The sequence below is a fragment of the Macaca thibetana genome, chromosome 17 (genome assembly GCF_024542745.1).
Source record: "Macaca thibetana thibetana isolate TM-01 chromosome 17, ASM2454274v1, whole genome shotgun sequence".
NCBI classification, from domain to species: Eukaryota; Metazoa; Chordata; class Mammalia; order Primates; family Cercopithecidae; genus Macaca; species Macaca thibetana.
Genome location: NC_065594.1, coordinates 55,178,770 through 55,388,749, shown reverse-complemented (window position 1 = coordinate 55,388,749; position 209,980 = coordinate 55,178,770). Strand labels below are relative to the sequence as shown.

At 38.4% G+C, this 209,980-nt stretch overlaps 2 protein-coding genes across 9 annotated transcripts; one reads left to right on the top strand and one right to left on the bottom strand.

Annotated features, from left to right (window-relative positions):
• Window positions 1-418: 418 nt before the first annotated feature.
• On the top strand, window positions 419-207,284 carry TBC1D4 (TBC1 domain family member 4). Of its 8 annotated transcripts, none has more exons than XM_050766427.1 (21): window positions 419-950; window positions 126,165-126,746; window positions 128,940-129,029; window positions 132,661-132,765; window positions 141,629-141,761; window positions 149,278-149,369; window positions 149,630-149,740; window positions 154,304-154,423; window positions 163,582-163,656; window positions 164,986-165,212; window positions 167,011-167,175; window positions 171,691-171,714; window positions 178,768-178,928; window positions 181,491-181,700; window positions 185,190-185,348; window positions 189,259-189,417; window positions 192,105-192,349; window positions 196,933-197,092; window positions 199,670-199,839; window positions 202,817-202,993; window positions 204,942-207,284. In XM_050766427.1, the coding sequence occupies exons 1-21, from the start codon at window positions 453-455 to the stop codon at window positions 205,173-205,175; spliced, it is 3,897 nt and encodes a 1,298-aa protein (XP_050622384.1). In that variant the 5' UTR covers window positions 419-452; the 3' UTR covers window positions 205,176-207,284. The 8 variants fall into 8 exon arrangements, with proteins under 8 accessions (XP_050622384.1, XP_050622386.1, XP_050622385.1 ...); XM_050766431.1 differs by lacking the exon at window positions 419-950 and adding an exon at window positions 72,076-72,920; XM_050766429.1 differs by lacking the exon at window positions 167,011-167,175.
• Window positions 105,960-107,362, bottom strand: LOC126940515 (mitotic spindle assembly checkpoint protein MAD2A-like). The gene has a single exon (XM_050766477.1). The coding sequence runs from the start codon at window positions 107,262-107,264 to the stop codon at window positions 106,647-106,649; it is 618 nt and encodes a 205-aa protein (XP_050622434.1). The 5' UTR covers window positions 107,265-107,362; the 3' UTR covers window positions 105,960-106,646.
• Window positions 207,285-209,980: the final 2,696 nt, after the last annotated feature.

Below are 209,980 nucleotides of genomic sequence, written 5' to 3'. Positions count from 1 at the left end.
CGCCCCAAGTCACCCCCTCCCGCCCACAGCCCCATTCCCCGCCCAGCCACCCAGTGCCTGCCCGAGGCGAGCGCGGAGGCTGCAGCGCTGGAGTCGGCGGCCGCGGGGACCCTCGGCGTGGTCCTCTGACCCTGCAAACTCGCGACAGAGGAAGGGGAGGTCCTGCCCGAGGCGCGAGCCCAAGGAGGATGCCCATTTAACCCACCTTCGCCTATCCCTCCGGCTGCCGGGCGCTTGCCTCGGTGCCCGCCGCCGGAGCCTCCGAGCCGCGCCCGTGGAAGTGCTGCATGGGGCAGGGCTGCTGAAGCGCGGAGTTCGGGGTCGCGCCGCTCCCAGGCGGGCGCGGGGGCCTGGTGCGGCAGTTGGCACAGTTTCGGCGGCGCCTTCTGCGCGGGAGTGGGGGGCGCGGTGCGCCCGGCCGGCCTCCGCGGTGCCTTGGTGAGGTGAGAGTTATGGAGCCGCCCAGCTGCATTCAGGATGAGCCGTTCCCGCACCCCCTGGAGCCCGAGCCGGGCGTCTCAGCTCAGCCCGGCTCCGGGAAGCCGGGCGACAAGCGGTTCCGGCTGTGGTACGTGGGGGGGTCGTGCCTGGACCGCAGGACCACGCTGCCCATGCTGCCCTGGCTCATGGCCGAGATCCGCAGGCGCAGCCAGAAGCCTGAGGCGGGCGGCTGCGGGGCGCCGGCGGCCCGCGAGGTGATCCTGGTGCTCAGCGCGCCCTTCCTGCGTTGCGTCCCCGCGCCGGGCGCCGGGGCCTCGGGGGGCACCAGTCCGTCGGCAGCGCATCCCAATCCGGCCGTGTTCATCTTCGAGCACAAGGCGCAGCACATCTCGCGCTTCATCCACAACAGCCAAGACCTCAGCTACTTTGCCTACCTGATCAAGGCGCAGCCCGACGACCCCGAGTCGCAGATGGCCTGCCACGTTTTCCGCGCCACAGACCCCAACCAGGCAAGACTGGGGCTCGGAGGCGCGGGGGCGGGCTTGGCCCTGGGGGATCCGGGAGCAGGGCGGGAGGGGGGCGGGGACGCGACTTTAAGGACCTACTGTGGTTTGGCTGCAGGCGCGCGCGCTCCACGTGGCGCTCTCAAGCGCCGTCTCGTCCGCTTCCCTGGACTTTGGGAGGGGTAGAGAAGGCATTCGGGGACTGGGCGAGCGGCTGGAGCCGGCCGGTTGCAGCAGGGACCCGGAGGGAGAAGGACCGCGGTCCCGGGATGGAGGAGGAGCTGGCGCGTCCAAAGAGCACGCGTAGAGGAGCGCGCGTCCCGGGAGGAAGGCGGTGTCTGGAGTGTGATCGGAGATGGCTTGCTTGCCGTGTGTGTGTGTGTGTGTGTGTGTGTGTGTGTGTGTGCGCGCGCGCGCGCGCTCGTGTATGAACGCAGAAGGTTGGGTTCCTAGAGGTTCTCACTAGTTCTCAATCACGGTCCTTAACCGGTTTGGCTGGTCGCGTCATCTTCGCCCCAGCACCTGCAGGTCTCCGATTTCGGAGCGGGGGTTAGGGAAAAGTTACTAGACATTGTCAGATTGTCTGCGAAGAAGAATTCTGCATTTGGATATTGAATGGAAAGAAGCCCTTCTCTTTTTTGCAGTTTTTAAACACATTTATTGGAGGCAGTTTAGTAGAACAGGTTTCTAATACAATTTTTAAATGATTTTTTTCACTTTTGTTTTTAATTTTTTTTTAGTCTTCTAATTCGAATTACCAAACAGTAAACTTTTACTTCCTTAAAAACAGATGTGGACCTTATGGAACAGGGAGAGGAAAACTTGACTATGCAGTGATTGTGCCTTTGAAAACAAGCTTTTTCCCCTTTAATTTGTAGTGAGTTTTTCCACCCCATCTCAAAAGCTTCCAAAATGCTGTTTTAAAAATGGTTATTTAATGTTTGCACAGTACTTTAGGTTCTTTGGAAAAATATTGTTGTCTAAATATAAATAAAGTCTCAGGTTGCACCATGTGGCTTTCTTTTGATAGCTGGGAAATTAATAGTAGTCAGATGAGAAAAACATCCTATAAATAAGGCTTTAATTTTTTTATTTCACAATTCTTCTGTCTGTAATTGAAAGACTTAGAATAGTTTTCACAAAAGGCTTATAGTTGAATTGAAGAAAATAAGAGTTAATTGTCTTAGATTTAATCACTTTGTAAAATAATTTTTTTTTTGTTTTGAGACGGAGTCTAGCTCTGTCTCCCAGGCTGGAGTGCAGTGGCATGATCTCGGCTCATTGCAACCTCTGCCTCCCGGGTTCAAGCGATTCTCGTGCCTCAGCCTCCCGAGTAGCTGGCATTAAAGGCGCCCAATAAAAAGAACTCCTGATGTGAAGAGAGCAGTTTAAATTTGTGGTCACTGTTATGTTTATGGCAAAATATTGTACTAAAATTATTTCAAGATCCTAACCACGATTTAATGAATTTCATTTTGTGATCATTTGTTCAAAACTTTTTAGCTTTTACGTATGTTAAAATTGGAAAGTTTCCGAAAGCTATTACATCTTTATTGTATTACATTTTTCTGGTTCTGGCCGTAAGGAAGAGCCAGTTGCATTTTTTCAGGACTTTAAGGAACTTTTCATGACTCTTAGGGGTTTATGTTAAAGTTATTTCCCTCCAGCCACATCTGATGCCTGACACATTGTTGCTAATCTCATTGATGGTCGTGGCACCTTGAATTCTCAATAGCTGCTGTTGAGTTCCTCCTGGTCTCATTGGTAGGAAGTAAATTATAAACATTCCTTTATTTTCCTCCATTATATATTTAAGCGTTAGAGGCTGAACTATATAAATATTAATATGTTTAAGATCACTTCCACCTTTTAGTCCAGTGGGAGCAGTGGAAGCCATAAGACTTTCTCATAAAAGTTCAAGAAAACCTCTAACTGACTTTCCTGTTTATTGCCCTTTCTCAGATGTGTGTTTGATATAAAGACAGGAATTACTATTTGCTCTTAACCAAGAGATTCCCTGGCAGAGGATTATTAATTTGAAGGGCCAGATGTAGTGTCTCTAGAGAGCATCTACAGCCATTAATCGGTGGTTACAAACTCAAATGATGAAGAAGAGGGTTGAATGAGGACCATGGAGGACTGGATGAATAGTGACTGCTTTCTCAAGGTGCTACTTAGTTCCAATTGGAAATTGCATGAATGGAATGCAAGTCTAGCATCGCTAGAGCTGCTGATTTCCCAAGAGAAAGTGGAAATCTGAATTTTTATATATGACCTTGCGTTTTAAAGTATTGGGAAATATTGTAAACATTTAAGAATCCTATCTGGGCCAAACACTACACATCTGAGAGATGGCTTCAGAGATCCATGAGCTGCTGCTTTTGATCTTTGACATAAATATTTGTTGAGTGGACAAGTGCAGTGATTGACATTATGTGCTGTTTGCCGTATTTCCTTTAGAGCATCCAGGTTCATTTGATATGGCTTTCATAGTAGGGGAAGTTGGGACCATCCTTTTTGAGGAATTTCCCAGAAAACTTCCCAGAGGGTTGATTCTGCAGTTGGACATGTTAAAGGGCTCGGTTCCACATATTATCATCCTGCAGTATGCTTCATGCAGAGTTGGCTGTGGATAGTTCTGGGTACCCTTGAAATCAGAAGGAAGACCTGCTGTTTGCTTTGTTCTGAGTTCTACATTTGAAGTGGAGAATTATTTATTTGGACTTAAGATCATTGTTAAGAGAGTCTCCTAAGTGTTTCCCTCAGTCCTTGACGAAGTATACAAAGTCTACAAAGGTAGCCTAGAGCAGTAGACCTGCAAACATCCCCTAACATACTTGCCTGTGGTTTGTCTCTCATGCCTATTCCTTTAATGCAATGGCCCTATCTGTTGGATGACCATATACTTTATTGTTTGATATGGGACAATTTTATTGTCAATAGGGGCACCACTAATAATGACACAAGCACTGTGAGTAATAAACCTGGACTGTGCAGGACAAACCAGGATATATGGTCACCATGGCAAAGTTTGTGTTCATGCAGAGCCACTGAGTTGGAGGATTGTGGTTACTAATATAAAATGATAATGTTTTCAAGAGTATCTACTCACATATTGGAGTTGGATCTACATTTGACCTCAGAGCTGGGAGTGCTGTACTAATCGCTTGGGGGTATATTGTGGGGAGTTGCCACAGTGATGTGTTGCCTCTTGGCTGCATACCTCCCTGGTGGGTCAGAGTCAATTTAAGGATGTGTGTCCGGAAAAGCATTCAACCAGAATGGCTCGATGCACCACTGTTTCTCCCAGGTTCTAAGAGAAATGGAGATGGGGGTCGAATATATGCCAATGCAGATCTGTCTGTAGTCAAGCCTATGTAGTCTTATACAGGAGGAATGTCAGACTTAGAAATTTCAGCTAAACTTGAGTATTTGAGCTGGGAAAAGGGCTTAATCCCATTGGCATGAAGTGAGTTATAGACTTGAACTGGGGAACCAAGAATATCTGATTCTCTCCCAAAGGTCTAGGGTAGGCCACTAATACTCTGTAAATATTTATCCACTTTCAAAAAGAGTCTGTATGGCATTACCCAAATTTTTCTGTTAAAAAGTTATTTTATGTTATACATTTATTACCGCAATAAAAAATAAAGCAGGAGTTGTCATTGAAAATATGAGACTCTGGTATGTTAATTGTGAATTAACATTTGCCTGTGAGTTTTGAAGCATCATTATATTTTATAATTATAGGATGAACAATCATTTAAATGATAAAAACATGATTGTTATAATGTTCATTGCTTGTTTTTGTGTATGTTTACTGAAGCTTGCAAGAATGATTTTAAAGAGACTTTACAAATTGTATTCTTAAAATTAAAAAGGGAATTTAATGCCAGTTTTTTCCCAAGTCTCAGTTCTCTTAAAAATGTTTATTACTATCTGAACTTTATTCAGGTAATCAGTTGTTTTGTCAATATTTTTAGAAGGTCATTTTTCAGTTCTTTTTCAAAGTTGATGGTTAGTGGCTTTAGGAATATACCAGTGAGAATACCAGAGAAGAGAAATTGAAACCTGGAAGATTTCACCTCTCTGCTTTCTAAGAAGTTTGTTCTGTGGACAGATAGATCTATCTCTTTTTTTGTAATCATTTTTTATTCTCTCTCCTCCCTGCACTCTGAAGTAGAGGTTAATTTGCCTTGGCTCTGTGGTAGAATCATGACTGCAGTATCTGGGGGAAAGGCACAAACATAGCCCAGAGACTCCCAGCCACAAGGGAGCATGTTATCATAGGAGCCCTAAGCTGAAAATTGAAGGTGTTCAGTGTCAGGGCTTGATTATCAGAAACCAGAGATTCTCAAAGTTCAGCGTCTGTGTCAAAATTACCTAGAGGGCTTGTTAAAAGAGACCACTGGACCCTACCCTCAATTTCTGATTTTAAGAAGTTCCCTGGTGATGCTCAAACTACTGGCCTGGTGACCACAGTTTCAGAAACCCTGTGCTAGGTTACTTGGTTCCTTTGGTTGACTGTATGACCATTTCTGTTCCCCTGGTTATTTTTGCAGTCTTTCTCAGGCTTGAAAGTTCAAGTTGAATGTGAGGAGAAATAATATTTGACTATGGAATATTTTTAAGAAGCTCTTCATCTTCTAGCTTAATGGTTTGCCTGTCCTTTTCCTGAGATAGACATTATTCTACCAGATATCATAAGACCATGCCAATGTTGAATGAAAACTTTGCCTTTCAGCCAAAGGTTTTAAGTTCTGCAGGTGGAATAAACAGTTCATTTTGAGGGGAATACAGATAACCTAAAAATCTGAAGTCCAAAGTGTTCTAAAATCAGAAACGTTTTGAGCATCAGCATGACACTACAGGTAGAAAATTCTTCACCTGATTTCATGTGATCACAGTCAAAATACACAAAATTATTGAAAATATTGTATAAAAATACCTTGACGCAGGAGTGCACCACCACGCCCAGCTAATTTTTGTATTTTTAGTAGAGACGGGGTTTCACCATGTTGGCCAGGCTGATTTCAAACTCCTGACCTCGAGTGATCTGCTCACCTGGGCCTCCCAAAGTGCTGGGATTACAGATATGAGCCACTGCGCCCACCAGAAACATAAATGAATTTTATACTTAGACTTGGGTCTCATATTTAAGATGTCTTATTATGTATATGCAAATATTCCAAAATCTGAAAAAAAAATTCAAAGTCTGAAACACTTCTGTTCCCAAGTATTTTGGATAAGGGGTACTCAACTTGTATATCCTAATTTCAAATTACGATAGTTTTTGAAAAAATTAAACCTTGATTTACAGCCTGAGAAATAACACCATTCAGTAAGGCAGACACTGCTCACATGCCCTTTACTCAGTTTGGTGTGAGTAATTGCTTAGTGAGGAAACTGATGATTTCCATGAATTTTCTAGATTATCTGGTGTATTATTTACCTCATTAGTAAAAGATACAAGTCAGAAAAATAGCAGCATGCTTAATATACTGGCTTTTAAGAAAATCATGCAAAAAGAAGTAGAGTTGGGTAATTTAGTGAATAAGATGATGGCCAGCCTAAATAATTACTGCAAGCAATTTTATTTACTTAAAAAAAAAAACAAAAACTCTCAAGGCTTCTGTTTGTTTAAAAACATTTGGCTGGTAGTTTCAGAGCCCCATTTCCTTTAGACTGTGTTGGCATGTCTGAACTAAGCCAACATGCAGTTATTTGGATGTGTACCCCCTTGTAAAGTGAAGAACAGATCAATTATGATTTAATGTAATAGTATATTCAGACTTATTTGACCAAGTAAAGGATTTTGCTTGACATATGGTCTGTATAAAATATTTATACAAATTGACTACTTCGCTGGGATGTGTCAGCTCTAAGGATATCATTGGCTTCTACTTTAAGGTTGGAATATAGTATGCAATATGGTATGTTGACATTGCACTGTCTAGTTTGAGTAGCTCCTTAATGCATTTCCTTAAAAGTGGATGTTTATTGAGCTCTTACTGGGTAATAGCACTACTTTCACTGCTTCTCTTAGGTGATCACATTTTAGCTTCACAGTAACTGGGTGAAGTACATACCAGTATTTCCTCCATTTTATAGATGAGAAAACTGAGGTATAGAAAGGTTAAATTATGGGCCGGGCATGGTGGCTCATGCCTGTAATCCCAGCACTTTGGGAGGCTAAGGCAGGTGGATCGCCTGAGGTCAGGAGTTTGAGACCAGCCTGGGCAACATGGTGAAACCCTATCTCTATAAAAATACAAAAATTAGCCAGGTGTAATGGCACATGCCTGTAATCCCAGCTACTTGGGAGGCTGAGGCAAGAGAATCACTTGAATCCAGGAGATGGAAGTTGCAGTGAGCCTAGATGGTACCACTGCACTCTAGCTTGGGTGACAAAGTGAGCTTCAAAAAAAACAAAAGGTTAAATTATTTCTCCAAGGCCACAAGACCTGTACTGGTAGAAGCAGATTTCTATTCAGGCAGATTCTAAAGCTTGTTTTCTTACCTGCTACACTAGAATGCAGTTATTGAAAATTAGTTTTTAGTTGTCGGTCTTATCAACTTTTATACTATCACTTTTTCCTACTCATGTTAAAAATCTCCACAGGTAAATATGCTTATTAAGTTTGTAAAATAATAATTAGTGCTGAATGCACACTTGGGTATAGTTATGTCAGTATGTACTTTCCGTTTTAAGGGGAAATAAAAAAATCTGTGTGATTTGTTAGGCTGGTAAAGCCGAACTCTGGTGTATCTTTGATTTAGTGTCTTTAAGTATGGCAGGGGAATAAACTATGAGTCTATAGTATTTATAACCATTATAACTTTAGGTTAGCATAAAAGATCACTAGGATATATATTTAAAAACAAGTAAACCATGAATTTGAATATATTTTATTGAAATATAAAGTATATGAATATCATTTAATATGTCTTTGATATCTATGATTATATGACAGAAGGGCACAAAATATAGGATTAAAAGTTTGGTTGGTTTCATTTCGGGTACTCTTGCCATAGGTTTGTGCAGTCTCACCAGAAGGAAATCAGGGTTGTTATTACTGTTTAACTTACTGATCTCTTCCAAGTTTCACTTCTTGCAAGATGTCGGGGTTGGAAAGAGGATCTCTAAGTAATGGAATCTTTCTGGCTAAAAATAGAAGCCTACATTCGCTGCTTTAGCATTTTTATTTTGTAGATACCCTTAACCAGTTGAATAGTCTTCACTTTTAACTTTTGTGAATTTTTACACACATTTTTAAAATTCTCTAAGTTAGGACCATGGAAACTTTGTGCTATCAATATTATATAATTTGTGAGTAGCTTATTATCAGTCTCAGATTCTAAGTCAAACACTGCTTCTGGTCGAACACATCTAGAAATCTTTTATATCTCACAATTGTATCTTCTTTTGTATCTTACAATTGTATCTTCATATATATTTTTAATAATGGATTATGTAACTTAGACACATACATTTATGGCTTGGACCTTTTAAAAATCAGTAAAAATTGGGAGGCCAAAGCGGGCAAATCATTTGAGACCAGGAGTTTGAGACCAGTCTGGTGAACACAGGAAAACCCCATCTCTTCTAAAAATAGCAAAAATTAGCCAGGTGTGGTGGTGCATGCCTGTAATCCCAGCTACTCAGGAGGAGGCTGAGGCATGAGAATCGCTTGAACCTGGGAAGTGGAGGTTGCAGTGAGCCATGATTGTGCCACTGCGCTCCATCCTGGGGTGACAGAGTCTCAGTCTGTCTCTAAATAAATAAATAAATAAATATCAATAAGTAAATTGTTTTTGGTCCCTACATGGCTCCCAGCTTTTCCAACTCGTCTCTTGCCTTGGTTTCAGCCATTTAATTCCCATTGGCTGGGCAGTCTGAGAGCTTTTCCTGAGTTTACCTGAATTAAACTGATGTCCTTTCTCCTTGGTTCTCCAGGTAATTATTGCTCCCAGATTTCCAGTAGCAACTTCTTTGGGAGACCAGTTTGGATACCTCATTATTCTGTGTTGGATCTCCCTGATTCTGCCGCTGTCTTTGAAGACCACCCAATGCTTGTTGCCTAAACTCTTTACAGATTGTGCGCTACTTGCCTGATGGGATTTCTTTCTCGTCATGGAAGCTGGTCTTGTTTTTCCTGAGAGGGGATCTAGTTCTGGTCCTCGCCCCTTCCTGTTAGCTCCTTCTAAGGCTGTTAACAGACTTTATTTGCAGCCAGATTTTATTTTGCACAGATTTTATTTTGGCTGTTGTATGGAATTTTGTAAAAGCCCGTTGGCATGAACATAGTGGTGGTGGTGGGCATGACCCTTTTAAATCCATCCACAATTCTTTTTTTTTTTTTCTTTCTCTTAGATAGAGTCTTGCTCTGTCACCCAGGCTGGAATGCAGTGGCGCGATCTCGGCTCACTGCAACCTCTGCCTCCCAGGTTCAAGCAGTTTTCCTGCGTCAGCCTCCTGAGTAGCTGGGACTACAGGCGCCTGCCACCACACCCAGCTGATTTTTGTATTTTTAGTGGATACGGAGTTTCACCATGTTGACCAGGTTGGTCTCTTTTGACCTCATGATCCAACCACGTCAGCCTCCTGCAGTGCTGGGATTACAGGCGTGAGCCATGGCGCACGGCCCATCCACATTTTTTTTCTTTTTTTTCTTTGAGAGGGAGTCTGGCTCTGTTGCCCAAACTGGAGTATAGTGGCACAATCTTGGCTCACTGCAACGTCTACCTCCAGGGTTCAAGCGATTCTCCTGCCTCAGCCTCCTGAGTAGCTGGCACAACAGGCGCCTGCCACCACGCCCGGCTAATTTTTGTATTTTTAGTAGAGATGAGGTTTCACCACATTGACCAGGCTGGTCTTGAACTCCCAACCTCAGGTGATCTGCCCGCCTTGGCCTCCCAAAGTGCTGGGATTACAGGCGTGAACCACCATGCCTGGCCATCCACAATTCTTTTATCTAATTTGAGGTAGGCAGACAGGTTCAATAGGTGGATCTTTGTCTAGTTTCTTTCTTTCTTTTTTTTTTTTTTTTTTTGAGACAGAGTCTCACTCTGTCACCCAGGCTGGAGTGGTGCAGTGGCCCAGTCTCAGGTCACTGCAACCTTCGCCTCCCAGGTTCAAGCAATTCTCCTGCCTCAGCATCCGAGTAGTTGGGATTACAGGTGTGTGCCACCACACCTGGCTAATTTTTGTATTTGTAGTAAATACTGGCTTTCACCACGTTGGCCAGACTGGCCTCGAACTCCTGGCCTCAAGTGATTCTCCTGCCTTGGCCTCCCAAAGTGCTGGGATTATAGCCTTGAGCCACCGGGTCTGGCTTGTCTAGTTTCTAATAGCAGTATTAAACAATATGAAAACAGGTGGTGGTATATTCTATTTATAGATATCCCTTTATGTTTTACCTTGCTCCATTAATTTTAAACCTTCCCACTGGTCACATTGATAAATTTATTTATTCTCTGTTCATGTAAATAAAGTACATTAGTTATAACGTAGAGACTGTTACCTAATAGCTAATCCTCCATCAGGGATCTGGAAGTTAATTGGCATATCACCTTTCTTCTATTGGAAGTTAGGTTGGAGGAGATATATATATTTAAAATTAAATTGTTCATTTTAATAAGTGGAGTGTGAACATGACATAATTAAATCTATCTTAACATGAGAAAGTAGAAGACTTCTTTGGAATAAAGAATATGTAAAAATCAACCTTTAATTTCTCCAGTATTTTCACTGAAGCCCACCGTATAGGTTTTTTTTTTTTTTTTTTTTTTTTTTTTTGAGACAGGGCCTCACTCTGTCGCCCAGGCTGGAGCGCAGTGGCATGATCTTGGCTTACTTCAACCTTCACCTGTTAGATTGAAGTGATTCTTGTGCCTCAGCCTACCGAGTAGCTGGGACTACAGGCGTGTGCCACCACACCTGGCTAGTTTATATATTTTTTGGTAGAAACGAGGTTTCACCATGTTGGCCAGGCTGGTCTTAAACTCCTGACCTCAGGTGAGCCGCCTGCCTTGGTCTCCCAAAGTACTGGGATTACAGGCCACCATGCCTGGCCAACCCATCATATAGTTTAACAGAGATTTTTATCTGTCTTTTGCTTGATCTACCAAAATTACCCAGCATTTGACTTGATGTTTAGGAGCTACACCCTAAACTTGTAGGAGCCAGGTTAATGATGATAAAAATAGCACCTAATCACTTTATATGTATTTATGTTCTAGACCAGAGAGTCTCAAATTTGGGACTCATCCTTGGAGGTTTTGTTACAATGTGATTGCTGGACCCCAACCCTGACCTCCAGAGTTTTTGATTCAGTAAGTCTAGGGTGGTGTCTTAAATTTGCATCTCTAACAGTTCCCAGTTGATATTTTAACAATTTTTAAATTTTTTATATTTATTTTTATTTTTTATTATTATACTTTAAGTTCTAGGGTACATGTGCATAACGTGCAGGTTTGTTACATATGTATACTTGTGCCATGTTGGTGTGCTGCACCCATCAACTCGTCATTTACAACAGGTATAACTCCCAGTGCCATCCCTCCCCTCTCTCTCCTCCCCATAATAGGCCCTGGTGTGTGATGTTCCCCTTCCCGAGTCCAAGTGATCTCATTGTTCAGGTCCCACCTATGAGTGAGAACATGAGGTGTTTGGTTTTCTGTTCTTGTGACAGTTTGCTGAGAATGATGGTTTCCAGCTGCATCCATGTCCCTACAAAGGACACAAACTCATCCTTTTTTATGGCTGCATAGTATTCCATGGTTTATGTGTGCCACATTTTCTTAATCCAGTCTGTCACTGATGGACATTTGGGTTGATTCCAAGTCTTTGCTGTTGTGAATAGTGCCGCAATGAACATACGTGTGCATGTGTCTTTATAGCAGCATGATTTATAATCCTTTGGGTATATACCCAGTAATGGGATGGCTGGGTCATATGGTACTTCTAGTTCTAGATCCTTGAGGAATCGCCATACTGTTTTCCATAATGGTTGAACTAGTTTACAATCCCACCAACAATGTAAAAGTGTTCCTATTTCTCCACATCCTCTCCAGCACCTGTTGTTTCCTGACTTTTTAATGATTGCCATTCTAACTGGCGTGAGATGGTATCTCATTGTGGTTTTGATTTACATTTCTCTGATAGCCAGTGATGATGAGCATTTTTTCATGTGTCTGTTGGCTGTATGCATGTCTTCTTTTGAGAAATGTCTGTTCATATCCTTTGCCCACTTTTTGATGGGGTTGTTTGATTCTTTCTTGTAAATTTGTTTGGGTTCTTTGTAGGTTCTGGATATTAGCCCTTTGTCAGATGAGTAGATTGCAAAAATTTTCTCCCATTCTGTGCTGTGCAGAAGCTCTGTAGTTTAATTAGATCCCATCTGTCAATTTTGGCTTTTGTTGCCGTTGCTTTTGGTGTTTTAGACATGAAGTCCTTGCCCATGCCTATGTCCTGAATGGTATTACCTAGGTTTTCTTCTAGGGTTTTTATGGTATTAGGTCTAACATTTAAGTCTCTAATCCATCTTGAATTAATTTTCATATAAGGAGTAAGGAAAGGATTCAGTTTCGGCTTTCTACTTATGGCTAGCCAATTTTCCCAGCACCATTTATTAAATAGGGAATCCTTTCCCCATTTCTTGTTTCTCTCAGGTTTGTCAAAGATCAGATGGCTATAGATGGGTGGTATTATTTCTGAGGACTCTGTTCTGTTCCATTGGTCTATATCTTTGTTTTGGTACCAGTACCATGCTGTTTTGGTGACTGTAGCCTTGTAGTATAGTTTGAAGTCAGGTAGCGTGATTCCTCCAGCTTTGTTCTTTTGACTTAGGATCGTCTTGGCAATGCGAGCTCTTTTTTGGTTCCATATGAACTTTGAAGCAGTTTTTTCCAATTCTGTGAAGAAAGTCATTGGTAGCTTGATGGGGATGGCATTGAATCTATAAATTACCTTGGGCAGTATGGCCATTTTCATGATATTAATTCTTCCTATCCATGAGCATGGTATGTTCTTCCATTTGTTTGTGTCCTCTTTTATTTCACTGAGCAGTGGTTTGTAGTTCTCCTTGAAGAGATCCTTTGCATCCCTTGTAAGTTGGATTCCTAGGTCTTTTATTCTCTTTGAAGCAATTGTGAATGGAAGTTCATTCATGATTTGGCTCTCTGTTTGTCTGTTACTGGTGTATAAGAATGCTTGTGATTTTTGCACGTTAATTTTGTATCCTGAGACTTTGCTGAAGTCGCTTAAGGAGATTTTGGGCTGAGACGATGGGGTTTTCTAAATATACAATCATGTCATCTGCAAACAGGGACAATTTGACTTCTTCTTTTCCTAACTGAATACCCTTTATTTCTTTCTCTTGCCTGATTGCCCTAGCCAGAACTTCCAACACTATGTTGAATAAGAGTGATGAGAGAGGGCATCCCTGTCTTGCCCAGTTGATGTTGATGCTGCTGGTCTGGTGCCCACACTTTGACAAATATTGCAGTAGACAGTGGGTTGGCAAAACTATAGCCTTTATTTTTGTAAATACAGTTTATTTGAACACAGCCCAACTCATTTGTTTATGTATTGTTTATGTTTTCATGCTACAGTGGCAGTGCTGAGCATTTGTGACAGAGACTCTATGGTCCCCAGGCCTAAAATCTTTATTATCTGGTCCTTTATGGAAAAAAAAATGGATAACCCCTGCTCTAGACTATTTTGTAAAAAAAATAGGTGTTTTAACCCTCATTTTATAGATGAGAAAACTAAAGCTCAAATAATTTTCTTAAGGACTGGAGCTAGTAAGTGGCAGATCTGGGATTCCAAACCCCATGTGCTTTCTAAAACCTACTTAAACAATTTTTATTGATGGTTTCCAGATTTATTACCGTAGCCCAGCCCTCTCCTCTGAGCCCAAACTTTCTTCAGTATTTAAATGCTTACTTGACGTCTGCACTTGAATATATACTTGCTGTTATAACTGGGAATTATATTTGAATCCTACTTTTTCACTCCCCAGTTTCAATCACTGAGGCAAGTCACATTGATTCTGCCTCCAAAACTCCTTTTTCTGGGGGAGGGGAGGGGTAGAAAGCAGATTCTTGCTCTGTGGCCCAGGCTGGAGTACAGTGGTGCAGTCGTAGCTCACTGCAGCCTTGACTTCCTGGGCTCAAGTGATCCTCCCACCTCAACCTTCCAAGTAGCTGAGACTACAGGTTCTAGCCACCATGCCTGGCTAATGTTTTCAAAAATGTTTTTGTAGAGACGGGGTCTGGCTATGTTTCCCAGGCTGGTCTCAAACTCCTGGGCTCAAGCAGTCCTCTTGCTTCAGCCCCCTAAAGTGCTGGGATTACAGGTGTGAGCCACAGCACCTGGCCACAATTCATTTTTCATACGTCCACAGCTCTCCATTACCACTGACACCACCCAGATCTCACTACCTTATCTTTTGCTGGGATTACCACACGCCCTCTCACCTCTTCTCCTTGTTCTCAGCTTGCTCTCCCATCAGTCCCTTCTTTCACGGAGCAGTAGGAGAGGTAAAGTACAAACCAGATCAGGTTTCCCTTGCATTCAGAATAATATGCAAATTCCTTATGTGATCGTGTGTGACTCTACCCCATTCGTCTCTGGGTGTCTTCTTGAAGACTGCTCTCCTGCATGCATTACATTCAGATATATAAGTCATCTGCCCCATCCTTAAACAAGCTCAACTCTGAAATCACTCCAGAGCCTTTGTATGTGTGACTGCCATTCTTTGCGAGCGTAGTTTTTTATCCTGGGCTTCAGTTCTCTGTTAAATTGCAAATGTCACTTCCTCAGATTGGCCTCCCTTAGGTGGGTATCCCACTTTTTCACTTCTGTCTCAGTTGTTTTTCTTTTGACACTTACTCATTTAAAATTAATTTTCTTTTTTACCCTTCTGGGGAGCATTGTCGCCGCCTCTGGAATGCAAGCTTCACACTGAGCGTGATCTTACCTGCACATGGTTGTGTGCCCAGAACCTAGTTCTGTAGTATGGGTTCATTCCAACGAATTGAAATGAGGTTGAGTAAGAATTGATCCCTGCCCTCAAGGAATTGAGTCCACAGGAGCAGATTCATGTCTGCTGGCAAAGATACATGTTTGTTTTCGTATGGTTGCCTTTAGTTTTCTTTATGTTTAACAAGTGGTGATTGTATTCTGTTTGCCCGGTATTTTTTGTTATGGCTATTTACACATTTAGAGCCCTCATACTGCTTATAATATTAAAAAGGATTATAAAGTAACTTATGTAATTTCTGAAAATATTTTGTTGTCTAATTTGAGAAGAGCTTTTTTTTTTCCCCTCCTGATCAAAACATAGGAAGTTTACTAAAGCTACCAACAGGAGAATGTGCGTCTCCTTGTCCTGTGTGAGTTGAGGATTTGGGGATTGGAAGATGATCAGCCTTAATGATTTTGCAAATATATCCTTGCAATAATTGGAGTAATTTTTAGTTTCAGTTCAGTTCAGTTATTTAGGCTTCCCAGTGGTAACATGTTCTCATTTGGAAGGCTATTTAGTAACACTGAGAATGTGTTTGAGAATGGGTTCTGTAAGTTTTTACTCCCAAATCTGAAACTGACCATTTTCTTAGGCCCAAGAAGCTGGACTAGAGCCAAGAAATTGAAACTCTGGACCCCACTCTTTTCATGTAACATGAAAAATCCAGATCATGATTTCTTAGTTGTTCCTTTGTTCATTACCCTGTTTCTTTAAAAACCAATCAGGTTAATAGCTTTTCAAGGCCTGTCTTAACAAATCGGCAGGGCAGGCTAAGAGGTGTTTCAAATGCTTTTTGAAATCAAAAAGGGAAATGAATGAATGGAGAGGAGATCCATCTGGGTGAGGTCAGAGAAGAGCAAGAAAAAAACTGGCCAATGTCCACAGTGAACTCTTGACCGATTATAAGATACAGAGTTTGTATTCTGAATGTCTTTTTTTTTTTTTTTTTTTTTTTTTGCTAAAACAGCATGTTCTTGTGACAGAATAATAATCACTGCTCTTGTATATGTTTTATTTAATACTTGGAATAAGAGGTTTTGGTAGGTCGATTATAGTTTTCATGGCCACTGAGGCATGCACCAAGCTATAGGTAAGATGGCAAGTAAGACTAGTATTCTTGTGGGTTGGGGTTCTACTTTATTTATTTATTTTATTATTATTATTTTTTGAGACGGAGTCTTGCTCCTCGCCCAGGCTGGAGTGCAGTGGCGCTATCTCAGCTCACTGCAAGCTCTGCCTCCTGGGTTCATGCCATTCTCCTGCCTCAGGCTCCCGAGTAGCTGGGACTATAGGCGCCCACTACCACGCCCGGCTGCTTTTTGTATTTTTATAGAGACAGGGCTTCACCGTGTCAGCCAGGATGGTCTCGATCTCCTGACGTGGTGATCTGCCCGCCTCGGCCTCCCAAAGTGCTGGGATTACAGACGTGAGCCACCGTGCCCGGTGGGGTTCTACTTTAAAGAAAAAAACTACACAAGGAAAGATAACTTTATTTTTCTAGGAAAACCTAACAGGTGCCATAGTCATATGCCTTTGTAAATACAGGCTCCCTGCTTCCACCTCCTTCCTCAAAAGGGCCTTTTCTGCTCCTTCATAGTCTGTCTAGTATGAGCAGTACTCATTTCTACATTTCTTCAATGTTTGGTCCCTTACATGGTGTAGGCGAGTCTCATACAGTAATAAGTTCTAAGCAACTTTTCTTTTTACACCATTGATGAAGCAGTATGTGGTTTATATATGCGTTTCTCTGTTTTGTCATTAGTTTTTATAATAATTGAAATGATTTTTGGAAACCTGCTTTCCATTATAATCTTGGCCCAAAAACATTGACATTGCTGATGATGCATTCAAAACAGCAAACATAGCTGCTTGTTAAGGCAAAAGGCAAATATGAAAATAGACAGTTTCATAACATGTTTGCCTATTTACAAAGGCTGTTTTCTTTTGCTCTTGGAGTGGAGGATAAACACATCATTTCTGTAAAGGGACAAGCTGTAATGTACATATTGAGTATGAGAGTTACTTGTTAGCATTGATTTGAGTCATAATATATTACCCCCTTTACTTACGAACCAGTCGGGTTAATAGATTTTTTTGTGCATGTGATTGTACCAACTAGTAGTTTCCCTGGAAATCTTGTTTGCTATGATTTTTCTTCTGAAAGCAGAATTGGTTATAGATATTGGCAGTGGGAACTGACATGTATATGTCCTATAATTGTTTTTTAGCTGCTTACATTTTTCAGATGATTTTTTTTTTAATTTTAATTTTTTTTCTTTTTCTTTTTTAGACAGGGTCTCACTCTGTCACCAGGCTGGAGTGCAGTGGCGTGATTTGGACTCGCTGCAACCTCCGACTCCCTGGTTTAAGTGATTCTCCTGCCTCATCCTCCCAAGAAGCTTGGATTACAGGCATGCGCCGCCACACCCAGCTAATTTTTGTATTTTTAGTAGAGATGGGGTTTCATCATGTTGGTCAGGCTGGTCTCGAACTGCTGACCTCATGATCTGCCCACCTTGGCCTCCCAAAGTGCTGGGATTACAGGCATGAGCCACTGTGCCTGGTCATCAGATGACTTATTTTTGAAAACCATGCTACTACCATGAAGGAGAATTACAACAAATGCTTTGCATATATTTAGATCTTCATAATTCAAGTGGAGACTTTGAACTGATTATTAGAAAACTGTTGATTTTAAAAAATTATTGTTCAATATCCTCAGTACCTGATAGTACATAGGGTTTTGTGTACATTTTCTGCTTTAGATTCTTGCTGTCAATGAACAAAATGTTTGTTTGTCTAATGCAGTTAGAGTAAATACAGGAAAATCCCATCCTTAACTCATGTTATTCTCTGTTTTGGACATGTTCACTGTGATCAGTCTTAAAAGAAGTGACTAACTTTTGCTGAGTTTTCATTTGCCGTTTGGAGGCTTTGCAAAGGAGAAAAGACCACTTATTATTGACTACACAAGTCTGACCCTGTGGAATAAGTGTTGATGAAAAAAGTCAAAGTCTATTAGGTATTTGAAGAGATTTATTCTGAGCCAAATAAGAGTGACCAATGGCCTGTGACACAGCTCTCAGAAGATCCTGAGAACATGTGCCCAAGATGATGAGGCCACAACTTGGTTTTAGGGAGACATGAAACATCAGTCAATACAGGTGAGATGTACATTGGTTCAGTCTGGAAAAACAGGACATGTAGAAGTGGGGGCGTCCAGGTCACACTGAGAGTAAAAGATTTTCTGATTGGCAACTGCTTGAAAGAGTTATTTTCTAAAGACTTAGAATCAATGGAAAGGAATGTGTGGGTTAAGATAAGGGGTTGTGGAGACCAAGGTTGTATCATGCAGGTGAAGTCTCTAGGTAGTAGGCTTCCGAGGGAATAGATTGTAAATGTTTCTTTTCAGACTTAAAGAGTCTGTTCTATCAGTAATTCCAGAAGGGAGGAAGGTATAATGAGGTGTGCCTGCCCCCCACCCCCATCATGGCGTGAAGTGGTTTTCAGGTTAACTTTGGAATGCCCTTTGCTGAGACGAGGCGTCCATTCAGAAGGTTGTACAGGCTTAGAGTTCTGTTTCGGCTTTACACAGGGACCTCCAGCTTGAGAAGCCAGACTGGAACCAGGAAATTGAAGCTCCGGTCTCCACCCTTTTGTAATTAGTCATGTAACATGAAAAGTCATTTGATCTGGATTATGATTTTCTAGCTGTTCCTTTGTTCATTACCTCATTCATTTATTCACTCATTCATTCCCTCAACCGTTCCTTCATTTGTTCAGTTATGTTGTAAGCTGAATGCTTCCAGTGTGCCTGGTACTGTGTTGAATATTGGTATAGAGTGGTGTATAAAGGAAATGCATTCACTGCTTCATGTATCTTAAAATTTGTGGAGGAGTGGGACAAAACTAAGTGAAAAACAGCATTAGGTGATAGCAGAGTTCCTGGATTCTGGAATCCGACTGCTGGGACTCCAAGCTCCACCACTTAGGGCCCTGCGCAAGTTCTGGCATCTCTCTCTACTTGTATGTCCTCATTTATAATGTGGGGATGTCAAAATGTGCAGATTTCATAAGGCTGTTGTGAGGAGTGAGTGAATTCATTTGTGTAAAGCACTCAGAACAGTACCATATGGTAAGTGCTATGTAGATGTTAGCAACATACCTACAAATTTTCAATTTCAAATTGTGATGAAGGCTATGAAGGAAAAGAAGGTAATGTTATGAGAAAAAAAAAGAGGAAACTTACTCTAGATTGGGTTTTGTAGTAGGTAGTTTCTTCGGTTCTCTTTTCCTAATAGAATCTTGTTTTTATTCAGTCATTTCTCCTTCTGTCTCTCAGCCAGTAGGCTACAGGAAAGATTTGCCCAGGAATCCAGGCTCAAGCCAGTTTGTAAGTTTGTCCCTGGACACACAGTGGTTCCAGGAAATGTGGCTCAGTTTGTGCCAATGCAAGATCAAGGGCATTTTCCAGGTGACGAGACCAGCCTGGTTGTGGAGACCCTAACTCAGCGGTGCTGGAGGAATTAGACACACACACAGAAATGTAGAGTATGGAGTGGGAAATCAGGGGGCTGACAGCCTTCAAAGCTGAGAGCCTCAAACAGAGTTTTACCCACATATTTATTGACAGCAAACCAGTGATAAGCGTTGTTTCTGTAGATCACAGATTAACTAAAATGGGAAACAAAGGGATGGGCTGAAACAAAGGGATGGGCTCTGGCTAGTTATCTGCAGCAGGAGCATGTCCTTAAGGCACAGATCACTCATGCTATTATTTGTGGTTTAGGAACGCCTTAGGCAGTTTTCCACCCTGGGTGGACCAGGTGTTCCTTGCCCTCATTCCGGTCAACCCACAACCTTCAGCGTGGGAGTCATGGCCATCATGAACATGTCACAGTGCTGCAGAAATTTTGTTTATGGCCAGTTTTGGGGCCAGTTTATGGCCAGATTTGGGAGCCTGTTCCCAACAGCCAGGGGCTCTGAGAAAGTTTTCTAATTGGTTGTTGCATGTAGATTTAGAAACTGGAACTGTTATAGTTACTTTACTACCAGAGAGATGATGAAGTTAACATACTGAGGAGGGTATTGTTGGGACAACTGGGAAAAAACTGTACCTGAATTCTGACAGAAATAAACCTGATTACCACTACCTGTGGTACTTTTTCAGTTTACATGAGTTGAGTTGGTTTTTCTGTTACTTGTAGCCAAAAGAAAGAGAAGGGTCATAGAAGGCCACTTTTGGAGGTAAACAATTCAGGATGACTTGAGATGCGCTAATTTTTTACTAATCAGTAGACTTGGGACCATGTATCAATATGAGGAAAGCTGGTTGGGGGAATGTGGGAGAAACAGGTTTTAGGGGTAAATCAAGAATTCTTATTTCTATAATAAGATGAGCTGGATGTTAACAGTGGTTTGCAAATTTTTTCATTTTCTGACCTAAGATACCTCAGATATATGACATCTTAATATCAGTAACTATGATTTCTAAAGAATTGGCAATCATTGTCACCAATATTGAGGTTGATGAAATAAAAATCTTACTGGGGGCAGGTGGAAAGGGTGATATATCAGTGTTTTTCAACTTGATTACACATAAGAACTTTGTGGGGAGTTAAAAAAATGTGTACATGTCTACTAGATTCTTGCGTCCTTTTGTAGAGATGTGGAATCAGAATCTCCAACGTGGTCCCTGGTAATCTCTGTTTAAAAATAGGTCATTGGGATGGAGTCAGCTTAGCCCTTCTGTGTAGCCTGAATTTGGAGAACCAGTGCATTAGGGAACCCAAGGCCCCTTCCTATACAGGTTTTTTTTTTTTTAATTACGACTCCAGGAATCAATTCCACTTAAACTCAGGAAACACCAAGAGCCTTAGGATTTGCCACAGTACAGTCTTGTTAAAACACCATGAGTAACATCATTACATTACTACTTCTTGACACCACCTCTGGTGAAATTGTTATGAGTTTTTTTTTTCTATAGTGTTAGTGAAAACTCGATCTCTGCAGGAATATTGGCAATACTGTGAGTGCGTTAACAGTTACCAAATGCTTGGGTGTTTGATTGATGATTGTTAGAGTATCTGTCACTTAAACAGCAGTTAAAATATCACTTTACATATCAATAGTTGAGTAATTTCCTGGGAAGTCAGGTGGTAGATCAGCCTGTAATCATAAGGTTGTATTCTATAGTCATTGCAAGGACATTATTACCCATGCTTTGCTGAAACTAGGTAATACCAGTAGATGAAATCTGTTGTCAGATAGTAAGAAGAAATGAGTCTAGGACACATTGAAGCATAATTATGAGCAGTGTTATATGCAGTGGGGAGGTGGGATGATCTGCAATGGTGATGAGCCAAGTAGGGTACTGGCTCCAAGGCCGAGACAGAGCCCCCAAATAATGAGATGATCTACAGGAAGACATTACTCTAATTAATGTAATTAAGACTTTATTTATAGTCATTTGGGCTACATTGTTAGCCAACCAATTTGCCCAAGGTGGAATGATTCTCTCAGCTTTGGAAGATGATGCTGTAGGCATTTGTGTAGGGATGGGCGGCGGGGGAGGGTACATTTTAGCTCTGCTTTGTCAAATCTTTTTTTTCTTTTTTCTCTTTACCCTGCACCCTCATAGGTTTATGAGTTCTGGAAGAACATTTAGTCCTGGAAAAAGGCAACATTTTAACTCTTCTACCTAGTAAGAGATAAGGTTCTGACTTGACTTCCCCAGAAAGCAAACAAGTTGTAAATATAACATTCTTCTCTTTGCTTATCTGTTTTTGAGGTAATGTACAATTTGGTACTTACCCTAGGTATCATATTAAACTTTAGGTCTGTAGGTCTGGGGTGAGGCTTAGAACACTGGACACCTTGGACACATTTGCATCTGTTCCTCTGGTTGATTTGCTGTCTCCATAATGGTACTGCCCTTCATATATATAGTTGATCTGCGAATAACAAAAATAGTAATGGTGATGGCATAGGATTTTCATAGGGTAATTCTTGGTTATGGATTAGGCAGTGAGAGCCATGAGAATTTTGTAGTTGTCACAGTGTTTTAATCATCCTTGTCACCACCATTGTCATCACCTCCACTGTGGCCATTAGCAAATATTGGTTGAGGCTAATCAAGTGTAAGATTAGCAGGTTGGTAACTGGGAATAAGCGGTGTAAGTGATTTCAACATAACAGATAAACACTGGTGGTAGCCTAAGCTCATGTTAATCATGAGGTGAAGCTGTAGAGATAGTACACATTTGTTGGGGTACTCGATATTCTCTGACATGAGATCTGCAATTAGTTTCAAGGAATGTGGAAGTTTCAGGGCGTTGTTGAAGAGTTTCAAGGAAAAAATGACAAATAATTAACATTTAAGCCTTCTGCAGGTTTTCATTCTTTAACAAAATGTCTCAATCTGTCAGAGACTTAAAAGTCAGTCAGTATAGCTACCTGTATGTAGGAAATGAAGAACTCAATTATTAGGAAATTGTAATGATAGTGCTTTTTCTGTCATTCTTACATTTCTATAAAGAATGTGGCATTTACAGGTTTAATCAAGTTAAACATTTCTTTCAATGGCTTCGTGGTGATTTCCATCTTCCTTAGAAATAATCATAGTACTTTGAAAGAGCATTTTGGTACAGCTGGAAAGTTTATAGTACCTAGTAATTTTTTGAGGCTTTAGTATTAAAGAAATTTATATGGAAATGGGATCTGGAGAGCATATGATAATTGAAATCCATGGATAGTCCTTTACTTGAAGTCCTTTCTCAATGAGTTGAGGAACAAATAAATACAGATGGTCTTTACATCTTTTTTCTCTTAAGCCCTTACTTGCATTTCTTTCATGCCATTATGTATTGTAGATTCTAAGATGTAAGAGAAAATAGCTTAAACAGTGGCTCAACTGAATTTGAGCTCTGATTGCTTTGCAGACATTCAGTGGCTCCCCAGTATACAGCAGAATAGTTAGATTCACTCTTTTGTAAGCGAGCGGCTTCAGTGATAATGATGGTATGGAAGATGATAATGAAAAACTACATTGGCTATTTATGGAAACACATTTTTATGTATGAATGGGTACAGCCTAATATTGTATACTTCTAGTGTCTGGTCTGTAAGATTATTGTCATTGAAGGAATAAATTTGGCTCAACCGTTTATTTCATTCCTTATCTCTCTCCTTTTTTGTTGTTTTTTCGAAGCAGGATCTTGCTCTGTCACCCAGGCTGGAATGCAATGGCATGAAGTTGGTTCACTGCAGCCTTGACCTCCCAGGCTCAAGTGATCCTCCCACCTTAGTCACCCTAGTAGCTGGGACTATGGACACGTGCCACCATGCCTGGCCATTTTTTTTTAATTTTTATTTTTAGTGGAGATGAGGTCTCGCTATGTTGCCCAGGCCAGTGTTGAACTCTTGGGATCAAACTGTCCTTCTGCTTTGGCCTCCCAAAGTACTGGGATTACAGGCATGAACCACTTCATTTGGCCCCTCTCTCTTCTTTCTTATAACCAGTCCAGTTACTCAGAGAATGCTCAAGCTCCATACCATGAGTTGGTAGTTCTGATCCTTCTCTTTCCCTGAACTTCATCTCTGCTTTCCAGCTCTCTGAACTTCTCACCATTCCTCGTGCCCACCTGGCCTTCCACATCTCTCTCTACACACATTGGTCTTTTTGTTGGGAATGCCCTCTTATTCACCTGGTTTCCTGATCTTTACAAACCCCATTCACAAGTCACTTCCTTTGCTATAGTCTTCTTGATATCAGTCCCCATCCTCCAGATGAAAGTTGCTCCTTCCTTTGTGCTTCCCTGTTTATGGCTTTATTGCGGCACTTGTGTTTTTATTGTTGATTTGCAAGCCTCTCTTCACTAGTTTGTAAACTCACTGAAAGTACAGATAGGGCCATTTTTGTATCCTTAGCATCTAACACAATGACTAATATGTATTATTATTATTATTATTTTTTCGAGATAGAGTCTTGCTCTGTCACCGAGTCTGGAGTGCAGTGGCGCGATCTCAGCTCACTGCAAGCTCCGCTTCCCAGGTTCACCCCATTCTCCGGCCTCAGCTTCCCGAGTAGCTGGGACTACAGGCGCCCGTCACCACACCCGGCCAGTTTTTTAATATTTTTAGTAGAGACGGGGTTTCACCGTGTTAGCCAGTATGGTCTTGATCTCCTGACCTCGTGATCTGCCTGCCTCGGCCTCCCAGAGTGCTGGGATTACAGGCATGAGCCACCGCACCTTGCCAATATGTATTATTTATATGCTTTGTTGAAATAATTTTAACAAAATATATATGTTGTTTTCAAGCCTTTCCTTTCTGAATAGGACTGTGCTATGTGTCCAGGGTTATAAGAAGTATAAGGATTGACCTGGACACTAAAAGGTTCATATTGTGTTTGGAAGAAAAAGAACACACAGGGAAAATGTTAAATAATTAAACACAGTGAATGGTCCTACCACTGTTTTGGGAAAAAGAACACAGAGAAAGCATATAGGTCCTTAATAGAGAGCTAGGTAAAAGAGGTTGTATTTTATATAGAAGAGGAGAGACATAGAGAAGTGGGATAGATCATATGCATGTATTTTGCAGGAGAAAAATCAAGACCATTGCAGTGCCAAATCCAGAAACTGACTAGATGGAATTAGGAGAATTAGTAAATTCCTTAAGTCTCCCTTGTCTGTAGAATATTGGTACCTGTCTCACAAAATTATGGAAAAGAAATAATTCGTGTAAAACATTTTGCACAATGACTGTAACAAAGAAAGTGCTCACAGGATAGCACTTTCTTACTGTCATTAGAATGACAATAAGAAACTATAGTTGTTATTAATAAGTAGTGGTGGCCAAGCATAAAAACACACTGAGGGAGCCATACAAACTGAAGCCACACAATCAATCAGAAACACAGTTAAAGAAGATAAAGGTTAGGTATTAGGCGAGGAATTAGTCAACAGGAAATTGAGAATGAACAGTATCAGGTCAGTGTTGAGGGGAAGGGAAAGGCAGGGAAGTTTGAAGAGTGGTTGAGAACAAAACACAAAGAACTAGTGAAAAGAACGACCTTGAAGCTAAGACATTGCTTGCCCTAGGCTGGTAAAAATCCGTGCTCTCCTTCCTGCCAGGACTGGAGCGGATCAGTGTGTGACCAGCCCAGGGCATGCTGGCGGAAGCAGGTGTGCCAACGCATGAGCTGGTAATTAGGTTAAGGGGGAGAATGGGGAATTGCAGTAGAGCCAGATTGTGACAAGAGAGAGGAGTGGAGGAGGTAAGGAGGGAGACTCTTGAGGCAAAAGAATGGCAGGAAGGATATGTGAAACAAGGTCCCAGTTTACATTTACCTAGTGCTTTCTCTTTCTAAGGCCTTAGGTCTGAAAGGGAAGGCCAATCAGAGACAGTATCAGTTTCATAGGCCCCTAGGAGGGCACAGAGCCACTGGCTTGACTTGCCTTTCTCACAATATTAGCTAACTCCTGTGTCTAGTAGTTCAGTTTTAGTAGACTTTCATTTTATTTTTTAAAAGCTTGAGATTTAAAAAAAAACCATTAAAAAATTATACTTGTAGAAATGTTTAGGATGTTTGTCATGCAATATAGTTAAAAGGTTTTCTTTTTTTTTTTTTTTTTTTTGAGACGGAGTCTGGCTCTGTCACCCAGGCTGGAGTGCAGTGGCGCGATCTCGGCTCACTGCAAGCTCCGCCTCCCGGGTTTACGCCATTCTCCTGCCTCAGCCTCCCGAGTAGCTGGGACTACAGGCGCCCGCCACCTCGCCCGGCTAGTTTTTTGTATTTTTTAGTAGAGACGGGGTTTCACCGAGTTAGCCAGGATGGTCTCGATCTCCTGACCTCGTGATCCGCCCGTCTCGGCCTCCCAAAGTGCTGGGATTACAGGCTTGAGCCACCGCGCCCGGCCGTGAACCAGATTTATTTAAAGATATTATGGCTTTTTTGTTTGTTTTAGTCTAATCCACATGGTTTATATTGGACACTAAGCCTATGTGAGAGCTGGGAGTGGTGCTTGCCTGTGATCCTAGCTACTGGGCTGAGGTGGGAGGATGGTTTGAGCTCAAGAGTGTGAGGCCAGCCTGGGCAACATAGTGGGACCCTGTCCCTAGGGGAAAAAAAAAAAGCCTATATGAGTAGCAGATTAATATTTATATATGTATTACATATATGCATTAGAAGAGAAGTCCTTTTACTTGTTAAGTTGAGCTAGGCAGTTGGTTGGTTAATATTTTCGTTAAAGCAGGGTATCAGAAAGGATACATTTCCTAAACATTTTAAGCTAACTTTTTGCTAGGCTTTTGGGGTAGGTCCACATCAAGGCCGTTTCTTTCCATATGGGTGCATTAGTGACAGTGGAGACTCTTCGGTTTTTTGACTATATCATACCTTAAAAGTACCTTTAGTGTTAGTGAGAATGTAAAGACACTTGTGAATTGGTTAGAGTTCAAAGTCATCCTAAAGTTTTATAATTTTTCCTCATGTTATTTTATGATTGTTTTGTCTGCACTTGATTTGACAATTTCTCATTTTAGTGAATTAAAAAAATGTATGTATTTTAAAAATTTTATTTATGATCCCAGGCTGGACTTGAACCCCTAGGCTCAAGTCATCCTCCTGCCTCAGTCTCCCAGGCAGCTGGGACTACAGGCCTGTCCCACGGCACTTGGCTTGGTGAATTTTTTGTTTTGTGTCCTGTAAGACTTTTTTTTTAACTCCAAATTTATTAGCTTACATATATTTCATTACATAAATATAATTATAATGGTTGTATAGTAAGCACAAATAGGACTGGGGGGACACACAGAGTAGACTTATAAGCACAGGGTTCAACTCAGGACAGAGATGCCTAGGTGTACGGAGTGGGGGCCCCTAGCTAACCATAGCCAGTGGGCTGTGGGCACATGGAACATGCATGTTTTACAGAGGCAGTAGAGAGTGAGGGTTAATTCATCAACTTATTTAGAGGATGGTGGATGAAGGTTCTCCAGTTCTCATTGAGCTGTGTAGTTGGAAAGATAGGATGGGAGGGGGGGAAAATAGATATTTTGATCTTTCTGATCAGTTACATAGAATCTCTACCTTCTCTAACTGAAGAAAGAATCAGAAGCAGATGAAAGAGTAGTCATGTATTTAACTAGGGAAAGCATTTATATATTCATGTTTACATTTTTCCCAGAGAGTACTTCATTTTTAAATTTGAAACAGTAACTTGGGATTAGAGAGGAATCTAACACCCATAAAAGGTTATATAGGAGTACATTTCCAGTGTAGTTATATAAAGGACTTTACAGATCGTATTTTGAAAGAAAAAAATATACCTTTAGATCAGATCATTATTAGGTCCAGCCTGGGATCATAAACCCTGGGAAAAAGGACGGGGGATTTGTGTGTTCTTGTTAGGTCTTGCTTGTTAGTATCTCCAGACATCCTGTACTAACATGCCAAAATCCACCCCATAAATTCTGTTGGAAAGCGATCTGCTGCCAGTTTGAAGCTGCCTATTGCTTAATAATGTCTAGCAGTTTCTATATGTTTTCTGCAGAAACTGAATAAATATAGCAAGGTAGAATCTTTATTTAATTTTGGATCTGATAACATCTTTTACTTAAAAGTTGGAAGCAATTTTTGCATGCAGCTGTAATTTCATGTGAATCATATTTTTAAATATTGTAGGATAAATCTTGTAAGAATTTAAAATGGAACATCTATGCTAACACTTATATTAATCTTTTTATCAAAGCTTGGAAAGAACCCTATTAAATAGGAGGAGTAGGTATTTTAAATAACATTTCAGAATGTTAGTCTGTCTACTTTCTTTTAATAAATCACAATAGAGGCCAGGCGCCATGGATCACACCTGTAATCCCAGAACTTTGGGAATATAAGGCAGAAAGATCACTAATATATTTTTATTTTTGTTTTCGTAGAGACGGGGTCTTGCTGTGTTACCCAGGCTGGTCTTGAACTCTTGGGCATGGTGGCACACCTGTAGTCCCAGGCTCCCAGGGGGCTGAGGTAGAAAGATTGTTTGAGCCTGGAAGGTGGAGGCTGCAGTGAGCCATGATCATGCCACTGCACTTCAGCCTAAGCAAGAGAGCAAGACTTTGTCTCAATAAATAAATAAATAAATAAATAAAGAAAAAAAGAAAGAAAGAAGAGATTTACTACAGGATGGATTATTAGAAATAATTGTATTTTACATAATATTCCTTTTATTTTCATGTTTGCTTCATTTATTATTGGCAATGCCAGGTAACAGGACTCACATATGATTTTTGTTGTTCAATATTATTAAATAAGAATTTTTTTTTTTTGAGACAGAGATGGCAGTGGCACTATCATGGTTCACTGCAACCTCTGCTCCCGAGTTCAAGAGATTCTCCCACCTCAGCCTCCTGAGTAGCTGGGATTACAGGCACGCACCACCACGCCTGGCTAATTTTTGTAGTTTTAGTAGAGACGGGGTTTTGCCATGTTGGCCAGTCTGGTCTAGAACACCTGACCTCAAGTGATTCACCCGCCTTTGCCTCCCAAAGTGCTAGGATTACAGATGTGAGCCACCGCGCCCAGCCAAGAATCTTATTAAAATAGAAAATGTTTTCTCTACCTAGTGGAAGTATATATATATATAACTAATAATTAATATTTTTAAGGAGATTGAATAACTTGGTTAAATGTGTCTGAGTGGAACTAACTATTTGGCAGTATTTATGAAGAAGAAAACATGATTTGGTGAAAAATTCAGATTTAAGTTTTAATTGTATAATTTTATTATTGTATTAAAATAAAGACTATGATATATGAAATATATTGCTTGTTTGAGGTCCTTTGGAAATTTGAAGCCAGAAACACCTTGTTAAACTAAACATATTAGTTAAACTCTGATGTGCTGCTCAGTGCTTGAGGAAACTTGAAAGCAAGAAAAATACTACGTAAAAATCTTATTTACTACTTATAAAGTAATATAATATAAATTTAATTAATTCAAGAATTATGTATTATGACTGATTTGTGCCAGAAACATTACAAATATGAAGAATAAACCTCACAGAAGCTGACAGGAATTTTAATGCATTTGAAAATGATTTTCTTGAAATTTTGCTTATTTTTGGCAGAAAAGACTAAAACCTACCATTGCCAACATTTTTATAAATGTAATTTTATGGGTTTATTAAACCTGTATTTATTGAGCCCCTACTTTACATCACAGTGACCATAGTTGCCATTCATTTCTTTTAATTGTTTTCCTTGTTTTTCTTCGTTATGATGTAGTGTCAGAATTTCCGTTTTCCTCCAGAGGTGTACTTCATTTAGTGTAATAGCAACATTCTTGACACATGTATGTTTCAGATGTTACTGTTGCCTTTTCATTTGCTTTATACTTTCAAAAAAAGCCCTTTAGTGTTAAGTCTTTTGATAGCATCTTTGACATTTATTTAAGTTTTATCACACCCATAAGATACATGCAGATATGTTATCTGGCTTTTTTTCCAGGAAATTACAAATAGAAAGGATGAAATTGGTAACTTTGACCTCTTTTTATAAGTGTATAACACTGTGATCAATACTCTAATTTTCCTCCTTGAGCACCGGCTTGTGACAATATGCAGAGAATATTGCCAACCAGGTAAGCCCACCAGAACCTAAGTACCTGGAGTTTTTATTGAGGCTTCCTTATATAGGCATGATTAATTGAGTCATTAGACATATGGTTGAACTCAATCTTCAGCCCTTTCCACCACCCCAAAGGTCAGGCTGATATCACCTGGTGGCCCAAGCCCCACCTTTAATCACATGGTTGGTCTTTCTAGCTTGGCCATTTTCCATTCTCAGCCCTCTTATTAGCATATATGATCTAGGGCCCACTGTGAGCCCCCTCATTAGCACAAACTATCAAGTATAGTTTGGGGGCCCCATCATGAATTACAAAGATACTCCTATCAATAGGAAGAGTCCAAGGATTTAGAAGTTACCACTCAGGAGCTAGGACAAAGGCCAGCCAGAATCTTATCAAGCGTTCTTCTATTTCCCCCAAAAGTACAGCATGTCTTATTTTATTAGGTGCCTGCAAAATTGAACTATGTACCATTTCTTTACCATATTTGCATTGCAGTGCGCATGAAGAGCTCTTAATTCAGAACTTTTCTCTGCCACTAATTATGTGGTTTGGGTAAATCACTTAACTTGTTTGAGACTCACTTTTCTTGTCCATAAGATGGAACGAATAGTACCTACTTATTAGAGCGAGAAAAAGTGCCTCACAGTGTCTGCACATAAAAGGTGCTCTATAAAATAATAACTATTATTATTATGTGCATCTTTTTCTTGTAATCAATTGCTGTATTTAAGAGTCAGTAGATAATTTTTTTCTGTTATTTATTAAGCGTACATTCTAGGACTGTTTTCATTTAACTCGGCTATTTATAATATAGATATGTAATATTACATATTTTGTCCAATATATGACATACATATTAATATTTATAATACATATTTTGGGTGAGACTCCATCTCTACAAAAAATAAAAAATGTAGCCAGGCATGGTGGTGCAAGCCTGTGGTTCTAGCTACTTGGGAGGCTGAGGTGGGAGGATCCCTGGAGCCCAGGAGTCTGAGGATGTAGTGAGCTATGATTGCACCACTGCATTCCAGCCTGAGTGACAGAACAAGTTCCTGTCTCAAAATAAGAAACTCCAAAAACTTTTGTATGTATATTTATATGTGCTCTATATTATAATTTATATACTTATATACAATGTGTTATATAAATATATTTGTAATGAATATATACATTTATAATATACATTAAATATATTCATACAATATGTATTTTATATATGTGTATATATATTAAAAGGAGAGTTTAACCAAAAACCTGATAATATAATTGTTTTGACACTTGGCTGTTTCCTGTGAAGCAAACCAAATAATTACTAGTGTTTAAATTATGGTACTTGAATTAATTTTATATTTTTTGATGATATCTGTAAATTAATTATTTAGTACAAGATGTAATTTTAAGTAAGTACATTTTTTGGACCATATTTTGACTAGTATTGTGTTATTTTTCTTTTGACTGATTTCATTACACCACTTACTTAAGTTTTGACTTTTTTTTTGGTTGCTTACATTTTTAAAGTACATATTCATGTTTATCCTTGCTTCCAAGTAAACTCACTGTTTATTATAGGTGCTTTATAATCAGTTTATAATGCTTGGGATTACTCAGTAAATGTTATTGTCTGCCTAGAAATTGGAAATTAGATTAGCTTTTTGCATCTCCTGTATAGTAAATAAAGATACTATCTTGGAGTTTATGACCAAAAATAACCCTAATTAGTATATGAAAGCTCCATGTATCCAGAAACTGTGGATATATGACATGAACATATCTTGATAAAACTATGAGCGTATATATAAAACTGTGAGCATATCTTTGTAAAACTTGTCATATTGGTTGACAAAGCTAAATTAAGACACTAATTAAAAATGTGGGAATATAACTTAAAACCTTTATTAATGGTAGCAGTAAAAGCAATAATAATGAGAAAATTTTATAGAAAATTTATTTTTATTTCATAGTTTTCTAAGAACCTGCCAACTAATTTCGATGACTAAACATTAATCCACATTCCATTGCATAACCATTCCACAGAAGCTTTTACAAATTGCTGTAAGTAATTTTCAACAAAGAAACTGGTGGAAGTTGAAATATATGGTATTAAATCATAAAAGGCTTCAATTCCTGATATATGAGTGATATGGAGGAGTGAAGTAATTTTCTGGATCACAGGAGAGAAGATAACAATTTTAGGTGTGGTGACATAGACATGTCATATGAGAGTCTTTTTTTCTCTTTTTAAAGTGTTTCCAGCTTTTGGTGTGGCCTGTTGTGATGAGAAAGCCTGAGGCGGCCATCAGGGGATAGCGTCTCGGGGGCCTAGGCCTCTTGCTCAATGTCTTCAGCCAGAGCAAATGGTTTTATTTGATTTATGTGCTGGTATTATCTGAAAGACATCTTTCGAAAAAAAAATTCCCTGAGTTCCAGAACCAGGCTGTTTTGGAAACCACTGGCCTAACAGAATGTTTAAGTATTTTTGACATAAGCTGAGCAGCGGAAAATGATACTGGAACATAAGTAGTGGCAGGGGAGAGAGACAGTTCTCATAGCAGGGGAAGATTAATTTTCTCTCCACACACCACAGTGAAAAATGAGAAGAACGTAATACAGTTGTTTCATGCTACCCATATGCTATTTGCTGGAATTATGCTGCACTTTAAAAAATTTAGGTAAAATTCTTATAGAGTGAACTATTTTAAATAAAGGAGACGATTCCATAGCTTTTAGAACATTCGTAATGTTGTGCAAGCATCACATCTATTTAGTTCCAGAACATTTTCATCACTGTGTTGTACTTTTAAATTTATTTATGGGGTTTATTTGTGCTGTGCTTCTTTCTAAAAAAAGCTTGGGAGTGGCTTCTCGTTAAGGCTATTAATAAAATAGAAATGGAAGATCAGAACCAAGGAAAGGAGAAAGAAGCTAACATGAAATCAACATGTGTTAATGTAGTTTGTATTCAACATCAGGTTTGACGCTTAAGCTTTCCAGCAGCAGAGCATAAAGGTACATCTGATAAGTTATCCAAGAGCAGAGAATAATTCCAGCTCCTCAGTGGAAACAGGTTTTCTTGACACTGAATTCTAAATGAAATTTCAACTGGGACTTGATGTGACATTGAACGACTGCAGTTTCACAGTGTATACTGAAGAGTTTGTAATATGACTTTTTCTGTAATAACCTTCAATAAAACCAGATTTTAGAGACAGAAAAACTATAAATATTTGACCTCTACTAGCTTCATCTCAAATTAGTCCATATAATTTTTTTTTAACAAACAGGAAAAGTGTGAGATTGCGAGGAAGCCCTTAAGAATGTCCCATCAGCAGGAATTGTGGTGGCCAAGGCAGCACCCTCAGCAGGACCTGAGGGGGTGGGACCAGGTTTTGCCAGGGATATGTTTTGAAGTTAAGGGTGGAATATTATAGATTGAAGGCTAAAATCTTTTTATATATTAGGCAATGAAGTGTAGGTGTTACAAAATAAAAGCCTCACTGTGCACAATGATGTACAACTGCTGCACGTGGTTACAGGAGTTACTTTTAGTCAATGGACTTGGTGGGTGACAAATGTAGATATAATTGGAGGATATTTATAGGGAGAAAGTATTTAGAAGATTTGGTAAATTTATATCAATGGTAGAAGTATGGAAGGATTAAGGTAGATTTTTATTTGTTCTATACTCCTACTTTCAAGTTGCTGTTCCTAAAGATTTTGGTAATTTGGAGTGCAACTATCAGTTTATGCGAGTTCCAGTTTCATTACATACTTGTAAGCCCTAGGTGTAATCATTAACACTGTTTTTCTAATATAAATGCTGAAAAGGATTCTTATTGTTACTTATATTTTCATAGATGAGGATACTGAAGGCTGTGATGCTGTAGAAACATCAGATCATAAGCTGATGGACATGCACAGTGTGTGTGTATGTGTATACAGGCCACTGACCGGTACTGTGTGTGTGTGTATATAAATATGTATATTATGTACACACACACACACACACACACACATATATAGTATATATATAAACAGTACTGGTCAGTGGCCTGTTCGGACCTGGGTGGCACAGCAGGAGGTGAGCAGCAGGTGAGGTAGCAAACTTTTATCTGTATGTACTGCCACTCCCTGTCTCTCACATTACTGCCTGAGCTCCACCTCCTGTCAGATCAGCAGCAGCATTAGATTCTCATAGGAGCAAGAACCCTATTGGGAACTGTGTGTGCGAGGGATCTAAGTTGCAGGCTCCTTATGAAAATCTAATGCTTGATGATCTGTCACTGTCTCCCATCACCCCTAGATAGGGCTGTCTAGTTGAAAAAAAACCAGCTCAGGGTTCCCACTGATTCTATATTATGGTGGGTTGTATTATTATTTCATTATATATTAAAATGTAATAATAATAATAGAAATAAAGTGCACAATAAATGTAATGCTCTTGGATCATCCCAAAACCAGTCCACAGAAAAATTATCTTCCATGACACCTCTTCCTGGTGCCAAAAAGGCTGGGGACTGCTGTTCTACAGTGACTACTTTAATCACTCTTGTATTCATGCTGTCTCCTACAGGGTCTTGATTGGAGTAAATGCTTAATAAAAGTTTATTGAATGAATGAACAAATGAATGAGCTGGGACAGAGGTCTCTTTCTTTCAAGTTGGATGCAGTGTATACATTGCATTTATGTGAGAATTTGTTTCCCATGTTTTAAAAAACACTTTATGGGGAGGCCAAGGTGGGCGGATCACCTGAGGTCGGGAGTTTGACACCAACCTGACCAACATGGAGAAACCCTGTCTCTACTAAAAATACAAAAAATCAGCCAGACGTGGTGGTGCATGCCTGTAATCCCAGCTACTTGGGAGGCTGAGGTGGGATAATCGCTTGAACCCGTTAGGTGGAGGTTTCAGTGAGCTAAGATCGCGCCATTGCACTCCAGCCTGGGTAACAAGCGTGAAACTCCGTCTCAAAACAACAACAATGACAACAACAACAACAACCACAGCATCAACAAAAACCCACTTTATGCTCTATAGTGAACACATTAATTAAAATGAGTATTTTATATGGTGTTTGGTTAAAGAGATGAATGGCTAAAAAATCTAAGCTCTAAAGCATGTGAAATGAGTAGACTTATTGAAAAAGAAACTTACTGAAAAAGAAACAAAATATTTTGGTAATGAGAAGGTAAATTAATATATACAAATAGGCAGTTTTCTGTAATTGATCTAATATACTTCCCCAGGTCATGTTTAGTAAATAATAAACTTCAGCAACCTCTTCTTTAAAAATGAATGAAAGAAGTCTTTGAAATTCTAGCAGATTATGTGAAATTTTATAAAAGCTGTTTCAGTTATTGCCTCCTAAAATGTGACAGTGACACTCATAGCACAGCTTTTGAAATTCACATACACAAAGGGGAGAATCATGTATATGCATTCACATATTTGAATTATATATGTATATAATTATATACATATCAGATTATAATTATATATCAATCACACTTACATTACCTAATATTAACACGTATAATACTAATGTGTTGTATACAGTAATCCCCCCATGTCCTCATGGATACGCTCTAGGACCCCCAGTGGATGCCTAAAACTGCAATATTATTGAATATTATTGAAGCATATGTGTGTGTATACATATATATACACACACTATATATATATTGAACCATATATGTGTATACACACACACAATTTCTTTTCCTATACATACATACCTATGATGAAGTTTATGTTAGGCACAGTAAGAGATTAACAATAACAACTAATGATAACATTGAACAATTGTAACAGTATACTGTAATAAAAGATAGGTGACTGTGGTCTCGCTCTCAAAATATCTTATTGTATGCGATATTTTTAGACCATGCTTGACTGCAGGTAACTGAAACCTGAAAGTGAAACTGCACATAAGTGTAGACTACTGTAACACAGTCTTTAAACTTAAAGTGCCCTCCCCGCCTCACACACACACACACACACACACACACACACACACGCACGCACATACACACACGGAGTTTTAATGTACATAGCTTTTTGGTTTTTTTTTTGAGATGGAGTCTTGCTCTGTTGCCTAGGCTGCTGGAATGCAGTGGTGTGATCTCGGCTCATTGCAGCCTCTGCTTCTTGGGTTCAAGCTATTCTCCTGCCTCAGCCTCCCGAGTAACTGGGATTACAGGCACATGCCACCACGCGTGGCTACTGTTTTGTATTTTTGGTAGAGACTGTTTCACCATGTTGGCCAGGCTGGTTTTGAACTCCTGACCTCAAGTGATCCATCTGTCTTGGCCTCCCAAAGTGCTGGGATTATAGGCATGAGCCATCATGCCCAGCCAAACGTACATAGTTTTAATGTGTATTTTTAACGTTCTGTAGTCCTTTAGGAGTAGATTGCCGGTGGTTCTGTGGTGTCCTATCATTTGATGATTCCAAATAAATGAACTCTGATACATTTTATATTGTTTTGTGTGGATACATAAACAATATAAATTGAATGTTGCATTAGTTAGGGGTTATTGTAGGGAACTGATACCACTCTGGTTTTTTGAATCAGAAGAGATTTATTCCAAGCAATTACAAAATTGATGGAAGAGCTTGAAGAGTGGTAAAATTAGGGGCTGGCATTAGTTGCTAGCATTTGTTGTTTCACCACTGAAGTTGTGATGAAGAGTTCTGGAAGATTCTGTGTGGAAAGCGAAAGGGAATGAACTTCCATGTCTCAAGTGGAGAGGATTCCAGGTGGCAGAGCAGGGACCTTTTCAGATACGTTTGAAAAGGAAAGGCCAGTGCTAGCCAGGCAGACACCAGACCCAGGATTGTACCAGGCATGTGTGTGTGTATGTATTGTCTCGAACTCCCAACCTCAGGTGATCCGCCCATCTCGGCCTCCCAAAGTGCTGGGATTACAGGTGTGAGCCACCACGCCCAGCTGTGTGTATGTGTTGTGTATGTGCACACACGTGTGTGTGCATGTATATCCTGGAGAAAGTTATTTAAGGTCTTTGTTCTTAAGGAAGTTTCTTTGGAGGTGGCAAGATTACAGGTAAGAAGCAATAGAAGTAGAAATTGAAATCCAGAAGGAACTTTAGAAATAGTCAACTCTCATTCCCTGTCTTCACAGATGAAATAACTATCACAGGAGTGTGATGATTTTTCTCGAGGTCACATAATAGAGGCCTGGGCTGAGAACAGTGTATGTGCAGAGAATCTTTCTGGACCTTACCAACTGGCCGTGACATTATAAAAGATCATTTATTTAGACAATAAGATCAATAGTATAGTGAGTTTCTGCAAAAATAGTCATAGTAACTTGATCTGATTATAAAAATACAAACACAACAAGGTTTGTTTCTGATTTAAGACTATGAAGTGTCCAGAGGTGTATAGATTGTTTACAGATTAAGTGCTACTAAATTGGGTGCCGTTTTTATCCTGCAATAAAGATGTGAGTCTGCAATTTACCTCTATTTCATTGATTCTTAAATGCACATTTTGTTTCCACCTTTTAATATAGCCACAGTCTGAATGTGTCTTAGAATGTATGGCTCCCTGGATTTGGTAAAAAACAGTAATTGTTGGCTCATGCCTGTAATCCCAGCATTTTGGGAGGCCGAGGCAGCCGGATCACTTGAGGTCAGGAGTTCGAGACCAGCCTGGCCAAGATAATGAGACCCCATTCCTACTAAGAATACAAAAATTAGCCAGATGTGGTGGTGTGCGCCTGTAATTCTAGCTACTCAGGAGGCTGAGGCAGGAGAATCACTTGAACCCAGGAGTCAGAGGTTGCAGTGAGCCGAGATCACGCCACTGCACTCCGGCCTGGGTGACAGAGCAAGACTCCATCTAAAAAAAAAAACAAACAAACAGTAATTGTGGGAGAGTCTACTGAAGTGGTTCTCATAGGAACTGTAACTTAAAGTTATCTGAAATAACTTTTTAAAAACAAAAATGTCCAGGCTGTGACTCAGGCTTGTTGAATCGGCAATCATCAGATTATGAATGTGATAGTAAAGTGTTTTCCAGCAATATTTCACAACTTTTCATCTGCTTACTTTTTTTAGGGAGTAGTGTGAATGGTAAATTCTGTCTAGACTTGAAACATTTTCTGTCTTAAATCAATGTGTGTCACATGTTGGTAAATTGTAAGCTTTGCCAATACGAATTTTTTTCTTTCCTTTTATACCAGCAACAGATAACAAATTAGATGAAACTAATATTAACCACTGTTACATTTTACTCCTGGTGAGATTGTTGGTTTTAGTGCTCTAGGACCTTATTTTATAGAAGATTTTATAGTTTAGAAAGTATTTTGCATATACGATCTCAGTGGATTCTTAGAGTGGTTTCTGAGGAAAATACAACAACAGATAATGTAATATTTTTGGTGCAAATGAGAAAATAATGTGCTCAAGGTCTATAGCTAATTCATATTTGAGTATCTACAACAAGCCCAGTATGTCATGTAGACAAGGAAATGTGCTATTCTAGATATTTTAAGACTAATTATTCAATAATCACTTGAGTATTTTTGAGAATAGTTCCATGCACTGTTCTATGTGTTGTATGGAATAGAGTGATGTACAGTATATACACATAGATTATTTAAATTTCTGTTAATATGTAAAACAAAGAAATAGCAGTTACTTGTGTGATTATCTTCTCTGGTGTCTGCATGATATTATGAGAAAATTCCAGTTTCAGTGTAGTATGAGGAAAAAGCATGGGCTTTAGGGTTCATCTCATCCTGGGGCTAACACTTAACTCTTCCAGTGGTTAAGTGTCTGTGACCTTGGGCGAGTGACTTTTTTGGGGGGTGTTATTTGGAAAATTGAGATGAATGTGTCTATTCATATAGATTTTATGAGGGTAAATGAGGTAATGTGCATAAAATGCCTAGAAAACTGGCTGGCCTATAGTAAGCAATTAATAAATGATAGCCATTAATATCATTTTTTCCAATATTGAAATAAAAAGTAGAGAAATATAGACCCATGAGTCATGATAAATTTATATTACAAAATAAAATATTAACACACCACCAACACAGAATGTTGAAATACAGGTTTATGAACAAACATCCAGACTGCAGTGATAAATGATCAACCCCAGAGCCAGGGGTATTTTCTTTTATTTATTCGTTGTCCTTTGAGTTGTTTTGTAAGTCTTAAGGTAGATTACAGAAAAGCTGGAGAATGTACCATATTTGTTTTAAATCCAGGATTCCAGATTTCATCAGGGTGTGCAGTAACACAAAAAGACATGAAACATGAACAACAATGTCTTATTTATAATGTGAAATTATTAAACTTTTGATCAACTTGTTTTTTCCATTCCCTTGGACTCTATTATTATCTTATCTAGATTATGATCACAGCATTTAATTTTTTACTAAAGCGTTAGAGGCCAGGCAGCCCTTTGGGAGGCCAAAGAGGGGCGATTGCTCAAAGCCGGGAGTTTTGAGATCAGTCTGGAGAGCAAAACAAGACTCTACAAAAATACCTAAATGAACCGAGCATGGTGGTGAGTGCCTGTAGTCCCAGCTATTCAGGAGGCTGAGGTGGAAGGATCTCTTGAGCTCAGGAGTTCAAAGTTGTAGTGAGCTATGATGACACCACTGCACTCCCGCTTTGGCAACAGAACAAGACTTTGTCTTAAAAAAGAAAAAAGAAGAATTGTATCATTTGCTTCCTACAGGTACATTTTTCTGCCTTTTCCTCCACAACTCAATATATGTTCTTTAGCTTTTGGGTATGTCCAATAACAGCAGTTACTTTGCCTTTGTCCTCTGTTACCCTAGCATTTACAGCTTTTTTTTTTTTCCCCCCAGATGCTTATATTTTTCTACTATCTGCTTATAAAATGCTTTAAGAAGACTGTGAAAGTTATCCTGTTGTCACATCTGTATCTTTTTCTGATTCCCAGTACTTGGATTTCAAAGTAGCTGGTATCCTAAGTGCTTGGCAAGGTAGATGGAAGACCATGTTAAACATTCATCTTGGCTTTTCCTGATCTCCGCAGTTGCGATAGCTGTGATTCTGAGTAGGGATGGCAGATATAGGACAGTGTTCTCAGGGGAATCTGTTGTCCCTTTAAGGTGAAGGAAAGCAATGTTGACTGGAAAAAGCCTCTCTGTTAGTTTGGATTGACATTCTTCCTTTTTCCCTCTTTGAGAATCATGGATGTAGAGAGAGGGAAGATGGAACACCTCCTCCGACTGCTGCGTCAGCTGTAGCTTCTGCTTTAGAAGGGTGCCTGGAAGGCAGTGTTTGATAGGTGTATTATTCTCTGCTAGGGAATCCCAGCCCCCCTGTATATTCCAGACATGTTACGATGAGAACTCATCCAACAGTTTCCCTGATCTTACCCACACATGGCAGTGTGCTTTGATTTAGATATAATTAAATTTTTGCATTATTTAATGCTATATTGAGTACTTTCAGAGGATTATAACAAAAATATTCAAACACTTGAAATGAGATATCTGGTCAGTCTAGGTACTTTTGTGTTTCTGATTCTTATTTTATGTTCCTTTAGAAACTCTGTGACAAATCTTGCCTTTTCATTCTTGATAGCTAACCTCTACAGGGAAAAAGGTAGTTACACAGTTATTTGTCAGTGACATGTCCTAGCCGCTATTGGCCCGTTCACTTTTGCATCTGGCTGCATCCAGCTGGGCACCTCTAAACTGAGGTAACTAATTACTTGCCTAAGCCCAGAGGAGCTACAATAAACTTCATAAAATAAACAGAGCAATGATGCATGTAGCAGTTTATCACCTCTGGTGCCTTTCTTCACGTTAAGTGGTGATTCTGTTTTTAGCATAGACTAGGCAGAGAGAAGAGGCACAGACAGGACATGGAGTTTGGACAGTTTCTGTTTTTTTTTTTTTTTTGCTCTGTTACTCGGGGACCCTTCCCTTCCCTTCCCGTTCCTCTTCCCCTTCCTCTTCCCCTTCCTCTTCCCCTTCCTCTTCCCCTTCCTCTTCCCCTTCCTCTTCCCCTTCCTCTTCCCCTCCCCCCCATCCCCTCGACCTAGTGTCACTCTGTTGCCACACTGGAGTGCAGTGGCGCGATCTTGGCTCACTGCAACCTCTGCCTCCTGGGTTCAAGTGATTTTCGTGCCTCAGCCTCCCAAGTAGCTGGGATTACAGGTGCATACCACCACGCCCAGCTAATTTTTGTATTTTTAGTAGAGACGGAGTTTCACCATGTTGACCAAGATGGTCTCAATCTCTTGACCTAGTGATCTGCCCGGCTTGGCCTCCCAAAATGTTTTTTTCCCCTACCAAATCATTCACACTCAAATTTAAATTTAAATGTTAGTTTTAGATTATTTGATTCCAGAACCAAATTTAAGTGATTTTTAGTTTGTTTTCTATTTTGGGATATTCATTGCATTGTTTTATTTCATTATTGTTGATTATTAGAATCTTAAAAATAATCATCTTAATAAACCTCACTAATGCTTATTGAGAACTGGTTATTTGCTAGATTCTCATCTGAACACTTAAAAAATTTTAGTTTTAAAATGATTCTTTGGTAAGTTTTGTTATTAGCCCTATTTCACAGATGAAGAAACTGAGGTTTTAAGAGGTTAACTGTAAAAGAGGATTTGCCAGAAACTAACTAAATACCACTCCCTCCTTTTTGAGACATAACATTTTTCTTTTGAGGTTACCCTATATTATTGAGGAAGTTAAAAAGAGTACATACATAGTATATATTATGGTGTTTATAAATTGCCCAAATGTTTTCTGAAACCATTATTTGAGTAGCTCTGAAATGGAAATTATGATTACTCGTTGTTAATTAATTAAGTGCTTTAAGCTTAGTTCTCTTCAGCACATGAATTGAGTATAAACATTGAGTACAGCTACACCACACCATTGGATACAAAGAAGTGTTACAGAGTCTAATTTGTCTTCTTAGAGGGAAAACAGACATGTATACAATTAAGTTGTATTGTGAATCAGACTGTGATGGTTGCTGTAATTCGGAGTTGAGGAACTGTAATGGGAACAGAGAGAATGAAGTTACTGATTTTACTGGCAGGATTGGGGAAGGCTGAAGCATTGTCATTCTGTTTCTGAGTTAACTGATCCTGTTAGATCCTGCAGTTTTAAATTGGTTCAAATTTTTATGACTCCTTAGTTTTCCAACTCTATAGGTACTATATGCAATCTATACATGTGGTGCATAGACATTCCTGGGCTATGGAAGATAAGAAATCCTATTTTTAGATTTTAAAAGTAATCTTTTTAGAGATACTAAAAATATAGTGCTTTTAAGTTACTTATGGGGAAAGCTCTTTGAATTTTGTTTGGTAAAAATGCAATTTCCTTTTTAATTTTTCGAGATTGATTAGATGTTTGACAAGGATACACATAATAATTGGGTTTCTTTTTTTTGGTTCCTACTCTAGAAGATACGGTTTCCAGATGAGTCCCTTAAATTAGAAAGCTGCTTACATTGTATACATTTTACAAGTTTTTTATAGAATTCTATAGTTTCATATATTTCAAAGGCACTAATCATGTCTTGTTCCCCCCACCCCCCTCCATTTTTTTTTTTTTTTTAAAAGACAGAGTCTCACACTGTTGCCCAGGCTGGAGTGCCGTGGCACGATCTCGGCTCACTGCAACCTCCGCCTCCTAGGTTAAAGCAATTCTCCTGCCTCAGCCTCCCAAGTGGCTGGGATTACAGGTGCCCGCCACCACGCCTGGCTAATTTTTTTGTATTTTTAGTAGAGACGGTGTTTCACTGTGTTGGCCAGGCTAGTCTCAAACTACTGACCTCATAATCTGCCTGCCTCAGCCTCCCAAAGTGTTGGGATTACAGGTGTGAATCACTGCACCTGGCCTGTCCTCTTTTTTTAAAAAAAATCACATAGCATTTAGTACAGCACCAGCCTGAAAGAAGGTAAATGTTCACTGAATGTTTGTAAATTAATATTAAAATATGGTGATGGTCTGGTGCAGTGGCTCACCTTTGTAATCCCAGCGGTTTGGGAGGCTGAGGCAGGAGAATCTCTTGAGGCCAGGAGTTTGAAACCAGCCTGGACAACATAGAGAGACCCTGTCTCTACAGAAAAAAATAAAACAAACTAGCTGGGTGTGGTGGTACATGCCTGTAGCCCTATCTACTTGGGGGGCTAACCTGGGGGAATCCCTTGAGCCTAGTAGTTCAAGGTTACAATGAGCCATGATCACACCACTGCATGCCAGCCTGGGCAACACAGTGAGACCCTATCTGTATAATTTTTTTTTTAATAGTAAGAATAAATATGGTGATATAAACATAGAGCCCTTAACAATTGGTTCCCTCTTCAATATGTATACCTTCATGTTCAGTCTAGTCTTGATGTCCTTCACAACTCAGGTTTTTTTCCTTCTAAAATTTAACTGTGTCAATTACTTCACTGCTTAAAACTCTCCTCTGTTTTCTCTTTGCTTGAAGGTAAGTCCAGTTTTGTGCCTGGCTTGCTGCCCACTTCATGATATAATCTGGTCTAGCTTAACCTCAGACTTCTGCAGGGTTCTACTCCCCCTTTGAAGAGTTAGCCATTTCATTTTATACAATCCACCCCTAGTGGAAACACCCTTCTTCTCCTCCTTCTCCTTCTTCCTCTTCCTTCCTCCTTCCTCCTCCTCCACCTCCTCCTTCTTCCTCTTTCTTCTTTCTTCTCCTCCTCCTCCAATTATAACACTTAACGCATTATTCTGTTTGTTGACTTCTATGTCTCTTTGGAATTACGTAAAGGTGGGATTTCTGCCTTCATGTATTTATAGTATTCGTCTTTTTAATGACCAGTGCCTGACACATAGTGTATCAAAAAATGCTTGTCCAATGATTGTGTTCTGTCCTCAGAGTCCTGCAAAATTATTATGCTCATTAAGTGTACAAGAATCTTTTCATAAAAGGTACTGTTTATAGTCAGATGTTAATGAAACATTTCTTATATTTTAAGTTGTTTGGAATATTGCATGTATACCAGTTAATTTTCTTTTCTTTCTTTTTTTTTTTTTTTTTTTTTTTTTTGAGATGGAGTCTCACTCTGTCGCACAGGCTGGAGTGCAGTGGCGTGCAACCTGCAACCTCCGCCTCCCGGGTTCAAGTGATTCTCCTGCCTCAGCCTCCTGAGTAGCTGGGATTACAGGCGCGCGCCACCAATGCCTGGCTAATTTTTTTTTTTTTTTTTTTTTTTTTTTTTTTTTTTTTTTGAGACGGAGTCTCGCTCTGTCGCCCAGGCTGGGGTGCAGTGGCCGGATCTCAGCTCACTGCAAGCTCCGCCTCCCGGGTTTATGCCATTCTCCGGCCTCAGCCTCCCGAGTAGCTGGGACTACAGGCGCCCGCCACCTCGCCCGGCTAATTTTTTTGTATATTTAGTAGAGACGGGGTTTCACCGTGTTAGCCAGGATGGTCTCGATCTCCTGACCTCGTGATCCGCCTTCTCGGCCTCCCAAAGTGCTGGGATTAAAGGCTTGAGCCACCGCGCCCGGCCAATATTTGTATTTTTTTTTTAGTAGAGACGGGGTTTTACCATCCAGACTGCGCCACTGTACTCCAGCCTGGGTGACAGAGTGAGACTGTCTCAAAACAACAATGACAACAACAAAAACCTTGCCAATTTTTCTAAACATTGGGTACAACAAAACTAGTAATTGAAATAAAGAAGCATAGATTGAGGAATATAGTCTAAGCAAGAATAAGTGAGTTATTTGGCTATTTATATGAAGATTTGAACATAGTGGTTTACAATTTCCATTAAATACTCTGGATAGCAAACAGTCTTATTGTTTTGTGTGATTAATACAGTATCTCTGAGTGAACATGCGATTTGCATTGGAGAAAGAACACAAGTTTAAAAGAGCAAGCATATTATTAGGCTTCTGAATAGTAAGCAGCGTATTCAGGCAGATGATAAAATATTACATTTAAATTGTGAAAAGTAAAAATTATGAATTTTATCACAGCACTTGGCCTTAAATGAATCAAAATCAACATAAATAGAATAAAAAAACTTTATATACGAAGTGTAAAGAAATTTAGATGTGGCAAATTTTACTTAAAGTTGCCATCAATAAACTGGAATTACCTCTTGGATGAGGAACAAGGCAGTTTTTTGGGAGATTTTGTCTATGGCAAACACGTTTATAGAACTTCTAAAGGGAAGCATTAATAGTGATGTTGCTTGAGCTTATCTTCAGCTGCAGAAGCTAAGCTCTTTGCTCTCAAAATATATGGTCCACATAATACTGTACAAAATATTTGGCACTAAAATAATGTCGCTTTCCACTTAAATTACCTTAAACAGGAAATACTTTTATCTCCTCTCATATCAAAATATTTGGCACTAAAATCATGTAGCTTTCCACTTAAATTACCTTAAACAGAAAATACTTTTATCTCATATCATATGCCCTTTTGACTACATAGATACGTATCTGTAGGAAACTATTTCTGAATTTTCTAAAATGCGAATCTAAGAGACTTGTAGCCTGTTTATCTATAGACAATGTGGTCGACATTAATCTGCTTTAAAAAATAAGTGAAGAGACACACCATGTTTCTGCATGAAAATTCTTAATATTATAAAAGTTTTCCGTAATATTTTACTATTTATAACTTGAATTCTCAGTGTGTTATGGCCTTGCATGGGCTCTTCCTTTTAGATCTATCATTGTTATAGAATGTAGCCACAGGTTTGCTGGCTAGACTTTCTAAAACTGACTTCCAAGTGCTTTAGAGGATATTGATTGGATTTGCCCCTTTTTATACATCTAGGATAGAGCTCTTCTGTTTTTTTCTATTCTTAGGCATTTACAAGTGACAGGGCTTTTGTTAAGGTGGGTATTTCAAGAGCAGCTAATATTGAAAGGCATATTAATGAAATGTTTCTAGAGAAAATTGAACCATAAGCATTGCTCAAGTGAAACATTTGGAATTGTTTTTAGCATAGAGATGCTTATTTGCTTTATTGTTTTTATCAGTTGTAAGTTTCTAGGAGTTACTAGGAAATGTAATTAACGGTATATGAACAAGAGTAGTATGCTTCAAGAGGGAAGCTTGACTAGAAGAATGCAACAGGTGGAAGTTGTCTTTTGAAAGAACAGTTTACCATATCAATTATTGGATATAGCAGAATGAGGAAAAGATATTTATGACATTGGAAAATTGTAGTGTGATGGGAGAATCTGAAGATTTTATTTTTGCCATATTTGTGTAGCTTTTTGAGTATTTTCTTGGCTAAGAACATTTTCCTCAATTGTAAGAATTGCAGATCTAAAGGATTTTAAAAAACAGGTTCTTAGTAATACCAGGCAAAACTCTGTACTCTTTTGACAGACCTCTGCCAGCCACCAGAAAGAGTTAATGCATCTTCAAATAGTTCACAGTGAATAGCAGCGACTTCTCACTGGGAAGGTCAGGGCACTTAACAGCTTGCTCTGTTTTATAGAGGAATTAGCTGCTACTGGTGAGTTAGCTTTTCTCTGAGAGTCAGTTATCCACTGGAGAGCTGCCAAACTTTTAAAGACATCAGCTACTTCTTAGTGTCCCAAATCTCAAAAACTGTATATCGGTGTATTGTAGAGGGGCCAGAAATAGCTCCATTCTCTTAAAAAAAAAAAAAATGTTTATAATGAGACTAGCACTTCAAGGAATTTAACGGAATAATTTTGCTACTCCTCTGCTCATACTGTGGACAACTAAAGTAGATTTAAAAAACCTTTTTGTTTTAGAATAAGTTCAGACTTACAGAAACATTGAAAGAATAATATAAAAACTCTTACTCCCTTGATTCACATTTTACATTTATTAACATTTTTACAAAATTTGCCTTATAATTCTCTCAGAATCTAGTTCTCCTTGTTACTGTAATTTTTTTTGAACAATTTAAAAATAAGTTGCAGACATGCTGCTGCACTGCCCCCTTAATGCTTCGTTGGATTTTTCCTGAAAACAAGGACACCGTTAGATAACCACCGTGCTGCCATAAAAATTGGGAAATAAATACCAAACTGTTGTTATCATTTAATCCACAGACCCCATTCAGATTTCACCAGTGATCTCAGTAATACCCCTTTAGGCCTAGGATCTGTATCTAATCCATATGTTTATGTTTAAGTCTCTCCTAATCTGGAGTTTTCCTAATCTTTTCTACTCTCTCATTACCTTGACATTTTTGAAGAGCACCAGTTATTTTTGAACAGGCATTTTTAGGATATTTCTCATTTTGGGTTTGGCTAATGTTTTCTCATAGTTAGATACAAATTATGCGTTTTTGGGAGGAATATCACAGAAGTGTGTTCCTATCAGTGCATTTTAGCAGGAGGCATGAGATGTCAATTTGTCCCATTACTGGTGATACTAACTTTTATCACTTGATTAAGATGGTGTCTTCCAAGTTTCTCTAATGTAAGATGAAGAAGAATTTTTCACTTGTCAATTAATCATAAGGATTCTGTGGGGAGATGCTTTTTATGAAACATTTTACCCATTAGTGTCCATTGATGATTCTTGCCCAAATCCATTATTACTATGATGGTTGTGAAATGGTTTTGTTTTTTCTTAAGGCGGAGTCTCACTGTTACCCAGGCTGGAGTGCAGTGGTGCAATCATGGCTCATTGCAGCCTCAGCCTCCTCGGGCTCAGGTGATCCTCCCACCTCAACCTCCTGAGTAGCTGGGACTACAGGCGTGTACCACTACAACTGCTTAATTTTTGTATTTTTTATAGAGGTAGGGTTTCACCATGTTGTCCAGGTTAGTCTTGAACTCCTGAACTTAAGTGATCTGCCTGCCTTGGCCTCTCAAAGTGCTGGGATTACAGGTGTGAGCCACTGCACCCAGCCTGAAATGGTAGTTTTTGATTCCACCATTCCTTCTTCATGAACTAGTTGGCATTTGTGTTAGTCCGTTTTCATACTCCTATGAAGAAATACCCGAGACTGGGTAATTTATAAAGAAAAAAAGGTTTAATGGACTTACAGTTCCATATGGCTGGGGAGGCCTCATAATCATGGGTAACGGAAGGTAGGAGCGAAGGCACATCTTACATGGTGGCACGCAAGAGAGCATGTGCAGGGGAAGTGCCCTTTAAGAAATCATCAGATTTGTGAGACTTATTCCCTATCATGAGAACAGCATGGGAAAACCTGCCCCCATGATTCAATTGCCTCCCATGACACATGGGGATTATGGGAGCTACAATTCAACATGAGATTTGGGTGGGGACACAGTCAAATGATATCACCATTGTATATAAAATAGAACTTTATTTTCTTGTCTGTTTGTTTATATCAGTGTGGATTCATGGATTCTTATTTTGGTTAGTGGGCTATAACCAGTCACTGTCATTATTTCCCAGAGTTTGCCAGTGGCAACTCTTTTACACTGACTTCTATATCTTTTTCCCATACTGTAGTTATTCTTTGAGCACTTTTGGGACAAAAATGGATTTCAGACTTATTTTATACTTACCTAGCTTGTCAGTCAGCCATTTTTTCAAGAAACTCCAGATTCTTTTAGTAGAGAATGGTATTTAGAAACCCACACCAGGATACTTGGTATATTCGTTGCCACTTGCTGTCATAGCTTCTAGGATCTGTCAGTGGACAGACATATGAAATCTATGTATGTTTATGCATACAGATTTACTATATCTAGAAACAACGTGATGTCCTTGTGTTAAAGATTGTTGCTTGCCTTAGCATTTCAGTATCTAATATTTACAGTTTGTAAAGATTAAATTAAAAACCTTGTTATAGAGTTATTTATTACTGAAGTTTTCCTTTCAAGTTATCATGACTGAATCATATTATATTTCTCTTACAAAGATGTTTTAATTATATCACTGATATCAAAGTGGTTTTTTTTAGTTGTAATTATGGTTTTTTTCTTTTTTCTTTTCTTTTTTTTTTTTTTTGGATACAGAATCCTTCCTCTGTCACCCAGGCTGGAGTGCAGTGGTGTGATCTTGGCTCACTGTAACCTCTGCCCCCGGGTTCAAGTGATTCTCCTGCCTCAGTCTCCCAAGTAGCTGGGATTACAGGTGCCCGTCACCATGCCCAGCTGATTTTTGTATTTTTAGCAGAGACAGGGTCTTGCCACGTTGGCCAGGCTAGTCTCGAATGCCTGACCTCAGGTGACTTGCCTGCCTTGGCCTCCCAAAGTGCTGGATTACAGTCATGAGCCACCACACCAGGCCTGTAATTGTGTATGTTTTAATTGAACTTTTAAACTTTCCTCCTCTTAATATGAAAGCAACCATTTTTAGGTCTGTGAAACTCTCAGAACTTTTTTGTTTTACAGATTTTGAAATACGCAACTTAAATTATTTTTATAGGTTGAATCTGTGTTATTAATATTTCATCTTATATACAAAATATTTTTAGTTATCTGAAGCTTTTTATTTATTTTGTTAACTTTTAGGTTTGGGGGTACATGTGAAGGTTTGTTACATAGGTAAACACATGTCACAGGAATTTGTTGTATGTATTATTTTATCACCCAGGTATTAAGCCCAGAACACAATAGTGATCTTTTCTGGTCCTCTCCCTCCTCCCACCCTCCACCCTCAAGTAGACTTCACTGTCTGTTGTTTCCTTCTTTGTGTTCCTAAGTTCTTATCATTTAGCTCTTACTTGTAAGTGAGAACATGTGGTATTTGGTTTTCTGTTCCTGTGTTAGTTTGCTAAGGATAATAGCCTCCAGCACCACCCATGTTCTGGCAAAAGTCATGATCTCATTCTTTTTTATGGCTGCATAGTATTCTATGGTATATATGTACCACACTTTTAAAATCCAATCTGTCATTGATGGGCATTTAAGTTGATTCCATGTCTTTGCTGTTGTGAATAGTGTGCCATGAACATTCGCCTGCATATGTCTTTGTGGCAGAATGACTTACATTCCTCTGGATATATACCCAGTAATGGGATTGCTGAGTCGAATGGTAGTTCTGCTTTTAGCTCTTTGAGGATTTGCTGTACTTCTTTCCACAATAGTTGAGCCAATTTACACTCCCACCAACAGTGAATAAGTATTTCCTTTTCTCTGCAACCTCACCAGCATCAGTTATTTTTTGACTTTTTAATAATAGCAATTCTGACTGATGTGAGATGGTATCTCATTGTGGTTTTGATTTGCATTTCTCTAATGATCAGTGATGTTGAGCTTTTTTTCATATGCTTGTTGGCCACATGTATGTCTTCTTTTGAGAAGTGTCTGTTCATGTCCTTTGCCCACTTTTTAATGGGGTTGCTTTTTTTCTTGTACATTTGTTTAAGTTTCTTATAGATGCTGGATATTAGACCTTTGTCACATGCATAGTTTGCAAATATTTTTTTCCCATTCTGTTTACTGTTGATAGTTTCTTTTGTGAAACTTTTAAATTTGCCATTTTCTTTTATTTATAGTATGAATCAATATAATATGGTATAAAATGAGTATTCTGTGTATTAGAATAGATGAATCAAGTATGTTAGGAAAGGTCTGTCTCTCTTGCAGGTAATTTATATAATGGGTTAAAGAGCATTCATTGCCTTTGTCTTTTACACATATGCTTTCCTATCTGTGTATAATAGGGAAAAGCATCTTGTATTTTCATTTCTTAACAAGGGACAGTAGATTGTTTTTATTTTATGACTTATACTCTCTTGTCTTGATACTTTGGGTAGATATATTAGATCAGAAATGGGAACAGATTGTACAAAGAATCTATGAGCCCTTAAAACACTCTACTTCCATACATACTTCGTGAGTGCTACATAGTAAGGCAGTATGGTTTGAAGAATGTTTTGGATAAATGGACAGGGCAGTTTCCTGTGTTTTCCACTGTGTGTGAGAGAATAAGGCTGAGGAATGCCACTGGCACCTGAGATGGATCTAATGAATGGGTGGCAGTCTGTGGGTCACCGTGGCGTGACAGAAAATGACTCATGCGTAGTAAATATTCAGTATTTATTGAATGGCATGGAATGGTGAGAGGTGAGGCAATAAATGTAAGTGAAGTAGAGTAGGCTCTTTTGTATTTTTTTTTTTTCTTTCAGTTATTTGCTCTAATCCCTATGAGAGGCACCATGCAAAGAACATAGGCACTGTGACAGACAGGCATGATTTTTAGTGCCGAAGCCACTTCTTGCTAGCTGCATGTCTTTTGCAGCCTGAGAAATCTTCAATCTCAGCTGACTCATTTATAAGATGAAGATGATAATACCTACCTTATGGTAAGGTTGTGAGGCTATAGAAAGTGCATCAGACACTTGAACATATTAGTTCCTTTCTTCTGCATCTTTACTTGTAAATAGTTATTCCGTTTAAGTATTAACTGTACATTCTAAATTGCTTTCTCTGTGCCATTTCATTTTAAACTAACAGTAGTTATAAATTCCCACACCTCCAGGTCAAACATTACCTTTTTATATTGCTGGGAGAGTGCTGGTTTTTCCCTCTTCATAGTCCCCAGTGCTTCTCTCCACCTGACCCATGATGTTTTATTTATTTGTGTGGTTGTTGACATTCCTGCGGTGTCATAGACATTATTGTTTTGTCTGCTTAGAACCACAGTGAGCTACAGAAAACTGCCTCAGAACATGGAATTTCAACTTACCTTTTAGTCATAGTCCCACAAGGTTCCTGGGGCCATAGAACATCTGGGCAGTTAATACATTTATCCCTTGGCTGAGGTGCTCGCCCCAGGGATGGGCCGCATCAAGTGGAGCTTTTCCCTGGTATTTCACACTAGAGACCATTTTCTCCAGTCACAGAGATGGAAGGGCTCCAGTTTGATTTGTCTGTAAAGCCAACTCCACACTGCCTACTTCTGGTTACACAAGGAAAGTGAGTGAATTGGGTGTCTGTTACTTTTCACCAAAGAATGGACTTGGCCTGGAATCTTCCTCCACTTTCTCACTCCAGTTGCTAAGCTTTACTGATTTCTTTAGGCTCAGTTCAAGCAAATCTAATCCTTCTAAAATGTCCATTCTTAACCCTTAGACTGGAGTGAGGCTACTCCTTCCTTTCCTGGTTCCTCTCAATATTTCTTAATAGGTAACAAGCCGTTTTAAAATTTTTATGTGCACAAGTCGATGTCTTCTTTCATATCCTATTTCTAGAATATAAATTATCTGAATCTTTAGTACCAGTACAGATCCTGATACATTATAGATACTCAGTAAATGTTAATTCATTGAAAAGGCAATGATTTGCCTTTTGAATTCCAGGCAAATAGTTCCTTAGTAAAGATCTTTGGTAAGAAGAATGCAATATGAAATTATTTTTATTTACTTTCATCATTACAGTTGTTACCTAACTCTGATCCTTAGACCAACGGACCAAAGGTTGGGATCCTTAGTCCCAACAGACCAAACCAAAATGGAGTTACTCATGCTGAAGTTCCCAGGCACCAAGTAGAAATTAAGTTGTTTATTCAAGGAAGATGTCCTTATCTCAATTTTATAGATGTGAAAAGAAGCTTTTGTACGACAGTTAGGTATCATACTGAAGGTCACCTGACAGCTTTAGCAACAGAATTGAGATTAGAACAGGGGATTAAGATCATTTAGAAAGTTAAAAAAATAGTACAAAAGAGTTTCCTATAATCCTAGCACCCATATACTTGACAGGTTATGGAACCCGTTTTTCTCAAAGTTCTCAAGAATGAAAATTGCATAGAAACAAAGCCAAAACTCCGATTGCTCATAATGATAATTTGCATGTATAATTACTAGCTTATTTATATCAACTAGCTGATTACACCAGTTATAATTTCTAGATAATCTTCTATAATTGCTTGTTTAAAGGAATTTAGTACAGCTGTTGTAAAGCCCATTGATACCTCATTTCCCTTTTATTCTCCCTGGGACACCTCCAGAAATAGCTTAGTTTAAGCTTGCCAGGAGTGTTCATTTGCTGGGCACCCCTCAGGACTTGAGTTTAAGTCTAGCTTATTTTAAGCTGGACTTTGTTCACCTTGTCTTTCACTGAATGGGTATCAGCAAGGACATTCTCAGTTACAGTGGCAAGATTGTGGGTGGAGTGGCATGGGAGGGCAAATGTGAGCAAACACACTCAGGGATGGAGCTGCATTGACCATATGAAAAGGAAGGGGTGGCCGAGACAGGCGGATCACGAGGTCAGGAGATCGAGACCATCCTGGCTAACCCGGTGAAACCCCGTCTCTACTAAAAAAAAAATACAAAAAACTAGCCGGGCGAGTTGGCGGGCGCCTGTAGTCCCAGCTACTCGGGAGGCTGAGGCCGGAGAATGGCGTAAACCCGGGAGGCGGAGCTTGCAGTGAGCTGAGATCCGGCCACTGCACTCCAGCCCCGGCGACAGAGCAAGACTCTGTCTCAAACAAAACGAAACAAAACAAAACAAAACAAAAAAAAAAAAAAAAAAAGAGAGAAAAGGAAGGGGTGGGTGGAGAGAGAGTGAAGTGCTGTGCCCGAAGAGCCCTAATTACACATGATAAAGCCTTAAGGGAGCAACTGTTCATATCTACACAAATCAACGGGGATATAAAAGAATGGAAGATGCAAAACAGAAACAGCCATCTGCACATATAATAAACATTTGGGAAGTTGTGATTTCTCCATCTGTCCCCCGATGAGCCTGGAGTACTAAGCTGATGTAAAGCAACGACACTTAACAAGAAAAGCCCTTGCAATGTCCTCTTCCCTATTTCTGTCAGTTTCTCATTCTGCTTTATAAATTCCAGTGGTGTGACCCTTTGGTCATGTTTGGAAAGAAGATACAGATATTAGGAAAGAAAAGAGATTTTGAAGTGTGTGCTTGGGTGGGGCACAAGGGGACAGTATGGACTGTTTTGAAAATGGCCTATTTAATTTAGAATTCACAAAAAGACCACTTGTTTAATTTTTAAAGAAATGAAACAATGCTAAATGAGTCATTTTTGGGAGTAAAAGCTGTCAGCCTTTAAAGCGATGTATGTTTCACAGTGAGAAAGGAATGTCTTCCAACTTAAAAGGCTGTAATTTTTGTCATCTAGCTAGATAGAGTAAATTTTACAAATTTCCAGTTACAGAGCATATCCATGGTGATACGTAGCTACAGATATTGTGAGAATATTTCATATAGACTCATATTCTCAACTGTCATGTATATATTTTATAATTTTCTTTTTCTCTGTTCATTGTCTGTGTGCAATGGTAAAGGTTGTTCTGCTTAACCCTTCTCTGGGAGATTTAGAGTGAAATACCTTTATCTAGTCTTGCTCATTCTCTGTGGACTAACTCTAGCTTTTCTCCCTTTCCAGATGGGTGCTTTTTGGAATACATTATTATGTAGATTGCAAGATTCAGCTAAAAATCTATTTATTCTGTTCAAGTTTTGCAGACGGTTCTATGCTCTGAAAGTCCTATGGGCTCTCAGACTAAGGTTTTTCTAAGTTTTTCTTTGCATTTCACTGCCTTAAAGTTTTGTTTTGTTTTGTTTTTTTGGTCTAATTTTTCTCCCCTCCAGTTCTCTCATCTTTTTTCTTCCTCGATTTTTTCCAATTTCTCTCAGGTGTTTTGTTTTTTTCTTTTCTCCCCCAATACCCTTTTTAAAAGAGTAGTGGTTCGACCTAAATAAATTTGAAAAGCATTTTGGGATCATTTTAATTAAAACCTTTTATTTTATCTTGCTAAATTGATTTGGAAGACAAATTTTATCAACTTTTTAATGACAAGAATATAAATGCCTGGGCATGAAAATCTCAGCAAATGGCACCACATTTGTCAAGCCCTGAAGGCTTAAATGTTGCAAATCAGACCAGAAGATCCAGAAAGCTCTGGGTCAACCTTGACTCACTCTGTTATACATACTCATTCCTGTTCCATATTAAGACTTTGGGCTTATCATTGAACTCTGGAACTGGATGGACTTTTCTTTGTGATGAGATGAAAATATTTACTTTCAGTGATGGAGATTATGAAGAGGGGGAATTTTACTTTGCCTTCTGTAGGTTGTTGATTTCCATATTGACTTATTTTTTAGATTAGGGTACGACAGTTAACTTTCTTTCCTATGTTACTGGAAAGATATGCTTCGTTCTTTTCTCTAACATGTGATTTTACAACATGAAAACATACATTTGGTGGTTTTAATACTTAAAACTCCAAAAAAGTTACTCACAGAAAACTAGGATTGCCACCACTTGTGACTCTGTGTAATGATAACCTGGGTATGTGGTATGAGAAATTTGTGGTGGTCAGGTGATTTAGCTATGGCAGTTTCCACAGTTAATTCTCTCTTACCTCTGTAGGATGCAAGAGTGTGTAGGGAGGGGGCCTACTGTCATCGTTACTGCTCTGAAAGTTGGCCGTGTTCCATCAAAGACCAAAGCTGTCATGGCTGGAAATATGGGAGCCTATGAAATGTGTGATGACAGGGGTTGCAGCAAGGGTGGCATTCTCCTATTTACTTCACCCTTAGTCTGCCCTGTCTATATTTGCGGCAAGCCTCTGTCCAAGAAGGCAAAGACTTTTGCAATATTGCTTCAGATGAAGAATGATTCCATTTCAAAATGATCAAGATGAACTAATCCGGGGAACTGGGTTGCCAAAAATCATTTTAGAAGCAAATTGCTCCTCATTTGTCTGTTACATTTTTATTTCTGTTGTGTTCAGTCCCCCATAGAGTGATTTAGATTAAAAGAGTCTTGATTTTATTCATAAGAGCTAAAGGAAATTATTATACATTAATTCCTGACTTGTTAATTTTTCTAGAAAAATCTAGTATAGATTCATACCAGCAAACATTATACTGGTTTTCCATTACTATATTTAATCCAAATATGACTAACAAAAGTGTAAGGGTAGAGGGTGAAACATGCTGGAAGGATGTGTAAAAAACATGAACATTGTCCAGATAAATTTTCAGCGTTTTTCCTTTAAAATCTTCTTTGGTAGTTCACCTCAGACCTTAGCATAGAATGTTACAAAAGCAGAAATGTGTTTGAGATCTGTTTCATGACATGAAACATTTTATTGTAATGTTTGAGCTTTGCTTGTTTCATCCCTTCCCGCTACTCCCCCCAAGTCCTCCCCAAAATAATAAACAAACCCGACAGTACTGAAGCACCCCCTTAATGAAGGCTGAATTTTATGTCCCCTGTTGTTTTTAATACCTGTAGAGAATGCCAGGTATTAAATGTTTGCTTCCTGACATTATTTTAAGTACATATGCTTGCTTGCTTCCTGATTTTATTTTAATTTTTCTTCCCATTATAGTCTATTCCCTTCTTTGGCCCTTCCTCCTGTTAGTAAATTGTCAGAGGAGTATTTACCAAAGTATATCAGAAATCTATCATGTATAGTTCAAAAAATGGATTCATGAAAAAGTGATTTAGCATTTTCTTTTTGTTCTTCTAAGCAACATAAAACAAGAATACGGAAGTGTGAGCTTTCAAGACTTTTCACTTAAACAGTGAATAAAGCACAGTTATAAATGTGTGAAGGATGCAAAGATCAGTGACCCAGGGATCCTAGCTCTTACAGGATCTTGCAAGTCTAGGAAAGAGGTCAGTGATTATGAGTAATTTGAGTGTGAGTATCGGGGCAAGTGCCGAGGGAGGTCTAAATACAAAAGGAGCCAGCTTCAAGCTTCAAGCCTGAGCAGCAGTGGTGTGAGGTTCACTAGCTGCTCTGATAGTTCCATGTTCTTTTTTTCTTTTTCTATTTTAATATTTAATTTAAAAATAGAGATAGGGTCTTACTGTGTTGGCCAGGCTGGTCTTGAACTTGAGTCTAGGCTGGACTCAAGTGATCCTCCCGCTTTGAACTCCCAAAGTGCTGAGATTACAGGCATAGGCCACTGCACTCAGCTTGAAAATTCCATCTGAATAATATTGTTGATATATACAGCAGATACTTAAAAGTTTATATTTTGAAGATATTCACTCTCTTTTTTTTTTTTTTCTTCTGAGACAATCTCTTGTCTTCCAGGCTGGAGAACGATGGCATAATCATAGCTAACTGCAGCCCTGAACTCTCAGGCTCAAGCAGTCGTCCTACCTCAGCCTCCCGAGTAGCTGGGACTACAGGCATGCACCACCATGCCCAGCTATTTTTTTGTGTGTGTTTTTTCCAGGCAGAGTCTCCCCATGTTGCCCGGGCTGATCTCAAACTCCTGGGCTTGAGCAATCTACCTGCCTCAGCCTCCCAAAATTCTAGTATTATAGGTGTGAGCCACTGTGCCTGGCCAATATTCATTCTTTCTACTTTTGTTTAAAGCTTTTTGTTTGGGGATGCTTTTTCTTTCATTTAGTTTTGGACATGAATAGTCTCTTGTGGTTATTAAGAGACATGGGATTGTACAAGGTTGCTTCCAAACCTGTGTAGGTATTTGCTCCAACAGGTAAGAAATTGAGCCAGTGGCTGAATAGTTCCTGAGTCTCATACCAGTGTTGCTAGGGAATAAATTCAATGCAAGGTGAATAAGAACAGGTAATTTGATTTATATGTGTTTATCCTGATGTGTCTAGAATCACAGTCTTTAATATAGCCAGTAACAAAAAGGGTTGAATTGACCTCCTCCCATTTGTTAGCTGGATACATGTTTTCTGTGAAACCACTTGATAATTTCACTTATGGTTATTTTAATAAGGGGACTTGATCTGTGACTTAAGCATTATCAAAAAGGATTTTTTCCCTTTTCTACACATCCTCCCCAACACTTGTGGTCTCTTCTTCTCTTTTTGATAACAGGCTTCCTAAGAGGAGTGAGACTATATATATCTCATTGTATTTTGCTTTGCATTTCTGTAATGATTAGTGAAGTCAAGCATCTTTTCATATCCCTGTTGGCCATTTTTATGTCTTCTTTGGAGAAATGTCTGTTCAAGTTTTTCTCCCATTAAGAATTTTATTTCAATTGATAAGTAAACATTTTATATATTTATGGTATAAAACATGATGTTTTGATACCAATATGCATTGTAGAGTCGTTAAATCAAGCCATTTAAGATATGCATTACCTTACATTCTTAACTTTTTTGTGTGGTGAGAACCTTTGAAATCTACTCTCTCAACGATTTCAAGTATATAATATGTTGTTATTATTAACTATGGTCACCATGATGTACAGTAGGTGTCTTTAACATGTTCCTCCTGTCTAACTGAAATTTTGTGTCCTTTGACTAACATCTTCCCAAAGCTCCTACACTCCAGCCTCTGGTAACCACCATTTTACTCTGTTTCTATGAGTGGATTTTTTTTTTTAGATTTCACAGATAAGTGAGATCATGTGGTATTTGTCTTTCTGTACCTGGCTTATTTCATTTAACATCATGTTCTCCAAGTCTCCATGCTGTTGAAAATAATAGGATTTGCTTCCCAGGTGGAATGGTATTCTATTGTGTATATATACCACATTTCATCTGTTGGTGGACGCTTACATTGATTTCATATCTTGGCTATTGTGAATAATGCTGCAGTGGACATGAGAGTATAGATACCTTTTCGACATATTCATGTCATATCCTTTAGATATATATCCAGTAGTGGGATTGCTTGATCATATGATAGTTCTATTTTGAATTTTTGAGCAACCTCCATACTGTTTTCCATTATGACCATACTAATTTACATCCTGGCCAATAGTGTGGTTCCCTTTTCACCACATCCTCAGCAACACTTACTTGTCATCTTTTTTTATAATAGCCATTCTACCAGGTGTGAGGCATTGTGGTTTTAATTTGAATTTTCCTGATGATTAGTGATGTTGAACATTTTCTCTTACAACTATTGACCATTTGTGTGTCTTCTCTTGAGAAATGTTTGTTCAGGTCCATTACCCATTTTTAAATTTTTTTTTTTAAAACTATTGAATTGTTCCTTATATATTTTGGATATTAACCCCTTACCAGATACATGGTTTGCATACATATATATTCTCCTTTTTCATAGTTTGTCTCTTCACTCGGGTAATTTTGTTTGTTGTGCAGAAGCTTTTTAATTTGATTATATTCTATTTGTCTATTTTTGCATTTGTTGCCTGTGCCTTTGGGGTCATACCGAAAAAAATCACTGCTTAGACCAATGTCATGGAGCTTCTGGTAGTTTTACCGTTTCAGGTTTTATGTCTAAGTCTTTAATTCAGTTTGAGTTGATTTCTGTATATGGTGTGAGATAAGGGTCTAATTTTATTCTTCTGCATGTGGATATCCAGTTTTCTCAGCACCATTTATTGAAGAGACTATCCATTCCCATTGTGTGTTCTTGACACCTTTGTTGAAAATTAACTGACCATAAGTGTGTGGACTTATTTCTGGGTTCTCTCTTACATTCCCCTGGCCTATGTGTATGCTTTTATGCTAGTACTATGCTATTTTGATTACTATAGCTTTGTAGGAGATTTTGAAATCAGGTAGTGTGATGCCTTCAGCTTTGTTCATTTTGCTCAAGATTGCTTTGGCTGTTCTGGGTCTTTTGTGGTTCCATGTGAATCTTAAGTTTTTTTTTTTACTTCTGTGAAAAATATCATTGGATTTTGATGGGAATTGCATTGAATCTGTAGATCACTTTGGATAGTGGAAACATTTAAACAATATTATAAAAATGATTAAAAAACAGATAAAAATGCAATATTATTAAAAGATTTTTAATTCATTAAATGATTGCTTTCTTAGAGCAATTCTGCATCCATAATTTTTTTCTTTTCTTTTCTTTTTTCTTTTTTTAAGATAGAGTTTTACTCTATTACCTAGGCAGGAATGCAGTGGCATAATGATAGCTCACTGCAGCCTCAAACACCTGGGCTCAAGGGATCTTCCTGCCTCAGCATCCTGAGTAACTGGCACTACTGGCATACACCATCATGCCTGGCTATTTTTTTGAATTTTTAAATTGTTTCGTAGAGATAAGGTCTCACTGTGTTGCCCACACTGGTCTTGCACTCCTCCTGCCTTGACCTTCCCAAGTGCTGGGATGATAGGAATGAGTGCCCAACTCATACTTTTTTCAAACTGTCAAAAATACACGTAATATAACATTTACCATCTTAACTATTTTAAAGTGTAAAGTTTAGTAGTGTGAAGTATGTCTACATTGTTGTGGAGTCTCCAGAACGCTTTTCTTCTTGCAAAACTAAAACTCTGTACCCATTAAACAACTCCCCTTTGTCCACCCATCCCATCTGTAATTTTTAAAAATTACTTTTTATTAAGAGAGAATAAAACCTGTAATGTAAAAGCAGAGCAAGGATCCTAATAGGAACTATATTAGGAAGAGCTTAAAATGGAGACTAAACAGAAAAGTAGCTGCGGAGTTAACTCTACAATGGAAGTTTTTGTTTTAGACTCATAGAGAAGTCATTCTTCTCTTGCCTTTAATACCTAGAATCAGTAGAGGAATTAAAATGTCTGGAATTGATTGATGTCTTCACCTGCTTTGGCCTTTTATTGAATCTCTTCTAACTTTGTTATTTAATCTCCCTCTTTCCTTTTACTCCCCCTCCCCCAGTTTTAAGGCAAAACTCTCTCTCTCTTTTTCATAAAATAAATTTTAATTTCTTTAGCGAGGTGTTGGCCCTAGCAAACCATCTGTTGTTAGTAACACTGCTTCCTTATAACTTTAGTGCTGGAATAACTGGGTGAAAAACCTATTATTATACTGCTTTCTTTTGGACATAAGTTATATAGCAACTTGTTGAGATATTTCCTGAAAACTTGCCAGTTGGCTTTAAACAGAGAAAAAGAAACCACTTAAATACATAGAGATTTCAAACTATACAAATTAAAAATTAATGCAGATATATTAAAATAAAACTTTCTATGGAATGCTCTATTTAGACCTCATTTGTGATAACTTTGGGCTAATGTTTATAGTTTCTAATTGAGAGTGTTGTTGCTTTTGGAAACTTTTCCCCTAAGATTAACTCTGGTATCGCATCATTAAAATATGTTTTCTCTGTCAGCTGTGTCATTTAGCCTAACTAGTAGCGGAAGCAATTCTAAAATTGGCCTGATTTATGAAGTTTAATTTGAATAAAAACTGTAAGGTCAATTAAAATAATTGGTTGACCGATGGTGGCTTGACATACAAACTAATGGAAAGTTAGGGCAAAAATCCATTTTTAAAAAAACCAAGAGTAGCTGAATACTTGATTGAATTCTCTGTTTTGCTTGTATAGACAAATTATCAAAGATAATCCCAAATATTCTGTGACATTTAGAAATACATTGAGGAATTTTGTTTCCCCCTCACTCCTCAGTTTTACTAGGAAAAAGCTTTCATTGATATTATCTTTAACATGAATGTCCAGAGAAGATCCTTCCCATAGTCTTCCTGGCACTATCACAAAAGTGAATTCAATAAACAAGTAACAGAAATACAGCAGTTTTTAACAAGATAGATTTAAATATTGTAAAGAATTGAAGTTCGAAAGGATTTTCTTTGATAACAAGATTTCTAGAAATTCTCAATATTTTATAATGAATTTCCAATTATTTCTATGACTCAAAATTAATTTTCCATTTGCATAGTTAATGACTTTTTGCCTGATACCAAAGTAATGTGTTTTTCAAAGGATTTTATGATGGAGATAAATGAACCTGTATCTGAGCTTTGTGTTATAGCTTCTCATTTCCCTTACAAGAAAGAAATGACTCTCCGATTTCATCCTGCAGGGGCTTCCTAAATTCAGGCCTGAATTATTTTGATTTTTTTTTCACAGCCAGTTTCTTAACACTGTAGTTTTCTGGTCAAAATGACAAGGAACTCCGTGAGATTGGGGGGCAGATGAACTCATCTTTGCTCAGTATTTTGCAATCTGGATTATTAACCTCTTGGAATAAGGTTTGTGTATAGCACAACAGGTGACATTTAAAACAGTATTTAAGACCAGGTGTTAGTGGCTCACACCTGTAGTCTTGGCACTTTGGGAGGCCAAGGTGGTAGGATCACTTGACCCCAGGAGTTAGAGACCAGCCTGGGCAATCCCAGTTCTAGTTGAAAAAACAAACTTCAGTATTTAATACACGAAATGTGTATTTGAATGCACAATCTTTGTACACCATGTATGGGGAGGAAATGGATTTGTGGAACATTTGATGAAATGAAGAACAGAGAACATAAGGGATTGCTTCATCTCAGTATCAGTGATTAAGTCACAATAATTAACTTTAAAGTCAGTATTTTTTATAGATTTGGAATATGGTTGTTTTTTGTTAAGAAAGTTGTCACTTTTAAAGTACTTCTTTGTTTTTAAGATTAAAGGAAATGAGGAGCATTTGTAATCCAAAAATTATTTTCTTATAAACATAATAGAGAAGTTCTCTTTGCCCAGTCTCTGATATGCTGCTTCATTTCAGGTTTTTCTCCCAAGACTGTACACACAACCAATAGAGTATCATTAGTGCTCCTTTGAAGTATAATTGTTCTTAGCAAAAATAATTATTCTGGAGTTCTTGTTATAGAACATTTTGTAACAGGAAAGCATGTATAAATATACTCCAAAGAATTACTTAGTAACAGTTTCCCAGCAAATAAAAAGTTACTAAGGAGTCTCTCCCATCAGGGGTTGCAAAGGTGAGTGTGACCTAATGCCTGTCTTCAAAGATTTTGTGAACTCCCCAACTGAGTTCACAAAATCCCCATGCAGTTAGGGAGTGAGGGAGACTGTAAATGGGATAGGAGAGGCTGAAGCCAAATACAGCGGTGCCTTCAAGGATGGAGAGATTGTATGTGGCCAAAGGGTCTGAAAAGGCTTTGTGAGGACCATGGTTTGTTTTAACATCACTGTTCTGAGGCATCGTCTGCACACAGTGAGTGAGAAGGGCCTCAAGTACCTGAGCCGTGGGGATGCCACCCTGCTGTTCCCCTACTTACCATTTCTCCAAAAGAAACTAGGAAAGCAAACCTAGATTTTATTAGTGCTTCATTGTAGATGAGTGAATAGAATTTCCGTTGATAAGTAATCTTCTAAATTTTAAAGAATGATGTTTGCGTTCGTTTGTGTGGCTGACAGTCCAGTGTTGGGCTCTTGACAGCCAAGGGGTAAAGCTGCCTAAATAATTCTCCCTTTTATAACTGCTTGGCCTTTTCTGTTCACTCAAGGTCCGTTTTCTGAAGGCCTCGTTCAACTCTTGCAGAGGTGTTACATTTCTTCTCTAGATTTAGTTCACCCTTTCCCCCTGAATGATTTCCTGCTTTAATATTTTCTCGAACGTACCCTACTACATTTGGCGTAACTTGTTAAATTATTGTAGGGTGGAATTTACAAGGATCCCAGGAAGCATAAATGTGTGTGGTTATTTGAAAATCACTGTTATTTCTGATAATGTTCCAGAAAGCTTTTCTAGAGATCTAATTAGGACTCCTAATTATCTTCTTGAAAATAGAAGTATCTGCATTCCATGTTGCTTGAAGCACTTCTAGATTTCTTGCTTATTTGCCTCACCAAATCGCCACTTGAGGCCCACATAGTTTCACACTATAGAAGGAAGTTTATACACGTACATTTGTTGATTACTCGTTGATGTAGCACTCTAAAAAGAAAATCACACCTTTGAAAATCTAAAAATTATGCTGACTCATATTTATGATTTACGTACTATACATTCACTTTTTTTGAAACTATTTTTGTGGCTCTCTGGATTGCAGAGGCCAGGTAGGTAGAAGGCTAGCTATAGCTAGTGAGCATTCGTTGCCACTTTTCTTGGACCAGTTGTCTCTCCGATAAGAGATGTCCTTTGTCCATTCCTATTCCACTGCTCTGCCTAGCACAAGTCCACCACCCCCTTCTGGAAGATGGCAGCATCTAACTTCTTACTATAGCCACTGAGGAATTTTCTGGATCCAGGCTCTCCAATCTTCTTTGGCCTATTCTGTCTCTGCCAAAATCAGGTACTTGCCCTTCTTCTGATACATTCCGCCTTGTCCTTTTCCTTTGTGTTTGTTCACGCAGTGTTCTTCTCATTTCCGCCCAGTGACATCCTGCTCTTCCTTTAAAGTCTAGCTCCAGTGCCGCTTCCCGCACGAGGCCTTCTGATCCTTCCAGAAACTGTGATCTCTGCCAGTGGCATACCATTCTTCCAGTGCTTGTCATATTTGGCATTCTACTGTGGTTATTTGTGCATGTCCTATCACCCCTGGGGAGAGATACCATATCATCTCATCTATTTTTATATTCTCATAGCATGTAGTATGGAATCAGGTACATGGTAAGCACTCAGCGAAGATTTTTCGATTTAATACAATTTGTGAGTTCCACACATGTACCAGATGGAGGTGACTGGGAGACCACAGTTAATGTATGGTCCCCCCTTCAGCCTCCCTCTCTGGAAGAATGTAAATTGTTATAAACCTTAACACTACTGTGTGGTTCTCATTCATTTCCTGCTGTAATTTCAGAAATGTATCTATTAGAATAGTTACAAGAGTGTTTATCTCCTTTAACATGATTTTTGATAATATATTTTATACAACTTTGAGGTATGCCTCATCAGAACTCACATATTTGCCTTCTATATTTTCTCAAAGCTAGTACCAGACTACAACAACTAAAAAGTTGGTAAAAATCTGCGATCCTTACTACATACTTACATTGTTAGGCAGAAATCCAAGGAATAGGGTGAAAATGTTGCATACAACTTCAACAGCTCCTTTTTCATCTTCCAGCACTGGAATGAGAAGAGGCAGAACTGTAGAGAGGCCAAGTGATTGCTTAAAAACACCTCTTAGATTGCAGCAGAGCTTGACTAGCAAAATAACCTCCAGCAAAACTTTCTTAAGCAGTTATTTGAGGGAATTGTAAAAATTGGTTGGTTACAGCAAAGTGGCTAAAGTCACATTTGAATGACTGTAAAAGCACCCTGAGTTATACAATCTCCATTTGTGTGTGTGTCTGTGTGTGTTCATGTGTGTGAAAGAGAGAGAAAGTGAAAGAATTAATAGTTACAGAGAACAAACGTTTAGATCAGTGGTCCCAACCCTTTTGGAGTTACGACACCCAAAAGGCCCCACATGTGGTTTTTGGTCCCTTGGATAGTGGCTGCTCCTATTTTGCCCATCTTCAATCCACCTTTAGCACAACCAGAACTGCTGCTGTGATAGTAACAAGGTATATGTGTGTTTATTTTGTGGAGGTTGCAGCAGAGAGTAGGGAGTGAATAAAGAGTGTAATTCAAACATAGCACTTGGAGTTGTTAGAATATCTGTGATTCCAAAAATCGAGAAAAAGAAAACCATTGAAACAGTGTTTAACAGAACCGGCCCTTCTGAGAAATTATTAGCAATTGCTTATGTAAGTCTGTGTCTTCATGCTGCCTGTATTTTTCACCTTAACACTGCTTGAAATATTATTAATTAAATATTTACGTAGATAACAATTATTCTATTTTAAGAACGCAGACCTCTTTGGAAAACTTAAGGAGAACTCTTGGAGGAATTAACAAGAAGCTTTGGCCTAATAGCTAACTGTGTGCCTTTCATCGTTTGGGATCTTTTGTTTGTAGAAATTCTCTTTTCCCATTTTTCAGCTGGAAAATTCCTACTTATCTTTTAGGGCCCAGCTCAATGCCACATGCCCTGTGTAACTGTCCCAGATCCATCTCCTGTCTGGCAGGAAAAGTAATTATCCCTCCATCTGGATTCTCATTTAAACAAGTCTTTTCACACATTTGATTACAATTTTTCTTTACATTCTTATTTCCCAGTAGAAAGAATAAATACCATGGCATACTCAATGCTGTATCGGTGGGGCTCAGTAACACACACTGGTTGAGTTAAAAAATTTTGGCAATTAGATGACATTAATTTTAAATGAATCACACTAGGTGATTTTCAAGTCAGTCCTTGCCAAATCTAACATTTTATGATCTCAGGAGAAATGGTTAAATTTTAGTCACTGACAATTATGATAAAATAATAATAAAATAATAACAAGTATAGTTAGCATATCCAGATAGTTTATTATATTTCACATATTGGGATTTATATTCACTTCCATTTAATATTCAGTTTTAACAACAACTCTATGGTGGTGGTAGTATTATGACCATGTTGACAAATGTGGAAGATTATGTGACTTCCTCAAGATTGCGTAACTAGTAATTGGCACGATGTGAACATAGGACTATCAGATTTCTAAGCTTATCTGTTAATCAGCAGAGTCGAAACTAAAAGGTAAAAAGCCAGGCAGCCACCTGAGGCATTTATTTATAAGGGTTACTAACACATGAGTCACTGGAATAAGAATACTACTACTAGTTAAAATAGATTTCCATATCTTAATTCTTACCTATCTGAAAACAAAACAAAACACACTTGATTCCTTAAAGGAGGCCACATCCTTTCATGCATGCCCCTCCTCCTCTGCCTGGTCTCTATCTGTCCCTGTTCTCCACGATGAAGGCCCTTAATTAAACCTATCCTGATCCCCTATGCTAAAAACTAGAAGGAGCCTCCTATTCTGAACCCAGGCATTTTTTTTTTCATTTTTATGACTCTTATTTTCTATCTGGTATTATAATTTCAGCAGGATGGTAAGATTAAATCCAGTTTGAGCTGAGGTCCTATGTGCCCATCACTCTCAGACTCCAAAGGGCAGTGTTACTCCTCCCAGGTAGCACTTACCCAGGGCAGGTGGTGCAGGACACAGGTTTGGGGATGCCGGCTCAGCACACATCTTCAGCCTGTACATGAGGCTGGAAGGAGATTTGGGAAGTAGAAGGAGGTGATGTGTCTAGGGCAAGTGGCAGTTGTGCTATGAGCCCCATCCTAGCGAGGGGGCAGCAAGGAGAGCCTGGCATGTAGGCCCTAGCTCTTGGGGGACAGGGTGTGGTGTGTGAGTCATGCCAGTGCAGAGAACAGAAGGCGGTGGGTGGGAAGTAGCTGCTTTCCTGCTAACAGTGGACCAGAGATATTGGGTGGAATTGTGAGTGACCATCCGGAGCAGGTGCTTTGGGGCATGTCAAGGAGGGTCCACCCATGAGCAGAGCAAGCAGCTTTGAGCATCTGCACGGTAAATCAACAAAGATATTTGCAGGGCAGTTTGACCTTCCTTGCCCTCTTTTCTCCTGCAGGGGTCAGAAGAAACTGCTAGTCAGCCAGTAGGATCTAGGGCTGGGCAAGTGAAGAGAGGAAGCCCACCCTGCCCTTGTGCCCTACAGTTGCCTGAGCCGGTGGAGGGTGACGCTTTCCCTTTGAATGGAGTCCATAGTTTGGTTATTACGTGGACTGGGTATTTACCGAATGAAGACTGTTTTAGGGACTTTTTGTTATCCACAACTTGGCACCTCACCATGGTGCCTGTCTCAGATTTAATCCGGGGCTAGCGTAAGGTGTCGCCTGGTCAGATAGGTTTCCAGGGGCACTTGTACAGGAGGAAAAATTGCTTTGTGACTTTTGAGTATTGCTTGTGTGTTGCTCTTTCCGTATGCCTGGGTCTTATTTCTCCTTTCCTGCACTTGAGGCTCCGTGAATGCTGCAGCTTGGAAATGAGAGGGCACTGTTGTCTCAGCTGTCAGCACTTAGTTATTTTCGTAAATCGTACAGAGCTGAGCACTCAGTTGTTCAATACATATTTGTTGAAGAAATAGTTTGCAAAATTAAGCCAAATATAATTTTCATTAAAATTTTTTGAAAAGTACAGGCATTATTTTTTAAGGAAACTTTAATTTCAGAGTAGTAATCTTAAACTTGCAGAGAAGCTATAATGATACTACAGAGTTCCCATATACTGCATGCCTAGTTTCCCGTTGACGCCTGACTTAAGTATATTTGTCACTACCAGTGAATTAGTGATTGCTTTTTATTTATACAAATTATTCTTCTTACAGCATAAGATAATAAAGGAAAGAATGCCACAGTGTTTGTCTCAGAGTAGCTATTTTGATTTCCAGATTGAGGTTTTGTACTATTTGCTAAACTTTGTTATGCATTTGCTTTGTACAAGTAATGTGCTTCCTAATTTCAGTTACAAATCAAAGTGTATTGCACAATTCCCAGTGAGTCAGATTGCTAAGTTCTGTGACCTTTGAATTTCATAAAGTGGTTATGTTTTTCTTTAAAATGGCCAAGGAGGAACTTGATATTTATGTGGACTGTTGTCTTCAGTCTGTGATGGAGTGCTTCATGTTGTTGCCAGAAATAACATGAATTAACAGTTAAGATCATTTTTGGTACCGGTGGTTTTGTACAAAACCATAAAATATAACAGGGTGATCAAGCAAAACTTTTTCATCTAAGAAGTTTTCCCTTAAATACAGCTCACCCTTTATGTCTCTGATTTCAAGAAATTTTGTGGTCTTCCTCATAGAATAATTATAAAGCAAAAGTCAGTTAATATTGCTGAAAAGGCCAGAAGACTCTAAATAAATTCAAGCAACAGAATCAGTTTGGATTAGTTTCATACATAGTTTGTCACTATTTGCGAGAACCACATTTGGTGGTCTGTTATTTAATATTTATGTGTTCCCAAGTAAAGTTTAAATTATTAAAGTGAACAATGCTGAGATTGAAGTACTCTCAGATGGTTTAACTCCTATGTGAAAATGGCTTAATAAATTTGTTTTTGCAGACAACTTAATCATCTGTAATGGAAATGTCATCAATCCAGTATTTTTTCATGTCACCCATTCTCTGCAGTATTGTAGTCACTGGGTTTACAGCTTAACAGCCACTAGCACTGGTGAATGTCTACAATTGGATGTCTTCTGTTGGTCCTAACTCAGTATGTCTAAAACCAATTCTTTTGAAGTCTTAGATATTTCTCTTGAAATCTCAATTTCAATTTATGACAATAAATCAGTGACCTATCCTCACACCTCATACTTTACTTTTTTTTTTTTGAGATGGAGTCTCACTGTGTCGCCCAGGCTAGAGTGCAGCGGCATGATCTTGGCTCACCGCAACCTCCGCCTCCTGGGTTCAAGTGATTCTCCTGCCTCAGCCTCCCAAGTAGCTGAGATTACAGGCATACACCACCAGGCCTGGCTAATTTTTGTCTTTTTAGTAGAGATGGGGTTTCACCAGGTTGTCCAGGCTTGTCTCAAACTCCTGACCTCAGGTTGTCTGCCTGCCTCAGCCTCCTAAAGTGCTGGGATTACAGGCATGAGCCACTGCGCCTGGCCTGTACTTTTGATTTGCTTTCTTTCCATCCCATTTTGGTCTTCATATTGTTGACTTTGAATGGCCTTTCAATGCATTTTTTCCTATTCACTTTAAATCCCTATTTTAAGGATCACCTCATATCTGGATTATTGACATAGCATTCTGACTGGTCTACCCTCCTCTATTTTCTCTTCTCCCAACACACACACACACACCACATGCATATACACACAGATCACACCCACACAGACCACACCTACATACCATCCTGCATACCCTTTCTTCTCACAACATAAACACACACAAACACCAACATCCCCCCATATTCTTCCTCTATATAATACACACATGCAAACACACACTTCATTAATTGATCTAGTTCATGGTCACATTAATTGTCCTAAAATACTTACCCTTCATTTCAGCTTACTAAAAACTTCGTGGGTAGCTCCTTATGCTTACGGGATGTAGTCTGGACTTTTCAGTCTGGCTTTGTAGGCAATTCACCTTTCAGTTCACTTTGTTGAGAACTCTTCCTCTGCTATGCCCTTGGCTTTCTGTAGGCAGGAGGAGATTTATGTGCTTGTTATCAAGACTTTCTACAGAGTGACCTGGCTTTTGTTTAACCAAGTCAGCTGTTTTTGTGCTATCATCTAGAACTCATTGGGGATTGTTCAGTGGCCTAAGCCTACCACCCTCCCTCTGACATGTCACTGACATGACATGACACTGAGAATGAACTCAACCATGGGAATGTGGATGCAGTGTCGCAGTGCCATAAAGGGACAAAATACTTCTGATTGCTAATGGAGTTGCTTGATCACTGTACATCACTCCAAACACAAGCATCACAGGTGGCATATGAAGTTTAAGAGACAATTGTTTTTTTCCACCCTAAGCACAATCTCTTGTGGAACCCTTCTTGACATCATGGAATCCCAATCAAGAAACCCTGCTCTAGCTCTAGAAGAAGAGAAAGAGAACCATGTTTGGTTTTAGTTATTTCAGATCCTGTAGAGAACCACCGAAGAAGGGGCTCCAGAAATGCAAACCCCTGTGTTAAAAGCTAGGGTACTGTGAATCAGTCTTTATACACTGAGGAAGCTACAGGTTGTATAACTGGAATCTTGACAGTGTAATACAAAGTGTTTCATGCTGTGATGCTTAGTGACAGAAAGAACTCTACCCTTTTAAGACTAACAGTCTGGGGTCTTTGTTCTTGAAATTCCGTATCTGCAGATGTGGTCATAGGTTTATCAGGGGTATCCAATATATTTTTTTTTTTTTTTTTTTTTTGAGCGGAGTCTTCTGTCGGGCCACAATCTGGACTGCAAAGAAGCCAATTGTCTGGGGGGCCACTAATTTTTTTGTAAAATACGTGTTAGCCAGGAACAACTGCCCTCGTGATCTGCCCGCCTCGGCCTCCCAAAGTGCTGGGATTACAGGCGTGAAGCTAGTAAAAAAAAAAAAATCTGGGGCCACAAAAATACTCAAACACTAATGTTTTAAAAAAAAAGAAAAAAAAAAATCACAAAAAATTTGGTAATGTTTAAGAAAGTTTCAAATTTGCCCGGGTAATCCCAGCACTTTGGGAGGCCGAGGCAGGCAGATCACAAGGTCAGGAGATCAAGACCATCTTGGCCATCCTGATCTCAGCTACTCAGGAATCTGAGGTGGGAGGATCACTGGACCCCAAGAGGTCAAGGCTACAGTGGTCCATGATTGCACCACTACACTTCAGCCTGGATGATAGAGTGAGACTCTGTCTCAAAAGAAAAAATAACAAAAACCATGTCTTTTAGGCCATCTGTGCATTTAGAAGCCATAAAGGGGTTACTTACCTAACTTAAACTGGATTCTCATTCATCCCGAGTAGTCCCAGCTACTTGGGAGGCTGAGGCAGAAGAATTGCTTAAACCTGGGAGGCGGAGGTTGCAGTGAGCTGAGATTGCGCCACTGCATTCCAGCCCATGGGCTGCAGGTTGGACAAGCTTGACATGGATGCTGGAAAAAATGGAAAAGACAGTGTTTAAGATTTGAAGACATAATTTCTATATATATGTTGTTTAATGAATATTACCATTTGATCACTTTTTGGTATTTAGCTTAATTCAAATTTTTATCCTTTTATAAATTACCTGGTACCCAGTAAGATCTGGGTGTTTGTGTTCCTAGTGTACTAGTTTTGAGCTGAGATTAGCTTGTACATTGGCTAATGGGAATGCTGTGTAGGACCCTGCTTATCTTCTGAATCTGGTCAGCCATCAAGTTCACCCCATATTAGGGCATCAGTTACTGGGGTACAAGGGCATACTAGGTCATAGCTGTGGACATTATTTGCCCTCCTTAAGCATAATAGCATCTGTGTTTTTGACATCATTACCCATGTAATCTTAATAACTTAGTTTCCATATTTACACTTAAAATGCAAACCACTCTATTTGGAGGAAATTACTTTTCCCCCTAACTAAAAATACTAGTTTTTTGCCCGGGCGCGGTGGCTCATGCCTGTAATTCCAGCACTTTGGCAGACCCAGGTGGGTGGATCACCTGAGGTCAGGAGTTTGAGAGCAGCCTGGCCAACATGATGAAACCCCATCTCTACTAAAAATACAAAAATTTGCTGGGTTTGGTGGCATGCACCTGTAATCCCAGCTATTTGGGAGGCTGAGGCAGAATTGCTTGAACTCAGGAGACGGAGGTTGCAGTGAGCCGAGATTGCACCGTTGCACTCCAGCTTGGATGACAGGGAGACTCTGTCTAAAAAAAAAAAAAAAAAAATTAGTTTTTGACTGTTCAGACCTTTTACCTTCTGCGATTCTCCTCCCTTTTATGTGCTCCGACGGCACTGTGTGCTTCTCTCCTTGTGGCATGTATCACACTGTACTGTACTTGCCCATTTTCTTGTCTGTTTCCTCTACTGGAAGGTAAGCCGTGTGGTGTCAAGGGACCATTCCTGTCTGGCTCATCCTTCTCCTGCCTGGCACAGTGTCTGTCAGGTTTTGGGTCACAGAATAAACATTTGTTGAGGGAATTAACTCGGTAAATATGTCTCTTACTCGAGAATTATGTTGCTTAAATGTGGTTTATGACAATTAACTTCTCTGCAACAATAAATTGAAAATTGGAGCCGGGCGCGGTGGCTCAAGCCTGTAATCCCAGCACTTTGGGAGGCCGAGATATCGAGACCATCCTGGCTGACACGGTGAAACCCCGTCTCTACTAAAAAATACCTAGCCGGGCGAGGTGGCGGGCGCCTGTGTCCCAGCTACTTGGGATGAGGCAGGAGAATGGCATGAACCCGGGAGGTTGCAGTGAGCTGAATCCGGCCACTGCACTCCACTGGGTGGCAGAGCGAGACTCCGTCTCAAAAAAAAAAAAAAAAAAAAAAAAGAAAATTGGGGTTACTAATAGGTTGGGAATTAATCCTGAAACTGCCATTATATGTTAAAATAAACTTCGAAATGTAGTTTTTTTTTTTTTTCTGGTAATAACCTGGGAAGACCTAATGACTTCATTTCCTTTTTGTTTGTTTGAAATCATGGATCGATTTAGTTTATTTGGCTATTTGACTTTATTTAGAGGTGACGGTAAAAAGGTATTTTGACTGGGTGTGGTGGCTCATACCTGTAATCCCAGCAGTTTTGAAGGCTGAGGTGGGACGATTGCTTGAACCCAGGAGTTTGAGACTAGCCTGGTCAACATAGTGAGACCTTGTCTCTACTGAAAATAAAAAATAAAAAAATAACTGTGTGTGTGTGTGTAAGCATGTGCCTATCATCCCAGCTACTCAGGAACCAGAGGTGGGAGGATCACTGGAGCCCAAGAGGTCAAAGCTACAGTGGGCCATGATTGCACCACTGCACTCCAGCCTGGATGATAGAGTGAAACTCTGTCTTAAAAGCAAAACAAAACAAAACAAAACAAAAAAATCTCCACGTCTGTTAGGCCACCTGTGGATTTAGAAGCCATAAAGGGGTTACTTACCTAACTTAAACTGGATTCTCATTCAGATATGTGTTTTGTGTGAGGGGAAACAAAATTAGGGTGAATAGGGAAGGTATAGCCCAAACTTCTACAGCCCTCACAAAATTTCAAGCTCTCTTATTCATTGTAACTTACAGGCTTCTCTTCTACTCCCAGACATGCGAACACTGCTATCCCCAGCTCTACTCCCCAACCTGTTTGGATTGCCTGGTTATTATTTGGAGTAGTTAGACTAGTGACATTTCAGTAAGTAAATCTTGTTAAACTGACTGATTCATCCTTAGCCTTATGAAAATTTATGGGCTTAACTAAAGTTAATACTACAAACGGAAGCAGTGCTTTTTGAATCCCAAGTGTCTTCAGAAGCTCTGTAAGCATCCATGGACTGGGTGTGGTGGCTCACCCCTGTAATCCCAGCACTTTGGGAGGCTGAGGCGGGTGGATCACCTGAGGTCAGGAGTTTGAGACCAGCCTGGCCAACACGGTGAAACCCTGTCTCTACCAAAAAGAAAAAAAAAAGAAAAATTCGAAAATTGGCCGGATATGGTGATGTGCTTGTAGTCCCAGCTACTTGGGAGGCTGAGGCAGGAGAATTGCTTGAACCCAGGAGGCAGAGGTTGCAGTGAGCCGAGATCGCACCACTGCACTGCAATCTGGGTGACAGAGTGAGACTCTGTCTCAAAAGAAAAGAGGCTCTGTATGCATCCCCGTCGTTGCTTAACTCTATAAATTGGGGCTGTCACTACAGCTTCACAGAACCATTTCAGCATTATTTTTTGAAACACTTTCACCAAACGGCCCTTGTCATCGAAGCATTTTGGGAAATGTACTTTACTCCAAATGTTTGTGGGTTTGAGAGGAATCCTAACGCCCATGTGGCAGACATAACAATAGTATTAAAGAGATTTTAGGGTAAGACCTCCTGTTTCATACTAAGTGATAACTAGTTCTATTTCATCACATTATATCATACGGTGGGGAAGAGTTTTATTATGTATTTCATTTAACTCTCATTATCAGGATTAGAATTTGAATAATTTTCATATTTTCCATGTGCTTGCCTTCTAGGCTCAGTAAAACAAAGGAGCAGTAGTGGAGAAGAGCATTTAAACAATTTGTTGGAAAATATATGGCATAACGTTTGGGTTCTTCTGGCTTTTTTATCTCTGTGGCCTGATAAGCTTTTGCCATTTGGATTCATGGTCTATGTGAAATGTCTTACATTTTATATTAGTTAAAATATTTTATGTCTGCACTTAGAATATAGGCTAAATTTTCCCCTTCAGTATTTCTAAAGTAGTGATTTTTTACTTTTAATGTCCACGCGGTTTTTCTGAAAAAGAGACAGGTGTTTAATTTCTTGATAACTAAATATAGACCTGCACATCATGTAGTGTGGTGTGCCCTGACCCAACTTCTTCAGCAAATGTAGCACGTGTGGAGTTTATTTATAGTTTGACCTCTAGTCTTCATTGGCTTCTAGTTTATTTGGGGCTTAATTCATTAGTGTGACGGACTGTGATATTTAAGGGTCAGCTCTGAGGAGAAGGAGATAGAAGAAGAACCACTGTTCTGGCGTTTGTACACTACTGTGCTGTGTTCGTACCTAGATTACTTGTGTGTGTGGAGATGGGCCTGGGTTAGGCAGACCATAGCAGAGGGTAGACTGATAGCATAGGAACCTTTGGAATGAAAAGGGGGGATGGCTGTAATATAGGAAAGCTCTTAAAGGGGACATGATGTGAATATATCAAACATAGTAATTATAGCTACCATTTATTGAGTGATTATCATGAGCATACATTGTTATTTACATACATTAGCTTATTGAAACCTCACAGCAATACTCTGAGAGTGCTGTTATTTCCTTTATACAAGGCAGGCAACTGAGTTTTAAGGTAAGTGGCAAATTTGGATAAGATAAACAAATTTGGTGAACAAATTTAAAAATCTGAAAGCTGGGGAAATCCTTTACAACATCTGTCAAGTGGGTCAGAATATTTACAAGAAATTTTGGATTCAAATTCATTTCCTCCAGAGATGACATAGCAGGGCAAGTATAAATTAACCCTAGTATCTTAACATCCTAAGATTAGAAGGGACCTAGAAAAGTATTTGCTAAATTTATTAATTGAAATTACATAAATGTCTAAAGAGAAGCTGGGATTGCAGAGAACATTTATTGCCTCCTTGAAAGCCTTTGTTGACGGCAGAATATAAATTCATTAAAGAGATTTGTGTTTTTGTTCCTTTTAAGATTCTGCATGTTTTACCATGAAGTTACACCAAGGGTCAATCTGCATCAAACTGTGGAATGAACTGAACTAATTTGCAGAACTTCAAGAGAAACCCAATACTTCAAATTTATCTGTTAGCCAGGGTATTTTGAAGCGGGGGCAAAAACCTTTAATTGAGTCTTTGTGAATAAATCCACATTGGGAAGGAATGGAATGTTTGATCTGAAATGGGCTATTGAAATGGAAGAACAAATTAATTGTGAACCCAGCCGTTATTTTCCTATTTCTAAATTGAGTCACTTGAAATTTCTGAGAGGGAGTGAGCATACAGTATTTAAAATGAATATAAATTTAAAATTAGAAAAGATTTTGTTATAGAAAATACTTTAAAACAAATTGGACAAAAAGGAAAAATTTGTCAATTAGCAGCCATTATTGTGATATAAACATTGTTGAGATTCTGGTATATACATTTATAGCCTTTTTAAAAACTCACATATATGTATATCATTGTGTGAAGACATACTTATGTATTCATATTATAACTTTAAAGAAAAGGTTTCTTGAAGGCAAGACTGGTAACTGACCAATAGCTCTTTATGAAAAACTATGTATGTATATATGTGAGTGTGTGTCTGTATATATATATTTGTGTGTGTATATATATGCACACAATCATATATCAGAGGGAACTTGTAAACTTGCAGTCATATATAGGAGGGAACTTGTAAACAGAACATGTACAGAATTTTTACAGCTTAATAATAAAGACAATCCAATTAAAGAATGGGCAAAGTATTTGAATGGTTATTTTTCCAAAGAAGGTATTCAGATGGGCAATAAGCACATTAAAAATGCTCAACATCATTCATCATTAGAGAAATGAAAATCGAAATCACAATGAGATACTACTTCACGCCCACCAGAACAGCTATAATAAAAATGACTGATAATAACAAGTGTTGATGAGAAAGTGGATAAATTGGAATCCTCATACACTGTTGGTGGGAATGTAAAATGGTACAGCCACTTTGGTAAATGTCTGGCTGTTCTTTGAAAGATTAAACATAGAGTTACCAAATAACTCAGCAGTTCCACTCCCAGGTACCTCCCCAAGAGAAATGAAAACATAACTCTGTACAAAAACTCGTACATGGCACTATTTGGTTGATGGTTACACTAAATGCCTGGACTTCACAATTATACAATATACACATATATCAAAACAGAATTTATACCCCCTAAATTTATAACAAAAAAACACCTCATATGTGAATTTTCATTGCAGCATTATTCATATTAGCCGATAAATGGAAACAACCCAAATGTCCATCCATGATGAATGGATAAACAGAATGTTTTATATCCGTATGATGGAATTTTACTTGGCAATAAAGAGGAATGAAGCACTGATACATGCCACAACATGATGAACCCCAAAACATGCTTAAATGAAAGAGGCCAGTCACAGAAGACCACATATTAATATGACATCATTTATATAAAATGTCCAGGATAGTTAAATCTATATGTAGAGAAATTAAATCAGTGTTTGGGGGAAGAGGGTAAGGTCCAGCTAAGGAGGTGTGATTGGTGATGGGTACAGGGTTCTTTCTGGGGTGCTGAAAATGTTTTAAAACTGGATGATGGTGATGGTCACACAACTTTGTAAATATGCTAAAAAGCAATGACCGTATGCTTTGGAAAGGTGAATCTATGGTATGTAAATTATATATTAATAAAGCTGTTACAAATATGGTAGCTTATTTTCTGAGATTTCCTGGCTTGTTTCCCCCTTTGTGTTTTATCTGTACCATCTCTTTTCTTTTTTTTTCTATTTTCTGTCTCCTGATCAAGCAGTTTCTTGTCGGTGTGAGTTCCTGTCTTAGATGTGAGTCCTGGAGTGTCAGTTTCCAGAGTTTATACCCGTAGACTTTGCTGTAGGCACTTCTGCTCACTTACTAGTTGGAATAGAGAAAAACTTGTGGTTTCAGCCGCTATGCTCCCATGGGCAGGCCATAATTGACATGAGTACCTGTTGGCTGCCTTGCAGATCTGTTCTCTGGCCCGTCAGTCATCCCGCTGCTTCGCTTTGTGTCTTTCCTCAGAGATGCCGAGATTCTGAAAGTCGTGTATGTGGTTTCTACCAAAGTCACTTTTATTTTTGGATTCAAGAGGATACTTTCTTATCTAACTTTGTTGTAAATGTTGTCCATAGGTTTTGTTTTTGATGTCGATTGTTCTGTTTTTCTGTGGAGAGTTGGGAAAATCAAAAAATTTTGCTTCCTTGCTGTGACCAGCTTCCTAGAATTCAGAAGTGTAATCTTTCTGGCTGTTTGAGGAAGGTATTTGGAGGGAATTGGTCTGACAAAAACAGAAGATATTGTCCTGGAGATTTTAATGTCCTTGAGGAAAGAACTCTTGGCCTGTTAATCTATTTAAATCTATTTAAATCTCTTTAAACCCAGGCCCTGGCATTCGTAAACACTCAAATATTCTTGGAATGTTGTTGAATTCATTGAATGTAGATGTGCAGAGAGATGAATGGCGGCCTGAACGAGGTGGGCTAGAATTTATAGCTGGTACCCACTTACCAGTGTTGTCACTGAGCGGGTTGGATGAATAGTTTCTCCTCCTTACACATGCAGATCGGAAACACTTCTGAAGCTTTGGTCAGCTTGTCTCACATGCCTCAGTTTATCACAAACGTCTGAAATGATACGTAACTATCATGTGAAGTTTCGGTCTCACTAGGGTATCAATACTAGGGTGTTGATGATCTAAATGATGCGGATCCTACATGCATCCGAATGAGTGTAACTAGAGACCCTTAATTAACCCTTAGGTGCTGGGCCTGTTTTCCAAGTCCAAGGCTTTGGATTCTGTTTTTGTACACTAAACTCCCATCAACCCTGCTTGTGGGCAACTAAAGCACATGTAGTGGTTTAATCATGCAGGACCTTTCCAATTTGGTATGGAGGGAACTGCCTGATTTTTCCTGAGCTCTCTAATAATCACTTTCGTTTATTCTACTCTTACATGAATCATAAAATGTTAGTAAATAGGACTATATATGTTATGGAGATGAATACCCTAAAGGCCCCCTCAATGACAACACTGTGATGTGTGCTCCATCCTTCTCAATCCTCTTATCGTCACCAACACCTACCATCAGAAGTTTCATTTCCTTGGTGCTCTGTTTTGCACCGTGTCCTTTGAGAAAAGGTTGCTGAGGTTGAAATGAAGGACAAAGCCATACAATGTGCCGTCTGTTGAAGACAGCATATTTTTGTGTGTTGTAACAAAGGCCTGCAATGCTTTAATTTGAAGAAGTTGAGTTGGGTGGCGATTTAAGTACCTTGGACATTTTTCAAACCTGGGCGATGCCCAGTGATCTTGGTTGTAAGTAAAGTATGTAAATAATAGAATTATAAAGAATCCAGGCTGGGCGCGGTGGCTCAAGCCTGTAATCCCAGCACTTTGGGAATCCAGGAGATCGAGACCACAGTGAAACCCCGTTCTCTAAAAATACAAAAAAAAATTAGTGGCTGTAGTCCCAGCTACTCAGAGGCTAGTGTTGGCGGGAGCCCGGGAGGGCGGAGCTTTGAGCCGAGATCGCGCCACTGCACTCCAGCCTGGGCAACAGCGTGAGACTCCGTCTCAAAAAAAAAAAAAAAAAAAAAAAAAAAAAAAAGGTCCAGTGTTTACTTTCTGAGTGGCAGTGAAGAGGCTTAGTGTTTTCCTTCTGGGTTGGCTTCTTGGATGTGTTTCTCAATAAATTCTCTAGAGATATGTGTGTCAAGTCAGCTTGTTAAAAAGCAAAGAAACATGAAGGCATGTGGCCCTCACAGTTGGATGCTTTTAAACACTGCAGCTGTTTGAAAGGCCGGAGCGTACGAATTCAATTATGACTGAGAAACCTATCATCTGTCCCTGTTAGTGCTTGTCATGAAATCCTTCTTCAAATAATGGTAGCCAAGGGAGGAGACATGTGCAAGGAATATAGACCGTTTCAGTCAGTTTAAAAAGGAACAAAAGACAAAAAATAAAATGACACTTAATTCTTAAAAGATAAATGAAGGATTATAATCTTGGTTCACCATGCTAGAAGTTTACTCAAACTTCCATTTTTTTTTTTGGTCTACTCTTTGACACTGTGTCTTATTTTGTACCTAGTGGTTAATTTAACTCTTTAAACAAATGAGTTTTTGGCTTAAAGCTTTTCTGCATTATTATTTACAACCTTCTTTTGGTAATAATAAAAGATGATTATGGTAAAGTTTATAAAATAGAAAAATATAGAAAGTTAAAAAAAAGAAAAATAACCTCCCTTTCAATGTTTTGTCCTCTCAGGAAATTATAGATTGATGCGTACCCTAGACTTGAAAAATTCATATGGCCGGGCATGGTGGGATCCAGGCTAGGATCACGCCTGTAACCTTAGCACTTTGGGAGGCCAAGGTGGGCATATTGCCTGAGCTCAGGAGTTTAAGACCAGCCCGGGCAACACGGTGAAACCCCATCTATACTAAAATACAAAAGAAATTATTTGGGCATGGCAGTGTGTACCTGTAGTGCCAGCTGCTTGGGAGGCTGAGGCAGGAGAATGGTGTGAACCCGGGAGGCAGAGGTTGCAGTGAGCCGAGATTGCGTCACTGCACTCCAGCCTGGGCGACAGAGTGAGACTCCATCTCTCCAAAAAAAAAAAAAAGCATATATACATGTATATATACACACACACACACACAATATAATTTGTTGTGATGTATAAATTGCATTTTTTTGCAAACATTATATGTTTATTATTCTGCAGCATGGTTTGTTTCACCTAATAGTTCATGGTCTTCTCTCCATATGGCTGAGATCTGATGCACTGTATTCTTCCTTTTTGTGTCAGTAAAGGTATTAGATACATAATGGCCCACATGTGAGAAAGATGTCAGGGGAAACTGCAGCCCTACCCGAATAGTTTGTCCTTCTCAACCCCTGGCCTAAATGGATGTGTAGTACCTAGAAGTCATTTAACAGCTGTCAAATCAATTGCACGGCTGCTGGTGTCATAGAGGACAGGCAGCAGCTGGTGGGCAAGTGTAACCATCCCCATTTCTCTGCATGGGTGGAGCGGGGACAGCAGCAGATGGACATAGTTCTACTGTTGTCAATTTTTAACTGTAATTTAAGGGCTTTCCATTAGGTGTTTAATTTTAAAGTCACAAAAATTGATTTTAGTGAAATATTTAAAAACGATTTAGATAAGTTAGAAGAAAAGAATTATCCATGGTCCTTGGCTACCCAAATGTAATTATTGTTAACATTCTGTGATTTTTCTTTTTGTTCATGCATTTTCTTGAATCTGTTGTTAGAAATGGCACTTTACCTCTGTGGTCTTCCTCCCTAAAACCCATCACTCAGTCTAATCGTGAGAAAAACATCAGATAAATCCTGATAAAGAAACGTTTTTAACAAATTCCTCTTGAGAACCCCTCAAAACTGTCACAGTCATTAAAAACAATGAACATCCGAAAAATTGTCACAGCCAAGAGGAGCTTAGGGAGACATGATGACTAAATGTAATGTGTTGTCCTGGATGGGATTCTGAAACAGAAAAAGGACATTTGGGTGTCCATACTGAGGAGGGATGTTAACAATAGAAGAAACTGGGTATGGATTATAAGGAAACTTTTTCAACTGTCTTTACCTTTTCTGTAAATCTAAAACTATTCTGAAATAAGATCAAATACATCTTTTAAAATGTATTACAATAATACTATGTATGCAGTTTTGAACTCTGCTTTTTCTTATGTGCCATCTTCTTAAAAAATCTAGTGATTGTTCACTATTTATCAAAATGAATATGCTTTGATTCACGTAACTATTGCCTTTGTTGGGGAGACATTGTGTGTGTGTGTGTGTGTGTATGTGTATATATATGTATGTGTGTGTGTGTATATATATATATTCCCCCCTACAAAGCCTATTCTAATTTACAGTTACACCACCTATATATATAAATACCGGATTTCCTTGAACTTTCTCTAGCATTCTGTATAATCTTTCCTGAAACTAGTATCTTGACTTAATCTGTTATTTCTTTACTGAAGTTCAAATGTAAGCATTTCCAGGCCGGGCGCGGTGGCTCACGCCTGTAATCCCAGCACTTTGGGAGGGCGAGGCGGGCGGATCACAAGGTCAGGAGATCGAGACCACGGTGAAACCCCGTCTCTACTAAAAATACAAAAAATTAGCCAGGCGCGGTTGTGGGCGCCTGTAGTCCCAGCTACTCGGGAGGCTGAGGCAGGAGAATGGCGTGAACCCGGGAGGCGGAGCTTGCAGTGAGCCGAGATCGCGCCACTGCACTCCAGCCTGGGCGACAGAGCGAGACTCCGTCTCAAAAAAAAAAAAAAAAAAAAAAAAAGTAAGCATTTCCCCATTAGGTTTGTTTTACTACTTCTCTTAAGAAGTCTCTCCTCACATTAATTGTCCCACTTGAGCCTGTGTTTTTCTTGTGAGTTTCCTTGAGCTCTTTAAATAGTACACACACAACTTTCAATAATAAGCACAAACAGAGGTGGGAAATTGGACTTAATAAGTATTCTTTTGTAATGATCCTGTAGAATGCAACTAGGAAGAGGAAAAATTATAATTTATTAAAATAAAAACTAATGTAATTGAAATTCATGTCAAAAGAAAATACAGAATGATAGTAAGTAGAAGCTCATTTTCTTTGTCTTTGCTTTATTTTGGAGCAGCATGTGTGTTTTGGAAATGTTGGATTGTTTAACAAAATTATTTATACTTCCTGCCTTTATTTTTTAAGGTATTTGCTAGATCAAAAATAATACATTTTGTAACCACATGGTAACATACAAGAAAATCTCAAAACATTTAGAATGTAATTTCTTTAAGCAATATGAATAGAGCCTATAATTAAAATATTTTGTTTAGTAATAACGAAAAACTAGCTGTTAGTAAGTGATTTTGTTGCTAGCTGCAAAACTAGAACTAAAAATTATCTTAATCCTTTCTCCCCTGCCCAAAAACCCCACAAACTTTTCCCCTAAAAATAAAGTAAGTCGTGTTGTGAAGTAGAGGATCCAGTGGAATTAAAAATGCATTGACCCACGGCCTCCTGGTACCTGGCCATGTGCAGGAGTAGGTCTTCATCCATGGGTGAACGGCAGCTCAGTGTGCTGGTTGGGTTTATTTTGGCCCTGCACGCCTGGAACAGACTCTTGAGAGAGGGGCCCAGGAGCACGGGGGCTGCATGTTCTTTCCCCATGACTGCAAATGCCCCACATACTGTGAAACTGGACTGCGGAGCTCATTAACCCGGGCCTGATGGCTGGCAGGCTTCACAGCTTCCTCTGATTTTGACAGGGGATGGAAGATGTTCAGACACCTTGTGTGTATAACTTACCTCCCTGTGAGCTCCATTTTTGCTTTTTGTGCTTAGGCAGCATCTATTTTTAATTATTAAAAAGTCTCTTGTATCTCTCTTACTTTTACCTTCTTTATAAATTCTACCTTTTTTTCTGTACTAACCTGAATTAAAATATGTATACAAAATGATTTGTTAGAAATCTTTTCATCACAGATCATGCATGATACAGGGGGTGTGTGTGTGTGTTTGTGTATGTGTGTGTGTGTGTGTATGTGTGTTTGTTTACTAGGGGTGGGAGACCACATGGAAAATGAAATTGTTTTTAAAGTAAAAGTGTATATACCAAGTAAAATTTATAGATTGGAGTAGACAAATTATCTTTTAAATGGAGAATGTTTCAGGTTGCTCAACTTAAAATTTCTTATCTTTTTTTTGAAGCTATTACCTGAGAATGGAAGTATTTATTATACCATAATCATTATTATAAACTTTGGTTAGTTCTTATATTGAAAGAATGGAGAAATGTTCTCTTCAGTCCTTTGGCATATTTCAACTAAAGCATAAGTTGCGGGAGAGAAGAATGAAGGTGTATCGGGGAGATGGGGGACAAAACCCTTTTAGGTCTGCCACAAGCTCTAAATTACTTGGACACCTTGTTATATATTAAGAAGTAATTCAGATTTTAGTTTATTTGATAATATATCTTATGTATTTTAATATAAAGATATTTTTAAAAGCGTGGCAGTAAAATTATTTAACCCCCCACTCTCCAGTCTATAAGTCAGAATGATTCTACTAGAATCTGTGCCATGTTCATCCTTGACTTTAGGGCACCCTTGGTGGGTGGTTACACATCCTACAGTGTACATGTAGCTCAGTTAATACAGCTTTGCATTAGATACAGGAGGAAGGGCTCAAGATCTACATGTTTCAGGAGATTCCAAGCAGAGTTTGTGTTTGAAGTGTTCACTTCAGCAAAAGTCCACAGGTTTTCATGATTTGAATAATTCCTCACTGCTTAATGTTCATTTTCCATTAATTGAAACATTCCTTCATTCATTTGACAAATGTTCCAGTCTCCAGGACTGAAAAAGGGTCTGTCTCAATGGAATTTACAGTGTAGCTTTTCCTATGATTTCTAGGTTGACAGATAGATTCTAACACTAGTTAAAACTTGTTGCCTTTATTCTCCAGTAGCTATCAACAACAGCAACAACAACAACAATCAACCCCAAAGCATCTTCATTATCTGGAGAATAAACCTACTGCAGTCTGTGAGTGAGAAAATGTAGAATAATCTGTATATTCTGTTAATTCTTGCTAAAAAAGAGAATTTCTTATTGCCAGAGTATTGTATTTTTTATTTTGTACATAACTCTTGATAGGAAAGAATAGATTGTACCGTTCTTTTGTGAAGGTGAAGTCCTGTGTGCTTGTGCTTTCTGATTATATGTTACTTTCAGCTACTGAAAAAACTGCTTAATGCCAAGGTCACGTAGTATCAGACACTGACTAAAGATAGTTATGCGGGTAGACCTTGACTGAAGTACCTGATGCAAAAACAGCTCTTACTGACAAATTGAATCAGTTATTCACCACTATTGTGCAATCTCTCACAATAGTGGGAGATTTGGAGACTTGGGGTTTGGGAGATATGTGACTTTAGAGAAAGAAAAGGGGAAATTAAGAACAAGTAAGAGAACTAATCCTGGAAACAAGCTCTCACACAAGCTTGAGGGTAGAGCTGGGTCAGGGAGAAGGGGAGTATGTGGAACTTCCTTTGTGAGAATATTTTCCTTGTTTTCAGACTCATTTTTGAAAGCATTTTGATACGAGAGATCAAGAGATCATCTCATTTTGGTCTAACACTAATATTATGTAAAAGAAAAAAACTTGTTTATTTAGAGTGACTTATCCAGGGTCACGTGGCTATTTAGTGACAGCATATATACATATAGAGTCTAGAAACTTGTTCTGGATTTTTCCTGTGAGACTTACTCTTTCTCTGGAGTGCTCATTGCTGATGGGTGATGGTTGCACACGAAGCTGGAGAAGTGATCGACGCCATATGGGTAAAGCTTTGTGTGTCCTTGTGAGGAATTTCACTATATGTGTGTGTGCTGGAGAGCTAGTGCCGGTTTTAAGCATGGATGTGGCCGGGCATGGTGGCCCACGCCTGTAATCCCAGCACTTTGGGAGGCCGAGGCGGGTGGATCACGAGGTCAGGAGATTGAGACCATCCTGGCTAACATGGTGAAACCCCTGTCTCTACTAAAAAACAACAATAACAACAAAAAACCCCAAAGAATTAGCTGGGCATGGTGGCAGGCTCCTGTAGTCCCAGCTACTTGGGAGGCTGAGGCAGGAGAATCGATTGAACCCGGGAGGCGGAGGTTGCAGTGAGCTGAGGTCATGCCACTGCCCTCCAGCCTGGGCAACAGAGTGAGACTCTGTCTCAAAAAAAAAAAAAAAAAAAAAAAAAAAAAAAAAAAGCATGGATTTAATGTTAGGTTTTTATTTAGAAAGAACACTTTGACTGTGATTTGGAGAATGGGGTGTATTGGAAGTAGTGGTGGTGGTAAATGGGTGAAGGGGTATATTAGGAAGCTACTGAGAGTTGTTCATGCGAAAAATGATGGGAACCATATAAACAGTGGAACTGGAAAAAAAGTGGGGCTGATTAGAGCAATATTAAAAAGGAAGAGAAATAGGATTTAGTGATTGTATATTGGTGGTAGGATGGGGTGAAAGGAGGGAGAGAAATGAAGTGTTTTGGTTTTCTAGGGTACATAACAATTCACCTTTCTAATTAATGGCTTAAATCAACAGCAGTTGCTTATTTGCCCACTCTTCTGCAGTTTGGTTAGGGCTTGATGGATGGCTCATCTGTACTCCACACAGTGTCTGCCAGAGCTGGAATTTTCAGGATGGTTTCTTTACTGGGTGGTGCCTCAGCTGACCTTGTGGTGTCATCTAGGGAATGGCTCTCCTTTTGGTCTCTCCCCAACGCGAGCATTACCTCCCTTACAGCATGTCAGTCTCATGGTAGTCTGACTTCCTGCATGGTAGCTGGCTTTTCCCTAGAGCTCAGTAGTAGAAACTGTAGTAGAAACTTCTTCATACTGGGGTGCAGAAGTCCCAGAACATTAGTTCTACTGCATTCTATTGGTCAGAGCAGCCACAGGGCCAGATTGCATTCAAGAAGAAGGGAAATACCTCCCATCAAAGAATTTATGGACACATATTTAATCCATCACAGTCTGCCCTCTGGCCACAAATTATTTACATTTCTTCAAAGGCAAAACACAGTTGCTCACTCCCAAGATGCCCGGCAATCTCAGCCCATTATAGCATCAGGCTCTGACTCAGATACCAGAATTGCATTCATTAAATCATATGGAGGTGTAGATGAGGTGGGTTGGGTGTGGTTTCTCAGTGGCAGAGGTGTGTGAACTAAATAAAAGGACAAGTTATTTGTCCCCTAGCCCCCCATATATAAAACAGGAATACAGGGATGATATAAGCCCAGTAGACACCGCTGTTCAAAATGGATGTGTGGCAGTGGGTTACAGTACCATAGAACAGGTACTGGTCCATAGCGTTTCTGAAATTCAGCCAATTCTCAGCCTCAGCTCTCATTGGGAATGATTTTCTGTGGTTCTTGGCTCCATCTTCTGTGTTGTCCTTTCATTCCAGTAAGAAACAGCTGATGTTTGCAGCTGACTCTTTTTTACCATGCTTCCTGCCTATAGAAGTTTGGGGGTTCAGAGGCCTCCTTTATTTTGGGAGATCTTATATCATTTATTCCAAGCTAGTGTAGTACCCCCCAAATTTAAGAACTTTCTGTATATCAGTCTACTCTGTTTGAGAAAAGTCACACCCAGAATATCTTTGAAGATAAGATTGGTTCTTCTTTACTTTAGGCTGGGTGTCAGGTTGCTGTGGGAGAGCTCCTTAAAGTCTTAGAAACCCCCTTGTCTAGATAAGTGGGTTTGGGAGGTAGGTCCTCAGATCTTTGAGGTTTTTAGAAAAAGGAGTCTTACTTTTTTGGTACTAATCATGGGTCATTTTTACTGTCAGAGCCCTATTTTGGTCCTTGACCTGAGGCTACTTTTTACTGTGAAAGTCTTTTGCTGAGAGGGACTGCAGATAGAAGTAGCTTTACTTTTGGACCCATAATGTTTTGGGTCCTTTATATTTCCTCTGATTTCTGCTTTTCTTAGCTTCTCTTGCTTCTCTCATACTTTATCACAGGCAATTAAAGGAAGTCAGTTATACTTCCAGCTTTCTGTCTGGAAATCCTCTTAAGTTGACCCTCAAGTTCATTAGATACTCTTTCTGTTGTGTGCATTGCAACAGGCTTCCTCATTGTTTACCAGTTCACAGCTGGTGTCCTCTTCTGGCCCGCCTTCAGTTGCCTCACTAGCAGCTCCCACTTTCAAACCCACTAGCCATTTCCTCGAGGCCCTTTAGGCTCCACACAAAACCCATTCCCAAAGCCAATGCCACATGTTTTAGATTTTCTTATGTCAGCACCCACTTCTAGATTCTGATTTTTGTCTTGTTCATTGCATAACAAACCACCTCCAAATGTAGTGGCTTAAAATGATAACATTTATTTACTTAGTACGCTGCAGTTTGGATTCTCCTTGGTAAGAACGGCTTATGTCTACTTCACATGGCATCTGCCAGGACTACAACATCCAAGGTAGCATGTTCCCTCTTGTGTGTGACGCCTCAACTGAGTGGCTGAAACACCTGGGGCTGGCCAGGCATCTCTTTCTCTCCGTGTGGCCTCTATGCTGCAAGCTTGGCCTTCCTCACAGCAAGATAGTCTTATGGTAGTCATGACTTTGGATATTTTCAGAGTAGGAAAGTGGAAGTAGCCAAGCCTTCTTAGTACCTAGGCTTGAAGAGCTCAAAATGTTCATCTAATTGCTTCTATTAATCAAAGCAGCCACCTAACCAGGGAAGCAGACAGTATCACCTTTCAGTGGGAAAACTACGAAGAATTTGTAGCCATCTCTAATCTACTATAATAGGATAATTCCTAGGTTTTTCTGGTTTAGCATTGGTAGATTACGATACTGTTCCCTTGAACTGGTTTTTCTTGGAAAGGTCATGGTTCATTTACATTTCAAAGAAACCAACTCCAAAACAAACAAATGAAAAACAAAACAAAACAAAACCAAAAAGCAAATCAAATCAAAACAAACAAACAAAAAGCCAAATAGGAAAAGAAAGACCTGTTAGCACTGTAGACTGACTTATCTTTTCACTCCTTGCCGTCTCCACACAATATGTTACTGTTTTCACACCTTCTACCATTTATCTCAGTTTTCTCTTTTCAGCTACAGACAGTATCGCTTAACATTTCTATGTTAGTTCTACTGCCTTTCCTTCTCTTTTCCTCCACTTCCACTTCATAGTTTCTGGTATCTGCCCTTTATTTTTTATGTTGTTTAAATTGATATCACATCGTGATGTGTTCATAGTTAATTTCATGCTTTGTAGTTGATTTTAGGAGTTGATTATTACTGGACTAAAGGTTTTATGCTAATACGACTGTGTAAATATTCACTAAAGAGTCACTGTGCCATGACTATACTTTTTTGTTTGGCAGGTTGTTGTTTTTCCTGGAGTTTCTGCTTACCATTTTTTTCTTGCCTTCTCTGCTTTAATCAGACCCTTAAATTCTTCTAACATCTCAAGCATGCTAATTAACCTGTGAAATCCATTCATTTCCTAGATGCTTCTCAGCTAGGACCCTCAGCTGTCCTGTTTCAGTTGGGACTGATACAATGTGTCCTCAGGGTTGGATTCTCTTTTTCTTAGATTGTATGGCTTCTTGTTTCTTATTTTACTGTCTGGTTTTGCTTCAGTATATCTTTAAGTAACCTTTCTAAAATGCTTTTATGTGTAAAATCTCTGAATCTTTTCTCATCTGAAAATATGTCTATTCTTTAATCAGAATTTCTCCAAACACCGCATGTTCTCACTCATAGGTGGGAATTGAACAATGAGATCACTTGGACATGGGAAGGGGAGCATCACACACCGGGGTCTATTATGGGGAGCAGGGAGGGGGGAGGAGGGAGGGATGGCATTGGGGGTTATACCTGATGTAAATGATGAGTTGATGGGTGCTGACGAGTTGATGGGTGCAGCACACCAACATGGCACATGTATACATAGGTAACAAACCTGCACATTGTGCACATGTACCCTAGAACTTAAAGTATAATAATAATAATAAAAAAAAGAATTTCTTTCAGTGTTGTAGGCAAAGAAATACTCAAGCGCTCAGAATGTTATTCCCTAAGGATGCTGTAAATATATCTGAGGGTGTATGATTACTTGTTTCTGTTGTTTTCCCCAAATTTGTTTTCTGATCTTATATTCCTGCTTCATCATTGTTTAATTTTTTTCTTTTGCTTATTAATGTTTTTGAATTTTAGGAATTACATTCAGACATTAGTTACTGGGTTTTAAAAATTGATAATTAATTACACTAGATGGCAAATTTGTGAAATTCTCCCTAAATGGCTTTACTAGGAAATCATTATTGTGACACAAATACAATATGCCTATTTTAGAAAAACCTGTAAAATTTCTGGAATATCTACTCCTTTCAGTCCCTATTTAAGAATCTCTTTACTTTTTCCCTGGTGCGATAAAGTTGGATTGCTTAAACCTTTTCAGGACAGCTTTGTCTTTTAAAAACATAGCCAACAAGATCTGGAACATTTTAGGCCTTTGACCAGTGGTGCTTTTTAAGTCAGTTCTATCGCCCTTCTTTGAAACAGCTGCGGAGACAATAAAGGTTGATATATAAACTCCATTAACAGCATTCATGGCTGGAATAAAAATATGCTTTATTGTTTTAGTATAATGAATGGACCTGTCTGGAAGGCCCGCTGATTTTTTTCTACGTCTGTAGAGATGTGAAATTTGCAGCTTGTGGTTTTTAATGAAGGAAACTGGATTAAACATTTACCCCTTACACAAATTATAAGCAGGTGAAATAAACCTGTGGAACACCTTGTGTGAAAGCAGGAGCCACATTAATCGCAGGTCATGAGAAAAATGAGGGACTTTGTGGAGAAAGTCCAGAGCCAATGGGTTGCAAAACCACCCTGATCCTGTTTATAAATAAAGAGGCGTAAACAAGCCAACCAATTAAATGGGAGGGGCACAACAACTTACTGATTGTGGAGCCATGATACTTACCAAGGTATCATTTCTTTTATTTAGTTATTTATTTTTATTTATTTATTTTTTTGAGACGGAGTCTCACTCTGTTGCCCAGGCTGGAGTGCAGTGGCGTGATCTCGGCTCACTGCAACCTCCGCCTCAGGTTCAAGTGATTCTCCTGCCTCAGCCTCCCAAGTAGCTGGGACTACAGGTGCACGCCACCATACCCGACTGATTTTTGTATTTTTAGTAGAGATAGGGTTTCTCCATGTTGTCCAGGCTGGTCTCGAACTCCAGATGATCCACCTGCCTCGTCCTTCCAAAGTGCTGGGATTACAGGCGTGAGCCACCGCACCTGGCCATATCATTTATTTTCACTGGCAGATTGTGAACTTCATAAACTCTTTATGATTTTGCTGTTTCCAGAAACTCATAGAGAAATACCAGGAATCTTTATAAATAGCCTTTGGTTGTATACAGATCATTGTATTATATGTTGGAGGAATGGATTTCATATTGTGACTTTTGCACTTTACCACTCACTTTAAAAAATATTTCAGAAAAGGGCCTTCTAGTTGGAACTCAGTCTTGTACATGTTTGTTCCTGTTTAGATATACCACAAAAAGGCACAGTCTCTGTGGTGAGGAGTTGCTAAGGAGGAAGCAGCAGTTGATACATCTGTTTTAAGCCTACCCTTATCCACTGCTGAGTAGTTACCAACCAGTACATTTCAGGGAACTTGTACCTTTGTCCTACCACATCCGTCTCAGGCCTCCTTTAACACAAAGGAATGGCAGCATTTTTTTTTAGAAAATATATTCTAATTGGATAAATATTTTTTGATTTCACACATACTACCTGCAAACATACTTCTGTACTTAGTGCCTATACTCCTATTGTAAATGGTCGTTTTTATACTTGGTACCTCCTTCTATATTCTCTTTTCCATGATCCCGCACCCCACCCCACCTGTACACTCTGTCAAATTGTAGCAAGGTTTTGCACATTGCAGTTGCTCAATGAATGTTTGTTGAATGAAATTAATTGGCTACAGTCTGTTCCTGTTGTTTCCCTTTAACTTAAATCTGCACAATATTCCTGTATTGAAAGCACAATAACATTATTTGCAGTGCTCAGAATCATTGCCAAGGATACATTTGATTTTCAGGTCATTCTGAGAAGTAACAATGAACAGATGAATGAACAAAACAGCTAACCACATACATTTTAATTTTTTTAAAGATTGGCAAATCTAGCTTCTATTGTATTTGAAATATAAAATATATTTATGTTTGCTATTTAATAATAAGGTTTATATTTTGGCAAGTATTTGGCATGTAGGTGGTTCTCTCTGAGAATTCTTTTTCTTTTCTGTGTTTTCCTTAAAATTAAAAAAAAATTTTACAGCTGAAATATCTGGCAGATCTGATTTAATACACGGCCAAAATAACCATTGTTCTTTCCGTGATTGTCAGTTCTTTTGATGACCTCTTGTGTTTAATAATGTCGTTTCCTTTTTAGACTTCACAACGGTTATGGCTAGATTGAAAATCTGTGGAATCTAAACTATGGTTCGGCTAAACTTTTGTTAATAAATGAGGAAGTAAAATGAATATGAATTTGAGCTTAAAATTAATGGGTCTGAGATGACAGTAAACTTGTTTTAAATATCTGAGTTTGCATATCAGCTCTGTTTACTAGTCTCATGACTTTTCTTTCTGCAAGTTAATTATATTTGTCTTGTCTTAAAAGGTAATTGTAAGAATCATCAGTAGTTGAAAAGCACTTTGTAGCTATTAGCTGTATATATGAGATTATAATTACCAAGTCATATTATATAATCCCTATTTCAAAGCAATTCACATAGGCATTTTCAGAAACCAAATCATTCTGATAGACTGACTCATATTCTTCCTCTAAGAAAATAAATATCTGTGTTACTTAATAAAGAGTTTTTTTTTTTTTTTTTTTTTTTTTTTGAGACAGAGTTTTTCTTTTGTTGCCCAGGCTGGAGTGCAATGGTGCGATCTCTACTCACCGCAACCTCCGTCTCCCTGGTTCGATTCTCCCGCCTCAGCCTTATGAGTAGCAGGGATTATAGGCAAGCACCACCATGCCTGGCTAATTTTGTATTTTTAGTAGAGATGGGGTTTCTCCATGTTGGTCAGGCTGGTCGCGAACTCCCAACCTTAGGTGATCTGCCCACCTCGGCCTCCCAAAGTGCTGGGATTACAGGCATGAGCCACTGTGCTCAGCCAAAGATTTTATTTATATCATTTAAAAAAAATTTCCCCAAGAATGTGGAACCTACAGATTTCTCAGGTCTGGGTAACTCTAAACCACTGTATTGTTGCACTGAAAAATTTGCTGTTTGTAGATCTGGCCTGTGCATAGCAAGCCAAGTGGCTGTGAGTGGGCAGAATATTATCTGGTGGACCGAATGCAGCAGAGGATATTCACCATCCATTCAGACTTGTAAAATGTTTGGAGTGGAGCCTGGCAGACAATATGCCACATCATACAATGTTTATTATATAGATATTAAGCACTGAGACAATATTAATTATTCTACTGAAAAGATGATTAAGTGTAACATTCCAGAGACCCGCCTGGGAGAATGAGGGGTGAAATGTGTGAATGCAAGGGTTTTAGCAGTGTCTAAGAGATGACTACCTCTTGTTTAAAGAGTTTGGCAGCAAAAGAAAGGAAAAAACAAAACCAAATGCAGTAGTAAGAGCAAACAAAGGCTGAGTGTGTGTATGTGTGTGTGTGTTGGTGTGTGTGTGTATTTTAATTTATAGATATATTTTTTGACATTACAAAAGAGATGATGCCCACAGGGAAGAAATGACTGCAGGTCTAAATAAGGAAGGGTATACTGTAGGATTTGGAATTCTAGCAAAGTAGAGATGGATTAAGGGCTCAGCAAACTGAAAGGAATAACTGTAAATCAGAGAAAAAAGGCTAGGTACAGTGGCTCACTCCTGTAATTCCAACATTTTGGGAGGCCAAGGCAGGAGGATCACTTAAGGCTAGGAGTTCAAGACAAGCCTGGCAATATATCAAGACCCTATCTGTACAAAAACAAAAATAAAACAAATTAGCCGGTGTGGTGGCACATGCTCGTAGTCCCAGCTCCTCAGGAGGCTGAGGTGGGAGGATCAATGGAGCCCACGAATTTGAGGTTGCAGTGAGCTGTGATTCTGCAACTGCAGTCCAGCTGGGGGAACAGAGAGGGACTCTGTCTCTTAAAAAAGAAGAAGATGAAGAAGGAGAATGGGGAGGAGGATGAGGAGGGGGAAGAAGGGGAGGGGGAGGAAGAAGAAGGGGAAGAGGAAGAAGAAGAAAAGGAAAATGTCTTCAGTGGTTAAAGTATGAGAGGACAGAAGGAGGGGCAGTGAGATATTGAAGTGGAATTAGGAGCACATGAGAACATTTATGTGAGGTTGTCTTGCAAGTGCCAGTGAATTAAAAGTGGATTGTCTGCTTGAGGATCTTCTTTCAGATGACTAGAGAATACATGAAATATACGAAATGATCAGCTGAGGGGTATGATGGAGAATGAATGCTGGTAAGGAAGTAGAAATAAAGTGAGAAGGAGGATATGCCAATATTAGGGTCAAAAATGACCCTAAAATAGGGTCATTTTTGCGTTTATTTTGTGTGCATTTTAAAATACGGTCTTTTGGTTATTTATCCAACACATATTTATATGTTTATTTATTCAGCAAATATTTGTTGAAAGTCTTTGGTTTTACAGGGCTTCTTTTTATCATGGGAAGACATTAAAAATATAAAAAAGTACAATATTATAGCATGCTAAGTGGTGAGAAGTGCTTAGGATACAAATTTTACAGGAAAGGGGTTGGAGAGAAAGGAAGAGAAGGAGAGAGAAAAAGAAATAATGAAAGACCGGAGAAAGAACGAGAGAAAGCGAGAGAGAGTTTCAGTGAGTGCGCCCAATGGAGTTGTCACTGAAAAGACAACAGGTGAGGAAAGATCTAAGGAAGTGAGAGAGAGGAACAGGACTTCCGTGGCCCCAGGAGGAAGGCTTCTGCTGTGTGGAGGAGCAGTCAGGAGGCCATGTGGCTGGAGTGGACTGAGTGAGGGTGAGTGGCAGGCGAGGAGCTCAGAGAGGGAGTAGGGCATCAGATGGTGCAGGGTCTTGTAAGCCAGGAAACTGCATGAAATGACTAAGTGGAGCAAGTGTAAATAGGAAAGAGGAAAGGGCCAATCCTAGAGCCCTGGGTAGTCCCAAGGATGAGAGTTCTGAGAGATGAGAAGGAATAAGCAAAGGAATCTGAAGGAGAGCCAGTGAAGGGAGAAAACCTAGCACAGTCAAGTGTCCTGGTAGCCAAGTGAAAGAAGTATGTCAAGGTTGAGGAAGTGCTCTTTTCTGTCAAGTGTACCCCGTGGGTCTAATATGATAGGGACTGGGAATTAACCATTGGATTTAGCAATGTGGCAGCCATACCAGCTGCTTTGCTGGGGTGGCAGGAGTAATTGCCTGATGTGGTATGGGTTCAAGAAGGAAAGGGAGGAGAGAAATCACAGACAGCAAATGCAGGCAACTCTTTTGGAGTTTAACTGCATCTAGGAGGAGGGAATTGGTCTGGTAGTTAGAGAAGGAAGTGGGGTCAAAAGAATTCTTTTAGGATGAGAGGTAAAAATAACGTGTGTGTGTAAACTGATGGGGAGGATAGAGTAGAGAAGGAAAAATTGATGTTGTAGAAGAGACAGGGGAGAACTCCTTCATCAGTGTCCTTAAGTGTGCAGGAGGCCATGACATCTGATATACAAGTTGTTTTGTGTGTGTGTGTGTGTGTGTGTGTGTGTGTGTGTGTGGTGGAGGAAAAAGTGGCCTTAGCTAGTGTGTGCATAGTATCAGGAAAGAAGGCATAGTGTAAGCACAGTTAGATGTGAAGGTCAGAACTTGTGGAAGCTCTCTTTGGATATGTATCCAAAGATAATATAGATTCTCCCTTCCCTTCCCTTCCCTTCCCTTCCCTTCCCTTCCTTCCCTTCCCTTCCCTTCCCTTCCCTTCCCTTCCCTTCCCCCTTCCCTTCCCTTCCCTTCCCTTCCCTTCCCTTCCCTTCCCTTCCCTTCCCCCCCTCCCCTCCCCTCCCCTCCCCTCCCCTCCCCTCCCCCTCCCCTCCCCTCCCCTCCCCTCCCCTCCCCTCCCCTCCCCTCCCGTTCCCTCCTCTCCTGTTCCCTCCCCTCCCCTTCCGTTCCCTCCCCTCCCCTCCCCTCCTGTTTTTCCCTCCCTCCCTCCCTCCCTCCCTCCCTCCCTCCCTTCCTTCCTTCCTTCCTTCCTTCCTTCCTTCCTTCCTTCCTTCCTTCCTTCCTTCCTTCCTTCCTTCCTTCCTTCCTTCTCATCTATCTATCCATCCTCACACACATACCTATACATGCACAGTGATTTTCACACACTAAATAGAAGAGAAAGATGAGGTTTTCCTCTTTTGACAATTGCTGCCTTATATACCTCGAAGTCTGCTGTTATTTTGTGGTCTTTTAAAAAATCTGTTTGAAGGTCACATGCAGCATCCTTAAGCTTCCATCATCCCAAGTCTTGAGGAATTACAATTAGCAAGGCAGAATGTTAGATTCCAGTTCCCTTTCATTATTGTGTTTTAACTTTGGGGTTGCCATTACTAAATGAGAATGAGAATCTGTAAGTGAGTGAATTGCTGAAGGTGGCAGTGAAAGAGTCTGTTAGTGTCAGAAATTAGTAGTAGCACCTTTTAAGAATACCCTTCAGCAGCCATGGTGCTGGGTTCATGGGGGAAGCCCTATTTCAGGTTATTCTACATCCTAATCACTCTGGATGTAGACTTGTACCTAATCTCCTGGACCCAGACCTTTCGACCATTGAGACCTGACTGTCAATTTAATCTCTCTTCTGACCTTTTCTTTCTTTCCTTCCTTCCTTCCTTCCTTCCTTCCTTCCTTCCTTCCTTCCTTCCTTCCTTCCTTCCTTCCTTCCTTCCTTCCTTCCTTCCTTCCCTCCCTCCCTCCCTCCCTCCCTCCCTCCTTCCTTCCTTCCTTCTTTCGCCAGAGTGCAGTGGCACGATCTCAGCTCACTGCAACCTCTGCCTCCTAGGCTCAAGCGATTGTCCTGCCTCAGCCTCCCTAGTAGCTGGCATTACAGGTGCCCACCACCACGCCCAGCTTTTTTTTTTTTTTTTTTTTTGTATTTTTAGTAGAGACGGGTTTTACCATGTTGGCCAGGCTGGTCTCGAACTCCTGACCCCAAGTGATCTGCCCGCCTCAGCCTCCCAAAGTGCTGGGATTACAGGCTGAGCCACCATACCCAGCGTGTTCAGACCTTTTCATGTTAAGTTTTTGGTTTAGTTACCTGTCTTCAGGAATTATTGTTTCTGTTACTTCTAGGGCCTAGACTTCTGGTTTGCTGAGAATTTCTTACAATCTTTAGTGTTTTAACTTGTAAATTTTCTGGCCTTTTCTGTGCACGTTGTCTTCTAGTCCTTGTCCATATCTGACTAGCACCATCATGTTGATGCCTGGTATTGGACTGTGTGCATTAGCCAACCACAGTACCATAATTGTTTGGGATTTGTGGCTATTTTTATAAATTGTTATAATTCATATGACTAATTTTATCAAAATGATTTGCTAACACTATGGCAATATTTAATTGGTCAAAATATTATTTTTCTTCTATTTTATTTAACCAGTTTAACTGTTTCTCATAATAATTATTATTCTGTTATTAAAAAATAACAAAAACTAAAACCAATTCTAGAGATACAATAGTTACATAAAACCAAGCTTTTCTACAAACTAGTCTGTTTTTACTTACAGTGCTTTTCTGAAGAAACAAAGTACATTAAAAAAAACTGCTAGTAGCCTCAGAATTAAATAAAAGTAAACAGAATTTTTGTGGCCTAACTTTAATCTGAAACAGAGAGAGTATGATGAATAGTTTTGTCTTTTTTCCCAAAATGTCCTTTCAAGGCTGTTTATAATTCATTCTGGCTACAGGGTAGCTCACTAACATGAGCATGATCAGTCTGTAGAACGAGGACTCCTGGCAATATATCAGAATCAAGTAAGCAGGGTACTGTCCTGTTTTAAGTATGACAAGTTAAGAAAAGTCTGGAATATTGCAGCAGGTCTGTTATTTTTAAAAAACAATCACATGCAAAAAATTTGGACCCAGAATAGATGATGGGCAACAATAGCTACCATTTTAGTGAGCACTTATTGGCCAAGCATATGTCTGCTGTCATTTAATTTCACAAATCCTTACAATAATAATTTGAAGCAGATATCAGTAAACCACTTTATGCATAAAACACTAAAGTTAGAGCTGCTAATAATAAGTTTGTAAAAGGCCACACAAACCAGTAAACTGGAGAGCTGGTATTGGAGCCTGTTTGAACAATGTTGGAAGGCATAACATTTTAATTATAACCTATATCACATACGGTGAGCAGATAATTGAATTGGGTCAATGTCGTCATACTGTATTACTGTGGACATGTGGAAGACTTGAGAACCATAGTACTCAAGTGTGGTTTGCAGAACTCTGGGGTTCCCTGAGATACTTTCAGGGGGTCAGCAAGTCAAAACTATTTTGATTATAATGTTAAGATGTTATTTGTCTTTTTCATCATGTTGACATTTGCACTACTGGTGCAAAACCTATGGTAGATGAAACCACTGGCATCTTAGCATGATGCCATGATGGTGCCCATCAATGCAGTGGCACCAAACTCTACTAGTGATCACTGTATTCTTCACAGTCAATAATTCATAGCTAAAAATCCCAGCCAGACCCACTTCAGAATGATCTTCATCTGCTTATTGAATCAGTAGAATTTATTCAATTTTTAAAAATTTAACCCCTGAGAACACATTTTAAAAAATATAATACTTGAGAAAATGGGAATGGCATACCAAATACAATGCTGGTGTAAAGAAAAAGCATTTGTACAATTTTTTGAATTGTGTGATAGGAAGAACTATGGCCCCTTAAATATGTCCTTGCCTTCATCCCAGGTACCTGTGAATATATTACCTTGTGTGTCAGAAGTAACTTTGCAGATGTGATTAAAGTGAAGGACCTCAAGATGCAGAGATTATCCTGGATTATCCAAGTGGGCCTAATCTAATAACAAGAGTTCTTAACAGGGAAGAGGAAGGTAGAAGATGGGTCAGAGAGATGTGATGTGAAGAGCACTCAACCCACTGTTGCCAGCTTTGCAGGTGGAAGAAGGGGGCCACAAGGCTGGGAATTTGGATGTCTTTTAGAAGCTGGGAACAGCCCTCAGGTGACAGCCTGAAAGAAGACCATAAAGAAATGAATTCTCCCCTAGAGATTCCAATAAGGATAACAGTCCGCCAGCATCATGATTTTAGTCTGATGAGATTTGTACTAGACTTCTGTCCTGCGGAACTGTAAGGTAATAAATGAAGCTTGTGGTACTTTATTAAGGCAGTAACAGAAAGCTAATACAAGTTGTATGCTGAACTAGCCTCTTTTACTTGGAAAACCATTTTTACTTGAAAGAATGACTCATAACAAAATGTGCTTCTTCAGTCTTGGGTGTTAGGCAGACATAGTCTTGAAAATGAACAAAGTGATCTTGCCACTTAAAGAAAAGCAACTGACAGGGTGTGTTTAGACTTTTGGAAAAACTTCTGTTTGTCATTGTGAGCTTGATGGTTTGCTGAAGACTTTGATGAGATTAGTGGTGATATTAGCAAATGTGATGTCTTGATAATACTTAATAGAATACGTCAAAATTTGCATAATTCAGTGAACCAATATTTCCCCAAAGACCAGTGTATGAGTTACAAAATCTTGCATTGTTAAAAGATTCTTTTGAAGTGCAAAATAAAGAAATGGATTTCAATGGGACAGAATGTAGAAAGTTCACTGATACAGTTTCAGATTTCACGTTGCCACAAACCTGTAAGGAATGATCATTCTTTGGTGGATCGTATCAGAAGATAATATTAACCATTATCTGAAGAAGCTCTGAAAATTTACCCTTTTCCATTTATATATACTTGTGGGACGTTAGATGTTCTTCATGTCATGGCAGATTGAGTGCAGAAACAGATAAGGGAATCCAGCTACCTTTTATTAAGTCAGGTGTTACAAAAATGTTAAACAATATCAATCTTTGCACAAACTTTTTTGTTTTAAAAGTGAAGTTATTTTCATAAAAATAATATTTATCATATAATGATTTGTGACTATATTAAGTGAATTAATAAATATTTAAAATTTTCTCAGTTATAATTTCTAAAATGATAAATATTGATAGATAGAACCATACTTACAGAAGCCCTTAGTGGTCTCAACAGTTTCAAGAGTGAGAATTGCTGTTTTAGAAAGCACTTGGAAAATAATGATAAAGATGTCAATTATCAACAAGGAAAAATACCTACACCATGTTTTCAAGGACAAAAAGGAGATCACAAAACTTTTTGTTTAGAATGAGTCTGTTTATTCAAAATTTTATACCTATATTAACCATTTTAATATTGAGAAATGTGTGGAGAGATGTTCACTAAAATTTCAGTAGTGGTATTCTCTGGGTGAGTGTTTTTTTTATTTGTACTTGTCTGTATGGTTTATTTTACAATGAGCATGTATCATGAAATAAAATAGCAAATCTGTATTAAAAGCACATTTATTATTTTACAGCATGCGTTTTTATAAGAACTGTGAAGCCATGTAAAAAGTGTATAATGTATTCATGAAAGCTTTTCTTTCATTGCATTCTTTTCTAGGGCTATTAAATGATAGTCATGGTTTTTGGTCCAAGTTTATTGCTCAAGGCTTTAATGCAGTAGTTCTGAATTTATATGTTTAAGATGTTCTCATTGGTAGGTTGGCCCAGTAGATATTGACATTCGTTAATGCCGCAGTGTGTTAACTTCACTCATCCTTTTGTTTTCTGTTTAGTATTTACAGATAAGCCTTGTAGGGTAGAATTAAACTTAATGGTGTTTATGAATATATTATAAATTGTCCCGGATCATAGCAGGACACGAGGGCTTTAGGGTGCACACTGTTAATCACAAGCAAACACTGTCACAGAAACGCAGTGTTTGATGTCTAGTTTCCGTTCTAATCTCATAGTCTTTGATGTTATCCTCTTAAGACTGGAAAATGTCATATTAATTTTCTTGATCCGGTTAACTTGATTTTATGAGTGGGTTCAATAAATTAGCAGAATCTAGGACAGTTTCTTATCAGTAAAATGAGGATAATAATAGAATTACCTCAAAGGATCAAAGGATAGTTGTGAGGATTAAAGGAGATAAAATATATAAAGCATTTAGAACAGTGCCCCACACATAAGTGCTCCATTAGTGATAGCTATTATTATCTAGAAAGTGCACACAGTAAGTTCATAGCAAATATTATTTACAAAGAGCTAACTTTCCCAGATACTCACGTTCAAATTGTTCATGTATTTGCATTAGCAATGATCATGCAGAGGCTGTTATCAACGTCTCTTTTCAGAGCAGGCACCTGCTTTTCAGGTGACACTCTTAATTTGATTAATACTGTCTTCTCATATGAAAACACTCTAGGTTCAGGCAAGAACCAGTTTAGTATTGTGATCTAGGAGGGTGAGCAGAACCACCACTTTCTCTTTGATTCTTTTCTTGCTCATTCATTGGTTAGTTCATTTCACAAACATATTGCATGGGAGCCATGTGCTAGGCCTTGTGCTCGGGATAGATAAGAGGCATGAGACACATCTGTGGGAGAGGAAGATGCCATTGGGTGACTAAATATAGTCCGTAAGTGCTGTGAGGGGGAAGCCCTGGGTTGCTGTGGGTGATTTGTAGGTGTGCATTGCTGCCACAGGCTCTGGGGTAGGGCACCATTGGGAAGGGCCATGGAGGGAAGTTTCTGTGAGGGGAATTGTGAGCAAATCGGCCTCCCAGGCTGCTGAGCAGTGAGCAGCCTGTGCTTTGTTCCTCTCTTTGTTCCTCCTTCTCTGAGGACATCTTATTATCTGCTGATGTGCCTTATGGGCAATTTGCATGGAAGATTTATTAGTCATGTTTTTATGTTCTTCATATTCTGTTTACTAGGCTGAAAGAAGCATATGTGTTTATCCAATATTTATAGGGCAAACAAAATTTTTAGGAATATTTAATAAAGGTACAGCGGTTTCAGAAAGATTTTTCTTCAGTTATTTTAACCATAACTGGAGTTTCAAACATTTAAGGATGATTTTTGTTTGTTTATTTCAGAGTCGTGAAAGGAATAATCTTTCTGAAGTTTTTTTTCTGAATCAGCCCACAAATTCATAGACTAATCATAAGGAAACCATTTAGCTGGTATTTATGTAAAGAAATATTTTATCATAACTGAATTTTCAAATATTTGGGCTCATATTCCTATATTTTGCAGTGGCAACCTTTTTTTTTTTTTTTTTTTTTTTTTTTTTAAAGAAACTTTTTCTTCCTTTATCTTTTCTGGTTCCCAATTGAAGTAGAATTTTGGAGAAACTGGAAAGTTACTGTCAGGTTGACTGGATGTAGTGCTGCATGGTGTCCAGAAAGGAATATACAGCTCACTGGAGATGAGGTTTTTGAGATGGAGTCTTGCTCTATTGCCCAGGCTGGAGTGCAGTGGTGCGATCTCAGCTCACTGCAGCCTCCGACTCCCAGGTTCAAGCGATTCTCCTGTGTCAGCCTCCCAAGCAGCTGGGACTACAGGCACCCATCACCATGCCCGGCTAATTTCTATATTTTTAGTAGAGATGGGATTTCACCATGTTGGCCAGGCTGGTCTTGAACTCCTGATCTCAAGTGATCTGCCTGCCTTGGCCTCCCAAAGTGCTAGGATTCTGTAATCCTGGCACAGGCATGAGCCACTGCACCTGGCCTGGAGATAAGTTTTGAAACGTTTAGGAGCTGGAGAGCAGAGAAAGAATAGTTCAGGAAAACTGGTAGGCCATGTGCCCAGGAAATAGATGATGAGGTAAGAATAAGTGCTAAGCAAGGAATTGAGAATCTTGTAGGAGACATAAGGCAAGAAGACCAGTTATATACAGTAGTCCCGCCTTATCAGTGAGGGACACATTCCAAGACCCCCCGTGGATAGTACTAAACCCTATTTATACTCTGTTTTTTTCGTGTACATACATACATACATACATACATACATACATACATAGCAAAGTTTAATAGGCCCAGCAAGAGATTAGCAACAATAATAATAAGACAGAACAATTATAACAATATACTCTAATAAAAATTATATGAATGTGGACCCTCTCCAAAATGCCTTATTGTACTGTACTGCAGGAAACTAAAGCCACAGAAAGTGAAACTACAGATAAGGAGGGACTATTGTACAAGTCCAAATGTATTAAGTGCCATGGGGATAAAAACAAAATGTTTTAGCCATTTTTTCAGTAAATAAATAAATGTTTTGAGTGCCTACTATAGTCACGGTTGAGGTGGGGGTAAGATCATTTCTGTTTAGAGAATTCAGAATTCTGGAAACGTTTTCTTTTTTTTTTTTTTTTTTTGTGGGGAAGACAAGGTCTCACTCTGTCACCCAGACTGGAGTGTAGTGGTGTAATCTCAGCTCACTGCAGCCTCCACCTTCCGGGTTCAAGTGATTCTCATGCCTCAGCCTCCCGGGTGGCTGGGACTACAGGTGCTCACCACCACGCCCGGCTAATTTTTGTATTTTTTGGTAGAGATAGGGTTTCACCATGTTGGCCAGGGTGGTCTCGAACTCCTGACCTCAAGTGAGCTGCCTGCCTCAGCCTCCCAATATGTTAGGATTATGGGCGTGAGCCACTGTGCCTGACCGAAGATAGGCTTTTAATAGAGTTCATGACATTTAACTTGCCCTTAAAGGTATACAGAGATAGAATTCTAATGCAGTGCTGTCCAATTAAAATATAGTGTGAGGCTCATGTGTAATTTAAAACTTTCTAGTAAACACATTAAAAGAAGTCAAAAGAGCTGGGTGAAATTAATTTGAATTGTATATATTATTTAACCCAATATGCCCAGAATATTGTAATTTCAGCATTATAATCAGTATAAAAGTATTGAGATACTTAACATTTTTCACACTAAGCCCTTGAAATTGACTCTTCATTTTACATGTCCAGCACATAGCACATCTCAATTCAGAAGCTAACTTTTCATTGGAAATATGTGATCTAAATATAGAGTTTATAAAATTTAACAGTTGAAAAACAAAATTCACATACAGTTTGTTCCAGTCATACTTTAAAGTTTTCCAATAACTGAATAGGGCATCTGTTTTAAAATTGTAATGCATATTAAAGTTAATTCAAATCAAAAAATCTTTTTCCTAGTCATATTAAATTCAACTCCACCCGTGGCTAGAAGCTACCATATTGAATAACACAATTTTAAAGAGATTAATGAAAAGAAAGTTTTGTAGGCAGAAAGAAGGTGTCAAGGAAAAAAGTTGGAGCAGTCTTGAGGAAGCAGCAAGCAGCCCAGTGTAATTTTTTTGAAATGAAATAGTGAGAGAAAAACCTGGAATGATATTTGGGAGCCCTGGATGCATAGTCTCCAAATTGGAACTTCAAGTAAACAGACATTGGGCACTCACTGGGTAAAGTTTTTGGCAAAAACTTTATAAGAGGAATGAGAGGCTGCCTGTTCTGATTTAGGCTGATTAATCTGGCTATATTGTTTAGGGTGGATTTGAGAGCCAAGGGGAAGGAGAGAGGCTGGAGGTGAGGATATTAACAAAGAGCTAATCTCAGATAGAAAGAGGTAATGAGAGCCTGGAGTAGAAAAATGCTGGAGATTCCCCAGCCTAAAAAGATTCCCTTTCACTGAATCAGCTTCCCTCAATGGGTTTCCTAGTGTTCAACTATCTTTCTGTGCTGTTACAAATATTATGTTGTGTCTCTAGTATATTGCCTGCTAGTATTTCATTTATTAGTTTCCCATCCATCTCCATAGATTGGTACTGTAAACATGTAGCCATTCAGCACTTATTTCGTTGTATCATTGTAGGTTATTTTGTGTGTTTGGATCTATTTTAGAGTTTGAGCCATCAGTGAAGAGAGACCATTTCATTTTCCTGTTTGCATGCATAGCGCCTAGCACACTTAGAGCCTCTGGTGTTCTTGTTGCACTGAGAAGGAATTCAATAAATGTTTCTTGATTTGAGTGAACCTGCAATGATAGCAGTTTGTGAATGGCACAGACTTGGGGATGCCAATAACTTTGCCTCATATTTGGGCAATAAGAAAGCAACTGAAGGTGGGGAGTTCATTTCAAGGTGAATTGCCAGAGGTTTCAAGTCAAATTTTTATTGGGGAAAAGGTGAAGCAACAATATGGAGCAGTTTCTGGTATTCTGTTTCTTTTTAAGAATACAGAAGAAATTGAAATCATTGGAGAAATCCTATTACTTGATATAGGCAAATATATTACCCCTTACAATTTGTTTAAAATTAGAAATCCTAAGGCTGAAGGTGAAAAGCCAGGTATAGTTATTTCGACAGTGAAATAAATGATTGAGTGGCAGTTATAGCCCATTCACCCACTGGACAAATAGGCACCATGAGGAAGGACTGGTGTTTGTGGGACATGATGATTTCCTCATAATAAATGGGAGACTTTTTGTACATCATGCAGTTGATTGATAATGAAGAGGAGGTGGATAAAAATAGTTAATATTTATTAACAAGTTAATTCATAACTTCATTAACATTATTAAGAACCTATGTTAGAAACAATGTTAGGTGCTTTATATAAACTTTATTCTCACAGTTTTTATAGGTTACAGGTATTATCCCTATTTTATAGAGGATGATGCTGAAGTTAAGAGAGTTTGAAGTGTGCCAAAAATCACATAGCTAGTAAGTGATCGAGCTGGGAATGGAACCTGGATATGTCTTACTGTGAAGTTTGTGACCCATTCGTAATTGGGCATAGTAGATGTTACAGAGAGAGGATTTTGGAGTTAAAAAAAGGCAGGGGGAAAGGTAAGGATCTTTTTCTAGAGCAGAAGCTCTCTTCTGTTCATTTGGATGGTGATGATGAAAACTCTTCCAGTGGCGTAACACCAGAAATTATGGGGACTGCATTAGGCTAGCTTTGTCAGGACTCCCATAGGAGGTGGTCGTGTGGAAACCATGATAAAGAATAAGAAGGTGTGAATTTTCTTCCTTTTTTCACTTCCTCACATAGTGTAGATAGAGTTAATGTGTGGGAACATAAAATGCCGAGAAGGTGGAATGAAGGAAATAGGGATGGATTGTTTGTAAATTCAGTGTTTCATCCCTTGAAGATTAAAAAAAAAAAATCTTACCTAGTTCATTACTATTCCAGAGACAGATTAAAAAGTGTCTGCCTCTTTTTTTTTTTTTTTTTTTTTTTTGAGATGGAGTTTCGCACTCAGGCCCAGGCTTGAATGCAATGGCGTGATCTCAGCTCACTGCAACCTCCACCTCCTGGGTTCAAGTGATTCTCTTGCCTCAGCCTCCCAAGTAGCTGGGATTACAGGTGCCAGCCACCACGCCTGGCTAATTTTTTCTATTTTTAGTAGAGATGGGGGTTTCACCATATGGGTGAGGTTGGTCTCGAACTCCTGACCTCAGGTGATGCACGCGCCTCGGCCTCCCAAAGTGCTGGGATTACAGGCGTGTCTGCCTCTTAATAGAAGAGTCAGATGAGGCTGGGTGCAGTGGCTCACGTCTGTAATCCCAGCACTTTGGGAGGCTGAGGCGAGTGGATCACTTGAGGCCAGGAGTTCGAGACCTGCCTGGCCAACACGGTGAAACCCTGTCTCTACTAAAAATACAAAGATAAGCTGGGCCACTTCGGAGGTTGAGGCATGAGAATCGCTTGAATCTGAGTGGCAGAGGTTGCAGTGAGCCAAGACCGTGCCACTGCACTCCAGCCTGGGCAACAGAGCAAGCCTCCTTCTCAAAAAAAAAAAAAAAAAAAAAAAAAGAGTCAGATGAGCAAAACTGATATACTTCAATACTAGCTTTCTTTTAGATATCTTAATTTTATCAATAATGGTAAATGTGTTGTTTAGTTGATTTTTATCAACTAAAACTTGGAGTTTTAGCTGACTCAGGGGAGTGAAACGGCTCTCTTTGAGACTGATAATCATTTTCTGACATGAGGCTATTTAAGGCCTCAAGGACTTCTGATGTCAATTAACCATCAAATATTTTAACAGTGCTTAGTCTTTGCTCAATATCTTGGTCCATTCTATGTTAGTAATAGATGCACGTCAAATAGACATTTTGGTTTATGAGATTCCATGTTTTGGAAGAGGCTGTTGGATTCTTAAAGCATTTATTCAGTCATTAAACATTTATTGAGTATTGAACTCATGTTAGTCATTGTGACAGACATGGGGTATTAAGTGGTGAACAAAATACATATTTTCCTGCTGTCATATTCTTTGAAATCTAGTGAAGTTGGCAGACTTTATTTTTTATTTATTTATTTTTTTAAAACAAACTTAACTTTATTTCTCACTTTCACTTAAAACTTGATTTTATAAAACACACACACAAAAAAACATTTTTAAGAGTTCTGTATTACAGAACATTAATGAGTACAAATATCCATTGCTTCATAGGTTCAAGTTACATAAATTAAAGTCAAATTTGGAAACTGATTCATTAGGGAAAACTATACATGAAATGAAGGTCAAAAGGAGCTAATACAGCAATATTTCATTGTTTATAGATTATTAGTTACTTTCAGGACCTCAACAAAGATTCTGAATATTTAGACTTCCTTTGCTGTATTTTATACTTAAATATCTCCCTACCTATACTGAGTCAAGCTACTTGACCAAAACATCTGATTTAGGAAAGCATTTAGCTTTATAGCACAAGTTTTTCCATCTACATTACTATCTTCAAAGGAATATACATCACAACGTTGACAAAAAAAATTCCCGGTTCCTTTTGAACAGTGTGCAATAAATTCATGATGTTAACTCCATGGTAAGTCAAATAGGTACCAAAAAATAAAAGGAACAATTACACAGTTCAGTAAGTATCATTTTGGTTTTCTCCATGTAAAAATTAACCAGTGAAATAAAACATATTAACTATAGATGATTTGATTTCAGGAAAACCAAATTTCAAAATTACAATTACATTATTTTCCTCACGTCATCCTCAGTCATTGACAGGAATTTTGTAGGCCACCATGCTATTTACTTTGTGGATTGTAGTAGTAAATGAACGAAGGCGGACTTCCTCAGAATTGGTAATGAACTGTGGTCCCAACTCTTCCCATTTTTCAGGTACAACCAAATCTTTGTCTGTATAAATCAGGAGATCAAATGAACAGGAAACTTCCAACAGTGGCAGAAATGTCACTGTAGCTGTTATCTGTCTGATCACTGAATGGATTTCATCCTGGATAGCTTTCTGAGACTTTTCTCTGGGTGCACTGTCATCTTTTGCAGTCTTGTCACACTCAATATCAAACTGCCATCTTTCCAGGACCTCACCTCTTTCAATATTTGAGATAACTACAACCAGTTTCTGAACTGAACACTTGTATAACCAATCTTTTAGTTGTTCCACCACATTATTTAGGTATTTTATGAGCTCAAGATCAGTAGTTACAAGCAAGGTGAGTCCGTATTTCTGCACTCGAGTAAAAGTTTCAGATGGATATATGCCACGCTGATATAAAATGCTGTTGATGCCGAATGAGAAGAACTCGGCCACGATTTCAGCGCTCCCGCGCAGGGTGGTTCCCTGCTCCCGGGAGAGCTGCAGCTCCATGGCCAGGGACACAAACAAAGGCACGCACTTGCACTGGGCGGACAGCAATCACAGCGGCTCCCACAGCACTTCCCCGCCAACGAAGTTGGCAGACTTTAAAAAGACAGTTACACAAATGAATATACTGTCATACATTTTGATAATATTTGACATTTACCATATTGATCTCATTGAACATTAGAGATTTACTTTCTTTAAATAGATGTATCTTGAAAAGCTGTGTGTGTGTGTGCATGTGTGTGTGTATGTATGTATAAAACCTCACATTTGTGTAAATCAAGTAATAATTTAGCTTTGTGATTTTGAGCTAGTCATTTCGTTTCTCTGGATTTTAATTTTCTTGTTTATTATATAGCAATTTATAGAAGATCTTTGTAGAAGTTTCTGATGTTAAATTCGGTCATGTTGTTATGTGATTGAGATGTTTATATACTATTTTTTTAATGTTGCTCAAAACATAAATTAGTTCATTTTGTACCTGAAAATAGAAAGTAAGACTTGTTAAATAATAAATTTACCCAACTGGCATCAATAGTTATAATGCTGCCATACTGGAAATGTTGAAAGTTTTGCAGAAGCTTAAATATGAAGCTTTGAAAATTATTGTCGAAATTCTAGATTCTAAGTTCTATTAAAAATCTGTTTATTTTCTTCAGCTGCATATGTATTCGATGTGAATCTTCTAAACTTGAAACAAACACTTCATGGCCTCTCTGATCATCAGTTTTCCAGTTTATTATTTTTTAATAGATAATTTTTTAGAGCACATTTAGAAGTATAGAAAAATTGAGAAGTTAAACCAACTTATTTTCACAGTGGGAGTAATGGGCCCTATCTTGGATAGTTGTGAGAATAAGAATTATTGAATGTAAAAGTTTTAGCATGGTCCTCATTCCTACGCAGCTATTATTGTGACCAACTTTTTCCCTTCATCATTACGCTAACTCCTACACTGAAAGAGAGCTAGGTATTTGTTTATCTTTTTAGTTAATAAAAGAAAAAATTCTGTTGTCATGCCCAAATTTCTATCTGTATCACTGATGGCCACCGACCACAAATCTGTTCCACCATTTAATGTTTTCTCTCATTTCAGTGATCTTTGTTTGCTTCCTTTTTCTAACCATGGAATTTTATGAAAATCTAGAGATCAAAGGAAGCAACATAAGAATGACTAGGTGATTTTTGTATTTTTTCAAAAGCTGATCATTTTAAAACAAAACATTTAAAAAGTTTCTAGTTATTAATATAGATTTAATATGCATTTGAAGAATTTTCAATAATTTAAACCAACTTTTAGTAAAATCGAACTTTAAAATATATTGATGTGCGTTTATTACATAAGCTGGTATGTGTGGAAAACAGGCAAAGATACAAACGATAAGGAGCAAAATCATGCTGATGGATATTACAATAACAAAATGCCACATATAGCCATAGTACTGATGTACTACCTTTTAACATATTACAATAATTGTAATTTATGGCTTTGAAACTTTAAAGATACGAAACCCCCAAATCATGTTCATATTTGAAAGAGAAACTTAAGGCAATAAACAGTTTGTAGCAATTAGAACTATATTTTGCATGCCATTAATATATAATTGCATGCTACTTTTATATATCCATTGTAGCAAAGATTCCCCGGTGAACTCTATCAGGCCTGGTTTATGATAGATATGTAGATAGATAGGTAGACAGAAAGATCCTGGTTTAAGAGAGACAGATAGATAGATAGATAGATAGATAGATAGATAGATAGATAGATAGATAGATAGATAGATAGATAGATACACACACACACATACTGATAAAGACCAATCAGAAAATATATATATGATATATATATTTAAAAGACCAATCAGAATATTTATCTATATTATATATAATATATAGTTTTGGGTTGGTCTTTATCAGTGAACTCATACTTGAATAGTTAGTAGAGTAACCGAATGTCTTGTTTTTGCTCATTTGTGTTTGAGGTATGGTTGTAGTGCCCATGGGATAGTGCAGTGGTATTTGCATCACATAATTGTTGCATCTGGGCCCTTTTGTTCCCATTGACTTTCAGGGCCATTTCGAAACCTGCATTAAAGACAATTTCTGAGACATTTTCTTCTAGAAACAAGAATGGTGAATGGTGTTAGTAGAGAATCAGAAAATAATTTGTATATCAGACCTTTTCGTTCTATAGTTTTGGAGAACAAAGTCTCACAAGTAGCAGATGGCCATAGCTATCATTCACGTAGAGCTCCAGCTTTCATAAAAAGGTATGTTTCCCGGATACAATCTGGGGCCTATTTGCCATTTAATGGCCTCACTGTTTGAAGTTTAAAGTTCTCCATTCTACTGCGCCAACAGTTTTCGATATTTATTTAGCAGCTGGCTAGGAACTAGAGAATCTTGTGTTGCGCTGAAGACATGATGTTCACACGTTGAATCAGACAGAAAAATTTATATTATGCCTAATATATACTGTTTATGAAGACAGAGATGTATGTACATGCTCCAAATGATTAAAATGAAAAGTTATAAACAACACAGTTAACCCTCAGTGGCTCAGTAAATTTTTGTGACAGGATAAGTGCTGCTTACACACACGATGCTGTTCTCTGTGTTTGGCCTATTAGAATGCATTGATCTATATTTCCTAAGCTGAAATGAAAGTAAGAAATTTAATTTATGTTATAGTTATTGATTAATCACATTGCTTCGTGACTGTACCAGAATAATACATGCAGAAACATATTACTGGTTGAAGTAAGTTTTAGATGGTTATTTGTGGATTATTGCCCTATTACGGTCTCTGTAGAAATGTAAAAGTTTACTTAAAAGTCACCAGAAGGTCAGGTGCAGTGGCATATGCCTGTAATCCCAGAACTTTGGGAGACTGAGGCTGGCAGATCACCTGAGGTCAGGAGTTCGAGACCAGCCTGCCAACAAGGCGAAACCCCATGTCGTCTCTATTAAAAATACAAAAATTAGGCAGACGTGGTGGCACCTGCCTGTAATCCCAGCTACTTAGAAGGCTGAGGCAGGAGAATTGCTTGAGCCCGGGAGGCAGAGGTTGCAGTGAGCCTAGATCGCACCATTGCACTCCAGCCTGGGTGACAGAGTGAGACTCCATCTCAAAAAAAAAAAAAAAAAAAAAAGTCACCAGAAGAACATGGTCCTATTTGGAAAAGATATTTATAAATTTCATTATGTCTGTAGATGTAGCTTAATGATATTACCATCAGATGTGCCTTGTTATCTTCGGGTGAAGAGGAATAGTCCTACGACAGTCTTTGAAGGTTGATCATAAGATTTCTGTTTTTGTTTTTGTTTTTGTTTTTGTTTTTCAGTTTCAGAAAGTTTTGAAACACCTAGTTCAGCCTCACTTTTATTAAGGTCATATCTCTGGAACTTTGACTTGAGTTCTTTCTTTTTAGAAGCATTATATAACTTAAATATTTTGACTTGCATCTAGCCCCAGCTTTTCTTTGTTGAAGAGTTCTGATTGTATTGCCTTGTCTCGAATGCATCATTGATCATTATGAAAAGAATACAGGTTGTTCCTGATGTCTGTTCTCCCTTCTTCTTTAGTAACGGAATTTTGAACTAGGTAAATGGCTATGTAGAGTCAAGACTACGCTTCTTAGCTTCTCTTGTTGCTAGGAGTGCCTCTGGTTCTGGCCACTGGGGTGTAAGTAGATTTGTTTTGTGGCAGCTTGCTTAAGAAACCTTCCTTAAGAGAGTATCCATTATGTATGTGTGTGGGGGGGGGAGTGGGGGGACATCCTCTTTCTCTTTTTCTTATTATTAAGTCCTTCTTTGTATCCTGCTCCCTGGAATACAGTTGCAACTATTTTGAACCATGGAGTTGAGGCCCCCAAGATAGAGAAACAAGATAGAAGGCACCTGCACCTTTGATATTTAATGACAAGCAATGAAGTACCAAAACAGCCCCAAAACACTAACTACACTTTCATGTTTCATGTGACAGGAAAACAAACTTCTGTTTTGTGTAATCAATTGCTATTTTGGGTTTCAGTCATTGCAGATGAACCCAATCCCAACGATTGGGTTCAACAGGTTATGTATAACTTTAACTGATTCTTTAACTACTTTGTTAATATATATTCTCCTAGACTTGTGTACTGGTTAGAACTCTTAGAGGCAAGGGTGAAAACTATCACCGTGTGAAAGGACCCTGAAGTGGCCCCCAGAATTGGAGGAGACCCAAGAGCTATTCACCACACCTCCAAGGATGTTCACAGCCAGGGACTGGACCCCACCTGGACTCTTTCTCTCCACAATTTGGATCTAATTTCATTTTCCTCTTGGTTTTATTTTGTTACTGCAGACTGGCTCTCTGCAGTGAAAGAGAATGGTACCAGACTAATTTCCTTAATACTTGAGACTTCAGATGGGAAACAGCTGTGTCTTGTCTTCTGTTGGAAAAATATTAGGGAACAACTCACATTGACCTGGCCTGGGTCACATGCCAGTTTCACCCGTTTACCTGTCACTGGACCAGCTTGAATTACCTGCAGTTTATTGTGGTTACTTTGGAGGCAGGTGGATGGGAAGATTGGACCTGGGGGAGGGTGCAAGGACTGGCAGCATCCACTGAAACCATTTGTTCTAAATGAAGTGGGTGCTATTTTGACAAAACAGTGTCTATTATAACTGATACGTCATTTATAAATGATTTACAGTTGGGATCATCTTAGTCTTTCTTGAAAGCAGTCCATGTGTGAAAAAAAAATGAGGGCTGCGAGTTTGCTTTGAATTTGGTTTCTGACTTTGAAGTTGTGAAATTTGGCAAGACTGCAGCTCAGATAAATCCTTTGTTTGGGAATTTTGATGAAAATGATTTCAGGCCCCATTGTCACATTATACAGGCTAATTATTGGGAACCACTGAACAGATTTCCTTATTTTCTTTGATCTTCAGTCTCATTGATTATAATGGAAGCATTGCTGTAATCATTAATCTTTTTAATGTAGACCTAGGGAGGTGTTTTGGATATTAAAGAATTAAGGCTATTACGCCCTGAAAAATACTTAGTGTCACAAATTCTACTTAAAATTCTAAGGTGAGAGCTTCTCTAAGGAGTTAAAATTTGACATTTAAGGAGTTAAAATTTTATGTATGTTTGACATACATAAAATTGGAGAAGTAAAAATTCTTTTGAAAGGGCTTTAGGATACTGAGTTTCCAGAATGTACTTGAAATATTAACAAATGATGGAAGATAAATTAATTGAAAGGTCCTGGTGTCATGGGATTGAGTTCTGTTGAGGGAGAGAGGACACCTCTGTCGACAGGGCATACATTCGGAGAGTGGGCAGGGCCTGGCATGGGCTGGGCAAAAGCTAGTCATGACACAGCGCCTGCTTCCAGGTGGCGTTCAAACAATATGGTGACATTTCAGAGGCTTCAAAAATAGAGGTGTATTGCTTGTGTAAGTATTTTATTTATTAATCTAATTTCTAGTCAGATATATGCGAGGTGCATAGATGAAGCGTATTCTTTCTCCCGGATGCTGAAAGTCTCAAGCTTTTTATTCTTTTCTGCAATCAAAGATGAAAAGAAAGTTGTGTTGTTTGGGTCACGTAAACCATCATACACTTTCTCTTGGTATCGTTTTGCCAGCCCACGCAAGAGAAGGGGAGGGAAGGGAGCATTTGATATTCAATGAACAAAGAAGCATACCTTTTCTACAGCCAGTGTCAGCTCTGAGAATGCCTTTTGTGATCAGAACGTTTTGCAGATGATGTTCACTAGAGTCCCAGACAGGAAGAAGGAACCAAGGCCAGAAAGGCAATCTTGCTGCAAGATGTCATAGGATAATTTTTCATTCCCCAGGAGCAGCCACAGCAGGCACACTCCATGATGACCCGTGTTGTTTGGAGGAGTTGATCTCTACCCTGAGGGTTGGAGGTTGTGCATTTAGAACTCCAATATGAATTATTACTATATGGGGAGACTGGTGCTTTTCCTTCACCCACAAAAAGTGCAAGTCCGGGTCGGAGATTAGCGTCTGGTTGCTTGCTGTTGCCTTTCTTTCCAGCCTGATTTTGGAGAGAGGTGAATGTGTGTTTCCATTGTTATCCCGGGGTGGCCTGCGGTTAGGATTTTTCTTCTTTGAAGAAGGGAGGTATACGCTCCTTTAGCAGTTAATGACAATGTTTATAAGGACCTGAAGTCTTCGAATAAAAGCCCAAGAATGTCATATTATTTTCATCTGCAAGGTGAATAGTCTGTTATGATGGTATAAATATCTGAAGTAATATGGAAGGACAGGACAAAAATAGGTTTCTGAGAAATGTGTGGCATTTTTTGTTTCCTGATAATATTACAGCTTTATCTACTGATCTTAGCTAGAGTTTGTCATGTCCAGATCCCTCTGGGCTGAGCCGTCACTCCTTTGCCTCCTTTTCCAAGGCCCATTTCATTACACAATTAAGCCTTGCTTAAAACCTTCTCTTCTCATGAACTCAGACATTTCATAAGTTAAAACTACCTATTAAATATTCAGTTTTAGGATTTTGTTTAGATGACATTATACTTCCTATTTCATGATGAAGGACCAAGATGTATGTTTCTTACTATATTTATTGTGTCCCGCTTTAAACTATCTAGCAAATTAAATGTCGTCGAAAGTCCTGATTTTGCTGTATTCAAATTTTTTCAGTCTAACTTTATTTTATTAACTTATTTTATTGCCAAACTTGTCTAATCAACTAAAGTTCTAGTTGATTTACTTTTTATGGGCCTAAGATGAGAGCAGTAGTAGTAATATTTTATAAACAATGGGAACATTTTTTTTTCTCAGTATTGTGAGAACCTTTAAAAAAATTTTTTTTTTGGTTTAAACTAGTCTTTGTGGGAAAGCTCCCTCTAGTGTTTCTTGCAGCAAGTACAAGTAGTATTGAACTATGCTTTTACAAAAATGAACCTTAGGGCCAGGCTGGGAGGCTCAGGCCTGTAATCCCAGCACTTTGGGAGGCTGAGGCAGGCGGATCACTTGAGGTCAGCAGTTTGAGACCAGCCAACATGGTGAAACTCTGTTTCTACTAAAAATACAAAAATTAGCCGGGCATCATGGCGGGCGCCTGTAATTCCAGCTACTTGGGAGGCTGAGGCAGGAGAATCACTTGAACCTGGGAGGTGGAGGCCTGCAGTGAGCCGAGATCATGACACTGCACTTGAGCCTGGGTGACAGAGTGAGACTCAGTCTCAAAAAAAAAAAAGTGAGCCTTAAATAGTAGGACTGATTTGATAAATAGAGAGCATCTTGTTGAATAAATAGATAGTAGGCTGATCTCACACTGGAAATGCTGTGCAGTTGGGTAGAGGGATCTGCTGTATTCAAAAACATGGATCTCAAAAATAAAGAACAATGTTTCAGGTGTGTCTCTTAAATAGCCCCAGAAAATGGAATATTAACTTTCTTGATTACATGTTTATGAGATGCTTTACTTTCTTGTTTTGATGACTTTGTTTCTTATTTCACCGTTTTAGAGATCATGTCCATAGAAATATCCATATCTCAGAAAAGAAATACAGGGTTATTTTTCATAAGCGACACAAATATTTTAAAATCATAGTATGATATTCTTATTTTGGGAATGTACAGAATAGAGTAGTTTTGCGTAAACACATGCAAACTGTTTTCAAAATTTATTCCTTATGTAAATATTACTTTTATAGGATAGCTCCCAGTCTCATCCTAATGGCAGAGAAGACAGTTTTACCTACATGAGTTCATTTCACATGGGCAAACCTCTCTTCTAATTAGTGGCTGATTCCTGAGTTTTACCTAAAATACTTGATGCCATGTAGGGTTCACATTTTGCAATCCAGAGAACACAGGAAGAGTAGCTCGAGGGTCCTAAGGATGCCTTCACCTCACAACTTGGTCAATAAACAGCCTAGAATTAAATTTTATGTCGATGCTCAATATTCTGTTAGATCTTCTTCCCCATCCTCATCTTAGCTAATGAGCAAGCTTGCTATTTTACAGAGAAAATTAAAGCAGAGAAGAAGTTCTATAAACTCCCATCACCCATCTGCCTGCACCTGTGCCTTTCTATTCTGCCTTTCCCTTTCAGACTGCCAGTTCAGTTCAACCTCTTCCTTGGGCCTAGATTCTGTCCCCTCTTGTCTACTTAAGGACATTGCTCCAGTAATTCTGCCCTCTTTCTTGAGATCATTGATTTCCCCTTCAGTGTTAGGTATTCTCTATTGGAAGCTGTCATTTCTTCCATTTCTTTCAAGAGAGAACCCACTTTTGAATCCACTCCATTAAGACTTTCGTCCTTAGCTCCCACAAATTTTCTTGCCAGAGTCACCTATGAGCTCATGTTGATTATTCTCTTCTTTTGGAAACCTTTCTTACTTGGCTTCAGGATGCCATTCTCTCCTGGTTTTACACCTGGCTCTTGCTGTATTTTCTTTCATTCATATTTCTCCATCTTTCTTTTTCTTTTTTTTTTTTTTTTTTTTTTTTTGAGACAGAGTCTTGCTCTGTTGCCCAGGCTGGAGTGCAGTGGCACAATCTCAGCTCACTGCAGCCTCCACCTCCCAGGTTCAAGCGATTCTTCTGCCTCAGCCTCCTGAGTAACTGGGATTACAGGCGCACGCCACCATGCCTGGCTAATTTTTTTATATTTTTAGATGGGGTTTCACCATGTTGGTCAGGCTGGTCTCGAACTCCTGACCTCATGATCTGCCCACCTCAGCCTCCCAAAGTGATGAGATTACAGGCATGAGTCACCACGCCCAGCCTCTCCATCTTTTAAACTATAAGCACTGTGACCTTAACGCTAGGTCCTGGAGATACCCACCTCTCTCTCTCTGCCTAGCTCTCTGTGTCTCTGTCTCTGTCTCTCTCTCTGTCTTCTATACTCACTCTCTTGAAAAACCCATCTAATCTCATGGCTTTAAATACCATCTAGATGCTAATAACTTCCAATTTTCTGTCTCAGCCCTGATCTGTCCCCTGAGTTCCAGACACATATAATTAACTGCCTACTGACATCTCACCTTGAATGTCTATAAGCTTCTCAAAATTAATGTGTCCAAAACGAAGCTCCTGATCCCTTAAGCCATCACCCACCTTCAGTCTGTCCTACTGTCGATCCATTTTTTTCTAATTCCTGTGGCCCTAAACCGTGATGTCATCCTTGCCTCCTCTCCTTCTCCTTGATCTCACATTGGATTCATCAACATATCATCCTGTCTGTACCTTTAAAGTTATATCCAGAAGCTGGCTGCTGCCTAACCACTTCCCTTGCTGTCGCTTCTGTGTGAACCACCAATGACTCACCCTGGATGAGTGCAGTGGACACCTGCCCATTACGTTTGTCCATTTTCCGCACAGTAGCCAAAGGGTTCCTTTGAAAGCAACTTAGATCATGTCATTTCCACACTGAGCACTGCACTAGAAAACAGGGGTTTCTGTCTCACCAAGAGTAGAAGCCAAAGTCCTTTCAAGGCCCTGCAGGATTTAGATCTCCCACATCTCCCACAACTGCCTCTCCCATAATCACATGCTCACTCACCCCCATCCAGCCATGGCGGTTCCTCACAGTTCCCTGAACACACCAGGAAAATTTGTGCTTCAGGATCTTAGTACTTGATGTTCTGTCTGCCCAGAACATTCCTCCCTCTGATATTTGTATTGCTCATGACCTTGCTCACTTCAGATGTCTACTCATATCTTACAGAGTCCTTTCTCTAAAATTGCAACTATTTTCCTCAAAATTTTATATCTTTCCAAATTTCCCCCTTCCCTGCATTGTTTTTCTCCTTGGAAATGTTCACTAAAATCCCTTATATTTTACTTCTCTTGTTTATTATTTTTTTTTTCCCTGTCTCCCCACCCCAATTTAAATTTCATGAACACAGGGAATTTGATTTAGCCATAGCCTGTCACTTATTTTGTCCTCTTATGTAGCACACATTGGAATTATATTTTGATTTAAATGTTATTAAATGCTTTCATTGTCGCAGCACTGTGTCAGGTGTATTTTCACATTTAATTCATTATTCTTAGGTTGCCCATCAGATAAGCCTTGTGAGTTCCATTTTGCATATGAAAAACCTGAGACCTAGGGGGTATTGTATCTTTTCTGTAGATCAACATAGATACTGGACCCAGGCTTTAAGTGGAAACCCTCTAACTGCATGATGTGTACTTTTCTAATATGTGAAGCTATGGACTGCTTCCTTTTAAAAATAATAATTTTGATTTTGTGTGTGTGTGTGTGTGTGTGTGTGTGTGTAGTGAAAGACAGGGTCTCACTCTGTCACCCAGGCTATAATGCAGTGGTGTGATATAATCACTGTTCACTGTAGCCTCGACCTCCCAAGCTCAAGTAATCCTCCCACCTCAGCTTCCTAAGTAGCTGGGGCTACAGGCATGTGCCACAACTCCTTCCTGGTTTAAATTTTTTGTGGAGACAGGGTCTCCCTATGTTTCCCAGGCCGGTCTTGAACTCCTGGTTTCAAGCAGTTCTCCTGCCTCTGCCTCCACAAAGTACTGGAATTATAGGTGTGAGCCACCATGCCCCAGCTGACTTTGGTTTTGAAAGGAAATTGGAAAGTGACGGTTCTTGCCTGCTCCTTTGTCATCTGACTTCTTCCCAAGCATGTCATCTTCTGTCTTGTTACACCAGCACTTAGCCACTTCTGGGGAGATTTTATTCTCTCTGTCTTTTTTTTTCTCTCTTTTTTTTTTGAGACAGTGTCTCACTCTGTTGCTCAGGCTGGAGTGCAGTGGTACGATCTCTGCTCACTGCAACCTCTGCCTCCCAGGCTCAAGCGATTGTCCTGCCTCAGCCTCAGGAGTAGCTGGGATTACAGGTGCGTACCACCACGCCTGGCTACTTTTTGTATTTTTAGTAGAGATGGGGTTTTGCTATGTTGGCCGGGCTGGTCCTGAACTCTTGACCTCAAGTGATCCACCCGCCTCGCCTTAGCCTCCCAAAGTGCTAGGATTACAGGTGTGAGCCTATTACTATGCCTGGCCTCATTCTCTTTATCAAATCACGATTCCCCAGATTTTTTCCTGTGAGTTGCTCTTTTATGTTTTCTATCTGATCACTTTTACACATTTGTAACAGTCTTAGGATAAGAAGGCACAAGTCTATCTTTTACAGAAGGAATTCAACTGGACAAACAGTGAGACGGCATGAGAGGAGAGAACTTAGTGGAAAGGTTTAAGAAATGTCTCTCTGATAATTTGGCCTAACTTAGAGGCCATCAAAAAGGCAGCAGTTAGAAAAGAGCTGAACCACAAATGGGTTTGGAGCAAAGTAGCCAAGAATATCTAACAACTAAAGTCTGGTCTGAGAGGAAACTGTCTTGGGCCCGAGGGTCAAAAACAAAGCTACTTGTATGACTCTGGTTTAAGTCACAGAGATACTCTTGCTTTCTTTGGCCCCAAATAGTCTAGTCTCTTGTAATCTCATTCTTTTCTTCTTCAGTGGTTTGATTTTTGGTGTTAACAGTTTATTGCCACATCTGTAAAATAAGACAATGGGGACTGGTGATTCCTTCAGGGGACCCTTAGTTTTACAGTTTTACAGTTCTAGCATTTTAAAATCAGTGTATTACTCTATTCTGTTTTGAATCTAGACTCAGTTTTAGACTCCTATTTTACTGTGGAAAATTTGCTTTAAAGTAGTAATTTAGATTTTTAACTAAATACAAAGAATCTCTGAAGTATTTTAGGATAAAAGTTCAAATGAGATTGTCAAACAGCTTCACCCTAAAAACCATAGCACGAACTGGGTGTGCTTCTAAGGCTACTGGGGCTGGAAAAATGTATAGGGATAATTAGTATTTCCTTGAATATAAATGAACTGATACTTGGCATCTATATATCTTCCCAGCATTTTCCATTGTATGAAGACGAAATTTTAAAAAGCTCATTTAAAAATTATAGCATTAAATGACCAAATCAATCATTTCTCAAGATGCTGAATTTTACTTCATACCATTATGCTTTGAACATTATCCTCATGTTGCATGGATAGTCTGTAAACTAATCTTAATGGTTTCTTAAACAAGCAGAATTAATTACAAAGGAAATCTACCCTTCCCCTAAAGCCATGCATTACTTCCAAAGCAAATATATTTCTTTTCCATACTGTCTCTGTTTGAGTGAAACTAGTTTAAATTGCTGTTCTTCCTCATTAGGCAGTTTCTCAGTTTACTTATTCCCTAATGTTTTTCCTCAGCATTTTTTTTTTACACTTCTCTAAATCTTGCTCTACCTACTGTAGTTATTATAAAAGATGAATAATATCAAGCAGTGAAGCTTATATCAATTGTAAACAAATTGATCCAGTTCTTTTTTGTTTAAATATGTTTTAGGAAGCTTATTCTCACACTGATATCCGTCATATCTGTTTTTAAACATTTATTGAAGTTCATCTGTTATCAGTGAACCATGTGAGGAAAAAAGACATTGTACTGTAGATTAATCTATCTCCATAATTAGTAAGCGTGGGACACTTGTGATTATTTAAACAGTATAAGAAAGACTACAGTCATCAAAACTAAAATGTTTCTTTTTAAAGAAAGCTAAAGCTTTGCTCTTTAGTCCCAAACAATCTGTGTATTTCCTGATTGCAGAGTCAGGAAATACTTAACTTTTGAAGCAATAACGGTTACTCCTGGGAAGTTTTATAATTGGCTGCATAGTGATAACATGGACTTTAATAAATACAGTAAAAATATCGCCGGCTTATTTAGAAAGAGAGAACTTCTTCAGTGCAACCGAGAGAGCTAATACTGAGGACGACACCAGTTTGGCAAAATCATTGCTCTTCGTGACCACCTCCAATTTCCAGCTGGCTTCCTGATCAAAGGTATCTTTCTTTAGTACTTTTTCACTTTCCAGATTTTCTCCCGCGTTCGTTCAGGCCTTTGAACATCAATGTGGGTTAGTTGTAGAATTCATTTTATTCTGAAGTCAGGTAAAATGTAGTTTATAAAATGTTAATGGGTTTCTTGAAGTATGTTAAATAACTATGATAACTAATGAGAAAGAACAGCATGACATCAAGGAATCTAGAGGCAATTTTTTTTTGTCTAGAGTGAGGAATTGCTTTAATGTCTTGAGTCTTGGTACTTGAGTCTGAATTGTTTTAGTGAGGTCAGTGAAGGTATCACAACAAAATACTAGCTAGAGGTGGCACTGTGCTTTTTCTAAATACTATGAAACCCTTATTTTTGTTGAATTGATCCCTGTGTGTTAATGGAAATGAATCATATTAACAACTCACACACTACTTCAGGTTTAATCATAAAGGTGATTTTTCCCTACCTTGATTGTACGTTATCTTGCTTTTATATTGGCATTAATCCAAAAGTTAACACACAGAATGTGAATGCCGATGAGACCTTATTGACCATCTATCAAGTTCCTCCATTCACTTTGCTCTTGAGGAAGCTATCTGGCAGAGGTGCAACAACTATTCCCAGAGGTCCTGAGCAAAATATTGGGGATAGAATATAAACCTGTCAGTCCCTAGTTTGGTTGAGCCTTTTTGAGTATCCTTGTTTTGTGTTAAAGATTAAATGCTGCCACTGAGTAAAAATCTGGCCTTGAATTGGTGTGTGTAAATCGTCATTAGACTCTGTGGGTTGTAGGCAGATTCCAAGCAGCGGAATTATTTGTAGCTAGAATATGTAGCTGGGGTGTGTAGCTTGAGGTGCTCTGTAACATTTGGAGTTGTTCTGGAAACATACTGTCACTTCCCAGTTTGGGTGAATGGTGAGCAGAGTGAGAAGCCACTGCTTTCTAATTTTGGGTGTGGCAGATCTCTTGAGTCATCAACAGGAATTTACTAAATTTGTCTCAGTCCTGAAGCATTTATATCAGAGTTTTAGGTAGTTTTTTACTTCTATATATATGCCTCTGTTTGCTGACAGCATTCATTCAAGTTCTTCTGAGCCCAGATCATTTTCCTAGTGGCCACAGGGAGGAATTCTAGTAAGCAACAAAATCAGCCCAACTCAGTCTTTCACTTAAGAGCTTACGGTATGATGGTACAGGAGAAAAAGATATTGAAAAGATGCTACACATATAAGAAGGATTCGAATTCATTCAACAATATTTGTAAATGTATGTATAAATATATGTCAGTTAACACTATGTATACTACAGGAGAATCCTGTGATTCCAAAATATTGTATACATGTACAAGTACTGGATAGAAATTTATGTCTCTTGCGTTGTTTCTGATGAATCCCTTAAGTAAATGCTTCAATACAAGATTTTCATGATTCTCTGATCGCTCATTTCCCCACCATGGATATTTTACTGGGCTTATATGAGCAGTGTGACCCTTCTGGTGTGGCCTGAGCTAGTAGCCAGGGGCTGTATAATGCTATATTTTATACTGCGTGTTTCACATGAGGATAAGCGAAAAAACAGAGCTGTTGTTAGCTCAGTTTTGCAGAGTCTCTGTAACCCATGTCATTGCAAGTTGTGGTTAGTCATAACCTGAGAAAAGGTAGTAAAGGTAACTAGAACCAGTTTTGTGTTATAATATTAGCATCTTAAATTATTAAAGATTAAATTACAGACCCAGTTCAGAATTCAAGATGATGAACTTCGCTTATATAAATTAGGTCACTTACAGAATTACATTTAGGTGTTGAGTTTTTACCTGTAGTCACAGGGAAGGATCCTGGGAGACTAGAAATTCAGCCACAAATCAGTTTTTCATGTAAGAACTCTTGATATGGCGTTAGAGAAATTCAAAAGACTTGACACAATTAAGGTTGAATTGACTTTATGTGCAATCTCAATTGTAGAATGGAACTCTGAGGTTGTATGTAAATCATTTTGTAACAAGATAAAATATCTGCAGTAAAATCAGTGCTACAGGCAATATTTCTGATTCTGTACTCTGTGGAGACATTTTTGGAGGCATACTTGGGTTAAAAATTAGATGAAAAGGATTTAGTGGAAATCAGACAAAAAGATTTAGCTATACTTGGGTTAAAAACCAGATTAAAAATATTTAGTAATCAGATGAAAAATTGAAAGAAGAGATCATTCTCCTAGGGCTTTGCCCACTGGAATCATTTTACTTTTGCAGGTTTGCAGGGTTGAGTGTCAGCTAGCTCACTCTCCGCATCTTCGACCCTTGTCGAGTAAGGTAAATCACATACTAAGGCAGTAAGAAAATGACAGAGGGTTAAGGTTGCTAGTCACATGTTAACACAGATACCTGACTTTGTCCCTGAGACATGGCAAGTGTTCGGGTGAGTCACTGAAGCTATAGCATGTGGACTTTATCCTTTCATAGGAAATACTTGGTCTAGCAAGCTGAAATTCTTGTGATTTTAAAACTATGAATGCTCTAGCAGTATATCCCAAATAATTACATCGGCCCCTCCTTATCCACAGTTTTAGTCACCTGTGGTCATCTGTGGTCCGAAAATATTAAGTGGATGTGGCAATAAACTGTTAACATCGCTGAACTCAGAGACCTTGTGGGAGGAATGTGCCTTGCATGTTGGAGAAATAGCAAGGAGGCCATTGTGGCTGGAGCTGAGTGAGTAAGAAGGGAATTTAGTAGGAGATAAAAATCAGAGAAATGAGGTGAGGATGGAAAGATGAAAATCCAAGTTGTCTACCTAAAGGTCATGTGGATGACCTTTGGCCACCGTGCAGATTTAATCTATATGGATATCATATGTGGATGGCCAGGGCCCTGAAGCACACTGTGAGCTGGTTGTCTTTTACATTTTTTTTTTTTTTTTGGAGACAGAGTCTTGCTCCTGTTTCCCAGGTGGGAGTGCAATGATGTGACCTCAGCTCATTGCAACCTCCCCCTCCCGGGTTCAAGTGATTCTCCTGCCTCAGCCTCCCGAGTAGCTGGGATTACAGGCACCCACCACCATGCCTGGCTAATTTTTTTTGTATTTTTAGTAGTGATAGGGTTTCACCATGTTGGCCAGTCTGGTCTCGAACTCCTGACCTCTGGTGATCCACCTGCCTCAGCCTCCCAAAGTGTTGGGATTACAGGTGTAAGCCTCTGTGCCCGGCCTTGTCTAAAATTTTACTCTTAATGAAAAGGAGAGCTATTGAAGGGTTTGCATGTGAGCAATACAGGCGAGGTAAGATTTCTCCTATACTCCCTTAGGATCTCTGACTGAAACTGACAGGAGACAGGTTAACAGGAGAAAAGCATACTAATTTTATTTTGTAATTTTTACATGTACATAGGAGCCTTCACAAGAAAAATGAAGACTCAAAGAAGATAAAGGGTCTGGGTTGGATAAAGTGTAGTAACTTGTGAAAATGCGACAACACAAAGAGGTTTTGGCAAGGGCAGTTAATTGTGGAAAAGTAACTAGGAAGATAAAGGGTGAATTAACAAGATTTTTGTGTTAGGTTTCTCTCAACTGCAGTTTGCTGTGTCTAGTGATAAGTATGTCTTCCTTTCTCCTTTATAGTGAGGGGGAGTTTTACCTCCTGATTTTAGGAAGAAAAAAGAAGATGAGAATACCTTTCTCACACTTGCAGTTTTTCAAGTATCTTTAACTCAAAAATAATCAGCATGCCAAAGTGGCATATTTTGGGGTGGCAAATTTTGACCCCCTAAAGTAACATGACTTGTGTTAAAAAGGATCATTTTGGTTTTGAAAGTAAACTGAAGCTGGCAGGGGAAACTAGCTGAAAGGTTATTGTAGTAAACAAGGTGAGAGCTGATTAGTGTTCTCTCTTGTTAACTGTAAACCAAAAATAAAATTCCAAGTCCCTGTACACCCCAACCAGTTGAATGGACCCCTCCTCTTGTTCAAGGTCACTCGTAAGTTAACTTGAAAAACTAGTTCAGACCATGAAGGGAAGTGGGGGTTGGACATTGCTCCTCATATTCTCCTTCCTTTGAAATTCAAGCACAGCTGACCAGCATTTAACATTAAAACGGCTCTTAAGACTGACAAAGCAACTCTGTAGCAGTAAGATACCAACATGACAGATAACAGGCCCTAAAAGAAGGGCTCTGAAAAGGCCCTATATTTTACCCCAAAATATATTTATTTGACATGTTTTGAAATGGTCCTGCAAAGCTCTCTTATGGGGAAAATCATAGATTTTTCCTTCCCTTTCCAGGTCTTTTTCCTGGCCCAGGAGAGAATTAACTAAGAGTCTGGCACCTTTTAAAGTCTGATAAGAAACATTTACAATCTGTTCTTTGTGAAGCCTGCTACCTGGAGGCTTCTACATAATAAAAACCTTGGTTTTCACATCCCCTTAACGTAGCTCGGACACCACTCCCTTCTATTGAGTCTAGCTCTTTAGATAAACTCTTACAACCAATTGCCAATCAGGAAATTTTTGAATCCACCTATGATCTGGAACTGCACCGCCCACCCCCAGTACACACCCCCCCACCCCACCCCTTTGAGTTCTCCTGCGTTTGTGGATCAAACCAATGTACATGTTACATATTTTCATTGATGTCTTATGTCTCCCTAACATGTAGAAAACCAAGCTATAGCCCAACTACCTTGGGCACATGTTCTCAGAATCTCCTGAGGCTGTGTCATGGTCATGCCCTTAACCTTGGCAAAATAAACTTCTAAACTGATTGAGACCTGTCTCAGATACTTTTTGGTTTATAGAATGTACCACATTTTATTTATCTCTTCACTTGCTGATGGACATTTGGATTTTTTTCAGTTTTGGAGTTGTGAACGCAGAAAATCTGAGACAGGTCTCAGTTAATTTAGAAAGTGTATTTTGCCAAGGTTGAGGATGCGCACCCATGACACAGCCCCCAGGAAGTCCTGATGACATGTCCCCAAGGTGGTGAGGGCACAGCTTGGTTTTATACACTTGAGAGAGACATGAGATATCAATATATGTAAGAAGTACATTGGATCTGTCTGGAAAGGCGGGACAACTTGAGGCAAAGGCAGGAAGACTCAAAACAGGGAGGGAGTTTTTAGGTCATAGATCGGTGCTACACAAATGGTTACATTCTTCTGAGTTTCTGATTAACCTTTCCAAAGGAGGCAATCAGATATGCATCTATCTCAGTGAGCAGAAGGGTGACTTTGAATAGATGGGAGGTAGGTTTGCCCTAAGCAATTTTCATCTTGAGTTTTCCTTAGTGATTTTGGGAGCCTAAGATATTATCCTTTCACTGGGTATTGGGACAAAAGTGCCTTTGAATATTTGTTTGAAGGCTGTCGTGTGGGCATGTTTTCCAGTGTTTTAATCTCTGGGAGTGGAATGGCTAGGTAATGAAGTAGGTCTGTATTCAACTCCTAAGAAACTGCCAAACCATATTCTAGAGTGGTGTGTCATTTTATATGTCTGTTTATAATGTAATTAGAGTTCCAGGTGCTCCCACGTCCTTGCTGGCAGCCTTCTTTTTATCTTAGCCATTTTAAGAGGTATATAGTGGTATCTTATTGTGGTTTTAATTTGCATTTTCTCTGATAGTTAATGCTGGTGAGGGATGTCTAGGTTTTAATCTCCTCATCATCAAGAAAGGTTATTTTATCCTGATGGTTGGAACTTTGGTTCCTTTCAGTTGAGGCACAAAATAACTTTTAAAAACAATCAAAAGACATATTATGACATAATAAGTTGACAGTGGCTTATATAGTTTAATGGTTTTGTTTCTGGGAGACTCACTTGAAGTGGGAAAATATAATCCTGCTCTTCAATTTCAATTAATTTTCATTACATTTTAATTTTATGTTAGTCATTTATGTCAAATAGTATAAGTGTATGCTCTGTCTTGTGTAGTGTCTATTACTTTGTATATTATTTAAGATAAAAATACATTCCATGTGGTAATAATTGGGCTAGGTAAATGTAAATTGTCTCAAAACATTCAACTAGAATCAGGGTTTTAATTTTTCCCCCCAGGTTCCTGATGTTATTAGCAGCATAAGGCAATTATCTAAAGCCGCCATGAAAGAGGATGCCAAACCCAGCAAAGATAATGAGGACGCCTTTTACAACTCTCAGAAGTTCGAAGTCTTGTACTGTGGAAAGGTGACCGTGACCCACAAGAAGGCCCCCTCAAGCCTCATCGATGACTGCATGGAGAAGTTCAGCCTGCACGAACAGCAGCGCCTGAAGATCCAAGGCGAGCAGCGCGGTGTGGACCCGGCAGAGGACCTGACTGACTTGGAGGTGGTGGTGCCCGGGTCCCCCGGAGACTGCCTGCCGGAGGAGGCGGACGGCACCGGCACCCACCTTGGCTTACCTGCCGTGGCCAGCCAGCCTGCCCTGAGCAGCTCTCGGGTCTGCTTCCCTGAGCGGATTTTGGAAGATTCTGGCTTTGATGAGCAGCAGGAGTTTCGGTCTCGGTGCAGCAGTGTCACCGGAGTGCAAAGGAGAGTTCACGAGGGCAGCCAGAAATCCCAGCCACGACGGAGACACGCGAGCGCGCCCAGTCACGTCCAGCCCTCGGACTCGGAGAAGAACAGGACCATGCTCTTCCAGGTACGCCTGGCTGGGCGCTGTCTGCCCTTGCCCCAGAAGGTGCCAGACGGAAGCAGCTGGGCATCCAGTTCCTCCCAGCTCCACCTCTGTACAACGAATAATCTAACTTTTATTTGTTTTCCCATTCAAAGCAGATAAGGCAGGTGGAGGAAGAGTGCACAGCAAAGTAGGGAAGGGGCGAGAGGCAGATGTGGAGTGTGGAGTGTAAGAAGTAAGGCAGTAGGAAAGGAGGAGGAGGAGGAAGCAATTCGTGGAGCGTCCTGGACACCTGGTAGAGAGAATAAGAATCTATCACCAGCATTTGCCTTGGGGTGATTCTCGAATAAATGCTTAAAAAAAAATTTGTAGGTAGGGCGCGGGGGGCTCACGCCTGTAATTCCGGCACTTTGGGAGGCCGAGGTGGGCTGATTACTTGAGGTCAGGAGTTCCAGACCAGCTTGGCCAACATGGCAAAATCCCGTCTCTATTTAAAAAAATAGAAAAATTAGCCGGGCGTGGTGAGGGTACGCCTGTAGTCCCAGCTAATCAGGTGCTGAGGCGGGAGAATTGCTTGAACTGGGGAGTCGGAGGTTGCAATGAACTGAGATCGACCCCTGCACTCGAGCCTGGGCAACAGAGCGAGACTCCGTCTTAACAACAACAAAACTGTGGAAAGTCAATCTTTAAAGATATGAATCTGAGAGAGTGCGATTTAACATGGAGAAACAAGGGAGTTTTTTTCTAGAGAAGAAAAAACTCCAGAGACTCGTATGTGTATTTTGAGTTGAGAACACACCAGTTTATGCTGTCACACCGAAAGAGGTTAACGAAACACCACTGACCTAAAAATGTACTGAATTGGATACTAAAATAATTTGATGCAAGCTGTAGTATTGGTATAAAAGATCATTCTTAATTCTAAACATTTTTGAATGTTGTACAGGATATAGAAGGTGTCAGGTTCCACTTAAAATAACTTAATTCATAACAATACCCTGTAGAGAGTCTTTAATCCTCAGCTTGTAAGATTTGAGTTTCCTTGGGCAAAAAAAGAAAAAAAAAAAAAAAAAAAAAAAAAAGGACTGACTATCTTTTTTAAACTTATTTTAAAGATTCCCTGAAAAGGAAATTCCGGAGCATTTTGGTAAACAGTACCGGTGTGTAATATCAGAAGTTTGCTTTATCAGAGGCTCATGAGGCTTTTTTCCACAAATGATAATATTTTATTATAGAAAAAACATCCCAAACGCAGGATTTCTTAAACACTGGTAGGCGAACAAGTACAGCTTCCAAAGTAAATTCAAAGTAAAGAGGCAACACTTACAAACATTTCGCCTTAAGGAGAAAACGTGATGTTCTCCTGCGGAAGTGATCCCATGCAGAACACAAATGTGGCTCCATATCCGTGAAGGCATCAGATTTCCTTTCTGAGCTCGGTATGCCCATTTCAGCAACTGAAAATGATGGCAAGAAGTGGCATTGATTATATTACTACTTGATTTAAAAAAATCACACCCCTGATTAAAAACAAAATTAAGAGACAGGGTCTTGCTCTGTCATCCAAGCTGGAGTGCGTTGGCGTAATCACAGCTCACTACAGCCTTGACCTCTGGAAGTTCATATTTTGTTTTTTTCGTTGGTGGTGGTTTTATTTTTAATGAACTCAAGGTGTGTCATTAAAGCCTCTCTGGTCTTCGGTGACGTGTTAACTGAATTTCCCCTTTTCTTGGGGCTATCAGATTTGTTCTTTTTTTAGCTAGTCACAGTTCTTGTTGTTAATTTTTCTGAACGGTTTATTTTCAAAAATTTTAATTCATTAGCCCAATTACAGATATATCCTTTCGCTGACCATTTGGGAGACAGTATGATTATAACTTATTTTTTAAAATTACTATTTTTAGAAATCATGAAGTGAGGAAAGGTTGCACATTTTTTAAAAAGAGTTGTTTCTAATCTGAAAAATATTTGTTTGTATCTTATAATAATTGAAGACTAACTTAATTTTCATACTTTTTTTGACAGGAAAGAAACATTTTTGAGGCAGCTGATATTTGGGGTAAAAAATATTGGTTGGATTAGATGTTTAGGTACATATGAAATAGATATATCTGGGATACTGCATTTGAATCTATATTATTAGTTTAATATTTGATTATAAAGTAAGATGTTAGATCCTTATGAATTGAAATTAATTGGAATGCTTTTATTTTTAAGGTTGGGCGATTTGAGATTAACCTTATCAGTCCAGACACTAAATCAGTTGTGCTAGAAAAGAATTTTAAAGATATCTCCTCTTGTTCTCAGGTATGTATCAAAGTATATCATCATATGTGAAGAGACCAATTCAGTCTTGTTTCAAAATTAACAATAAAATAACTGGGCTTGACCCCTTCAAATTTTAATTTTTTTTTGAAATTCAAATTTTTATTCTTAAAGGGAATTTGTCTTAAACTAAGGGCTCCTGGGTTTTTGTCTATGGCAGTGTCAAAATCCTGCCCAGGTCCCTTGGTGTCTGTCCTAATAGTTTGTCCTCATTTTAGTCAACTCTTTCTGACTGTAATGCCACTTCATCAAATCCCTTCCAGTGATGGAATTTTTGTGGTGGTGAGTTCTTTTGAAAATACCTGCACAGTTAGTTCCTTGGAATGCTGGCCTGTGGGACTTGTGGGTATAACTGAGTCATGCTTGCTCTTTATACCATAGTAGGTAGTAAAAGGAGAATGAGGGTTTCAGCTTATTTTAATGTGAATACTAAATTTTGAAAATATTTTTGTAGTTTTGTTCTTTTATTTATTTTTAATTCACAAACTGTGTATTTAAATGTTTTTAAAATAATCAATACAGCCAAATATGTACAAGATTATATTAGACATTGAAGAGATTACAAGATTAAAAAGAACTTTTGAGGATGTCAGATGGAAGGAGTATCTAAATCTAAATGTAGGGAGATTTAAAAATGCACCTCTAAGGAGGTTCCTGGAATTGAGAATTCACTTCTTTTCTGCCTAGTGACTTAACTTACCTTCAAGGAGTTGGATCTTGCCAAGGTCCTTACTTAGATTTTAATGTCACTTCTTCTCTGTTTAGTGACTTGCCTTTAAGGAGTTGGATCTTGCCAAGGTCCTTACTTATATTTTAATGTTGAAAAATCATGCCGGCCTATCTTGTTTTCTTTATTTACTATCTTTTTAAAAATAATTTGAAGTTAGCATTGCTATAGGTATGATATTCAGACATTCTTCCCTTTGAAGATAACAAGACAGTTTTTGTACATTTATTTATTTATTTATCTATCTGGAGACAGGGTCTTCCTCTGTCATCCAGGCTGGATTGCAGTGGCGTGATCATGGCTCATTACAGCCTTGACCTTTCCGGCTCGAGCAATCCTCCCACCTCAGCCTCTCCAGCAGCTGGGACCACAGGCATGTGCCACCATGTCTGGCTACTTGTTATTTTTTTATTTTCTTAAATTTTTTGTAGAGACGAGGTCTCATTATGTTGCCCAGAATGGTCTTGAACTTGTGGCCTCGAGATCTTCCTGCCTTGGCCTCCCAAAGTGCTGGGATTACAAGCATGAGCCACCCTGCTGGCCAGTTTTTGTACACCTTGTTAATTGTTTACCTCAGTCTCAGCTAATACAGTTCACATCTGATATTTTGTTTTAATATACTTTCTATTATATGGAGACATAAAATTACATTGTGTAGATAAAAATTTTCTACTCTAATAACTTTGTCAGCACTTGACATAAGGAGGAATATATTGTAAATTTCTAAATTCCTACTTAAAGGTCACAGAAGTTTTAACTGAAAAGTATTTATTAAGCATTCTTGTAATTACCAGTTTACTGGTGGTCCCTGGGAGATCATAAGTGCTGTGAGGGCAGGTATCTAAGTCTGTGGTGTCATTCTGTAGGACATCAGAGTCAGATGTACTCAGACAGAGCTTAACCCTGAGGTGTTCGATACATGTTGAATCAATGAGCACTTTGCACGTGGTGGGCCTTATGCCAAATACTAAAGAGAAAGTGATGTCTGAACCGAAGCAGTTCCTACCCCAGAGCACCAAGGGGCATCCTCAAAAGCTGTGCTTCCCACGCCACACTTCCTGAGCCTCCTGGTGAGAAAACTCTCAATGTTCATTGGGCAGCTAAAAGAAAAAAAAAAAATAGAAAGAAATAGAAAAAAGAACTAGCCAAACCAAAAATTGGAAGTTCAGATACAATTTCTTGTTTCCACTTTGTATGTTTTTAAAGTCAAGATGTGCATTCTGATATTCTGGTTCAGAAAAAGAAATAAACAGAAGCAGGAGGGATATTTGTGGAAAGCCCTGACTTTCATCGAGGTAATTGTCAGGTTTAGCCATCTGCTCCTCACTGAGTGGCTGGCCTTGCTCTTATTATGTCTTTCCAGGGAATTGAACTCATGTAATGTGGCTGTTTTCAGGAATAGCCTGATTTTTAATAGTGCACACCCACAAATGCTTCTTTCTTCAAAATCTGTCGGACTGTTTGCCTGGCAAGCATGGGGACTACAGGAGTGGTTTTCTTTCCTGGAAACGTTGCCAGTGCCTCAGGACTCTCCGAGCTAATGAGGTCCTGTGAATTTTTCCCATTTAGTACTAAGCGAGTAAAGGATATTCTTAAGTCACTAATAAATTGTACCAAATCGAGGCCAGCGTGGCTGGACTTGTGGAGGTGAGAAGGGAATGTTATAGGAGATAAAGCTAGAGGAAAGGAGATGAGAATGGAAAGATGAAAATCGAGGTTGTGTATCTAAACGTCATATGGAGGGCTGGTAGTCACCATGCAAATATAATCTGTATGGATATCATATCCATACAGATTGCTTAGTTTCACCTCAAGAGTTGCAACCTCTCTCCTGTGTACTGACTTTTTCTTTTTACCAGAATTGATTCCTTTTTCTATTTCTATTGGATAGATTGAGCTTATTATAACAAAACAGGGGTTGCCATTTATCAAGCATCCTAGGAATTATATTTCTTAGTTCTAAATCTCAAACATTCCTGACAGTAGGTGCTGTTACTACTGTTTTATAACGAGAAATGGATGCTCAGAGATAGTTATGAGCAACCCAGTGCAATATCACGTATCTCACAATTAGTTGAATCAAGGTTTAAGCACAAATCCGACTTCAAAGCATGTTTTTCCTTTTCACTTAGATTTAGGTGATTTCAGGACAACTTTAAATTTTTTACCTACCTGGCTTTTCTAAGTACTATGCTGGCTATTAAGGTGTTGTCTACATACCGGTATGTATACATTTAGACTGAATGAAAATCACGGATGATTCTGATTTTTTTTAAAATGAGACATAAAGGAGGTTATTTAGCCTGGGTCTAGGAAGTACAATGATTCATCAGTGTGGATAATTGGCACCTGCAATAATTTATTTAACATATCAGTCTTTTAAGTGTGGCTCCTTGAGTGTCTGTAAAGAGACAAACATTCCAGTGTTTTTGTGCATACTTTAGGGAATTGCATGCCATTTAATTTGAGTATTGTCAGTATTAGTTTTTCTCAGATTCTTAGCCTAGATAGATAAGAACAGGGTTTATGATGAATATCAGACTGCCGTGCTAAGAAGACAGTAAATTGAAAAGTCCATTACTTGCAGACATGGAGTGGCATTTTATTACAAGACACAGTGGATCATACCATCAATATTTTTCCTCCTGTGGCCTTGAGTCACAGAGTGTTTATCAGAAGCAAAACAGTCTGCGTTGGTCTCACCTTTTATTTTGTGTATCGACAGGCCACTGTATGAGTTTGCTATGGCATTATGTCTCCCCTTCATCGCTGTGAAGAAGAAATTCATAGAACTGTGAAAGCAGAGAACTGATGTTACTTTCCATATTGTTGATTAAAAGATATATTCCCATAAATTTTGTATTGCACTTCTTCCCCTCCATCTAGGGTATAAAGCATGTGGATCACTTTGGCTTTATCTGCCGGGAGTCTCCAGAGCCTGGACTTAGCCAGTATATTTGTTACGTATTCCAGTGTGCCAGCGAATCTCTGGTAAGTAGTGTTATTGCTGTCTGCTTACTCCTGCGGACACATCTGTCGAACAGAAGACTTGCCTGTTAGGAGCCCAGGTCTTGCAAAATGGCTATCTTTGGGAAGAAGAAGGCATCTAGAAATATGTTTTTCCCCTTCAAAGCAGCACAGCAGTAGAAAAGCAAAAACATAATTGTCATGGTAAAATATATGCCTAGATACTTTCTTGGGTTTAAAAAACCCAGTCATGGAACCTTGAGCATTTTTAAAAGGTAGGAAAAGACTTATAATAGGAGAAAAGCTGTTACTTTTTTCATTGCTCATATGAGAAGATAAGGAAGGCCATTGATCTTTTATTTTCTTAATTGCTATAACATCGCAGAATAGATAATGCTTATATCAGCAGAATAGAGAGCTCTTTTCGTTTTCTTCCTTTATTTTATTAGTCCCTTCTTCATTTTTAAAATATCATATTTGTTGTGGTCTTACTTTAACCTTCATTTTCTTCTTTGGCATTTAAAAGTCAGTTCTTTATCTTTAACACTACCCCTCTCCTGCTCTCAACTAAAGGTAATTGGAGTTCAAGAGGAAACATATAAGGCAGGCTTGGACATATATCTGAGTGGCTAAGAAATATGTTGACTTTTTTCCCCTCAAAGTTTTTACTTATTCTTGCACTTATGCCATCTCCCCATATCATTTTAACACAAACCTTTAGACATACGCATCACCATTTTTAGAAAAGTTTACAGAAAATTATTTTCTTAGACATGTGATCCTCCCACCAGGATTTCTTCCAGGGAAACACATAAAACTTCGTCATATGGAAATCAGTCAGGCAGCATTGTCCTTGTGCCCTTGGTGCATATCACAATTATCCCTGCCCAACTCTTGCCTTCCACGTTCCCAGTGTGGACACCGAGGTTAGAAATAATGAAGAAGTAGGAGTGAATTTGTTCAAAGGCACTTTGTGACCAGCAGCCTCTGGCCTTCATCTTTTTCTCTAAAAGATATAAAACTCCTGTCACTAACAGTTTCCTGTTCTCGAGAGTTCCATTTGAGTTTTGTCCTTCCTCTAAATAACCATACATATGAAATATCCACATGTTGATATCCAGGGACTGTTGCTAAATAGGTTACATTTAGGACTTGAGATAGAAATTTGAGATTGTCATTGTGTAAATGACAGTGAAAGACAGGTTGGATAGAACTGGGGGAGGAAAAAGAAAGAAAGCCAAAGAAAACCGGTGACCTAACATTAGAGAATGCCAACAAAGTAAGAGTTTGGTAGAAAGTGATATCCTAGGATGTTATTCCACACACGCCCTGCTCCCCACCCATTCCCTGCACACTCACACCTCACTCCTTCTCTGTGTCCCTCCTCTACTCTAGGGCTGATCCCTCTACCACATTCTGGATCCCCCACTCTGCTACCTTTCTAAAACCTATCATATACCCCATATGTTTTATTTTGGAAGCACCATTTACCTAACTTCTCTACTTAGAAATGCTAATGTATCTCTTTCACATTTTATATGCAGTTGTTTATCAAATCCTATTGACTGAAAAAGAGTGTCTCTTTTCTCCATTCTCCCACTTTTCTTCTTTGCTGCCTGATTCTAGGCATTCATCTTCTTTACTTCGGCCCTTGTGTTAGTGTCCTAACTAGTAATCCTGCCACTAGTTTAATTTGCCATCTCTTCATTTTCTACATTGTGCTAGAGTTTTATTCTCACAAAATTTCCTCCTTGGAACCTGGTTCATGCCTCACTGTTAAGGGACAAAATCCAGATTGTGTAGCACACAGCGGGGCTCACTTCATTCTCTAGCCTCATCTGCACTTAGACTGGAATGCCATGCCCTTTCGTGACCTTTCTCATACACGCCGTTCGTCTTACAAGCTCTTCTCTGGGTCAGACCACAAAGACTGCTTTGATGGTTGATGTGATACTGCTTTTAGTTTGACTTGCTACTGAAACCCACACATGTTGGTTAGTTCATGGGACTTGAGTGAGAGACTGCAGCTCTCTGAAGGCCCACTATGGCTCACAGTAGTACAGCTGAAACTCAGAGGTCCCCATTCACTGCATGGAGTGAGGAGTGTACCATGTCAGAGGATGCCAGAACCAGGGCGTGCTGCCTTTCATACTGGCCAGCTGGGAAGGAGGCCATGTCAGCCTCAAGAATCTGGCTGTTACTAAGCAAGGAGAGTGTGCAGTGCTTTAGTTATCTCTTTTTTTTACTGCTTTTAATTTTGGAAGTGAAGCAAGCCTGGCTCTGCCCTACTAAAACCTGAGTACCATTCCCTTTCTTTTCTACTGCGTATTTTTCCGGCCTCAGCTTACATATCACATCCTACTGAAGTCTTTCCTGACCCCCTGTTTTGCAGGAATTGCCTCCTTTAGTTGCGCTATTGTTAGTTCTCTTACTATACTTTATTCCTAGGTCTCCAACAATTCTTGCCAGTCCCCACACTCACTTATCTGTTGCATAACCACCTACCCTACTAGATTGTGAGTTTCACAGATTTCAGACTATCTCTTTTACGTGTTGTGTCATGGAGGTTCTAGGATAGCAGGTGCTTGGTACTTTTGTACTTTGAGTGATTGAATGACTGCATTACTCTTAACTTCAGATAATCATTTTCTAGGTGCTGGTTAATCTGTGATCTCTGGAGAACTTGCACTAAAAGGAAAATGACATAAAACTTTGTTACTTCTAATCTTTTTTACAGGTTTTGTTTTGTTTTTAGTTTTCAATGTTTTCATTTTTGCCCTCATGCATGTAGAATGAGTTTTGGAAATAGGGAATCACAATAGAAAGTCTGGGCACATGCTGTATTTTTCCACCTAGCGTGATCTGTGACTAAGGCAACAGACTTGACTGGCTGTGAATGCCTTCCTACTGCTTGAAGCTGTGTCAGAATCTGAGGTTTGGCATAATTATTCTTAAGAACAGGCCTATGCTAGGATCTTTCAAACCATGTTTAATTTTATCAGTAAGCATCTTAACTGAATAGTGAGGCATCAGAACTGCAAGTCTCAAGAAAATTAAACATAAATTTCCTTCATAATAGAGGATTGCTTAAGGAGCTGATACATAGACCAAAACAAAGCAAGTAAATATTATCAGTCTAAGCAGTGTTAGGAGTGATGTGGCTCGTGTAAGACAATGTATTGCAACACCACGCATGCTCATTTACCTTCTCTGAGTACCAAGAATACACAATTAGCATTTTCTTTTGCTTCTTTGTAATAATTGCTATGAATTTGTAAACAGGGTAGTGTTCTTACAGGCCCTGGAGGGCTATGTTGGAAGTTTAGATGATCAGTTCTTCCTTTTCTCCTCCCTTTGTCTCTCCCAACCTTCTCCCTTCTTTCCTTCTCTCCTCTTTCTTTCCTTCCTTCCTTCCTTCCTTCCTTCCTTCCTTCCTTCCTTCCTTCCTTCCTTCCTTTTTCTTTCTTTTTCTTTCTTTCGTTCGTTCGTTCATTGTAGCAGGCAGCTTAATCTTGTTTAACCAACCCTTGAGATTTGTAGAACATATTATTTCTTCAAAAGTGCTTTCTCTAAAACAGGATTTGAAGAGTGTGAAAAAAGTACAGGTGAACTGCTACTTACAAATGAAGAAAATGTAAACTCCACAGATGCAGACCAAAATATTCAGGGAAAGTATAACCAAAAGACATCTACAGAACTCTCCACCCCAAATCAACAGAATATACATTCTTCTCAGCACCACATCACACTTATTCCAAAACTGACCACATAGTTGGAAGTAAAGCACTCCTCAGCAAATATAAAAGAACAGAAATTATAACAAACTGTCTCTCAGACCACAGTGCAATCAAACTAGAACTCAGGATTAAGAAACTCACTCAAAACCGCTCAAGTACATGGAAACTGAACAACCTGCTCCTGAATGACTACTGGGTACATAACAAAATGAAGGCAGAAATAAAGATGTTCTTTGAAACTAGTGAGAACAAAGATACAACATACCAGAATCTCTGGGACACATTTAAAGCAGTGTGTAGAGGGAAATTTATAGCACTAAATGCTCACGGGAGAAAGCAGGAAAGATCTAAAATTGATACCCTAACATCACAATTAAAAGAACTAGAGAAACAAGAGCAAACACATTCAAAAGCTAGCAGAAGGCAAGAAATAACTAAGATCAGAGCAGAAGTGAAGGAGATAGAGACACAAAAGACTCTTCAAAAAAAAAATCAATGAATCCAGGAGCTGTTTTTTTGAAAAGATCAACAAAATTGATAGACCACTAGCAAGACTAATAAAGAAGAAAAGAGAGAAGAATCAAGTAGACGCAATAAAAAATGATAAAGGGGATATCACCACCAGTCCCACAGAAATACAAACTACCATCAGAGAATACTGTAAACATCTCTACGCAAATAAATTAGAAAATATAGAAGAAATGGATAAATTCTTGGACACATACACCCTCCCAAGACTAAACCAGGAAGAAGTTGAATCTCTGGATAGACCAATAACAAGTTCTGAAATTGAGGCAATAATTAATAGCTTGCCAACCAAAAAAAGTCCAGGACCAGATGGATTCACAGCCAAATTCTACCAGAGGTACAAGGAGGAGCTGGTACCATTCCTTCTGAAACTATTCCAATCAATAGAAAGAGAAAGAATCCTCCCTAACTCATTTTATGAGGCCAACATCATCCTGATACCAAAACCTGGCAGAGACACAACAAAAAAAGAGAATTTTAGCCCAATATCCCTGATGAACATTGATACAAAAATCCTCAATAAAATACTGGCAAACCGAAACCAGCAGCATGTCAAAAAGCTTATCCACCATGGTCAAGTGGGCTTCATCCCTGGGATGCAAAGCTGGTTCAACATACGCAAATCAATAAACATAATCCAGCATATAAACACAACCAAAGACAAAAACCACATGATTATCTCAATAGATGCAGAAAATACCTTTGACAAAATTCAACAGCCCTTCATGCTAAAAACTCTCAATAAATTCGGTATTGATGGAACGTATCTCAAAATAATAAGAGCTATTTATGACAAACCCACAGCCAATATCATACTGAATGGGCAAAAACTGGAAGCATTCCCCTTGAAAACTGGCACAAGACAGGGATGCCCTCTCTCACCACTCCTATTCAACATAGTGTTGCAGGTTCTGGCCAAGGCAATCAGGCAGGAGAAAGAAATAAAGGGTATTCAATTAGGAAATGAGGAAGTCAAATTGTCCCTGTTTGCAGATGACATGATTGTATGTTTAGAAAACCCCATCATCTCAGTCCAAAATCTCCTTAAGCTGATAAGCAACTTCAGCAAAGTCTCAGAATACAAAATCAATGTGCAAAAATCACAAGCATTCTTATACAGGGGGGGGGGGGGGGGGGGGGGGGGGGGGGGGGGGGGGGGGGTGGGGGGGGGGCCAATAACAGACAAGCAGAGAGCCAAATAATGAGTGAACTCCCATTCACCATTGCTTCGAAGAGAATAAAATACCTAGGAATCCAACTTACAAGGGATGTGAAGGACCTCTTCGAGGAGAACTACAAACCACGGCTCAAAAAAATAAAAGAGGACACAAATGGAAGAACATTCCATGCTCATGGATAGAAGAATCAATATCGTGAAAATGGCCATACTGCCCAAGGTAATTTATAGATTCAGTGCCATCCCCATGAAGCTACCTATGACTTTCATCACAGAATTGGAAAAAAACTACTTTAAAGTTCATACGGAACCAAAAAAGAGCCCACATTGCTGAGTCATCCTAAGTCAAAAGAACAAAGCTGGAGGCATCACGCTACCTGACTTCAAACCATACTACAAGGCTACAGTAACCAAAACAGCATGGTGCTGCTACCAATACAGAGATATAGACCGATGGAACAGAACAGAGCCCTCAGAAATAATACCACACATCTACAACCATCTGATCTTTGACAAACCTGACAGAAACAAGAAATGGGAAAAGGATTCCCTATTTAATAAATGGTGCTAGGAAAACTGGCTAGCCATATGTAGAAAGCTGAAACTGGATCCCTTCCTTATACCATATACAAAAATTAATTCAAGATGGATTAAAGACTTAAATGTTAGACCTAAAACCATGAAAACCCTAGAAGAAAACCTTGGCAATACCATTCAGGACATAGGCATTGTCAAGGACTTCATGTCTAAAACACCAAAAGCAATGGCAACAAAAGCCAGAATTGACAAATGGGATCTAATTAAACTAAAGAGCTTCTGCACAGCAAAAGAAACTACCATCAGAGTGAACAGGCAGCCTACAGAATGGGAAAAAAATTTTGCAATCTACTCATCTGACGAAGGGCTAATATCCAAAATCTATAAAGAACTCAAACAAATTTACAAGAAAAAAATAACCCCTTCAAAAAGTGGGCAAAGGATATAAACAGACACTTCTCAAAAGAAGACATTTATGCAGCCAACAGACACATGAAAAAATGCTCATGATCACTGGCCATCAGAGAAATGCAAATCAAAACCACGATGAGATACCATCTCACACCAGTTAGAATGGCGATCATTAAAAAGTCAGGAAGCAACAAGTGCTGGAGAGGATGTGGAGAAATAGGAACGCTTTTACGCTGTTGGTGGGACTGTAAACTAGTTCAACCATTGTGGAAGACAGTGTGGCGATTCCTCAAGGATCTAGAACTAGAAATACCATTTGACCCAGCCATCCCATTACTGGGTATATACCCAAAGGATTATAAATCATGCTGCTATAAAGACACATGCCCACGTATGTTTATTGTGGCACTATTCACAATAGCAAAGAGTTGGAACCAACCCATATGTCCATCAATGATAGACTGGATTAAGAAAATGTGGCACATATACACCATGGAATACTATGCAGCCACGAAAAAGGACGAGTTCATGTCCTTTGTTAGGGACATGGATGCAGCTGGAAACCATCATTCTCAGCAAACTATTGCAAGGACAAAAAAACCAAACACTGCCTGTTCTCACTTATAGGTGGGAATTGAACAATGAGAACCCTTGGACACAGGAAGGGGAACATCACACACCATCAGACACCAGGAAGGGGGAGCGGGGAGGGATAGCATTAGGAGATATACCTAATGTAAATGACGAGTTAATGGGTGCAGCACACCAACATAGTACATGTATATATATGTAACAAACCTGTACATTGTACACATGTACCCTAGAACTTAAAGTATATTAATAATAATAAAAAACTTATAGGTCATTTGCGAAAAGTGATAGATTTTAGAAAATAAAGTATTTATAATTTTAGAAGTCAGATAAGTTTTTAGTAATATTTGTGTACAACAGAAGTTGGTAGCCACATTTCAGACACCATGACCTCTTGTTTCACCCAGAAATAGTGAAAACATCAAAAGTTCAATATTTCTACTAGATACCTTTTACAAGGCGGTATTATTAAATGACAAATAATTTATATGGAAGCTATTTATATTACTAGTAGATTGCTAACCCCTTGCGTGTTTAAAATAAATGAGAAACAAGAAAATAGACATAAATGAACATCTGCACAAATAGCTTTGGAATGCATAACAAGGCAAATGAAATAAAAATGCAAAGTCATTAAAGATGTAGTCCTTTTATTTTGAAGAATTAGAAATTATTACTTTTTGCTTATAGTATAAAATACCATTTTATGAAAAATTACTTTTATTAATGGAATGATAAGAAATTCATAAGCCTTAAGGTTGGTGATATAATAAAACATAATTGAATAATGACTGACTGCTCAGTGTTTGATCTCTTCTTTCAGAAATAGTAGAAGAATCGTCTCTGTTTGTTTCAGTTTCCTCATATACTCAAATGTAGAAATAGATTACATTCTTTAAATAATAATTTATTCTTAAATCAGGCCATGGGGAAGGGGAAAGAGAATGTAAAAATGTGCTTACCAAGCATGGTAAATGGTTTTGAATATCAAAGCTAGTTCGGATGAGGCCCTTAGTGCTCAATGGCTCTGTCATGCAGGTTTCATAATTTGATCTAAGACCTACAGAGTGTAGGAAAATGACACCTTACATTTGTGATTGTTTACAGAAAAGGAGATACAACTGAAAACTGGTTTAACAATGCATGGGGATGAGCTGGTAATTGGTTTCAAAGAAGCATCCAGGAAGTAAAAAGGCTAGATTAAAGCTTTTTGACTGGGTCATGGATGAACAAAAAAGAAGTTAGCTGGTAATTTGCAAGCTGCCAGTCTAATGGTGAGACTCAGCTGTTAGATGCCTCTATGTAAGACCTTCTTAGTGTCACAAATCAGAAGTGGAATGATAATAAATCAGAAGTTACAGGGATAAGCCAGCATTGTTCACAGACTTTCCCCACCCTTGTTTAAATGGAACTCATTTTTATCCAGAATTGTACTTAACACTTTTTGTTTGCTTTTACACTAAAAGTAATCCAGAATAGTAAAGTGCATAGGATACCTATTAACAAAGTGAGTGTTGGACCTATTTTGTTGTTTCATATAAGTGGCAGATAAAACTTCCAAAAGGATCTTTATCTGATAAGCTGTATAATTAAACAGAAGGATTAGCCAACTAGACTCTCTGATGGCATAGCCCTCAATGCGATTTGAAAATAGCATTAAATTTAAATTAACAGAGCAGAATTATATTACACACACTGAAATAATCTTATTTCATCCAGCTTTCAATTTTGTGTATGAAATGTCTAACTACAAGACTTAGTATTTTCTCTCGGCTAGCTCACTAGTCATCAAAATTCTATTATTTTTTATTTCGTCAGCATCAACACAGGCTCACATTGCTGTTGAATTTTGAATGTTGCCATGCAAGCCAACTTTTGTAGACCTGAGTTTTGTTTCTTCCTGTAGGTTGATGAGGTAATGCTGACTCTGAAACAGGCCTTCAGTACGGCGGCTGCCCTGCAGAGTGCCAAGACGCAGATTAAACTGTGCGAGGCCTGCCCGATGCACTCTTTGCATAAGCTCTGTGAAAGGATTGAAGGTACAGTTTTATGTGGCCTTGGCAAAAGAGAAGTTTGCTTTGGCACTTGGGAAATGAGAAAGTCCCTGTTGTCATTGAATAGTTCTTTGTTTCAGTATGAAACAAGGACCCGAAGAATCATTTCTCATGTTCACTCAAATGAGTGTGCTGTCAATCTCTGCTACGTGCTTCACACACTCTCTCTCTCTGTGTCTCTCTCTCATTTCTAAAGGCAAACTCAAGAAGGTATTTGTATTTCCCACAGTTTTTAAGACTGCTAAGTACATGGTGGGAACTGACCAAATATTTGCTGAATGAATGAAGAGAGACAAAACCATCACAGACTGTCAAGTGATTATTTAATATTTCCCTTTTTCTCCCTTATTTGATGATGAGTTCCTGTTCTAAAAATGTAGAACTTTAATGAAGCCTGCTTGGCTTTTGAAGTACATTTGTCAATGACAGAGATAATAGAGGTGATAATATAAAGCAGTTTTTTAAAAAATATGTTCTGAGGAGGAGTGAAGGGCATGAGAAAGAGATGATCCTATGACTCAACCTCATTTCATTATCTCTTACTGACAACAACATGAAAAAGCTTGAAAACTACTATACAAGACAAAAAACACAATTTAATAAACACTAGTGAAATGTCTACTCTGGACCAGGCAATGTGCTAGGCACTGGGAGATACAGAAATGATTGAGACATGGACTAATCCCAAGAAGCTTACAGTCTAGAGTGGGAGACAGGTATATTAGCAAATAAATGCAATTCATTATGACAGGTGTTATAATACATGGGAAGAGTGCAAATTATTAATAAACATAGCAGAGGTTGGTCTAGACACTGTAAATGTACATCATGATTTCTGTTCAGTAGGCGGCAGAATCATAGGCACAGGGCAGAATGAATGATGAGTAACAGTATTCATTGAATATTTACACAACTGTATGATCAAACACAGATTTTTTTTTTTTTTTGGTTGATTGGTTGGTTGTTTTGAGGCACAGCCTTGCTCTCTTGCCCAGGCTGGAGTACAGTGATGTGATTACAACTCACTGCAGCCTCCACCTACCAGCTTCAAGCAATCCTCCTGCCTCAGCATTCCAAGTAATTGGGACTACAGATGTGTGCCACCACACCCGGCTAATTTTTAAAAAAATTTTTTGTAGAGATGGAGTCTCACTATGTTGCCCAGCCTGGTATCAAATTCTTGGTCTCAAGCAATCCTCCCGCCTTGGCCTCCCAAAGTGCTGGGATTACAAGCATGAGCCACTGTGCCCAGCCAAAGACTGTTTCAATGTAATAGGCTTAAACAATTAGAATTATAATTTTGCAGAATGTACATTATTTTCAAACACATAAAGCATTTACAAAAATGGAACATTCTTAGCTGTGTGGTAAAGGAAGCATGTAAATCTGTGTGTCGGGGGGTACCAGTTACTCAGGAGATGGTGTTGGATCAATTTGCCATCCAAAAGGGCAAAGATTGCTTATATTCATCCTGCTTAGTAATACATGCTAGACAGATCAAAGTCCTCAGTGTAAACAAACAAACTATTAAAACTATTAAAAGAAAACAAGAAGATTATTCTTATTTCTTGAAGGGAGATTTATTAAGACACAGAAATTCAAGAACAATCAGAAGAAGACACTGACATATTTGACTTTATGAAAATTTAAAGTGTTTACATAACAGTAAATGTTTGGGAGTTATATGACCAGTAACAAACAAGGAGATAGCAGATTGGAATCCAGAATTTGTAAGAACTTTAACCTATAAGAAAAAGATTAAACCACACAGTAGGAAATTGTATAAGTCATACTGAAAAATACTTCTCAGAAAAGGAAATGAAAAGTTCCAAGAATGGAAATGTAAGGATGCTGAACCTTACTGGATGTCAGAGAAATGAAAATGGAAACAATAAGATACTCATCAGGTTAACTGTTGGAGAAATTGTATAGTTGTGTAATATGTTTGTGTAATACTGATGGGAGTGGAGATTGCTACAGCCATTTTGGGGGGACAGTTAATATAAACTCGTTAACCTAACATTGCACATACTCTGTTATCTAGAAGTTCCATGTCTTGATAAGAAAAACTCTTATATAAAAGTACAGAAGGTGACATTTAAAAGGTTTTGTTATTTGTAAATGATGGAAAATTGGAAATGATCTAGATGTCGATCAATGGGATAATTAGTAGTATATTCACATAATGAAGCAATTAATAGGAATGAATTGGAACTATATGTCAACATGGATGCATCTTAAAATTGTATTATTGAGTGAAAAAATAATTTGCTTAACAACATATATAGCATATATTTGTATATATGGAAAAAAACATAGTATAATGCCGTAAATTTTTTTTCAAAAACTTTGATCTACACTCTGTCACTTTCAGGAGGACAGTGTGGCAATTCCTCAAGGATCTAGAGCCAGAAATACCATTTGACCCAGCAATCCCATTACTGGGTATATACCCAAAGGATTATAAATCATTCTGTTCTAAAAACACATGCACACGTATGTTTGTTGCAGCACTATCCACACTAGCAAAGACTTGGAACCAACCCAAATGTCCATCAATGATAGACCAGATAAAGCAAAAACAGCACATATACACCATGGAATACTATGCAGCCATAAAAAAGGATGAGTTCGTGTCCTTTGCAGGGACATGGATGAGGCTGGAAACCATCATTCTCAGCAAACTAACACAGGAACAGAAAACCAAACACTGCATGTTCTCACTCATAAGTGGGAACTGAACATTGAGAACACACAGACACAGGGAGGGGAACATCACATGCCGGGGCCTGTCGAGGAGTGGGGGTCTAGGGGAGGGAGAGCATTAGGAGAAATACCTAATGTAGATGACGGGTTGATGGGTGCAGCAAACCACCATGGCACGATGTATACCTTTGTAACAAGCCTGCATATTCTGCACATGTATCCCAGAACTTAGTATATGAAAAAACACAAAATTTTGATCTACTTTTAGATTTACAGAAGAGTTGCAGAGAGTTTCCAAATATTCCTTACCCCATTGTTTATAAGTAATATTTTCCTTCTTAAATTGTATTTTTCAAACCATACACTGTAAAATAAATTAGTTCTATGTAGGCAAAGTTATAAACATAGGAGTAAAGAAACAACTTTATATTTCTGTTTTTAAAATTATTTAAACAGACTCTAGGTGTGTTTTAAAATATATTTTCTATTACAAAACAGAAGTTTTAAGTTCTCATAAAAGTAGTCAGTCTTTGTCAGAAGCTGGCTCTAAACCTATAGGGGAGCTATCACTTACACAAAGGACTCGGTGTAGATATATAGCTGGATCTTCATTTTCTGGAGCCTGATGTTTTTATAGTTTTAGATATCTTTTTTTTTTTGTATTTTCATAGAGATGGGGTTTCACCATGTTGCCCAGGCTGGTCTCAAACTCCTGAGCTCAGGCAATCTGCCTGCCTTGGCCTCCCAAAGTGCTAGGATTATAGGCGTGAGCCACCGTGCCCGGCCAGTTTTAGATACCTTTTTAAAGAAAAAAGAAAAGTAATAAACAATTATGAATTCAGAATTATTAGGGCCCTTCCCAAAATCTCGAAGGGACTCTGATACTTGAGCTTTATGCACTGCAAGGCATGCATGTATCTGAAGGGAGTGAAAAGAAGCACTTGTGAGTCACTCGGGGTTGTTTTCCTAAGGCCTTCGATCACACTGTCTGATAGGATTTGTTCCTTCCTGCTTTTTATGTTGGGGAAAGATAGCAGTAAGACAGCACAGTACTCTGATGTTAAGAGTAAGGACAAAAGTAGTCACAGTAAGGCAGATCCTCTGTAGGCCTCTCCATGTGCGAGGCACTATTGTGTTTCGCATGTATTAGCCCATTCCATCCATATGAAAAAATGGAATCTCATTTACACAGGAAGCAGCTGAGACACTGAGACCCGTAGTGGGGTAGTAACTGCTGTATTCACGTTGCTTGGAAGGGGCAGAGCCAGGATTTGGACTTGCAAAATTGGTTTCCAAAGCACCTTGATACCTTCTGTCTAAGAGAGTATCCAAAGGCAGGGACCCTCAGGGCCTGGAAGCCCTGGTATCTGTGCATTTTCCGAAGAGTTACTAAGAGTTACTTAGAATTCACAGTTTGTGCTTAGGTACAAAGTACAGAGCTTGAAGAAGGATCACATTTAGATAAACAATTAATGTGTAGATAAACAAATTAATAAAAGTATCGTTAGTGAGAAAGATATTTTAAAGTACCATATAATAGTATTTTATTTTGCTCATTCAGAATTGGAGTATTCTGGTCAATACATTTGGCTGCATTGAGTTCTATTTTTAATGACAAAAATAAGATAAAAATAGAGTAGATAAGTATGTGTATGTGAGCCTTCACCGTCTGTCCTTGTGTTCACTCTTACTGTTTATCCCAGGAGGAACAGAGTCAGCCATCTCTGTGGACCAAAGTGAATTGAGGAGGTGGCATCAAAGGGGAACACTATTTCCCAAGGACCAGACCTCAGAATGTGAACCTGAAAAGTGATGCTGAGTATCATGGAGATAGAGTGATTATCCTAATGTTGGTTTCCTACATTAACATGCATAGTGGATAATATACATGCTTTCAATATCAGTAATTCGCTAGTCAGTGATTCCAGCTGCTGAGAGAAAGGAAGTCCAATCAGCCAATCAGATTCATGGAAGAGGGAGCATGTATAGTTTGAAAGAAATAAAACTCCAGCCAATTCCAATTCTTTAACTAAAACAGAGGACTAAAGAAACTTCCTAGTTACATACTTCAAATAACTACCTTCATTTTTCTTTTCCTCTTTTCAATCTTTTATCTTCCATGTTAAGTCGCCTGAGTAATTAACAACACGAAACAAAACAAAAACAATCATGTGAATCATTATAATATATTGTCTAAGCCTCTGAAGGAGACTTTCCCAGCAAATAATAAATTGTGATAGCGGCCGGGTGCAGTGGCTAATGCCTGTAATCCCAGCACTTTGGGAGGCCGAGGCAGGTGGATGACCTGAGGTCAGGAGTTCAGGCCCAGCCTGGCCAAAATGATGAAACTCTGTGTCTACTAAAAATACAAAAATTAGCTGGGCATGGTGGTGGGCACCTGTAATCCCAGCTACTTGGGAGGCTGAGGCATGAGAATCACTTGAACCCAGGAGGCAGAGGTTGCAGTGAGCTGAGATCGCACCATTGCACTCCAGCCTGGGTGACAAGAGTGAAACTCTGTCTCAAAAAATAAAATAAAATAAGATAAGATAAAATAAAATAAAATAAAATAAAAAAATAAAGTCGGGCGCTGTGGTTCATGTCTTTAATCCCAGCACTTTGGGAGGCTGAGGCGGGCTGATCACCTGAGGTCGGGAGTTGGAGACCAGCCTGACCAACATGGAGAAACACTGTCTTTACTAAAAATACAAAAGTAGCTGGGCATGGTGGCGCATACCAGTAATCCCAGCTACTCAGAAGGCTAAGGTAGGAGAATTGCTTGAACCTGGAGGCAGAGGCGGAGGTTGCGGTGAGCCGAGATCGCGCCATTGCACTCCAGCCTGGGTAATAAGAGCGAAAATCCAACTCAAATAAATAAGATAAAATGAAATAAAATAAAATAAAACTGTGATAGTGAGTGGCATCATACCATCAAAATGAATTTAGTTTTCTGTCTGTGATCACCAAGACATGCACCAAATTTTGCCGTACATTGCACAAAGAAATGTGGAGAGGAGTTTTTGGAAACTTTTCCTCTAGTTCTCATTCAATACTGCACAGTGGTTTAAAGCATGCCTGGTGGCTGTGTGGCTGCAGGATGGCAGTACTGTATGCATTCTGGCAAGTGTGAAGTGAATTCTAGATCTTTTGAAACAATGTGTATTTTCAGGTGATCCTCCTGTGTACTATCTGTAGAGATCTTGTTAGTTATTTAATTTTAAAAAGTAGCTCAAATCTATTAAATGAGTTTACTTCAGTTGCCTGGCACCTCATATTTTCTTAGAAATGACTACAATGAGAAAAATGCAAAATGTACTTATAGACTAATACATTATTTTTAAATTCTGTGATGCAACTTAGCAGAACAAATTATAAGTATTTTTGGCCAATTACTTTGTCTTATTCTTTGTAAATAAACACAAAGAATACATGGAAAACATTCAAATTAAGTCATAACGTCATGTAATGTATTTAGTTATAAACTGAGAAAGATAGCAAAGGCAGCCTTGTAATGATTTTAAAATGCTGGCCTACCTATAACGTTTATTAAATATTATATATACCCAGATATTCTCTTCATAATCAAAATATGGTAGCAATACTCTAAGTGGAACCTAACTGTCATGAAAATCTCTTTTTCTCTGAATCTTCTTTTAAAGAAATGAAGGAAGAGAAATCTGTTCTTTAAAGATGGATGGTCTGTTGAATTACTGCAATATGAATTAAATTTTCTTTTTTTAAAAAAATTTAAAAACAATCTTTTCATGAAAAAAGATTTTCCAAGGACTTAGTATAAATTATGTGTAAGAATGGGATAGGTTTATGAATATCATGATATAAAGAAGTAAATCATTTCTTGATAAAATAATAACATTGCAAGTTCACTAAATGCTAGTGCTATCCTTAAAACTTTATTCTCACAGAACAAGAGCTGCATCGGGGAAGAGATCTCTGGCTAAGCTGTAGTCTTGCCTTTTAAAATTATTACTTGTTCTTTCTTCTTTAAATGTCAAGTTGTAAGCTTCACATTTTTGGCCAAGGCTAGTCTTTAGCTGTTATTTCCATGTGAGGTCTTAGGTTAATGTTAAATCATCTGTGAGTTTCTACTGTGGCTGTTAGTGTAAAGTGGTTTCTGGTTGTGCTTAGTATTGCTTAGAAATTCATTGTTAGTAATTTTTGTTGTTGTTTTTTTGAGATGGATTTTCACTTTGTTGCCCAGGCTGGAGTGCAGTGGCTCGATCTTGGCTCACTGCAACCTCCACCTCCCGGGTTCAAGCGAGTCTCCTGCCTCAGCCTCCTGAGTAGCTGGGATTACAGGCTCCTGCCACCATGGCTGGCTAATTTTTGCATTTTTAGTAGAGACGGGGTTTAAAAGAACTAGAATTTGCTTCATGCTTGTCAGAATGTACACAGTGCTGCCATACTGTGGCCACACTGTCACCAGACCTGTTTTAAACCACTGCAGTACTGAATTAGAACTAGAGGAAAGGTTTCTGAAAACTCTTTTCCACCTCCCCAAGTGTTGGGATTAAAGGCGCGAGCCACTGCACCTGGCCTGTTGTTAGTAATTTTAATGCCAAGACCACTACTGGGGCTGTTGATTTTGGTGGAGAGGTTTTTCATCTAGTTTCAATCATTTCAATGATCCAAGGTTTCTTGTAGGCAGGAACACGTCTCCTTGAAAAGATTTAAGTTCAGATCCTGCTTGGGAAGAGGTGAAGTGTAATGCATTATCTGCCCGTGAATCTCTGCTGCTGGATCTCTGTTTAATACCTTCCCTTATCATTTTCCTTAGGTCTCTACCCCCCAAGAGCCAAGCTGGTAATACAGAGGCATCTCTCATCACTGACAGATAATGAGCAAGCTGACATCTTTGAAAGAGTTCAGGTAACATTATTTCTAGGTCTCATAAATAAGACATAAGGAATGAGAATTGAATCCTGTTTTATGCATTCCTGTTTTCATTCTGCTGCCTAGAGTTAAAGATGCATGACCTAGAGTACCATTGGGTAGTATTAGAATGCCGTTGTATTCTTGCTTCTGAGCTAAGTTAAAACTCTTAGCTTTGTTTACGTTTGTCTGCCAGACGGAATGAAAGGAGAGAAGCTGTGTTGCCATAGTGTTCTTTTGGTTTGTCTGTTGAACAGAAAATGAAGCCAGCCGGTGACCAGGAAGAAAATGAACTTGTGATCTTACACCTGAGGCAGATGTGTGAGGCCAGGCAGAAGACGCACGTGCACATTGGGGAAGGCCCTTCGGTGAGAAGATACTTCCTCCTTCGCCGACTTTTGTTGTTGTTTATGGATTTTCTTAATTCTTCCGTTTGTACTGTCAGGTTCTTTAGGGCTAAAGTCCTATCAGAGTTTCCTGTGACGCCCCCACAGCATTTTGGTAGTTTTATAAGGACTTTTTTTTTTTTTTTAAGACAGAGTTTCACTCTTATTGCCCAGGCTGGAGTGCAATGGCACTATCTCGGCTCACCGCAACCTCCGCCTCCCACGTTCAAGTGATTCTCCTGCCTCAGCTTCCCGGGTAGCTGGGACTACAGGCATGCGCCACCACACCCAGCTAATTTTGTATTTTTGGTAGAGACAGGGTTTCTCCATGTTGGTCAGCGTGCTCTTGAACTCCCGACTTCAGGTGATCTGCCTGCCTCAGCCTCCCAAAGTGCTGGGATTACAGGCGTGAGCCACCGTGCCCGGCCGTTTTATAGGGAATTTTAGCAGGCACTGACACATTGAGCTAACTAATGATGGTCTTAAAATGTAAAAGAATTTGTGGGTTTTGGTTTAAAAAAAGTATTAATAGTACATGTTCATGATTTAGAATGAATGTACATTATTTTTAGTTATATTAATCTATTATTTTATTTCCAATTCATATGAACATTTTATTTCATCAAAAGTGGAGATAGCCCAAATGGTGAAACACCAGTAATATCGTGTAAATGGTACCCTAGCTGCAAACTGAGGGTTGGTATTTTTGTGCATGTGGTTTAGAATTTATCCTCTGCTGCATATAGAAGAAGCAGGACTACCAGCAGTAACATCAAAGGGGATATTGAAATATTTAGTCTTGATAACATTAATTCAAGTTGTGTCTTTATTTCACTATATTCAAAACAAATCACATATCGTTAGTACATAGTCCTTCATTTAGTCACAGAAAAGCATTTCTTGAGAACTTTCTATGAGTTACACTATGTGATGGAAAAGGGTGACAAAAAAAACTGATGAATGAATCATGTGCCCTCCAGAGAACAGCTCAAATATTTGAAAGGGGAATGCAAACAGATCAATAGATACATAGAAAAAATTCAATAAGTGGCTTAAAAAAAGAATCTGTATCAATTTTAAGTTAAGTTTTGTATCGGGTATAAGGTGAGGTCCAGCTTCATTTTTTGCCATTGAGTATGATGTTAGATGTGAGTTTTTTTTGTATATGGCCTTTATCACTGTGAGGAATTTTTCTTCTATTCCTAGTTCAAGTATTTTTATCATGAGAGGGTATTGGACTTTGTCAAATGCTTTTACTGTATCAACTGTCATGGGAGTTTGTTGTGCAGATTTTAGCAGCACTGTTCACAATAGCAAAGACATGGAATCAACCTAAATGCCCATCAGTGATAGGCTGGATAAAGAATGTGATACATATACACCATGGAAAGTTAAAAACATGTGTATATTAAAGCACATTGTCAAGAGTATGAAAAAACACCCTCACAGAGTGGGAGAAAATATCTACAAACCACTTATGTAATGAGGGTTTACTATTCAGAATATATAAAGAAAGAACTCCGACTCAATGACAAAAAAAAAAAGCATCTGTAGTGAGCACAAAAGTAGCTATGTCTTTGCTTTGGAGCTGCAGCGGAGAGTAAGAGAAGAGGAGATTCAAGAGGAAAGACATTTGGGGGAGCTGGAATTTTAGGAGAGATAAACTTAGCTGTCAGAACAGTTGAGGAACTGTTGGGCTGGGTGCAGTGGCTCACGCCTGTAATCCCAGCACTTCAGGAGGCTGAGGCGGGCAGATCGTGAGGTCGGGAGTTCGAGACTCTGGCCAATATAGTGAAATCCTGTCTCTATTAAAAATACAAAAAAATTAGCCAGTGTGGTGGTGGGCACCTGTAATCCTAGCTACTCAGGAGGCTGAGGCGGGAGAATCACGTGAACCTGGGAGGCAGAGGTTGCAGTGAGCTGAGATCACACCACTGTACTCCCCAGATGACAGTGAGACTCTGTCTCAAAAAAAAAAAAGAAAGGGAGGGAGGGAGGGAGGGAAGAAGAGTGGGAGGAAGGTTGAGCATAAAGTTATGTAGTGGTGTGCCCAAACTTACTCTATGCAGGCACTGGAATTAGGTGCTAGTTTTGAGGTCGTGCTTGGGGGTTGGTGGGGGAAACAAGGCTGGGATGATAGGCAGAATGAGATGAGAAAGGGCCTTAAGTTACTGGCAGGCCTGACTTTGTCGTGGAAGGATTTGAAGTAAGGGAGTGAGAAGATCAGATTTGCACCACAAAGAGAAAATTCTGCTGTTCTTCTGATGGTAGATTTATTTGTTGGGTAGGTTGCTGGGTGAGGGGGTTAGGACTAAGTCATATTCTCCAGTTGGGAGAATGTTTTAATAAAATATGTGATAAGTGATTTAATTATTGCAGAAATCTTTATCGAGTACAGACTGTGTACTAGGAAACAGTGATGAATAGTGGTGACCCTGTCCTGCCATCTTAACTGTTTAGGAGGAGAAAACAACATGAAACCAAATACATTAAACTACGATGTGATTGGTATAATGATGTATGCACAAGTTAGAGGTAGCATTGGTACATAAATAGCTTGAATAATTCTGTCTTGAAGCATTTATTTAACTCAGGAGAGAGATCAAGCTAGAGCCCTAGAGAAGTGAGGAAGGAACTGAGTGAAGAGCTATTTAGGCGGCATAATCTTTAGGACGTAGTGACTGACTGGAAGAATCTGTAAAGGAAGGGAGAGGGAGTTGCTGTGAACAACGTCATGGTTTCCCATGTGGGGAAATTTGATGAAACGGAGCCTGGAAATACGGAAAGCAGACGAGAGTGGGGCAGTGGATGAGAATAAAAAATAAGAGTTCAATGTGGAAATGTGTTTGAGATTCAATTAGAAAAATGAATTTGGTGCCCATAGAGGAATTTGAGGTGGTAAGTATGGAGGTTGATACATTTGGTGCCTATTGAGGAATTTGAGTATAAATATGGAAGACATGAGCTTTGATGTGGACCTGAAGTTAAAGGAGGATGTACACGAGATGTGCATTTTTGTGTGATGGATAAATCACAAAGAAATGATCATATAGGAGGAGATTTTAACATGTTAATGTTTTCTTGCTCGTAGCTAAGTTTCTGCCTCCATCATGCTCTCCTTTCCTTCATTTCCTTCCATTTATTCAACTGGTATTTACTGAGCAGTTACTGTGTGTCAGATATTTGCTAAGTGCCCATATAGTTTTTCTATTTTGTCACATTTGTTTATCTGGAAGCCTTAGAATAATGAGTGATCCCAGTGCTTTATACACCCTGAACCCTGTCCAGCCCACATCTATACCCATTGTTTTTTCTCCTTTCCTTTCTTGGTGGGGCCTTTCTTGCATCTGTAACTTCTTAACTGATTTGATGGAGCTAGTGCTAGTGTGGGCCCTTATTGCCTCCTACATAGACTGTGCTGAAGCCTCGAGTTCAGTTTGATCTTTCAGTCTGATTTTCCTGTCTTTTAGGTGTGTTTTTGAACACTCCTTTTAGATAACTGTCCCTAAAACATTACATTTACAGGGATTTCCCTCTGCTTATAAATTTGGATTACCAGTTCTTCCTATTTATCTGGCACTTAAGAACATTCAAGGCTTTTGTTTTCCAGCCTGACTTTCTCATGTTACCTTTTACTGTTCCCTTCTATTAGGCAGGTGCAGACGTAATTGCAGTTTTTGCCATTAAAAGTAATGGCAAGTAATATTTTAACTAAATACATGCACTGACTTTCTCTCCCTTAAGCAATCCACCTTTTAGGATTTTGCCAACAACTATCCCCAGTTCTGGGGAAGTCTTCATCCCTTTCTTCCTGCCTGTCTGAATCCTCTGTATTCTGTTCTTCGTGTTTAGACCCACAGCCAATCTTCCTGCTTTCGTATTTGATACTTACATGTGCTTTGTGTTGCTGTTCCCTCCCCAAGCAAATCATAAGGTTTCTCGCTTGAAAGGTTTTCGCTGCTAAGGACCATGTAGCTGCTTACTTCAATGGATAAAATACATAGAAAACCTAATATAGTGGACACATCGTAGATTCTCACACAGTTTGGTTCTATAGTTGTGATCTCAGAGATAAATGACCCACTCACAAATGAAAATGGAATTATAACAGAGGCATTACCATAATCCAGTTTTGTTTGGAAAATGCTTTGTTCTTTGGAACTTGTGTTCTGTGTTTTCCTTGGTAATTTGGATATAAAATATCTATCTTGGAAGGGATAGTTATAGATGTTAATCAGAGTAGCAGCAGTAAAAATTGACATCTCAAGTATGATTTTTGCTAAATGCAGCAGGAATGTATTCATGGAAAGGAAAGGCATGAAGGAAATATTTTGCATCTGTCTTTTTATTACATACAATATGAAAAATTAAACCCCCTTCCTTGTAATCATTGTGTTCACAGTGTGGGACTTAAATTATTACTTAATAATAGAGCTACTGAAGAATTCTTGTGATTTTTAATAGCTTAGTCTTAAGCCTATAATTAAAGTCTCATTTATCCTTGAGTATTTCCAAACTAAAATGTATCTGTTTTTCTTTTTTTAGACTATTTCAAATAGTACAATCCCAGAAAATGCAACAAGCAGTGGAAGGTTCAAACTTGACATTCTGAAAAATAAAGCTAAGAGATCCTTAACTAGCTCCCTGGAAAATATCTTCTCAAGGGTAAGATTGCGCTGATGGTCTTTTAAGTATGCACATCTGTGTTTTCTAACAGTTTAGCTTCAGTCCCAACAGGTTCACGGATTTCCTTAAAAAAAAAAAAAAAAGCCTAAGATAACTTTTAAAAATTAGTTAACAATGTGTTCTTTTTTTGTTTGTTTGTTTTGCTTTGTTTTTTTGAAATGGAGTTTCACTCTTGTCACCCAAGTTGGAGTGCAGTGGTGAGATCTCAGCTCACTGCAACCTCTGCCTCCTGGGTTCAAGCAATTCTCCTGCCTCAGCCTCTCGAGTAGCAGAGATTTCCTGCCTCAGCCTCTCAAGTAGCAGAGATTACAGATACACACCACCAGGCCTGGCTAATTTTTGTACTTTTAGTAGAGACAGGTTTTCACCATGTTGGTCATGCTGTTCTCGAACTCCTGACCTCAAGTGATCCACCTGCCTTGGCCTCCCAAAGTGCTAGCATTAAGGTGTGAGAGCCACCGTGCCCAGCTCAAAATGATCTTTTTTTTTTTTTTTTTTTCCTTTTCTTTGACACAGTCTTGCTCTGTCACCAGCCTGGAGTGCAGTGGCACGATCTTGGCTCACTGCAACCTCCACCTCCCGGGTTCAAGTGATTCTCTTGCCTCTGCCTCCTGAGTAGCTGGGACTACAGGTGCACACCACCACGCCTGGCTAATTTTTATATTTTTAGTAGAGATGGAGTTTCACCATGTTGACCAGGATGGTCTTGATCTCTTGACCTTGTGATCTGCCCATCTCGGCCTCCCAAAGTATTGGGATTACAGGCGTGAGCCACCATGCCCGGCCCAAAATGATCTTTCAAAATAAGTTTCCTTCTCAGATCGAGATTTATTCTGGGCCTTTATGTGAATTTGATCAATAGAGATTTAGTAGTAGAAATATATATGTATAGAAAAGGGGAAATAGAATATTGATGCTCAATACTGTAAGAACTTTAAAAATCATTTCCCATAGGAAGTTATAAAGAAATTATTTTTTTGCCCATTGTATTAGTTCATTCTTGCATTGCTGTAAAGAAATACCTGAAACTGGGTAATTTGTAAAGAAAAGAGGTTTCATTGGCTCACAGTTCTGCCGGTTAGAGTTCTTCCAGAGAGGCCTCAGGAAGCTTCCAATCATGGTGGAAGGCAAAGGGGGAGCGAGACATCTCACATGGTGGGAGCATTAAGAAGAGAGAGAGAATGAGGAGATGCTGCACACTTTTAAACAACCAGATCTCATGAGAACTCACTATCATGAGAACAGCACCAAGGCGATGGTGCGAAACCATTCCTAAGAAATTCATCCCCCGTGATCCAGTCACTTCCCACCAGGCCCCACCTCCAACACTGGAAATTACAATCTGACATGAGATTTGGGCAGGGACACAGATCCAAACCATATCACTCATTCTTAGAAACTTAGAGGCTAAGTGCTGAAAAAAGTATAAATTAATGGAAATTTATATATTCCATTTAGTAAGTGTATATATTCCATTTTAAAATAAGTAAAAGGGTTCCCCTTCAACTTTATTTTCCTCTTCCTGAACAATTCTTCCTTAGAGCTATTAGGTGAGGTCAACCTATGTGGATGTTTTGGGCTGTGGCATGGGGGACCCATGGTGGCTCAGAGCAGGGAGACTGTCCCTATGGGGTGTGGAATGTGGGGGTGGCTCGATGCAGGGTGTGGGAGCCTCTTGCACTGACGAGGGAATCCGCAGAGAAGGGGAACCTGGTTTGGGAGGTCGCAGGAGGCAGCATACTGGCAGAAGGAAGGCCCAGTGCGGGTGTCAGAGTCACAGTGGAGGGGAGCGGGCATTCACAGGGATGAGTGCCTGAGCAGGCTGAGGATGTGCATGTGTTGGGATGGCAGCCCCAGCATGGAGTGGCACAGCCTGAATGGGATGAGGACAGTGTCTGTGCAGTGGTCATTGTGGAGATGGGTTATGTACACACAGGGACTGGTGAAGTAAGTAAATGTCTTAAGGAGAGTGGAATCCAGGGAGAAAGAAAGTACTAATATGAAAAGGGTAGAAATTAGAATGAACCCTGCCTTGGATTCAACTTGGAGGTATCACACTAAAGAACTTACTCATGTAACCAAATACCACCTGTTCCCTCCTGGCCAACATGGTAAAACCCCGTCTCTACTAAAAATACAAAAAAATGAGCCAGGCATGGTGTTGCGTGCCTGTAATCCCAGCTATTCAGGAGGCTGAGGCACGAGAATCACTTGAACTGAGGAGGCAGGGGTTGCAGTGAGCTGAGATCATGCCACTGCAATCCAGCCTGGGAGACAGAGTGAGACCTTTTCTAAAACAAACAAACAAACAAAAAAACCCACCTGTTCCCCCAGTAACCTATGGAAATAAAAAAATTACAAAAATAAAACTTGGAGGTATCAATATAAAATCATGATATTTATATACATTAAATATAAACATACAATCATATAGAAATATATATGCAAATATAAAAATATGTAACTATAAACATAAGTATATATGTATACGTTCTACTAGACAGAACCAAGATTCTGAGAAACATGGCGAATTTCAGGACTGTAGGAAAAGTACAAGATGAACCCAGAATATCTTGGTGTTCTAGATAGTAGGAAAATGTTCGAAGAAAGATGGTGATGTGTCATGAGGACATAAAAACCTTGAAAGGGCTCCCACTGAGAAAATACGAGCATTGACATAAATGATAGCCACAGATAATCTAACTTATTGCATAAAATGGGAAACTGTTTTCTGATACAAAAAATAAATGAATATATTGAAAGTTTGATCATAAAGAAGATATTCGCTGTATGTAATTAATATTTATTAATTACTAATGGGAAAATAACTTTACAATGGAGAAGGCTGGCAGACACCACCAATTTGATCACCAAGTGATCAAATTGAACATCATCAGCAGTGGGACAAATTGCAGCCCTGTGCCACCTGATATAAAGAAACAGCACTGCTTCTGTGTATTCCTGACAAATAGGCAGTGCCTGAATCTAATCATGGGGAAATGTCAACAAACCCACATTGAGGTGGAGTCTACAAAATAACAAGCCTGTTATCTTCAAGAAAGTCAAGAACAGGTTAATATCTCCAGACTGAAGGACCCTAAAGAAACACAAAAACTAAGTGGAATGGGAGATTGTGAATCAAATCCTTTTGCCCTAAAAGCCATTATTGGGACAACCAGTGCAATTGGAGTGAAGTCTGAAGATTCAATAGTATTATACTGCATCAATGTCAGTATCCTGGTTTTGAAAGTTGTATTTTAGTTATATTGGAGAATGTCCTTGTTTATAGAAAATACACAGTAAAGTATTTCAGACTGATGGAGCTTTATATTGGCAACTTATGTGAAAATGGTTGTGGGAAAAAACATTTTTGTACTATACTTATAACTTGCCTCCGCATTTGAGATTGCTTCAAAATGAAAAAAGAGAAGTGATTGTTTTAAACCTGCTTATCACACATACCTCACAAAGCCCACCCAGGGTGCTTTTTTAAATTTATTTTTTCTGCTTGCTGTTTTCATGTGTTAATAAATAGCTCAGATTATTAATGGATCAGAAACACTGCCATTGTAGGATCATCAATAAGGGCTCTTTTCTGTACCCAGCACACTGCCTGTGAAAACCAAGACTGGTTGGGTGGTAGGTGTTTTAACTCCTATGAACAAAGTTTCAAAATGTACCTTGATGACTTTTTTAAGTCTCTTGGCCTTTATGTTAATATACAAATAAAATTTCACCCTCAGTGTATAAGTGTCTTCCTTAGTGATCTCTCAGTGCCTTTAAAGAGGCAAATTAGTGATATAAATTCTTAGACTTTGAGAGGAACTTTGAACTAACCATTGAACTCTATTTGCAAATGCGTAGTTTTTAAAAACATTATTTCCACCTGTTTAACCTTAATAGCATTGTAAGAATATGTTTAAATAGTTGGATACATTTTGATTCTTTCCATGTTTGTGCAATAGAGCATTAGGACATAGTAACTTCTGATATGCCGTGTTGCAGCGTTCCTTGTTTTGTTTCTTCGTTATGGCTCAAAATACTTTTCTAGTTATTTCTCTTAATGATAGAGATACTTTTAACTTTAACAGAAGCCCTGCAGCAAGCATGATCGATTGTGAATGCCATTATTTTATTAGTGGAAAACTGAATCTCAGAAAAGAACATCTAGGAGATTTGTCAGAAGTATGCCACCACAAATTTCATAAAATATTTATGCCTTTTTCCTTCAAAATTTATAAATTAGTAAAATCCTGGTCCTTACTCCAGACCTACTTAATCAGAAACTCTGGGGGTGGGGTCCAGCAATTTGGGGTTCACCAAGCCCTCCAGGTGATGCTGATGCAATTACACTTAAGGTAAGTGTAATTCTTAAAGCACCAGCATCAGAAACAGCATCAGCTACCTGAATTGAACACAGTGTTTAGTAAAAATTTTAGCAGAGAAGACCATTTAAGTAGGTGTCAGGGTACCTGAATGTAATACCTGGCCCTAGCCAATTTTATATTTATGATCTTGGATGAATTATTTGCCTTTTCTAAGCCATAGTTTTCCCATTTGTGAAATGGATATATTAATATCCGCTTGCCTCATGTAATTGTGAGGATTAAATGTTAGTATGTTAGGGAAATATCACATCATAGATATGAGGTAGTATATTCAGTGGTAAGCTCAAAAGCTCTGTCATTTACAAAATGGCAAAGGGTATTTAGGGTAGTACTTTCTTTATCTCCATTTAGTACCTTGGCATCCTGCATAATACTTGCAGTGCCAACTTTGAAGTCTTTTTCGCATGCCTTCAATTGCTGTAATGACATTTTCGCAAGGGCACAGCCAATCTGTTTTGATCAAGGTGGATACCGTAGCTTTTGTTTCCCAGAGTGATGCCAAATGACATAAATGTTGCGACGTAACAAGGTCTTGCTTGTACCATGTGCAACAGAATGCACTTTTTGGGCAGGTTGGCAGCTCCCCATGTTGTATTAAAGGTTACATAGCAAAAGGGCAAAAGGGGTTTTGTGTACTTCCAAAACTTGTTTTTTTTTTTTTTTTTTTCTCCTGCTGAGTTGTATAGTAGAAAATTCACACTCCAGTTTTGGAGTTTAGCTCATAATTGCTGCCATTTTTAAATGTCAAAATATTTTATTTAGCTAACTATAGTTGTTTATGAAATAGGATCCATTTTTTAAATGCCAAGAAGCTCAGCTCATTAACCACTAAAAAGCGGGTCCAAGAGAAAGGCCCTACCACGTGAATTAGTGAATCATAATGTCGTACAACAGAAAAAGCTGTCTGTTCAGAGGTGAAAATCAGAATCATGTAATGGCTATCTGTTGCTTTTTTTTTTTTTTTTCAGTTGTTTTCCAAAACAGAAATATTTACTAATATAAATTTTATTTTATTTTTTTGAGATAGGGTCTTGCTCTGTCACCCAGGCTGGAGTGCAGTGGTGTGATCATAGCTCACTGCAGCCTCAAACTCCTGGGCTCCAACAGTCTTCCCCCCTCAGCCTCCCAAGTAGCTAGGACCACGGGCACATACCACCAAGCCTGGCTAATTTTATTTTTGTTTTTTTATAGAGACCAGGTCTTACCATGTTGCCCAGGCTGGTCTCAAACTCCTGGTGTCAAGCAATCCTGCCACCTCAGCTTCCTAAAGTGCTAGGATTACAGGCATGAGCCACCATGCCAAGCCAATATTTACTAATATAAAGTGCAAGTTATTTTGAAAATAGTACCCATTTTCTACTTTCTTCAGAATAATGTCCATTGTCTTTACTTGTTGAAATGTGTGAAGTGGTAGAGTATAGTTTTAAAGTAACTTTGTTTTTCTTTGTGCACAAAAAAAGCATATGTGGGTAAAACACCACTATGAGTAAAATAGGTGATTTCAGGTGTTTTTCTAATAATAGGAATGGTTTGATACCATCTGACTACTTTGTCTGTTATGACCAAATAACCTGTCTGAGATAACCAGGCAGGTGGGCGTGTAAGTAGCGCTAAAAATAACAGAAAGCAATCTTGTCTTTACTATATTTTCCTCTTGGCTACACACACTAATCCAATAATTTATTAGCCACAAATACAGTTTTTATTATTGGAAGAATGCCAATTATAACATAGAACTGAAGAACTGAAAAGAATTTGATGATGTTCTAGGACATTTACAAAATTCCATGTAACCTCTGTAGGCTAATTAGCTTTATCTGTAATTCTCTTTTTCACAGAGCCTTAGTTTAGGGATGTAGTAGTAGTTTAGGGATGTAGTTAGTTTAGGGATGTAGTAGTTAGTTTAGGGATGTAGTAGTAACAGCTCAGGAGCTTCACTTGAAAATTGTGCTTCCTGTGTCAAAATTGCTGCCCTTTCTTTTAACTAGCTGTGTAAACTTGGGCAATGTAATCTGTCAGAACTTCAGTCTCTGTATCTGTGAAGACGGGCTAAATAACCATACTGACCTCACAATTGGTATGAGGATTAAGTGAGCTAATGCACTGTAAAATGCTTAACGTAGTATATGGCACATGATAAGCATTCAACAATATTAGGTGCAGCTATTAATTTTATTATTGTTTTAGTTATTATATAGTAAGCCATTGGAGATAAAGGTGTAATATATCAGATAAGAATAAATATTGCTTTACGAAACAAGGTCGGATGTCATAAGTAAAACAGTCATCTGAAAAGAAGAAAGAACTGTTAAACTTTCTGATAGTAGATGTAAAAAGAAAAATTCAAGAGACTAGGAAACTAGAGTTGAAAAAAACCTTTCAGAAAATGGAGCAAAATTCAAAGAAAAGGGAAATAGGAGAACAAGGTAAAAAATTAAAGGATCTGTCAAGAACCTAAACAGTAGGAGTTCCAGTAAGAAAAGATGCGTGCAAGGAATTCTTTAAAGAAATAATTTTAAAAATTTATCAGAGCTAAAGATCATGAGTTTCCAGATTTAGTGAACTCAGAAAGTGCCCAACAGAGTGACTGCATAAAAGTCATGTTAAGGCATGTTGTTGTGAAATTTCACAGTGCCAAAGGGCAAACTTAGATTCTGTTCCAAAGAGAAGCAGCAGGTCAGACACACAGGCTCTAGAGTCACAATGGCTTTAGACTTCTGAACCAAAGGACATTTGAGCAATGCTAAGATATTTGGAAGCAAAATTTCCAACCACTACAATGTACAATATCCAGCCAAACTATTAGTGAAATGCAAGCATAGACTAATGACACTTATGGGCACGTACATTTAAAAAAAAATTTAATTCCCACTCTCCCTTTCTCAGAAAGCACCTGGAGAATGCGCCTTTCCAAAATGAGGAAGTAAACTAAAAAAGGAGAAGACATGGGACCAAGGAAGCAGAAATTACAACAGAGGAGGGGGTCAAAGGGAATTTCTAGGTTGATAGTGAAGGAAAATCCTAGGAAACTTTGTAGAGCAAGCCTACATTGTAACACGTCCAGTCCAGACTGGGGCAGAAACACAGAGGTCTTCATAATGGTTGCTTTAAAAAAAAAAAAAAAAGAAGGAGGGGGAGGGGGAAGGGAAGAAAGAGAGAGGGAGATTAATGGTTTATGTGGTGATGTTTGGACCATATTGTGAACTGTTGGAGAGTTCTGTAATATATTTGTGATTGCTCAAGTAGCCACTAACTCCATGAAAAACAATATACAAGATATGAGGTGTAATCAAACATAATCGTAGTAAAATATGTAGCTCAGCTGCAAACAATATTAACAGTCATAATAATCTAAGCACAAAGTACTGATTTGACCAAAATTCATGATGTAACTATATTGAAGGAAGAAGGGAAGAAAGGTGTGTGTGTGTGTGTGTGTGTGTGTGTGTGTGTGTGTGTGTGTGTGTGTGTGTGTGGTGGAACTGGGTATATAATGAAGTAAGAATATTAAAGTTTCATCTTCCAGAATTAGGAAGTCGATAGATCGTTTCTAAAATGGAAAGCATAAGGAACAGTAGGATAAGCTTTAATACCAGAAATATCAATATAAATAATGTCAAGGTTTGCTTTTGGGGAGTGGGATTCAGAGTGAGAGAGAGGGGGTAGATGACCACCACTTTTCATTATAAACTTGATAGCACAGTGTCACTTTGGAAACTTTGTGCTGATATTACTTTCCTTAAAAATTAAAATGAAATTCAACCCCCTCTTACCCCCAAGTAAACCTAAGAATGTTTGCAGACAGAGTTGAAGCCTGGAAAGTACTATGCAAATGTTATGCATTGTTAAAAAATTTCGCAGGGTCACTGTCACATGGATCTAACCGGTGTTTCCACTCATTCTTTTTTAGAACTTCGCCACATGCTGTAGAGTTGTGTGGAACTCCTCAGTCTGTGTTTTGTCTTTTGAGACCTTGTAGATGATGAGGTTCCCAACCTGACTTGTATCCTCTTTCCTTCTACAGTTGGCCTCAGTCCCTTCCTGTTTAAAGTGAGGGGGAACAGACAAAATGATCTCTTAGGTTCTTAGGTCTCTTAGATCTTAGGTGATCTCTTAGATCTGTTTCTGAGATCATTTGTAAAATCCCCATCAAAGGACTATGTGAAAAAAAATCGATAACCAATTCACTAATACTGAAGCAGACTGATATCTAGTCTTCCAAAATTAAATGATTTATTGAAATAGTATGGCATTATGGAATAATGAATGAAGCAAAATCTTTAAATTTTAGAATGTGGTTTTCTTTTCCATGTGTTTTTTCACTGATGTTTATTATAATCCTATAATGTGAATTATGATGTTTTGATCTAGGTTGTATGTATTAAGTCATTTTCTAGATAGCTTTTCTCATTTGTTTTGCTGTATCTTCCACATTTGAATCTGAGACAGAGTTAATGGGGCCCTTACTGAACTTATGGGTGAATAATGTGTAATCTTGTAACCAAACTAACTTCAAAAAGCTTGGCCTGAGTATCTAGTTATCTAATGGCTGATTTAGAAGTAATGGAAATAGATCAGGAATGGTTCTTACCGTGCTATAATGACTATTCATATAGCCAACACATTTAAGTGAACCACAGAAGGATCAATTTAATGCTAACATTAAGAGGCCAACTGGAACTACCTTTTATAGTTTTGAAGTAAAATGTTACATCACATGAAGCACTTAACTTTATTCTTTTCACTCAGGGAGCTAACAGAATGAGAGGTCGGCTTGGAAGTGTGGACAGTTTTGAGCGGTCCAACAGTCTTGCCTCAGAGAAGGTATCTAACTAGAGCTTATTTACACTAATTACAGCTTAACAAAGTCAGCACCGATATGGTAATATGCATGCTCCAGTATTTTATTATGAATGCTTTATAGCTTTTTAAAAAATAAATATTTGAGACTTTATTATTTTAAATAAGAAGATTCTAGGCATTAGCATGTAGTTCCTTATTCCCTTACAGGCTAACTGTGCTCTGTTAGGCTTTTCATTGTTTGGAGATAGTGTGCTTTGGACAACAGTATTTGAGCAACTATTGATCCAACACCTTATAAAAAATGAGCCATAGATTACTAATTATATACTTGTACAGTGATTTTATTTGTTCCCTTCCTGTGTTACTTTTCCCCCCTCATTTTTAAAACTCATTTTAACTGCAACATCAGGAGCTTCTTTATCTCATAGACAACTCGCAGTGGGTTGGGTCTCCTGTTTCCTGCGTAGTGCAGTATGTCACCTGAGGCACATGCAGCCTATTTTTTTAAATGGAAATATATTAAAATATTTCTATTAAACTTTCTGTTGATGGAAGTAGGGACTTTAGTCCAGCTATGAGTCTATTATCACTAACCCATGTTTATCAAGCTGAAGATTTCTACAGTGGTGCCTGTTCTGGAAAGTTTTAACAGCATACCTGTCTAAATTGAAAGATTTATGATTTCTACCCATGCAATAGGAGATGCATTCCAGCATAGCTCGGTTTTCATTCATTTCCTGTTTTTCCTGTGTTTTTAAAGAAATTTACCTCAGGGAACATGTAATTGAATAGAAACGTCCACAGTGAGGGAAGACACTTAACAGATTTTATTTTCCGGAAGGCTTTGCCATGAGACTTGGACACTTAGGCATTGTAATACTGTTTTGGCAGTACAGGAAGCATGCAGTTGATATGTCACGGAAGCCAGGAGATACGGAAACACAGACTCCACCCTCTTTGGTCATGATCTTTTTTCATCTCTCTGGCAACAGTGAGAGAAGTACAGTAGCTATAGCATTTCGTGGCCAAGTGTCAGGGGAGAGAATACCTTTCACTTTTTGTCATCCCTCTCACTTTCTGGCCTGTCTTTACGGATGCTGTCTTACAGCTGCTTATCCGAAGATAAGTGGGTTGTGGTGATACTGATTACAGCTGCTTATCAGAAGATAATGGCTTGTAGTGATACTGATTAGCCTATGGCATAAATTCAGTAAAAGGGGGAGAAAAAAAGCAGTTTTGTCATGACTCAGGAGGAAGATGAGGCACACTGTCACTTTTGAGCTCTGTGTTTTGGCAGGTCTGCCATGACCCACTTGGGAAATAAAGGGCTCCCTTCTGCCTGTGTTTCAGGACTACTCACCAGGGGACTCTCCACCAGGGACACCGCCAGCGTCCCCACTGTCCTCAGCTTGGCAAACGTTTCCCGAAGAGGATTCTGACTCCCCGCAGTTTCGAAGACGGGCACACACGTTCAGCCACCCACCTTCAAGCACAAAAAGAAAGCTGAATTTGCAGGATGGGAGGGCTCAGGGTGTGCGTTCCCCTCTGCTGAGGCAGAGCTCCAGCGAGCAGTGCAGGTGAGTCTGACCCTGTCTCCAGGATGGGACCTAGATTCTCATGGCACACAGTTTGGATTACTCTGGAGTCAAGGTGGATGGCGAATTTATGCTGTTGCCAACTTTCAGTTTTGAGAACCACCATAAAAACAATTTAAGTCACCTTATTTACTAGGGGAAACAGGCAAGGTTAAGGCATACCCAGAAAGAAGAGTTATTTCGTTTGGGTGGAAACTCTTTTTTTTTTTTCCTTTCAGAAAAATGGAAAAAACGAGATAACCATGCAATTGTTTTGTCTGAAAACCTGCTGATTACATGTTACTCAGTGTCTTGATGATGATTCTAGAGAAACAAAGTCAGCAGATTTGAAAATAGCATAGCAGTAGGACTTCCTGTTAGCTTACAATAAAATACCAGGGTTTTAAAAGTCACCTGAGTTACTTTCATACATGAGATAATATTTGGCTATATTTTGTTACATAATAAATTAAAGCTAAATATGAAAATTGTTATAAATTGTATCTAGAATAAGGTGATATCTATAAAGAAGAATACATATACCGTAATTGACAGGCAGTGTCCACTTAGAAAAGATCTTACACAGTATTTAAAACATAATTTAACAAAAAGTTGTTTGATATTTGGTGAGAAACAGTAAAGAGGATAAATTTGGAATGATTTTCTTCTTCCTGTGTAACACAGATCAAATTTATATCTTAGAACTCGTTTTGTTTCTCTTATTTACCTATGAATTTGATACAGAAAATAGGGTTAAGTAAAGATGCTGGTTGGAGAGGAAAAGAAAAAACACAACTCAATGTAAAAGGAGAAGGCTAATTTTTATATCATGTGTTACAAAATTTGCCAGCATTTCCTTTAAGGACACGGTTTTATTTTCATTGTTGTTTTCTGAATGATTCGAAATTTTAAAATGAGATATTTTATGATAGAAAAATAAAGTTAACAGAATTCATTATTCTCAGATTTTTTTCTGTGTATGTAAAGGATATTAAATAGTCATATGTATATCAAGATATTTAAATGAGCACTTCATTTATATTTACTCAAGGCAATAGAATGCTTTTTTTTTTCCAGGAAAAATTATTTTCAAGAATTAAAGACATCTATCATTTTAGACTATAAATATCTCAATCCTTCCCTCTGTTTTCCACATTTTATAATGTATAAGTTCAAACAATTTCTATCACTATAAAAAGATGCTGTCTGTGTCATTGTGAAAGCTTGCTATGCAAAGAATCTTCTAGATTTTGGGCTTTCAATTAAACCATAGTGGCACAATTCCACTGTCTTCGGGAAAGAACACGGACATTAATGTTTGTTAAGCCAAAGGTATTATGATAACTTCCAACAACCAAACATGTTGTTCTTAAATATTTAGAAGGGTTTATATCTTTAAAATAGTCAAAGTCTTTGAACTAGTGATAATCAGTCTTTCCTTCTGGAACTTGTTTCCTGTAATTATTTGTGCTTTCCTACTTTTTTCCCCTTGAAGTGTCTTTTGCATGTGAAAACAAATACTTTTTGTCCTCAAGTTGTTAAGAATTTTTTAGAGACAAACACAGATGCTTAGAAATACTGTATAGATAAGGAATTCAAATTGTGAAAGAATGAAATTAGCTCATAGTTATCTAAATAGAGAACTGCATGCTTCTTTTTTTTTTTTTTTTTTCATGTAAGATCCAGCCCTGAGCCTTGAAAGGAAAGATTAAATTAATAGCAAGAACCTGTTTATATGCTTTTTCATAGTGAATTGCCAAAATATAAATTAAGACAAATTTGCTGTATTTTCTGTACTCAGCACTCTTTCGTCAGTTCGACGCATGTACAAGGAGAGTAATTCTTCCTCCAGTCTTCCAAGTCTTCACACTTCCTTCTCTGCCCCTTCCTTCACTGCCCCCTCTTTCCTGAAAAGCTTTTACCAGAATTCAGGTAGACTGTCCCCACAGTATGAAAATGAAATCAGGTGAGATCAGTGTCCTCTGTTTGCAAAGCAAAATTTTCTGCAGTGATATACTGATACATTACTAAAAAGTGGTTGATTAATTTTGGAGTGACATTTATGCATCCCTGTGTTGTGCTTGTTCTAATCTGTTTCTAATAATATATTGGTTTCAATTACAATTAATTTTATTAAGAAAACTTTTTCAACCAGTAGCTTCAAAGCTTTTTGATGACATTATTATCTTTTTGAATTATGTTTTTTGTATTGTTTGTGTGTTTCTTTTTCTCAGATTCCAGAGTCTAAGCTTTATATTGTTAGCACAACTGATGCTAACATATACTAAGTTAACCTTCCCTGATCGTGCCTTTTTTTTCTTGGCCTTTCTAGACATATTTAATGGAATCCAAAAGCCACTGATTGAAACAACTGTACTAAACTGATAGATACAATAATATCTTTATTTTTAAGTATATAAAATATTTCCTAGGCATTTCTTTGATTTTTCAATGACAGACTTTTCTGGATCTCAATATAAATCACACAATGGTTACGAGATCATGTTGATAGCAACTCTCAGATAGCATGAGAGATCTGTAAGGGACCTCCTGAATCTTGTGAACATTCTGTTTTGTTTTGTTTTTATCTCCAGTATGGAAAAGGCATAGCCTGTTAAATCTTACTGCTTGTTCTTTTAGTAACACAAAATTAGATGTAGTGATTTTTGGATAATTACTTTTTTTAAAAAAAATTAAAATTATACATACAATAATATTGATCACTCAAATTCTTAGTGGGGTGCTGCAACCTCTAGAAAGTAATGGACTTAGTTGGGAACCTTTCTAAATTTGTTGGTGATGTAGATGTTTGTGAGATTCGTTCCTATTTTTGTGTATAGCTTGACTTATTCACTTTTATCGCTGTATAGTATTCCATTTCATACATTATGGTTTATCCACTCTTTGCCGATGGATATTTGGGTTGTTTCTTGTTGTTTGATGATTGGCAATTCTTGTAGTCAGAAGAGGAATACATGTTATCCACTAGCCTGTGTGCCATTAACATCTTCTTGGATATTCTTTTGGCCTATTTCTCTTAGACATAGGACATGCTAAAAGTCAACATATAACTAGGTAGCACTCACTCACTAGTTAAGTTAGACTAATCCTTGAATTATTCCTGAGGATCTTTTGTCCATGTGTGCCTTTTTTTTTCACTTTAAGAAAGGTAACTAATACTGGATTAATATAATTTTGATCCTGAACTTTCCTCTGAATTAGTACAAAGTCATGTTCAAACATTGAATTTGATTTATAGTGAAGAAAGTATGTGAAGAATTTAAAGTGCTTTTGGGCACAACCTTATGGAAGAAATTTCAAAGGAAATAGCCACAAAACTAACATAAGGTGTATAGAATATGAAACGAGTTTAGAGAACCAAGAATATACATAAAGATATCATTTGCATTATCTCTATAATACTGCCTACTAATAAGAATACAACACTTTCAACCAAACCTATTTGCATTTTCTTATTCTGTTGGTTAAACTGAGCATGTGGAGAATCCCAGTTTCCTTCCTGAGAGAACCATGCCTGAAAGTGACAATTAGCAGTACCCATTAAGAAGATCAAAGGTTAGCTGTAACTAGGATGTAAAGCACAGAAGCGGTGGCTTCTGTCTATAAAGATTATTCATATTGTTTAATGTAAGATTATTCATTTGCTTTCAGGAGTTCCTGCTTAGCTGTATGTATAATTTTTGCAAATAGCTTCCCAAAGCCCTCTATACCTCATTCTAATAGACGGATATTGAAGTCAGAGGGCAAATATACATTAGTTTTGGGTTGAAAAATTTCACCTTTTTGTAGCTGTGTTGTTTTTGTAGCTGTAGCTGTATTGAAATATATGGCAAACTTTTAAAATTCTAAGATCATTAAAAATCATTGTTTTCTGTATGTTTTAATGTTTTCTTGGCTATGTGCAGTTCTAAAAATCAGAGAGTACTTTTGTACCATTTTCTACATTTTGTAAGTTTGATAGCATAAAATCAATAGGCCAAAATTATACTTAAAAAAATTGTTTTCCCAGAAAAGGACACCAATTAAAAGCACACAGCTCAGTAGATTATCGCAGAGTGAACACCTCTATTTCTTCTTCACCCCGGTCAATAAATGGAATGCTAGCAGCATGTGTGCAGCTCCTCCCATGTCCCCCATCTAATCACCATCCCCATGCTGACCTCAGACATCCTAGATTAGTGGTGCTTGCTTTTGAACTTTACATAAATAGAATGATACAGCCTATCTTCTTTTATCTTGCATCTTTCACTGACATTCGTTTGTGAGATTTATTCCTGTTTTAATGAGCATTTTACTTCATTCATTTTATTGCTATATAGTATTCCATTTAATATATCTGAATTTTTCCATTCTCTTGTGAATAGACATATGGGTTGTTTCTAGGTTTTTGGCTTCAAAAAGAGTCCTGTCTCCACTATTATTATACATGTCTTTAATGTACCTACATATGCATTATTATTATTATTATTATTATTATTATTATTATTCTTTGATATGGAGTCTTGCTCAGTCGCCCAGGCTGCAGTGCAATAGCGCAATTTCGGCTCACTGCAAGCTCCGCCTTCCGGGTTCACGCCATTCTCCTGCCTCAGCCTCCTGAGTAGCTGGGACTACAGGTGCCCGCCACCACGCCCGGCTAATTTTTTTGTATTTTTAGTAGAGACGGGGTTTCACCATGTTAGGCAGGATGGTCTCGATCTCTTGCCCTCATGATCCACCCGCCTGGGCCTCCCAAAGTGCTGGGATTACAGGCGTGAGCCACCGTGTCAAACCCTACATATGCATTATTGATGAATATCTACACAGTAGTAAAATTGTTGGACAAAATGTTCTCTTAATAGGTTTATCTCAACCAGTAAGTCACTTCAACATAAATGTACAAGTTAGAAGCTTGGAGAGTTTTAAATTTGTATTTTGAAATAATTTCAAATTTATACTAACGTTGCAGAAATATTGCAGAGGATTCCTGTTTAACCATTTATCCAGGTTAATCAAGTTTTTATATTTTGCTACATTTGTTTTATAATTTTTGGTCCATTTACATATATATACATACATATATATGCACATCTATATTTCCTCATTCTAAGCCATTTGTGAATAAGTTGCATGCATCGTGTTCCTTTATTCTTAGTACTTTAGGGTGTATTTCCTAAGAAAAAGGGTATTCAATTCTAGAGCATGGTTTCTGAAACCTTGTGGTTCCTGAACTCTACATTCTCATTATCACTTGGTTTAGAGAGACTATCATGTACACATAATTACCATGATACCTGAAACTATTCAGAATAGTGAGGGGAGAAGGTTGTAGTATGATCAGTTATAATTTTCTTGTCACTTGAGTACTTAATATCTTATTAGTTGCATAAAATGGATCTCAAAATATGCATTGTCAAGTAAAGAATATGGTAGGGTAGGAGATAGGCTAACAATACTATTACTTTTTTTTTTTTTTTTTTTTTTTTGAGACAGAGTCTCGCTCTGTCGCCAGGCTGGAGTGCAGTGGCGCGATCTTGGCTCACTGCAAGCTCCGCCTCCCGGGTTCACGCCATTCTCCTGCCTTAGCCTCCAGAGTAGCTGGGACTACAGGCGCCCGCCACCATGCCTGGCTACGTTTTTTTTTTTTTAATTTTTAGTAGAGACGGGGTTTCACCATGTTAACCGGCATGGTCTCGATCTGACCTCGTGATCCGCCCACCTCGGCCTCCCGAAGTGCTGGGATTACAGGCGTGAGCCACCGCGCCCGGCCTACTATTACTTATTTAAAAGCACGTTAATTTGAAATTTTAAATTCAGATTAGGCATCCTTTTCCAGGACCACTATCCTGAATTATTGAAAACATGTTAGGTTACTGTTTTTAAGCAGGCTGAGAAAAAGGAGCCAAGATCTTTTTAATAGTTGGTTAGTAGATTTACTTGCACATAACTGAAATAATAGAGGAGAGGGAATGTGTGTATTTTTTGTTTTACCTCACTTTGAATTAATTTTTCAAAATTTAATGTTATTTCATTGTTTAGTAAACTTTAATTTATATGATATGGTATATTTTTATAACATGTTTATTAAATATTATCACAGGCATATTTGTTACTTTTTACAATTGCTTCTCAGGTTTTAAGGCTGTGCTTAAATATTTATTAATGTTGAAATTTATTGCTCAGAAGTAAATGACAGTCAAAAGAAAGTAAATGATAGATATTACTTCTATTTACTTATAAACCTTTTCAATGAGAAAATAAAATCTTTGATGATGAAGTACTTTGTGGTATAGTTTTTGTTCTTTGTTTCTCTTGTATTCAGTGAAAAAAATAGTATAATTATTCATTGTAGTTCATTATTGAAGTAACCTTACCATGACTTATTGATGACTTATGGGAATGTCTTTTATTCTGAATCCTGATTTAGACATATTTCTCTTTGTGTGTGCTAATTCCATTCCTTGTTTTCCTGTTGTGCCAGACAAGACACTGCTTCAGAATCAAGGTGATTAGAGGTCTAAATATTTTTATTAAAAAAAATTCACAGATTCTTCCAACTGCACATCATCATTAGTTTCAAAAGCAGTTTTGTTTGTCTCCTGAATGCATGCCATCTTTCTGAGTGCTCTGAGGTCTACACAGTAGGGAAAATGTGACCCTTGCTGTAATCAGACTGTGAATTACCATGTAAAATGTTGATTGCAAACAGAAATCCTGTTTCTACTCTATTCCATGCTGAAATTTCTTTAGAGCTGTGCTGTGGCCTTCAACCAAAGCCTAATTTTAATTTTAAATTAATAGAAGTGAATTTGCTAGTTAGGGTGTACATATATGCCTAAGTGGAGTTTATTCCAAATGCCAAGAAGATGCAGAAATGAGCATCCTAAAGGAAGCATACTCACAAAATTGAATCTGCCTTTCAACTGAAGAAGACTGTTCATTTATTTCTGTTCACCTAAATTCCTGTCACCTTGGTCGCTCTGAGACACTGCTAAAGCCGTTCAGATCTCCCATTTGTCTGGACACAGGAAACACCTAGTTCCTTATTATGGAAGTGTGACCGCATCTGTGTTGACATCTCTTGACTCACAGGCTTTTTCTGTGGTAAACATCCAGAATCACTGTTAACAACCACTACAAATAACTGTCCTCTGCTTTATTCCCGTCTCTATATGTTACTCTTATCATGAGCCCAGTGAAAAAGATACATGCCCATCTTCCTATTTGGGGCCACTGTTTAGATTTCTTTGTAGCTAGAGTAAAAATGTTAAGTATTGCCCTAGAATGAGATGTTCAAGGAGAAAAAACCCTCAGAAAATTATTTTGGCAACAATGATTAGATTAAAAAGTGACTTCTTTGAGACTTGTAATTGGCAAATCTCAGTCATGGTTAGGTGTAAGACCATTTAAATAATACTTCTTACCTATTCTTAAAAGCCTAATGGAAATGTTAGTTCTGCCTTGTGTCATTTTAGGTTTTGCTACAGGTATGGAATTAAGTCCGTTTATTACTTGAGAGATAATCTAGCCTACGATTTCCTTATTTTACATGTGGTTAGCTTGAACTTCAAAGAGCTTTTATATTTTGTGTGATTTTTTTTCAGCTTGGGTCATAAGGATATAAATAAACATATGAGATACCCAGATATGTTTTAAATTCCAATATACTGAACTTATTTTCTTAAAATCTGCAGTGTGTCGAGTTTAGGAAATAAAACTCTTTTTTTTTTTTCTCCTTCTTTTAGCTACACGTTGTTCCACTGACTATCTCTTTTGACTCATAGGTCAAATACTATGTATTGATTTCCACTAGAATAGTTTAATCTCAATTTTATTTAATTAGTAAATATTTTCCATAGGATAACAGATGTGTATGCAGTTGAAAGCCAGAACCTATATAAACTGTTAGTGCACCTGATACAATTATGAGTTAAATTGTACTGTGGATCCTGTAGAAAAAGTATGGTTTCATTTCTATGGTGTTTTACGTAGCATTTCTTAAGGCTTACAAAGAGGAAGGTTTTTCAGCTTTCGGTTGAATAGTTGCTATCACACTAATCAAGTTTTGATATCTATCTTATGTTGTAATTCATGGTGATTTAGTTATAGATTTAGCCAGTGTTTAGTCATTTATTTGGACTTTAGAGATAGAGTCTTGCTGTGTCATTCAGACTGAAGTGCAGATACTGGGAGTTTCAGCTGGGTGCCAGAGAGTTGGGGGATAGGAGGCAGGTTGCTGCTCAGCAGAATACCACCTTTGTGAGACTGGTCCTGACAGAAGAGTTTACCTTTGTGCAAAGTGTATGTACGTTGCCCTGGCAGGAAGTAAAATACGACTACATCCTTCTTAAAGTTGAGTCTCTGTGAGTGGTCATTAGAGCACCTCCATTCTGCACAATAGTCAATGAATTCTTTTAAAGCAGGCAAGTAGGCGTTACAATTCTGTGTTAAAATAAGAAGTATGATGTTAATTTAAGAGTTGATCTGGTGAAGGCTATAACTGCTTGTTCAAGGATATGTTAAAAGGCTATCTTGAAGCTTTGACAAGTTCGTATTATAGCATTTGATGGATGCTATATACAAAGGACTTAGAAATAGCCTTCCTACCCTATATTGGGGAATATATGTAATATGGGATATTTTCTCTCCATATAAAGGCTTAATTTGTGTTCACAAATTGTGGTTCTTAATTAATTGGTGAGTGGTAAGAGGGAGTATATATACAACATACCAGTCAAAAATGGGTGGGAGTTCTCCAAGTTATATTTCCTTCCTAGATACTCATTTTTAACTTTGTGAATTTCTGATAGAGGTAATGCTGGCACAGAATACTTTTCCTGAATATGTGTCTTGGGAAGCAGTTTCATAATACACATGTTTAGATTCCAAAATACAAAAGAAGAAGGAAAACGATTCTATGGAAACATAAGGGAATGGTTATAATTTGCTTCATGATTTTAAACATGTAAAGATGATTAAAATACCAGTGTCTGTATATTCAACTGTATTAAGGTGTTTTTTTATTTGGTCCTTCTATTTACAGTTAAAAGTATATACATTTTGGAATGTAATTATTTCAAAGCAAAGAAAAGGAAGTGAGACATTTACATAAGCGAGCACCTGATAGTACTCTGAAGTTATTTCTCTGTTGGTATAAAATTAATCCATTAAAAAATGGACAGAGAAGTACGCAACACAGAGGCTTAGCGCTAATTGGAGACTTAATTTTTCACCAGAAATGCAGAGGATCCTGGGGATCCCAACAGCTTTGTTTTTGTGGTCCTATAGAGCTTTGTTCAGAACTAATGCAGAGTATTTACGCTGGCAGGATAAGCTGCAGTGCCTAATGTCTGGATTCTGGACCACCTAGGTTTGCATCCCGGCTCCTTCACTTTATTATCTGTGTGACTGTGGGCAAGTTACTTAGCCTCTTTCTACTTTAGTATTGTCACTAAAAATGGAAGTAGTAATGACACCTACCTTGTAAGGTTGTTGTAAGGATGAAATTATTTCCTATTTGTAAAATGTTTAGAATAATCGATACCTGGCATGAAGTGTATGCTGAGAGTCTTAGCTTTATTATTATTACAGTAAACACCGCATGTTGTTTTGTTTTTATTTTTACTCGAAAAGTAGACATTATGCTTTCTTATCTAAGTTTAGTTAAAGGAAAAGTCAATGTGATAACTAATATTGTAATAAAAAACAAACAAACCAAAAGAAATAAACTCCCCCCACCCCCATCCCAGTGTAGTTTCCAAGTTGGGTTATAGGAATTTTGATGCAGTGTTTCATTTGGTTTTGATTCTTGCAATTGCCACCTTAAGAATGTCAGATTGCTGACTAAATGTAAATCAAACAGGAAACTGTTATAAGTTGCATAATTGCACTGACTGCTTAAATGTTTATTGGGAACTTGACTTCTGAATACAGATCTTCTCTTATTAAAAGCAGAGCTGCTTTTGCCATATCTCAGCAACCAACTGCATTTTCAAGATGTCGATTTTTAGTACAAGATAAAGGGTCAATGGTTTGTTCTGTAAGTTCTTCTTTTCAGTATATTATTATCTTTTATTTTTACTGCTAATTTTTTGGCTTATTACTAGTCATTAAATTCCAGACACGGGAGAAAAATATGTCATTGGGCAGTTTATTCATATTATAGGATTTAAAATTTTAGGTTTATGAAATTTCTGAATATGTATCAGTGGGCTAATGTGAATACTGTATGCACCTCTTTTATAACATGCTGCCCCCCCAAACTTTGTATTTTATAGGCAATCATGAAACTGATATGGGTACAGCTCAGTTTTATTTTTAGTACCTTCTAAACACTTGATATGTCATTAGCAGTGAATTGGAAGGTGATTCTTACAAGCTGTATTAATTCCAGCATTAAAATATAAACATTTCAGAATCCTTGGATTTGGTCAACTCTGGTTTGTTAGAGCACTAAAAAAGTCAAGATAAATTAATATTTGTTGATCTTTTGCCCTGTTGGAGCATTGAAATAGTGCTTTTAAATAAGTATTTCATTTAGCTTTCAAAGCTTAAATTATAAATTAGATGCCTTTATATAGGAAAGGAATAACACTTACTAGAAAAAATATGCTTTTTGTTGTTTATTAACAGCATTGCCATGGTCAATACCTACCAGTGCCATCAACAGTTCAGAACCCACTTTAGAAAAACAAAGCTATTAGGACTTGACTCCCAATAAAGGGTTTTAAGAAGGTAGATCTTTTATTTATTCCTGACATGTTAGCCTAGCCAATATTTTTGTCTGTTTCACTTAACCTTCAGAGTTAATATGTTATTTAGTTTTATAAAATATTAATTTATTCAGGAGATATTTTTGAGTGCTTATTATTTGCCCATTACTACACTAGAAGCTAGAAATGTACCTATGAACTGGGCATTTAGCAAATAACTGCCAGCAAGATCGTGTTACAAAAATGAAGATAATGAGTACTTCAACAGTATTTATTGGGTTGTCACTATTATATATAGAACATTTGAATCATATTTTTAAAAGGGAAATACTTGCATTAATGTTTTCCAAAGTGCAAGTAAAAGAAAAAAATATACATATATATTCAATATTTCAGGAATTTTTTTTTTTTTTTGGTATTGTTTTGTTTTGTTTTGTGAGACAGAGTCTTGCCCTGTTGCTCAGGCAGGAGTGCAGTGACGTGATCTCGGCTCACTGCAACCTCTGCCTCCTGGGTTCAAGCAGTTCTCCCACCTCAGTCTCCTGAGTAGCTGGGATTACAGGCGTGCACCACCACACCTGGCTAATTTTTGTATTTTCAGTAGAGACAGGATTTTGCCATGTTGGCCAGGCTGGTCTTGAACTCCTGACCTCGAGTGATCCACCTGCGTCGGCCTCCCAAAGTGCTGGAATTACAGGTGTGAGCTTCTGTGCCCAGCCTCAGGGAGTTTTTAAAAATTTTTTTTAGTTATAATTTTATTTTAAGATGGAGTCTTGCTCTGTTGCCTAGGCTGAAGTGTAGTGGTGCATTCTCGGCTCACTGCAACCTCTGCCTCCGGGGTTCAAGAGAACCTCGTGCCTCCCAAGTAGCTGGGATTACAGGCGCCCGCCACCATGCCCAGCTAAGTTTTTTTTTTTTTTTTTGTATTTTTGGTGGAGACAGGTTTTCACCATGTTGGCCATGCTGCTCTTGAACTCCTGACCTCAGGTGATCTGCCCACCTCGGCCTCCCAAAGTGCTGAGTTTACAGATGGTGAGCCACAGCTCCTGGCCACTGCCTCAGGAATTTTGAACAATGGACACGTATTAGGGTTATAATGTTATCCAGGATATATAATAACCAGAGTTTGACTATATTGAGATATATGTATCAAGTACTGTACTTTCTAACATATCACATCATAATACTTACTGTCTGCACAGCAGCTCAGAAGTCTTTTTTTAACTTTAATTTAGTCAGTCCAGAAGTAATGTTTCCATAACACAGATCCAGACTAGAACTAACTGAATTGACTGAGTAAATAAAGATACGATAGGCAGTTGCTGAATTGCTCTTCTCACTATTAATTGCCTCAACACTATGGAGTTCCTTTGAGTATCTGAGGGTGGCTGTTCTGGCTGAGCTTTGTTTCTGACCTCAGCACTGACCTTTTTGATTCCATCAGAAGTCTTATACCTTCATTTGTTGGTATCATCACCTGTAAATATTGGTATCCTCATCGTTCTCTCAGGCAAACTCAGACTGTGAAACTTAAAAATGTAAGATATCCCTGCCACTAACAGCACCAATTATTGTGAGGTCTTCCAGCAGCAAACATAGTTGATCTCAAAAATAATTTTGAGTCATACTGACCTTTTTTTTGCAGATAGGCCATCATAACTCAAAGTGGTATTTTCTAGGAAATGAAATGTTTACAGTAGAGGAGCATTTTCCTATGCACTAATATAGAATGATGTGACACTCCTCCCTGCCCCCCCCCCAAAAAAAATTGAGGGAGGTGATTCTAGAGTCAATTAATTTCAATAAGTTGGGGAATTTCTATACACTGTTTCCCTGTTGGAGAGGTACAATGCATGCCAGTGTATTAACAGTCTCTAACAAGTACTGCTATAAAGAAATCTGTTAACATTTTTTAACAGGTTGGGTGTGGTGCCTCATGTCTGTAATCCCAACACTTTTGGAGCTGAGACAGGAGAATTGCTTGAGCGCAGGAGTTGGAGACCAGACTGGGCAACACAGTGGGACCCTGTCTCTATGACGATTTTTTAAAACAAATAGCCAGGTGTGGTGGTGTGCACCTGTAGTCCCAGCTACTCGGGAGGCTGAGGCAGGAGGATCTCTGGAGCCCAGGAGGTGGAGGCTGCAATGAGCTGTGGTTGTGCCACTGCATTCCAGCCTGGGTGAAAAAATGAGACCTTATCTCACAAAATAAATAAGTCAATAAAAATTTTAAAAGATCTATTTTTTAACTTAGGCGTCCAATCTTATTTGACCCCAGTTGTTTCTTAGTATATCACCTAACAATAATCCCAAGGTTGACTGTTCTGCCTATATTCAGGTTATCTTCTGCCATGATCCAACTATTGGTGGCTGACAATTCAGAGACAGATCTTAACAGTCATAGGCAATTAGAAACAGTCTTTATTGACATGTTCTATAAGAGCTCTAACAAAAGCACTTTGTGAGCCTTTTACGGAATATTTACCTTGTTTTGAATAAGCTATTCATGTTATTTCCTTAGCAAAGCATGAGTTAATGACTTAAGCAACCTGTATTCCTCCTTATAAGTGCTTCTGTTCCTCAAATTAGAACTAGGACTGGTTGGCTGCTAAGGAATGAGTAGAAACAGGGGAGCTTCTCTTGACTGGGCTGTGTCCTAGATTGCTGTTTCCCCAGGATGTGATGGCCTGGGTGACTAGTGTGCCTGGTGACGCATTGCTCCATGTTGCCTGTGGCTTGTGCTTGCCCGTGACGGAACTTGTGAATGGCTTGTGCTACCAGTTGGTTGTGAAGTGCCATGATGTGCAGCTCTCCTTACAAGTGATACGTTTATTTGCTTTCCACAGTGATGGAGAAGGGAGGAAAAGGACCTCGTCTACCTGCAGCAATGAGTCCCTAAGTGTGGGAGGAACCTCTGTCACTCCTCGCCGGATCTCCTGGCGGCAGCGCATTTTCCTCAGGGTTGCTTCTCCCATGAACAAATCACCCTCAGCAATGCAGCAGCAAGGTCTGTGTGGTGCTCCGCAAGGAATTCATCCCTATGAGTGTCAGAAATTAGCTAATGGAATACAAATGCTGTGTATAAAGAGATTTAAGTGATGACCGTGTAGAAATTACTTTCTGTATGTGACACAGTGGTTTGTCTTTCAGGTACCATTAGAAAACATTAGACAGTCAATACCTGATTGTTGAATGAATGAATGAGTGAGAGAGTTTCCAAAAACCTGTACTTGGGCCTACTCCACAAGGTAGAGGGAACTATGATAGTGCTAGGAAAGAAGTCATGTGTCCTTTTTCTTTCTTTTCTTTTCTTTTTTTTTTTGCCCCAGAGATCAGGCCTTGCTCTGTTGCCCAGGCTGGGGTTGCAGCAATGTAATCATAGCTCACTGTAGCCTTGAACTCCTGGGCCCAAGCAATCATCTTGCCTCAGCTTCCAAAGATCTTTTTATTAGAAAAGCAACATAGCCTTTTATAACAGCCACACATAAAACAAACTGATGTAGAAATATTGAGCAATAAAGGAATGTATACAGTACACTAGGCAAATACTAAGCAAAAGAGAGCACAGGCGGCTCTTTTTGATTAATTGACTTATTAAATTAAAGCCAAAGCATCCAAAGAGGCAAAGCACATGTAACAGTAAACAAAAGGATAGAACAATCACGAGAACATACATAATGATGTAATTTTGAGAGCTAGAAAATAACACCTAAAAGAATTCTGGAGTGAAATCACTAAATTAATAGCTCCCATGGGAGATTTTAACATATTCATCTTTAGAAATTAAACATAAATAGTATTTGAGTAACACAAATAAATAAGCTTGACCTAATATTTATACAGAACTTTGCCTCCTATAGAGAAAACTCACTAATTTTTAGCACACTTGGAACATTCATAAAATGTAATTATGTACCTGTCCACAAAGATTTTTAAGTAAATCATTTTGAAATTCAGATAACCATGATCGTTTATACAAATATTATCTGACCACAATGCCAAAAAAAGAAAGAAATCAAGGATTAGAAGACAAGTAGAATGACACGTGTTTGGGAATAGAAAACTACTCTTGGAAGCTAGTAGGAAGAAAATTCGATGATTAGAGTCTTACCTATTGAAATGGATCTAGGGAGCCGTTAAAAGCCATGAATATGTTTACATAAAATCAAGAAGGCCAAAAATTAGTTATACTAAGTGTTCAACTCAAAAAGCTAGTTTGAGCCAGGTATTAAAATTTTAAAACAACAACAGGAAAACATATGGAAGTAAATAATAAGAGTAAAGGCAGAGGTCAATGAATAAAAACAAAAATAGAAGGAAACAACTGGTATTAATAAAGATGAAGTTAACTCTGCCTGAGATGGTCAGAAAAAGCTTCACAGAACAATGAGATATTTATTTAAACTCATTGCTGGAAGAACCGTGCTTTAGAGAGAAGGAATGACGAAGCTCTGGAGTCATTCGAGTGAACTTTTCAGATCAGAGGATCATGAGAAATTCAGCATGATGGATGCAAAGAATGGGAGATTGATATATGATACTAGAAATCTGAGTGGAGACCAGAATCTGAAGGGACTTAAGTGTTAGTCCCAATTTGTTCTTGGGATATAAGTAACCATTGAAATGTTTTAAGAGATGTGATTATGGTTGTTAATAGGAAAATCATTGGCAGTAGGAAGGGAGAGAATGAGTCACCTGTTAAGGTAGTGTTGCACATGGAATACTGCACAGCCATGAAAAAGAATGAAATCATGTCCTTTGGAGCAACATGGATGTAGCTGGAGGCCATTATCCTAAGAATTAACACAGGAGTAGAAAACCAAATACTGCATGTTCTCACTTATAAGTGGGAGTGAAACATTGAGTACACATAGAAACAAAGAAGGGAACATTAGACACTGGGACCCCCTTGAGGGTAGAGGGTGGGAGGATGAGGATTGAAAACTACCTCTCAGGTACTGTGCTCACTACCTGAGTGGTGAAGTCATTTGTACATCGTACCCCAGAGTCACATAATTTACCCATGTAGCAAACCTGCACACGGACCCCTTGAACCTAAAATAAAAGTTGAAAAAGAAAAAGAAAAAGGTGTTGCAGGAGGAGTGAGCAGACGGAGTACTGTGCTCAGCCAGGAGAGACCCAGCATTGCTCACTGGCTCTGCTTCTGATGGATTCTGATGATCGATGTAGACCTTTGGAGATCACTGATCCCTAGCCACTTAATTTTCTTGTTCCTCACAGCCAGAGAATATACGTAAGTAAATTGCAGAAGTGTTGGACTCAGGAAAGGCCAGCTAGTTTTGGGGCACCTATCTTACAGAGCTCTCTGGGTAGAAAGAAGAAGTGGTGAAATGACCTATGCTTTTGTTTCATCATGACAGGGAAATCTAGAAGGGGAATTCAGTCTAGTGAATTCGCTTAAATATTAGCTCCAGAAACTAAGTTACGGGGAAAGCGGCTTTGTGACATTTTTAAGTGTAGAAGATCAGATGAGAATGTGAATTCTACAGAAACTTGTGTAGTCTGGGTTACTGCTAAGGAATGCCTCTCACTGTGTTCTTCTTGGCAGATGGATTGGACAGGAACGAGCTGCTGCCACTGTCCCCCCTCTCTCCAACCATGGAGGAGGAACCGCTGGTTATATTCCTGTCTGGGGAGGATGACCCAGAAAAGATTGAAGAAAGAAAGAAATCAAAAGAACTGAGGAGCTTGTGGAGAAAAGCTATACACCAACAAATCTTGTTGCTTCGAATGGAAAAAGAAAACCAGAAACTTGAAGGTTAGCCATTCTAACAGACTAAATGCTATGATGATATGATTGAAGGGTGTAGGTTAAACCTACCTTTCTCTCCCCATACATGCCATCTGCACTCAGTTTTGGACTGTATGCACACTTTAAGAAGAATATCTGCTGATTATAATTGTTGATTTCCATTTTGTGAGGTGGTTGTAACATGGGAAAGGTCAGCTTAAGATATTTCTGGTTTTGTTTTAAATGGGTTTGTATTTTAAATAGATTTAAGACATAAAAAACCCTTAGAATATATTTAGGTAAAATAGAATGTAGATAATATGGAATCAATGTATTTGATGTGTCTGAAAGTTTATTATCTTAGTGTCACTTCTAAAAAATCCTTAAATATGAGAAAGCAAATTTTTTCTTTGAATGTGATTTTCAAGTTTCAGGTTAATTACATTCATAATGGGAGAAATATGCCTACTTCAAATAAATTCTGCTTACATTGTATTCAATTTAACTATTTAATTATAATTATCTGTTATCAAGCCAAATCTGTTCCTATTTTTTGTTAATGCTTTGTAAATTTTCTATTTAGCAAAATTATATTCAAGTTATTATATTTATAATCAAATAATTTATAATAGATTTTGTACTGTTTGTGGTGGTTTATTGCTAAGTTTATGATTACCAAATGCTTTGGAATGTGTTTTTCAGCCTTTGAAAGAATGATATAATTTACTCCAGTACTGATAGAACCGCATATAAGGAGATGCCAAGAAATCCAAAAAATGTATACCTTTCATTCTTTTGGGAAAATCACTTAACCTGAAGGGGCCTCATTTTTACACTTGTAAAATGAAACATTTAACCTAAGTGGTCCGTTTGACCTTTAAGATTATTGGCACAAGTATAATTTAGGTATTTCTCTCACTTGCTTTTATTTTGTTGTCTTTCCTAAAGCTTTTTTAGTGCAGGTATTCCACATTGCTGAGTTTATCATTTACCTTAAAATTCCTGTTAGTACACCTATGATTCAATTCAATTTTTTATTTTAACAATATGTAGTTTGCAAGAGCACATTTTTAAAAATTGCTGTTGGCGGAGTGAAAAGTACATAGGATTTTAAATATCCTTTGGAAATATATCCTCTTTTCTTTAAAATTAAAAACGCTATTAATTGTCATTAGCATAATTTTAAAAGTTCAATGCGATAAATGGTCTGCCCACTTGAGGTTTCACAGGTTTCAAAAGAAATTGAATTCTTAATTGTAAGCAAGTGGTTATATCTTGAACTAACTCAGGAAAATAGGTTGAAAAAAAGAAGATGGTCATCATTCCTTCAAAAAATTTAATGCATGAAACTATATTTCACTTGGGAGTATGTACAAATAAAATCTGATATTAAATATCAAAGGATAGTTTCAGAATCATAGACTATTTGAAATAGAAATAGTCTTAGAGATTACTTAGCTAGATTCTTCATTCTACAGCAGAAGTAGTGACTGGCTCGGGGAAGGTAGGGAATTAACCTAAGGTCAAATAGTGACATGTTGGCAGAGCAAGTACCAAAACTCAGGTTTATTCATCGTGGTTCTCGGGCTTTCCCCAGCACCCCACAGTATTTCTCAGCTATGTAAATATAAGGAAATGGAATGTTTTACATAAATGGCTGCATGTGTATTCTGAGGTCAGTTATATTCTCTGATTTTACAGGGTAAGAAAGGAGGTGACATTTAGAATACATTCTCAGAAACCTTTATCGGTTCTCTGTTTCTCAGCCTACATAACAGAGATAAAAAATAGTTTAAACTATGAAAATTCTAACCAATGGATAATTATTTCTTGATAGTTCTTTAGTCTTTTCTAAACAGTTAAGGGTAGATACTAACTGTCCCTATTCACCATTTTATCCTCAGGGTGTGCTGCTGGTACATAAGCAGATTCTTATGATTATTTTAAATGAAAAATAATCTAGAGAAGATTAGAGAAAAACCCTAAGGAAGTAAGTTTTGTCCATCGTGAGGAAAATAATTAGTAAAGTTATATATAGGAGTATATTTGTTTTTATCCCTAATAAACCCACACCTTTAAAAAAATTATTTGGTTATCAGAAAAATATAAGGCAAATAGCCAAACAGCCAAGCTAAACCATGTGAGAAAGCCGTCTATGGTATCCGGAAGGAATAGTTTTGTACTGCGACTTATCTTTAGGTTATGTCTGGACTTTTAAGTAAGAATTTTTACTGCCTTGCTTGAATAACAGTTTGTTATAAGATATTTTAAGTCTTTTGAAATGGTTTCAAACACACTAAGTAAAGAGTAACTTTCATTCTGCTGTTGTTTTTGTGCTGTCGAGGACTTGGGATGCATGACAAAGATTTGTGTTGCAGGAGGTAAGGTGGCCAAGCGCTGTGAGCATGCGTGAATACAGATTGCTCTGAGACGTTCCTGTCCACCGTGATCCTAATGAAGAGAAGAAGTATACTCTTGTGTCCGCTCTTCCTTCTCTTTTCAAATCAATTTTTCACGATAAAGACCAAATCAAGATACTGGTTGCTTTTATAGACATTTATTTTAATGAGCTCTAGGCATGTATGTTCGACCATCAAATTAGAGAGAATTATTTATTATTTAAAAAGTAGAATTAGTGTTAACTTCAGTGAAAGGAATTTTCCTTTTTAAGTTCATTACAAATGAACACAGGAGGACTGGGCACAGTGGCTCACACCTGTTATCCCAGTTCTTTGGGAGGCTGAGGTAGGAGGATTGCTTGAGGCCAGGAGTTTAAGACCAGCCTGGGTGACATAGCGAGACCCCATCTTTACAAAAAAGTTTGTCAAATTAGCCAAGTGTAGTGGCGCATGCCTGTAGTCCCAGCTACCCAGGAGGCTGAGATGGGAGCTCAGGAGGTTGAGGCTACAGTGAAATATGATTGCACCACGGCATTCCAGCTTGGGGTACCGAGGGAGACCCTGTCTTTAAAAAGCAAAAGCGAAAACAAACAAAAGAGAAAATAAAGAACACAGGAACACATAAGCTAGTTTTATTAGTTATTAAGGGCAGTGTGGATAACTCTGGAAACAGTTATAAAAATGTATCATGTTATCATGGTGATATATTTTTCAAATCAAGATTACATGAGTCTTTGCTCATGTATGGCACATATAAAATATTAACACTTCAGTGGTGTTTAAGATGATGTGAGCTATCATTTCCTAGGCTATCCATCACATTTGTCAACAAAATGGAAAATTATAGAATGATCAACATGGTTTACTTTTTATGCTTAGCAGAGTTACCATATGTAAGATACAGAGTAAAACCTCCTTGGGAAGTTATTCCTCATTTTTTTCTCACATGAAATGATTCAAAGCTTGAGACTCTTTCATGTATCCTCAATTTGTTTTAAATTTTCTTTTTAAGATATACTCCCAGTTAATTCCTGAAAGTCATTTGGTATGGTTTTACAAATACAATCAAATGTTTAAAATTTTACATTTTATCTTACGTAAATTCTTTTTTCCTTAGCAAGCAGAGATGAACTCCAGTCCAGAAAAGTTAAATTAGACTATGAAGAAGTTGGTGCATGTCAGAAAGAGGTCTTAATAATTTGGGATAAGAAGTTGTTAAACTGCAGAGCTAAAATCAGATGTGATATGGAAGATATTCATACTCTTCTTAAAGAAGGTATTTGGGATAATCTCAATACTTTTTGTTTTTTTAAAGAAAAACCTGCGGGATTTTTGTTTGTTTGTTTGATTTGTGGAGCTCAGATGTAATTTTGTCCTTGTGTTTTGCTTAGTAAAAAAAAAGAAGTAATTTGTTTCTTCTTGTAGTTTAGTGACTGTCTGTGAGGAGGTAGCACAAACCTATTTTCAGCTTGGTGGTGTTGTTTACCAAGAAAGAAGGGCATGCATTGATACAAATCTTTGATCACTGCCATAAAATTATTAATAATTCAGTCTTTCAAACTTGGCTCATTTTCATCATTTGGTCAGAAGTATTTATTTACATATATGTGTATATTTACATGAATATGTATATATACCTGTATATTTATATAGAGAGAGACTTATATTCTGGCTAAGTAATCAACCACTTTTCTTTCATCCATTCATTTCTTCACTAATTTTGGAGAAGTCGCTTTTATTTAGCCATTATATTGCATTTATTCTTTTATTGCTGCTATGCCAGATAAGATGCCTGATATTTAAGAATTCTAAATTTAAAAATAAAATGAATAAGTCAACTTTTAGTTGCAGTTTCTGTGACTCACATTAAATATGTTAAAATTAGAATCTCCATAGCCTACATAAACTGTGGATGTAAAATAAAAATTCCAAAATACCCAAAGAAATTCTATAATGAATGTTATTTTAAAAGCCTATGCCAATGTGTTAGACTGTTGAACCACAGTTAAGTTTAAATTAAGATAAGAGTTATTTTGAAAGCTGCTTCGTTGACAAACTTAATATAGTGTTCTTTATCCTTAAAGATATGGAAATCCTAAAGATTTTTATTGAATGCTTTATTTGGGAGACACAATAATGGTTAACAGAATGTCTGTGAGATGTGGATTTTTTGAAATGATTTTCAAAGATATTTTAGGAGTGCTTATCTTCCCATTTCTTATTGGATACAGTTTAAACTTCTTGGCCCTGTGCCCAAGGCCTTTGTATTAGTCCATTTTTACTCTGCTGATAAAGACATACCCGATACTGAGTAATTTCTAAAGAAAAAGAGGTTTAATGGACTCACAGTTCCACATGGCTGGGGAGGCCTCACAATCATGGTGGAAGGTGAAAGGCACGTCTTTCGTGGAGGCAGACAAGAGAGAAAATGAGAACCTAGTGAAAGGGGTTTCTCCTTAACGAACCATCAAATTTCATGAGACTTACTCACTACCACAAAAACAGTATGGGGGAAACTGCCCCCATGATTCAATTATGTCCCACCAGGTCCTTCTCACTACACGTGGGAATTATGGGAGCTACAATTCAAGATGAGATTTGGGTGGGGACACAGCCAGACCATATCGTTATTCTATAAGCTCTCCTTCCTCCTTTCTGATCTAATTTTTTATCTCTCCTTACCTTGTATTGTATGCTCTGGAGACACTGAACTGTTATACTTTGAGCACTGATATGTCTTTTGCTATTTCTTGCATGGAATGTTCCAGTCCTCCCTACTCTCCTTCTTCCTTACTTCTCTACATTCTCATTTCCCATCTCCCTTTCTTTCCACCCCATCCTCTTCTCACTCCTCTTTCCTCTGCCCTTTCCTCTGGTCCTCTCCCGGAGTGCCTGCTGCCTGCACTTTAAGCCCAGAGCATCCTATTATCCCTCAGGTCCCTCAAATATCATTTCCTGAGAGCACCACCCCTGACCCCCAAAAAAATCAATTCATTGTACTTTATCATTATTTTTCATGATTAATTATACTTAATCATAATTTATAGTTTAATAATTATGTATGTATTTGTTTAATGTTTTTCTTACCCCACCACTGCACACCTAGCACCTAAGAGAGTATATTGCACTTGTCACTGAATGAATGAATGGATGAATGAATGAATGAATGAATGAGATGATTTTCCTGAGAATGGATTTATTCATCACTCAATGATGAGGCGTCCTGACTGCCTTGCTTTTTTCTCTGCTGCATACTGGATGCTCAATAAATGTATGTTTGACTGGAATGATGTCGCTTTTTGTACATTTATTAATGAATGGATAATAAAACTGCCCACTCATGTTATCAGTGATTCATTTAGTGGGCTGATAGTTACCTTCTAAAAATGACATTTTCTATGCTGTCATTCATTCCTTCAACAAATGCATAAGCAGCAAGGGATATTCTTGGATTTTATCATACAGAGATGAAAATATGCTTGCTATTCTCAAGGACCATTTAAGTAGGGAAAAGAGACAAAACTTCAATGTAGCGCTAACTGCAATCTAATAAGGTAATGTTACAGTATGAGTCAAATAGTATGTGAAAAGGGACTGATTACATCTGGAGATGTTAGGGAGAGCTTCAACAGAAAAGGTGGCACTCAAGCTCATTCATGAAAGATGAATAGACGTACAATGGGTAATCAAGTGAGGGAGCTTGGGATTCCCTAAAGGCAACAGTAGGTGCTAAAAACTGGAGAAGCGAAAATGACCACAAGCGTCTAGTATACATCAGGGACTGGGAAGTAATGGTGCTCAGAAAGGTAGTTTGGAGCTATATTGTAGAGGCCTCATAAATCATGCCAACGAGCCTCGGTTTCACCTATCGGACAATAATACTTTCAGCTTGTACAAACTCTGGCATTCATTCAGAAGACATTACTGCCATTAAGCCTTTCCTTAATCAGCTGGAGCAAAGGAACCCATTGCAGATTCAATCTGTCCAAACTGAAAACTCCTAGTGAGTGAAATAAAGTTGCCTGCACTGTGCGGAGTTGAATTCTGTCCCTCCCAGTGCTTATTTCATTTCCCTTGGCATAAAAAACATAGTCATAGTGTCCTCGAACTGCTTGGGATACATTTTGGTGTTGAAGCATAATAGAGTTAATGTTTTATTATATGTGCTAAGCATTTTCTTCTCAAAGCCCGAATGTTGTTCTGGAGCATGTCAGTTACACCTTCTTATTGTGTACTACTTTTATTATTTCTTTTTTTTTTAGACAGAGTCTCACTCTGTCTCCCAGGCTGGAGTGCAGTGGTGCGATCTCAGCTCACTGCAACCTCCGTCCCCCAGGTTCAAGCCATTCTCCTACCTCAGCCTCGCGAGTAGCTGGGATTACAGGTGCACGCCACCACACTCGCTAATTTTTGTATTTTTAGTAGAGGCAGGGTTTCACTATGTTGGCCAGGCCAGTAACGAACTCCTTACCTCAAGTGACCCGCCTGCCTGGGCCTCCCAAAGTATTGGGATTACAGGTGCGAGCCACCATGCCTGGCCTATTCTTTCATTTTTAATGCCCATATAAGAATACTATTTGATTCTCTATTGTAAAGTTACTTGTTGATGACAAATATTTAGAGTTGTAAATTAGGATTAGCATTTGTTGCTATCCTCAAGCCAAATAAAGAGTGAAAATAGGCAGCAATACACTTTGGGATACACTTTAGGATACTTTTGGGAATACACGCCTCTGAAACCAGACTTTTGGAGTTCTAATTCTAAACTGCCACTTCCTAGCCATGTGAAGTTGGGGCAATTACTTCATCTCTGCCTCAGCTTTCTGTCTATAAAGTGGGCCTAATAGTAATTGCCTACCTTACAGTTGAGTTGTTTTCTGAGTGCTCTGTAGCTAGGCACCCTCAATAAATGTTTGATTAATACCCAGTCAGCGATGGGTGATGTTGTTGTTAATGTCATTATTGTAAGTGTTGTGTGAGGGTTTTCTTTTGCAAGACATCAGGAGCTATAGGATTAAGCTTGTCAAAATATGCTCCTGTCAATCATATTGCGTGGTCTTAGGGTGGCGTGCAGTACACACAGCTGCCTGTTTACCAGAATTACATAGTGAAGCAACTGGGACAACTGGGATCTACAACTTCATTCCGGAGCTCAAGGCCTTGGTTATTTATCTCCTTGATTGTAGGAGTTCCCAAAAGTCGACGAGGAGAAATTTGGCAGTTCCTGGCTTTACAGTACCGCCTCAGACACAGATTGCCTAATAAACAACAGCCTCCTGACATATCCTATAAGGAACTTTTGAAGCAGCTCACTGCTCAGCAGCATGCGATTCTCGTGGATTTAGGTATGTTTGGCATGCGGATTATAATTTGCAAAAGTAAATAGCTGATCCTTCTGTTGAGTTGTTTTGGTTTTTGTTTGAGTTCTTGGGGCTGATAAAGAGCACCTGTTGGCATATGCAGAGCCATTGACTTTGTCCTTTTCTGAGGGCAAGTTGGCCATATTCCTGATTGATGATCCAATAAACGCCTGCGTATTAAATGAAGTTTTTACCCGAAAACTTTGCCTCTGCAAAGGGAGCCATCTTATATTTAAATTATTATAAAGGTCATATTATGGGGTGCTCTCAGTTACTGCATTTTGAACAACTGACTTTTTAGGGCAGATAGTTGTATTTTAATCAGTGCTGGTTTTGAAACGGCTTAGAATAGGTTAAACATTTAACAAAGGTGTACTAGGTATTCCTGGACACATTGCTGAAAACCATCCTTTATATATCACTTTTAAAAGCAACATGATAAATGGTTATGTTGGTGGAAATGATGACTATACACCTATAGGGTGAGTGAAACATTAGTTGCGCTAATAGGGTAGGAGTAGGTACTCATGGCCTGGGGGAGAATTTCCAGTGACAAAATCATAAGGCAGTCTTATTTATTTATTTATTTATTTTGAAATGGAGTCTCCCTCTGTTGACCAGGCTGGAGTGCTGTGGCTCTATCTCTGCTCACTGCAAGCTCCGCCTCCCAGGTTCACGCCATTCTCTTACCTCAGCCTCCTGAGTAGTTGGGGCTACAGGTGTCTGCAACCACACCTGGCTAATTTTTGTATTTTTAGTAGAGACGGGGTTTCACCGTGTTAGCCAGGATGGTCTCGATCTCCTGACTTCGTGATCCGCCCGCCTCTGCCTCCCAAAGTGCTGGGATTACAGGCGTGAGCCACCGCGCCCGGCCAGTAGTCTTGTTAAATGCTGATTTTCAAATAACTTGTGGAAATAAAAATGCTTTGATTTTTAAAAATTATATTGTGTCTAATTTTTCTCTAATATACTTTATTATTTAAAAATATCTACATTATTAGATTAAATATTATACATTGGCATTTGACCACTTTTTTTGTACTCCTAAAAGTTGATATATGTCAGGTGGCCAGATATGTTATTTGGGCCCATTTGGGAAAATACAAGATTACCTTATGTTTGGTGTCATCTTATATTAGGGCATATGAAAAATCACTAACCAAACCCTAGTTTTTAACCTCTGTTCCTTTTGGATGACAGATGGCTCTTGTTGGGAAAGGACTCAGCTCCGTTAATTATTTTTTTGAGCCCAGCAGAGTTAAAAAGGGGATTTTACAGAGAAACTGAAAATGAGTTTTTGTGCTGATTGTGCCACTAATTGTGGTCTTAGACATATTACCTTGCTTCTGAGTGTCAATCCTCTCTACTAAGTGGGGGCATTGAACAAGGCGGTCCTTGTGTTCCCAAGCAAATCTGTGGTTCTCTGACCACAAATTGGTGATACGATCAGGGGTAGTCATGATGTCCTATTAAGGAGAGAGAATGAGATCATCTTACAGTCAGACAAAAATGGAGCTAGAATCAAGTTAATGGATAGAAAGTGCATTTATAGTTTTCCTTAGCAAAAAATTTAAGGGAGAAAATAAAACCATAATTTAAAAAATTGCTTATTTGGCTCTACTTGTAGCCATCTGTGTTTCTTCAGCATGCAATTGTTATTTTCTCATATCTTCCTCTTACTGGCTCTGCAGAATTAATCTTATTGGTTCCTGGGAAAAAAAAATCACTTTTAAGCATTTGTGAGAGAAAATATTTTAAAACCTGGCCCTCTTGGAAGTTCTAACTGACAGGAGTAATCATTTCACAGGGACACTAACATCTCCCTTCATTTTTGTGGCACTAGGAAAGTCCCATACCAGTATACACAGCTGTGATGTGAAGATGGGTTTGTTTCTGGGTATAGAACTCTCCTTTTAGTGATGCAGGACTCACATTGCCAGCTCAAGTGTCTCTGTGGTAATTTTATACCTAGAGGTAAATTTTAGAGGGGTATTTATTTGAAATTGACTTGACTTGACCCTTTATTTTCCTTGATATTTTTAGATACTGAAAAAGGAAAGTGGTTTGCATGGCTCATGGAGGTATTTTAAGAGCAAAGAGCAAAATATAGTTGAAAAAGAAGTTTTCTTCTGAATGATAGTCTGAATGTAAAGCCAGACAAACCCAAAAAGTCCCTCCAGTGTCATATTATAAGAAAAGCAGAAATAAATCTGTTTATAGACTGAAGATTTTCTTTTAAATAATATAGTATCTCTTATAGACTTCTGGTTTCATTTAGAAGGTAATCATTATATGAATTAGAATTTGCCTTGCTTTATATAGTCAGAATAAATTTTATATTCCATTTTCCTGGTATCTCTCCTGGGTATGTCATCAGTTTGTGGATTTTTATTTTATTTTTTTTTTTTTTTTTTTTTTTTTTTGCTAGAAAGAAGTACTGGTTAGCATAAAATGTTTCCTCCCATATCATACATGTGAAGATGGTGTGGTAGCCTCGCAGGACTTGGGATGAAAGAGAGAGAGACTCTTAGTTACATGGTGACTCCAAGCAATTCTCACTGGTTTGGGAAAGAGTGTTTATTTATTCTTGGAGGTCACTGAATTGCAATTTCACTGTGGTCTCCAAGGCATGAGGACATTTCAAAAAATATTTTTCTTCTTTTCGTCTGCAGGAAGGACGTTTCCTACTCACCCTTACTTTTCAGTACAGCTTGGGCCAGGGCAACTGTCACTGTTTAACCTCCTGAAAGCCTATTCTTTGCTGGACAAAGAAGTGGGATACTGTCAGGGAATCAGCTTTGTGGCCGGAGTCCTGCTTCTGCACATGAGTGAAGAGCAAGCCTTTGAAATGCTGAAATTCCTCATGTATGACCTTGGCTTCCGCAAGCAGTACAGACCTGACATGATGTCGCTGCAGGTGAGGCACTTGTGCTTCCCAAGGAAGGTATTAGACTATTACCAGAAATCCTGGCCCTCTTCTCAATTACTACAGTTCAGATTTAAAGAAATGGAGAGCCATTGTCTTAGAACTTGGATGAACACTGGGGCATGTTTTAGTTCACTTAATGTGGGATTTGCTATTTAGGTAAACTTCTAAGTGTATGAGACCCATAGGCAGGATACCTTTTCCATAAAATTCCTAAAGTGAGTAAATAAGTAATTTAAGAAAGGTAGGTGATGAGGACCCAATCCTTTATGCCCTAAGTCTATGAGTTACATGGAGAAGTTATTCACTTTTCCTCAACTTCTCAATTAAAAAGGCTCACAGATCTTTTGTTTACAATCTGAAAGTGTCTTTATCGCTTTACTTTTGAGTGCACAAATAGCAGATACCATGTTATGGTTCTCTTTGAACTTATCATATCTCCCCTCCTTTATCTTCATGTAAGATAAGCCTTTACAGAGGAAAAAGTGTGAAAGCCAGTGGTGCCTTTTCAGTCTGCCTGTGTGTGTGTGTGTGTGTGTGTGTGTGTGTGTGTGTGTGTGTGTGATGGTGTCTTGCTTTGTCACCCAGGCTGGAGTGCAGTGGCACGATCTCAGCTCACTGCAATCTCCGCCTCCCAGGTTCAAGCAATTCTCCTGCCTCAGCCTCCCCAGTAGCTGGGATTACAGGCAGGTGCCACCATGCATGGCTAACTTTTTTGTATTTCTAGTAGAGATGGAGTTTCACTGTGTTGGCCAGGCTGGTCTTGAACTCCTGACCTCAGGTGATCCGCCCACCTCAGCCTCCCAGAATGCTGGGATTACAGGTGTGAGCCACTGAGTCTGCTTTTCTTAGCAGGCTCTGAAGAATCACCATTACGATTTTTCAAGTATTTTGAGTGGGGTATTAACTGCCACTGCTGTCTTTAGCCTACCTCAGACTCCTTGTTTACACATTTCTTTCCTAGTTTATCACTTCTCTAAGTGGATTGGTTGCTAATAAGCAGTTTAAATTTTGTCTATAGATACTTATCTCAAACAAGCACTGCCTGGCAATTTAAAGCTTTCAGTGGTTAAAAATATAAAAGAAGACTTTAAAGAGGATTCTCAGGTTTTTCCTCCCTTGAAATGAGGTATACATGACTCCCAGTTCATCGTAATACTATGCTTTAGATAAGAAGTAGTACTTTAAAGATGCTTTTAAAATACACTATTTTTCCTGGTTCCCGGAGATGAGATTTTGCCTTTAATAGCTCAGTTGCCAATCTATGACAAAAGAATTGTGTTTTTACTCTGAGCATTATAGTAAATGATATTTTTTGAGAGTGAATGGAGATGAAGTATTCCATTTTTCTTCCTTTCCCAAGGTAAAATTTTGGCTGAGGATATAGGGCTTTGCCATTTTTTGCCAGAAAACCGTTAGGTTTTCTGGTGTGAGTTCCTATGATTTGATTCCTCACTGATGACTATTCATAGGTTTAACAAATCAAATGACAACTGTGGAAAGTTTTAGTTTTTATTCCTAAACAGTTTACCTGTATCTTTTTATCTTTTTTTTTTTTTTGAGATGAACTCTTACTCTGTCACCCAGGCTAGAGTGCAGTGGCGCGATCGCGGCTCACTGCAATCTCCGCCTCCCGGGTTCAAGCGATTCTCCTGCCTCAGCCTCCCGAGTAGCTGGGATTACAGGCATGTGCCACCACACCCTGCTAACTTTTTGGTATTTTTAGTAAAGATGGAGTTTAGGCAGGCTGGTCTCGAATTTCTGGACCTCAAGTGATCCACCCGCCTTGGCTTCCCAAAGTGCTGGGATTACAGGTGTGAGCCACCGTGCCTGACCACCTGTATCTTAATATCAGATAGGAATCAGATGCTCTTGTAAGGAATTCAATAATTCTGATTTTCAGAAACAACAGCTTGGGAAGCTATTATTAGAATTTCAAAGATACAGGGAAGTACCTGTGAGTAGTGTTTGATCTGGATCCACAGATAAAAAGATATAGCTATCAGTTTAAAAATACAATGATATTTCAATGTACAAATTCTTCATCAATTTCACATTACAAAAATTCATGTAAATTGGATTTATACATTCATTTAATATGCCCTATAAGTACCAAGAAATATTTTATGTCTATAATTTGAAAATGCAGACATTTAAAAATCTTTGGTGACAGCATTGCTGTAGGTCACAATATTGGGGACCTTATTCTGGGAGAATAGATCCTTTTGCATTTGAAACTGGAATATCACACTTTCTCACTTTCTAGAGCAGGAGGTACTGTTTTGGGTCTAGCCAATAGGACGTTTAGAAGTGTGCTTGAATACCTCTTGCAGTGGGTTTGAACTCACTCCACAGGATTTCTGATTTCTTGCTTCTCTCTTGGTGACTTGGGTGCTCCAGGCTTCAGTTACCTTATCTGTAAAATGTGGGGGTTGAGGTCTTTTTCAACTTTAAATACCTGTATCTCATCACGTTAGTTTCTGCTGCTTTCTGTGTTAAGCATAAAGGCATCATATCTTTTCCTCTGAAGTTTTTGGTCTCCACTTTTTTTCATCCTCTCTCTCCTAGCCTTATCTCTCTCTCTGCATCTTTCCTTCTCCAGTTCACCTCTTTAATCTGAAGGTTTGCCTTGGTATCTGTAAGGTGGAACTGAAGAATTATTTGTTCTTAGCAAATAGAATTTTGTCATTAAAGCTTTCTTTGAAGGAAGCCTGAATCGTGTTCTTATTTGCCCACATATCCCTTGATGGAAGAAACTCTCTTGACCCCCAGTTGAGAATGTACGATGGGGTAGGTGGGAAATAAGATTCTCTTAAAAATATTAAATGTTGAAGTATTGCTTCTTTTTATAATCACAAGTGAATGAGAACAGTGAGCTTTTGATGATGTGCTTTCTTTTTATGCTGCTAATTAGACTTTTTTGATTTTTGTGCTTACCAAAATACTAATTCTTTTGTTGATAGGTGCTCAAAATTTCTGGTTTCTATGATGCAAATGGTCTAAAGGAAATGTATGGTTTTTTTTTTTTCAACATGACTTTTTGAGATAATCTCATTTAGAAAAAGACTTTCTGTTTGACTCCAGCTAAGCTTCTTATTTTATAGCTATGACTGCCTCTGGCTCTTTAATTCCCTTTTATTTACAGTTTGTGTGGAAACTGAATTTCCAAAGATATTTGTTGTAGAGAAGGATGGAACAATTTTTTGTATTTATGCATAGTTTTTGATTTTTTTTCCAAAGGAGTCCGTTGATTTTTAGTTCTGTACTCTAGAAATAATTGTTGAATTCACAACATAATTGGTTATTTTTATGCATTGTCATAAGAGTGATGTTTTAATAATTTCTTTTAGTGAAAGAAGTTCTACTAGATTTAATAAAACATTTTATACATTTTACCCCAAAATATCAAGCCAATATAACTGATCAGGGAACCACCACTTATCTGTTAACTGTGTGGATAAAAGTTTAAATTAAAACACAATTCCCGAATTTCTTTGTTACTTACTCCTGCTTTTATCTGTAGTATCACAGATATGAGTTTAAAAGTTTCTGTGTGCTGTTTTTATGATGTTTTCTGAAATACCAGTAACCAACTCAGTAGCCAAATGAAATAATTTTTTCTTTTAGTTCTAGAAACATTCAGAAACAACTGCACTTTTTGCCTTAATCCCGTTTGTCATGAAAAATATGCTGCTGGAATGACTTGAATATTAGAAATAAATCTCGGCCGGGCTCGGTGGCTCAAGCCTGTAATCCCAGCACTTTGGGAGGCCGAGACGGGTGGATCACGAGGTCAGGAGATCGAGACCATCCTGGCTAACACGGTGAAACCCCGTCTCTACTAAAAAATACAAAAAAACTAGCCGGGCGAGATGGCGGGCGCCTGTAGTCCCAGCTACTCGGGAGGCTGAGGCAGGAGAATGGCGTAAACCCCGGAGGCGGAGCTTGCAGTGAGCTGAGATCCGGCCACTGCACTCCAGCCCGGGCGACACAGTGAGACTCCGTCTCAAAAAAAAAAATAAATAAATAAATAAATCTCAAGCTTCTGGCCCTGTAACGTTCTAAGCTTTAATTCTATCCTAGCAGTGCAGATTGTCTGGAGAGCCAGAACTCTCTCATAAATCACATGCTGGTCACAGTAAATAGAAGTAAGCTTCTGCACTGAACATGGTAGATTCTTTAGAATGGAGACTTTTCTGGAATTAGTCCGAAATTAGGAGGGATCTTCTATGAGGTTCGTGAGCCAGGACAGTTCTCATTAAATTCCAAAAGCAATGCCTCCCTACAGAAGAAAAAATTCCATTTCTATATATATGTGTGGTACTCAAACACACGTGATAGAGAAACTTGCTCAGTCTTCTTGGATAGACTTTCAGTAACTTGCTTTATGGCTTCAGTTAAGTGAACTTGGATTTTAGTATCAACTTTAAAATCACAAAAATGAAGTAATACTGCTTATACTTATATATCTGAATTTGTTGTTAAATATTAGAATAAAATTAAAATCAGTGTATTTGATGCACATGCAGATACATGCATAATATTTTATTTTTTCTTCTCCAAATTAACTTTAGATTCAAATGTACCAGCTGTCCAGGCTCCTTCATGACTATCACAGAGATCTCTACAATCACCTTGAAGAAAATGAAATCAGCCCCAGTCTTTATGCTGCCCCCTGGTTCCTCACATTGTTTGCCTCTCAATTTTCATTAGGATTTGTAGCCAGAGTTTTTGGTAAGATGCCTGTAATTAAATGAAACAGTATTATTTATTCCAAGGACTATACTTCTACTTCTAGCCATATAATGCCCCTATTGTTTTATCACGTGTTACACAGAATAGCAAATTGCTAATGGAATTTAATAAATGTGCCTGGCTCTATTCTGACAGTAACGTAAAACCATATTTGTCTTATATAAAACTGAAATTAAAAGGGAAAGAGGAATTGGGCTTCTGTATTTGAGTAAGCTGTAATGGAGCTCTTATTTTCATTTGTACCTAAAAATCAGAGCGTATACTCCTAAAATCTGGACTAGGGACAGACTCTGTATAATTTTCCAGATTTTTATATACATCTTTCTACCCCCCATTGTCTTCTTCATCTTGCATTCAGAACACAGAGAAACATGTTCTTAACTTGTATCAATGTTGTTTCTAATGGCATTTCTTAATCTGACTTTTTGTTGTTAACAGAATAACTTTACTTCCTGTTTCATTGCTCATGTGACTCTTCTTTCACGCCAATGCAGTTATGGTGGGACAGTCTGTAAGACTAATGGCTCAGGGAAAACACTAAGTACAGTCAGTAGAGCCCAGGGCAAGTTACTGAGTAACTGCCTTGCTCTAATCACAGTGTTTGCCACTGGGAGTAAAAAGAGAGTATAATATGGTTTATGTCCCCTTTGGAGGCCCTTATATCTATTCACAAGTCTTTATACTTGTCTAAGTCTGTTATTTGAAAAGCAAAAATTAAAACAACAACCACCACCAACTCTTCATCAGAGGTTTGTTCTAATGATGTGTAGGACCTCAGTTACCTTAAAAAGGACTCCCTTAATTTTTATGTTCTGATCATCTATTTAGCAGACATGGGCAAAGCAGTCAGTATTCACTCACAACTGCACTTCTGTTAAATTGGAGCTGTTTGTCAAATTGTACTGGCGCAGTTGTAGGTCATTGTCAGTGTTTGAGAAAATGAAAGAGCATGCAGTGAAGATATTAGGGAATATTACAAATAGTAAGGAAATATGTTGTTTGGAGAAATTTGTTTTGAGGATATATGTGTAATATGTATATGTACCAGATTACAACGTATGATATATTTCTTATTGAGGACTGTGGTGGTTTAAAAGTTAAACACTGCATTAGTGTTACTACAATTTATAAAATGCAACAAAAGAGTAAAGTTAAAATGCGCTGAATCAAATGTTCATCAGATTTCTCTTGTTTATTGAATATACACTATTGCTTTTCTACAGTGACATTTTCTCTGGAGCTTGGGTTCCTATTAATGGGTCTTCGGTAAATCCTTTTGTTTATATATGTTTTTCTTCCCAGAGAATAATCTATCATATCAAAATGATGTTTCAGGGCACCTCTCTTTGACTTACCCTTGGAAGCTTGATGTCAAGAGTTCAAGAAACAAATGTCATCAGTATCAGTTTTTCGTTATGAGAATACAAATGATGCTGTTGGCTATACAACAGCTGTTCAACTCTCTTCTTTGAATTTATAAAAGAATAGAGCTGGCAGGAAATAGATGCATGAGCAAGAAGAACTATGTTTGAAATAATGATTCTATGGTTCCATCTTCATTAAAGACTCTCTGTTGTATATTATTCATTAAAGAATGACATAGATTGAGAGAAACTTTCATACAAAAGTACTAAGTACTTGATTTCTTTCTTTCTTTTTTTATTTTTCTGAGACTGAGTCTTGCTCTATTGCCCAGGCTGGAGTACAGGGCACAATATCAGTTCACTGCAACCTCTGCCTCCTGGGTCCAAGCGATTCTCCTGCCTCAGCCTCCCAAGTAGCTAAGACTACAGGCATGTGCCACCACACTCAGCTAATTGTTGTATTTTTCGTAGAGACAGGATTTCACCGTGTTGACCAGGCAGGTCTCGAACTGCTAGCCTCAAGCCATCCACCCGCCTCAGCCTTCCAAAGTGTTGGGATTACAGATGTGAGCCAACACGCCTGGCCTAGTACTCGATACTTTTCAAAATTATTGCCTGTTTGTATTTGTAGGGAAGCAGGGCTTAGAATTAGGGTAGCTCTTATATTTCTCTCCGGATTGAGGTTGTATGTTTGCCATTTGTTTTAATTTTTCTTTTAAGGTGTTGTTTTTTTTTTTTTTTTTTTTTATTTCCTGGTGTGGCATAGATTTAATTACATAGCTGGTTCATTTACTTTTTATTATGGTAATGAGAGTTTGAATAGTACTCATTGGTTATGTTAATTTGTTTTTGTATTCCTGTTGTGAAGAAAAATCTATCAGTTGAATAACTGTCCTTGAGGTTTACCTAGTCTCCATTAAATTTGGCATTAAAAATTAAAAATAGTTCATGGACAGAGATATACACTTTGTCCTTTTTTACCCTGGCTTTATCTGAGATTCTTAAGAGGAATATTAAAACATCTGCTTATTTGTTTAGTTATATTACTTTTTAAAAAAAGCTGGATGCTTTTGACCAGTTTTCTTTGCAAAACATATAAAACAAGTAAATAAAAACCTTTAGCAGAAATAGCATGCTTTTTACAAGAGTGGATGCATAATTTTGATCATGAAAATTGTATCTCTTCTTTTAGATATTATTTTTCTTCAGGGAACTGAAGTTATATTTAAGGTTGCACTCAGCCTACTGAGCAGCCAAGAGACACTTATAATGGAATGTGAGAGCTTTGAAAATATTGTTGAGTTTCTTAAAAGCACGCTACCTGATATGAATACCTCTGAAATGGAAAAAATTATTACCCAGGTATGATTTAAATGCTAATAGTATTATAGAGCAGTTTTCTCTACTGAATATATATTAAATGGTTTAGCATACAAATGTAGCTTTGCTTGACAGGTATTTTCATCAGATACATTTTATTTAGAAAGGGGACTGTTGTGAAATTTCTACATTGTGACATTGTCTATCTGGCTATGCACAGAAAATGTGGTTTAGTGCTACGTAATGAGTTTTTCAGGAATCCTTTCAATTTAAACCAATGCTAAAACTGAAGATAGACTGACAGAGTCAGGAAGGCCTGAGAGTAAAATCAGATCGTCTTGCCTTTGTTATCTTGTTAATTATTTTGTAAAATACATGAAGAGGACATGTGGCAAGAGTACAGGCTTTGGAATTAGAAGGTATTGGGTTTGCATCTACTTCTAGCTCTTTAATTGGTTGTTTGGCTTGCACACATCAGCCTAATCGTCCAAACCCTAGTTGTCCAGAATGGTACAGTACTGGACAAGTTCTAGAATGGGATAATACTGATCTGAGAGGTTTTATGAAGCTTACATGAGGAGACTTGGTGTATCAGTCTTTGTCCTTCCAGGAAACATTCTCCCTCCAATGATTCAAATGAAGGAACTGTCTATAAAGGTGTGGGTAGGCCTAAGGGAATCCAACACAGATGTCCAGGTGCCCAGGAACTAGTAACATAGGGAAACTGTTCAAACCTCTGCTGCAGAGGGGCTAAGTGGAGGATGTAATAGTGTTACTAGGTCCAGGGAGAGCTGGAACTGTGGAGGAGGGTTCTGTGCTGGTTGTTGTGGTCTTGTTGAACTAGGCAGAGACGGATCAGGGAAGAAATACCCAACCCTTTTCTCCTGCCCCTCTTCATCTTGTGCTGGCATCTTCTTTTTGCCAAACTGAACCAGAAGCCAGCCAGAAAGTAAGTGTGGGGAATTGTCTGCCTGCCAGGGTACAATAGAATGGATGAGGGCAGAGAATGGATCAGAGAAGCAAATTGAGAGTAATCTGCACACCGTACGTGTAGTCCTTGACTCTTCATAGGAACCAGGTGAGTGGTAGCTATATATTGCTGCTGTTCAGATGCAGTGGACAAGCTTAAGAGCAGATTGATAGATTTGACAGTTAAGCTTTATGAACATTGATAAAGTTTACCACTTTCCTGAAGGCACTTTTGATGGCAGAAAGACGATAGGGTTTAGAGAAAGGGAGTTTGGAACCTTGTTCTGGTGCCCAGCCATTTACTAGCTGTGTGCCTATGGGCAAGTTACAACCTCTCTGAGTCTCAACCTCTTCCTCTACAAAATAGGAATAACAAAAGTAGATTCTATTATAGTTTTGTATTATTTTAGGAGCAAATATAACCAATATGTGAAAGTATTTTGTACCCTGTAATTCATACTGTAATATGAACTCTTATTACATTAATACATATAAAATTTTATTTCCATTACATGGAATCTAAATCACAAATATCTATAAACAGTTTGTATTTGTTAAAATGCTCTGTAAGCTGAAAAGTATAGCTTTTATTTGTATAGTTACTGGTTTATTAATTTTTCAGAAATATCTTTCTTGACTGGAATCAGATATTATGCTTTTAGAGATTTGAAATCAGATATCACCTCCCTTCTAAAATTGATGAGGAAATTGCCTGGCTTTACAGATTACTATTAGGATTAATGGGTAGAATTTATAGGCAGGTAAATTTGAACTTGATATTGGGAGAATTTCCTAACAATTAGAGTTTGATTACTGTGGAATGAAATGCTAATATTAAAGGAGACTTTGATGAACTTTATTTATGGACACTGGAAAAAAATGCAAATAATGCAGAAAATCACAAAGAAGGAAACAAAAGTAACTATAAATCTCAACATCTAGAGATAACCTTTGAAACTTTCTATTACATGTTTCTTTGCTTATATATACATATAAAAATGTATAAAGTTATACATAAATGAAATCATACTATATATACTATTGTGGAACCTGATTTATAATTAAAAATATATAGAGTATTAGATTTTTTCCAGTAACTATAAATCCATATTATCATTTTAATGGTTGTGTAATAATCTATTGTATCCATACCCACTAAGTAAGGAAAAGATGACGGTTATTTGAGGATAACCAGTTAGTCTAGAAGTTCTCTTATTAAAATTTGAATGTTTGAGTCTCTCTAGTAGTAAGTAGTAGAGTAAGTCAGATTTTTTGTGGTTTCTTTTCTCTTCTCAACGTTAGTATAGAGACCATTGCTTGAATAGCAGCTGTAGTCTCTCCTTCCCCCTAGGAAGTTTGGAGTAACTATCCTCTAGCTTCAAAGCAAACGACCTTCCTATTTAGTGTTGATATGGGAGAGCAGTAGCAGCCCTAATTAAACCTTACAGCCCTGGACAGTGGTCACAGTGTGCAATTTTGAGGATTCTCTGTGTGGTACAATATGTAAATGACTCTTTAAGAGGCTTACAGGGAATAGCAAATGGATGAAAATTTTTTTTAAGATCTTTCTGCTCCATTGGCAAATAAATTAGAAATGCTTTTGGTTGCTTTATTACAGTAATACCCTATGCAATTTTGCTTACTAATCAGCAGAGATTATCTCTAACATAATAATTACTCAATAACTAATGTTGTTTATATAGTATACTACATTATGAATATCTTGGCTGCAAAATACACTTGGACATTAATTTATTCTAGTGACTTGGCTTCCCGAGAATGTTTCAATTGCATAGAAATAATCTATCTGTTCTATTTTTAAAGAAAAAATTTCTTCTTTCACAGAAAGAGCTGTCTGTTTTTATGCTGACAGTGTAAGCTATATCTAATTTATTCTTGTATTGACAGTTACACTTTTTTTCCTTTTTTATGCTTTAATGTTCTTCATTAATAAGTATTTGGAAATATACATGAAACATACCAAGATACACAAGCTGTATCTTGTTATACATACCAAAGGCTAGCCTAACCCATGATACTTTCATGGCAGGTTTTTGAGATGGATATTTCTAAGCAGTTGCATGCCTATGAGGTGGAATATCATGTGCTACAGGATGAGCTTCAGGAATCTTCATATGCCTGTGAGGATAGTGAACCTTTGGAGAAGCTGGAGAGGGCCAATAGCCAACTGAAAAGACAAAACATGGACCTCCTAGAAAAATTACAGGTAAAGAAATAAAGATTTGAGCAAAGAAGTACTTTAATGCCTCCTGCACGCACAGAACTACCTCAGGAATGGAAGGGATATGTGTGTGGAATGAACCATTGCTAAGCAAGAGCCCATGTATCAGACTGTCCAAATGCTCTGGGGCTACAAATGACATGTTAAATTTAACATTACTTGGAAAAAATGCACCCTCACAAAATAGCTAAATGGCAGTTCAAAGTGGAATCTGCTTAAATACCTGTTGCATGTTACAGATATTTGGTTAAGTTCAAGGAAGGAAGAATTGAATGTAGGAAATTGATGAAGTTGTGAAGCACCTGGGCTTGAGCTGGAATCTGGAGGGTTGGTGGAAGAAATGAGTGAGGAAGGTCTTTAAGTCAGGCTGGGTAGGAGGGTGGCATCAATAAGGAGGACATGGCAGAGCAGCAGAGTTAGGCTGATGTCAATTTCAGATAGATGTTGGGGAGAGTTAGGGTAAATATGATAGAGGCGGAATTGTAAGTGACTTTCAGTGTCAAGCCAAAGAACCTGACTGTAATCCTGTCGAGAGGGAAATCTCTCAAAGTTTTGGGGCCATGCTGTAGAAAGATCAATCTGGGAACCTTGATGAGGACAGATTGAGATGGGAGAGAAGGTAAGGAGGCCTGCTAGCAGTGACTTGTGAAAATCTGTTGTGGATGATGAGAGTTGTCTAGACTAAAATGGAAATTGAAAAAGAGGGAGACATGTCTAGATAAATTGAATTACATGTAAATATTACATGTAATATTAATATATCATTCCTGCCATCAGGGAGTTCACAATTATTATTTGAGAATATAAAACACTATGTATCTGTATCTAAGCACATACTTATACATGCAATAAGCAATTTATTATAATTCTGTATTTGCAACTTATATATGTGTGCTGTGTAGTCATGCCCCGAGGGGAGGGGCTTGAGAATGATCATGGGAGGGAGGCTAGCAGGTGACCCTCCTGAAGTCTTCAGGGGAGATGACTTCAGGGGAGTTTCAGTGCCTAATGGCTGCTTGGTCTCCACTTACTCCTCCTCTCCATTTCCTCAACACTGCACCTGGCTACAGACTGGAAAACACTAAAACTCTGCTTCTATATGGTGAGTCCCCTGTCAAGACCAGTCAGGAGAGACAGGTTAGAAATGACGGGTCTCTAAAGTGGTTGCTTCCCAAGAATGGGGACACTAAACTTCCTTCACTTTGTCTTACGTTGGCTCTGGCTCATAGAAAATTTAAATCTTTTTTCTATTCAAAAGAGGGCAACATAGTCTATTTTCATAAAGAAAAATAAATGGTTGGTATACTGTCCATTTTTAGTTGGATATTTCAATGGCGATTAATTGAGTATTTGCCCTTATTAGGGAAGGTGGGTTTGTACCTGTTTTATAATGATTCTTCTGAACTTATAGACTTTTTCACTGACAGTTCAGTGTAGTCATCATCAGTTACTCGACCACCCCTCACATCTGTAAAAACTGATGAAAGTCCAAGTGTATGTTTAGAGAACTCCGTATTTCAGTCAGGGAAGGAAAATCTCTTTTAGCACTGCAAGATAGTGTCAGGAATCTCCTGTTTCTCCTTCAGCCAGGCCAGATCCCTCCCGCTCACTCAGGGGAACACCAGTGGGTGCAGAATAAGTTCTGCTACTGTTGTTGAGGGGGTGATTTAGTATTGAATTATTAGTGTATTCAGTGAGAGGAGATGACTCATGATAGTTCCATAGTTACATCTTTGTGAAACCTAATAAATCATCGTTTCATGTAGGTTTTCAGAGTATTTGTTTCACATAATATTTTATTAAGTAATTCGAAGTAATTGGTTAATATGGGTAAGGACTGGCTCCTGCTATAATGAATCATGACTTTAGCAAGACATTTGATTGCAAATCAAATTTTTGATTTGGAGGATTTTTTTTTTCCCCCCCAAAACAGGTAGCTCATGCTAAAATCCAGGCCTTGGAATCAAACCTAGAAAATATTTTGACAAGAGAGACCAAAATGAAGTCTTTAATCCGGACCCTGGAACAAGAAAAAATGGCTTATCAAAAGACAGTGGAGCAAATCCGGAAGCTGCTGCCCGCGGATGCTCTAGCCAATTGTGAACTGTTGCTGAGAGACCTAAGCTGCAACCCTAACAACAAAGCCAAGATAGGAAGTAAGCCATAATTGAAGAGGCGTGGCCTCAGCAGGAAGTGCTCCTTAGAATACTACAGAGAGGAAGAGCCTGCATGCCGCTGGCCCAAGGCTGGACCCTGAAGCTGATGGAACCACCTAATACTGGTGCTGAGCCCCTAGTCACAGCAGGTGGACCTCGTGCTCATCAGAGCGTGCCAATCCTAAGCCATTGGACATATGTAGATTGGTTTTTGTTGTTGCTATGTACATATAAATATATATATAAAATGAACATAGTTCATGCTTTCAGATAAAATGAGTAGATGTATATTTAATTTTTTTAGTCAGAACTTCATGAAATCCACACCAAAGGAAAGGTAAACTGAAATTTCCCTTGGACATATGTGAAATCTTTTTGTCTTTATAGTGAAACAAAGCCAGAGCATCTTTGTATATTGCAATATACTTGAAAAAAATGAATGTATTTTTTTCTCCAAAGAACAGCATGTTTCACTCAATGGTGAAAAGGTGGAAACATTTATGTGACTTTATGTGTATCTGTCTTAATATCTACTGACATTGTCTATATGAGGAAAGTGACTGAATACTAGTCATGCTCCTATGAGTTTTTTGGGAAGGTAGGGGCATTTCTCCCTGCCTGCTTTGTGCCAACTAGCGTGTTGCATCTACATGCATTGTGAGTCTGGTTAAGAATTACTATAAACATACATAAAGAGAAAGTAGGACATTGTGGCTGAGTGTACCTAGCTCAAGGTAAAGGAGAATATCGCTAATTTTTTAGCGAACTAGATCAGCATTATTACTCAAACTAAAAATATCACACCTGAAAAATTTAATTTAGGACCTAAAATGTCTAGATTAACTTTCTGCCTTTTTAATTTAAATAACTCATTCAGTTGTGAATGAATTCCTCTTTATTTGGTGCCACAGTCACCAAATGACAAGGATTTGCCATTTTCCCACCAAATTGTGAGTGCTCATAATTTAGGTCTCTCTACCTTAAATTCAGTATAAAGAAATGTAATTATGATTGGTTTTTTTCCAAAGATGACAAGCTGTGTTGAAATACATTTTTTCTTTTGACCAATTGACGGACTCTAATAAGCTTTAATAATTTTCCCCTTTTATGTGAAAAGTTTTGAGAACTATGAAATATTTAGGAACAAACTGTTAAAATCCATTGGAAGGGAAAAGTGGTACCAGTGGTACCAGCTCAACTAAAACCTGCAGTTCTGCATTTCAACTCTTCACTTCCTCAGTCTACAAATAGCTTATTAGAGGACATTCACGCATGCTGGGTATAGGCAAGGAAAGTAATTTTCAAAGTACATTTGCAATTCTCTTTTTCAGAGATGATTCTAGGATAGTGCCTCTGAAAGTTGATGCAGCATTTTTGCCTTTCCAAAAAGTATTTATCGTCACTGCTTTTTGCAGTACTTGTATTTTCACAGATGGATTATCTGGGGTAATTTTCTTCAAAGGGAGTTTGTTATACACAGTGAAAATTTATTATAGAGTAGAATAGTAAAGCTCTAGAGGTTTCAGAAAGCTTTGATGAACAGATGACAAACATCCGAAACCCCCTGTACACTGTTACCCAGTGTGAATATAATAACTTGTTATAGCTCAGTGTGCCCTTGAATCCAGACAGTTTCTTAAAAGACAATAAAATCTTATTAGTAAAGTTAATGTAACTTCTAAGTTCTAGAAAATGCTGATTCTGTCTACCCCATTCAATTGGGGGCTACTAATTGATTTGTTGCTTGGTTTTCCTGAGAATTTCTCTATTTGTAGGAGGGGTTTTTTCTTTTTACTGTCTGTTGATGGAAAATTACTTTATGGGTGTGATGCACAGATGGTAGCCAAGGAATCTGTTGGGAAAGTTTGGAAAGAAACCTTTTCTTTCTGTTATTCAGTTTAAAGTAAACTTTATCCTGGATGTTTATAATCAATATTAAGAGTTATATTACAGCGTTCAGAGATTAAGCTGACTTGGATTCAATATTTTCTTTTGAAAATGAATTTTCTTTTTCATTTGTGATTTTTTAAAAATGTTGCACCAGTTATGCTTCATGCATTGTTACATCTTCATCAGGTTAATGTAATGTCTAGTTCCTTTGCAATAAATATATTACTGCAGCTTTCTTGACATATACTCTTTCTTTTCGGGAGAGAAGAAGCTCTTGGTTAGAGTCTTTTACTACAGGGGTCCCTGGGTACCTGTCCATGGCCTGTTATGAACGAGGCCACACAGCAGTGGTGGGCATGTGAGAAAGCATGAATGCCTGAGCTCCGACTCCTGTCAGATCAGCCATGACATTAGATTCTCATAGGAGCGCAAACCCTATTGTGAACCTGTGCATGCAGGAGATCTACATTGTGTGTTCCTCAAGAGAATCAAATGTCTAATGATCTGTCACTGTCTCCCATCATCCCCAGATGGGATCGTCTAGTTTCAGGAAAATAAGCTCAGGGTTCCCACTAATTCTACGTTATGGTGAGTATATAATAATAATAATAGAAATAAAGTGCACAATAAATGTGCTTGAATCATTTAGTCATCCTGAAACCATCCCCTGCCACCAGTCTGTGGAAAAATTTTCTTCTATGAAACCAGTCCCTGGTGTCAAAAAGGTTGAGGACCGCTGCTTTATAAGATCTGCATGGTAAAACCCCATCTCTAGTAAAAATACAAAAATTAGCCAGGCATGGTGGTGCGCATCTGTAATTTCAGCTACTCAGAAGAGTAGGAGAGGCATGTATTGTTACTTATAGGAGGCCAAAGAATTGTCTGAACCTGAGAGGCGGAGCTTGCAGTGAGCCATTGCGCCACTGCACTCTAACCTGGGCCACAGAATGAGACTCTACCCTTAAAAAAAAAAAAAAAAAAAAGATCTGCATGGTTTGGGTTGTACCTACTTAAAATTGCTACACAAATAATTCTTCGTAATAGAATCTGAGACAACAAAGATAATTCAAGAGACATTTATGTAAGTACATTGTTACCAGTTTTCAACTTACTTTCTCAATGGAGACTTTTGAAAGAAAATTATAAGCAACCACATTGACAGATTTGCATTCTATGCTTTTATTTTCCAGGCCCCCTCATAGATAGCAAGGGAGAGAAAGAGCCACAAGAAAATACAAAATTTTTCAATTGGATGCAGATAATTAAGAATTAAGGACACTTACTGATGGATGTGATATGAATGTTTTTACATAAAATATATATCTCTTGGAGTATTCTCATGTATATTTGTAATCCAGTAAAAATATACTATATCTTCTTGCTAACTTTAGGACTAACACTTTTAACTATTTTTCACTTAATGTAGTAGTCAAGCATTTTGAGAATGAGGCACTGTAGTCTTAATATTACAGTCTCTTAATATCCATGTTGACTTTTGTTACTATGTCACCAATTCTTTTTTCACAGTACCAGATTAGGAATAAGAAATCTATCATCTGATGGCATGAAGTATTTAGTCCTTCTACCACAATGTGACACTCTCATTATATCACTCATTAGCTGTGATATAATGAGAAAAGCACTGGATTTAGAGTGAGAAGTTTTAGATCTATGTACTTTTATTTACTTTTATTTATTTATTTAAGATCTACCACTTTTATTTACTCATTCAACAAATAGTTTTTGTGAGCCTATTCCAGGCTAGCTGCCTGAAATTCAGGGGTGGAGAAGACATACTCCTTGTCCTCAAAGAATTTGCATAGCCAAACAAGACTAAGAAAAATAACAAATCTGGAGGCATCCCATTACCTGACTTCAAACATAATACAAGGCTATAGTTACCAAAAAAAAGCATGGCACTGGTATAAAGATAGGCACATAGACAGTGGAACAGAATAGAGAACCCAGAAATAAAGCCAAATACACAAACGAATCTTCCACAAAGCAAACAAAAACATAAAGTAGGAAAAGGACACCTGTTCACCAAATGGTGCTGGGACAACTGGCAAACCACATAGAAAAGGATGAACCTCATCTCTCAACTTTTACAAAAATCAAGATTTAAATCCATAAAAATTGTAGAAGATAACATTAGAAAAACTCTTCTAGACATTGGCTTAGGCAAAGACTTCATGATCAGAAACCCAAAAGCAAATGCAACAAAAACAAAGATGAATAGATGGGAATTAATTAAACTAAAAAGCTTCTGCACAGCAAAAGAAATAATCAGCAGAGTAAACAGACAACGCACAGAGTGGGAGAAAATGTTCACAATCTATACATCTGAGAAAGGACTAATATCCAGAATCCACAAGGAACTCAAATCAGCAAGAAAAAAAAATCACATCAAAAAGTAGGCTAAGGACATGAATAGACAATTCTCAGAAGAAGATACACAAGTGGTCAACAAACATGAAAAAAAAGTGCTCAACGTCACTAACAGGGAAATGCAAATTAAAGCTGCAATGCGATACTGTCTTACTCCTACAAGAATGGCCGTAATAAAAAAACTCAAAAAATAATAGACATTGGCATGGATGCAGTGAAAAGGGAATACTTTTACACTGCTGGTGGGAATGTAAACTAGGACAACCTCTGGAAAATAGTGTGAAGATTTCTTAAAGAACTAACAGTAGATCTACCATTTGATCCAGCAAACTCACTACTGGATTTCTGCCCAGATGAAAAGAAGTCATATGTTGACTTACAAATATAGATACATACATATATACACACACACGCCTATATATACATACACATATATACGTACACATATGTACATATATACATATATATACGTGTGTGTGTGTATATATGCTACATTTTCTTTATCCATTCACTAGTGGGCATTTGGGCTGGTTCCATA

Excerpts from the sequence above, each read along its gene's own strand:
- LOC126940515 (XM_050766477.1), bottom strand. The coding sequence starts at position 107,264 with ATGGAGCTGCAGCTCTCCCGGGAGCAGGGAACCACCCTGCGCGGGAGC.
- TBC1D4 (XM_050766427.1), top strand. The coding sequence starts at position 453 with ATGGAGCCGCCCAGCTGCATTCAGGATGAGCCGTTCCCGCACCCCCTG. Across the intron at positions 129,030-132,660 it reads ATATCTCCTCTTGTTCTCAG|GGTATAAAGCATGTGGATCA; the intron begins GTATGTATCAAA and ends CCCTCCATCTAG. Across the intron at positions 149,370-149,629 it reads ACATCTTTGAAAGAGTTCAG|AAAATGAAGCCAGCCGGTGA; the intron begins GTAACATTATTT and ends TCTGTTGAACAG.